The 288,358-nt window shown below is 41.4% G+C and overlaps 2 protein-coding genes across 11 annotated transcripts; one reads left to right on the top strand and one right to left on the bottom strand.

Annotated features, from left to right (window-relative positions):
- Positions 1 to 103,151: 103,151 nt before the first annotated feature.
- Positions 103,152 to 163,204, bottom strand: PUDP (pseudouridine 5'-phosphatase). 3 transcript variants are annotated; one of them, XM_028727736.2, is made up of 4 exons: positions 163,025 to 163,197; positions 139,131 to 139,349; positions 130,998 to 131,227; positions 103,152 to 104,784 (listed from the first exon to the last, which is right to left on the bottom strand). In XM_028727736.2, exons 1-4 carry the CDS (start codon positions 163,107 to 163,109, stop codon positions 104,608 to 104,610), a joined length of 711 nt encoding a protein of 236 aa, XP_028583569.2. In that variant the 5' UTR covers positions 163,110 to 163,197; the 3' UTR covers positions 103,152 to 104,607. The 3 variants fall into 3 exon arrangements, with proteins under 3 accessions (XP_028583569.2, XP_028583570.2, XP_077783663.1); XM_028727737.2 differs by lacking the exon at positions 163,025 to 163,197 and adding an exon at positions 162,223 to 162,271; XM_077927537.1 differs by lacking the exon at positions 103,152 to 104,784 and adding an exon at positions 111,033 to 111,173 and having other exon boundaries at positions 163,025 to 163,204.
- STS (steroid sulfatase) lies at positions 162,920 to 265,240 on the top strand. Of its 8 annotated transcripts, none has more exons than XM_077927528.1 (11): positions 162,920 to 163,055; positions 177,314 to 177,410; positions 189,163 to 189,345; positions 191,397 to 191,518; positions 192,372 to 192,494; positions 195,340 to 195,763; positions 202,444 to 202,580; positions 219,534 to 219,671; positions 231,197 to 231,356; positions 241,153 to 241,274; positions 258,257 to 265,240. In XM_077927528.1, exons 3-11 carry the CDS (start codon positions 189,200 to 189,202, stop codon positions 258,634 to 258,636), a joined length of 1,752 nt encoding a protein of 583 aa, XP_077783654.1. In that variant the 5' UTR covers positions 162,920 to 163,055; positions 177,314 to 177,410; positions 189,163 to 189,199; the 3' UTR covers positions 258,637 to 265,240. The 8 variants fall into 8 exon arrangements, with proteins under 8 accessions (XP_077783654.1, XP_077783655.1, XP_077783662.1 ...); XM_077927529.1 differs by having other exon boundaries at positions 189,160 to 189,345; XM_077927536.1 differs by lacking the exon at positions 258,257 to 265,240 and adding an exon at positions 246,837 to 247,484.
- Positions 265,241 to 288,358: the final 23,118 nt, after the last annotated feature.

The raw sequence follows: 288,358 nt of genomic DNA, 5'->3' as shown, positions 1-288,358 counted from the left end.
TCCGTCTCTCCTGATGCAATCTCAATAAGATTGCCTTAAAGTAACCTGTGGATCGCAGACATAATGTTATTAGAATATGAATTAGGAGTAGGAGCTAACTGGAGGCAGAACACAGAAAATAGAGCACCAGTGTTATTTCCAGTGGCTCAGTGCTGAACAGAAACAGTAATAAAATGCTTCTGAGCATATGCATAATGCCTTGTGTTCATTACTGAGTAACCACAACAAGTCCCAATACACCTGTGGCAATGGGCTACATCCAGACGTAGTCATACTTTGAGTAGACCCACTGAAAAAAAATAGAATAGTCATGCTTCCAGTGGACTTACTTTTAAACATGGGAAGTCTGCTTCCAATGCAGTATTTCCAGTTTAAGGATCATGGCATCTACATAGTTTTAGAAATGTTTCTCCTTTAAGGAATGTCATTTAATTTTGATTTAAAATATAATGTTCATTTTTTTTCTTTAGGCTATATATTTATAGATCAGAGAAGAAAACTAGTAATATATAAAGCCAATATAGATTAGCAGTTATTGTGGCTTTTCTGCAGTGACTCTTGAATCACATGCATTTTAATTAATTATCCTTAATAATAATGATTCACTTTGTTAGATTTCTAAGAATAGTCTCAAAGAAATTTACATTAAGGAATTGACAAAGACATTTATTTATAATTTATAATATACTTAGTCCATCTTTCCAGCAATGAGCTCAGAGCCCCCTCCCAAGTTATTCTTATAACAACCTTGTGAAGTAGGATAGCCTGCTTCATAAACTGGTGCAGGATCAACCCCTGAGCTTTGCGACTCTGCAGAAAAGTGAGCAAATGTCTTCTCTGTCCAATGTTATATCTACCACACCACACCGCCTCTAAATGGCTAAATTCAGTTTTGTGGGAGCCCAGTGGGAGAATACATTCATGCCCACATACAAATCCATCTTGCATCCACACAAGTATGGAGACAAGCTTCTTTGTTTACATCCCAAATTGGATAAGCAACTGCATGCATCAACAAGTGCTTCATGAACAATATCTGCATGGCCATCTGCCTCCGATCTTCACATGGTTCCTTTATATGATTGTGAATTACTCTATGTAGACATTTGTCCAAGAAGTCCAGTCTGTTATTTCCAGGTGGGAAAAAGGCAAGATTCAGTTTGCATCTTGGTTCAGCTCACTGATAACCAGTGGTGCAGCTAAGGGATAAATCTGCTTACCTAGCCAAATACATGCCTATTTGTATCAGCCAGTGTGTGTGTGTGTGTGTGTGTGTGTGTGTGTGTGTGTGAAAAGAGTCCCCCAGCAGCTGACAGTCCTGCAGTAATTATGTTGCTGTTCTGCCAAATAGCATATCAGATTCTGCTCAATATGAATAGGAAATATGAGACATAATCAATTTTTTAACATTTCTGAATTAAATATCATGATTTTGAAATTATACAGCTCTAAGAACTAGGTCATTGCTTGGAATATGCATGCACACACAAATCTCAAGTGGAACAGCGATATTGACTAAGAGCCTTTATAGGTTCAAGCAAAGACCTAGGCAAACATACTGAGGGACAATATCCTAATCCTCGCAGAGGACTACATCTGATGAGAGAGTGATATGAAGGAAGGGGTGTTCAACTTTTCTTCCTGCCATTTGTCTGTCTAAAATTTCCATGGCTGTGCAAACAGCTGCACCCTGCTTCGGGGCAGGCAGAACCAACAGACAACCAGGGAGAAGGGTGATCTGGAGAGAGAAAGCATATATAAACCTTGGCCCAGAATCTGGTGGAGAAGAATGTCAGGACACAAAGCTTTCAGGACCATGGACAGATGACTGGAAGTTATATTTGTGCTCTAACAGAGTTCCAGTTCCAACTGATTCCTTGTATACCTGCAAGCACTGATTACCCCATTGAGACCCTATGCTCCTTTTTGAGCCACTTCACAAGGTAGCCCTCAAAAGCAGCCTGGAGCCAAGAGTTAAGTCAGCTCTCACATGATGCACTCCCTGCACCAATGAGCAGCCACTGGGAACAAGTTGGGGCCTGGCATGCTGGAGCTCCTTTTGCTGGGGGGTTGGATCTGAAGGAGCTGCCTCAAGGTCACTGTTTTTGGGAGTTGTGGCCCACTAGCACAGACTGAGCCTCACTGCAGCACTGTTCATAAGCTGGTTCTTCTGCCTCCATATCCAACTCCTAGCTTCTGCTCAAACTCATGACAAACTTGAGGGGAGCAACTTTTGGAAGAAGGTAAGAAACTAAGCAGCCCCTGCAGTCCCTAACTCAGAATGTCTGCTGCTGCTGTTGTTGTTTTAAAGGAGCAATAAGGGAAATCAACCTCAGGCTGCATGTAAGATGTGGTTTCATGTGGGCATAAATATAATAAGCACAATTTTGAAATAGATGCGCTCATCAGGGCACCGTGATTAGCTGCAGCTCCCTGTTGAGTTCTCATTCAGTGATAGGCCTGGGTTTGTGCCACATAAATCAGTGAAATGGCAAAAAAAGGAAAAGGAAAACCACCATAGCGTTTTATCAGCAAAGTGTTGGGAATCCCATTCTATAAAGCAAAAAACTACACTGACCACACAACATCCCATCAAGCAGGAGTGCGGGGCCTTTTATCTGTTGGAAAGACTCTCCTCCCTGGAAGAGAGGGGAGTGGTTGTGGGCGGGAGACCGAGCTCCGCCCCTGGTAGGGGGCCTTAGCCCCCTCCCCTCCTTACCTGGCTGGCGCCCACGCCCACTGGAGGCAGCCAACCAGGTGCCTCAGGGGGGCGTGTGTAGCAGCTTAATGCTGTGGCGCCAGCTCCGCCTCCTCCTCATTCGTCGTCGTCCCTCAGCAAGTCACCCACCCTCCACTCCCATTTAGCTCAGGGTCTAGGTTTTTGGCCTTGCTATGGACCTTAGGTTGGTCGCCCCGGTTGTCTGGGGGGCCTGGTAGGAATTTTTCCATTTGGCATTAGGCTTTTTGGTTTTTTCGCCTACCTCGTAGCAATCGTCACAACTTTTTTGGTATTGGTGGGTAGGTTAGGCATTGGATTCATGTGTTGTGCTGTGTCAAGGGCTAGGTGTGGCCATCGCCTATGCTATCTACCGTGGGTTATTCCGTTAAAGGAATCTGGCGGTCGTGTATTCCGTCCGATGCCTGCTTGGTGGGAGGCCATGGCACGACCCTCGGTGACATCAGGGGGTGAGCCTATAGTTGGATTGGCATCAACAGGCTCCACCTACTGTTGAATAAACCCACCTCCTATAGTCATCCAATGCCTAAGCCAATACCTTTTCACTGCTGTAATCAATAAAGTTGTAGCCTTTCCTTGCCCATTAACCTTATATCACGTGTCCTTGTGTATTTATTTCACATAGCGGGGGTCGGGCCCTCGATCCACAAACCATATTCCCTCAGGGATAATCTTTTGGGGACCATATCCAGGCAGGTCCAGATTTGCAGGTGGACCAACAGCTCCTCTCTGATTGTCCTTCCCATGCTTCTCCTCTACTTCTGGACTTTTGCCACCCATATTAAATTAGGGAAATTAAGGAAATTAAGCCAGGTACCAAGTTTTCTCAACCCTTGCTATAAAGGCGGTGGCAGCAGCAACAGGAGATCTAGAAATATTTGAGAGTTTGAAAGATATTCTTAACTAAAATATTTGCTTGGTAATTCTTCTGAAGACGAACAGCCAACTGACTATGATTCATGCCCTCTCCTTCCTCCAAAAAGTTTCTACAGGACTGCAGCCTTAACCACTACACTGCACTATCCTAACATTCTAGCATTGCCAGTTTTTGACAAATAAGAATTCATCCTAAGAATTTTAAATCAAGAGGAGGAGAGATGATCACATGCACACATGCTTGCATCCAGAATAATATTGTAATATTAAACCAAAATTAGAGGAAGGGGGAGGGAACAGTTAAGAATTACCCTTACTCAACATTTGTTTATGGTGCTGCAAATGAATTCATTAATACGGGAGGAGCATCAACAGTATAGGCAAAGAAAGAAAAACAGAAAGTACTTCCAACAACCTGTAATTTAATGCTCTGCAATTAAAGTGCAAGTTCATGCCGTTTAATGTAAATGAATAATAGAGGACCTTGGGAAACCTTTTGACTGAGTATGTAAAAATTCATTAGCTTCACAGCGAAGAGAGAAAATTGCAACACAAAAGCAGCAGGCCAGAAGACCTCTACTGGCCTTTAAATGGAAATTATACCAAAACAACAGTATAAGTTTAACCAAGTGATTCAGAGAATTGTGACGCATCTGAGATTTGCTGTAGGCATCTATTGCTTCTGAGTAGGATTCAAAATTGGGGCACTTTTCCTTGCCAAAGCAAGGCATAGAGCCCTTTGTAAGTAACTAAGGTTGCCACCATTTTTGTTCACCATCAAATTCCTTAAAACTAGGAGTGAGGGACCTGTGGCCCACCAGATGTTCTGGGACTCCAACTCCTATCACCCCTGAACATTGGGTTGTGTGGGCTGGGATTGATGGGAACTGGAATACAACAACATTAGGAGGGCTGCAGTTTTCCCCACTCCAGTTTCAAACAATTTCACTACTGAACCAATATCAAACAATGCAACTTTTCCTGACAGGGAAGAGTTTCTCTAGGTTTCATTTCAATCATTTAAACACTAACTGCAGCATATAACACCTCTTCTTGGAGATCTGCACTGGTTGCCTGTTTTCTACCAGATCAATTCAAGTTGTTACTATTTGTATATAAAGCCCTTAGCAGCTTGGGACCAGTTTACTTGTAGGATCGCCTTCCCCATATATGCCCATTCAGCTGCTTTCATCTGTGGAACTAGCACTGATGGAGCTGGTACATGGGTGGCGTTGTGGTCTAAACCACTGAGCAGTGGCAGAGGAAGGGGGTACAGGGGGTGCGGACTGCCCCAGGTGTCATCACTGAGGGGGGTGACAAAACGACAAAAATATGAGCTTTAAAAAATTAAAATTAAAAAAATGGGCCAGGGGGGAAAAGCCAGGGATAGCCGCGTGAAGCCTCCACAGGGCAGCAGGATGAAGGCTCCCCGCTGCCCTGCGGAGGCTTCGCAGGCTACCCCAGAGCTGCTCAGGAGCTTGCCTTCCCACTGCTCCCAGAGCTTGTGGGGCTGGCAGGGGAAGATCATAAAGTCCTTTCTATACATCTTTTATATTCGATGTAAGATATTGATGTTGTATACAGTATTGGCTAGCTGTGTTTTCAACTGCATCTTATGTCAGGCCAACCCTGTCTGCTACCATGAACTCTGCACATTGAGCTAGAGCATACTTTTCTATGTATGCAGAGGTCAATGGCACTAAGAGGGATCCTTACCCAAATTATGGTCCCGCACACTTGAAGGTGTTCTACACAGTAACATCAATGATATTATTTATGCATAGATGTATGGTCAGAATTCAACATATCAGTTGCCCTAGGAAATGCATGAACCTAAGTTAACCTATTATTCTCTGTGAAACTTCATTGGTTGCCATGGACTACATGATCGGACTACTTGAGCAAGCAGTCTTTTGTCTGGTGAGAGTCATCTCAGTTTGGGTCAATGAATTTTACTTGATCCTTGCAAATGCTTTGCATAACCATTGATTCGTACTCCATCTCTAAAACCTTCTTATGTCCCTGGAAGTGTTGGCTAGGGAGAGGAAGCACCTAAATTTCCAGGTGGGTCTCTGTAACGGTTGTTAAGGAGTGGATTCAGAGCTGGCGAAATCAAGCTGCAATTCCCAGGGAGGCAATACGTTAATGCATGCAGTATATAAGAAGCTAATTGATCACACCACTAGTCCAGTGCTGTCTATCTGACTGAAGGTGGCTCTCCAGCATTCAAGCTGAGGGCCTTTCAAATTATTTCCCATAGCTGGAGATGGCAAGGATTGGACCTGGGCCTTCTGCATGCAAAGCATGCATTCCATTGCTGAGCTGTGGCCTCTCCCCAACATCACAAGCATGGAGAAAACTCTCTTGGAAAACAAATGTGGTTTGTTTGTTTGTTTACGAATGCTCACTGAGTACCAAAATGAACTGTCCAAATGAACTGAGGGGAGTTTGCCTGTCACTGCCATCAGTGTGGATGGCACTTTAAAGAGCAGCATGGGGTCTGCCCTGAGGTGTTGCCAATCTTAATTTCAACTGATGGAAAGACAATTCAGTAAGGCAGTTGGTCAACGATGACTTGCAACTCTTCCAGTAATGTACAGCCTCCATGGATTATGCACACATTTACTTTTCTTGTGGGATGGCCAAGGGAAAAACACCTGGAACTTCGTTTCGAGATCTCTGGTATGTGGCACTATTGGACCTCCTAAGCTCACTTGTGTGGATGTACATACTCTGACCCTTCTGAATTCTGCATCCTGCAGAGCTCTTATGATGCCCACATGATACTCCCAGAAGTTTGGAACCCATCATTGCCTTCCCTGCTGGTATGGTTCTATCATACCAATAATGCTTTGGCTGAGTTTAACACTGCATTTTAAAATGGCTGTAAACTACCCTGGCACCTCACAGTGAAGAAATCTTAACAGCAACAGCAGAAGCAGCAGCAACAACATCAAAAGGGTAAGTTATATGGGGCCCCAAGTGTATACCTTTCCTCCTGAAAACTTTATTGAGCTGTGCTGAAAGTGAAGGAGATGCTGAGCCTATTTGCTTTCCTAGTCATGAACCCTAAATGGAATCAAGCTCAGGTGCCCTGCAGGAGGGCGGGATGGAAGAAAAGTGTCACAGGAGGAGTCCTTTATAAGACCGCAGAGAATGAGGGAGGACCAAGGATAGAGCCAAGGGAGGCTCAAAAAGAGATCTCCAAGGAAGATTGGGGGAAGACTGATGCATGTGTAGAATGCAGCCATAAGGGAAGAAACAGCTGCTATGCTATGATGAGCAGGCACCAAGGGTAGCTCTAAGTCCTCTCTTCTGGTGTAAGAGGAGGCTAAGAATATTCTGAGAGTTGTGGTCTTGCAAAGAATGCCACAGGCTCCCTTCCTCACTGCACTATTCACCCTCAAAGAGGCAGCAGGGTACCAGAGAGGTTGTTGTGACCACCGTTATTCAGGCCTGTCCAAGACTTCCTCAAAGTTACCTAGGTGGCAAGAGCCAACTCCCATATACAATGGTAAAGTAGTCCATCTCAGCCCATAAGCAAAATCCCACAAGAAGCAAAAATGCCTCTTATCACCCATCCCACTGTTTTGTATGTGGGGGGTGGGAGTCTATATCCTTTCTTCTTCTTTTTTCCAGTTGTGGCCATCATCTTGAACTTCAGGCAGGTGGAGCAACTCATTTCCTCAGGGGCTCTGGTTCTTTTGATCCTTGAGTACCTACCTTGCCAGCTGCTGTATCCTGCCAGCTGCTGCTATTCCCACATGTAGAAGAAGATAACAGAGGCGGCTGTGATTAAAACACACACACAGACACCAAAAAACAACAACAACCCATCAATGAACTCCCTACCAATGCATTGAAATACAAAGCAAAACCTCTCCCTTATGGATCCCTGCAGTGATCCAGCTTATGCCCAGAAGGTTGATAGTTTGATTAGCCCACAGTTCTTGACTAGTGCTGTGTAAAAACAACAACTGAAACAAACAATAAAATGAAACAGATGACACACGGGGAGAGGAAAGACAAGATGGGAGTTGCGTTTGTTAAATGTTTACTGTTCAAGCTTTGCCCGAGGGGGAGATTCTCGGATGTTAGAGGATTTTACTGCTTTCTGGATGCAAGCACGGGAGCCACTGCCATTTTGGTGTCTATTGAAGTTCATGTTCCAAACACCTATCTCCCCTGATTCTCCAAGCTAAATGCATAGAAAGAATATTATCTTGTCAAGAAATCACAGTAAGGTTACCAAAGTCTGCCCCCCCCACCTCCCCGGCCGATGTTGGCAATCATAGGGAAAGATTTATTCTGCCAAAAACCAAAAAATCGAGTTGGGGTTTTTTCCTGTCTCAGCTCTTATAATTTCCAATATTTTGCTCTTTTTCCAAATAATTCACTGGGAAGCACAGGGGGGAAGCAGCCTATGCAAAGCCTCTAGTTTCCAATAAAGAAATAATTGCAGCAGGAGAGGCAGGCAGATTTCTGTCCCTTGTCATGCTTTTGTAATTACCTCCTCGAGCTCTGTCTTCCATTTCTTATGAATTTATTTAGAAAACAGCCTGTTCATCAATAGTTTAGTAAGAAAAAAACAAAACAAGAAAAATGAAATGTCTTCCTTTAGATAGAAAACATCATCTTGTGTAAAGTCTCAGTAGGAACAGAGAAGCTCTTTGGAGCCATGTTGAAATCATTGAAATTTCTGGGGGTTTATTCCCCTTCCTCTTCTTTGTATATGGTCTGGTTTACATCTTGTTTTGGAAAAGAGATGCAAACATAAAAAAAATAATTAGTGCATCAAGATTGGTGAGAGAAAACCATGTGTGTGTATTTCAGCTTTTCAGTGCTGCAACTGTATATTTAAGATATTCTAAAGGATTCCCCAAGGCATTTATTTCCCTCAGGGTGTGCTAGTTATAAATAAGTATTTATATCCCGCCTTTTCTTCAAGGAGCCCCAAGTAATGTACACCACTCCCTGACTGCCCATCCCGGGGGGGGGGGTCACAATGGGTTTGTGAAGTTACGGCGCAAGAGTGGGTGAGTGTGGATTGAAACCCAGGTCTCTCATTTCTAGTCTTCTGCTCTAAGCATTAGGCTACATTCACTCGAGTAATCATTTTGATTTTGTTAATAGGTGTAGGGCAGGCATAGGCAAACTCAGCCCTCCAGATGTTTTGGGACTACAGCTCCCATCATCCCTGACCACTGGTCCTGTTAGCTAGGGATGATGGGAGTTGTAGTCCCAAAACATCTGGAGGGCCGACTTTGCCTATGCCTAGTGTAGGGTCAACAGAGTATTAGATCACTCTTTAGTTCAGGAGAGTTTGTTTTAGTCCTACTCTTGGTGTAGGACAGTTGGGTTGGTGTAAAACAGTTGCACTGAAAACTAGTGGGCAAAGTCAGGTGACCATGCTCTGTTTGGCATAAGCTTTCACAGAACAGACTAACAGACTTGCTCACATAATATATAATATATATATAAATATATAATCTTGGAATTGCCATTTCTGTTTAACTGTACCACCTTATTATTATTATTATTATTATTATTATTATTATTATTATTATTATTATCATCATCATCAATAAGTAAATCCTACTGAGTTCAATTGCTCTTTTTTTAAAGATATAAGTAAATGAAAGTTAGTACTTGATAATGAAGAGGTTTAAAACTACTAATATTGGCCACAACATCATCATGAACTATCATAAACAATTCGCGTCAATCCAGCTGAGGTTATTTACAGGTAAATCCCATTGAAGCCAATAGGATTTAAGTTAGTTAAAGGTAAAGGTCCGGTCATGGCCGACTCTGGGGTTGCGGTGCTCATCTCGTTTTATTGGCCGAGGGAGCCGGTGTACAGTTTCCGGGTCATGTGGCCAGCATGACTAAGCCACTTCTGGTGAACCAGAAGTGTGCATGGAAACGCCGTTTACCTTCCCGCTGGAGCGGTACCTATTTATCTACTTGCACTATGACGTGCTTTCAAACTTCTAAGTTAGTTAGGACTAACATATTCCACTGAATTTAATGTGCTGTCAGAAGGATCCTAAGCACCTTTTCTCAGAAATAAGTCCTATTGGGTTCTGTGGGATTTACATTTTCAGGTAAGGATGATTACTTTAGCTGAACTGGGGTCATTGGCTCTTAATCCTTTTAGATAACTACCATCATGCAACTCTTAATTTAGTAAGTGATTGTGAACAATGGACAAATGGCATGTTAGGACTGAAGGTTACTAGGGACCAATAAATGATCACAAGAAAAGGCCTGCTGGATCAGGCCAAAGGCCCGATCCAGTCCAACATCTTGTTGTCACAATGGCCAGCCAGATACCTTTGGGAAGCCCAAATGTGGTCTCCCCAACTGTGATTTCCAAAAACTAGTATCACATGCACAGTGCTTTCAGCAGTGGAGGAAGAACATACCACTATCTTCTATGAATTTGCCTATTCCTCTTTCAATATGAAAAAGTAAGCAATGGGACGTCATTCTGAATATTAATATGCTTAATATGTGTGGTGTAGTGGTTAAGAGCGGTAGTCACGTAATCTGGGGAACCGGGTTCGCGTCTCCGCTCCTCCACATGCAGCTGCTGGGTGACCTTGGGTCAGTCACACTTCTTTGAAGTCTCTCAGCCCCACTCACCTCACAGAGTGTTTGTTGTGGGGGAGGAAGGGAAAGGAGATTGTTAGCCGCTTTGAGACTCCTGAAGGGGAGTGAAAGGCGGGATATCAAATCCAAACTCTTCTTCTTCTTCTTCTTCTTCTTAGACTACACTACAACCAGTCATATATATTGTGTATGCATTAATACTAGGTGAACATAAATAGCATAGACAGAATTGTAGTGAATGGACTCTAATGTCTGCCACCCATAGCCTTTGGTTGATGCCTGCCAGGTTTCTATAAATCTATACAAAATGCATGTAAATGAAACATATGAACATTTCATTCAGTTCTTCAGCTTGCATTATAATTTGAAGGCAGAATTCAGTGCTAAATGAGTTACCCACCCCTAATGTTGCTGACAAGATACTAAGTAAGTAATGAGCCTTGCATTGTTTACTGGAAGCAAGTCCTTAATTTTTAACTGCAAAACTAACATTTCCAGCACTCCTATTAACAGGACATGTTAACAGCGGTGCAAACCTCAAAACAGTTTCACGTGCTTTTTTATTCTAACATTAATTTGCTAGAGGTCATGAAACACTTGTACTTGGTAGCCATTTGTTTAATGAGACATTTTCATATTAGTGAATGAAGTAGATTGCGGGCAGGATTTTGTTTTCCTTTTATTTCCTTCATTAGGAAGACTATTATGGCTGTATACGAGGCCAGATGGAAACCATAACATCTTTTTTATCTGCTACCTTCCCTTTAATGAAGCCACAGGACAATATCAAATCTGCAGGCGTAGCAGAGTTTTAATATAATCGTTGATTGCCCCACTCTCATTTTGCGATAATCTGCAATATGCAAATTCACACTCAACACTTTTCCATGTGGGTATACCTACGAACACTAGAAAGATTTTATGGAAATTTTAAATTTGCATGAAGCCCTTTTAATAATGAAGCAGTCCCTCATATCGAATGCTCTGCGGTCAATTTCCAGTTTGACTTGAAGCAACTTTAAACAACATTGCCATTTGTTTTCAATAAGTAGCAGCAAGAAGATGGTTGCCTTTCCCCTCTAATGATGTTCGGAAATATTTTGGCTTTGGCATATAGAATTCCCTACCTGCCATTGGGTAGAAAGCCTGAAACTACTATTTCTGAAGCAGGGTCTCCAGCTTCCTAGAGCTGTCCAATCAGCACGAAAGAGGAGCATTTTAGCCAATGAGAATAAGCCTTCACATCATGTGTGTTGATCAAAGCCAATCAGAATAAAAGGTGAGTCAACTACTGAGAATGGACTCCCACGGTCACTCTGGAGAAAGCATGTGGGGGAAACCCTGGAAAGGAGTTGTCCTGCATGCTCCATATCTAAGCATTTAGGAACACCAAAAACACAGGGTGCTTCAGTTTCAAGAGAATGGTGTGTGTGTTCTGTAGCATACACTGGAACCTCAAGGAAAACACAGCACAAGTCACTCTGAAAGAAGATACAGTCCAAATCATTTGCCCATGTAAATGCACAGAAAACAGGAGGTCTATCTGAAAGGAAACACACAGAGATCCACATTAATTATTGCAACTCGTCTCTGATTATCCAATAATCTCATAATTATACAACAACAATAATTTTAGAAGGTTATATAAACTTAGAAGGGGGCATGGCTGTGAGGGTGTGTGGCTTTGATTATTATGAAGGGACCTTTCTGAATTTGCTTCTAGACTGCTTCCAGAAAGCGAGGCATATCTCCCTCAGAACCTGCTGCTTATTTCCCTTGTAAGTGACAAAGTAGTGTTCAACTACCTACCTGCAAACCATCTGTCTTGTCCTTATGGACTGCTCACTCAGCTTTGATCCAGTAACTTCTTCTGTGATTTTACCTTTGACCATGTGTCCAGCCACAATCACCTAAACTGGCTGCTATCGTCCAAACTTGTTGCATTCTTCTTCTCCACGTGCCCTACTTCTGCTATATCTTCTGAACTGGCTCAATTCCAACCTCAACATTATCCAAACCAATAGTGGTTTCATGCTATGTGTCATGCTATGCTATTCATGTGCCAGTTTGAAGGCCCATTTCCCTGCCACTTGTGCAGAGCTGAAATACGTTGCCAGCCACAAGCCATCCTACAGGGGATTCTGCTTGATTTCTAAGCTGAAGCACAGTACAAGGATCCTCCAGAAATGACTTGCATTTGAAACAAAAGAAGGCAGCTGGTGGACAAACAGGTCAATTTTTCTCATTAAGGTGCAGGAAAAACAGGCTGCTGTATCCTGCGTGCCCTTGCCACCTATTGCAGAGAAGGCAAAACAGACTTATCAGACAAGGTCATTCTGCATGGCAGTATGCAATTTCTGCCTCTCCTCTTCATTAAGCCACGGGGGTAACTAGAAAGAAGCTGGTGGCTCTTCATCACTGCTATAGAAGGCAGTATCAAAGAAGACTGTCAAGGGCTCATTTGAAATTCCATGCAAGTCAGAAAACAATCAGTGTGTGCTTGTGCTCTCTCTAACCCCTCTCTGGTTTCCCTTATTTTCTGATCACTGTTGCTGTGAAATATTTAGTCTATCGTTATTTATTTATTTTGATTGCAGGTCTGTAGTTATAGCTTTGCTGGAAGAGCGGGTGGGGAAAACCGCAATGGAAAAAATTAACAGGAAGAATTTTCTAAAATAAAATTGAGAAAAGCATTTGTGTTTGATCCCTTAACTCAGGGGTGGGGGACCTGTGGCCCTCTAGAATCCAGCTCCATTCAACCTCAGCCCCCATATACTATAGAGCTAGCTTACTATGTTTTGAAGTGAGACAATGAACATGGTAAACATGGCATTAAAATCATTGAAGTAGTACAGATTGCCATTTATTTTTATTCATTAAATTTGTAAACTTTCCTTCATCCGTAGATCTCAGGGCAGTTCAGAAATACAAGATAAAAGCACAAAACATATAATAAAAACAAAAACAAAATAAACCAGTAAACCCCTCACGCAAACAGATTTAAAAGGGTATAGGATGTTAATCAGCCAAAGGCCTGAAAAACATTTTCACTTGGCACCTATTGGTGTATAATGAAGGTGCCAGGTGAGCCTCTCTGGGGAGAAAATTCCACAAATGGGGAGCCACTGTGAAAAAGGCCCATTCTCATGTTGCTGCCCTCCAGACCTCTCATGGAGGTGGCACATGAAGAAGGGCCTAGGATGATGGTTGCAGGGTCCAGGTAAGTTCATATGGAAAGATGCAGATTTTGAGGTACTGCGGTCCTGAGCTGTTTAATGCTTTAGAGCTCAAAACCAGAACTGGGTCCAGAAACCAGACACTGCTCTGGATCCCCCTTGAGATTCATCTGCTATAACAGCAGAGTCAAGTTCCTGGTGGAGGCAAGCGATTTTGTCCTCAACATGTTTGCAAAGAATTCACAGTGAGCTACCTTTGGTGCCAACACCTCCTTCATATCAGATTGTAAGAGGCCTTGCAGAACCCAGAAAAGCTATGCCAGATGACATAATGAGGATGCAATGGAGGCAGCAAAAATGCCTTCACTATCACTAGGTTAGGGACGCGGGTGGCGCTGTGGGTAAAAGCCTCAGCGCCTAGGGCTTGCCGATCGAAAGGTCGGCGGTTCGAATCCCCGCGGCGGGGTGCGCTCCTGTTGTTCAGTCCCAGCGCCTGCCAACCTAGCAGTTCGAAAGCACCCCCGGGTGCAAGTAGATAAATAGGGACCGCTTACTAGCGGGAAGGTAAACGGCGTTTCTGTGTGTGGCTCTGGCTCGCCAGAGCAGCGATGTCACGCTGGCCACGTGACCCAGAAGTGTCTCCGGACAGCCTATAGAGTGAGATGGGCGCACAACCCTAGAGTCTGTCAAGACTGGCCCGTACGGGCAGGGGTACCTTTACCTTTACCTTTATCACTAGGTAGGCTTGATATAAGCCCCCACTAGTGCAGAACTGCATTCAACCACATCTTTCCTCCACACATGTCTGAACCACCTCCAAGATTGTTGTTTTAACCCTAAGCTGTGGGGAAACATTTTCCAGCCACCCCCACCCCAGTACGCCATGACACATTGCTGAGGAGGGTGTCCTAACTGTCAAGGGAAGTTTCTGTGAATGTGGGCGGCGGGGGGGGGGGGGAGTTGCAGACAACTCCAGGTTGTGGGGAGAGAATGAGAAGCTTTCCTTCTGTGAACTTCCTTAAATGAACTTATTTTAGGATTGAAGCCATGGGGTTTATATTAATATAGTTATAAATTGTCTGTTTTCTGATTACTGCTTTTATTTTATTTTCTTTTACCAGTACTTCTCAGCAGGGACTTCTTAATTTACTGGAAAAAAAGCTTCATGAATGGTAGAACTGGAAAAAACACGCTGCATTATTAAGAAAGGAAATGATTTGGGCTGCCATTAATGATGTGTTGTTTGTGCCTCAGGCGCCCCTTGGAGTGGTCAGCAAAATCTATGCAATTAATAGCACATTGATATTTCCTGTGTGTTTCTTATACAAATCAAAGGGAAACGTGTGATAACAGTACTTACGAGAATAGCACATTTCCTTGATAAATTTGAGCTTGCATTCATGCTCAACTATTGGCTTTTATGGCAGGCAATTATGGGTTGGAGGGGTGAAGCAGCAGTGTGGTAAAGAGCAGACAGGCATGCGGCTTGACCTTTTGTCATTGCCCTGGAATATGAGACCACTTGAATGGGACCTTGTCGTCCACTCAGGCCTTGCTAAAACTCCCTTCAAACAAAGACAGGCTGGTGGGGTGTGCAATGTTGCTATTGCACAGAAATAGCAATATATGGAAGGAGATGCAGAGAAACACACAATATGATGTCAGGAAGACATGGAGTACGTTTTGCTATATATTATGGTGGTAAGTGTAAGAACTTGACGTAGGGCAATAGTGTCAAGCTCCATGTTTCGCATAACATGTAACCTGCCTAGTAATATGTTATATAACCCGTGTTTCTCATAACACATCACGCTATAGAAATTATAGCAAAGATCACTGCAATTTGAGTTATTTTTCCATAAGTAAACCATTGCATCTCAATAGACTGACATTAACTGTTGTTTAAGCACCATACCTCGGCCTTCCCATTATTTGTTTGTTTGTTTGTTTGTTTTTTGCCTTTTATTTATTCATTCAGACTCACAGATAGCAAGTTATTTTATTTAATTGACAAATCAATTGAAATAAGTTTAACAGACTTCAGAGCCATGGAGCTGAACCAAAATTCTTGCTTTGCTGGCATGGAATGATATTATTTTTCATTAAAGTTTTATTTTTAATCTATTATATGCTGTCTATCACTGGCCTGTTATGTTAATCCTGAGTGTAAAGAAAGATACACAAACACCCATTTTGAGTGTTTTGTGTGCTTTCCAGGCTTTCAAAAGGAACTCTTTCAAAAAGAAACATACAATTTTCCAGGGTGGTGGTTTCACTTCACTAGCTGGTATCATGTTCATTATACAGTTTTTACAAACATTAGTAACAGAAATATGGTAAGCAAGTTACTGGCAGTTTCTGCCCACTTCCTTAGACATCTCTTATCCATTGGGTAAACTGCTATGATGGAATCAAACAGTTGTAAAAAATTCCATTTTCTCAAGAGGAAGCTTTCAAGAAGATAACACAGTTATGAAATATGCTGTTTCTGTGAGTAAAATGAAAGGTCATTTTGGCTGGGAAACAATCTGCTATGTGCTATTAACATGACACCAGAGAAAGGCAGGAAGGACAAGGGACAAAAAATCTCAAAAGTAAGAAATAGAAATTAAAAGATGGAAGGAATAAAGTGACAAGACCTAAGGTCAGAAGAACAAGGGAAGCTAGTAAATGATCAGGGGAAGGGAGAAACAGGGGGTGACACAGATGGCATGGAGGATTTGCAGTTAGTTGACTGACTGAATCCAAAGTGTACCAACTAATGGCTCCAGTGTGGTATAGTGGTTAAGAGCAGTGGACTCGTAATCTAGTGGACCGGGTTCGATTCCCTTCTCCTCCACATGCAGCTGCTGGGTGACCTGGGGCTAGTCACACTTCTCTGAAGTCTCTCAGCCTCACTCTCTTCAGAGTGTTTGTTGTGGGGGAGGAAGGGAAAGGAAATTGTTAGCCACTTTGAGGGTAGTGATAAAGTGGGATATCAAATCCAAACTACTACTCCTCCTCCTCCTCCTCCTCCTCCTCCTCCTCCTCCTCCTCCTCTTCTTCTTCTTCTTCTTCTTCCTCATGATCCTGGAAAAAAGTGACAAGTGGAGTGCCACAGGGTTCTGTCCTGGGCCGGTTGTTGTTCAACATCTTTATAAACTTGTTGAATGAAGGTATTGAGGGGATACTCATCAAATTTGCAGATGACACCAAACTACAGAGGGGTAGTCAGTGCTGCTGAAGACAAAATCGGGATTCAAGATAACCTTAAACAGATTAGAGAACTGGGCCAAAACTAACAAAATGAATTTTAATAGGGACAAATGTCAGGTTCTACACTTAGGCAGCAAGAACTAGCTGCACAAATATAAGGTGGAAGAAACCCAGCTTACCTTTAGCACATGTGAAAAGGATCTAGGGATCTTAGTAGACCACAAGCTTAACATCAGTCAACAGTGTGATGCAGCAAGAACAAAAGCTAATGCTATCCTAGGCTGCATCAACAGAAGTATAGTGTCCAGATCAAGTGAAGTCATAGTACGGTACTTCTCTATTCTGCCTTTGTCAGACCATACATGGCCCAGCGCTGGGTGCCACAATTTAAGAAGGATGTTGACAAATGTTTGCAGAGGAGGGCAATCAAGATGATCAAGGGTCTGGAAACCAAGCCTTATGAGGAACACTTGAAGGAGCTGGGTATGTTTAACCTGGAAAAGAGGAGAATGAGAAAGATATGATAGCCATCTTCAAATAACTTGAAGTCCGTCACATGGAGGATGGAACAAGCTTGTTTTCTCCTGCTCTGGAGGGTAGGACCTAAACAAATGAATTCAAGTTACAAGAAAGGAGATTCCAACTAATCATCAGGAATAACTTTCTGATATAAGAGCTGTTCAACAGTGGAACAGATTCCCTCAAGAGATGGTGAAATCTCCTTCCTTGGATTAGATGGCCATTCTTAGTTAGGATTTGTGCATTGCAGGGGCTTGGACTACATGGACTTCAGAGTCCCTTCCAACTCTATAATTCTATGATTCTATGACAGAAGGGTTTCTGTGCTGTTGGCAGGAGAAGGAGAGTTATCAGCATGTGAGCTTTAGATGGAGTGATTTTCAGTCATCAATGAATTGAAGGAACAAGGAAAGACTGGGTTGAAGGGGCAGCTGGAGAAGCTGGGCTGAATTTTTCATATTGAGTCCAGCTAACTGGCACAATATTTATTTCTAGTTGATATAATTTAAATGAGAGCAGCTTTATTTTGCAGTGCTCTTGCCTCATTTTTTCACTTCTGGTACTGCTTGAGTTCTGCTTCCATAGCAGTTCACTCACAGACTTGGTCTTATTAATATCCTGGGTGGGATATTATATTAAGACAGGAGGAGAGAGAAGGCTGTGCTCAGTTTCAAAAAGGAACTCTGAGTCCCTTGGATGAAGAGTTGTGCATTAGTAAGAGATTCCTGTCGATCTTGGTGGCTTAAAGAGAGCATTAGCTTTATCCCCTGTTCACCCTTAGTGGATCCTCAGCTAGTATAAATCAGTGAAGCATCACAAAGGCTAATGGGCTTTGCAGAGCTTTGCCAGCTGGAGGGCCAGAACTTTTAGGACTTGTTCTCCAATGAGTTCTTCACATCTTGCGATTTCCATCTCAAAGTGCTCTGGGCAGCATCTAACTTGACATTGCTGAGCAGCACATGTCCTCTTCCTAGCAGGATGGAGATGATACCAACTTAGAACATCTCTCTCTCTTCTCTCTTAATATTGCCACACATTGCTCCAGTTCTTCAGAGACCTTGCCAGCAACAGAGAGCTTCTGCTTAAACAAGCAAAAACAAACACTGAACCACCCCAAAGGTTTTGCCACAGTAGAAATGTTTTTGTTTCCTTTGAGTCAAGGTCTCATAAACCTGACCTACACTTAACAATGAGCAAGCTGAGAAATGGAACTGATTTTTTAAAGACAACCCAGAGGAGCTTCTCCCTTCTTTTCTGATGGGGTTTGTATGGTGATGGATTGAGTGCAGATGTCATTTTAAGACAAACTGTTATTTTATTTTCCCCTTGATTTTGTTCATTTACGGTAAGCAAAAGTCTCATCAGCCCAATTTCATTCTAACATGCCCTTTTGTCAACATCTACGTGCAAGAGACCAAGGTCTAACCAACAGTGCTTCTAGCCTGGCACATTGTTCCCCTTGGCAGCCAAACCAAGAAGCAGAGTAAGTGTGGGTCTCCTGTCCTTTTATAATGCTCCTTATTGTCTTGCTACAAATGGCTGTGCATTTCTGTAAACACGTACAGTACTTCATTTTCTTGGAAGGGGACTGTGGACACAGACTTCTTGATCTGAATGCATGTAGCTTTTATTCACATGCAATGGAGCATACAGGGGTTTTCTAGATAATGCCCCAGTATCGTTCTACCTATCAAAAGAAATTCTGTCAGCTGGAAGAACAGTGTTATTGTCAAGGGCATTCACTTGTTACAATGGATGTGTGCCCATACTATATGTACTATAGGCAGGTTCAGATGGTTGGAGGATTCTAGCCTTCTTCAGGTGTTTATCATGGACACATGGGCAAAAGTGTATAAAGGGATGGGGAATGCTCCCTCTTTCAATGTATCTGGGTATACCTACTTCACCTGTCTCCTTGATCCTTGCCCATCCTGGCTTATAAAAGCTAGCCGGGAAGGGCTGGGCAATGGGCTTCATGGGATGGTGGATGCTTCCCTCTGTGAGGGAGCCTTCCCAGACCCGCTGAAAGAGGCGGTTATCGAACCGCTTCTTAAAAAACCATCTTTAGATGCTGCCAATATGGCCAACTATCACCCAGTCTCAAATCTTCCATTCTTGGGCAAGGTGATTGAGCGAGTGGTTGCTGAACAACTCCAGGCATGCCTGGAAGAAGTGGACCATTTGGATCCCTTCCAGTCAGGATTCAGGCCTCATCATGGGACTGAAACTGCCTTGGTCGCGCTGGTCGATGATCTCCAGCGGGCTAGGGACAAAGGTGAGAGCTGTTTCTTAGTTCTGCTGGATCTCTCAGCGGCTTTTGACACCATCAACCATAACATCCTTCTGGACCGTCTAGAGGGGCTGGGAGCTGGGGGCACTGTTATACAGTGGTTTCGCTCCCTCCTCCTGGGCCGTGTTCAGAAAGTGGGGGGGGGGTGAGTGTTCAGATCCCTGCACTCTCACTTGTGGGGTGCCTCAGGGTTCTGTCCTCTCCCCCATGCTTTTCAACATCTACATGCAGCCGCTGGGAGAGATCATCAGGGGGTTTGGGCTGGGTGTTCATCAGTATGCGGATGGTACCCAGCTCTACCTCTCTTTCAAATCAGAACCAGTGAAGGCGGTGAAGGTCTTGTGTGAGTGTCTGGAAGTGGTTGGAGGATGGATGGCGGCTAACAGTTTGAGGTTGAATCCTGACAAGACAGAAGTACTGTTCAGAAAGAGAATAAAATTAAAACATACAGATTTTTCTTCCTATTTTTTGGCGTGGGGGAGTGGTTGTTTTGCGATCAATGTAACACACGCAACCAGCATAAATTTTATTATCTTAACCCCATCTGATTTTGTTCTTAACATAAAATTTCTTCCCAGTTCACCAGGTGGGAAAGCAAAACTACCAATATAATATAGTGTGAATTTTTAACTTGTTGTTGTTGTTTAGTCGTTTAGTCGTGTCCGACTCTTTGTGACCCCATGGACCAGAGCACGCCAGGCACTCCTGTCCTCCACTGCCTCCCGCAGTTTGATCAAACTCATGCTGGTAGCTTCAAGAACACCATCCAACCATCTCATCCAGGACAAATCTCACAATAGACATTCACGGAGAATAAGGCGGTCAATGGCTCTTAAGTATGTTATTCCTCTACTGTCAGATGCAGTATGCCTCTCAAACAGCTGCTGGGAATTACAGGCAGGGAGATATGCTGGTCTATGGCCATAATAAAGATTTGGATTGGACAAGAGGGGGTGAGTTTCCTATGTGCATTTGGTTGGCCACTGGGAGACTGAGATGCTGGACTAGATGGGCTGGAGCCATCAGGCTGTTTGTACATTCTTGTTTTCTTCTGGCAATCTCTATTATCTCACACAATAATCTAAAGGTTTTTTCCTGCTCTTTACATTTCACTCATTGTTGTTTAGTCATTTAGTCGTGTCCGACTCTTCGTGACCCCATGGACCAGAGCACGCCAGGCACTCCTGTCTTCCACTGCCTCCCACAGTTTGGTCAGACTCATGTTTGTAGCTTCAAGAACACTGTCCAACCATCTCGTCCTCTGTCGTCCCCTTCTCCTTGTGCCCTCCATCTTTCCCAGCATCAGTGTCTTCTCCAGGGAGTCTTCTCTTCTCATGAGGTGGCCAAAGTACTGGAGCCTCAGCTTCACGATCTGTCCTTCCAGTGAGCACTCAGGGCTGATTTCCTTAAGAATGGATGCGTTTGATCTTCTTGCAGTCCATGGGACTCTCAAGAGTCTCCTCCAGCACCATAATTCAAAAGCATCAATTCTTCGGCGATCAGCCTTCTTGATGGTCCAGCTCTCACTTCCATACATCACTCCTGGGAAAACCATGGGTTTTACTATACGGACCTTTGTTGGCAAGGTGATGTCTCTGCTTTTTAAGATGTTGTCTAGGTTTGCCATCGCCTTTCTCCCAAGGAGTAGGCGTCTTTTAATTTCGTGACTGCTGTCACCATCTGCAGTGATCATGGAGCCCAAGAAAGTAAAATCTCTCACTGCCTCCATTTCTTCCCCTTCTATTTGCCCGGAGGTGATGGGCCCAGTTGCTGAACAATTTTTAACTAAACCTCATTAAAAGAGGCAGAGGGAGAAATTTTGAATCACTTTACATTCCACACTTCTGGTGGTTCTTTTCATGTGCAAAATGCCATTTTGAAAAACTGTTGCCAGGTAATGAAACTTTGGAAAGTTATCTTTAAAATGATATAGAACATGTTAACTATACATATGAAAACGAAAATGAGTATGCAGGTTGCTATTTTCATGGAATTGCCTGTATACAAAAGATGATCTCATGCACAGGGAGGAACAAATCAGACAAGCCACTGGAGGTGTATGATCATATTATAAGCAAATAAATTTCGCCTGTTTATTTTAAAAGGGAGCTGCAGGGGCAGGTGGATCAAAACTACTGTGGCATGAGTGGAGGGGCTTAAGCCCAACTCCCTAACCTAGTATGCACAGTGCAAATAGTACCTGGGAGGTGGGAGGTTATGTTGGGAAAGCAGCATGGAAAAGGGTTAAGGCATTCTCCTTAGAACCAAAGTGATTACCATTCCCAGAGCTGTTTGTTAAAAATAATAATTGAAGAGCCAGGATATCTGTTATGCCTGAATTTAAACCCCACCCCCCACTTTGCATTATCCGTCACTTGCACTTAACAATCAAAGCCTCTTTGACAAACAGTTCTAATGAGGGACAATGCTGGCTGGGTTTTTTCTTTTATTTTTTTGAAGACTTGGTAAGAGGACACTCCTTCTCAGAGCACACTGTCAGGAAATTGAGCTCCCTGCTGAATGTTTCTTGCTTTGTTCTTGCATAACAAAAAAACCACTGCTTTAGTTTTCTTTCACATTTCGGTCACACTCAGTCTTCTGCCTTGACACTACTCAAGGCTTTTCTTCTTGGAACTTCATCCCACTAAGCAAACAGGCAAGATATTTTGCAGTTCTTGTGGGATTTCATAGCTCAGAACAATTAGAGGTGTGTTAAAACCATTTCATTGTCCAGTAGTGTAACTTCAGTCCTGCTACGACACTGTGAGTAATGGAAGATTTATAAGGAAAACAAGCTGAAGATAATTTTTCTTTCTTCCCAAGTTTTGCATTTATAGTCTGTAATCTCAGCAGTGTGCTATCAGGAAAGTAGCATTTATTGTTCCTGGTTTTGAGCAAAATATCACTTGAGATAATCTATATACAAAGGCTGATGTTTCAGTGAGAAGCTTTCAGATATACAAAAGCTGTTGTAGTATTTAAAAAACTGGACTATGTTGCAAGGACAATTTTCTCCAACAGCACAGCACTGCAGCTTTGTAACTTTGATAATCGAGCCAAAGTTCATTAGTAGAGTCTTTGTGGGAAAGTTCAAGGAATAGCAACAATGAATTCAACAGGTAGGGGTCTTTTGTTGTTGTTGTGAAGAGTAAGGAAGCATTATTCTTGTCATAACATCAAACTAAACCTCCAGATGCTTGGACCACTTCTCTGGAATCTATCAGCACCCACTGGAGAGTGCCACAGTGAAGGAAGTGGGCAGAGTTGGTGTGCCTGCAGAGATAGAAGGTCTCTTAGCTCAGCAGAGACACGGAAAGTTTTGCAGAGCCTACTAAGGCACAGTCCATGGCATCAGAGGCCTGTACTCGGAAGTGGTGTTGAGGTAGCTAAGGTGGGTCTAGGACCTGAGTCCTATCCCATGGACCAAGGATTCCCTCATCCAACCCCCCTTTTTAAAACAAACTTTGAAAAACACATTTGCTTATAGCAGGTATGGGAAACCTTTGGCCCTCCAGATGTTGCTGGACTAAAACTCCCATCATCCCTGGCCACCAGCCATGTCATAGGCTCCCCACATCTGGCTTACAGGATGGCTGGCAGACTGAAAAGCACAGCACTGTGAGACCCAATCCCCCACCATCGTAATTTGCCCCCAAGGACAAATTAATATCCCATATTATCCTGGGCTCAGAAAATCCTCTTGGCATCCCTAACCTAAGAATAAACTCAGAGAGCAAGGGTTGGAGTTTGCTTGCTTCCCTCTGAAAATCATGTACACAAGTCTATGCATATAAAGTAACATATGCAAAATATGTCATAGGCCCGTGCTCTGCAACTTTCAAGTGCGAATCAATGCTCTTGCCTGTACTGGGCACCCTAGAAAACACTTCACTTGTGCCTCTGCTGCCATCTTGTGATGCTTCCCAACAAGGGTGCCACTCCCTACACCTTGATGCAGAAGTGCTCAGCAAGGAATACTGGTAGCATCCATCAAACCATCTCATGAACCATTGTAGACTCTTGGGTTAAAACTGTTCAAGGTCACTTAATATGCTGGTGCTCTGCTCAGTCTTTTTTTTTAAAAAAAAAAAGTTCATGCTGTCATTGTCCTTATCATTTTCTCACAGCTCAGCAAGCCCCTAAACAAGAAAGTGTACGACAAATTTAGTACCATCTCTGCTAATGAAGATCATGAATGAAACTCCCTTCCACAATGTTGCTTTCAACTGAATAACCTCTCCGCATAGCAAAACTAAAATATGCAACAACTCATTGTTTTCAGCAAACTGAGCAGCTGCTATGTTAAATCAGAAGAACCTGACTGTGATCTTCTTAATTAATAGCCAAGGCTGGACCTACTCTGTGTTAATTTAACCTCACCGCCTTTGAAATCTTACACTATTAATCTTCAGCATATCCTGAGGCAGTAGGTTTCACAATTTGTGTGTGTGTGTGTTCAGACCAAACATTTCCCTTTGTTTTAAACTTGCTGCATGCTACCCTAATTGGACACCTAGTGATCCATGCATTGTATGCAAGGCTAATTTATGTATCTGTTCCTTATTCCATGACGGGGTCACAGAGCAGTTGGAAGAAACTAACAGGTTGTGTAGTCCAAGCTCCAGTGAGGCAGGGCCATCCATCCACCAAAGAGGATCCCATACCATCTATCTTATTGCGTGCCACAAGCAGAGAGCAGGAATTCTGCAGAGCAAGCAGCCCCAGGTAACTGAGCCAAGCACCACAGGAAAAGGCAAAAACACATTCCTCCCTGTACCCAGGCACACTTATCAGTCAGAACAAAATGAGCATAAGCCTCCACCAAAAATCACACAGACACACACGAGTCAACCAGAGTGGCTGGGGAATAAATAATAAATTAAATAATATAAATAAATACATAAATGATGATGGTGATGATGATGATTACAGTGGTACCTCAGGTTAAGAACTTAATTCGTTCTGGAGGTCTGTTCTTAACCTGAAATTGTTTTTAACCTGAAGCACCACTTTAGCTAATGGGGCCTCCTGCTGTTGCTGCCGCGCCGCCACTGCACAATTTCTGTTCTCATCCTGAAGCAAAGTTCTTAACCCGAGGTACTATTTCTGGGTTAGCGGAGTGTTTAACCTGAAGCATCTGTAACCCAAGGTACCACTGTATTATTATTATTATTACTACTACTACTACCACTACCAGTGGCTCATTTATACACCCAACATTGAATGTCTCATCAGTTAATGGCTTACATCTATGTACGTGTACTGTTTTGAAAAGCCAAGGCACAGGGTGGCCCAAACCACTCTGAAACTCTGGTCCTGTTTGGAATAAACTCTATAGTCTGCAGCATTAGCATGCAGATCATCCCCACCATTCTGCCCTGACGCTATCTTTCCCCCCTTTCATTCTCTTGAAAAAGAAGGATTGACAATGTGAGGCCTTCATGTTTTTGTGGGATCCCCCATTAATACAAATAAGCATTCATTTGTTTATGTAAGTTATATCACACCCTTTTCTCATATAATTTATGGTTCCCGATCAGTTAGCACTTACGTTAGCACAGTTAGCAATCCTGGCTACCCCTGTCACCAGTGAGCCAGGGCATGATGCTTTGGCTCCCTCACCTTATCCCTCACTGCCCATCTGGGCTTTTATGGCCAGCAGCAGCACTTTAGAATGGGAGACAAGCCAACATCCAGATTGGGTTTGGCACTGCATTTGGGGGAATCAAATGTGGAGAATGGATATTGCACTGTGGACTGGAACTGAACAGCACCTCGGTGCCACTCACCCAGGTCAGTCTGGCCCAAAGTGAAATGAGTGACTGGTGGTAGCAAATGATAGTGGTAGAAGGGCTAGTGGTGAGGCACAGCAGCCAAGGACACAGAGAAGACTGATACCAGCCCAGTCAGATGCTAGCAACTGCCCTTTAGGCAATAAAGGCATAAAAAGAAATGATTCAGATGAAAATCTCAGAGGAAGGCCAGAATTCTTTGCTTCTTTTGCTTTGTTTATTTATGAGGTCCCGGAGTGCGTTACAATAATAATAGATGCAATTATAGAATTATGTGTTATAAAACCATTAAAAACTGATCAGAACAATTCAAAGGGTGCTTCATATGTTAGACTGATACAGAAGAACATAGTCCAACAATTATCTTGGTGCTAAACTGTGTTTAGAGCTGAAGATCAGCATCTTGAATTGAGCTTGGGAAGGTATTGAGACCCAGTATGGAGTCGTTTCAATACAGGAAAGATATGGTCTTGCACTGTGGACTAGCTGCAGTTTCTGAACTGTCTTCAAAGAGAGCCCTATGGAAAGTGCATTGCAGTTACCCAACCTTGAAGTCACCAGGAGCAGCACAGATAACTATGGCTAGGCTTTCTCTATCCAGGAAGCTCACAGTCAGCATAACAACCTCAATTAACAGGTCACAAATGCTTCCATTGTAAATGGTAATTGATGTACATCTCAGGGGAATGGCCAAACCTTGAGGCATCCATTGTTAGCAGTCCTGCAGCCCAGTGGTCCTCACCCCTTCACAAGATGATGTTTCAGAAAGATGGATAGCAGGGGAGAAAATTGGTGGAGAACTTTCTCAGAGGCTCAATTCAAAACAGATTGAACCAACGAAAAAAATCACACATATTATTTTGGGCCCATTCTTTTTTTATATAGAATTGCTGAGTTGGAAGGTACCCCAAGGGTCATCTAGTTCATACCCCTGGAATTCAGGAATATTTGTCGCTATGCAGGGCTTGAACCCACAGCCCTGAGATAAAGCATCTCATGCTGTACCGACTGAGCTACGAGGCAACAAGGATATTGTATAGTTGTGTTTTCAGGTTTTTATTAGCTGTTTGTTATACTTCGTTTTAGAGTTTTGTTGTTTTTGTGGGATGCTTTGGGACACTTTTGTGAGGAAAGCCCACCATCGTCAAGCGTGAGCAAGTGGACCCATTGCTAAAAAGTAGCATGCATGAAGTGATGTGTTATGAAATGTCTGCTCGGGGTTATTGAACCACATGATTTCATTCACATATGCCCTGAAACTTCATTCTCACAAGCCTTTAAATGAATAAGCACACACATATGTGAATCAACCCTGAATCTTCCCGACTGACACTGCATGGATTGCAAATCCATAGAACTGAACACCCTTTCTTCTTGTTTTGGTTTGACAATTCATCATGGGTGTAGGAATCCCCAAATACGTCCATGATGCGTGTGATGCACAAGCTCACAGAAATTCAGAACCTCTCATTGTTAGAGGTAAATCTATTCCATTTAGGCTGTTTGCTTGGTGCTGACAGTTTGGTATGTAATACATCTTTAAGTGAAATTTCATTCAACTGGCTGGGACGAAGGCAAAGGAGTTCTACCATCTAGGCAGCCCTTCTAGCTTGATTGGCAGCTTATTAAAAAGTGCCTTATATTTATGTCTAAATGAGGAAAGATTCCAGACCTTAAAAAGCACATATAAGTAATAAATCCCTTCAGCAGTGCCTTGGTAGAATAAAAGGAAGGGAAAAGAAAAAAGAAAAATACTAGAGCTTCCCCCCTCCCCTTTTCTTTTTTGAATGATGCTTCTTCCAATAAAGCTCTGTCTTTAAAAGGCTGCTCTGGAGCAGAGAGACTAAGCTTTTGGCACATTATAATGAGATGGCAATAAGGATGTGAACAGCATTGCTTCAGAGCATAGAGTGGCTGAGAGACAGCCATATCCAACTGCTTAATAGAGGGTTACTGTCCCCTCCCCCTCCCCGCAGCCTTCTTTTACGTTTCAAATGGGGGGCTTCCTCAATAAAGATTCGCTAGAAATGATGTGGAAGGGAAAACTGCCTGACAAGTGAACCGTCACTGTGTCTCTGCCTCTAAGAATAGCATAATCCCATCTTTTCATAATACACTGACATTGCCCAGAACTTCAATGCCATGATTAAGAGAGGAAAGAAGGGGGAGATGCGGCTGACTCTCTCCGCATATTTGCTTCCTTCAAGTCCGAGCATCCAAAATCGGAGCTTGCTTGGCGCATGCTAAAAGTGCATCGCCATCACGACCACCACCTGGTGATCCTTAAATGTAAAGGCTTTTAAAAACGGCAACATGGACCTGCTCTGATTTCTCTCCCCCACCCCCGGCCGCCTCCGCCCCATCCTCCCATTAGCTCAAATAGAAGGGCAGGATTAGGCTAGCCAGAAGGAGCATGACGTGATTTAGTTCTGTTTGATGATTCTGCCTTGGTAAATGTCAGAAGCAAGGAACAGAGTATTAATAATCATTTGCATCCAATGTAGTAAAGGCAGCCTTCCAAAGAGAGCGTACCAGAGTCGGCGAAAGAAGACCAGAAGGTAACTCCATTGAAATAATGGGTGCATTTATTTTATTCTTTTAGTAGAAAGCAAAGAGAAGAATACCAACCTGCTCCCAAGGAAACGTGACAATTTGCAGGGGGTTAATTTTTATTTTTTTATTTTAAAAAAGCACCTGGTATCTTTTTAAAAGGCAGAGAGAGGCAGTTTGCATGAGCAGCGATTCCATGTTAATCACTTTGTATTTACTGCAGCTTGAGAAAGGCACATTTGTTATGCAGACAGTGTTCATTGTCGTAGCTTGATCATTAATGCAGCGCTGCCAGCAACAAAATGAATTAGCGCTCTGAATACTAAAACCAGCTCCTGAACTAGAGTGTGGCACAATGACACTTGCAGTATTAAGCAATATCACTGGGCTGGAGAAAGAGTATGTTTGTGACCTCTGCTCATTACAATCTCTTTTCTTTTTGAAGACTGCTCTTAAGTGCAGGAAATGTCCCTAGAAGAGTCAGAAAAACTGGAAGACAAACAGCACCGAAATCATTAAGAAAAATAAAATAAAAAATCCCATGTGAGTTTCTGCATTCTTCCCAGAACCCAAGAGAGAGCTGTATTGTTTCCACTGCCTGACCACATCCATTTTTTTTAATCAACAATTTATCATTTTCCCTTGTAACTAGATGCTTTGAATTTCTGCAATTCCAAGCATTCTGGAGATCTGTGGCAGCGCTGTGGAAAGGGCATGAATACAAAACACTGAGGAATCAAAGCCCTGCTGTGTCCATGAAGAGATGTCAGAGACATGTGCAAGGCAGGGTAACAAAGAGAATGCCACCTGTCACTCGAAGCACTTTCCTACTGCTTTGGATGTCACTGTGTCATAAGAGTATTAGCACCCCCTCTTAGAATGCTAGGCTGTCACTGCTGGCTTGAGCCGCTCCCCACACAAATCAGTGAACTTAAGTTGAACTAAAAAATATAAAGGGGGGGGGAGAGAGAGAGAGATTAGGCCAAGGCTGGCATTCTTTGGCTGTTTACTCACCAGCCTCCTACTCTCATTTCCATAGGGAAGGCTCCAGAATTTCATTCTCACATGCTTACAACAAGGGCTCCTGTTTATATCTGAATATTGGCTTGATCCTGTGAAATCATGCATTGCTGAACTGACACTGCCAAATTATTCTTATTCACTCATTAATAAGGGTGTTCTGCAGAGATATCTCCATCAGCCCTGTTTTGGCATGTTACCACCAAAGTTCTGCTTCTAGGACCTCCCAACTTGTCCCCTCCTCTGAGGTGTGGCCGGTATCCCACCACCAGGATCCAGGATCTCAATCGTCATGGGCGAGTGGGCAGCTCCCACCACTCTTCTTCATCCAGCCAGTCCCTGACATCCAGGGATTGAACCAGGGACCTTCTGCATGCAAAGCAGGTGCTTGACCAGTGACCTAGAGTTACTGGTCTGAAGCCAAAATTCTCTATTTTTCATCATAATTTGTAGAGAAGGCCTTGGTTCAAAATGAAGGGAAAAATACACCATCCAGCAAATACAAAGCCAGTATCAAATTCTCATTTGAACACTGTAATCTCGTATTGGAGAATATAAACACAATGCCTTTCCCCTAAACTACCAGTGCTTTTTATGAACCACTGCCTAGGTGTCAAAAGCTACCAAATTCAGCACAAGATGATAGCATTCTATGTTAGGAGGGAAACTACCTTTCCAAAGGGGAGGACGTCCTGTGAAAAATGTGAACTGGAATGAAGTGTGAATATTTCCCCCTAAATGGAGAGTATATCACAACAGATTGCTGAATAAGTCTGAATCTATGTCCTCTTTATTGTTCAGTGGCAATAAAGGAGGAACTGGCTCCTTTTTAAAGGAGGAAAAGCCAATGAAAATGGTTTTTAAAAAGTGAACTAAGTGCATTTTACCACAATAATTTTTGCTGTACATGTTTGGTTTTACCTGCACTCATACGGGGTGTGTGTGAAAAGTAATCTTCCATTCTCTCCCCCACCCTTACTTGTGCCTTCTAGACACATGGCTTAAATACCTCTATAATCATATGTCATCTAGTGATCACAGAAGCTATACATTACCGTCCTGTGGTGTGTTAGTGGCCCTATCAGAAAGATCTTAACTCCATCAGGCAATTACAGAGTGATTGGTGTCAGCTGTAACTTCTTATCATCATCCTAACGATTTGCTTAATCAATCAATGCTAAGCAAGCTGATCTCTTCATATTGATCAAAACCCACTTCGCATCCCACAGAAACGCAATGCTGATAAATGATCGCACAAAAATGAAGTTTATGTGATAATTGTGATCATTTGGTAGCTGACATCTGGATCGTTCCTATGCCAATGCATCAATGTAGTATATTTTTCAAGGAACAGAACCTGAATGACTCCCATGGTATTAGCCGAAGTTAAACATCTATGTAACTTGCCTCATTACCAGGTACTCTCAAAAGAACCAAATGTTCCATGATATGCATTTTTTCCCCCTTTTACGATGCTGTCCTGGGATAACTAGGGATTTGTTTTGGCCATAAACTAGATAATCTATTCTGCTTGAAGGGAAAGACTTCTGAATAAGGAACAGCTCCTTTCTTTCTGCAAAAAAAAAAAAATTCAGGAAACTTATATAAGGAAAAATTGAAAGTACAAGAAAAGGGATGGTCCACATGCAGAAATGTGTTTCACAGAACCAACTGCACATAATTCAAGCAGCAGCTTGAGCATTCACATGAGGAACTTTGAGGTTTTATCTCCTTGCAGTCCTCCAGATGGTGGTCTATTTCTGAAAGTCTTTAGAATTGTATAAAGTAATCATGAAAATGCAAAAAGATGGGACAAAGTAAAGACCTATGGGACTCTCCTCAGGCCATTCCTCTCACTGGCTCTGCTTTGCCCCCTAAGTGTTTTTGGAATGGATCTCTAAACTATTACAACACCTCTTGCTTTTTTGGATTGATGACAGATAAGAGGGAATCATAGAATCATAAAAGAGCGAGTGTGTGGAGAAACTAGTCTATTCCACCAAGGTAAAATTTTCATTTGCTGCTCTGCTTGTGGCTCTGGCCTCACCCACCACCCACCTCAGAATGTTGCCCAGAAGGAAATGTGGCCCCCAGATTGGGGAAAAAGTTCCTCACTTGATCTATCTAGTCCAGCAATATAGAGTACAATATAGCCCTCTTCTACTGTTGTTCCCCAGCAACTAGAATTCATGTTATCTCAGATCTAGGAGGTAGTATTACAGTCATGATACATTCATCCTCCGATATTTTTTCTACTCCCCTTTGAAAACCATCTCCACTTCTTGTGACAGCCAATGTGTCATTGCTGCAGCCAATGATAGAATTCCACCCCTTAAACAAATCAGAATCTGAACTGTGAGAAATATTTTAAACAAGGCGATATTCAAATAATTCAGGACCAAAAAACACTTAGTAGGTATTTTACATAACCAAATGGTGATTATAGAACAACTTGTATAGGAGTGCTATTTTCATGACTCATTATTGTTAATTCTTTCTCTCAATTCTTATTACTTAATTTTGTCTCGTTGGGTTTTTGGTTTTTTTAGCAGTGGCATATGGTGTTATTTTATATATATATATATTTGTTGCCATACTGAGAAGATAGCGGTTTTGATGTGTGTATGAAATTAGAATTCTGATTTACACCCCCAGTGTAATAACTGTGAGCAACCTCATATCTGAAGTTCTGTAAACTTGATGGGGCTCCATGACCTCAGACCAGCTGACCTGATCTGTACCTCCCAAAGCAATGTATGGAATGGAATACTGGCTTTGGCACTTCCTAAAAGTTCTGTTGCAGTTCCCAGCTCTAAATAAATAAATAAATGCATCTACACATTTAGAAACATGCATTTAAATGCTATTTTTGGTGCAGATTAAATTTGTTTGAAGAAATGAGATGAAACGGATTTCTGGGTGACTTCAGGCAAAAGGGACAAGGACTGGAAATAAACTTATTTTTCCCATCCCTGCATCACTACTGATCCTTAATGCCAAAGTTCTTTGATCGTCATATCCCACTAGCAATGCACAAAATAGACCTTTAATGCATTGAAAGCACAGTTACAAATTTGCAGCCAGGTGGCCTGGTCTATCCACTGCATAATGCAAGATGGTGCAGAGAATGCCAATTCTCTCTTCTACTCCCTTTAACTTGTATCCGTAAACATACTGCAAAGGTTTAACATTGAAAAGATGCATTTGCACGAAGAAGCTAGTTTAGAAAGGTAGAAAGGATGTCTTCCTACTTCCTAATAATAAAGGCATCATTAGAAGTATCAGGAGACAAAACAGAGCATCCCACATTCCTCTTTTTTTAAAAAAAAAGGAAAAAAGTTTGCCCATGCAAAGCTCTTGTATTAATCCACTTCTATTCTAGTCACAATTGTTTTAGCTCTTAACAGGACTTTCCTCTTTTCCTCCACTTAAACTTGATTTTCCCCTATTAGGTGAAGGATGCTCAGACAGCATCACATTAATTTCAGCGGACACTGAGCTTTATCTAATTCAGCAAGCCAGCCTTTGTTAATTAGGCCTCACAGGACGAGCGATAGTGAAGAACGCCTCTAACTGTCACTGATCAATACTCACAACACAAGCAGTTCCAGCAGTCAATTACTTCGGCTTCAGAAAAAGAATAAAAAAATGATTAGCATTTCCTACTTTTCTAAAATATCTAACACCCCTGTCCCCGGTTTTGTTTTGCACTCATCAGTTTCAACTGCTGCATGCAAGCAACACTTTAAGGTCTGTCTCCTGTATTCCTACTGTAGGTTTGCTAGCAAAAGAGGTTCATCGCAGTCCAGAACAGATTGCTATTCAGCAGAATCTCACACTTTTCCGAAGTCTGTGGTGTGATTGATGGGAGAGTCAGCAGTCTGACAAAGCTGCAAAGATTAGTTGTTTGATCCTAGAGACATGGGCTCTGTTTGATTAGTCCCCAGAAGAATATGTACACGGAAGCTAATTTAATGTAATGCTGCCCTGCAATGCTTCAGAGAGTGATGGGGGGGAGAGAGAGAAAAAAAAAGGAAAGCCTTTTGTTCCCTGGACATTTATTGGCCTTGTGTATATAAACAAGTAAGCCACCTAGACCTTTCTCCACCTCTGCATCTGCCACTGTGGTGGACACTTTTTAACAAGATTCTGCCCACTTTTCTAAGCTTTCATGTCTTCGATTTTTATTTGACAACAAAACAAAAGCCAGCCACCCCAGGTTAAATATAGCACTGCTGTGACACATAGTAAACAACTTCCATTTGAGCAATTTCTAAAGCTCACTCTCTAGGAAAAGGAATGAAGAATTTGGGCTATCTTGTGTTTTCCTTCACACACACACACACACACACACAAACACACACACATACACACACACACACAGAGAGAGAGAGAGAGAGAGAGAGAGAGAGAGAGGATTTGTCTGTCACTTCTGTTGGTGTTTTTGGGTAATTTGGTTAAAAAGATAAAAGGAGAATTACTGGGGCACATACTCTTTGGTGAGAGAGCGCCAGCAAAGATTTAAAATCACAAAACATGCAGCAAAGTAAAGCGTGGAAATATAGCCCATTAGTCCTTTAAAATATTCCATACTAAGTCGCTTCAAAATTTTCCACTTTTCCTTAGCATAGAAAGGGACCCTAAGTTTGGTAAGTTAAAAATGGTTTACTTACAAACTGTTCAAAGGTCAGATTTGTGTGCTTTCCCATAGAGCAGCAAGGACAACAGTTTCAAAACTGGCAAGTGTTTCTAAATTATTTGTAGAAATTTGTAGAAATTATTTGTAGAAACACAGAGATGGCTTGCTGAAACCACATGGTCTGGTCTTGAAGCAACCAGCCTAGACATCCTAACTGGCTGGTTACATGATGGAAAAGAGGAAGGGCAAAGTGTTTGGTAACCTTTCCTCCTAAGGTGAGGGCGTCCCACCTACTTAAGCCTGGCAGCACAACTTACTCTATAGTCTTAACCCCTTCATGCATCAATTCAAGTTAAGCATGTTGGTTATATGAGGCTGATATATCACCAAAGCAATAGACACTTCCATTTCCTCCCCAGTTTGTGCAGCTGTAAAAATGAGCTTCTCCACATATAAACAAGAAGGAAGACTCCTGTTTTACATGCAGGAGTAGACAACCCCAAATCCTGGAGCCAATTCCAATTATTTCTATCAGGCACATGGGCCTCTTCCCCAAGCCACACTGCTCTAACCAGGCTATACATTATCACTCACCCTACTTCATACCCCAAACATGTTTGCCTTCCTGGCTGAAATATGTCCTTGGTCTTGGATAATGCCTTTTGCTTGTCTGGATGACAAGAAGAGAGGGGTGTGTAGAAATGAGCCTACTAAACAAAGGTAACATCTACACTTGCAACTCCACTCACTTCTTCTCTGGCCCTGAAGAAGAAGAAGAGTTTGGATTTGATATCCCGCTTTATCACTACCCTAAGGAGTCTCAAAGCGGCTAACATTCTCCTTCCCCTTCCTTCCCCACAACAAACACTCTGTGAGGTGAGTGGGGCCGAGAGGCTTCAGAGCAGTGTGACAAGGTCACCCAGCAGCTGCATGTGGAGGAGTGGAGAACCTGGTTCCCCAGATTACGAATCTACCGCTCTTAACCACTACACCACACTGCCCACTACTTGCATATGACTCTCAGAAGATTACTGAGAAGGAAACTCAGCCCTTGAGCTTAGAAAGATACCCTGCCCCTGAGTTCAACGGAAACATATGCCATAGCAAACCAGGAAGCATAGATACTGAAGATACTAAGAAGTTCCATGCTTGCCCATTGAGATGATTGGAATTTTCACAACAGGGCAATTCCATTATTATCTAGACAGAAGTAAGTTTTACTGAGGCCAATGAATTTGACTCCTAGGTAGTGTGTCCATAGGGTTGCAATCAAATAAAGTTAGTTACAGTTTTAATTTATTTCAACAAGGCCTTAATGAAAAAATGCACAGGTCACAAAAAATCCAGTGCTAGTCAAGATGGCTATAAATGTGCCAGTGCTGTACTGTTTGAGATATTTCTGGATAAGACTTTGGTTGAAATTTATCCTAGAAAGAAAGCCATCACCAGCACAGAAACATATGCCTATAAGCCCACTACAAGACAGAGAATAGTTTGACAACCAAACTTTAACACAGGATCTCTGAGCAATGTGAAAACACAAAGTTTAAATATGTGCACGCGCACACACTTCTGATGTCAATGAATAGAAGCTTTGACAAGTTTCAAATGCTTCACCATCTGAAATGAAGTAAATTCTTGTTTTGAACAAATGCAGATGCACAGTGCCATTGTCATGCAAATTATAAGATTGCCATTTGCAAACTTAACAATAACATGCTGATAAACTTTGTATGGAATTTTTAATGGATGTCTATGTGATGCTAAGTTAAAAGCAAGCAATTCATTCCAAATGGATACAGTACAATATGTATATATACATATTCTCAAGCTGAGGAGCATTTAAGCAGGTTGCAGGATTGTTTAAGGCTTGCTGCTAGGATCAAGATTTCGTTTTGGAGATGTATTGCTTTTGCTTTTATCTGGATTATTTTATTGTTGGACATTATTATGAAGTATCAGTGGAGTGTTTTATTGTATATTTATTAATAAGACAAGTTTTCATTAGTTTACTGTTTATGACTAAACTTTAGGTCTTGAAACTGTTAAGCATCTATGTAAACATTTCAATGTTGTGACAATAGTTACGGCTTTTATTCTGCACCCCACACAAGATGCTGTGACCTCAGGAACAGAATAATGGGTGTCACAGAGCAGAAATGGGTGAAGAGAGGCAACAAATTTATTGGCTACAGGAATTTTTGTGGGGTTCCCTAAGCATGGAACACGGATCAGTGATCTGAGAGCACAGCTGCTGTCCAATGCTCTCTCTCCTCCTCCCCCCCCCCCGCAGCCCAGCTGCTGGGGCCCCTCCAGGAAGTAGCCAAGAAAGGTCCCACTGTGGTGTGGTCGACTAAGCATTAGGGGTTAAACTGACTCCCTGAATGAGTGGTGCAGAATCCAGCCCCTTGAGCAAGATTTTTCCAGGGGTTCCAGGTGCACTTACGCAAGGTCTATGTTTCCTTTTGGGAATGAGGCACAGCGGAGACTGTGGTATCTTTATGATATATGGTTGATTTATACATACAGTGGAGCCTCAGTTTTTGAATGTAATCCATTCTGGAAGACCGCTCAACTTCCGAAACGTCAAAAAACCAAGGATCAAAGGGCTATCGGCAAAGTCTATGGTGAAAATTAAGAACTGCACCTTGGAAGCCATTTGACTTGCAAGGCACGTTTGAAAACGGAAGCATTCACTTCCAGGTTTTCGGTGTTTGGTTTCTGAGATGTTCGACAGCTGAGACGTTCGAAAACCAAAGTTCCACTGTATATACAAGCTGAGCCTATGATGGAGGGGGTCACAGCACTGACACCCCAAGAAGGTCTTGCTTTTTCCATAGCTGAAGCCTTGGATTCAAACAAACACCAACCATGGTTCTGACTCTTTGCAGCTTGCTGACTTTTACAGACTGCAACCTTTCCCCCTAGGTCACCTCACAACCAACTTTTAAACTCTACTTTTAAACTTTGCTTTGTCTTCCAAACTAAACTCTGAGTTGAGGGAGGGGCCCCTTCCATTTGCTGTCTTGCAGAGAGCCCCCTCTCTTTGGCTTTCCAAATGGCTCATTACCTTCCCTTGCTCTTTCTTAATGGCTCCTCTCCCAGGCAATTTCCTGACACAGGAAGCTAGCCTGGCTTATATTTTAATACTTGCTAAATCCAGTGTCTGACATTTAGTTTTCACCCTCTGAGCATTCATTAAATTCTACAGTTTGCTCAATCCAGGAATGTGGGGTGTCTAGCACCCACAAACTATAACACAACTGTTTCCTTTCAGGCTCTTTCTGCATGTGTTCTGCCATTGTGTTTCCTTCTTTTATGCTTCACTAACTGAATAAGTCTCTCTCCTTTCCTCTTTTTTTAAAAAAGAGGGAGAAAATTGCAGGCACACTTTGTGGCTATATTGTTTCTGTAAAGGAATTGCACCATTATTTTATTGGTTGAGAAGCCAGCTGAAACAGTTTGTCATCCGAGAAAAAGATTGTCAGCTGGGAAATTGTCATTAAAGAATGAAAAGATCCGAATGTGCAGCACAGTTTGTGGCAGCGAACATTGCTTGATGCAAGACGGTATCATTTCTATTGTTTTGTTTGTGTGCGAGAGATTCCACTCAGAGGTCATAGCAGATCCTCGCCCCATCTGTTTCTGTTTACGTGTGGTTTAAACTTGCCTTTGTCCAATTTGGGAGCAAAAAGAGAAGCAAATAAGAAACATTGCTAATGGACTAACTTTAATCCTTCGGGTATTATACCATGTGCTATGGAAGATGAAAGTTGAACTACATATGATGACAGACACAGCTGGAATCATGAATTCCAGAAGATTTTAGCAGGCCCTCAGCATGGTGCTGGTGATGGGACCCTATCCAGTCAGAAGCAACACCCACTAGTACCGCTCCCTGCTCTCCCCATGCTGATTGGTGGAGCAGCATGGCAGGCAACTGGCTACCATGTTAGAGTCCCCAAAATGCAATGTTCAAAATTTATTGTCATCAGGCATTGTGTCTTGTGAAATTTAGCATTTATTTTATTTTATAATATATTTATTTATTATATTTCTAGCCCTTCCTTCCCAAAGGAACCCAAGGTGGAAAACATGAAAACAATACAATTAAAAATAGAATAAACCTATTTAAAACCGTTGAATACATTTTAAGACAATCACATATTCTCACAGGTAATAATCTCAAGGTTGCCAGGAACAGTTATCTTTCAGCCACCAGTGGGTTTGAGCAGGAGAGTTGACCCATATCAGACTCCTGTGCGTTTTTTGGCATTAGTAATGCACCAATATATATTTTTTTTGCTTTCCATTTTAGCCAATTTGTGTTTCAGATGGCTCTTGAGGGATTTTTTTATCATCTCTCTGAAGCAGAGACCTTTGTTCTCAAATATTATATTACTGAAGTAAAAAAAAAAAAGTCAAAAAGCAGCACAGTTCCATAGATTCCCACAGTGGAGCATCTACTATATTACGTTGAATTTTCTTTAAACTCAGCAGTTCAAGATGCACACAGTGAGCAAATTCTAAATAAGGTTGGAAGAACTAAGAAAGGTCTTGAAAACATTATCTGAAAGCTGACCTCATTTACAGTTTCTTTTCATTGCAGTGTCCTTGCTTTCTAGCATAAAAAACCTGTGTATTGTAAGGTGCCCTTACAACACCTTTCCTAAAGAAAAAGAAAAAGCTATCAAAGAGCTTCACAAATGCACAAATATTCTCTGCAATGTTGCATCAATAAATGTTCTTTTTGCTATTTTCGACCAGCGAAGAAATGAAATGCAAGTGAGAGAGCTACTTGGAATTATTCTAAGCATCTCGGCATTCTATGGCTATCTATGACATACTTCTGTCTTTTCGAGTGGAAATTATAACAAGCCAGTTTGCTCAAAAGAAAAATGCTGAGACTTACTTATCATTCCCATCAGGGTAAGCAGAAAAAGGGCATTATATGATTTCCTGTACTCCCTGGTGGCAATGGAACCTTCTAGGCATGCTTGTAAGAATCCAGGCATGTTTAGGCTATGAAAATAATATCTCTTTCACTGCTAAAGCTCTTCACACCAACGCTCCTTCCTCTTCACCCAAGTCAGTTTTGGGAATGGGAAGACCAGTGGCAGAGATGAGAGTCCTCTCATGCAAAAGGGAGCAGATCCACCTTCCCAACAAAATGTATGTTTGCAAGCTCAACACTCCAGTAGCCCTCAATCATGCAAGGTGTTGCAACTATGACATATTGAATTTAGCAGAAGAGAAGGTGAGAGTTGAGGGCACCAAAATTGGGTCTTGCACAGGACACCGCTGTAATTTGAAAGACTGAAGTCCGTCCCTGCTCCTGTGTCTGAAATAACTCCTAGGGAAGGAAAGTTGTTTGTTGGATTGAACTTCCTATCCAACAATCTTGGATTGAACTTCCTATTCACTGAAGCTGCAGAAGACAAAAGGAACTCTTTCACTGCCACCATCTGGTAGGAGGACTGCAATGCACCCAGCTGCTGAAGCAGTAAATATTGCAGTGATCTACAAAGATTTGCCTCTGTGTGGAGCACACAGCTAACTGCACCATTGGATTAACTGTGAGGCTGAGGGGGGAAATGGTCCATCTCAACTTTGCAGAAAGTGGTGAATTTTGTACTTCTGGATATCTTTGTGGTTTTGCATGCATTACCAATCCCTTAGTGCTGCTCTAAATTTGTGAATTTGATAAATACTAATGTTTGGCCATATTTCCAGGCTCAGATTAAGGGGAGAGGGACAAGAAGGAGCACATGCACCAGGTGGCAAGTTAGGGGCAACCTCTAGACAGTATCCTGCATGGAAGAGGTAGGAGACTCATTCAGTGTTTCCTTGAGTTCTAGCTGGGTTCCAGAGGCAGGCAGATGGCCTCTTCTAACAAGCAGAACCCAGATGGGAACATAAAGAGTAACTGAGTGTGTGCTGTGGCCATAGTGCATTTCTCTCTCTTCCATGCTGGATGCTATAGATATCCACCCTCTTCCAAAACTGGCTGAAAGTTTCAAAATGAGCTGGGGTAAAGGAATTGCAAGGGTTAGCCACTGGCTATATGCCATTGTTACAAAAGTAAGCAGACCATTTATCTCAGCGTGATACCTTACTCTCTTGGGAGAAGAGGTTCAGTGGAGAGATTATCAAGCATTATGAAAAATTTATATTTTAATCATAAATCTTTCCAGTAGTCTGGTTATTTGTGCATTCTGTATTCAAGGAAAAGAACACTGTATCTGTCTTTCACTGGGGAATGGGCAAAAGAAAATCTATTTGTAGGAACCCTATAGTTAAAAAGTGAACAATTATTTTACACATAAAAGGACATGTATAATTCCTCCTTCCCAGAATACAGTGAATGACAACTTTGTGATTTAAGTCCATGAAAGGCTGAACCTATATATTTTTTAAAATAAAGCAGGATATCAAATCCAAACTCTTCCTCTCAAATAACCCAATTATCCAAAGAGGTCCACAGTTTATCAGTTAATAACAAGCAGGCCCTAACAGAACACCAAAATACCAAAGTGAAATGGCGACAACAAGAGTAAATAACTGTAAAACAATTAAACTTCTCTCATGGAATGTAACGGGGTGGCCAAACAAGATCCAAGACAGTGATTTCTGTTCCTATCTACAAACACATGATATCATCTTTCTTCAGGAAACTTGGGCAAAAGAGGGCACTATGGTTGAATTACAGGGTTTTGCAAGTTACACTCAACCAGCTCTTAAAACTGTAAAGTATGGAAGGCCTAGCAGGGGGCTGGCGGTGCTGTTGTCAACATCTCTTAATGTATCAATTCAATAGTGTCCCTCACTGACCACCTCTAATTTTTTAGTATTGTCCCTTTCTGATAGTCTCTGGAGAAATACTTACTGTATCTGCGTGTACATACCTCCAGTAAAGTCTTGTGGGGAACTGAGATCATATTGGGGAAAACTTGACCAACTACTCGAAAGTATAGACTATCTTTCTCCCAACCCTCGGCTTGTCTTGGGAGGCGACTTCAATGCCTGGATCGGCCTTGTATCCTACAAAATACAATATTATCTGGACTAAACTTGGAGGATGAACCTGAAATCTGTCAGAGGGCAGCAATGGACACCACCTCTAACCATGCTGGGAAATATCTCTGTGAACTTATAATTAAGCATAACCTTTTGTTATGCAATAGGCACAGTCAAGGGGATCAAGAGGGTTTATTTCCCCCAGACGATTTACTAGCACCATAGATTATATCCTAACATGTAATAATGTGCCAATTAACTGAGACACCTTTAGGATAATTCCCAGAGCTGAAAGTGACCACTTTCCACTTGAGTCATCTCTGACATCATTCGTTTCTCTTGCCTTTCCTAAATTATTGGATAAAATGGAATATCTGATACTTGGAAATAGGAGGTTAAAATGGAATGCACAGGTCCAAGAAAAAATGATTCAGATCCTAGATTCCCATGAATTTGCTTTATTAAAGGGGAAAATGTTGTTAGAAACAGTAAACGTAATCAGACTTTATGAGAACATAATCAACTGAATGTGCCCACTGACTGACTGACTGAAGGTTGTTTACTTGCCCAGTCAACTTGATCTATATATATGCAGCTTGATCCATATGTGCTATGTGCATAGGTAAATTTGGCAGAGGCAGATATGTAGCCGAGGTTAAGCTGCTTTATAACAAATACTGTATTTATAACAAATACAATGTCTCAGGATGTCCCAGGCTTTGGTACAGTTTGTTAATTATTTGCTAGTTACGGAAATGTACGTATACAAAAAACTTGTTAATTTCCTTGTTCAGGGCAGTACCTTTGGGTTTTCACTTAAGGTGCTGTCCTGCTGCACAGCAGAAATAAAGAAAGGTGCCCATTTTGGTCTGCCTTCCACCAAATATTCCTTGGTTTTGTTTTCATTCAAGAAACTCCCTACCTAGCAGCAAACTGAGTTTGTGAAACGAGCCACTCCCTTGGCACCGATAACACTTTACTGAACAAACTAAACAACATAGTATATAACTTGAGCTGAAAGAAACAGATGTGGTTATCTTTTAGGGGCAGGTCTTGTTGAAAACAAGATTAGATTCAATCAAACAACTAGAGGAAGACTTCCTTGCGCTACACAGGCAGAGCATATGGTATCTTGCTAAGGGTCTTGTCATTTTACCGACTTCGAAGAAGAAAAAGAAGAAGAAGAGGAGGAGGAGTTTGGATTCGATATCCCGCTTTATCATTACCCTAAGGAGTCTCAAAGCGGCTAACATTCTCCTTTCCCTTCCTCCCCCACAACAAACACTCTGTGAGGTGAGTGAAGCTGAGAGACTTCAGAGAAGTGTGACTAGCCCAAGGTCACCCAGCAGCTGCATGTGGAGGAGCAGAGAAGCGAACCCGGTTCACCAGATTACGAGACTACTGCTCTTAACCACTACACCACACTGGCTCTCAAGCTGCACCTCTATCACCCTGTCCTGGCAGGTTCACTTACTGACAACTGAATTAACCCTTAAGTTACAAACTGAATGTGCTGTTGCACTTCCGACACACTCCAGGATGTATGAAGTAAAGCAAGTGCCTTTGCACATACGCTGGATGCCTTTTAGCATTGCTGATGGTCTACAGCCATTTCCATCATATCGCCTGGGTCAGAGGACGTGATGTCTAAGGCGACTTAAGTCTCAGCACCTGTCATTTTTACAAAATCAAGCAACACACACATATATCACCATATGAATGCTCATATCACAAAAAGCACAGCTCTATTCATTGCTTCTTCCATACCAGAGGAGTTTCAGAACTGGCAATTATTAGAAGAAAGGTCCAACTTCTGTTGCTTCATAAATAATCCTGTTCCATTTAACACAGAACAGAGATTTATTAGCTGCCTGTATGATTTAGCACCAGGAAATGAGATAACAACTTTTTGGGCTATTTGTTTTTGTAATCAACAGGAAATTATCTCCAGTTTAAACTAGGGACTGGGGGATGAATATATTATTTGTAGAGTGTAAGTGAACTGCTATTGTCTTTCAATATGAAGCAATTTTATTCACTGCCAATATTAAAACAGTACTGAGACAGAAGTGCATTCCTTACACAAATAATTTGAGGCAAACAGTCTGTGCATGAGACAGGACCTGACAATAGCCCTTTATTACATCACTCCCATGTTAGCAAAGTCAACTTGAATATCTTCTCATACATTTGATAAAGATCAGAAAATAATATTGAAAATCCATCTTCAAAGGGGAATGATAAATTTGAGGGTCACAAAGCAAAAATGGAGAAACTCTTGCCCATGCCATATGTTGTTGCACTTCAACTCCCCTCATCCTTGACCACTAGCCACATGTTGGCTGGGGCTGATGGGAGTTGGAGCCCAACATCTGGAGACACACAAAATTCACCATCCCTACCATAAAGGATCCATGTTTACCCTGTCCTAATGCTGGAGGATAGTGAGGTCAATGAGCAAGAAATAGCTCTCAGGAGATGTTTTGGACAGCTCATCACCTCAGATTTTGGTCCCTATATAACAATAGATGCTTGAAGAAATCTATCGTTGTAAATTCTGTTACTACATAGTCTGATCCACACTTCCTAGACGAATGTGTGAATGACAGTTCAGTTTTATCCACCATCTTCCACACTTCCTGGGTGCTCTTGGTGCATACACACAAATGCATTTCAAAATACTTGTGCATGCAATTTAAATGTTTATTTAAATGCCATTTCTGTGGGGATTTAAAAAAATATATATTTCAAATAACAAATTAAGGTAGAAACAAGACAGGATAGACTCACTAGAATACACATGCCAAAGTGACATAGAATAGAAATAGACCATTACCTCATATAAAATCTGAAGAGCTTTCACCTGAATAATTTTAATGGTGGCAAGAATAAGACTGCCAACAAACAAGAACAGGAGGAAAATCAGGGATTCGTTGGCTCTTCATTCCACCCTTTTACTTCCGTATAAGTGCTGCATGATTCACTTTGGAAATCAGATGCTTGTGGAAAGTCTTTGGTTTTATGATAAATTAATTACAAGATGCTCGTGGGATGTACTGTAATCTGATAGCAACCTTTGGAACTGGGAGACAAATAAAATTATGCAAACCAAAGTAACTCAGAAGAGGACAACCAGATATAATCATGTTGCAGAGCCATCACATATAATTGCAGGAAACATAATAAGCCATGCCAGCTCTGCATCTGCTTCTGCTACTTTTTAATATATTATCCCCATACCTACTATGGCTCTCCGCAAGTATAAGTAAACATATTCACTCAGCTATGTGAATAAAAACATTTCTGAAGGCTGCAAAACAGCAGCAGAAGTATATTTTGGGAAGCAAGCTGCCTGTGAAAAATTCACATTGTGTAGCTCAATCTAAAACATTTAACTTGATTGCTCCAGATGAGAGCTTCAGAAATGGTACAAGGGTGGCCATATTAAACCCATACCAGACTCTGGTTATACCTTAAGGGCAGTAGCATGGGTACATGAAAATCCTCTTAATGCACCCATTAAGAGGAACCTGTGGTCTTTGTCTGAGTTTCATATGGATGGGGGAACTGGATGGAGTTAAGGTGGGTGGGAAATTCAGTAAGCCAAGATGGATGGGGTGATGTAAGATGGAAAGGGGGTAAATCCTCTGCCAGTAACCAGTTCAGACCCCTAACAAAAGCAATCTGCCTCTCCTCTGGCAGACTGCTGGGTGTGTGAGGAAGACAGAGAGAGTGGATGTGTCATCACAGCCACACTTGACTCTGGGCCCGTCCTGCTGTCAGCATATAACTCTTGACAGAATACTCTTGAGGGAACATTCCTCACCACTGAATTGGAATATGTATTACCAGTTTGGTACATAACTGTAGAGTAGGGGAGGGAAACTGTTTTTTCAAACCAACGACCACATTCTCTCACATGTAATCTGTCGGGGGTCATATGCCACTGGTAGGCAGGGCCAGAGCCAAAAGCAGAAAGAATAACAAATGCAAATTTTACCTTTCTGCAGTAGACTAGTTTCTTCCCACTAGCACAGCCTTCTATCCTTCATTCAGACAAGCAAGAAGAATTGCCAGAGTTCAATACACATCCCAGCCGGGCAAAAACACTCAAGGTGGATGCAGTATAGGGCTGGTGAGGGACGTGGCCTAGAAAGAGGCCCAAGAGACAAACAGGAGGTCTGGTTGACCATATGTGACCCCCTGGCCTGAGGTTCACCATTCCTGCTGTTGGGGGTTCAGCTGAGCTTCCTCACACATTCATTCAGTCCCAGGACCTTGTGAACTATCACCACCTTGTTTGATGACATTCTCTGTGGCTGCTATGCCACCATCTGTTCATTTGGCACACAACAGGCTCTACATGCATGCCAACATACCAGTCTTTTATGTGAGATGGGATCCTGGGACAAAGGATCCTGTTTGTTTGCAGAGACTCTATGTACATAAGTCATTACTTGTTCAGAGCCCCTTCAAGCACGTGACAAATTCACAGTGGGTGAGGGTTGCCCACATGCCCCTGACTTCTTCTAGTATGATGGGGTGCCCAAAGCACATGGGAATATAACAACTATACAGTGGTACCTCGGGTTAAGAACTGAATTTGTTCCAGAGGTCCGTTCTTAACCTGACACTGTTCTTAACCTGAGGTACCACTTTAGCTAATGGGGCCTCCCGCTGCTGCTGAGCGATTTCCGTTCTCATCCTGAAGCAAAGTTCTTAACCCGAGGTACTATTTCTGGGTTAGTGGAGTCTGTAACCTGAAGCCTTAAAACAAACAGCAAAGAACAGCCTGAGACTGCAACAGGGCATAGAAGAGAAGGAAGGCTGCTTAATTCTTTCTTTTCTTGCCATTGTTGTTGTTGTTTAGTCGTTTAGTCGTGTCCGACTCTTCGTGACCCCATGGACCAGAGCACGCCAGGCACCTCTGTCCTCCACTACCTCCCGCAGTTTGGTCAAATTCATGCTGGTAACCTCGAAAACACTATCCAACCATCTCGTCCTCTGTTGCCCCCTTCTCCTTGTGCCCTCCATCTTTCCCAGCATCAGTGTCTTCTCCAGGGAGTCTTCTGTTCTCATGAGGTGGCCAAAGTACTGGAGCCTCAGCTTCACGATCTGTCCTTCCAGTGAGCACTCAGGGCTGATTTCCTTAAGAATGGATGTGTTTGATCTTCTTGCAGTCCATGGGACTTGCCATTAGTTCTCTCAAAATTCATTTAATGCTACAGGTAAGATCTCCAGATTGGCATCTGGTAGGCCCAGTACTCAAAGGTCATATCCACACCATAAATTCAAAGGAAATGCTTATAAGACTGTAACCATTATCAAAACTAGTGCTTATGTTCAAAACCAAATTATGAAGGGAAAGCCAACAAGTTTTAGGAACAAGACAGATGTAGAGAAGATGTCAAGCAGTTCTGGAATCTTTTATGCTTGGCACTAATACGTTGCCATGGGTAATAATGTCAACCTTTTATGTAATAGCAATTGTTTGTTTTCCATTCATCTCATTTTCTATGTACTTTTAAGTATTAGTCACCAGCCTTATTTATATAGGGACATCTTTTTATAGAGCTAGCCCTTTCCCCCTTGCTTATGCTTTTTGATTTTAAAAAACAATAACACTGCTGCATGACAACCAGAGAGCTGGTGAAATACAGTACTGTATAATACTGTCAACAAGAAAAAAGGCTCCCCCTGTCTTATCTCTCCTTTTTGCCTTCCGCTCCCAGTGTGAAGGAAGATCCATTTTAGAGAAAGGGAGAATACATTATGAAGGAATGACCGGGGGGGGGGGGCGTGTTGCACAAAATTTACTCTGCTCTGTAATATTCACATAAAATGTCCTAGCTTTGAAAACCATTTGAAAATATTTGCCAGCATTTTGACAATCCCTATTGCTAAGATGGGTAGGTACATTTAAGTTCCATTGATTTCTCTGGAAGAAGTAAGCACATGGATTGCTAATTTGCTTCGAGGCCTAATTGATGCTGATTTGGGCCAGGAAAGGTCTAAAGCATCCCAGGACCAAGGATGTAAAACATAGCTATTTTAGCTACAAGCCACCGATACCCTTATTCTCAGGGATTTGTCTAATGGTCTTTTGAAGCCGTCCAAATTGGTGGCTGTCATTACATCTTGTGAGTGTGGATTGCATAGTTTAACTATATCCTGTGTGAAATACCACCTCCTTTTACCTGGACTGAATCTTCCAATATTCAGCTTCGTAGGATGACCTTGGGTTCTAGTATTATGAGAGGGGAAGACACTTCCCTCTGTCCACTTCCTCCACATTATGCAGAACCCTTTTTCTTTTTCTTTGAAAATACCTACTCCAGTGTACTTTTGAAATGTATTTTAGTCGATTGGTGTCAGGGAACTGACATCGGAGCGAGAGGCAAAGGGAAGGCTCCCAGATGATGCTGGCGAAGGGCCCAGCAGGGGGAGAGGCAGCTCGGTAGAGGGGGAAGCTAATCAGCGCAACACCAGGGATAAAGAGGGGCAGATGGGGGAATCGGCGAGAGGGCTCCAGGACTCTTCACTGGACATCAGCGGAGAGAGCACAGGTCCTCCGCTACCCACGCCCTCCCTGCAAAAAAGACTCCCGCGCAGGAGAGGAGGAGGAGACTGGGTGTCAAACAACTTTTATGTTGGAAGAGGTTTAAGAAACGCCCACTAACGGATTCTGCTAGCGACTGAGGCAGCCACGATGAGAAGGGCTGTGCAGTCAGAAAGGATTAACCAGGCAATTTAGCCTAGAGAGGCGGCAGTTTACGCACGAGCAACCCATACGCATTACAATTGGGTTATAGTTTAATGATACTATAATGCAGTGCTATTCATAATAATAATAATAATAATAATAATAATAATAATAATAATAATACCTTTATTGTCATTGTGCAAGCTGTGTACAAAGAAATTAAACGAGCCTCCCTCCCCACCCAAACACGCAATCTCTTATTGAACAACACACCACATCGCAAGTCAATTCTTCTAGAAAAAGAGATGCCAGAACTCCATGAGAGGTCCAGAGGGTGTCACATGAGAACGGGCCTTTTCTGCATGACTCCCCAACTGTGGGATGTTCTCTGCAGGGACGTTTGCCTGGCACCTTCACTGTACATCTTTAGGCAAAAACATTCCTCTTTAACCAGGCCTTTGGTTGGTTGATATCATATGCCCTTTTAAAATGTGTTGGGGCCCCCGGACGTTTGACGGTCTATTGACCCTGTGCCACCACTGTAGTTGCTTTCTTCGCTGCCACCAATCCGTTTCTTACGGGTACATACGGATTCCAGACAGTTGTTAATATAACAAATAATCAAGTTTATTTTATAGGCATGAACAAGCTTATGGTTTCAGTTATTTTTTCTTGGCAGTTTCTTATTCTTAGTTCCTTAACTGTCCTATTCATTCCTAACAACTTCAAACTGATTATCCCAACTATCTATCTATCTGACTCCACCTAATAGTTCCTCTCACTCTTTCACCACACAACTCGACCAACCCACAGACTATTCCTCCCTTTTCCTTCTTCAACTCCCAACTCTCAACTAACTTTTACACAACTCTTCCTCTAACCCTAACTCCTCCTATCAGTTTCCCCTGTCCAATCACATCACACTCGTTTTAACCCTTTCCTTATGACCCACCTAGGAGGCAAACGCCACAGGGGGGTTATTGGGTTTGTTTTTATTTTGATTGTGTGTTTTGTAGTTTTATAGTCTGATTTTATCTTGTGAGCTGCCCTGAGACTTGTGGGTATAGGGTGGTATACCAATAATAATAACAATAACAATAACAACAACAACAACAACAACAACAACAACAATAATAATAATAATAATAATAGCAGCTCACCATGAACACCTCCCTTGTTCTCTTACAATGGCACCCACCTGAGAGGTTCCAGCAATTTCCGTCTGGGGAAAAAACAACCCTGCTATAATGAGGTGATTTGGTAATGCTTCAACCCTGCTTCAAATCATTGCTTGCATTTGAAGATTATGTGAGCCATGTTGGATATTTTCTAAATCATTATGGGGCATGCACGTATGCATGTATAGCATAATAATTTGGTTGACTAACCATTTTTCATTGGAAGACATTAGAAGACATTTCATGCTGGCCATGCTGGCTGGGTTGTATGCACAATATTTCATACAAAAATAACAATGCAATCTCTGGTCCTTACTAACTCTGGAAGCGAAACAGTCTCCTCAATAGTGGGGCATCTGGTTTTAGCACTCAGGTTTCTGCCATTTGACATCTTAAAAGAACAAACCAACCCTGAAGATTGCTAGGTAAGTTCTCAGTTATGCAACAAACCATTTTAAAACCTGCTTTAGGTATTCTCTCTAAGGAGCAGTAAAGCCTCCAATATATACTTGAATCAATTTTTAATATAGTTGTGTATAAGAGGTGCCCCCCCCCACAGTGATAAGCACTTGGCTTCCTTACAGATCATAGCTACTAGCTGGCCTAGGGTTTCCTCCTTTACAGAGAGAGAGAGAGAGACAGAGAGAGTGAGAGATATCTATGAAATCTATACCAAAAAACCCCAAAACTTCTAATATAGGCTAGTTCCTTAGCTCAAAATATTTCCTGCTAAAGAGAATATGGAACTTATTTCCTCAAGAATGTAGCTTGCTCCGGGATTTCTTTTGAGCAAGACATACCGTCCTAAAGATATACCCGTATTTTTCGCTCTATAACACGCACCCGACCATAACACACACATAGTTTTTAGAGGAGGAAAACAAGAAAAAAATATTCTAAATGAAACAGTGGATGTATGATTTTTGTGGTTCATGCTGTGGCCACAGACATGTGATCTGACGGTGAGTTTGGGGTAGCCCAACGCAAAAATCCTGAGGATTCATGTGGATCCATGCTTTGTAACCACGTTTTTGCACCACTGCGGCCCCAGGCAACAGTGGGTGTGTGATTTTTTTGGTGCAAGCTGTAGCCATGGACATGCTATGTGATCTGATGGTGAATTTGGGGTGACCCAGTGCAAAAATCCTGAGGATCCATGTGGATTCGTGCTTTGTAACCAGGCTCTCTGTCCCTCTCTTCTCCCCACTCAGTGGCTCTTCTCCCGCTTTGCTGTTTCAAAGCGAGCAAAGCGAGCCACGGAGGAGGGAAGGAAGGGGAACCATGGATCCTCTGCTCACGACTGCAGCAGATCCCCCCGCCATCTGTAGGCATTCGCTCCATAACACGCACAGACATTTCCCCTTACTTTCTAGGAGGAAAAAAGTGAGTGTTATGGAGCAAAAAATACGGTATCTTTTTCTATCTGCTTTAGGTAAGGCACATTGGGACTGCCTGTTAATGTGGATACTGGTCTTGTGTTGGGAACTGGTGGAGCTGGTTTGGTGATTTTATATGGATATCACCATCTGTTGCAACATTTGCTTTTACATTTAAAGAACTTTAAATTATGCATTGATTTTAACCATGGAGTTAGTACACATTGCTTTATCGGTTTTGTCAGTGATTCTTCTATTAACAGCTGCTTTGAGGGGTTCTGTGATCCTAAAAAGTAACACAAATGTCATTTAAATAAATACAAGCCATTTTTTATATTTAATTTCTAGATGTAACTTCATAAATTAAAGAAGGCCAATACCAACCTTAAAGTGTAAAATACTCATCATTTTTGACAGCATGGGCTTGGGCTTATATGTCTGACTTATTTTGCATTCCTTTAAAGTTGCGTGCCAAGGTCCTGTGACCTGCAGTTCCCTAGTGGATAATAAACACACAAATGCGAGTATTTAGGTTTATGGGTTCAAATAGACCACAGCTTTATTGGTTATAGATGTGAGCTGTTTGGCTTAGGCATTGAGAGAAGCCAGGCTGTATCTCAACTCCTGCCCGCCTGCAGGGAGTCCATTTAAGGGTAAATTACCAACATGATTTACAGTGGTGCCCCGCAAGACGAATGCCTCGCAAGACGAAAAACTCGCTAGACGAAAGGGTTTTCCGTTTTTTGAGTCGTTCCGCAAGACGAATTTCCCTATGGGCTTGCTTTGCAAGACGAAACGTCTTGCGAGTTCTTGCGAGTTTGTTTCCTTTTTCTTAAAGCCGCTAAACCGCTAAGCCGTTAATAGCCGCTAAGCCGTTAATAGCCGCTAAGCCACTAAGCCGTTAATAGCCGCTAAGCTGCTAAGCCGCTAATAGCTGCTAAGCCGCTAATAGCCGTGCTTCGCAAGACGAAAAAACCGCAAGACGAAGAGACTCGAGGAACGGATTAATTTCGTCTTGTGAGGCACCACTGTACATCAAATCAGCCCCCCCCCCCGAGGGATCCCTTTTGGGGTTGTGGCATGGCCCTAGCCTATGTCTGGGCATCAGACAGAATCCACACACCCCAGATCCCTTTAACAGAATACCCTTAATGAGGAGGGGCAGGTGGAGGCTACAAACTTCCCTCCATCCAAACAAAGGCTTACCCAATGCTTAAACTCACAAAGTTGTGACGATTGCTACAAGGTAGGCAAAAACCAAATGGCTGGTGCCAATTTGCCAAATGGAAAAAATGCCTACCCAGCACCAACAATATGGCAGTATGATGTTTGTTCATAGAAAGTTCGTTTCAAAGCAAAGCAGAAAAAGAGGGTGGGTGTGTTTGGGAGATCTGACAAAGTGTGACAAAGGAGGGCTCTCTGGCTGCACCGTGGTTTAAATCTCCCACGGCCATGCTACCAACTGGCATTGATTGGTCAGCATTGGTCGGCATTGATTGGAGCCCCACCCAGCACTGGTGATGTGGCCAGGATGGCAACGAGGGGGACATCAATTCCCATCTCCTGCCAGATCACTGCAGGGGCCTGGAAGCCTAGCCTCAATGCAGCCCACCAGGAAAGATGAGCGAACTTATTACAAAGGAAACCAGACACAACGCATTCAGGAATGCGTTGATGTCTTACTTGCTTCACAACAACCAGTGTTTCTACCTAAAGTACCAATGCAATAGGACCAACATCACTCAAACAAATGCCATTCTGATTTTGGAACCTATACAAAACTCTGCCCAGATATTTTTTCAGAAGCATAAATCCTGTTATGACATCAATTAATTATAAATAACTTTTCAGATGTAGACACAGGTGCTTGGGCAAAAAGGGAGAGTGGAGAGATCAACTAAAAACTAACAATGGAACATAAGAAGAGCCTGGTGGATCAGGCAAATGGCCCATTTAGTCCACAGTCTTGTTCTCACTATGGCCAGCATGATGCCTGTGGGAAACCCACAAGCAAGACCTGAGCATAACAACGCTCTCCCTCCCCTGCAGTTTCCAGCAAGTGGTATTCAGAAGTGTACACTTCCAACCATGGAGACGAAGCATAGTCATCATGGGTAACAGTCACTGATAGCCTTAGCATTATGTGCATCATTTCCTTATGACCTGCCACTAACCTAGTGACTTGTTACTGGCAGAAAGATGTTTCAAGTATATATTGCAACTAAGCACCATATATTAAAATACAGTCTTTGCTGCTTAGCCTTGATCGTTCACTTCTCAGATAACCTCTTGGTTGCCCTTTTCCATCATGTTTGCTTAGGTTTGTAGTCATTAGATCTGACATTCATTCCATAAATTGCATACTTCAGAGAAATGTACAACCAGACAAGCAAAGGGCTCTCCATGTCCTTAAGGGAAGAGAGAGACTGAATAATGCTTATTACCCATTAAGCATTGAAATGCTTGTCCTTCAGATGATTTTCTCCCCCTAAGATGCTTTGCTCTTCTGTAAGGGAGCAGATTATGTTTCAGAATCCAATGGACTTACTTGGAAGGGGTGTTAATAGCATCTGGATCAGACAACATGAATGGATACTTAAAATGTAGCAAACGGAAACCCTTCTTTGGTGTGACACTGAAAGGTTAATTAAACCACAAGGTGGTCAGTGGGGCTGGGTGCACAAACTCCAACCAGTGCCACTGTTTCTGGTGGAAGGGGGCCATCTGCAAGGAGCAGCTTTTTGTAACTATGGAGACACCCCATGCATTGGAGACCCTGGAAAATCAGAAACTGAAGGGTGACCTGTGGATACAAAACCTCCTGCCTGCAAAGGTTCATCTTTCATGAGTTGGAAGCTGAGCGGAACAGCATGTTCATTCCGGCTGCTATCCCCTCATAAGGTGACAAAACCAACTGTATGTCTGAAGAAAGGACCACAATGGGAGTTACACAATTTCTCCAAGGGAGTCCCTTTCTCTTGAGCTTTGCTATGCATTTAGTCTGTGTCCTCAGGTGACTGCACCCAACTCATACATGACAATATTCTGTTGTGCTATATTTACTGCAAGTTCTTTCCTTTCCTCTGCTGGCTACATCAGTAGGGAATCTACCTAATTTATGGTTTGTGAAACAATAGACACATCAAAACACAGTTGCCCTTCAAAATTCACACTTTCTGAATTTTGCAATGCAGTTCTTCTCTCAAGCAATGTGGACAAAAATGTATATGCTAAGTAATGTGTGCCTAAAAATGCACATATTGGTGAAAATAACATCCAAAACTTTATTATATTAGGGGGAATTGCTTGCAAAAAATGTATATATTATGCAAAAATGCATACAAAAATATGTAATTAGGAAAAATAGAACTAAAATGCTAATGAATTTTCATGAGGTTTTCAAAAAAAGAAAAAAAGAAAACTATTGTGAAAATATGAAGAAATGAACTTAAGAGTAGAGAAATGGGATACCAAGTGAAACCGAAAATGACAGATTCTCCCATCCCTACAAATCAGTGAGTCAATTAGGGCAAGTGTTCTTCAAAAATGACTCTGTAGCACTCACAAGTATTCTATGACAGCCCTTCATGGCTGCCCATAACTGATCAAACTAGCCATTCATTTTGGTCAAATTTACTAAAGTATTCCCAGTCTGTTCCCACCACTGCATGTGCCTTTTCCTTCAGTTTCCAATTCAGGCGTTTGCCTTCAGAGACCCTGATTTAAGTTTTACATTTATCAGAAACCCCTTAAAGAAAAGATTTAGCAGGTAGGCTCAGGTGATATAATGAGCCAGGTTTATAGGAAGTCAAGCAATCTGGATTTGTCCTGGCCATCCTTCCGGTGACATTTACAGAAACAATATTACAGGGTTCACAGGTACTGAATGGGACACAGCTTGTGCATCTTATCAAGCAGGGCACCTGAAGTACATTCAGAACAAGCTCCTTGTGTTTCCCTGTCGTATTTATGCAAAGCCAGTCATACGGTGAACATAAGAATCTAAGAAGAGCTCTGCTAGATCACACCAAATGCCCACCAAGCCCAGCAACTTGTTCCCACACTGGCCAACCAAAAGGCTATAGAGGGCCCACAAGCAGGTTCTGGGTGCAACAGCACTCTCTCAGTCTCCCTCACAACTGGTATTCTGAGACACAGCCCCTCTGATACTGGAGATAATGTATTGTGACTTTTGCATAATCACCAAACACTTCAACCATACACCAATTACTTTCCATTTTAAAATTCACAGTATAATTCATGTAAGTAGTACTTGTTACAGTGCAGTTCACACTACTTGCTCCCTAAAACTGGTTATTTATATCATGTTTCGTTCCCCCCTCCTTCCAGTTTTATACAGTCCAGAACAAATATTTCCCAGATTGAGAAAATGTTGCCAGATATTGTACTTTTAGCAGACAAAATGGCCCAAAAAACCCAGAATCTCATAATTGGCAAATTCCTGTTCCTGAGTCCATATATGAATTAATAAACCATTGGGATGTGCAACAAAATGTTGAAGTGTGAAGTTCTGTTTAGGGTCCCAAAGCAGCAGCCATTACTCTCCAGGATGTTCCATTAAATTTCCCCTCCCCCCAATTTTCTGTCATCCCACTCTACAAACATTCAGTATTCCATATCCACTGAGCATGTACAATGTTTACTGGGCTGTGTTGGGGGTGTGTCTCCTCTTAGTTCCCCCCTTAAAGATTTTTTCATTCATCTAAAAAGCCCATGGTTTCCTCAAGCCTCCTAAGACCTCTCACTTCTATATGGATTTTGACTATATGTATCCACAGTGAGAAAATGATTTCATATATGATCAATACTGAGATGTTCTACCAAAAATAAGGGCAGATAAAACATTGTCCCCTTCCTTCAAAAATAATGGCATATCTGGCAGAATCCAAAGTACTTACCAACTAGACAGATAACAAGTGTCTTCTGCTCTGCAGAACTCTAATTGTTATTTCCTTTTTCCTCACTGATGCATGAGGTGAAGGTTTCCATTTCCTTAGTTTCATTAGCCAAAAGAAATTACTGTACTGATTCTGCATCAGTGAAAACTTTTGAGACTCCATTAAGACTAACCTTGAGCACTGCTAAGTGAAAAATCCTTTCTGTGAAGCTCATCCACATTCTTTCAGAACGAAATGCACACAGGCAAGAGAAGGTTCTTCCAGTTGTTATGGCAATGGGGGTGTATTGTCTTTGACCCCATTGCCTTAACATCTGCCCCAATGCTGTTTCATGGTAGTGTGAAAAATTACCCCAAATGAGGTGCTTTTCATAGGGGAATAAAATAGTCTGTAAGCCATGTGCCTCCATTTTTGCTACCTTCAAAACCTGAAGAATGCTCCTGCTATGGCTGCTGCAATGGTCACCTTGCCCATACTCCTGAACATGTGTTGCATTATGATAAAACAGCTGGAATTCAGATTCATCTTCAGCCATGCCTGAAATTTCATTCTTTTTCTACTTTTCAGCTCAAGATCATCCTTCAGCAGATACATAGTGGATCATTCCAAGACAGAAATAATAGCATTCAAGAGGGTCAGGAAGGACCAATTGTAAAGTTTTCATTTTTCACTGTCTTCCTTGCTTTATAAATGACACCCAAAAGACACAGCCTGGCAGAGAAGAAGACTGCAAAACCAGATTAATACTTGTTTGCTATCCTTTCATCTAACTTCGAAGTTAACGGACTAAAAGTAAATCTCATACAGCTCCTAGTATCTTTCACTAAAATACTATGTAACAAAGCATTCGTGTTTCACCTTTGCACCAAAGTGTTTCCATTTCTACTACAACCATAGTGTGACAGAGGTTTAATCACATCGATCCAAATATATGGCTTGACAGTTTGTAGAAGTAACTTTGCACCATAGGTACTACCTCTCTGGGCCCTGGGCCCTTTGCCCCAATAAAATATTTAGGGGGGGCACCTCCAAGATTTTCTGCAGGTTGGCACCTTTGTCACTTGTGTTTGGAATCAGCCAACCTGGTTGTGGTGATTTTAATGGGTTTTTCCAGTCATTGTTCTGTCAGTTTTTACATTCACAGTTAAACCAATCACATAAACAGACATTTTTCTTCTTGGTCACTGTAGCATCATTCTTCGTATTCTGCTTTCAAGACCTCTATTCAATCTGATACAGGAAGCTGAAACTGAGAAGGAAAAGGCCCTCAGGAGCCCAGAGTCGATACAAATTTTGCCCATGAGAAGCTGCATTCTCTGAGACACAGGACACTTCTCCATGAGGTTTCATCCCCAGATAAAATTTAGAAAGTGAGAGGCAGGATGCAAATAAAATATCTTAACAAACCCTTGTTTCATTTGTGTGTGTGTGTGTGAGAGAGAGAGAGAGAGAGAGAGAGAGAGAGAGACGCGGGTGGCGCTGTGGTCTAAACCACAGAGCCTAGGGCTTGCAGATCAGAAGGTCGGCAGTATGAATCCCCAAAACGGGGTGAGCTCCCATTGCTCGGTCCCTGCTCCTGCCAACCTAGCAGTTCCAAAGCACGTCAAAGTGCAAGTAGATAAATAGGAACCGCTCCGGCGGGAAGGTAAATGGCGTTTCCGTGAGCTGTTCTGGTTCGCCAGAAGCGGCTTAGCCATGCTGGCCACATGACCCGGAAGCTGTACACCGGCTCCCTCGGCCAGTAAAGCAAGATGAGTGCCGCAACCCCAGAGTCGTCCGCGACTGGACCTAATGGTCAGGGGTTTCTTTACCTTTACTTAAACACACACACACACACACACACACACACACACATATCCATGCATGCCTACAGGCATATGGATATGCTGTGCTTCAGTGCCAAAACAAAACTGAAAATAATTCACAGGTGTTCAAAGATATTTGAATCTATTCTTCTTGTAATTCACATGCTCTTACCCAGAACCCCTCTAATAGATCTGAAAGATCCTGCTACATGCCACACAAGTCTCTGAGCAGTAAGAGATATCAGGGGTTCCATGCATTTTTCCAGGTTTGGTTTCCTTAGAATGGAGGTCAGAAGATACTGTGGTGTCTTTAAGATGAATGGCTTTATTTACATATACACAACTTGGCAATAGGATGGAGGGGCCTACAGTATCAAAACCTCCATAGATCCTGCTTCTCCTTAGATTTCCAGGAGAACCCAAAAGTTCAGCACAGAGCAGAGCTGTGTCTGTGTCTTCAGCTTCTACGCTACTTCCAGCTCACTCGCACATATCTCTGCTGTTGTTCTCCTATGTAGCAGCTGGGTGAGAGGGGTGAGGGAAAGGCCCACCCATTTGTTCTATGGGACAGAACAACTTAATGGGTTAGGCTAAATCATGCTACTTAACTAGCCAGTCCAGGCCATTAACCTGAAAGAGGAACTGGTTTGGCAAGCTTCTCCTTTTAGATTCCACCCTCACGGAACCAAGATCCCAGCTTTGGAAGTGGAAACAAGGTGTCAACCAGACTGACACCCCTCAATTCAGAACAATACATATATAGTCCATTTTTCAATCAGTCAAACCAGCCTATGCTCAAAGCAATGCCTCATGTCTCCTCCATTTTGACAGTTCCAATTGTCATCTACCTTCTGTCCCTCATCTCCCACTTATACTGCTCTTTGCTTCCTTTGACTTTCTATTCTGGGAACAGGTCCAATTGGTTATCTTATTCTTAACACTTTCTTCTTAACAAGGTTAACTCCAAGTCTTTCTGATTCCTCAGAATATCTTAACTATAACATAGTCATGGCTTTGTTAAAAATTTGCAGATGACACCAAACTGGGAGGCGTGGCTAACATCCCAGAGGACAGGATCACACTTCAAAACGACCTTGAAAGATTAGAGAACTGGGCCAAAACAAACAAGATGAACTTTAACAGGGAGAAATGTAAAGTATTGCACTTGGGCAAAAAAAATGAGAGGCACAAATACAAGATGGTTGACACCTGGCTTGAGAGCAGTACATGTGAAAAGGATCTAGGAGTCTTGGTTGACCACAAACTTGACATGAGCCAACAGTGTGACGCGGCAGCTAAAAAAGCCAATGCAATTCTGGGCTGCATCAATAGGAGTATAGCATCCAGATCAAGGGAAGTAATAGTGCCACTGTATTCTGCTCTGGTCAGCCCTCACCTGGAGTACTGTGTCCAGTTCTGGGCACCACAGTTCAAGAAGGACACTGACAAACTGGAACGTGTCCAGAAGAGGGCAACCAAAATGGCCAAAGGCCTGGAAACGATGCCTTATGAGGAACGGCTAAGGGAGCTGGGCATGTTTAGCCTGGAGGAGAGGAGGTTAAGGGGTGATATGATAGCCATGTTCAAATATATAAAAGGATGTCATATAGAGGAGGGAGAAAGGTTGTTTTCTGCTGCTCCAGAGAAGCGGACACGGAACAATGGATCCAAACTACAAGAAAGAAGATTCCACCTAAACATTAGGAAGAACTTCCTGACAGTAAGAGCTGTTCGACAGTGGAATTTGCTGCCAAGGAGTGTGGTGGAGTCTCCTTCTTTGGAGGTCTTTAAGCAGAGGCTTGACAACCATATGTCAGGAGTGCTCTGATGGTGTTTCCTGCTTGGCAGGGGGTTGGACTCGATGGCCCTTGTGGTCTATTCCAACTCTATGATTCTATGATTCTATGATTTGTTGTCAGCTTTTAATTTTTGTTACTTCGGGGTCAATAAGTTTATCACGCTGCCACAGGGCCAAAAAACTACCAAAAAAACCCCTGCTGGATTTGTCGAAATGGAACAGAATGTGCCAGAGACAGGGGAGACATAGTCAGGCCAATTGTCAGTTTTGATCAGTGGGGCCCATGACACCACCCTGGGAACATGCAGAATAGCAGGCTATAAATCCTGACAATAAATTATAATATTTTAATATACCCAATTCAATTGTAAATATATTTCTATTGTTTAAATATTTCTTAGATAATATTTCAAAAAGAAGGAATTGTTTGTCAATGCAAAAGAAAATCTAACCCATAAATGTTTACCTCACATTTTAATGACGGGTATTAAAGGTGTACATCTAAGAAAATCTACATAGTACCAGCTCAAAACTCAAAAGAAAGTATTTTTGGCAAGACCACATTTACAAGATAGGCAGCAGCAGAATATTGTCACATATGTTAGGTATTTTAGGAATGAACCATAATCAAACATTGTTTCCAAGCAACAAGCATTTAAAGCAGTTAATTGAATTGATGGTGAATGGATTTTTTGTGTGTGTCTTTCTAGGGTGCATTTTTAAAAAACAGCTCATGAATACCTTCAAATGACAAGGTTCTCAATGTTACAAAGCACAATTTTGGGCTGCTGAGTTTATAAAAGATTAACTACAGTCTTTAATTTCCCCTTCCCTTTCCTAAGCAGTGAATGGAAATCCAGCTGACAATTAACTTTTTTTGCTTAGTTTGGTGTGCGTCAATTCATTCAATATTATCAATTTCCTTTAATTATTCATTTGTGTTTCTCTTGTAGTAAAAATGTAACACAGGCTTTGATTTTTTTAAGGCTACATAAATCATTACTTTCTCACATGCATCTTTCACTTCTGGTTGCATTGCTGTATCAACAATGTAAATATTGCGAATAGAAATGGAAATGCTATGATTAGGGTTGAGGTCATTTTTCCAATCTGAAATTCAATTCTCCACATTTCCACAGCAATTTTCAATTTTAAAAATATCTTCAAGAACCTTTGTCAGCATTTTAGTGTGAATTTCTCCTAATTTACACATTTATGTTATTTTGACTAATGTATACATTTTTGCAAGCATTTTTCCTAATATATTTTTGCATTCATTAATGTGGAAAATTTGTTGCATTTCTGTATATTATTTTCAGCAATATATGCATTTTTTGCACATTTCCCCCTAACATATGCATTTTGTACATATTGTTTGATTTGAGAACTTTATGGAAAAAAATTCAAAGAAGTGTAAATTTTCAAGGACAGCTAGTTTAAAAATTAAGTAGTTTCTCATTGAACTACAAGCACAACCAAACTTTTCCGTCAGATTGAAGTATCATAAGAACAAACAAAGAATACGTATGTTACCCATTTGAACAAACAACTTGGAATCAGGACACATTGAAAGTATCATGGATTTAGTACTGTGCTGAAATATCATCATCATCAATAGTAGTAGTACTTAACACAACCATTTGCCATCAATTCATAAGGAAAGAAATCACATTCAAAAGTTGTGAAAGGGAAGGAAAAAAATATAATGAAATTTTCAAGGATGGGTTGCATGGTTTTTGTTGTGCTTGCCTAACTTTCAAGGTGGCCAAGGGGTGTTTGAGACTGCAGACTTCTGGGATGCTTACTGCTAAGTTGCACCTATACATTTTGGCATAACTGCTATGAAACACAGGGGGGGGGGTGAGGCTTGAGAAATGGATTCCAAAGATCAGGTCCAAAATTGGTATAGTGCAAAGATAATTCACTCATCAGACCAAACCCCACTTCTCTGTTCCATCTTTTCCTCTCACACACATCATAAATTGTTGCAGGGGAGCCAGAATTCTCAGGATACAGAAGTTTCAACCTAGCATATACAAAAATGCATACTTAAAACCTCATGTGCATTTCTCACAACCACACAGATCTGCTTAACCTCCAGACTAGTTCCTCCAAGGATTCACTACCATCGGTTCCTCTCCCCGTTCCACCTAGGCATCCCACCATCTAAACAATGGGAAACAGAGCCATATCTATCTTCCCCCCCTCTGGGAGAGAATCTTGGCATTCATATTTGACTCCTAATAAGTGAATGTTTCTCCTCTCCTCCCCCCACCTCCTAGCCATGTCAAGGCAGAGATACAAAATATGGTGTGAACTTTAGCAACTAAGACAATTCCACCCCCCCCAATGAGAAGCCTTTTCTACTAGGAATCCTAAGGAGAGGACAAACATCCTTTATACCAAAGCACCTCAACAAAGAGTCATCTGAACAAATGAGCAAGTGCTCAACCTTGCTAGATCATCACAAGTTTTTATTTATCCCTGCTCTGCTGGGAGATTTCAATAATCCAAAAAAACCCCCCAAAACCTAGGAACAGCAAATGAATGCAGATCAGTATTTCAGAGCCAAATATTCCTAAGCGTTTTTAGTGTCTAGAAGTTGAAGCCAAAACTTTTGTCAACTAGGCTCTAACCACAGGCTGAGGGGAAAGTAGCAATTCAGAGAGCTTTGAACACCAGGGAACATGAATTGGGTTTGAGATCAAAATCCTAAAATTGCCACTTGGATACATCCCCAGCTTCAACGTTAGCTATACAAGGGGATGATTCTGCATCATTTAAAGCTATTATACCTGCCCCGCTGATTAAACAATAGAATTTGAGGCTTTTGCTGTGATGAGAAGGGGGAAATCATGCACCAGGGTGTTCAATATATTCCGTTCCCTAACGCACTGTGGTACATTGTGCTGCTGAAGTCTGACAAGGGCAACCTTTTGTATTAATCCACATGGAGTGCCAAATAGGATAATATTGAAAAGTTTTCAGTACACTCTGTAGCCTGTGTGTGTGTGTGTGTGTGTGCGTGTGTGTATGTGTTTTGTGTGGGGGTTTTTTGCAATCACATAGGAGGTCTGAGGAGGTTGTACGGGATGTAATAATGAACCGGATTAGAAACACCTGCTGCTCTCTCGTAAACAGGAGCAAACCACAGGCATGCTGTTAACATTCCACTTTGTGGAACTTGGAGCCTGATCAGATAAATCAGTTTATTAGTATTAAGCAAATGCTGCTTATATGACAGGAAAATCAGTAGGTATGTCTTGATAGTTTGCCTCAAAACGTTTATCATTTGTAGGCTGCCCTGACATTTTCTTTAAATGGAACACTACCGCGGCTTGAGAAGACAAACAGGAAATGCAGATAGAAGGAAGTTAATCAAGGCACACAAAAAGCCATCTGGATTGGTTTTGATACGTTCTTGATCCATAAAACAGTTTCTCTTCTAGAGAATAGATCTCAAATAAAATGTTTGTTATTGTTAATAATAGTTAGTTATTAACTATTATTGTTGTTGTTAGTTGGCATTATTTAATTTATATACTGCTTATTGCCAAAATAAGGTTCTAAGCAGTTTACAAGTGTAAAGTCCTAGTAACAGCAGTAAGGCAGTAACATAAGAAGAGCCTGCTGTAGCAGGCCAGTGGCCCATCTTGTTCAACATTCTATTGCAGTGACCCACAAGATGCTTGTGTGAAGTCAGTTGTTTCCCCCCAGTCCCTTAGCCTACGGACAGGCAGCTCCTTTGAATATTGGCTTGGCTTCCTCATCATCCCTAACAATGAAATGACATTAATGGTATAGTCTCAGAGTAATAGGAAGGTACATTTAAGGCCACACTTGTAAACTGCTTAGAAGCTTATTTTGGCATTAAGCAGTATGTAAATTAAATAATAATGCTAATTAATACTACTACTAATAAATCAATTATGAAGAGCATTTTATTTAAGAGCTATTGGTGCCCCTTTCCAGGAACGACCATTAAATCACAGAGTCTTAGAAGAGAATCCTTGACACTGCTGCCCAACCCATTTCAGACCAGAAGACAATCTACTCTGGCTAACCTGGTATCTTCCAGATGTTATTGAACTACCACTGCCACCATCCCTGACTATTGGCCATGCTGGCTGGGGCTGATGTGAGCTGGAATCCAGCAACATGTCCTAGGTATGTTATAAAGGGCATTTCATTTTGAGAGAGTCTTGGGAGGGCTCCAGTAAAGCCATTTCTAAGAGACCAGAGAAAAATCCTGGATTCAGTTTCAGGGATTTCAGCTTAGCTTAGTCTAAAGAAGATCTGTTTTAGCATTTTAACTTTTGTATGTTTTAAAAGATGGCTGTAATTTTCAAGTCTGATCTTTTTGTAAACCTCTTCAAGTGGTTTCTTTTACAGTCAAGAGGTGGATGGATTTTGTGGAATAAATAATCTAGTAAATAAAGCAGATGAAATCATCTTGACATTCCCTTGGGTGTGGAACACTTCAATTTAGAGGAGCACAACCAGAAAGAACTGAACTTGGACTCGTTTGAACCTATTCAAGTTCAACAGGGCTTGTGAGGAGATAATAAACCCACCCTACCCATCTCCATTGTTCACTAGGTGTTACAGGGTTATTGTCTGCAGCAGGGAATCCTCCTGTACTCATGGAAGTGCCTGCACATTTTGAAACACTCAGAAATCACAGCTGTTGATGCCCAACCTCTCTGCTGTGTGGCCCGAGCTCTACTTGTCCAAAGGTCTTCAGCCACAACTAGTTCCTCAGCAGTGTCCTAATTGCAGCATCATTTACTGGAGCAAGAGTTGTCACAGATACCTGCTAAGGGGGCATGGGAATGAGACATATGCCTTGCTGATTGGAGTGAGTGATTGTCTCAATTAAGTATAGAAGGCTGAAGAGATTAGTGATAATATGAAAGCCTAATGAGCAGAGATCAAGAGGGCTGCCATTTTCTCCCCATGTGTACAACATCTGATGGTCATATCAATCTTACTGTAAGCTGCTTTGATGCCTGAGAGGTGGATTGAAATGAGATAATGAACCTAACCTCATAGGGAAATAGGACACTGTTCCATAAACCACTGTTCCGTTCAGTTCCATACTATTTACAAGGCCTGGCAGCATCTCTCTAGGGTTTTCCAGCCCCACCTGGAGATGCCAGGGATTGAAGCTGGAGTCTTCTGCATGCAAAGCTGATGCTCTTCATCCCCTATTGTAGAGTCCTCTTTAGTTTAGTACTTTCTGGTTACATAGTGAAGAATACTATGAACGTCATTCAGTCCCCTTCTGTCAAACCTCAATTGATTTTATGAAATCAATTTGTATATCGTCTTTTCACATGCTTGTGAAAGCAACGCCACCATATACAACCATATGAACAACAAAGGAAACAAACATCTTGTAATTATTATTATTACTTTTAAAAAAGATCCTATATGAAGTATATCTGAGCACTGAAAATTGCCACAGCTGATAAAACTAACTAGCTCCACCTTAGCTAGCCTTGAATACTTTGATGAAAAGTGCACCTTGCATTGCTCTTGGAAAGTTCAGTGGGAAATACTATACTGACCCCTCAGGTCCAGCTCTACCATTAGGCAGAGTGAGGCCACCACCTCAGGCAGCTGATTTTAGATGCTGCAAAGGAGCAGTGAACTGCTAGCCACTTAATTCTCAGATTATTAAAAGGAGATATTTCCCAGTGCATGTAGGAGTGCCACTAGATGGACGCACGTTTGATTGGAGAACTCACTGTGATGACTTAAATTGCTTGCAGAGTCTAGCAGTAGTGCACAAGAAGTCCTTCTTCTACTCATCACAGATGTGTTGGCCTCCTGAGAATCAACAGCAGTGCAGCCAGTAGAAAGGAAAGTTGTTTCCCAAGATCAGCCTTTGCTTACTGGGGCTGATGGGAGATGTAGTCCAAAACATTTAGAGACTTCCAGGTTGGTGAAGGGTGCCCAAAATGAAGGCTGACCTGAGGAAAGCCATTTACTTTGAAATCTGGATCATCTGCAGGTTTTCTTGTTGGATTGAGCATGATATGAACATTCTACCAACCGAGTTCCATCAGGCCAGAATACTCTACTGAAGAGATTAGTATGCTGTGACTCTCCAGATGCTGCTCCCATCCTCCCTGACCACTGGCCATGAAACCCAGGGGCTGATGGGAGTTGTAGGCCGGCAACAAATGGAGGGCCACATGTTCCCCATCCCTGCTCTATTGTTTTAAGGCAGCAAGCAAAACTTGGCTGGATCTTTCCTTTGCCGGCTTATTTTTTAATGCTGTTTTCATGTTGGCAGCTGTTTCCAAAAAGTGATGATTTTTTAAAAATAATGATGTTAGTGGATTTGTGTTAGTTTTAGGTTTTTTAATGTTGCTATTAGTAAAGGCGGGTGTCAGAGATTGTTTTGCTGTATTGTATTCTTTTCTGCTTTGGGGGAAAACAATGTTTAAACCTTTAAAACAAATGATAATATATTTTTTTTTAAAAAAGAGCTCCAATCTTAAAGGCAAACAAGGAGAGTAAACAGTCCAGAAGTCCTTAGTATATAGATTAGAATGAAAACTACCTGGTCCAGTCAGATGCCTTTGAGAAGTCCACAAGCATAGAATGGAAGCCATAAACTTCCCTAAGCAACTAATATTCAGAGGCATATTGTTTCTGCCTATATAACCAGGTACAGCCATAGCTGCAAAGGAACAATCAGGAGCATTAAAGTGCACTCCCAATTATTCCTCTGTAAGCAGGGCTTATGTTCAGTGACTTTTAAATTAGGCACCAACTAGGAACCTGTTGAATGGTCTCTTTAAATGTGAAGGTTCATTATTGTTCCACAAGATGTGTATGTCTTTAAGGGCCAGAGCAAATAACGAGACCCAGCCTTGCAGCTGTGAAACAGTATAGCAGGTGCTGCTAAGTTGTGTTAGTTAAGCTGTGTCAGCAATTGGGTGTAGTATATAAAGAGCAGCACCTAGCTCTCTCAGTACCCTGGGGGATGGGTTGGTGGTTGGGTCATGCTTGTTGATATATTTAGTGTAAAAGGAGTTTTTGTTTTTGTTATTAAAGCCTTGTTAAAGTTATTTTTGAGTTCCTTGTAATGCGTGGTCTCCCCAGCAAGCTTTCTGCAGCGCAACTAAACTGCAAACAGCCAACAGAACCTTGCCATTTATGGTTTCTCTTGGGAGCCTCCCATTGCAGCCAGGTCCTGCTGGAAGCAGGGCTTGCTTTTGACATTGGATTCACATTCAGCACTGGATCTAAGCTAAATATGCCCAATAATTCCATCTTTATTTATATTTTCTAACAAGTTACCTGAAACACACATTTAGCTAACTGGCCTCTAACTTCCTCCTGCTGATTCCAGAGCTATGTTTGCTACTTTGTACTCTGTTAAAGAGATAAATTTTAGTGGCAACAGTACTTCTGAGTTCTTTAAGCACTCAAGTATTAAGTGATTTCTTAACTATAACTTCATGCCTTACCACCTCTATTAGATTCAGTTCCTCCAATGTCCATCTGAAAAAAAAATAAGTTATCGGTAATAGTAATGGAATATCCTTAAGAATATCCATTCTGAAGGAAATCAGCCCTGAGTGCTCACTGGAAGGACAGAACGTGAAGCTGAGACTCCAATACTTTGGCCACCTCATGAGAAGAGAAGACTCCCTGGAAAAGACCCTGATGTTGGGAAAGATGGAGGGCACAAGGAGAAGGGGACGACAGAGGACGAGATGGTTGGACAGTGTTCTTGAAGCTACCAGCATGAGTTTGACCAAACTGCGGGAAGCAGTGAAATACAGAGTGCCTGGCGTGCTCTGGTCCATGGGGTCACAAAGAGTCGAACACGACTAAATGACTAAACAACAACAACAACAATAGTAATAGTTACTGGCCATGCTGCTCAACCAAATACCATAGCAAGCCCACAAACAAGGCATACAGATGATAGCCCTCTCCTGCTTTTGCTCCCTGGGAATTGGCATTTGGTGGCATATTGGCTGGTTCCATCCCACTCACTCATGCCCACTACTCCTTCTGGAGCAAAGACAGATAGAAATTGTTCAGCCTACCTGTAATCTTACCATCCTCCTTTAGGAATCCCTTCACTCCTTTGATGTCCACCTGTAAAGGTCATTTACAATTGCCCACACATTCCTTTGTGTTGCACCACCAAGAAATGTAGGTTTCAGAAGTTGTGTAGGATGGCAGACTGTGCAGTTCTGACCTTTATATTCCATCAACATTGCAGTTTATTTTTTAAAATCAAGACAGCAACTGTCTCTACTAACCTATTTTTTATCTCATGTTCAAGCTGGAATATATTGTGAAAGGCATTGTGTTTGCTATCATTTTCCCTAACGCAAAATCAATGGTAAGATCCACACACTGGAACATGGTCGTTGTCACGGCTCCTGTAAATGCACAGCACTGCATATTTCTGCAACTTATGCATTATCAAGCTGTGTGGTGCCTGGAAAACTGCCAGGATTTTCACTCCTTTATGCAATGATTGTCCATTTGGCTAGTCACAATGGTCACTGAGATTTGCTGAGCTGCAGGGTCACATCATAACTCCCATCAATACATTTCCTAATTATTTCATGTGGCAGAGGTTATGGAAAACATAAATTTGAAGTGAATATTATCAAACTCCAAAACTGTTTCCACCCAAAATAAGTTACCCCTTTCCTGTTCTGTTAATTCTTGTGTATTATTAGACCCAATAAAAATATCTTTAAAAAAAAACACCCAAACAACTTGACTACAGATTGCCACCATACTGTACAGTGGTACCTCGGGTTACATACGCTTCAGGTTACATACGCTTCAGGTTACATACGCTTCAGGTTACAGAGTCCGCTAACCCAGAAATAGTACCTCGGGTTAAGAACTTTGCTTCAGGATGAGAACAGAAATTGTGCTCCGGCGGCGCGGCAGCAGCGGGAGGCCCCATTAGCTAAAGTGGTGCTTCAGGTTAAGAACACTTTCAGGTTAAGAACGGACCTCTGGAACGAATTAAGTACATAACCCGAGGTACCACTGTAATGCAGAACACCTTCTTCTACCTGCTGAAAGCACAGCAGGCAGAAGTGCAAAGGTTGGGTATAAACGCAATACGCACATAAATAAAAAATCTCAACCTGGTGTACAAAAATACAGCATTCAAAAACAACAAATTTGTGCTATAAAAACAAAAATCCAGTAATACTGAGGTCCAATTTTATGAGTCAGGGAAAGATGGGTCTTTACAAGACATGTGAAGCAACTGGTGGATTGTATTTCATGCATTCTCTGCTGAAAGCATGGAATGATGCGAGAGTCATCATGATGATTCTGGGGGATTTTATTCTGTGTCTATTGACACACATAGAGGTTTCAAGACTGACATTTTAATTCTACTGCTGCCTACATTCAGGTTCCTTAGCCACATGCCGAGTGAATGGCAATTGAACATTAGAATGCTCTGTCATGCTCCTAGGGAAGCAGACTGATAGGATTACTTAGTGACAAGCTCTAAAAATCCTATCTAGTACAACCCAGTAGGATATCCAGCATGTATGACTAGGAATGGATTTCCCTTTTTTCTTTCTTTCTTTGTCTCCAAGCTTTATTAACATAATTCTATCACATAGTCTTCTAAGAGGCAGAAATCTCTGTCATAAACCCAACAAGGATCTCACTTTCTTAAAAACATTTCCACGTGTCAATAACCATTACTGTTTGCACGTGAAATGGCAAAACATGCAGACCCAAGAAATCCTATTTAAACAGCTTCGGCTATTACTTAAAACAATCATAGCATAAATCCAGAGAAAATATTGCATTTGACAGGATGCTGTGCTAGGAAGGGGTGGGGAATCCATAGTTTAATAAGTATTTCCACTTAAGGTTATCTTTATCACTGACCATTTATTGTAATGCAGTGAGGAAAACATGCTGGGCACATAATATGGATTTACAGTGAGAACCTTTACAACTTTAAACTTGATCTAAAATGATGCATAAGGGACACGGGTGGTACTGTGGGTTAAACCACTGAGCCTCTTGGGCTTGCCGATCGAAAGGTCAGTGGTTCGAATCCCCACGATGGGGTGAGCTCCCGTTCCTCTGTCCCAGCTCCTGCCAACCTAGCAGTTTGAAAGCACGCAGTGCAAGTAGATAAATAGGTACCACTCTGGCGGGAAGGTAAATGGTGTTTCCGTGCGCTGCTCTGGTTTTGCCAGAAGCAGCTTAGTCATGCTGGCCACATGACCCAGAAAAACTGTCTGCAGAAGCGGACAAACGGCGGCTCCCTCGGCCAGTAAAGCGAGACGAGCACCACAACCCCAGAGTCGTTCATGACTGGACTTAATTGTCAGGGGTCCCTTTACTCTTTACCTTTAAAATGAAGCATATTTTCTGGAATTGGGGAAAATAGCACAATCAGTCATTAGGTGCCACTGATGATAATTATGCATGTTGATTTACGCAAAAGAGGATGAGAGGTTTTGAAAGACAAGTCTTTTTTTAAAAAAAGGCAGAAGTAAGCTCTGTGTTACTGAGAGTGATTTAACATCACCTAACACTAGCAGTTCACAGCTTCCCTCTCAGAAAATGTCAAAAAGTGAAATAAACCGTTTGCTACCTAATCTTCCTCGCCTTGTACCACTGTCTGCTTCTGACAGTAATCCTCCAAGTCTAATAGCATGATCCACCTCCAAACAAAGGACAAGGTAAAACTAAGCCTCCTACTGGAAGCAAAGGTGCAGTTCTGAAACTAGATCCAAAGATCAGTATAGGTAGGAGATGCGTCATCGTCTAGACTGGAATTGATTATGTTGACAGTAAGAGATACTTGGCTCCTGTTTGCACTAAGCATACCATTCCTGAGCTTAACAGTATATTTGCCACCCTAAAGGATCCTTAACCATGGTATTCATCACAATAGTACAGCGTAAAAATTAGTCACTGTGTCAAGGGCCTTTGGGGCTCCATGCTTCAAACTGGTTAAGTAAGAGATGCCAATCGTGTAACGCTGTACAGAATAACTATACTTTTGTTCATCAATCAGCAACAAAGAGTCATAACTCTAGCCAACTACCAACAAGCGGCAACACCGAAGATCAAGACTGGAGGCTTGTCATGGTAAACTGGAGAATTTGTGACAACCTGAAGCTCAGGCCTGTCTTGTAAAGAGCTCACATTGATCCACATTACTTGCCAATTCATCTGCCACAGTTGGTTGGTGGTAGCAGGGATGGGCAGGCCTGTCTGCAGCACTTCCACTACTTTCAGGGTCAAGGAATACTGGAATTAGCAGCATCTCAGGGTGCCTGGGACCCTGGGACACAGAGTTTTCCATGGCACCTGAGTACTTGGTAAGGATGTCAAACTCCTGGAAGCTACATGTTCCATTTGTCCTTTCCTGCAGGATGCTGTCATGAGGATGAACAGCAGCACCCCAGACTTAAGGAGCCATGGGGCATGCAGTTTGCAGGGTACCTAAAATCACTCTTTCAAACCTGTGCTGGGAAAGCAAGGTTAAATACGCTTGAAATACAAGAAAGTCAATTCCCTTCATTGTCTTTAATGTCCAAGGTATTATTGGGGTATTCCAAAAAAGACATGGAATGTGTTGTTTTGATTGGCACCTTTGGATTTTTAGATAAGAACGAGGAGAAAGCCTGGAATCCATTTTATAGAGAAATAATTCTTAGCATTTCTCATGATAGTTGGATATAGTAATTATTCATTATTTGCTTTTTGTGCATAAGTAATCTCCTTTTTTCCTGACACATGATAGATAATTGTCCTTAAGAATTTGCAAGTAAAATGTGGCATTTGCATAAAGGTTTCCTTTTTAACTTGCTTTCACCTCCACGCTGCTGAGTTTCAGTCTGATGGAGAAAGGCACCTGGAAAGCAAAGTGGCTTTTAATGAGGGCATGTCTGATGGTGGAATAAATCAAGTAACCTTTGACTTCTGATGGATAGCTTGTCGCCTTGTACTAGAATGCAAACTCTGTGTAATTGTAATTCTGTGACAGTTGCCTCCATTGAGTAATATACTATAATACACTTGAAAGGAGGCCACTGGAGACCTAAAGATGGAACAGGAAGCTTTGAAACCACATCCAGAGTCTGTTTATGATTTTTTGAGCAGAATGAGAATGGAGGCAGGAGATGGTGGAAACCCCGAGTCAGTTCCTAAGCTCCTTCCTGAACAATTACATGCTGTTGAAACATGCACATCACACATTTAATCAGGAACAGGAGCCCTTTGGGTGAGAGCAATCTATCATCTGCCAGACATGGATTGTGATAGATGGTGGAACTTAGGAGAACCTGTTGCCCAGCTTGCATTCCAAGAGGTACCCACTTCTTTAAAGCATCCTTTAGGCTGTTTTCACACCAGGCAGTTAATGAGAAATTTAGCATGAGGCCTCTTGCATCCTATTTTGCCTCACTTTAAAATATCTTTAGATTCAACAAGGTGTGCACAGCACACATGCTGTCACCTTTGGAAACAAAAATGATTGGACCCGAATGAATGTTCATTAATTCTCATCTGGAGTCATACGTAATCACTATGGTCAAAAGCAAATTATCAGAGCTGTCATATGAGTGTTCTAGGATGGTGTCAGCTGAAACAACAGCAGGGGGGAAAACTATATGTGCACTACACACTGGCCAAAAACCTTTTGTCAAAGAGAATAAGATCATTAACATCAGCAGCACTACTACAACCAACACCACCATGATTCAGATGTTTTCTATCATTACTACAAAAATCAAACCAATTTAGGAGAATAACCAAGCCAAATCTTGGCCTTGGAAATAAGTATCAGCTAAGGAAAATACCTGAGTGCTCACTAGAAGTGAGTGCTCAATGGAAGGACAGATCGTGAAGCTGAGGCTCCAATACTTTGGCCACCTCATGAGAAGAGAAGACTCCCTGGAAAAGACCCTGATGTTGGGAAAGATGGAGGGCACAAGGAGAAGGGGACGACAGAGGACGAGATGGTTGGACAGTGTTCTCGAAGCTACCAGCATGCGTTTGACCAAACTGCGGGAGGCAGTGGAAGACAGGAGGGCCTGGCATGCTCTGGTCCATGGGGTCACGAAGAGTTGGACACAACTAAATGACTAAACAACAACAAGAAGAAAAATAATGTCTAGAAATTGACCATACCTTTGGGGAATAAGGATCCATTTCACCATAAAGTTGTCAACCCTGAGACCTTAAGCAAGGGCAGCAATGGAATGAAAGGAAAAGAACCCTGAAACAGTTGCAAGACGGAGCCCCGTTAGATGCAACATTTGCCAGTTAAAATTGATAGCACAAAAACAGGACATGATGGTATGACAGCCATTTGAAATCATAGGACTAGCCCACATTTATGAAGAGAAACACAATATTGAGTCTTTTCAGCTGGTCACATGCAAAGAAATGCAAAAGGGTCTGAGCTTATATGGTTCCAAAGACTGCACAGTGCTCCAGTTGGGGGTATTTCAGTGGTGCAAAAGCACAAAGTCCCACTGGCAGCACTGTTCGCCTCAATCCTTTCACAAACCACTTGAAGATGGGGCTTTATGCTCTGGCAAGGATGAAGCCATCCCACATTAACATAATCTAACAATACACTAAAAGGGGGGGGGAGGGAACCAAGGGCAGTGCCAGACTGATTGTGGAGCAGCTATGGCAGCACAAGACACTTAACGGAACAAAGAGGTGTTCTTTAAGTAACACTTCAAAAGCTGAGGCTTGCCACTTAAGAATATCAGCTAAGATTATTTCCTTCCCAACCCTGCACCAAAGTACAGGCTAAATTGATGTGAAGAACTATCCCTTTTAGAAACTAATGGTGAGATTAACTGTTGACTAAGTGGTAATGGTGGAACATTGGCTATTTAATATTCCAATGGCAATTTTCTAATTATCTAAGCAAGGAGACATTAAACAGGTCAGTGTGTGTGTGTGTGTGTGTGCGCGCGCGCACGCGCCTCTCTCACACAGCTTGCTGGTGCTGAATCATTCTTTCTTTTTTAGCACTCCATTAACTTCCTAGAGTTTTAAGTAGAAATGAGCTAAAACTTCTCAGAAGTCTTTTTTTTTTTCTTTACTGGAAAATGTTTTGAGATTTTAATTTTTTTTCCCTCAGCCCTGCTAGAAAGAACCAGCCACTTTGCAGCATTTTATCCAATAATTCTCTTTCACTTTTTTTTTGGGGGGGGGGAGTGTGTATTGGGGTGGTGGTGGTAAAAACTACCTCTTCCTCCTCCACCACTCCTACTACCTCCATGTCCTGGAATAGCACAAATCTGAAGTAGCAGCAGCAACAAAAATAGACAAAGGCCTTGGGGTAAAAGAAACTGCAGCCGTTCCTTAGCCGATGATGAGCCTCATCCATGAAAAATTGTTGAAAAATTTCTCCTTCTCTGAACAAATTTGGTGACTTTGAATTTTGAAGTTATTCTAACTTATATTTGGATTTGGTTCTTTTAAATGCTCAAAATTTGATAAAGTTATGTCTGCAAAGGCAGGATATAGAGCTTATTGTGCATCCTCACTTCAGTGGAGTGTTTTCAGTTTAAATATATATAATTTAAAGTGTTTATTAAGAAACAGTGTTAATAAACATGGTTGTAAAATGCTTTGAATACTCAAAGCTAGTGATTTACAAAAGAACTGAATGAATGAATTTTTGAGCTATTTGTTGTTCCAGCTGTTAGAATCATCATGAACTAGATGCTTTGAATTAAATATGTTATTGGTTATGTTTCAATGTATATTTGCAAGCCGTTGTATTAAGGTTGTCTCTTTAAAAACAGGTTATTAATCTGGTAAACAAAGAAACAACAGTTTCACTTCAAAATGAAAGTTTATTATGAATGCCACTTTTAAACTTTGGGTGCAATTTTAAAACACATCTACTATGGAATAAGTCTTACTGCAAACATAGGATTGCGCTTGCGTGTTTGTGTGTTGTATCTGTCCTTTTGCTGCTGTTTCAATTGAGAACTTAGGTAGTGAAAGAAAAAGGAGAAATCTAAAGCAGTGGCCTATGAGAACCTTCTCCCACTATTATGGGGCAAATGAAAATGATGGATCAGACCCGAGACCTAATGAAAAATAGTTCTGCTGTTCTCTCATCATACAAAGCACTACTTTTGAAATGCATCAGTTGTAACCTAAGCTTGAATTATTTCTCTCCTCAAGATACCCTTTGGTTCTTTGAAAAATGGGGGTGGTGGAGGGAGAATCACTTTTGTCAGTCACTCTTTGAATAGGGGTCCTTATGTTAAATCGTCATCTTGGTTTGCTAATGGCTGCAAAGTCAGCACTGTGTGAACCTTTTAGCAGACAAGTGGAAAATCAGATAGTTTGCTTTTTAACACGTACCTCTCCCCCAGTACCCTGAAGGATCATGAAAAGCAGACTTTAAAGGGCATCGATGATTTGCTTTTTTGTGGGGCAAAGCAATAAATATGCAGGAAAATGGAAGTAGGGGTCAGTTGGGTTGTCTGAAAATCAGCAGAGGCGAAGAGGTGGCTCTTTAAGCATATGTGTGGTTACAGCCTAAATTGGTTAGGGATAGAGATGGCACGAGACTCTGCCTGAACCTGGCTCAGATTTGAACTCAGGGAGCTCAAACAACCAAAGTTCAAAGCAGATGTCGACCTCTAGGCAGGCCCTAGAGGTTGTGGGCCCCAGACATGGGTCGTTTGTGGCCATTTAAAGGTATGCAAGTGAGTAAGGCATAAATTTCCACTTCTATGTGTGAAGCTGCAATGAAAGTAGCCATTCCTCACTCCACAAGAGAAATACTGTATATAAAAGCTGGTTATAATTTATAATTTAGTCCTTCCCACATTGGGAACCTGACATCTCATTGGAGGAGGGGGAGAAACAGAGGGAAGAGACACTCGCAACACATCTCCACATTGCCAGTGACCCTGAAAAGACAGGCACCCCTCCTAGCATTGGGCCTTACCACACCAGCTACCCATTACTGGCTAGCCCATACACTGCTCCCCTTGTCTCCCCAGGCACACAGGAGCAAAGGAGGAGACAAGTGGGGTAGGAGCTTCAGCACCACAGCTGAAGTGAGCAGCTGCATGGAGGAGAGAGAAGCACATGGAAGTACCTGCCCAGATCCTGGCCAAGAGCCAAGAAGGAAGGGGTGGAGCCTTCAGATTCTTTACTTAACTCCCAGTCTGAGATGCTTCTTGTTGAAGCAACAGCTTCCGTGCATCTCCAAGATTCCTGATCCAGGGAACTGGGCAGAGCCTTCTTTTAATCTGCACTTCCACTAATCCAACCATTTTATCTCTATCCCCTAGTTCATGTATCTAGAAGCAGCCATAATCATGGCCCACCCCTAGCCAAACCTATTAAAATGGCTGAGAAGGCTGTAGAAAATACATTGGGAGGAGGGATAGAAATGTCCCCCTCATACCCAATGACAATAACAAAGCCAAAAGTTCAAGCCTAATTTGAATAGAAATATTTAAAATCAAGCAGGGATTGGTGTTTTTGTTGTTGTTGTTGTTTAGCTTGGCCTTTTCAAGAAAAAGCTTTGAAATAACAATTTTCTCCTACTCATGTAATAGAGTAGGAATCCTGAGATGGTTTTGTTAACTGTCTCTTTCCTGACAGATAAAAATGATTACTTTCCCCCACATTTCACGCATCCCTTTCAATCTTACTCATAAAAGGTACCAATTGCATGTGAGTTTGCTGCTTCCTCAAGTCGTAGCCTTGTATTTTAAGTGTCACAAAGCATAAATATTCTGAAGTATGTTTGATTCTACCAAACCACAACTCCAAGAAGGTCACACCAATTACCTCATTCAGAGTAATAAACATAGTAGAACAAAGTCTTTTTCACATTGAGTTTGCTTGATGGGAAAATGTGAACAATCAGCTTTTTCTTAAATAAGTGTTTTGCAAATATATGTCAAAGATGCTTCAGACCATGTCCATTCTAAGTTCACTTCTCTAATGGTGTTGTCAAGAGGTTAAATCCTGATATGCTACAATTTTGAAGCAAAACTTTCAAAGATTAAACACAGGCAACAACTTTTGCAGAAAGCCAGCTAACAAAATGTCTCCCAATTTGGCCAAAGAGGTTATTTTGGCCAAGCCTTGCCCACATGTCCTATGCCTGAGATATTAGGATACCAGGCAGATAAAGATGTGTTTGAGCCGAAAAAAGGGGTTACACCTGCACATTCCTATGCATAGCGTTCTGTCCTCTTTGCGCACCCCAGCAATCAGCTGATCAGTACCTTTGCAGTGCTTTGAAGCCCCGGCAATTTGGTAGCTGGGGCTTCAAAGTGCTATGCATTCTACACAGTTTAATGTCAAATTGTGCAGATGAAAATGGGTTACCTGGCATTATTGTAAAATCAGGGGACATACAGGTGGGCAGCCCTATCCACTTGTCAAACCTGACTCACAAGGTGGGGATAGGGAGATCTGGGCCCAGCCTGCCCACCAGATCCAGTTGCCCTTCCCTGGCCTGGTGAATACAATTAAAGCTTTATGCCCTGGTTACAATGATAATCCTCTTCAGCTTCAAGCGTTAAGCTTCAAGCGTTAAGAGGAGTACAGTGATAAGCCCTCTGGTCTCCATGTGTTGAGAAGAGAGCTTTTTCTCTTCATGGTGCCTTCATATACAATTGAAAACCCCGAAACATACCAGTGTTTATAAATCATGTGAGGAGTACAAAAAGTGGCCTTGTTCTACATTCAGCCCTCCATCTCATGGGGGACGAGGGGACTGCTGACAGAGGAGTGGAGCTGGCATGATTCTCCTTGCACACAATGCCAATCACATGGGGAATTTGAACTCCCAAATAGGGCTAAAACAAATCATTCTACTCTTCTGTTTACTAAGAACCAGGTCATATGAAAGGTTCGCGGAAAGGAGAAATGGGGCATTTAGCAAAACACAACAAAGAAAGGTAATTCGCCAGAGCAAAATGCATTTGTCAGAGAAAAACATTACCCTCTCCTTTATGCAACCTGAGGGCAGAAATCATTCTGAGGTACCTGCTGCAAAAGGTCTCAAGAAGAACCAAGTCTGTGTATACATCACATCCAAATGCACCATAGGCTGGATTTCCTAGGAACACATGTGTTTCCTAACCAGTGCAGCAGCTCCCAGTGCTAAATGGTGCTATTTTGATGAAGGACTCACAAAATAGACAAGATTTTTTTAAAAAAACCTCTCTAATTCCCAAACTATCCCGGTTCTTTTGATAGACAGTAAAACTGTCTCCTTTCTCTGTATTCGGCTTTGGATTAGAAGGGGCTCTCCACCCCCCACCCCTCGCCCTTCATTTCCCCAAGCAGATGAATGTCTAGAAGGATGTAGCTTGACAGCGCTGAGATTTCTGGCAAATTATTCTGGGGAGCTTTAATTGCAATGCAGAAGGGAAACCGGCCACTGCCCCTATGCCTGGGACACAAGTCAGCAATGTTCCTCACTTCTTACCTTCGATTGATAGGCAGGAGCTTTCCCAATTAATGCATGCGAAGTAGTGTCACACCAAATGTGTGCATGTCTCCAGGTAACTAGTTACATTCATGATTGTTTCCTGCAGGCATTAAAATGCAAATGTTCGTCTATGTGCTCCCATAGGATGAAAAATAAACTGCTTAATCAATGGCGGCGTGATGGATAGCAATTAAAGAAAGGCCTCCCTTATGTCAGTTGTAGCACAGAGGCCATTCGAAGGGCTACATTTAGAGCGGTCTATTTTTGCATGTCTGTCATAACATACTTTAAAAATGTCCTCCGACCCAGAGCCATCAAACTACGTGCCTTCCATATGCTTTGCACTGTGCTGAGGTCTGTTCTCATGCTGATAAAAAGAAAATTAAATGTATTCTATGCTCAGGCTCTCCCCACCCCCCTCTTCACTCTCATAAGAGCTGCCTGAAAAGAGTCAAAGTGAATAGCAGAGTCAAATCTGAATCAATTTTAGTTAAAGGGAGAACTAATTATTGAAGGCTGATTTTTTATTTTGTTTTTTGGAAGCATTTTTCAGGGATGATAATAAAAGGTATCATCCAAAGGAAAATGCCAGGGGAGGTGGGAGAGAACGGTTTCATTTTTAGGTAGTAGCACTCAGTGTCTAAAAGGTGTTTGATATTCATTAAAAGAGGAGGGCAGCTCATAGTAACTGATGTGTGATTAAACTTGCATAGAAGTACAAGATTAAATTTGGTCTGAATAGGAAAAACTCTTTAACCAGAGCTGTGCTAAATTGCTTAGGCAGTAAATGAAATGAATATGCGTTGCATGTAATCATTTTGCTCTGGCAAAACAACAGATTACTTCCTGAAAGAACTTGTGGTAATAAGTCAAATAGCTCTAGTTGGGGCATAAAGGAGAGCCCGAATGGGGGCCTGATGTTTGCTGGCATTTTTACAAACTCCTATCAAGCATGCCACTTCTCTGCAATTACTCAAAGTATGAAAATGTTTGTGGAAGAGGAAACATTTCTCCAGTTTTAACAGAGCTAAAACACAGTGCTCAATGAAACAGGGAATGTTGGCTTGTTTATACAGTGGTACCTCAGGTTTATACAGTGGTTCTCAGGTTGGCGCTGTGGGTTAAAGCCTCAGCGCCTAGGACTTGCCGATCGAAAGGTCGCGGTTCGAATCCCCGCGGCGGGGTGCGCTCCCGTTGCTCGGTCCCAGCGCCTGCCAACCTAGCAGTTCGAAAGCACCCTCGGGTGCAAGTAGATAAATAGGGACCGCTTACTAGCGGGAAGGTAAACGGCGTTCCGTGTGCTGCGCTGGCTCGCCAGATGCAGCTTTGTCACGCTGGCTACGTGACCCGGAAGTGTCTGCGGACAGCGCTGGCCCCCGGCCTATAGAGTGAGATGGGCGTACAACCCTAGAGTCTGGCAAGACTGGCCCGTACGGGCAGGGGTACCTTTACCTTACCTCAGGTTACATATGCTTCAGGTTACATACACTTCAGGTTACACACTCCGCTAACCCAGAAATAGTGCTTCAGGTTAAGAACTTTGCTTCAGGATAAGATCAGAAATCGTGCTCCGGCGGTGCAGCGGCAGCAGGAGGCCCCATTAGCTAAAGTGGTGCTTCAGGTTAAGAACAGTTTCAGGTTAAGAACAGACCTCCGGAACGAATTAAGTACTTAACCCGAGGTACCACTGTACTGGTATCTGGGATATGCTTTTTCTTCCCCACACTGTGTATGGGCAGATAACTGAACACAGCTGCCATCAGAGAAGTCATCAAATATCCAAATATGACTGGCTGTGTGGCCACACGACATGCTGGCTACATGATTCCTGATTGGCTGGTATTATCTCCCGAGAAAAATGACCGCCTTTTATCTAAATGGGGCTCAGTGATGATCTGCACCACAATTTCAGTTCCATATGTACTTGAATATACTGAATTGTCACTAAAAATCGCTGACGTCGCATACCTTGTCACATAGAAACTGAGAAAAATCCCACAAACCACACAGTAAGTTCGCAAACGACATAGTCACAAACTGAAAATTTAAAAATGGTAGCAACTTCCTTCCACCTATTTAGTACAGAAAGGGAACAGTTTTTTGTTTAAAGCTCTACAATACATTCCCCACCCAAGGAAGGGCATTTACCCCATTAAATGTACTAGCTATATAATTTGTAGAAATTTTTAAAATTTGATTACCAGTTTAAAATTAGTCATGTCAGTCTGAAGACTAAAATTAGTAATTATTTTACCTACCAATTTCTTATTTAGCCGGTAGACTCTGCAGTGTAGAGTAACATCTTAATAACAGTAGTTCAAATGACATTATTAATAGGTAGCATAAAAACGGAAGCACATGCACAACCCAACACTTAAAAAACCCCACTTAAATTAAGTGAATCAGATTATGGATTTGAATATGCAATTTATACATAGTTTGAAGTTGTGTGAAGCTATTCAGGCATCTATTCTTAACACAACTTGTGAGACACCATGTCTAGTCTTTGCAACTATATTGAATATGCATGAGGGTAATTTACACACAGAACCCTTGATAGGTCCAATTCACTCCTGCTTTCAAAGGCAGCAAAATCTACATTCATTAACCTTATTGCCTTTTTCACATTGGAGCTTGTGTTACTTCTTGAATTCATGGGAGAAGCCTGGATACGGATGTAAAAAGCAAGCGTAGGACAGTTATTCAAATCCTGCCGCTGCTGCCCCACAAGTACCTCTGCATGTGAACACCAAAGGGAGTCAATTGTACCTCCATTCATACTTTGAAAACAAGGAATATGAGATTACAGCTACTGTACATTTTGGGAAATTTAAAATTCTTCTTTATGGTGTTGGGGGTTTAACACATAACTGCACAATCACTATGTCTTCACTTATGTCTTCAATTTATTTATTGTGTGCTATGTAAAGCATATCTCTGTGGCTTACAGAATCTTAAAAACATGAAGCATAGCATAAAAACCAGAAATTATTGGGGGGGGGCACGTCAAATTTCGTCCTTGTACAGGGTGCCATATTCATGGTCCATCCCTATGCTGAGTTTTGCTTTTCTGAACATCAATAATGCCTCCCATTCTTTCACCTTAGTTAGAGTGTTGCCATTGGTATGGAATTGAAATCTGAGGGTGCATTCAGATTTGAGGATTACTGTATCAGTTCTCCCAGTTGTAATGCTAGTGCTTCTATGCCACATTCCGACATTCCTTTTACATTGCATTATTTGTGGGACCGTGGCTTTTTGATCGATATACTGCCATATTGTGCTAAAATTTAAATAGTGGGAAGGAACTGTATGCCGGGATACCACCCCAAATTTCATCAATTGAAATCACAATGCAAAACTCCTGCAACTTTCTGGGTTAATGGATTTTTTCTGGAAGCAAATAACACAGAAATGAATGCTAAGCTTCCGCTAGATTCCACTAGTTTTCCAGAAGTAGCTTTCACATTGTGTGAAGGATAACATAAAATGTTGACATTATCAAGCAAGGAGACATCAGGAAAATGGAATGAAATGCTATCTGAATTCAGCCCAAGTCTTTGGAAATCTTGTGGAAGTCATTTACACTTTGGCTGTAGTATTAAGCAGCATAATGTTCCATTGAAATCATATGAAATATTGAAATGAATGTTACTCGCAACTATATTCTTTCACTGACTTCAGTAGGAATTCCATTCTTTGGATTGGGATCAGTAAGTTTCCAGCAAGGCAGGTGTCAGGGCTGCCTCAGGTCCCAGCTCACAAGAGACCAACGCCAAGTCCAGTTTATGTACAAAAATGTTTATTGAAGTCCATTGTACGCTCCACAGCCGAGGCGCGCAGCCCCACGTCTGTTACGCTTAGACCGCTGAAGTCCCCTCTGAGTCAGTCCCTCCTCTGCACCAGTTTAAGAGAGCTGTGCTGCTCCACCTCTTCCTTTCTTTCCTTTTCCGCAGGGTCTTCCTGCCCCCTGGGGTTTCGCCCCTCCTGGATTCCCCTGACGCTGAATCCCCAGACAGCTCTTCCCCCCTCCTGCGTGCTTTGGGACCTGGCTCCTCCCCCGGGATCCCTGTTCTTTCGCGCGCCTCCACATTTGAACTTGGCGCGCGTTCGCAACCTCCAACCTTCCTCTTGACAGTTACACTACTCCCTGCACTACTCCCCTCCCTTTCCGGGAGGATGTCTTGCTCCGATCTTCCCTCCCTCTCTGCTTTCGGATCTGCTGCTCCTGTCACACTGGAATCTCCACTCCCTTCACTGCGCTCTGGCGGAGAAGCCGGTCCCGACTCCCAGCTCCCACTTTGGGTTCCCCTGCTGGTCCCCTGCTCCTGACAAGTCCCCCCTGTGACTCCCCTCGGCCTTACCACAGGCGCCCCCTTCTGGGAATCCTCCGATTCACTTGAAAGACTCATGGAATCCCTCAAATCATTGTCATCCTCTTCCTCGCTGTCCTGGGATTCTTCCCCCTCGCTCTCCGTCTCCCCCCTCACCTGTGCCTCTGTCCCTGAACCCCTGACAGCAGGATATAATCTTATCACAGTCTCTTGGGACCAGCCACTTGCTTCTACATTGAATTAGGTTCTTTTATCCTCTCCACAAAAGTCAAAACTCCAGAAAGATTTTAAAAAAAAAAAACACCTAAGGAAACAAACTGGATTTTTAGCTGAAATGTTGCATGCATAGGTCCCCAGGCCACCCCTCGAATAACTTCACACATAACACGTAATTTAGTTTTGGTTTTGGGGCACTATTTTGGCCACAACTTTATTAAAATACAAAATCAGTGAGTGGTTGTTTAGACATTGGTTATGACTATCTGTTCCCCCGCCTGGGACCGAACTGACATCCCGAGGTCCGATCGGTAGCCAGTAGAAGGGAAAGTCAAACTTGGGGGTCATTTGAGCTAAGCATCGGACCCACGCCGCTCACCCCAGCAGCTCCCCGAAAGCTTGCCGGCCCAGATCCTATGACAAGGATTCCCATGACAGGGATTGGGCGGCCCTGGTCCCATGACAGGGATTGGACAAAACCATGGCAAGCCCCAGGATTCCTTTAATGAAATTCCCTTCAGCACAATGGGAGGGGCAGGCACGGCCTATCCTGACCCCTCCACCACCAGCATATTATAACCAATGCCTAACCGCAACCTTACAAGTTGTGACAAATTGCTGAGTAGTAGGCAAAAACCAAATGGCACAGCCAATCACCAAATGGCAAAATTCCTACTAGGCCCCTGCACCAAGGCAGGCGACCCCATGACAGGCAAAGCAAGGTCAACCGGAAAAGAGGGCGGGTGGGCGGGTGATCCGATGCACTCTGCAAAGACAAAGAGAAACCAGAGTGTACCAATATTTAAAGACTATGGTCCTACCCACCCAATTTGCAACATACAATTTGCCCCAGCAACCCGGTTATCCAATCACAATGCCAGGCAACAACTATTAACCTGCCTGGCAACAAGAGGCCTGGCCCGGTGGCCCACACCGCAACACGTGCTCTCATTTATTGGAGAACACGCTTTGCCTAATTTCTAAGTGGAGAAGGTTAAAAATAAAAGGATTTTAAAAAAGAAAAGAAGAATATCCATGATATCCCTGCTCTGGATATTTTGGTGTAGTGTATAATGTCTATAAGCACTGCTTCTCTTCTGCTCGTCGCCTAATATTATGTTGTGCAGTTCACATGTTCTAAATTATCCTTAGGCAATGACACCCATGTGTCATATTGTGTATGTAATTCAAGTGAAATTCATTCATGTTGCAGGAAGTACCAAGCCCCAGATCACAATGAAGCTGACTGCAAACCAGCAAATTGCTCTATTTACAACAGAGAGAAAATATTTTCTCTCTTTCCTGTCTCAAAACACTAGAACTTAGCGTAAATGAATGTTATTGGATTACTCTATGTTCAGAACACCAGCAGAAGTATACCCTTATGCTCATAGAACTCAAGAGTCTTGGCCATGATGGCTAAAAATAGAACCTCTTTGTATATTCATTTATTTAGATGAATTATATACTGTCCTGTGAAATAACTGCAGGGCGGTTTACAACAAAGGCAGCTAACATAAAAATAACACAATAAAATAACAACACAATGACTCAAACACAATAGCAATTTCCTAATAGTTGTACTAGTAACTAATCCAATTATCTCATCATGTCTCTGCTCCTTCAAATCTCATAAGGAAAGGTGCATCTTAACCAGCAGCCTAAAACTATAGAGAGATGGAACCGGACACTTGTCAGTAGGGAAATATTTCCTCATGTAAGGTGCTACCACTGAAAAGGCACTGGGCAAGTAACATGGGCTGCCACCATAATCACCTGATTTGTAGTTTCCCAGAGGCTACTGAATGGCTACTACTGGAATCGCAATGCTGAACTAAAATGCTGAGACCAAATAAGTTTCTCAGTTCAAAAGTTTAACGGTTTAACGGTCCCTAGGTAGTGTGGCTGAGGGGCTCCTAGAGCCTGTGGGTGACCTTCTTTGTGTGCAAAACATGAGGTCCACTTTCATAAGTGCCCTGGACTTAGTCTCATTGCTGAGCCACAATGTGCAGAACTCAGTGGAGTGGGAGGCCAGCCAACCAGTCTCTGAGGTGTATTTGCCTGGAGGCAGGGTCTGCATCCGAAGTCAGGTCCAGTCCTAGGGTCAGGCGAACATCAATCCATGTGGTCAGATGGCCCAAGGGTCAGGGAATCCAATGATCATGGGGTCAAGATGAGTAGGAAGCAGCAAGGTAGCGCCAGTGTTGTTACAAGCATCTGGCTACTGCTGGAAGCTCTTCTTGAGGAGGCTGAAGCCAGCTGGTTCTCATCAGCTCCTTCTCCTCTGTGTCCTTGAAGGCCAAACAGCTGCAGGCAGAGTCACTCCGCCTTTCTCCCCTTCAGCAGGCGGAGCTGACTCCTGGCCCATGACAGGCAGCAGAAATCTCCACCACTGTTGTTCTCCCATGAAGGGAAACACGGACTGTGGTGGACCCTGAAATGGGACAATTCTAGAGGAGGCCATTGACCCAGAGAATCCTGCACCTCTTTGTTCCTCCACATTCCAAAGAAATAAAAGGCCAGTCCCAAACTCAGTACACCTTAAACGACCTTGGCAAGAAAGAGAAGCGGGGGACTAAAACAGCAGATTATAGGAAGTGGCAATTTCTCTACCACATAATCTCTGTTCCAGGACCTGTGGATTGCTCTGTCCATTAATTGCATCAAGTCCCCACTGTAATAAATGATCTGTACATTAGACATGACTAATTTATTTCAAGGGGACCAAAGTGTGACTAATTTCTGGATCCAGTCCAGTGTTTTATGTGCTACTATACAGGCTACTATACAGGGACGCGGGTGGCGCTGTGGGTAAAAGCCTCAGCGCCTAGGGCTTGCCGATCGAAAGGTCGGCGGTTCGAATCCCCGCGGTGGGGTGCGCTCCCGTTGCTCGGTCCCAGCGCCTGCCAACCTAGCAGTTCGAAAGCACCTTCGAGTGCAAGTAGATAAATAGGGACCGCTTACTAGCGGGAAGGTAAACAGCGTTTCCGTGTGCGGCTCTGGCTCGCCAGAGCAGCTTTGTCATGCTGGCCACGTGACCCGGAAGTGTCTCCAGACAGCGCTGGCCCCTGGCCTCTTGAGTGAGATGGGTGCACAACCCTAGAGTCTGTCTAGACTGGCCCGTACAGGCAGGCGTACCTTTACCTTTACCTTATACAGGCTAACATGATAGACTATGGCTGCGTACACACAATGCATTAATTATTCAGTTATTATTATTTCTTATTATTAATAATAAAGCTCATACCCCTCCCTTTCTTATAATGCAACCTAGGATGATATATAAATAGCACATTTTTTAAAAAAGACATTGGGAACTATAGTTTACCTCACACAGAGCTACAGTTCCCAGGATTATTTGAGGGAAGTCACACTTGGGATGCACACAGCTTGTTTACCACTGAAACCTGCTTCTGGTGAATAATAAAAATGAGGACTTGCATTCCTTGTTCATGAAACATTTTTTCACCTTCCATAAAGTTAAAATTATGCGTTAGCTCAGCCTTGCCGTATTCTGATGCAGTGTTCCCTCCATCTCTATTTAATCTACAAATATAAAATAAAATGGTAGGACAATAAAAACAGTAGAGCAGAATCTCTAATTTCGGTACCCAAGTATGTCAACAGTGCATAAGGACATAAAAACTACAGAGCTAAACAGAAGTAGGTGTACATAAGCCCACATCTGGTACATAAAAGGAATATAGTTGTGGGAAGTCCAGATAAATGAGGTGTTACTTTATTTACAAATGCAAGGCATTGCAGAATAGTCAAATGACCAAACAGTCCCTTAATGCTGTAAAGACACCTGCATAGGCACCTCCAAGTAGCTCAATCTTCAGTTGCATTCTTCTTTAGAGTATAGATTTATAGAACAGTAGAGTTGGAAGGGACGTCAAGGATCATCTAGTCCAGCGGTTCTCAACCTGTGGGTCCCCAGATGTTGTTGGACTACAACTCCCATCATCCCTGAGCTCTGGCCTTGCTAGCTAGGGGTGATGGGAGTTGTAGTTCAAGAACATCTGGGGACCCACAGGTTGAGAAAGGCTGATCTAGTCCAACATCCCATCCCCACTGCCAGCAATGCTATAGAGCCATAGTGTGAGGGAAGGACTGAAATAGCATTCCCATCTTTGATCTCCTTGAATTATTTCCATTTGATCTCCAATATTTTCTGGATCCATGCCAGTGATAACAGAATACTAAGTGGAAGTGCCGCCCAGGACCTTGCTGCTTCCCAGTACCATCTCCTTTTGAGAACCTGGTGTCTCTAAACTGTGGCGGACTTTGGGCTCTCCAATTCCAGCGGTGCCCTGTGCGAAGCCAAAATTTGGTGCCCCATCACCTCTTGCCTTCCATTCTACATCATTGTTGTAGCACCTCCTGTGGCACTTTCTCAACTCGGCACCCAGTGTGGGTGAATTGCTTGCACTCCCCTAAATGTGCCTCTGCTCCGAGATAGGAAATTCCTGTAGATTCCAAGGTCTGAAAACATGTTGCAACTCTTGGCCAGACTAATAAAATTGCCCCTCTTCCAGGGATGGCAGCTTATGGGTTCAGTTATGCCTATGGTTAGATACTGCAAGCCAAGGTCCACTTCTTCCTGCAACTTCCTTGTATTCAAGCCTCCATCCACAGGCAACTGTCACTTGGAGCAGGAGTAAATGTGGGGTGGAGCAGAACACTGGTGTGGGAAAGCCTAGGGCACCACTGCGCACTTGCCACGGCCACAGAATGAGAAGCAGGTGGTAACATGCTTCATTGCTATGCGAACCTCCTCCTGGTTTTCTTGTGTGGAAGATTAGAACTGTAGGACAATCATACTGGGTGTGCATGCTGCAATCTGTTGCCAAAATCATTTTTCATATTGCCCAGCCAGAAGAAAACAACACAGTGCCAAATCTGAAATGAAAAAGGGCCACTGCTGTTTCCATTACTATAGCAACAACACTGTAGTCTAAATATTTTTAGGCTGTGGAGAAAACCAACGCACTCAGCTTTTTTCTCTATATCTGATGTAGCACTTTTGTTGTCATTTAGTCATTTAGTCGTTTCTGACTCTTCATGACCCCATGGACCAGAGCACGCCAGGCACTTCTGTCTTCCACTGCCTCCCGCAGTTTGGTCACTCATGTTCGTAGCTTCGAGAACACCGTCCAACCATCTCGTCCTCTGTCATCCCCTTCTCCGTGTGCCCTCCATCTTTCCCAACATCAGGGTCTTTTCCAGCGGTGTCTTCTCTTCCCATGATGTAGCCAAAGTATTGGAGCCTCAGCTTCAGGATCTGTCCTTCCAGTGAGCACTCAGGACTGATTTCCCTAAGAATGGATAGGTTTGATCTTCTTGCAGTCCATGGGACTCTCAAGAGTCTCCCCCAGCACCATAATTCAAAAGCATCAATTCTTTAGCGATCAGCCTTCTTTATGGTCCAGCTCTCACTTCCATACATCACTACTGGGAAAACCATAGTTTTAACTATACGGACCTTTGTTGGCAAGGTGATGTCTGCTTTTTAAGATGCTGTCTAGGTTTGTCATTGCTTTTCTCCCAAGAAGCAGGCGTCTTTTAATTTCGTGACTGCTGTCACCACCTGCAGTGATCATGGAGCCCAAGAAAGTAAAATCTCTCACTGCCTCCATTTCTTCTTAGGCTCCCCTTTAAACCTTGTGACCTATTCTGCATGTTGCTGAAATGTGCACATCAAATTCATTGATTTGTGTGCTAGTCATTTCTGAAGCAGTGGATCATGATGAGATAACACCTGTCTTGTATCTGAATAGTTTTAATGTTTTATTTAACTATAGTAATGCAAAAGTGCTTTCCCCTTTATGCAGATTTCACACATCACTACATGTAGTTATTGTGCAAGCAAGTAATGTATTATCTCTCATAAGGGAACGGTTGTAGCTCAGTGGTAAAGCATTTGCTTTGCATGCAGAAGGTCCCAGTTTCAATCCCTAACATCTCCAGAGAGATGCCCCATGCCTGAAACCCCAGAGATCCACTCCTAGTAAGTATAGAATGTATCTGGCTAAATAGACCAATGAGGGCTAAATCCAACCAAAGTTAACCTCTTTTAAAGTTTTGCTGGTTTCAATGGGAGAAATATAAATGTGTGCCTAACTCTTCAAGGTAAATAAACAGCACTTGAACCATCGGAATTGTGCTCTGTATTTCATTTCTACATTGGCAGTTGTCTTGATGACTAAGCAGAATATGACATCAATTGCAAGCATCACTATAGTTAAAAAGTACCACTGCTGGCTGCAGAATCTATTATTAAAAGAATACTCAAAGTATCAGATAATATACAGAAACAGCCAGACAAGTTTTTCTCAGTGCCTCAGATATTATACATTCCTGTCTGTTTCATGCATTTTGAACTTTGCTTTAGAGTCTAAAGGATTGCCTACCCAATTTCTGACATTTTTGCTTTGGGAAACAACATTTCTCAAGGAATCTTTTTACTGTCTTCATCCGCCATTGATGGTGGATGTTAATAGTAACAGAAGTAGCAGCTAACATTTTAGAGCCTCTATTTTGTAGTGTAAGCATCCCTGCTGATCTGCTTTTGGAGCAAAGAGGCCTCCCTTACCCATAAAAAATCACCCCCCATTTTCAGCTGTCAAAACAGAGTGAGCTAATGGGCCACTCTGATAAAGCAGAGGAAGAATGGTCCCTTTTTCACATTTATTTTTATTTCTTCTACTCTTCCTTGGCCTTTTACAGGCAATAAAACACATAACAAACCTTTTCTGGAAGTGCAAGGAGTTTTAGAGGTTTTATTTGAACCAAAATCCATGCTTTAACAAGAAAGGTGTTACTAAGTTTCCCTTATAGGTCAGGCTTACTGTTCAACTAAACACATGTTGTGAAGGATTAGTAAAGGTGAACATAGCTGTTTTCTCTTCAATTCTGAAATAGTTTTAAATTTTGCTTGAGGCTGAAGAACCCTAGTATTCTATGGACTGAGAAAAGAAAAGAAGCTATTCTATTTTCGTACCATTCGTCCCACTTTGAGACAGGATCTTCCAAAAGTTACATACTTAAAAACCAATAGAGAGAAACTGTTTAAGTGTCACTATCAACATTCAGAAAGAATTAAATACAGATTTTTATATATATATATATATATATATATATATATATATATATATATATATATATAATGATGGAATGCCCATTGGACCCCACAACAAATTCTCATCGGACAGATGTAGAAATGTAGTTTGTGTGCCTTTTACCAGCTCCATCTACTTCACCAACTGTGGCCATTCCTGGACAGGGATAGCCTAACTGCTGTGGTATGTATGTTGATAACTTAAAAGCTGGACTGTTGTGATGTGCTCTATCTGGGACTGCCCTTTAAATACCTGCTGAAAACATTTTTATTCTGCCAGGCCTAGGCAGGCAATTAAGAATACACCTTTCCACAATAGTTTACCGATGTCTGGTTTTGGCTTCTTTATTGTAAGGTTTAAAGTTCTATTGTCGTGATACATTTCTATGAATAGCAACATGCAAATATTTCTTATACATAAATAAAGTCTATTGAACATTCTTTCACAGACATTCTACGGACATTTGGGTAAGATTTCTTCCTTTTATTTTAACAAGGAAAGAAGAGAGAAAAGCACATGTATGTGCAAAGACAAAACAGAACCCCAGATTTGTGATCTGCTTAGATTTTGAAGCCAGAATTAGATATGACATCTACATGCAGCTGGTGATGAAAACATAAGCTGTGTCTCCCCAGTCGTTTTCTCTAATACAAATTATCTTTATTTGTGTGCTTCTCCGGCCCATTTTAAATCATTGGCTACTAACAGAATGTGGCACAGCACACAATGTCATGACATCTGAACATGAGTATGTGTACCAGACATTATGGAAGAATGGGGAAACCAAACACACAGCTGCTATTTTTGGTGCCAGATGCTTGTATACCATCATGTTTAGTTCCAGCCTACAGTGCTTTCAAGATCACAGTTTAATTTTAATTTGCTGAACTTCTGACAAAGACTAATTAAACAACACAAAAAAACTTATCTATTCATATGCATCTGAATATCATCCACTGCTCTCCCTCTGCTGTTCGTCGCTGACTGAATGATGTACATCAGAAAATTAAATTGCCAAAGTACTTGATATAAGAAGCACTGTAATGTAGACACAAATCATAAAGATGTTTACCCTGGAGAAATTGTGTCCTAGAATGCACTTGAAAGTTATATGCAAGCTGACCCATAGAGTGAAATCTCTTTAAACACTGCCCTGGGCAATGGCATGACCTTAAAGCATATTACAGCTCCAATAACTTGCTTTGCATTTTATGGAACTGCTTGGAAGAAATAATGCTAAAACAAAGGATGCAGTCTAGATTATAACAAGCACAACACTAACAATGAGAAATAGGAGAGGAATTTTGTTTGGATCACATTTTAATTTGAAACATCCTAATTCACACTTTCTAATACAATATGTAAACTGGCACACAGCTATCCTTTGAAATTCACTTTTCTCTGAATTTGTGGTGCTTCTCCAAATAATGTGTACCCAAAAAATGTGTATATTAGGGGAAAGTCTACATTAAAGCTGAATATTTTGGTGAAAATAACAGACAAAAATGCATATTTGGGGAGTTAGAAAAATGTGTATTTTGGTGACCACACGCCTACTATGGGCATAGACATTGCCACTTATTCAAAGTGTACATGTATCATAAACTATCACAGAACAGATTTACTGGGAAAATCCATAATCAAATTCTGTAGAATCCCTTCCAAAGTAGTTTAGAATCTAAAAAAGAAGTCAAAATAGAAATAGAAAATAAGGACAAAGAACAAAACTCTGAAACTGATGGAACACTTATACAGTATTGAGTTTGGGAAGTGGAGTGCATCAACCTCAACATTATATTTAGATTCCCCCATTGTTGCTGGGAAATGTTTAAAAACACTTTAGCACATACAAAGAACAGAAAGGCATCCTATTGAGTATAAGCCAATTTGATCAGCAGTAAATAGAAAGGTATTATTAATAACGTGAAGAGGTCTGCATGCTCAGGGACAGATGAGATTTTATTTGTGTAACCATTGTGAGAAACTCCTGGGAGAACAATGAAGAGGTCCTTAGAAGGCCTTGTTTACGCACTATCACCATACCACAGAAAGAGAAAAATGTGGTAAGTCAGATGGGAAAAAAGAAGCTTTTGGAACTTCAGAATACAGGATTTATTGGGTTTATTAACAAGCAAGAATCATGAGCCAATTAGGATCTTGATGCAGTTCTGTTCTTCAACAGAAAATGAACAAGTAAAGAAAAACAATGATGTGCTTCTCAAAAATAACATGCTACATAAAGGAAGGCACAGATCTGATAAATATGGATGTACTCAAAACTGGAAGGAATAGCAGTATTTTTCTCACACACTCTAGAAGTAAAAACATAAAAAGACTTGGTTATGCACAGCATAAGCTGATGCCAATGGAAATTTGAGCATTTCAAAAAGGACTTTTGCTTCCATCTTTGGAATATACTTCTCTCTTCCTCTGCTCTGACAAGATATTACAGAGAAGAGAACCACTGGCATGATTTATGTATTTGGAGGGCATGCTTATTTTAGAAAATAAAAAGAAACAACAAGAAGCCTGGTTTCCACAGTAAATTGAGATAGGGAAACAACCATATTGGATGAACACCTCAGGGGAATGATTGAGCTATCTGAATTTTAGTCAAGGAGGAAATAAGGGGAAAGTTGAGGCTTTTAAGGAAGGTTACAGCTGCACTGTGAACAAACCTCTGAATACAATAACAACAATATAAACCATTTCAAAAGGAGTCATAAGGACTTATTATCTGAACCTTCCCAGAAACAGTCATGTTGGGTTTTGAGTGTGATTACTTCATCCTTTCTTCTTCTTTAAAACAATAGCATCTACTGGTAGCACCCTTCCGAAAAATTGTTCTAGCTGCTTATAAGCTTAAATGATGAGCCTCATGGCTACTATTAGATGTGAAGTGACCTCACCAGATGCTAAGGGACCTTGCTCTTTCTTCAGTTAACCCTTTCCCTCCTTGATTTGCCACTGCGGTAGCTAGCCCCTGAATTGCTGCCTTTTTCTTCCTCTCCCACTGCAGCAAGTCTTGCTCATAGCGTACATCTTTACCCATTCTTCTGCTGTTTCTTCCCTGCCCTTTGCTCCCTTCCTGCTTGGAACCCATACTGAATGCTCTGCCCTTCACACCTTTATACTACTGCTAGTTGAGTGTGTTCCCTCCAGTACAGCTCCTAGCCCAGCCTTCTCCTGTTTGTTTGGTTCACTTCCACAGCTGACTGTTGGACTGAGAGCATGGGCAGGAGGCTGCTGCACCACCAACGACTCCTGACAATCAGCCATGATGCCCACTGTCACTTAACCTAACCTATCTCACTAAAGATGTTGTCAGGATGGTAGGCCCTCCACCTTATGCTACAGTATGGGTTATATGAAAAGATCATCACCAAGATACAAAACACCCATGCTTTTTTATTTTCTCTTCCGTTATCAGATTTTATTCTTACTATATCTCTATTCAGATGAGGTACAAATGATAAGAAAGCAAGCGAATTAAGATCAACATTTTTGTTTGATCCACCATGCATTCGGTGTATTGGTAACGACTGCGGTATTTTCTTTTTCAAATATGTAGAATTTGTGACACCGCAACAATGTTTATGCTCTCATCATGTTCCATGTCTGCACTGATGCTTCATAATGCTTTTCTTCTGGTCTCTTCTCTCCCCCTCTTCACTTTCTTGTTTAATTTTCAAAAATCTTTCATTTTCTTCTAATTTTAAAAACCTCAATAAAAAATTATATGGAAAAAATGAAAGGGGTTGGAGTGTATCACCTGTGCCACCTTGAGATCTTTGGAGGGTGTACATGATGAAAATTATGAATACTGTAAATTAGATTTGTCACAATATGGCAAAGTATACCTGAAGGGCTAGCAAGTGAGAAATTAAATTTCTGGGACTCTGAATTTCTTGTTCATTAGACCTTGTCTTGTTCATTTACACCCTCTTCTCCCCACCACCTACTAGTAGACACACATGCAAAGTTGTAGTCACAGAAAGAAATCAAGTAGCTGTAAGCCCACTGTATGAGAAAAAGGCAGATCAAAGGAAAATAATACTTAGCACTTCTTAAGTACTTAACATGTCCAAAATACAGTGTAAACATTCAATTAACTTAAGATACCTCCTTTTATTTTTATTTTTTTAATAATTAGGAGGAAAAAGTAGGCTAGAAATGCTAATGTGTACATGTGTTGCACCGTCATTACCAGTTGTTAATTAGCAAAAGGAGGAGGCGAAATCTTTGCTACTTGAAAAGGTTCAAGCAAAAAGGGGAATCCTCTCTCAAGGATACCAAAATGGAAAGACCATGCATGTCAAGAAAATGGCTATTTTTAATCCTTCCAAATTAGTATCTTAGCAAGAAGAGGAAAAAAGGAAATCACTAGTATAAATTCCCCAGTAATCAGCTCCGCCAGCCCACACTGTCATGCCTTAAGTTACAAACTGCACAGACATCCCATGAATCTTGCTGAGATATGACAAGCATGGTAATTATCTCCCTTCTATAATGAACCAACAAAGGGTCTCAGTTACCCCAAATTATATTTGAACTATATATTTACCACGGATACAGGGCATTCTTTAGGCACCATACCCCTTCACTAAATGCAGGCCACATACTAAAGAGACAGCCCCCTCCTTATCTTGACTACAGAGCCAATAATTACTTCCCAGGACATCTTCTTTCTTCACCCATAACCAATAGCAGGTTTATCCTTTCATCCACTTCATGTGGAAGCCATCAAATGTACAGGTATACACTGCAGATGTATGTTTCAATCAGAAGATGGCAAGAACATTGCTGTAGTCCACACATTTTTTGAATGTTCATAAAAGAACCCTAACATGTGAAGCGGGCTTAAAGGTAAAGGTGAAGGTACCCCTGACCGTTAGGTCCAGTCGCAGATGACTCTGGGGTTGCGGCAGTCATCTTGCTCTATAGGCCAAGGGAGCCGGGGTTTGTCCGCAGACAGCTTCTGGCAAGCATAACTAAGGCGCTTCTGGTGAACCAGAGCAGTGCACGGAAACGCCGTTTACCTTCCCACCGGAGCGGTACCTATTTATCTACTTGCACTTTGACGTGCTTTTTTGAACTGCTAAGTGGGCAGGAGCTGGGACCAAGCAACGGGAGCTCACCCTGTCGCGGGGATTCGAACCACTGACCTTCTGATCGGCAAGCCCTAGGCTCTGTGGTTTAGACCACAGTGCCACCCGCTTCCCCAGCAGGCTTATTTCACACCATTTTTCCAGTTAGGAAGAGGGGGGCCTCCTGCACCTGCAAATAAAGACAAAAATAAATTCTGCTCCAGAAGTTGCAAAATCTCTCTTCACTATTCCTTCCCTCATCTTCCCTATTGTAAGTTATGAAAAAAGCATCAGATGATGTGATGGCTAATAAACCGAGCAACTTCATTTCCACCACCACCACTCCAACATAACTTAAATGTGGATGTGGCAAATTACATTTGTGTGAGATAACCCGTGAGGTAGACTTGGAGATCTTGAGAGTCCTATATGCCGTAGAGTCACTATTTGTTTCAGTTTAGCCAACACTTTCAGGGTCCTGATGAAAAGTAAAAGAGAATATCTTCTCTGAAATCCTGCAAAGTGTCCTTGATGAAACCTCTTGATATCATGTACCTGTGATTTGATTGGCAAGACAAGGGATAGGTTACTTGGCTTCTGCGCTCAAGCATGGGTGCTGATAAGTTCACATGATTGTGTATAAGAAGGTGGAGATGACTCATATTAGCCTTTGAAGCCCACTCTTAAAATTATTTCACAGAGCCTTCCAAATAAAAGCAAAGCAAAATAACACATGAGGACAAGGAATCTTAACCAACAATAAGAGCTAGTGGAGGCACCCACATTCATGTAGGTAGATAACAGCACAATCGTCATCATGGAAACACGGTTTGTAAGCATACCACTCCATTCTCTCTGTCCTATTGATCTTGAAGGGCCATTATTTCTTCCATGCTTACTAAAATATAAAGTTTTACGAGCTCATATTTATTCACAGTTGTCAACCACTTATGCAACTTTAGGTATGTGCCATAGAACAACCTCTGTTTATGGTGACTCCAGAGTACAGAGACCTATAATATGAAGATAGCTGAAGTCACTATTTCTCAAGGCAATATTCAAGGCCTCTTACAAGTTTTGTTTGTCTGTTGTTATATTTTCCATTCAATTTTAAAAACAAAGCAGACTGGAAGGGTTTGGAATAGGTACATTAGCTTTGGAGGAATTGTCAATTTGACTATGGTAAGAGAGCAAAAGTGATTTTACCCCACCTAAGATCTTGTTTGTCAGACTAGGGAGTAATTTTAACGATATAACTTACTGAGATTTCTTGTTATCAATACACGCTGGTATCTAAATAATTCCACTCAAGGCAGTCAAAGGCCTTGAAAATGTCTGTCATAGAGGACCCTTTTTTTTCTCTTCCTATTTTCAATGACATTTAACAATATCTAATTGGGTCCATTATGTATTGGCATGAAACAAAGCCAGCCTCATGCAGGGCAACCAATTTCTTCAAGAAGTGTTTTATACGATTGGCTAGCAGAAAAGTAAATATCTTGTAATCCTGATTTGCAATTATCCTTGTAATCATCCTTCTTGATGGTTGAAAGGATAACATCTTTTTGAGGACTTTATAGGTATAGTAACTATTCTAGAGAGAAACCAGGTTCTGGGAATTTGAGTTTCCTTTAATCTATCATTAAAGAGATGGAGTATGTAAGGCATTAATATATCCTTGAATCTTTTGTAGAATCCGGAGATAAAACCATCAGGTCAAGGAGTTTTGTGTAGTTTCAGGTTTTTAAAGGTGGCCTCAATTTCTTTTAGGTAAATAGGGCTATCAAGAAATTGTTGTTCACTGCTGAAAACTTTGACTAAGTTGCCAGAGATAAGTCTGCTAAGAATTGATTGTCTTAACTATTTTGACTATGCGAAGTATAATGATTGAAATAAAAAGCAGAACATTCAGAACATATATCTTTTGATGAAAATGTTATGCTACCATCTTTTTTGTGATTCTATGTACTTTTGTTTTTTATTTCTTTTTTCTACATCTATTAGCAAGCAATCTTGAGTTTTTGTTTCCATATTCATAAGAACGCCTCTTACAAGTTGGCAGCACTTATTTTGGAGTTTGTTTATTTGTTTTTGCTTCTCTCGTTTTGCAGCTGTTATTCCTATTTATTGAACACATTTCTCCCGACTCTCTTATTCGTTCCTTATGATCTGCATTGCACTTCTCCCTTCCTCTGAATATATTCAATGACAAACCTCAGCTGTTAGCCCAGGCAGAAGGATCATTAGTGATGAAAAAGCTAATCCGTCACAGATATAATGCACTATGTATGTTTCATACGTCTCATAAATCATCAATTAGTTTAAAGAACCTGAAGTCCTCCCTAGAGGGTAGCAAATTCACAGGATGTTCTCAGACGGTTCATTTAGAACTTTAAATGAGAATGCGGTGCAGTATGTGTGCTCAGCTATGCAGCTTCCACGGGATTTTTAGGAGGTGTGGGGGTCATTTACCTGCATACATTTTCTGCTGCCTCCAATGTATCTGTCTGTGTTTTCAGAAAGGTACATCATGGCCACCAAGGTTTGATGAACAGGTAGTTAGAGTCCCAATAGAAAGGTCTCATATGAACTTCACAACCCACCGACCAGCAATCACCAAATTACCAATTTAGATGATGTTAAAATAGCATAAACTGGCAAATAGCCCTTCCTATTGAATCAGCACAGAATCAAAGGTAAATGAAATATTAAAAGTAGCATCTCATGTTCCAAAATTCTTGTCTCTCACTTCCATGCTTGAAGCCTGTTGGGAATGTTTATATGTAGAAGAATGACTACATGTCACAGCCTGCAAGTTTCTGCTGTTTCAGTCAAATTTCAGAAAGTCAATAACCCAGCGCAGCACATCACTCATGGGCACAGACAGTGTTCTGGATATTTCCCATGGTATCAGTGGAGAGGCTTGAAGACATAATTGCCTTGCATGTTCCAAAAGGTTATCATATGGGAGGCTATCATATGATACAGGACAAGCAATTTAGATTATAGTTCAGGTGCATTTTAGCTAACTTTACAAACTCCCTTTTACTCATCTTTCTACCCCCTCCCCCCCAAAAATGGAGACATATAGTTAGATTTCAACCTGAACACACACCCTAAAAGCATGCCTTTACATAATAGCCCTCCCTTCCTGTGCCAAGGGAAAAAACCCAAATCCATAATGCTCCAGAATGATTACTACATCTATTCTGCTCAGAAATATTGTACTTCCAAAGAATTCCCAGTCTCCCTAACAGTAACTCATTCATGATACAACTTTGAACATATGGTTCAAAGTATATGGATACAGAAAATATTTTTATTTTAAAAAATATTTTAATTCAAAATCTATATGGTCTATATTTCAAGTCATAATTTGGTCCTCATCACTCTTTTCTTGCTTTTTGCAAACTTAATTTCAGATTGGGGTAGTATTGGTGGAAGATGGGCTGTTGTGGAATGGGGGTGGCATAACTTGCTTATTTTCCAGCCCTGCTCTACTTCATAACTGAAGCAAATACCTAGCAATATAAGCCAGTGAAGCCTGGATGGGAAGAAAGCTGTGGCAACTGTCTGCTGTGATTTCTAAATGCTATTTTCCCAGAAAGGCAGGCTCTCGAAGAATGAACAAGAAGATCTTCAACCCCCACCTCATCATTGATGGTTCAGTGGTAAAAGTATATATATGGTTCTGACCTTTAGATGACTCCCTTCAGGATTCCTTCCTTGCCATTTCTTTTGAAATATGAAATTAAATTCTGAGTCTAGCTGTTGAACTCTTGTCCTACAATTGACGAGCTTGGTTCAGAACAGTGGCGGGCAAACTCATCTGCTTTTACTGGCAGCCCTTACGCTTCCGGGTGGAGCAGCTGGGAGTGGGAATCCCCATCACAACTCAAGAGGTGTTTTGATGGCCTGCTTCAGTCTGATCCTTCAAGAAGACACTAAGAGAGGAGCATTTCAATTCTACAATGATGTGAGTGGAAAGAAACTGATCCATGCCCATTGCCACCAACGATGCTTTAAGGAATTTTAACCTGGTTTTCCCACTTCCAAACTCAGCACATCACCCTCAGGGGGGCAGAAACCTTTCTGTGCCTATAGATCACATTTGCAAACCAGAGAGACTGTCTGGGCACCATACACAAACTCTGTAACCAGTGTGAGGCAGTGTGATGTAATGGTTGGAGTGTGGACCTCAGACCTGGAAGATCAGAGCTTTAATCCAGTGTAAAGCCAGTGTAATACACTATTTACAAATAGAATTAGAAGGGACCCTTGAAGCAAACTATTTAATTAAATCACTAACAGTTTTATATATTGCCCTTCACTAATAAGGCTAACATTGGTTCACATCAATAAAAATATAATACAATTAAAATCAAGTATAACTTTAAAAAAGCACCACGGTTCTGCAACTCCAACAAACAGAAAAATGCTGCATTACTTTTATTTATAAAAGTATTTATAGACCATCCCTCATAAAATATCATGGCAGTTGTACAGCAGTTAAAACCATTAATTGCAGTTCAACAGAATTGTGAAAATAACTGGCTATTCAAGAAAAGTTCCTCACTTTTGTATGTATCTAACTGTGAAAATAAATCAATTAGCAAATCTTCACCCCCCCACTCCTCCTATGAGTATATATATATAATGTATATGTGTGTGTATATGAGTCCAGAGATACCTCGGTGGAGAGAGAATTTCACAGAAGTGGAGCCATCACCAAAAAGGCCCTTTTCCAGACCCCCTCACTGCATACTTCACCCTACACAGGGACCACCAGGAGGGTCTCAGAAGTTAGTTAAGTTCCTGCACAAGGAATGAGATTACTTGCAGAAAACTAGATTCTGTAGCTAATATGCTGTGTGGCTCCTTTGCTGCAAACATTTTGGAGCATCTGGACTTAGAATGTAGTGTCTACCCCTGCGCCGGCCCCACATTTTTGCGGAGGTAGAAAATATATATATGGTGATGACAGTCCTTTCGTAAATGCTAGTTTATGAAATAGTACAGGTTTCCATGTGTCAAGGTAGAATCTTCCTAGAGAACAACTCCCCAATGTTTCGCTGTAACTGGCAGCTCATTCTCTGAAAGATTTTTCATGGAAAAGTAGTGAAATCAAACATATGGGCAATGTGTTTGCTTGCCATCTGGATTCACAGGTCGGGTTTGGATTCACAGGCTTTAATAGGATTAGGTTTCTCTGTTGATACAAGAGATTATAGTACAGAACAGCCCACAATCATCATCGTAATCATTATGAGCTGGTCAGGGATGGTCTTGTGTTGGCTGCATCTTAACCTATTGCATGTCCACTCTTGTATCTGAAGGCCAACAATATTATTAGTCTTCTCACATAGAAGCTATTCTTTGGGTGCCGATTTCTCGCCACTATTTTACAGAGCTGAAAGTAGAGCAGAGGAACTGCCAAGCCCTACAATGTTCTGGGGGGATTTTCTGTTGAAAGGCAACGGACAGAAACCCCTTTCCCAAGATGACTCTCTAGACTAGGAATGGGGGAATCTGCGGTTCTCCAGATGTTGTTGAACTAGTATTCCCATCACCACTGTTGACTCTGTTGGTTGGCACTGATGGTTGCTGAACGCCAACTAACACCGGGGGCCACAGGTTCCCCAGCCCTGCTCTAGACTATATCATATGTATAAGCACAACTGACACCATTTCTAATTTTATGAGGCTGTCACCCTTATGTGAATGAGCATGTTGAAGTGATCAGGTGTCTGAGAGGTCTGAAGGTCAGGTTCATTGAGAATTTATTCAGAAGATTCTCAAATGCCTAAGTAATGAATCAATTTCCCCGCTAGATTGATTATTAATCAAACTGTGCTCCACACATCATGACATTTAAGGAAAACCTAATAAAATATTGTAAACTACCTTTGAATTTGATTATGGTGTTATATAAATATTTAGTTTATAAAGAACAGAGTAAGAGATAGCTCCAAGTACAGTTATACCTCTGCGAACGTCTGCCTTGTCTAGCGTCCATTCTGGCGAACGTCTGAGGAAAACCCAGAACTACCGGAACGGGTTACTTCCGTTTGCCGCTTGCACATGCGCAGAAGTGCTAAATTGCGCTTCACGCATGAGCAAAAGCGCAAACCGCTCCACGCGTTCGCAGACACAGAGATTTGCCCTGTGTCCTTTTCGGCTAGTGGCTGGGGTTCCGGAACAGATCCCGGCCGCAAAACAAGGTATGACGGTAAAAGAGATTCCTTTATACCTGTCATGTATATCATGTTAGGGAAGAAAGAAGTTCCTGTTACATTTCAAGGGTCAATTCAGAACACACTGATTGTAGGCAGTGTATGGTGGTGACCTTGCAATTCTTGTGTGTAACAGCTAATATTACCAAATTGAGAATGTATTTGCTAAAGATTTACAATACCTTTGTAATCATTCCTTTGGGAAAAGTTCATAAATGAGGCATGTCCTGGCTGTTGCATTCCAGTCATAGTAAATGGTAAATATACTTTGAAAAAATTATTAATTCTGACTTATTAGAGTTTGTTCCATTTGTCCCCGGTTGGACTCAAGCAATTATGGAGGAAAGGGATCCCAAGAGGCACCTGTTTTATACTTGAAAGCTTTCTCCAGATAGTGACATTCGCTAATGGATAAAAAGTGTGATTCAATTCCTGTGCCTGGCAACACAAAAAGTTGAAATTTGAGTGGAATGCTTTCTTTGAAATAATATTGGCTAAAACAAGAATCCCTCTATGTGAAATCAGCCTTGCAAATACTTAGCTGGTCACATACAGTGAACAAGAATTGTTCCCGATTGATTAGGATGTGTCAGGGGATGAGAGAGAGAGAGAGAGAGAGAGAGAGAGAGAAAGAGAGAGGGGGGGGGGAGAAACAGAATATTTTGAGGAACTCAGAGACTGTTTTGTTGGAATAATCAGATTGTGGATAATTACTGCTGAGAAGGACATTAGGATTATAAAATTACAGTGGTACCTTGGTTAACAAACTTAATCCGTTCCTGAAGTCCGTTCTTAAAACCAAATCTGTTCTTAAACCGAGGCGTGCTTTCCCTAATGAGGCCTCCCGCCACCGGTGCCCTTCCACTGTTCAGCTTCCATTTGAAGACCGAGGTAAAGTTCGCAAACAGGAACACTACTTCCAGTTTTGTGGAGTAGTGTAAACCGAATAGTTCGTAAACAGGACTACTCTTAAACCGAGGTACCACAGTATGTTAATATCAGTAAGAGAAGTCCACAATTCCATAAGAAAACAAATTTGTACGGGAGGCAGAAGAGGCAGGATTTCATCACCTATATCAGGGGTAGGGAACAGAATACAGCCAGCAGGCCACATCCTGAGCTCACGCCCTCATCCCCCACCACAGACCTCTTTTGTAGGTGGCTTGGGCCTCCAACCTCCAATCACCTGACATCACCATGGTGTCAGATAACCCAAATTCAAAGGAAAAAATTAGCAGTCCTCTTGAGTCGTACCTTGGAAGCCAAACGTAATCCGTTCCGGAAGTCCATTCAACTTCCCAAATGTTTGGAAACCAAAGCGTGGCTTCTGATTGGCTGCAGGAAGCTCCTACAGCCAATCGGAAGCTGCAGAAGCCCCGTTGGACGTTCGGCTTCCAAAAATAGTTTGCAAACCGGAACAGTCACTTCCAGGTTTGCGGTGTTCGGGAGCCGAAATGTTTGATAACTAAGCTGTTTAAAAGCCAAGGTACGACTGTACTCCCAATTCTTTCCATTCTTCTTTTGCAGTCCAGCATGAACTCAAGCTGGGCTGCAAATGACGATCACTGCCTATCAGTACTGACTGAAAACCTTGCTTTTGGCAAGGGACTGGCCGCACTTAGGAAATCCTTAAAATTGTACAATAATGCTATGAAACAATAGAACCTATATAAGGGGTTTTCTTTTTCAATGAGTCTTTTTCAACTCACATTCTACATTTCAGGTTTACTTCTTTATTCTATGCTGCAAAGAAGGTGCTGTTTTGCATGCCACTTCCTAAATGCAGCCTTGTTTAAAAAACAGGAGTGTTCTTAGGGCTATGAGTAGTTCTTTTTCCTTTAGGATGTGAAGTTAGGAGGAAGGGTGACCTTCTTTCCAATCTTGCACCTAGCAGATCTGAAAGGACCCTCCTCAGTAGAAAACGGTATGGATGCACACATTGCAAAGAATTCCATTACCAGACTTGGTGGAATTAAGATGCAGAAGGCTGTGTAAAGCTATATAAATAGCTACATAAAGGTGTGATATAAATAGCTCCATTAAAGGCAAATTATCCTAGGTAATGCATGGTTAATGGGCCAAAAAGAAAATTTGAATTCAAGAATTTCTGAAAAACTGAGGGACTGATGTCCATTAAGCATCAAACAGTACAAAACATTCCAACATGAAGATACCCAGGATTCCCCCCCCCCCCCCGCAAGATGGAACTCACAAGAACTCTAGCATCTCTGAGGTGGCAGCCATTGCTATTGTAAGAGAACAAGGGAGGTGTTCATGGTGAGTTCCGGCACCCCTTTTTCTATAAAAATAGCACTGAAGATACATTCTCCTGAACTATAGCTTAATGCAGGAGCTTCATTCAAGTAGTCCATAGTCTGGGTGTAAAAATAGTGTTAAATCATACAACATCTCGCACAGTGTGCTATAATTGCTGCAACGGACAGAAAAAATAGTAAGACCACTTAAAAGGTTTGGGAACCACTGGTCTAATGGATAACACTTGAGTTTCACTGTGCTACAAATCTCAGCTCTGTGGACTCAGAGTGGCATTGGGCACACCATTCCAAATACAGTGGTGCCCCGCAAGACGAATGCCTCGCAAGACGGAAAACCCGCTAGACGAAAGGGTTTTCCGTTTTGGAGGTGCTTCACAAAACGAATTTCCTATGGGCTTGCTTCACAAGATGAAAATGTCTTGCGAGTTCCTGCAGGGTTTTTCCCCCCCCCCTTTTTCCCAAGCCGCTAAGCCGCTTATCAGCTGATCCACTAAGCCGCTAAACAGCTGATCCGCTAAGTCGCTAAATAGCTGATCGCTAAGCCGCTTATCAGCTGATCCGCTAAGCCGCTAATAGCGCTAATCCGCTAATGGGCTTGCTTCGCAAGACGAAAAAACCGCAAGACGAAGAGAATCGCGGAACGGATTCTTTTCGTCTTGCGAGGCACCACTGTAGTCTTCTTCTTCTTTGGCGATCACTCGTAGCTGAGTAAGATTGCCTTCCATGAACATGGTTTTAACAGTGAGTCCATAAGAGACTGTACAGGCCAATTCTGGATCCGCAAGTTCTTCCACAGTGGGGACATAGGTTTCTGGGTGGGAGTTGATCACAGTGAGGGTTTGCCAAGCGTGCCTACCTCTCAGCACATTTCTTCCTTACATCCTGAGTTTGTGCTTCTTCAAAACCCATGACACCTTTGGTAAAGGCTGTTCTCCAACTGGAGCGCTCGCAGGCACAATATTGTAACATCATAAAATCCATAATCCTTCCCCCCTCTTAAAAAAAAAAAATGCCTCCTTTTCTTTAGCAATAAGCTTGAGAACATGTGGGTGGTATCAGGTGAACTTTTAAGAAGCCAGAGCAGGATATCCAGGAAGTGGCCCTCACCACTCTACCTGGTTCACTGTTCATTGTCTCCAGGACAGGATAAATGGAATTACAGAAAAGAAAAACAAAACAAAATTGCAAACACTTTGATTAGCACAATTTATTTAAATCCAATAATTGGCTTTTTCCTGATAAAGAATTTGAATATGGGTCAGTGCTAGGTACATACAATTCTGTTTTCCATGGGCAACATTGCAGATGCCATCTCAAGACATGTGAGGATAGTGCAGTTCTGATCAAAGCGCCAGAAAAGGCAACAATGAAAACATCACCCGGCAAACTGAATCTGAACAAATGATGCAATCATGAAGTCACCAAATAAGGTTAATCAAGATAAACAGGGAGGAGGAGAAATAGAACTGTTTTGGCACTTAGCAGAGGGATCCTGAAGCTAGCAAGAGATGTTTTCTCTACCATTGGCACTGCTGGGAAAGGAAAAAGCACAATGAAAAGAAAAACAGAACAGCAAAAGAACATGGCCAGTCTGTGCAAGCAAAGACAACAACTAGAGAATATTCTGTTGGGCTGGTAGCAACTGTATAAAGGAATTATAACCACACATCTAAAACAATTACTTTGAAAGAAACGCTCAAATTAGCAGAGTCCTGCCTGCAGTCTTACAACCTGTTTGTCTGGCGTTGATCCAGGCAAGTAAGAATTTTGCAACAGATTTTGTATCATGGGCTTATAGTACATGATATCCCCCAATCAAGATGAAGCCAGAACATTATAGAAATGCGGAATTTCAAGCAAGGCAGAAAAAAACCAAGACATAATTCAAGGCCCATTTAGACACAGTAAAGGAACCTGCATATACTGCTTTTCCTTATACTGCTTTTAGGGATGAGGGAGTAATTGATTTGGTTTCTTGTTTTGTTTTTTGGAATGGTCCAACCCAACCTGACACACCTGAACTTGCGGGTGGATCGGAATGCCCGGTCAGATTATGCACTTCTCCAGATTTTGCAATACATTTTCTGTGCACAAAAGTACATAATTTATGTAAAAGATGTGTACAAACTGCATATTTTGCAGATGAAGAACACTAAAAAATGTGCACTTAATGTAAAAAGGGCACACAATGGGACAGAATGAGTCTGAACAGATGGGCTAGACCAAGAACTGAGTGCCAATGAGACCTAAACAGAATGGAAATAGTAGCTCAGCCAATCCCTAACTCCGTGATGGCCTATGAGGATTTTCAAGATCCCAATGACTGGCACCAATGAGAGCTTTGTGCCTAAGGCTAACTGCTGTCTGGGTGGGATACATTTCTTCGCGATCACAGCTGATATGCTGCAATCCCTATGAAAATCTACCTCCTGTGTTTAGTACTGGGTAGGCCTTTTGAGTTCCCATCTAAGTGGCTATAAGTTTCAAGGGGTCTGGTGTACAATCTTTCCATCTGTGCAATTTTAATAAAGGAGATTTTCAGTAAAGTCTAATAATAAAAGTGGAACACATGTTTACAATAATCTAAAAAGCCTTTTTTCCTGAAATCAATATGGCTAAATTAAAATGTTTTAAAAGTTAAACTATTCTCAATCAAATGGTGGTAAACCAAACAATTCTGGTTTGAAATCAGCCATCGACTTGAGTACTAGAGTTGCTTCTTTCGTAAGATCTTTGTTCAGGTTTTCATCTGGAATCATCACCACTTGCATTCCCGCTGTCAGTGATGCCTTGACTCCATTGGGGGCATCTTCAAAGACAAGACACTGAGAAGTAGAAAGAAAACAGAGTACCATAATCAGAAAATTGATTCTGCGTATATCCAGCAAATGAAATTATTTGGCTTTAATTCCTAGGTCATATAGACATTTTTTTACAGTCGGGGAATACTTTACTTAGAAAATACCAGTAGTTTAAGAATGCATTTTTAAACATATGCATATACACCAAAAGAGACTTCTTCACACAAGTGCATACTTAACCTATGGAATTGCCTGTTGAATTGTGGAACTGTGGCTTTTTGATCAACATACCGCAATGTCACACTTAATTTCATTAACGTTTAGTGGCCGTAGTGTGACACAAAAGCGGACATCATTCAAAAAGTCACCACTTCCTTTTCTGTGCTTCTCCTTTCCCCATGATTCACCCATGAAAATGGCAGGAAAGAACTATATGCCAAGATACTGCCCCCAATTTCACCCTGCAATTTTCCTTCTTAAACGGGTTGCAAACAGATTCCTTTGGGAAGCAATTAACTTGGAAACGAGAACTAAACTTTCCAGATTTCCAGAAATGGAAATTATCCGCTAAGGAAACATTGGGAAAATGGTGTCTGAATGCAGTCGTAATGATGGCCACCCACTTGGATGGCTTTAAAAGAGGATTGGACAAAACCACGGAGCATAAAGCTATCATTGGCTACTAGCCATGATGGCTATGCTTTGCCTCCATGGTCAGAGGCAGCATGTTTCCGAATATCAGTGGCTGAAAAGTGTAGGAGGGGATAGTGATGTTGTGGTCAGGTCCTGCTTATAGATTTCTCAAAGGAATGCGGCTGGTCATCGTTAGAACAGGATGCAGGACTAGATTGGCCATTGGCCCAATCAAACAGGCTCTCCTTCTGTTCTCAGCTGGAGGCAATGGTCCAGCAGAAGCAGGGAAAGGCAGCGAGTAAAGTCCTTAAGACTCATTTGGGTAAACAGCTTCCTTCAAAGCTCACTAATGTGCCAGCATGCCAGTTCCTACATGCCTACATACCTCACTAATGTGCCTACATGCCAGTTCCTCATAGAATTGTAGAGATGGAAGGACCTTAAGGGTCATCTAGCCCAACCGGCTGCAATATGGGAATCCTGCCCGCAGCTATCCCTGGGTGGGCTCAAACCACCAACCTTCTGGTTAACAGTCAGAAGCACTGACCCATTTCTCTACAGGTTCTCGTGCCAATTACGTTGCTGACTCTGACTGCAGCCCCCACACTCAATGGTGTCCATGGACAATTATGACAGATTTCACCATAAAAACATTTGATCCAGTAAGACAAGCAGCTATTTCACATAACATTATTGCAGTGCTGTGGCTAGAACTGTGCATTATTGTTGTCATTACAAAACAAGAACATTATAGCCGAAATATTTCTTATTCGTTTGCTTATGTATTCCTCAGTTCTCAACCAGATACAAATTTTAAGGGGGGGGGGGGGATGACACGACATTTTATTTCAGTCATTCTTATTCTTTAATAGGGAACCAATTCTTTATTAAGCAATAAATACACATCAGACCTGTATTGTGAAAATTAAATGAGCTCATTTTGTTACTAAAATATCACTGTTCTGTATCCTCCCCCTTCAGTTAAGTTGTAAATATTGGAGATTTATATCACCATAAGAGAACAGAATCTCTTGGTCTACAGTTTGTCTCAAATGATGTGTTAGGACTGTAGAAATAAAAGGTCAGAATAAAACAATTTAAGTGCTAACTCTGAATTTATAAATTGAAAATGCAAGGCAAATATTTCAGTAAACCTAGTACATACTTATGGTTTTTTAATACAACAGTTTAGCTACCATTGCATACTACAATCTGAAGCAAAACATTCCATATTAATAGACGTTTCATCTCAATGCAACAAAATTTCATTTGGTTAACAATCCTGTGGAAGGTTTGCATAAGATGTAGAAGTCCATCAGAAACCATTTCTTCATGTGTTGAAATGATTTTTTTGCGGGGCGGGGGGGATTGGTTTCAGTTTCCCAATTCTGGTTTCAGTGCTTGCAAGAAAAGAGCACAAAAAGAGAAAGCAAACTGGGGGGGGGGGGGGAGCCATGCACGAGCGCTTTGAACATCTATAGTCAGCATCCCTCAGCCTTACCTATTGTGCAGGGCTGCTGAGAAAAATAGGCTAGCTCTAAGTACACTGCTCTGAGCTCCTAGTTGGAAGGCAAGTAATGCATGAGATGATAGATAAATTGATAACCTTCTTCAGAAGGCATCTAAGGAACTCTGGTGGTTCGCCTCACATTGATTTTATAGAACAAATTAATTATGTCAGGTGTTAAACATGTACAGGATGGTGTAATATATTAAGCAGTAATTAATTTCACTTAAATGAGGAAGTTTCTAAAAGCTTTACAATATTCCCTGAAATACTGAATTCCTTAATAAATTAGTAATCAAATCAACATCTAGAATTCAAGCTTGCCCATTTAGTGGTTTGGTAGGACGTTTGCCTATATCTGTGCATTGCTAAAAGGGTGTTCTGTTCTCGTTGATAACTATATTTGCCTTTTCCTTTCCACAGCCTAATGTGGCACAGTCAACAGTACCCTTAAGGATGCAAAATACTGATACATGAAAGTATTTTAGTCCTGGATCAAAATTAAGAAACACGGCATTTCCCTCACAGACTTTAAATTGACTCCTTTGTGAATAAATGTAAGAAGTGTTTTCCTTGCAGACTGTAAATTGTCCCCGTTGTGACTAATTATTCATATAAAAAATTCTTGGAGAAAAGGAAGAGGACATCTGGGACACTGATTAGAATCCGTATGTATTCGGGGCAAGCATTCTTCCCAACAGGGAAGCCACACTTCTGAACGGCATTGATAAACGGGTAATAGGATGTCTGAAGGAACAATCATGCCCCCTGCCATTAAAAGATTCCTCATGCTTCTACAAAGCCACGGCACAATGAATCTTCTGTTTTCATGAATGCTGTATCACAGGTGAACCTGCACCAACCTAGCTCCAGTGATTGTGCAGCCTGCTGTAGGGATGCAGCAAATCTGTTCATTTGCAGACCATAATAAGGCAGGGCCAGCACTGGCCAAAATTCAATTCCTCTGAGTTGGATGCATATCAGAGTCTATCCAGCTAGAATCTGGCCCTTAAGCTTGTGCTCATGTAAACATGTTGGAAGGAAGGAATTAAGGAAGGAAGGAAGGAAGGAAGGAAGCTTTGCTTCTACCACCCAGGTCTAAAATTTCCAGAGGTTCAAACTAGGAGTAGAATATGCTCAGTAACTGGGAACAGCAGCATACAGTTAAACAAAACTGCAGCTATAAATCTATTTGATTTTAAAGTGGAAGGGTGATTCTGGCAGCGACACTAAGGGAAACAGAATTCTGCAAATCAAAACTGATGAATTTCCATGCAAACTTTGAGGATGACTCAATACTGACTTGTCATGGCTTTAAGTAATGAAACATCCCAAGGAGATGGCTAATCAGAGAAGCAGAAAGGAATTTAGAAGTATGCATTCCAAATAGCCAAAGATACTGAATAGAGAATAAACAGGATTTTAGTTCACCATCTTTGGAAATAATACTTTATCCTCCAGTTGGTGAGGTTACCATCAGTGGCGATGCTGCATGGTCTGGCGCGGTGGGGGGTGCGTGTCACGTGTCTGGGGGGGGGCAGCCGCGATGGTACCCCCCTCCCCGATGGTGCTGGGGGCGATGCACTCCCCCTGCCCCACCAGTGGTTACCATATGGTGGCTATGTCTACTTAATCAAGCCATAGTATGGCAGAGTTTCACTTAAAAGGTGCATGAATTCCTGACCCAGTCATGACCATAAAATATATCTCTCCCATATTGCTCAAACATGGTTTTAGCCCAACATCTAGAAAACCTGTGGAAACTGCAACTGGAGCTGCTGAGGGGAGAAAGAGAGAGGCATAAAAGAAATGAAGTTTGAAGGATATGGATAGAGATGTCCTCATGCTATTTGCAACCACTTCATTTAATGCCCAATCTTTTTACATGGAGTTATCAAGGTTCAGTCTTGCCAAGGTGTTCCCCAGGAACTCTGAAGTATCTAAGCCAGTCTTCCGCAGCCTGGTACCTTTGAGATTTGAATTTCAGCTCCCTTCAGCCACCGGCCAATGTGTCCTATATTCAGGGATGGTGGATTCCCTTCTCACAGGAGACAATGACGGCCACCAACTTGGATGGCTTTAAAAGAGGACTGGGAAAATTCACGGAGGAATAGGCTATCAATGGATACTAGCGGTGAGGACTATGTTCTGCCTCTGCGATCTGAATACCAGCTGTCGAAAATGCTATTGTGCTTGCAGGTTTCCTACAGGCATCTGGTGGGCCACTGTGAAAACAGGATGTTTTTGGACTAGATGGGTCTCTGGCCTGATCCAGCAGGTTCTTCTTGTGCTCTTGTGATGGAGGTTGAAGTCCAAAACATCTGGAAGACACCATGTTGCAGAAGGGTGCTCTAGGTGCTCTTGTTTTAGTCTCAGTTGACAAAACTCTCAGAAAATTATTTAATGTCACCTGTTTCTAAGCAGAACCCAGGACTATCACATCTCTTCTCCAGGTATTTCCTGTTCCCTGCCATAACTTGGCACTCTCGGACAAGTGCTTCTTTTGCTCATGGTCAGATTACAATATGAGAAACAGAAGAAAAAGGTCAGACCCATACCGACACATTTCTTAATCATCAAGTTTCAAAAGTATGCATCTAAATGGATATAAATGCCATAGAGTCGTAGGGTTATATAATTGTAGGGCTGGAATGAACCACAAGGGTCAACTAGTCCAACACTCTGCAATTCAATAATCTTTTGTCCAACATGGGGCTGGAACCCAAAACCCAGAGATTAAGAGTAATCAGAGATTAAGACTCATTCTCTACTGACTGAGCTATCCCATCAGCGGTGATCAGCCCAAAAACTGCACACGGCACATTTATTTGTGCCTTATCCATCTGGGACAGGCCTCTTGTGTCCATCAATATATTGGCGAACAACAATGAAATGAAATGAAATGGATTTCTAAAGAAGTCTTCTAAAAAATACAACTGAGACACACTACCTTACAATCTGCTAATATGAATTCTTTTCAACTTCTTAACTTCTCCCTTCACAAAGCATCTTTTCATTTTCACTAAATTCTCTTACTTAGTTTTCATTTCAAGTTGAAGATTAAAGACATTTTCACAAGAGATACTAAGAATGCTTTTAAAATATCTCAAATTAGCCACTGGCAAATATTAATTTTAAAATATTAACATACATTCTGGGTAATGTAGTGTTTTAATTTGGATTACAAATGCCAACCCTCCCTTCCAACACCCCTGGAAATAACGGAAGAATTCCTTGTGATAATGCCTTAATATTCTTTCAGTCAGAGACTACTGACTGTTGGTATTGCCAGTAATAAGGACCCAACAACATTGCTAGGCTTTGAACAGCTGCTGTAAAATTCTGGAAGAGCTCTCCTGTCTGTGGGCTTTGTGAACAATCTAGCTAGTCTGAGACATAAATCCACACTCTTCAATTTCCCACTGCATTCAGAAAGCAGAAAAGGGAACAACTCTGACATACTTGGCCTTTAGATCCTTCTGCGTTGCACAAAACACCATTATCAAGACTGTTCAGAAACTTTTTATTTAATCCACACAGTATAAATAAATATACTTCAGTACGTCCCCTTGAAAGATCTAATTGACTTCCATGATGTCATTAAGCTTATTGTATGAAAAACGACAATGACTGTGGAATGCAATATGCATAATGGAAAAGCTTAACTAATTCTTTGGAACCGGAGGCAATTAAAACACTTAATTACCAATAAGCTGGGAAAATGACCCATAATTACGGTGGCTTTAATGCTGCAACAAATAAATGTACCTAATCTTCCTTCAGTTTTTATTGGTACTGACACCTATTGTCAACATCCCAGCAGTATTTTGAATCAAATGATGGGAGTCTTGCAGAGGTCACTAAAAAAATAATGGACTCACAGTGATGACCAACTGCCCTTTTCCCCTCCCTATTAATATACTAAATCCAAGGATATGAGAATACTCCAGCAGTTATTAAGAGTGCAAGCTGGAATGCCACTTTGCCTCTCAAAAAGACTGATATACTTATATTTTGTTTGTTGTTGTTTTCGTTCTCTGTACCTGAATCCAACACGACTCCTTTGTCTATTGTAAGAATAACAGTTGGGTCAAATAACATTTTTTCTTATAACAACAAAGCACAGAGCCAAGGCAATTAAGCATCATTATGTGGTATCAAATGTGTCCCCACATTGGTTCTTTGCTCCAACTGAGGCTTCTGTCACTGGAATGGAGAGGGACACAAGTTCTGCCAATTCCCCCTGCTGCCACTGCAGCACCTCCAATGCTTCCTGGAACAGATTTTGAGGAGACAGAAGGTGTGCTGAGCAGCTAATTCCATCCCTGACACTTTATCACAGATTTGTCCTGTCCTGTTGTGTGCCACAACGTTCAATCTACACAAAACTTAGGCGTTTCAGGTTTGACTCTGAACTGTATCCTGCCTGCTGGACTTCAGACTTGGTTACTTGAACTGACCCTGAACCTTGTTCCCTGACCTTTTGACTTTGGATCAAATCTCAGATTTTGAACTTTGGATTTAGCATACCGACTTGCTGCCAGGTAGGCCAGGGGTTCAGGACAGAGTGCTTTAAGTGTGTATACAGCCGCCTATCTTTTTCTCGGCTAGTCTATATGTTCTGAGTTTTTCTTGTTGATAAAATCTTCCCACCTCCAAAGCAGATTCTATTGCAGTTGAAAATGCAACATCTAGTGGGGCTATAAAACGAGTAAAGCATCTATTGATTAAAGTAGGAGTCCCCAAGCTTTCTGGGCCAGTGAGCACATTTAGAATTTTAAGAAAGTGTTACGGGTGTGGCGTAACACAAAATAGCTGCCTTGTCAAAAAGAGCAGAAGAAAGTCAAGAAAACAAAATGCTGTTTGTGGGTTTTTTCATTAGCAGCAAAAAGTTGCCTACATAAACCACTGCTGCACTGATTTGCCCAGCCTTTGCTCAGAATGGAAGGGAGGTGGGTGTCTGATTTTGCATCCAATGAAATGAGAGCATGTTTAAAGAGGTTTGAGACATGTGGAAGAGACTGAGCCTGTGCAAATGGGACCTCAGTAGGAGCAAACAGTCTCTCACACACTGTGAATTCTGAGATGATATTTACGGAGAACTTTCACAGGAAATACTGGTGGCACACTGGCACTCACAGGTGACAAGTGGCAAAACCCCACACCAGTTTTTAAAACATGGAATTTGATTTTAAAATAGAACTAAAATTAAAAAAAAATTGCTAGGCTGTATACTAACTCTTTCCAGCATTGGGATGCATGGGATGTCTGTACAGAAAACAAAATGAGAAAAAGTTGATGTCTAGTTTATTGGGACATTCATAAATGGCTTAAGAGACTCTTAAACAGAACAATCTTACTTTCTTAGTAATTTGACTCTTAATTTTATTTTAGTGCTTTCTAGACAAGTTATTCATATCTAGTATCAAGAACAATCTTAGCTTTCGGTGCTGTCCTTCACTGTGGAGGAAAAGAATACTGCAATAGTTTAACTGGATTTCATGTAGCCCTGCTTGAGTGCTACAATTAACAGCTATTATTTTTCATAATTTGAAAAAAGCAATAGAAGATGCCTAGAAATGTAAATGTAAAGCCAGGGAATGGGTGGGTAAAATGGTTTTGGTATACAGAATACAATATGATTGCATCTTATGCAAGGGGGTGGTGCATATATGCCAAAACACATATACTCGAAGTGCCCCTTGGAACTGCCCCCATGTGAGCATCCTTATTTTCTGGAGCTGGAATACCAAGCGGGCTCGGGGATGCTCTCACAAGATCTCACAGGGTCATCCGAGTTCCCACAGAATCTCACGAGAGCATTCCAGAGACCGCACTCTGAGCATGACTTGCTTTGTAAGCAAGGAGGAAAACTTGGACGCTCTTTCTGTGCTGGGAAAACCCAGCCCCAAAAGAGCTTGTAAGCTCCCCACCTTGCAAGTATTTAATTTGCCCAATTTCAACCAGCTGGCTTTAATGGCACAAGGTTGAAATCATGCAAGTTAATTGTGCCGAAGATGCAATTGTATTATATACTGCAATAATTGCGGGATCGTGGATCTATAGAAATCAGGCTTACTGGCTCAAAAAGTGAAAAATGTATTTTTACATTTTATTATTACTACTACTCTTGATATCATAAATTAGGTACAGAGCATACAGCTTTTTTCAATAAGCCTAGTACCTACTTTCTATAGAGCTACACTGCTGATATATATTAAGCTCAATAACATGGTTTGATGGCTATGAAAGCTAAGATTGTTCTTGATACTGGATATGAATAGCTTTTGTCTAGAAAGCATTAAAATAAATTAAGAGTGAGATTACTAAGGAAGTAAGATTGTTCTGCTTCAAGTCTTTAAAGCCATTTATGAATGGCCCAATAAACACTGAGAAGGTATAGTAGACATTCCATTAAGCTTTTGATAAGAGTATAGACACAATGAACATCTCTATGCAGCTATGACAATAATTTGGAAGTACTGCATCAAAGCAATTTTGCAGTGGGGAAAATTCTTCCAGCTGATTCATATCTGAAAATTGGTCTTAAACCTGAAGAAGTTTTAAAGACACTTTGGAAAAAGATGAATTTAAGCCCTGGCACAAGCAGTGGGAATGAATTTTTAAAAGTTGCTAGCTTCTTTCATTAATTTTATACCATTTGTGATCATGGAAACAAAGAAAAAAGCCGCACCCGGACACATTTGTTCTTGTTGCTGCTGCTATAAAAATAATAATAATCTGTTTCCATCCCTGTTCAAAACAGCATCAAATAGTGTAATCTTTTAGCATAAAAAGTTATCCCTTATGAATTTTTAACACTGTCCAAAGAGAATAAAATTAGCATTTAGCTGCCTACTGACAAAGCACCTGGTGCCATTCACAGATAAACTCCACAATCTGCCTTGCAGTTCATGGATTAACAGGTAAAAATTGTACATTTCATACATCACCAATATAAATTTGCTATACTGATATGAAGACCTAAGGATATGTTTACAGGGACACGACATCAAAAATACAGCTTGTTCACCAACCATGATAGCACACAGATAGTACGGTATGTATAATTTTCTATTAATCACTGCAGTCCTTTGCAACAAGAGCTGTATAAATAGTGAAGTGTGGGGAATTGGTGAATTCTACTAGCGCAGTACCCTACCAGTTGACTATTATATCACCTGCAATTCTACAAAGAACCATGTATACCACCTTGAGCCCTGTGAGGTGGGCTGCTACAATCTAGTCATCAAAGCACTTTTTTGATCTTCTGCTGGGTCCAACTCTGGAGAAGTAAAAGGGGAAGGGTCGAAATGCATTTTTTACCTTTTAAATCAAGGATTCCATTAAGACAAAAATAATCTGCTGCCTAGATCCTGTAACTAAGACTACATCAACAGGCAAGGCAACACAGTACAGTGGTACCTCGGGTTACATACGCTTCAGGTTACAGACGCTTCAGGTTACAGACTCTGCTAACCCAGAAATAGTACCTCGGGTTAAGAACTTTGCTTTAGGATGAGAACAGAAATCGTGCTCCGGCGGCACGGCAGCAGCAGGAGGCCCCATTAGCTAAAGTGGTGCTTCAGGTTAAGAACAGTTTCAGGTTAAGAACAAACCTCCGGAACGAATTATGTACTTAACACGAGGTACCACTGTATGACTTCATATGGGCACACAGTTGTAGAACACCCAGTATATGCATTGTGGATACACCACCATTTGTGGGTCTAGCTATTGATCATCTCCCCTCAAATAGTTTGTGGGTACCAGCCATTACACCAAAGTCACAATCTTCCTGCAGAAAATTATTCAGTGCCCTTTCCTTATCACATATTCACTGTGAAAACCATTTTTTTTAATGCCAGTGGTCTGTAACCTATGGGCAATTAAATGACTAGTTAAAACCATAAGCTCCCATGCACATACAGACTATATTTGATATTTGGTGAGGAGATAGTTCAGAGCACTCCTACCTAAAATAGAATCAGGAGTTTGAAGTTTAATATTCTCTATAAAATTTTTCTTCTTTTTTTTTTTAAAAGAAGAAGACCTTGGAAACAGCAATTTCAAAATAAGCCTATACAAGTTTCAGTCTAGAGTAGTGCAAGTTTCTTCCTTTAACTGCTTGCAATGTTTTGCTATTCAAAAGGTACAGACATGTGCCTTGGTATCTTTTAATTCCTCAAGAGCAACTACAAAAATGCTTGGCCCAGTTCCATTTGGTCAAATTTCAAACTAAAATATGCAACACATGATTTTGGAGCCGGAGGCTATGTAATCCTAGACATATGACAATAGATTAAAATACTATTTGAATGAGCTTTGGGTTACTGTTAAGATAGTTTTGAGATAATTTAAAAATAAAGAGCTGTGTGCTGCCAAGATGTGCAAAAATAGTTATTTGTACATTATTTAAGAAGATACAAAATGGAAATTCGAAATGCATAGTTTTAGTAATGTCATGATAAACCTTTTGTATTATTCAAGTTCTGCTTTTGATGTACAGAATATCTAGAAAAAAGGGAGAATGTGTTTGAGTGACCCACTTAACAGCAGTCCTATTGAAGTACTAACGAATAAATGAATTTTAAATAGCTACAATATTTGCAATTTGGGGCTCCTGCTGTGTAAAGCGTCTGAAGAATTAGGTTTTAAAAGAACAAAAATGCTGCTTATTTTGGTTCCCCAAAGGGTGCGTCTCTCTGTTTGTGTGTGTATATATGTGTGTGTGTGTTTGTTTCTGAATTTCTCCCTGTCCAAGAGGAGTCTGTAAACCCACATAAAATTAAATGTGTGTTCCTGAACATTCTAACAAGGGATTGAATACAGTGGTACCTCGGGTTACATACGCTCCAGGTTACATACGCTTCAGGTTACAGACTCCACTAACCCAGAAATAGTACCTCGGGTTAAGAACTTTGCTTCAGGATGAGAACAGAAATTGGGCGGCGGCGGCGCAGCAGCAGCAGGAGGCCCCCATTAGCTAAAGTGGTGCTTCAGGTTAAGAACAGTTTCAGGTTAAGAACGGACCTCCGGAATGAATTAAGTACGTAACCAAAGGTACCACTGTAAAACTAAATGTGTGTTCCTGAACATTAGAACAAGGGATTGAATATTAGGAAGGAAGGAATAGCAAGAGCAACCCAAATAGAGTTTCATATACAGATGGACAGAACCACTCTATTGAGTTTGTGGGAATAATCCTATAGACTTTGGAGGTGGAAGCCAATTTCCACAGAACTGCCAAGGGACCTGTCAGATTCCAAGAGAATCTATAAAGAAGTTGTGTGCTCCACTAAAATAACCCCAAAGTGGAAGGTTGAACAAGGGAGTAAGTGGAGTCCTTGAGTCAACTTAGAAGGTCAAGGCTCCACCTTAAAGGCTTAAAGTTTGAAGAACAGTAAGCTGTGGACACCTTGAGTTGGCTACAGGAATTCAACCTGCTTCTTTCATATACAGTGGTACCTTGGGTTACATACGCTTCAGGTTACATACGCTTCAGGTTACAGACTCCGCTAACCCAGAAATAGTGCTTCAGGTTAAGAACTTTGCTTCAGGATGAGAACAGAAATCGTGCTCCGGTAGCGCGGCAGCAGCAGCAGGCCCCATTAGCTAAAGTGGTGCTTGAGGTTAAGAACAGTTTCAGGTTAAGTACGGACCTCCGGAACGAATTAAGTACTTAACCCGAGGTACCACTGTACTCTGTTAAGTTATTGCTGAAGCCTATGTGACTGTGAGGGGATATTTTCTATACCATGTCCATAGTCGTCATGTATGTATAAAATTAGCCTGGCTGAATCAGGACATTTTTGTTGTGCATTTGGGGCTCCATAGATTGCACAGAACCATTGTTGTGACACTGCCCTTTTGACCATCCACTGGAGCTGCTGCACTCTCTTATCTCCAGGAATACAGCCAATCCTTTCAGCCAGCAACTCAAGTCCAATTTATCAAAATGCACACCTCAATAGTCAAAAATGAGGAATTCCTATAACCAACTCATAATGTGTAAACATAGAAAGGTAAAACTGTTTCATAACTGCTGGATTACTCTGACATTCATATGTTTACATAAAGGTGATATTTAGGTAACTGCACACAGGCACATCGTTCTTTTGATGTCTATACTGAGTTACTGCCACTATACAATGGGGAAACTCCATGAAAACAAACTAAGCAGTAGCGCAGATGCAAGGTTAAGGTGAGCATCATTTGAAGAAAACAAGTCAGCAGCACAGAAATAGAAATCTTTACATTTGCATGTCTTGAATGCCCTTCAGTGAGCTGTTAATTAGAATACTCGGCAACATTCGCTGTTGCATAAACACTACTCCATTTTGAGGGGAAAATAAGCAGCTTTTTTTTTTGGTACAGAGGAATTCACAGAATGTATTTTTACAAAGGTGTAGGAAGGGAGAAGAAATGATAACTTTATTGTGTCTATTTGGGATGTAATCAAGTGAAAGGATGTATTTCTTGAGTGTCAGTTGGATAGAAATGATGTGATTCTAAAGTAACGAGGTCATATTACAAACGAGGTTATCCCAATTCTTCCAGATGGTTGGCATGTATTGCTTAGAAGACAGCACTCTCAAATTTATTTGAGACATTGCGTGTGAGGAGACCCTGCAATATTGCTATGACTTTTTGGGTCAACATTTAATTATGCCAGTAGCTTTCCAAACTCTTTCAGGAAACAAAGGGGTATCTCAGGAGCATATGGGGCAGATATGTTTCTTTGAAAGGTGCCTTGTTTTGCTCTTTCCTTGGAATTCACATCTGCAGGGCAGTGTTTATGACCAGTTCATCAATAACTACAATGAGGTCCAATGGTAATGGCTATGCCCTAAATGAATTGAAAAGGGGATAAGAATATAACTCAGTGTTAGATACACCAGCTGAAACCAGTCATAGCTACTCTTATCCCTTCACAAAGCTACATTTCCCAGTTTCTTCTGGAAAGGGGACTTGATTACTAGATAATTTATTACAGTCAAAGACCAGGTCACATAACATAACGCAATAAAAATAGCATTCTTAAAGATAAAATATACAATTGGAGCAGATTGCAGCAATAGCTCATGAGTTAAAATTGAGATATATACATACACCCATATAACTGAGATTTGGGCTACCATAAAAAATTGACCCTGAGGCGCCCCAAAGGGTGACTTCAACATTTCCCTAATAAGCTATTTTATTCTAGAGGATGATCTATGCCTACAAATCTGGGTGCAGAATCTGGCCACCAGTCAGGTCGTCTTGTGATCTTTGCCTAAGAGGAGAGAATTAAGTTTAGACTTGTCTGAAAGATCGGCGAGCCTCTTCAGCAAAGGATCAATGGTGTTCACTCTGACAATTGTTACTCTGTGAGGGGAATAGGGATATCCTAACAACTCTCAGCTCTCTTGATAACCTACCAGTTCCCAGGAGTCTTTGGGAGAAGCCTTAACTGTTTAAAGTCGTACGGTGCTGCTATAAATGAGTGCAGATGAAAAGCTACTTTTAAAACCGAGGGGAGATTTGAAGACCAGTTTGTGATGACTGTGTGGAAGGCCTGAAGAAGAATTAATAAATCTCCCTGGGCTCTAGATCATGGCATTTGTTCCACTTACAAAGATACTGGAAAACGTATGTCACAACCCAGGGACCCTGAAGTGAGGAACTGAAAACTCTGATCAAGACAAGGTTCAGGCTGCTAGCATGGGTGAATGGGGGGACTGTCTTGTCTGCAGGGCTCTCCCTGCCAGATAACACAGCTGATGCAGTACTTCAGTCTCCCTGGCCTTAAGAAGGGAAAGATTACAGAATAAGGCCCTTTAACAAGCCAACCAAGCTTCTCAAAGGAAACAGAACCTTCCACATTCCAGGTCTTGTCTGCCTACATCAAGTTTCCATTTCTACACAGAGAAAGCATATCCTGTAGCTACCTTAGCATGGCCCTTTGGAGCTGTCCAAGGTACTGTTCCTTTTTAGTCTCTTGCTTCAATGCAATTTTGAGCAGAACATTGACAGCTTTCCCAGAAAACCTCAAGCTCTCACAAGAAACATCTCCCATTGTTCAGTGTGTGTGTGTGTGTGTGTGTGTGTGTGTGTGTGTTCAGAAGTCTGCATTTGGGGTAAGCCCCCTCCATGATCAACCTCTTATTCTCTCTCTCTCCCCTGCCCCCTTTCTGGTTTTCGGTGGAGGAAACTTTCAGAAAAAGACAGACTGTACACAGTACAAAACATGCCTTGATTTAAAATAATTTGCACATTTCCCTCTGATAATTAACATTTTATGGGAATTTTCCCCTCCCCTGGGTTTCTATTATTTTAAGTTCCGAATTCACTTACAGAATTTGCAAGACTGTTAGCACCTTCAGCGTGATGGCATAGAGACAGTACCACTGGTTTAGGTGAATAAATTTTCAATGTTTGCATGGTGACAACTGCTTCACACATTCTGCTTGCTTTGTGGGAACTAATTCAACGACAGTGTAACATTCTTAAAATATGAAGCATTCACAGAACTGGCACATATAAAAACTGTCATAGATGAATCCTTCCAATGCCTGCAGGAAATTAGATTAGAACAAATACATGCTGATATTAGTATGAGATTTATAAACAAATGTTACTCTCCATCATTCACATCTTGCTCTTCAGAAAATGCTTACTGCTAAGTATATCAGCTCTTATGCTTGACACACCAAGCCTGCAGACATAATTAGAATCTATTACACAGAAATAAATATTGTTTAAGAAGTACATAAAGTTGTGTGCATACAGAAAGTTATATCCCTCTAAAATTTTATTTTCTCATCCTTGAAACAGATGCATCAAAATGCCTTTCTATAACTACACCAAGCTATGGCATTTCATTATTTATTTATTTTTAGATACGATTTTATTGTGCATGAGGACAGTGGCCTTGAAGAACCAGGAGCCTGGATCTAAATTTGCAGCAAGGAAGTCATGGGATTTCCTGCAGATATACTGACTGACCTTCACATATTTCTCCATTCATTCTTATATCATTTTAATGTCATGGTGCTAAAAAGCAGTGTAATTTTCATTAGTTTCCTCCTCTAGCATTTAGACGACAATCATGTTCAGTCTTCAATGTTTTGGGTTTTCTTATTACGAAGTCTATTTATTGACCTTCCCAGCTGCTTGTCTCAAAAGAGATTTGCTTCCTTGCCGGGGATTATTAAATTCTTATTCTCTTTTATAGGTGCATTTATTTTATGCTGCCTTTACGGCCAGTTTGAAGTCAGTGAGCCATTAACAGAGGGCACAAAGTGCATTTCTTTCAGGATCAAGGACACAAGTTTCCTTAAACATTTACAAGGGCAAGCTACCAAAAGGGACAAAATGAATAGGAGATAAAAGGTCTTAACTCTTAAAGCAATGGGTGTCATGCCATTTGTTGAGGTGAAATGGAAGCATTCAGAGGCATTCGAATATCAGGTACTGGAAACAAACAATGGGGAAGAACTGTTGTCATGCCACTCTTCTTGAAGGCATCTTGCTGGTCACTGTCAAAAAGAGGACCTGATGGATCCTTCTTGAGAAGAGGTGAATGTTTGCTCATCTCCAAAGAACAGGTTCAGCTGTGCTTTGAGTTGGAAAGCTACCCCCAGAAGCATCTTACCCAAGCAGGGGAAGTTAGCAATCCATAAATAGGAAAAATGAAAGAAAGGCACTTGCCACCTGCCATAAGCAGAGCTGAATCTAGCAGTCATATGTACTCCCAACCAGGAACACTTCTGTCTTGTTTGGACTGAGTATCAGTTTATTAAGTCATGTGATTCAGTTCATTAGTGACTCCAGGTACCTGTTCACAACATCCACAGCTTCATGTAAATTAGATGGAAAAGCGAAGTAGAGTTTATCAGTGTGGAGATGGTACCTCAGTTAAAATCCCTAGGAAGACACCATCTCTGGTTTCATGTAGATGCTAAACAGGATTATGATAGAAGTCAATCTTGTGACACCCAAAATCTTGTGGGAGAAGACCAGTAGGACTCCTATAGGAATATTCCTGTAGGCTGGAATGGAAGTGAAGTGCAGTGGCCCCAGCTTCTATCTTAATCTAGAAGCATAGCTGTCAACTTTTCACTTTTTTAAAGGGAAATTCCCTTATTCTGAATAGGATTCCTCACAAGAAAAGGGAAAAGTTGACAGCTATGTCTAGAAGGTACTGGAATGGTGTTGAAAACTACCCAGAGAGATACAAAATCAACATAGACACATTCTCATTGTCATTCTGTCCACCCATGGTGGTCAAATATAGATAGGATATTTCCCCAAATATAGGTGGGGGGAAATTAGCTTAGATAAGGAATGTTTGATGCTTGATGCTTAGCATTCGCTAAAGTAGTAGCAAAGGCTAGCAAATTCAACAATAAGGAAGATGGTCTGGGTTCAAGAAGGACATATTAAGGAAATGACCTGTTGTTGAATATGAGAAACTGTCCAGCAACAAAGTAAGCATATGATTTCTTTAATTATTTAAAACCCTACTTATCATACAAAGTTTTAACTCAACAATCTTGAATTGCAAGCAGGAAACGGTAGAATAAATATTAGAAGTTGCAAGAGAGGCTGTTTTACTAACTATTTTCTGAAGAGCAAATTAAAACTCAAATATCAGAGTTGACAGGTTCGTGCAAAAGCTGCTGAAACAAACTGTGAGTGAAAAATTAACATGACTAGCCTTATTTTTTTAAGCCCTCAAAAACGTGAGGTTGCCAAGGAAATATCCTTACTCTCAATAGCATTATAGGAATAGCTGTGGAAAAGGGGATGAGAAAAAAGAAATTAGGCACGTGATTCCCTGGAACTACAAAAACAGTTCTGAGATCAATGAGGCTTTACATTTCTCATATAGCAATCCCAAAATTAAATAGCCATGTGTTTTGAATCTAAGAGGAGTCTTCAAAAGCAGCAAATATGCAAGCCCCATGTATGAGTCTGGGTAGCAAACTAAATCATGCCCCTTGATATCAAGTAACTGAACAGTGCAAAAGAATTTAAGATGAAAATTCTTAACCAATAATAAAAAAGATAGGAACTTTCAAACACACAAGGGGAGAATACTGAAGCAGGCCTTGATTATCAGTCACTTTAGGTAGACGACTATGAAGATTTTCCCCAAAAGCTTGAAATATATTAATTCTATCACCGTGTCTAGCCATTTTAAGGGCAGAAAAGCCTTGTTTTCAAAAACATTTACAAAGTAAATGAAATATTCTTTGGCTAACAAAAAATGTCTATATATCTATAATGGCAAAATGCGAACATTCTCTTTAAAAAGCTAACATACTGACAATTGGTTATGAAAATGATCAAGTTGTTCCATAGTGATTTTTAGAAGTATTCCATGTAAAAAGTTCAAAGGTTTAGATATTGTTTTATATATCTATAAGCTTCTCAAAGCCAGACCTCATAACAGTTGGCTTTTGCAGTTCCAGAGGTGGGGAACTCAGCCATGGGCAGCAGTGGCAATGGCAAAAAGATAAAATCTGTGATTACATACAGGTAAAGAGCAGTGCTAGTGTTACTGTTCTTTAAAAACAAAACAAAAAAGTTATCCTAGCAGCATTTAAGGGCGGAATTTTTATCATTTTAAAACAAACTTTTCCAGGCTGCAGTTTATTTAATCCGATACATGAAACAAAACAATTAAAGCTTGTAGCAGATACTATTATGGATAAGCTTTTTCAAGGAGAAAGTAAAGCATGAGCTGGATAGCTCAGTTGGTTAGAGCTTGGTGCTGATAACACCAAGGTTGCTGGTTTGATCCCCGCATGGGACAACTGCATATTCCTGCAGTGCAGGGAGTTGGAGCAGATTATCCTCAGGATCCCTTCCAACTCTTGGATTCTGTGATTCACATGTGGAAGCTTCTTTGTGAGGTTTGCTTTGTGTAAGAAGGGATGTTTACACTGTTTGGGCTAACATTAATCATACAGGTAAACACACACCACTGTTTCAATTTAAATTGTGCTCAGTTCTAGGGAACACAAGAGCTAGCTGGATTAGGCAATTGATCAATCTAGTCCAGCATCCTGTTCTTGCAGTGGCCAGCCAGATGTCTATGGGAAGCCCATAAGCAGGGATATGAACTAACAGCACTTTCCCTTCCTGGGGTTTCCAGCAACTGGTTTGTATAAGGTTTAAATTATGCTTTGCAAGAGAACACTCAACCGTATTTAACAGGGTGTCTGAAATTCTGGCTTCTAGGGGTGTCCACGGGGATTTTTCTTTTGCTAAATTAGGACACCCAGCAGAGGTTTCCCACCACCAAAGCTACAGTTCCCCACAAGAATGACACAACCTAGTACCACTGTGCAGTTTACCTACAAAGTAATTCAGCAAGATTCTTCATAGTAACGATACATGAGATTTGACCACAGTGACAACATCAGTTGTCTAGGATTTCTTCTATGGCCAGAATTGATACAAAAATGACTAAGAGCAAGGTGACCACAAGGCAGCATTGTCCTGTAATCACACATTCTTATAAATGCACCACTATGCAAGGAAATATAAAACCACAGGAGAAACATTTACTGAACACCAACTTTGCATTTCCTGTACTTCTGTCTCCAACATATAAATCTGTTTCATTTCCCAGCCCCAGATATTCTGCAGTGCGATGTCATCTCAAAGAAAGATTTCCCTGGGGGAAACCGATTGTATACTCATGCTCTAAATAATAGCAGCAACAGAAACTGGCCTTGTTAAAGCAAGTGATTAGATCACACTTTTTAATACGAGGTGCCTAAATCATGGGCAAAACTTATACTGGTTTAACACCTTGGGCTAAGGGTGAAATCCTATGCACACTCACCTTGGAAAAAGTCTATTGAACTGTGAGTAGATATGTACAGAATTGCACTGTTAATTTCCTTTAAAGCTATATTAGGTTAGTAGCAATCATGCAGCACTGTGTGAACAGTACTTTTTTCTCAATTAGTCACCGCCACTATTTAATTTTTTTAAAAAAGCTTTGGATTAATCTAATCAATTTAAGCATGCAATCATCACCAGTACAACCCTATAAACCACTTACATATAGCATTTCTTATTTCACCTTTTCAAGCTGCTCTATTTCTGGTGGAAATGAAGTGTTTGTAGCTAAAAAAAAAAACAACCCCAAACAAAACAACTTATTGCAAAGCATAAATGGAAGCAAACTTTATAACACTGGTGCAGCCTCCCCCTTCATAATAATAAAAACTCCTGATCTATTCTTCTGTCCCACTCAAAAGTGTTACAATTCCATTCCTACAGATGCATACACAGTGACAAAAACAAATCCTTTGGAACAGGTAATGTCAAATTCTGAAAGGTTGGTAGAGTTAATTTTTTTTACAGTTCACAACACAACTGATCCTGGAAAGACCTTATAATGTCAACAGAAGGTCAGCATTTGAACATCTGCACTGAATATGTGTGATCTGGGTGTTCAAGAACAGCAGTATTTTTAAGAGAGTTTGCCAATTAATGTCATCTGGTGTTCTGTACCAAAACTGCAAATCAGGCGGAAGCTCTGCAAATAGTAATGGAAACGTTATTGTGTGGTGCATTTATTAAGAAACACAAAAAGAGTAGCAAACATTGTTGTTTTGTCAGCCTATGCAAGCTTTTAATATCTCTAGTCATTCAGACTTTCAATTGAGATTTATTAACCTGTCAAAACAAAAAGCAATTTTAGAACATACACAATTGCAGTTCATTTTAGCACATTTATTGCTCTATAAACAGTACATCCAGTCTTGTCTTTTAAGGGGGCTAAACTCAGGTTTCTCTTCTTGAAACAAGCAATTTCTATAATAGGAAAGTTCTGAGGGGGATGGCAAACACAAAAGCAATGCAATGCACAAGGTACATATTAAAATAAATTGAATTATATTTTTCAGAATTTCTAATACAGCATCCACTCTGATTTTAGAGGCCTGCTTTCAGGGCATATTAACAACGTAATCCTAAACATACCTACCTGGAAGAGAAATCAATAGAACAAGGGGATCTGTGTCATATAACTTTCAGAGTATGGGAAAAAGCCAAGTGATAGCAATTCTTACATCACAGAAGCAACCCAAGTTCTTGCTTCTATGTAAGCATGCAGAGGATTGAGGCTAAAGTGATATATTGAAATAGGTACCCGTAGGTCATCCCTAGGTCATCGTGCAGCAATTAAAGAACATCATACACAGTATTTTGAATACTGAACATGTATATCAACTATATTGAAGTACAGGTATCCCTTGTTCTTCCAACACCTGCTCTGCTCCTAAAGCTACTATTCTTATACACCAAGGTTTTGTTCTGTACCGACACCAAAATCCTTTTATTAGAATATAAAACTTTCACAGATGAATTTCTTCATCCTTGGAGTGACATTGAGCCTGAAGTGCTTTCCCAGTAATCGCTTTACGCAAAGCCAAAAAATCACATACTAGTCTCGCATGGTGAATCGAAGGATCAGTCATAGCGATTGCTTCTGTTTTTAACAACTGGGTGAAAGAGGAACTTTAGATCTTTTAAAAACTGTTTTGAGAAACAACACTTTCCTTGCTCAAAAACATTTATTGTTTAGAAAGAGGTGGTTTAAACCATTTCATGTCTCTCTTCTTCCTTGTGTGTATCTTAACAACACTGCTAGGAAAGCAACAGCTCGATAGAATTTTAGAAAAAATATATCTAAAATACGCAACACAAATATGACCCAACATAACCAAAATCCACATATTTTTGCTTGTTTCAATAACCAACGTTTTTTGGCTGCCACCCACCCAGCCCCCACATTCCCTGGCATGCATATACTTGCTGACTGAGAGAGGTCTTTCATGCTCTGTGATACTTAGAGGGGTGTTTTTCGTATTCTGCTGGGCTTTGGGGCAGGTAGCAGCTGCACTTCTGTTAGCTCCAAAGCACAGCATGACATAAGGCAATTCAGGGAGTCAACAGGCCGGGGCTAGGAATTGGTAGAGGTTTTCTATTTGCAAATAGAAGTCTTGCAAATATTCGTTGAGGCATTTTGTAACTTGACCTTCCTCCGAAAGTATAAAATCAATCAAATCAATCATGGCCACAAAGTTATGTTCAATTATGCACAAAATCAACAACAGACATCAACAGGAAAAGTCACAAAATTAACCATTCAAGTCACCAAAGTCGGAGAGAAACAGAATTTAATAGGCTGTGCACAGCTCCCCGCTGCAACAATCCGTCTCATGGCTCCAACAGAGAGTGGGGGTGGAGGGGGGTTAACCCGCCCTGGGTTGACCTGGGAACCAACCCCACCCTGGATCCTGTTCCTTGTATCTCCTCTCCCAACCAAGATCAGGGGTGCCTCCCTGCTCGGAATCGACCCTCTGCTCAACAGCTGCAGAGCCAAATAATCTGTAAATTTTCAGAAGAATAGGAGCAAGGACTAGACTTAGTTGTGACTCTTGGTGCCAGTTGAGGAGAAGCCCAAAGCTAATTTGACTCAAGGGGATATAGAGGCATGTGACACAGAGGCAGGAGGCAAGCTTCCTCAACCTCTGCCCTCCAGAAGTTTTTGGCATACAACTCCCATGATCCCTAGCTACCAGGACCAGTGGTCAGGGATGATGGGAATTGTAGTCTCAAAACATCTGGAGGGCCGAGGTTGAGGAAGCCTGATCTAGCATTTGCCAAACAAGCAGCATAACTAGAAAAAAGAAAAAAAGCACAGAACAGACAAGAACAATAACATCCCTTCCCCAAAGTTCTATAGTGGGAAAGTTCAAGATATGGTCCCTTCAATTAGATGCTAGGTCACTAAAAAGCATTCCCTCCCTCCACTCTTGTGTTTTCCTTATAAAGTAAGATTGAAAAAAATGTTTCGGTTTTCCAGACTCACGATACACTGCATTTTTAAAACATACAAATCTCTGCAGCACTTTGCCTCAAGATCCCACTTCAGCTCAGATAAGCCCCAAATCTTTCCTAAGTGGCCCTGCTTCAGTTCTTGATTCAGGATTTGTACAAATATTTTGCATATACAACTATACAGATCTAGATATTTATGTATCCATCTATATACAAACACAAAAACTGAATGTTGGATAACAATGCAAGCAGAATAAAGTAGGGTTTAGGCTTAGTGAAGAGGGCTCCAATCCTAATCCCAGTTACTTGGATTAAACCCCATTGAATTCAATAGGATTTAGGTCTGCGTAAAGGTAAAGGTTAAGGGACCCCTGCATAGACATGGTTAAAATTGTGCTGTTATTTATTTTTTTATATTTAGAACTCATCTAACACAAAAGAATTGTTCGGGTGGGAAAACAAATGCCTCTACACTGTCAGCAAAACTAAATAAAGTTTAATATAATTTAAAATCCATGATATTTATTCCCTGATTTAACCCTGGCCAAACAAGCAGGTTTCTCTAGCTTGGATTTTGGTGGCCCCAGAATAGGAGGAGGTTCCATAACTGGGGACCAGCCACCCAAAACATATTACTTATGACCTCATGCTTGAATCTGCTTCACAGATAATAGTATTAAGGTGAAGGGTTTGATGGATCAGGTATTATTACACAAATGGGAACAAGGAAAATCTCTGGGCTCTTCGGTGATTATTATTACAACTATTCAAATTATTATTATTATTATTATTATTATTCAAATCCCATTATGAAAAATTTCAGGCTTTCCCCATATATACAGTACATAGCAAAGAGAATTTCCCAGGTTTCATAAAACTGAAGCCTAGGACACATTTGGCCGTCAAACAGTACTTTATAAATTACAAATTTACAATCAGCTTATAATTGCACTATATTCATGGCTGCTGTCTACTGAACTAATATAAGATAAGATACTTTGCCCTCTTTACGCAATAAATAGTTTGTTAGTGTTAATAAACTATACCGTGTATGCGGTTTTGTTGCCAACTGAGAGACAGTAATATAGAACAATAATAATAAATATAGCCTTGGCACCTCATAAACTGCAGACAAGTAAGAGAGAAACATGGAAACCCAAATATCAGGATACTTTTAAAAGCAAATTTTTGCAATATGAAATCGCTTTTTTTAAAAAAGGTCTTAAAATAAAGGCTACGGCAACAAAACAAAATGCATTTGGCCTTTCTGAGTTTTCTGCAGACCCCTCTGGAATAATAAATTAAGAGAACAATAAAAATAACGCTTACAGAGCAATTCCTTGTTTTAGTCGGCCTTTGTTCTAAACTTGTGGAGATGCGCAGTTATGACAAGCACCGGGGCAATTAAAAAAGCAACTTAAACTATAGCGGGAAGATCAATACCCTGAATCTTTTTAAGAAGAGGATTAATTCATTGCTTGCCACAACCCATAGCACCTCTTAAAACATTTTATGAGAGAATTCCTGTAAATTAAACCTAACTATTCTATGATTGTTCTGTTGGCAATGCCAGAAGTGCTAAGGGCCTTGGAAAGAGGAAAAACACAACTCAGTGAGTAGTTTATAATGAAATAAAGTTCTTTTTCTCTCTCTTTTTTTTTTGCTTTCCCCACCCTCCCTCCACAGCTTCCTATGGATAATATGCAATAATACATGTAATGAGCTCCCTAAAACAATTAGTAGCAATCTCCAGCGACCTGCTAATCTGAATATAATGTTTTTTTACCAACCACTGCATGCTTTCACACCCACGTCACGTAGAGGGGGAAGAGGGTTACAAAATGTAATTTAGTATTCTGCCTCATATTTCATCAAGTCCCTTACCAGCTGCTTGATATATTATCAAGACGAGCGCAAGCACATTCTCCCCCCTTGGCAGGGGCACCCCAAAGAATATAAGCAAATTGTAACTCTTTCCTTACATCACCACTAGGACCTACGACAATGGCAATGTTGACCATATTTTCGCTTTAACAATGGCTGACGTATTGTGGATATATAACAGAACCTAGGCCAATGGTTAAATTGCTTTCAATACAGGCAATATCTCATCCCACCACTCAAATAAATAACAAGCAGGCCAGCTGGAGGTGAGGAATTTTGTAGCTGAAAGTCTTATAATCGAAATAAATTGCAAATGCCTCCAGAGTCAGTTTAGATCAGGGTGGTCCAACACATTGCCCTTGAGACCTTTTTTGGTGGCCCTTGGCAACATTCGATGCCCTCACGTTGTCTTCCCAAGCTGGGTAAGCGAGCTGCTGGCCTTTGGGAATGAGGCGTGAGCATGATGATGAACACAAGCTTTAAAACACAAGTCAGTGCCAGGTGCAAAGATAACCTACAAAGCTTTGAATAACTCTTCTGTTGGGCATTTGGTTGTGGAATGAGGCGTTGCATTGGAGAAGGGAAATAGTCTCAAACTGGGCACTGACAGCTCAAAACTGGTAGGGTTTTTTTCTCCAAGGGGAAAAGACATGGGGCTTTCATATTAATTCCCTATAGGTGAAAAAACCGCTTGAGGTGGGAAATTTTAAGTTGAAAAAGGACACAAAATGGTTCAAAAGCCGTTTTCTTCAGCTCATACACAGCACACCCCAGGTTGCTTTGGGTTGGAGTAGAGTATCCAGAACTCTGATATTCATGTGGTTTAAGCCCAAGTCCCTCAATTCTTATCTTTAAAATGGGAATGAATACAACAAATTGTACTGTTTTATGCTGAATATGAATAAGGTAAAAATAGTGAAGGAGCACATGAAAATGCAGTTTTCAGTTCTGCTACCATGTTAGACAACTGCTTCTTCCTTGCAGTGCCCTGCATTAGGTTTACGATTTGCCAGTTTCTGCTAATGCTTAGTACTCAATAGTGACAAGCTCTTGTGAAACTGAGGCAGTGAAAAATATTGGAGGAAAACATTCCATATTACAAACCAAGCCTTGCACTCGATTTAAAATTTAAAGTGGGAAATGTATTTGTCAGGAAGTTTTAATGGATACAACTAACGAGAGTTGCATTAGGGCAGCACAAGTTAGCCCATTACACACAGCTTGCAAACCATGCATCCAGAGGCATATAAATAAAAAGGTTTGGAATGGAGAACATGCCTTTATTGAGTGCCAATTTGCATTCAGTGGTTCAGTTCAGCTCTCTGGTCTAATGCAGAGTTTCCCAAACTTGGGTCTCCAGCTGTTCTCATCATCCCTAACCACTGTTTCTGCTAGCTAGGGATGGTGGGGGTTGTGGTCCAAAAACAAATGGAGATCCAAGTTTGGGGAAACCCTAGTCTAAAGCAATCTATTCAAGGGATTATATAAATAAGTAAAATGAGTTTTAGACTTCAGCTTCATACTGTTTCAAGCACCGTGGGGCAGGGTTGACATGCACAGGGCTACCTTGTTCCAACTATAAGAAGCCCCAAACCAGGGACAACACTTGCCTAGAAAGGGGTGAGGAGACTTGGTTCAACATCTTGAATTAGTGGCAGCCAGTCTGGTGCCCTCTAGATACCCCAATCCCTGACTACTGGCCCTGCTGGTAAGGGGCTGATTAGATTTTTGAGTCCACCCTGTTGAGAGTACTATATTGCCTTCAGCCAACTGAAACCTACACTGTAGAACAGAAATTTAGTATCTATCATCTAATCAATCACAAATACTTTTAAAAGTTACAGCTAATGAAGTTGTTGCCCATTTGAAAACCCAGTTTTACATTTTTGCTTCTTTACTGCTGGGCTCAGGAGGCAAATGTCTTTACTCTGTTTCAGATATAGGACATACAGAAATCATGTCGCGTTCAACACTCAAAACAAAAACATCATGAAACGTGTTACAAAATGTCCTATTCTGAACATTTAGAAGAGATTGCTTGATACACAAGAGCTCAAATGTTGCAGGTGGAAAACTCGGTGTCCAAACAGTTAGCACCCAGATTTATAAATATATTGGACACACTTAAAACACTCCTGTTCATTTGTAGTGTACAGCAGCAAATCGATACACATTTGCATTGCAAACCATTATACAAAATGAAGAAATAGAATCTTTGCCAATACTTTCCCACTTGTTTTTTTTTATATATAGTTGCTATCAAATCTCACATAGAACTTACTATATTATATAAAGAATGAAAATCAAAGCATGACCTGGGATTATACAATGCCGCTTTTATTACTATGATTATTCCTACCTTTTCTGGAGGCGGAGGAGGGTTAAATCTCTTTGCACAGACTAAAAACACATCAGGCTCTGGCTTGCCAGCCTTCACTTCAGGGTCATCTCCCAACACAATATGATGAAATAAATTAAAGAAGTCTTTGTGTCGACTTGTTTTCATTTCAAATGTCACCCGAGATGAGCTGGTGGCAACAGCTATGGGTATGTTGTGTTGATGTAGATGGCGGATTAGTTTTTCAACACCTGTGAAACAGAAAAATATATATATGAAAGTGTTAAAATACACTTGTTTGAGCAAAACAGAGGAGCTAGATTTACTGGAGTTGTTCACCCCACCTTCTGAACTTGATTTAGTTAGTTCTCTTTCCTGCCTTCATCAAAAGACTAATGGTTGATAATTTGGGTGTTTGCACCTTGTGTGGGATGGTTTTCGTTGCTGCCTCCTGTATAACTCTGTATAACTCTTGAGAGTCCCATGGATTGCAAGAAGATCAAACCTATCCATTCTGAAGGAAATCAGCCCTGAGTGCTCACTGGAAGGACAGATCCTGAAGCTGAGGCTCCAGTACTTTGGCCACCTCATGAGAAGAGAAGACTCCCTGGAAAAGACCCTGATGTTGGGAAAGATGGAGGGTACAAGGAGAAGGGGACAACAGAGGACGAGATGGTTGGAAAGTGTTCTCGAAGCTACCAGCATGTGTTTGACCAAACTGCGGGAGGCAGTGGAAGACAGGAGTGCTTGGCGTGCTCTGGTCCATGGGGTCACAAAGAGTTGGACACAACTAAACGACAACAACCTTGTGTGGATTTTAACTGTGTGAGCGGGAACTTGTGGCTGCACCTTCTGTCACTGACATTACATCCTCACTGGCTGTACCACCCTTCACCCATCTATTTTAGTCCTTGTCCATAGAAGTTCCATCTCTCTAGTCTTGCATAGGCTTTAAAAAATAATTCTGTAGTCCCCAGGGCTGCTAGTGGTGGAAAAATGCCCCCTCCACAGAAAGAATCCTGTTGCCCTAACAGGTCCTTGGTGGTGGGCTGCATTTCTCATACATCAGTTAATCCCTAAGTCAATGGAGAGTCTGTCTCAATAAACTTGCACAGGGGGAGGGAGTTTGTAGCCCACAAATTGGTGGAGCAAATGCCCCCAAGGAACTTTAAAGCAACAGAAACCTTCATCCCTACAAGAAACCTTCATCCCTACAAGCTGATTTAAGCTTCTGTTTAGCAAGTAGAAATACACAGTACAAATGAAATGAATCTGAACTTTTTAAAAAAGGTGATGGATCTTTTTATGAAAAAAAGAAATAGCAAAAACAATTTTGAATATGCAACAGGAAAGTAAAAAAGGAAAGTTTTCTACTGCACATCCCTGCAGGTGTATAGAAACCACGAAGTGCATCATACTACATAAAATCAAGATAGTATGCAGAGAAGACATCTGTAGACTAAGAGGAACTGTGTTGTAATACATGAACTTCTGGCCAAACAAAAACAAATAAAAGGAAGGGATGTAATGCATATTTAGTAGGTCTGATGTAGTTAATAAAGCTGAAAGGATCAAAATATATAAACCTCAAGAACTTTAAACAATAATTAGTCACATGCCAAATTTAGAACTCTGAACAGATGTATTTTTTAAAAAAATTCCTGACAGAATTGAAGTATTTCTCATGGGACAATAGAAGCTTTCAGAAAGGAATAATTCAGCATTTTCCATTTGACAGCTCTGAAAAATACATAAAATAACTCAAATTAAACTTTTTCTTGTGGCTTTCTTTTCCCCCTGGTGCTTCTGCTCTTTCTAGTCTGCTAAAAACTCAAGTAGCCGCAATTATTTTGGTGAGAACGATTCTCTTATTTACATATTTTGCTTTCCACAATGTATTTGCATTTATCCTCTGATATTAAGGATACATATGGGGCTCCTCAATTCAGTGGGGCTTTCTTTTGATTTGGAATGCACAGCATTACAGTGCAAAGCGTGCACAAAAAATGTGTGTTCATTTATGTATTATTTCCATATACAGACAGCTTGCTACCTGAAAATCTTGAAGCATTTCACAATAGATAAAATACATATATAAACACAGTACGTAGAATAAAAACCGTGTCAAATTATTCACATAAAAACTGAATTATAACCGTATACTTAAACACAGTATCACTATAAGGTCAAAGAGCTTTACACAGCAACAAAATGTAAAATTCCAACAAACCCACTTTTCGCACAACCACTCACGCAATCTCATTCACCACTACTTTCGCACAACCATTACAATCACTCACTGCTTCGTACATTATGTCTGTTAACCAGCCAGCACATTCATATACCACTTGTACTCAACAATATGACATACAAATTTATTGAAATGCTAGTATTATAAGTTTTTTTCTAGCAGCTGGTCTGTCCTTGTTTTTAATGTTGCAATGCATATCAGTATGCTTTCTGGGGCCCTCCAAAACAGCAAGATAAGTTTAAATCCAATTGCATGTCTTGACAGTAGAAAATCCAGGTCCCTTTTGTTTAAAAAGGAGGAGGAGAATGTTTAGGAGGCATTTCACCCTCTCTGCAGACTATAATTAATGCAGTGACACTTTACAGAGGTCATTAAACTTCCTTGCCAACCGTTATTTTGAAAGAAAAAAGCAATAGTTTAGCAAATGTTTACCAGTCTTTCCACCTGGGACTTTGCAAACCCAGGTGAAAGGATAAAAGAATTACTACATAAAGCCTCAGGATACATACATGAAAAATGAAGCAGTCTGTACATCACTTAGAATTTATTTAAACACTTTTAAACCTTTCCACCTTTTTTCTTGTCAAGCGGGTCTGTGTTAAACATTTAAGGTATTTTCAAATTCTGTGGTATCTGTGAAGCTGTTGGGGATAAAACATAACTGATTAATGCCAGGGTGGGTTGATTTAAATCATGCCGTTTTAAATAAATGATTCCAGTAAAGTTTTCCACAATATTATTTTTCAACCAAGTATGGATACTAATAAGCTCCTGTAGCAATTTTAGAATATTGGTATGCAACTAAATATACCCTGTATACTACCTAGGAACATAATGCAGAACTTTAATCATACGGCCCCATGTGCCTTTTGCACTATCTGGGTAGTTGGGGGCAGCTGAATTCTGAAATGCGTGGATTTCTGAGCAAATCCAGCAGCACGCAAGTGCCAAGAGATTTCTAGAAAGGGCTTGTAGTTATTGGGCATAACATGAGATCAACAATCAATAGCTGCCTTGTTTGCTTAGCAGTCACAAATAATCAAAACTGATTATATTGCAGACCTCATCTATTTACATGGATCTTCCAGGTTTCTCTTTCATTTTCTTAAAAAACCTGGTTTTGACCAACTTTCTTTTATAATGTGTCAATGATTCAAAATAGACTTCAACATGTTTCCATTAAATTTAAATTTCTCTGCGGGGGGTGGGTGGGTTTGGGGACGGACACAGTGGGTTTTTTAAATAAGGAAAGCAGGTTTCGCTTTGCTTTTACAAAAGCAATTCTGATTTCCAGTGCCAGATTTATGTATAAGCTAAACACGCTATAGCTTAGCTCTTGGGTGCCCCCCCCCCCATTTTTTAATATTAATATACTTCTTAATTGTATTTCAGTTCAACATTTACTTTGATAAAATACATATTTTGTTATGTGCAAATGACATTTATATACCTATAAGGTCCATAAGGGACGCGGGTGGCGCTGTGGGTTAAACCACAGAGCCTAGGAGTTGCCGATCAGAAGGTCGGCAGTTCGAATCCCCGCGACGGGGTGGGCTCCCGTTGCTTGGTCCCTGCTCCTGCCAACCTAGCAGTTCAAAAGCACGTCAAAGTGCAAGTAGATAAAGGAGGGAAGGTAAACGGCGTTTCTGTGTGCTGCTCTGGTTTGCCAGAAGCGGCTTAGTCATGCTGGCCACATGACCCGGAAGCTGTACGCCGGCTCCCTCGGCCAATAAAGCGAGATGAGCGCCGCAACCCCGGAGTCGGCCCTGCTGATTTCTGATTGACATGAGCTAAGAGAATAGCTTGCTCTATACTTTATCAGTTTGGAGCATCAGTGGAAGTGGCTATGAAACTAGCATCGCATCCCACACTATAACTAGAAGGGGTGGGCACCTCAGATTTTAGGATCACAAATGCAGTACCCCAGACTTCTGTTATTAGCCCTTTGGACTCTTCCCAGACCATACCCCATCTCCTTAGAGAACTTCACTGGCATTGCTCCATTCTTCTGCCTGGCTAGAATGTGTCCCTGAGCTATGATAATGTCCTTGAGCTATGATAATGCCTCTTCTTTAAAGGGATATTGTTTGCATAAGGGCCTGGTTGGGGGATCTCCAAGTTTCAGTGAAAAACAAAGTAGATTTGGCACACCTTTAAAGGCCATATTCTGAAAGATCTACAACAATTTCTACAAGCTGATGTTATGTTAGCAATACTACTTTACACATATTTTCCCTTTCTTACATCTCCCATTTACACCTTTGAATTGCATGGAGCATAAGATGTGTACAAGTCATGTATTTTCAGTCCACCAGATGACCCCAAATCCTGCCACTATAGCATTAACATTTGATGCTTAATTTTTCTTAAGCTCAGATTCTCCCAGCTACAGCAAACATCACTATGAAACTTTGCTTACAGGCATATTCAGCATTGCACTGACTTTGGTAGAGGGCTGATTTTTTCAGCTAGAGAAACAGAAGTGGAGATAATATTGAGAGGAGTAATTTGTTTCCGACACTTAAAAACACACCATTTACTAGCTTTACTTATGATTCAACTGGGCTGAGTAAGCAGTCCTTAAAGGGTATTCAAATCCTTTAACATATTAAAAGCAAGTCTCTGGCACAATTTTTGACCAGACATTAAGTTAAGATAATGTGGCACCAGGCGCTGTGCAGTTGGCACTGACCCATGACAGGGCCTTTTCGGTGGTGGCTGCATGCGCTCCCTAGTGATGTGCATATGTCTCCAACATTATCAATTTCAGGACAAATACTCAGGCATTTGGTGGCTGAATAATGCTGTTCCTGGCAACACTGTATGAAAGGATTTTAAATCTGTTAACTGTTTTAGTAAGTTTTTAAAAAACAAAAACATGGATGTGTTTGCTGCCCTGGGCTCCTTTGGAAGGGAAGGATATACGTAAGTTCAATAACAATACCTATATAGGAAGGCTTATACAAAATATGGGGATGCGGGTGGCGCTGTGAGTTAAACCACAGAGCCTAGGACTTGCCGATCAGAAGGTCGGCGGCTCGAATCCCCGCGACGGGGTGAGCTTCCGTTGCTCGGTCCCTGCTCCTGCCAACCTAGCAGTTCAAAAGCACATCAAAGTGCAAGTAGATAAATAGGTATCTCTCTGGCAGAAAGGTAAACGGCGTTTCCGTGAGCTGCTCTGGTTCGCCAGAAGCGGCTTAGTCATGTTGGCCACAGGATCCGGAAGCTGTACGCCGGCTTCCTCGGCCAATAAAGCAAGATGAGCGCCGCAACCCCAGAGTCAGTCACGACTGGACCTAATGGTCAGGGGTCCCTTTACCTTTTTATACAAAATATGGGAACATTGAACTTCCATCATGTTCTTATTTGTTGACCAATCAGACTTACTTTCTCTTTCTGTCTCTGTCTCTCTGCATTTCCTATCAGATAGGGCTGCTAGGCTAAAATTAGCAATCTAGAGAATATCGTGTAAGAGGCACTTAGTCATTTTCTGCTGCTTAAGACAGATGATTAAAAACTGTGTCTTGGTGGTGCAATAGCTCCCAGGGATTTAGACATCAGTATAACAGAAAATGTAAAAACTGTAGAATCTGTTATGTTTTGGTCTTAAATAGAAACAGATGTACCAGAGATGGATTCTCAACAGGAACACAATCAATTATCTATTTCTTCTGTTTCTTTTAAAGTAAAAAAATAAAAAGTCTTCATCTACAACAATTCTATGCAAATCCCTAGAACTGCAGGCTCAAAGCAGAGAGCCACCATTTTTAAATGTGTGACAAAGTAGCACAAAGCAGTTCTTGGAAAAATCATTAAAACATCCATTTGGAAAGTTACTCACATTTCAACAAGCAATATAAATTAAAGCATTATTCCCAGTGGAAAATCCAGTAAGCAGCAATTGTCTTTTTAACTAGCTTAGGAAGTAGAACACAATAAACAGCAGCAACAGAAAACATGGAAATGATGGCAGTATTGTGGTATAGCTCTCTGCTATATCCCGTAGTTTGCCAAACACCACTTTATAGGACAATTACAGGTTCAAGCTGGGGAGGGGCACATAGGTTCCCATCATTTTGGAGAGAGGCAGACTAGTAGGTGCTGAGTTGCATATTGGTTTCCCATCACCAAGGTAAAATGAGCTTAAAACTATTTGGAATGTGCAATGGCCTTAAATAACCATTCCAGAAATTCTGTATTTTCTGCTATTATTATCGTTGTTGTCGTCGTCATCATCACAAACTCCCATTAAAAAGTCAAATATAGGGATATTATTGCATACTGTCTTTTTTGCATCTTTCAAAAAGCATTACTTTATTATGCATGACTCTTTAAAGTGAAGGCAAGCAATGGCCATAGCACTGGCTTTCAGATTCTGGCATGTAGAAACTTTGCATAAATGGGGAATTAAGAAGAATAAATGCTCCATACTGTTGATTTCCCAATTCTTCTGTAATGAAGAGTGGCTCTTGGATATGACAAGAGTTAATTATTTGTATGTAGGGGTCAATCCACAGACAGGCTGTATGTGATGATTATGCATGTGAGTGCATGGCTGAATGGGGAAACATCTGAGTGAAACAAATGCAGCCATTTTCATGAACTGGAAAACATGCAGAAAGGGAGAACAGAAGCAGCTCCCATTCCATCAACTTTCTTAACATACACTTAATATATCTGCATTCATTTTATGTATAAATTGATTTTTTTATGAAAGGGCAATAGTTTATTTGCTTAATATAGCTATTCAACCCCTAATTAATGCACGGTGTGGTCTAGAAACTTGAGTATGGCATACTAGCTGTGCATTATTTTTACTCACTACTGATGCCTTCCTTCTTCCAAGTCCTCTGGCATAAGCAGAGAGCCTGTGCAAGGAAAGCTCGGGTCTCTCATATTATGGCAGGAGGCAGAAAGCAGGGGCAAGAGGACCTACACCACTTGTCTTCTCCAACGCCCAGCACAAAGAGAAAGAATAGGCACTCTCCTTCTCTGAAGTTCTCTCCCCCCCCCCCAGTTTGTGCTGTGTTTTTAAGAAAGCAGGAATGATGCAAGTCACTCTTGATGCTTCTGCAAAAACGCAGCCAACATTTGTTGTGTCACCGCTGTATTCTGCCCGGTTGGCACTGACCCTTAAAAGGACTTTCTCATTGGTGGTTTCCCATTTGTGGTGAGCTGCACCCCTCACTGTTAACATTCAGGGCAAATTTAAAAACATTCTTTTTCACCCAGGCATTTGGTGGCTGAAATAGACACTGTTCCTGGTAACTTTGAGATTATAAATTGTGAGAATGTACAACATGTTGTTAAAAGTTTTAAAAATGCTTTTATTGTGCTGTTTGCTGTTTTGCAGGTCTCCCCCCCCCCCCCAGATTCCTTTGGGAGTAAGAGTGATCCAGCAGTACAACAATAGTCACCCCTCCCAATGCACATGCCAAAGCACTTGACAGGGGGATCATGCCTGACAATGTGGGAAATGAACACAGACACACATCCTAAAGACAGTATTCCCTTTAATAGGTAGAGGGTAGGGTAACTTTGTTTCTGGGCATCCATGGGACACTACAGAAGGTGTGGAGAGGCCTGTGAAAACAGCTATCAACAGCTTAAAAACACACGGCAACTAACCATACACGCATTCAGAGCTGTCAAGTAGAACAATATCACATGTTCTCTCCCTCTCATATGCAAGAGACAGATGGCATTGCTGAAAAGTGCATCATATTTATTCTTAGAAGACACCTCAGTGGGTTTTTTGAGAAATAAAAAAAAATCGTTCAATCTTCCAAGGTGATGAGGAAACAACCAGGCACCAGAGAAAAGCATTTTGTGAATGTAACTATTCAAATTCAAACTGCAAGATTTAATTGAATATGCACACATTTGATGAGAGGAAATACAACCTGGCATCAATGCAGCTGTGGGGAACACTTTTTCTTGCTTCGTTTTACTTTCATGAAGTAGTTCTTCTATGGTTATCGGGAGGTCCAGGGCATCTCGCATAATGGTTAATCCCTCCAATGTCTTTTTACCCATTGCTAAGGATTTTACATCCCAGGTATAGGTTTTTCCAAAGCGGTTGCAGATTTCTTGGAACACAATAGTATAAAGACGTTCAGTATCTGAGGAAATAAAAAACACACAATATTAGTGGCATGATGTCAGAATGGGGCGTAATTACAAATTATGTTGCATTCTTGGAGGGAAAAGACAGCGCTCCTATTGGTGAACATGTTGGCAAGAATAAAAGACAATACAATAGGGTCTTGAACTCTTGGCCATAAGAAATTCATCTTGAACATCATGTAAGCCTTTTCTGACAGGCAAAACTAATAACTTCTGACTTAAGGTCACAGCCGGGCCACCCAAATCAGGGTGCCACATTACCTTTAACCTTAAATACATAGCAACAAGATTATAAATTCACATTCACACTGCTATAGAAGGCAAACCCTCATATTTTCATAACACACTATTGTGGGCTGCAATGCACCATTACGTGTTTAGAACATATTTGTGGGAGAAAAGGAATGCCTTAATTGGGAGGTAATCTTTATCTTGGAACTGAAGATAACAAATGAAGAAGGAAATCCAGTACTCAAGGGATGTCATTACATATTCTATTTAAACTATAAAGTAATTTATTTTGCAAGCCTTTGAACAGGACTTTAAAAGTTCTTCAAAAGATGCCACAGTCTCCATTATATTGCCAGTGGCACTGTTACATTTACATCTGACTAGATTTCAATTACAACCCTATAACCTATAATCAAGGGGGTTTAAGAGCAAGTAAGTTCTCTTCAGGCCACACTCATGCATATAAAGTTTCAGCCCAAGGAACCAACCTTCTCCTGAATTCATTAGTTTCGAAAAAGACAAGCAAACATAGCCATTATGGTACAGTTTTATTGCGGCTCTTAAAAGCAAAGTTGTTGAGCACTTGTCCCCCAGTAAGGTTAAGGGGTCTAATTTTTTTTAATTTGAGGCCTACTACACAAAAATACAAAGGTAGGTTGACACCGCTGGTTCATGTGATGAAGATTCATTGCTATCCATTAGTCAATCATCATGGCACATTTGGCCATAGCATTCTTGACTTCTTTTTAGCATTGCCTTAATGTACCAGTAAGGGTTCAATTATACCACTGCAATGGGCAGTCGTCAGTTTCCAGTTCTTGAAATATGAAATGACATCACTAGATGCCAAAGGATCTCATTACCTTCAGCATCACCTTGAATGCTGACAATGTAGACCATTTCTTATACTTCCTTGGAGGAAAAAAAGATAGTTTCCCCAAAAAGCATGTCCAACTAATCCATTAACAGTCATTCCATTTGGCTGCAGTAGAGCTGAAGACCATCTTCTATGAAGTGTCATTTGGCTCTTCCCCTTCTCAAACTGTCTCCCTCAATGGCCATATAAATTCAACAAGTATTAGTTCCTGAATTTGCTTGTCTTCCTGTTCCCTTCCCATCTTCCCCTCACCTCTGCTGTATTATAATCTATTTATCAAAAATCTATAATAAGCAACAACAACAAACAGTGGATGAGCACCACCTGTTTATTTCATGCGAGTTTCCAACTCCCAAGTGGCTCGCAACTCAACATTTCTAGATTCTGCATTCTTATCATGAACCTGACTTTAGCTGCAGTAATTTCATGTAGTAAGCATTTGAGGTCATTTCAGCAGGTCAGTTTGCTAGTGCCCAATGGAAGGGTGATCCATATACCTCACAGAAGCCATTACATCAGACTGTGATAGAGGAGTGAGAAGACAGAAGTGCAGGGCTACCATCAGCTCTGCTGAGAAGCTGTCATCTGGCAGCAGACATTACATCAGGCTGCAGCAGAGGGAGGAAGAGAAAGGATGCAGCCTCACTCTATCATCACAGCTGAAAAGCCAGCAACTCTTGAATCCTCTCCCTGAACTTTTCCAACTTTTGCGATCAGAATCATGGATTCCTCAAAAGCTCACAAAGTCTCAGTCAGCACTATTCCAGTGACTAGGCTTGAAAAGATGCCATGACTGATAGGCTGATGATGCATGCAACACACAAACAAACAAACTCATACCCTGTTCATTTGGCACTGCATGATGCTCTCAGCAAGCTTATGTGAAAAGGAATTGGCAACATAATTAAGATGTATATCGTTATTTTAAGTGCTGAAAAAGTTCTGCTTCTATCTTGGTTGCAGGGAATCACTGATCTACCAAGAGATTGAGGATGACTCCTTTCTATTCTTATACCCTTCAATAATATGCCAAAATATTGTAGAAATAATGATCACACAGAAATGACAATAAAACCTAGATTTCATATTAAGTCTAGAGGCAGGCCTATTCATAGAAGCAAAATTCCCATAATGAAAAGAAGAAGAAAAATCTCCTGAACCTGGGCTTGAAAATAGATGGGCTATAATTTTGGAAATTTGTTCAGAAGCATCTTCTGCTAGATTAAAACAATTACACCAGAGAGACCCAATAGGCACAATGGTTAACACTAATTTCCTCAGTTGGGTTGTGTGATAAGTGTGATAAACTGTCTCCAGTGTAACAAGCATATCTGAATTCTGAATATTGTTTCAAAGTTCCTATAGCACATGCTACACATATATTGGGAGTGTAGCTTAAACAATTAAACTGGATGGAACCTCAAAACAATTAGCAACCTTTGAATGATGAGTCAAAATTCTCCAACAATATATTAAAAGACAGGTGCAAGCTACACATATTGCAGCACTTCTTCTTTTTTATAAATCTCTTCTGAAATAAAAATAATAATGTGATTGCCAACAACTAAGGATTGCAACTAATTTAATCAAGCAATGATTTGAAATTAAGTTTTTTGATTACCACTTGACATAATTCAATGAAAGTATCTATAACTCATCCTAATGGGGAGCAGGTATTCTATTCTTTTAGGCTTTAGCTGCTGCAGACAAGTTTTTTGCCATATTATTCAAGACAGCATAAGTACTTGCTATAAATGGATGCTACTGTATGCACATTATGTTTAAATGTTGGTCGGGTGTAAAAAAAATGCTTGTAGTTTGCTTCTTGATTTATTAAAAATGTAATTCATTACTGCAAATGTTTGGTTGTTCAAACAGTGTAGTATTGTCACCAACTGTTGTCCCAAGAAGGCTCAAGCAGAGATTTATTATTCTTATATAGTTAATCCTTAAAATATGAAGCAAAATCACACAAATTTGAAGCATACTCACACTAATTCATTTAACAATTTTTACTGCCTAAGGAAGTTTGTAAATTTAAGAATTTTTCAACCAGGCAGCTTTTTGAATAGTCAGGTCTCTTAAAAGGCAGAATGGTGACTATTCATCATTTTTCCTACTTGCATCTCCGGAAGGGGGTATTGGTAAAGGATAGTCATGATTCTGGTACCATGAAGGTTCAACTTTTAACCCTTAAGTCTATCTGCACCACAGTTATAAACTGATGAGCTTATATCTGAGGGTTGGGACAAAATCACAAACAAAACAAAAAAAATATTTTCAGTAGGATAAAAAATTTCCCACCACACCCCCAACAATGACAATACTGGCTACAAAGTAACACATTGCAAACAAGCCATGTGCTTCAGTCCCTTAAATCCTTTATGCAGTTTGGTGAACTTTCCTCTCTCTGCTCCCAGAGAGAGATCCTAAGCTTGTTCATCATTGCAGACCTTTTCTGTTACTAGCTGCCTCTGATTTCAAGTTGATCTGCAGCTCAGGTTTTTGGGGATGAGTCATCATGGATTCTTTAGCACTGCAGGGAGGTGAACTAGATCAGCCTTGTGGTCCTTTTCCCACTCTATAATTCTATGATTCCAATATTAAGCTGTGATTATTAGTCATTTTAAAAGATCTATAATGCCTCAGTGGTGCTTTTGATTTAGTTATCACTTTAAGGATATAGTTTAATTGTACAATGATTGCCACCCTCAAATCCTTTTACTGAAGGGCAGTGTAACAATGTTTCAAATAATAAAATGTGAAGCACATTCCACCCATGTATAACGGGCTGCTTCAAAATCATTTTACCCAATCCCCACACCCTGCAAGCCAAAACAACCAGTTTCAGATTAATGGGAACCAATGATTCATCCACCTTCACGCAGAAGTAAAAAGAGCCAAGTGAGAAAAAGGAAAGCAAGACCACAGTTTTTACAGATATATATTAACACTTAGATTCAGACGGTGGTGCTGTAAGACAAGGAGAAGAACTGTGAGAAGTCTCAAAAGCTAGGTTTACAGCGCTGATTTGCCCTAGCCCAAAGCACACTGGGGAGCTATTGTAAAGCTGAATGTGCACAAGTTAAATGTGCACAGATTGCAGGCTTACTCTATACCAAAAGCCAGAAACCAACCAAATAGCCACTTGAACCACTGGATAACAATGCACAAAGGAGGATAGAGTGAATGGACAAAAACTCAATGTTTATCTTCATCTTGACAGAGGTTGGAGAAATACCCATATTATAACAGTTGTTGGGGAAGGCAATGGAGGGATTATATCAAGCTAAGATGAAAAAGAACTTGTGACAAAACAATATCAATACATTTCCAGATCCATATGACATTTGTTCTTTTCATTTGTCCAAGCCTTTTAGATGAGCTTTATTTGAAGTATTTTTACCTGGCTCTTAAATATTAACAAAGAGCAGCAGGAAAGTTATTTGACATTGCTGAATTTTGTTATTCTAATGTTTTGTTTTTTTAAAAAAAAATGTGTTAGCCAAATGGGAAGGCTATTCTCCCAAATTTAATATATAAAATAAATGAATGATATTCATACATTCTTAAAGGAGAGATGAAATCACTTGTGATTTTAAAAAGGGAAGATTTTAGCCAGCTAACTTACTACATGATTGGAAGTTAGCTTAAGTAAAACGTACTTTTAAAATGTGCTTGACACAGTTTAAATGGATCGCAAACAGAAGAACAAGTTATCCCGTATTACTAACATGTTGATATTCTTTTGAGTGTCAACATGTATGTATGGAAGGACAATGTGGTATACAATATATACTTGCAGAAAGTCCTTCACCAAACACTCCTAAGAAGACTTAGCACTCAGGCATGGGATAAGAGGAGAGAAAACTGGATAATGAACAAGGAGCAAAGGGCTTCCTTTTTTCTGGGTATGTGAGTGAGTAAGTGACCATTGCAATTGTTTCACACAGCCTCACATACAGTTACATTAAACACACTAGTGTTTAAGACCCTAAACAACTTAGGCCCCAAATATTTGAAATACCACTTCTTTCTGTACTGACCACACCAGGTATTAAGAGAAGGCAGAGAAGGCCTTCTTGGTAGCTCTGCTGTTCTTAGAGGTTCAGGGTGGGTGGTGGCTCATAAGAGGGCATTGTCTATGAAAGCTTCTAAATTGTGGAATTCCTTCCTCACAGGTGTGTCTGGCACCTTTACTACAGTTTTCAGCAAATGATGGAAGATATAAATCTTCATTCTGGCCTTTGACTCCCAGCATGTGCGTTTTTAAGAACTACGCTATTCCCGTGACTGCAATTATTTTTAGCTGTTTTTAAATACTGATTTTTAAATTGTGGTAACCTGCCCTGGAACCTGCTAGTGAAGGGCAGATAATAAATTGAATACTACTACCAATAATCCCTGTTGGATCAAAGGTCCCATCAACTAAGTTCAAATTATGCACTACATTACTTTGCAGAAACTAAATGAATGTTCTAGAAATATTTTGCATGTACCCACCATTTCAAGGAGTCCCCACTCTAGTATCTGCATGCAAACATAACCTGAGGGGAACAGTCAGTACAAAAAATTACTCAATGAAATAAGAGAAAAATATTGCAGCAGGCACCTTTTTTGCTTCAAAAACAGGCACACAGAGCTTTTACTGGCCTAACCTTAACAAGATGAGAGTCTCATAGGCCATCTATTTCCATTAATTAGGCCTCTAGGCAGCAGTTCTCAGAGAGAGATGGGAAACTGAAGCACAAAATAATTATAACAAATTCCATTAACAAAATTGTTCAGTGTGAGGGCTTTTTCCAACTGCAGCTCTAGATGATATTAGTATACTCTAAGGAACAAATGTCTACAATACAAAGAAAGAATACCTGAACATTATGGAAAAACCTTCTACTTTGTTCTCCCTACTGCTATATAAAGGATAATTTTAATCACCATTTTCGTTCAAAGCTTCTAAAGGCATTTTTTTCCCTTTTACAATACAGACAGTTTCATGTGGTTATCCTTGATGTTGTGTCAGCAAGTCCTTTATAAACTGCTATTGTATTAAGATGTTTATCACTTGGTAATAAGAAGCAAAACAACATTTTTAAGAGTACGAGGAGGCATTTAAAACAAGCCAGTTAATTCAGAAAGGTGTATTATTCTGCCATCACTGCATTTTTTTAGTATAGAAAAAGGGGGGAAAGGATCCAATTCATAGATCTGATTTAACTGGTACTTATTACAATGGGAGTCTGATTAAGGGCTCAATGGATGATAGCTGGATCGCCACAATAGACAAAACCATTACACTGTACCGTTCAACAACCTTCAAAGAAAAATTTACTGGGCAGCGTAACTGATCAATAAGCTTCATTTTAGCCAGCCAGCTGAATAATCCTTATGGCTTTGCTTTACTATAACAACTCTCTATCAGATATATTCCCAACAAATAGCTTCTGAAGTTATCTGCATTTACTAGACTGGTGGAGCTCTGCTTGTCTGCTACTGTCAAGAACTACGTAATTCTACTCTGGGGGACATTTCAAACCACCAGAATTTCTCAGTGTGTGTCAAATGCAATTTCAAAACAACTTAAGACATAACTCTATAATTTCCTACTTCAGCAACTGTCCACTGTGATAGTCCTTTGAAATTCCTGCACCTTTATACATAACAGGCAGGAAGTCCTTAAGATATATAAGGAAGGCGCCAGACGAACCTCCCTGGGGAAAGCATCCCACAAATCTACATTCCTGTTCTCATGTTACCACCCTCTGGACCTCATGTGGAGGAGACACACAAAGAAGGGCCTCAGATGATGAATGCAGAGTCCTGGTTGGTTTATATGGTGAGAGGGGGTCCTGAGCCACTTACTGACAGTGTTTGTAAACCCCCTTTGGACAAAGCAACTGGTGACATAAGCAGGACAGATGGATGTGGCTTGGCCAAAATAGCCTTGCAGGCCCAATGGGGAGGACTGGGAGGTCCAATTAGGCATTAGGCTGGAGATTCCACACCCCTGCTCCAGAGGATACTTTTCACTGATGAAGTTCAGATCATCAGATGTTTTGTTATAGGATTGGTTATGTATAGAGTAGACTTTTGGGGCCGAATTCAACTATTTAGGTGTGCTAGCAGGAGCCAGTAAAATGAAGCCTCCCCCGCCCCCCCATAGCAATCGGAGAACATTAACTCACAACTAACTAAAGTCCTACTGATTTCTGTGGGTCTTTCCTAAGCATGGCTAAGCCTAAACCCAACTCATTCTGTTTCAAGAATTTATTCAAAATCCCTCCTTGAATGAGATGAAATGTAATTGCCCACAGATAATTAGCCTATTGTCAACATGAACTTGTGCCTTCCCTTCCCACCACACAATGCAGACTGTCAGCCCAACAGTTCCAAACCCATCAAGCCAAGACAGGTATTTGAGAAGGCTGTGGAAACAGAAGCATTATTGTTGCTTGCTGTAATGAGCCAGTGGAGAGAGCACCTTTGCCCTTTAAAGCCAGCAGAGAATATGTGCTTGGTTCTTGCAGTACTACTATGCCCCTTTCAATTTACCACATCATAAAATTAGAGCTACCCAAACAAAAAGACTGCAACAGTGACAAAAAGATGTGAACCTTTTTATCCATTCAACATAGTGATTAAAGTCTTAAAACTGTCTCCAGGTTTACATTACAATTAGTTTTTGCTACCAAATACGTGCTTTGGAAAGCAGAAGCTTCTTACTTCTGAAAAGTTAAGAGACAGAAGCCCTAGTCTTAACTTTTCTTTCAAGGAAGTGGGATTGAGTCATATGGCCTTGTATTCCCAACCTGCACAATTCAGGGTTGAAGGTTAGAAAAGGATATACACATGTCACTGTTCCTAATTGTGCACTTAGTAGTATACGCAGCCTACTCTCACTTTCAGCCTAACCTATGGAGGTTGGAAGGTCCATTAAAAAAAAAAAAAAAACAACCACACAAATATCTGTTAGGCGCATTTCTAACCCACTCTTCATCCTAGGGTACCAGATTAAAATAAAATAATTCAGCAAAACAATAGAACAATTAAAAATTCAATCAAACAACCAACAAATTAACATATACCATAAAACATTAATGCATTGAACATGATGATAATGAAAAGTTCAGATAAGAACTAACATTCCACTTTAACCAGATCTTTGGCTAATTAACATCTGATGCCCTTTTAAATGTGTTGTGGAATGAGAAATAATTGGGTTGTCTTTGTCCTTATTCTTATTGTGCATTTTTTTGGTTTTTATATTGTAATTTTATGTTGTGAACCACCCTGAGATCTAGAGGTATAGGGCAGTATACCAATTTATTGAATAATAATAAGAGGCTATTCACACATTTATGACAACAGGAGTGACTGCCTGCCTCTATGATAGGTAAAACGTGGGCTAGATTATTGTTAATGTTAATTTGGCTGACTGACCAAACCCAGAGTACTCACTAATGGTTCCTCATTATCCTGAAAAAAAGTGACAAGTGGGGTGCCGCAGGGTTCTGTCCTGGGTCCAATGTTGTTCAACATCTTTATAAATAACTTGCATGAAGGAATTGAGGGGATGCTCATTAAATGTGCAGATGACACCAAACTGGGAGGGGTAGCTAATGCTACAGAAGAGAGAATCAGAATCCAAAATGACCTTAACAGATTGGAGAACTGGACACAAGCTAACAAAATGAATTTCAATATGGACAAATGTATGGTTCTGCACTTAGGCAGGAAGAACCAGATGCACAAATATAGGGGGGGGGGCACTAGCAGTACATGTGAAAAGGATCTAGGGGTCTTGGTGGACCACAAGCTTAACATGAGTCAACAGTGTGATGCAGCAGCAAAAAAGAAAAAGAAAAAGAAAAGCTAATGCTATTCTAGGTTGCATGAACAGAAACTTAGTGTCCAGATCAAGGAAAGTAATAGTAGCACACTATTCTGCCTTAGTCAGACCACACTTGGAATACTGTGTCCAATTCTGGGCACCACAATTTAAGAAGGATGTTGACAAGCCGGAACGTGTGCAGAGGAGGGTAACCAAGATGATCAAGGGTCTCAAAACAAAGCCTTTTGAGAAGCGCTTGAAGGAGCTGGGTATGTTTAGCCTGGAAAAGAGGAGAGTGAGAGGAGATATGATAGCCACCTTCAAATATCTTAAGGGCTGTCACATGGAGGAGGGGAGCATGCTTGTTTTCTCCTGCTCTGGAGGGTAGGACTCAAACCAATGGCTTCAAATTGCAAGAAAGGAGATTCTGACTAAACATTTGTAAAAACTTTCTGACTGTATTTCTGACCACTATTCAGCAGTGGAATAGACTGTCATGAGAGATAGTGGACTCCACTTCCTTGGAAGTTTTTAAGCAGAGATTGGATGGCCATCTGTCATGGATGCTTTAGCTGAGATTCCGGCATTGCAGGGGTTGAACTAAATGCCGCTTGGTGTCCCTTCCAACTCCAAGATTCCATGGTTCTATGATTCTATGTATTGTTTCAGAACCATGAAGCCAGGAAAAGAAAGGGTTTCTCAGGGTAGAACCACACAACTGTAACTTCTCCATACAAAGCAAATTTCTCAGGTCTACCCTTTACAAGCTAGAAGAAATCAAAGAGATAGCTATACCCACAACTTAGGACTGCAAGTGTAAAAAGAGTGGCAATGTGGGCAAACATAGCAGGGTGGCCATTAGCAACTTTATTATTTACTTCCTGAGATATATGCATAATGGCAAGGTGGAGAACTATGGAAACATGCAATGCACTGCATTTTCTGTACAGTAAAGGGGGCAGGTAATTACGATTATGGATGGAAAAGGTGTGTGTGAAAGGACTGAATAGCCCATTCTGGATCATATTAAATGAAAATGCCTCACCAGAAAATAATTACCTATGCTGTTTAATTGCATCATTTGTAAACACCAAGAGAAAATCAAGGGCTTATTCAGTTACAAAGAACTTTGTTAAGTACAGGGTCGATGTTTGTAGTTAGGACAAGTTAAACTTCACTGTCAGTTTTAATGCCTTTGATTGTCACGGTGAAGGTAATCTTAAAATCACCAGAAAGAAAAAAGCAATGTGTGAAAAAGTCCCTCAGAGATGTATTCAGATTAAATCAAAATGTAAAAACTACAGCAAAAAGAGAGCCCATGAGTGCATAACTGAAGAGGGTCAGATTATTTATTGATTGGGGCTTAGGTTCATTCCCTTTCATTTGCTGTAATACTACATTACAGCACTTTCTACTGTTTGATTCTTTTCACCTGCTGACTACAGTCTCTTTGCAAATCTATACCCTTCAACGGATTTCTTTAAAAAAACAAACAGGTAAGGCAATCTGTCAAATCTTCACAAAGTATAGAAATATGCCTCTTAGTCCAAAATCAAATCAGAGGAAAGCGAAACTATGATTTACAAACCCCTTAAATTGATGCAGTCACGACCCTTTCAATGGCTGACACTTTATTTCAGCGGAAGCTTTGGACATTACTTGTCCCTACATATATCCCCATTGCCGCAGGGCCAACTGCTATCAGGGATTTCAAGTTGTGCTGCTGTTACTCATTAGCAACAAAGGTTTGCCTCTTCAGAACATTAAACACTGTATCCATTCCAGCAAGTCACTTGCCCAGGGTTATCAGCAAGGCAAGCAGCATGCCAGGACTATCATTCTCTGAAAAATAGGTCAGCATGGACGGATGAACTGCTAACGCTTTTGATAGTTTTGTTTTGTTTTTGTCAGTCGTTGCTTAAAAAGTAACTCTGAATTTTCTGCTACAAGTACAGAAAGTCAACTAACTCCATTTCCCATGCTTATGGAAAATACCAGAACTATCTTCTGATTAGAGATGAGAAGGCTTCGGGGGGGGGGGAATTGGGGGGGGAATTCCAGTGTTTCCCATCTCTACTTCTGATACAGAACTACCTGGTTGCTCTTCAGAAAATAAAGGCTACATAGCATAATATGGCTGTTTTTTTCAAGTAAGGGAATCCCTTACAATTAGAGAAATAGGAACTGTTTCGAGATAGCAAATGTAGAGGAAACACGGAAGACCATTGTAATTTTGAGGAGTTAGATGACATGTCTCTTTCCCTTTTACATCCCTGGTTTAAGGTTTGCCGATTCATGATACAGTGGTACCTCGGGTTAAGTACTTAATTCGTTCCGGAGGTCCATTCTTAACCTGAAACTGTTCTTAACCTGAAGCACCACTTTAGCTAATGGGGCCTCCTGCTGCTGCCACGCCGCTGGAACACGATTTCTGTTCTCATCCTGAAGCAAAGTTCTTAACCCAAGGTACTATTTCTGGGTTAGCGGAGTCTGTAACCTGAAGTGTATGTAACCCAAGGTACCACTGTAGTATAATTTGTTTTTCACACACCTGTGTCAGGAGTTTCCTGGGTCCCCTGTGTTCTAAGTGCTGATTGGCTACTGGGGAGGATACCCAGGTGTAGTGAATTGAGTTGGAGACACTCAGCTGCTCCGCATTCCTCTTGAGTCACATCCCTTGTCCTGGGCTGATCATGAATGATGCCTGCTAACCAGGTGCAACCAATCAGATTAAAGTGGGCTATAAAAGCTGTAGGCTGAAGGGGCTCAGAGAGCTTCTTCACAGATGGAGGTACCAGATGCTGTGAGACTGTTGGCTGGGGTCTCTCTCACTGCTCTACCTGGAGCTCTGGGCAGCTGAAGGGGAGGATGTGTGTGACTTCTGTCTGGTATGCTATAACTTGTGTTTTGTATACCTGCTGCTATCTGTTAATCTTATGCAAATAAAGCATTACAGTGGTACCTCAGGTTAAGTACTTAATTTGTTCCGGAGGTCCGTACTTAACCTGAAACTGTTCTTAACCTGAGGCACCACTTTAGCTAATGGGGCTTCCTGCTGCTGCCGTGCTGCCGGAGCACGATTTCTGTTCTCATCCTGAAGCAAAGTTCTTAACCTGAAGCACTGTTTCTGGGTTAGCGGAGTCTGTAACCTGAAGCATATGTAACCTGAAGCGTATGTAATCCGAGGTACCACTGTACTTATTCTTCATCCACTGGTGTGCTTATTGGCTACAGATCTGGAAAGAATCCTGCCTTTGGCAGAACAGCAAAGAGGCCTTGAAAACAAAAAATATGGCAGGTCACATTGGCCTGTGGATCAGAGGGTCCTCACTCCAAGATAAGGAAAAGGGACACAGTTATGTTATTCAGCCACCTGAACAGAACAATGAGGAACACAATTTATGAAGACTGCTACTTTAAAGCTTAACAAGATTAACTGCATAATATAGAGCAATTTACACAGAAAGGTGAACTTAAACTGAATTGGTACTATTTGCTATGCTGCAGGAGAAAATTCACCTAGGAACCAAACTCCCACATAGAAACGCATACTAACTCGATACACAATAAGACTGCTATCCATTTCCTTTTTAAACAGCCTCCAGCACAAGTTCCGTAGAAGTAAGAGGCCTAATGAAATTTATTCGTTTGAGTCAAGTAGGGTAAGTGTATTGATAAAAGAAAAAAGAAAATGGATCATTCAAATTAAGTACACGTGCAGAAGAGAGCTATTTCTGTAAACAAGACTGCTGTAATTTTTTTCCATTCTGGTTCTTTTCGTATTATCTATGGCAACAAAAATGAGCTAATATATTGAAGGCCAGGCTGAGCTCTTAAGCTTAACCATAGAGCACTTACACTTTTCACCGAAAGATACAATAGCTCAATAAGCAAAGCAGCTCTTAATGTCCAGAATTTCATCTCCACCCTAGGAGTACAGAAATGTTGGCTTGGTTTACCAGCTGATTGTTTAAAGTTAACTCCTCTATTCTGCAATGCCCATCAGAACATGCAGAGGACTTGGAAATAGGTATGGTCTTCTTTAACTTGGGAAGGTAAGAACTTGGGGAGTTCCTGACTCTCATTAAAGACACATTAATTTAGAATAAGTAGCTCTAAGCAGGACACTAGAAGAACTTGATCAGGTGCTCTATTACTCCAGCTACAATCCTTTTATCAACTTCATAAGAGATTAGCCAACTAAGTTATACTCGCTCGACCTACTAAAATCATTGGATAAGTGAGCCATGACTAACTTTGATTTTAACAAGTATATTCACAGTATGAATTAGTCGGATATTACCTGAACCTTTTGGGGTCCAGCTGTATTCCTAAAGTAACGCGTTTGCAAAATTACCTTTCTTTTGTATTGTTCAAATATACATTAAGAGCAAATGGTCCCACCTGTCCTCATCAGGACTCCAAAAATGATTTACTATTGATGCTGCCAGAGACTGTCACTTTACAGATAGATCTCTGCATATTGGCGGGGCATATAGCTCCATTCAAAACAATTTTCAGTCACCACTGCCAGACAGTAAAACTACTAATAAATATATAACATCTCCCCACAGTGTTTCTAGTTCACACTAAATACTTTGAAGAACTCCAAGTGAGTCTTTACGCTAGATTAGGGTAGCCAATGTGGTTCCCTCCAGATGTTGCTGGAGTCCAACTCCCATCAACCCATAATAATAATAATAATAATTTATTATTTATACCCCGCCCATCTGGCTGAGTTTCCCCAGCCACTCTGGGCGGCTCCCAATCAGTGTTAAAAACAGTACAGCGTTACATATTAAAAACTTCCCTGAACAGGGCTGCCTTAAGATGTCTTCTGAATATCAGGTAATTATTTATCTCTTTGACATCTAATGGGAGGGCGTTCCACAGGGCGGGCGCCACTACCGAGAAGGCCCTCTGTCTGGTTCCCTGTAGCCTCACTTCTCGCAATGAGGGAACCGCCAGAAGGCCCTCGGCGCTGGATCTCAGTGTCCGGGCTGAATGATGGGGGTGGAGACGCTCCTTCAGGTATACAGGACCGAGGCCGTTTAGGGCTTTAAAGGTCAGCACCAACACTTTGAATCGTGCTCGGAAACGTACTGGGAGCCAATGCAGGTCTCTCAGAACCGGTGTTATATGGTCCCGGCGGCCACTCCCAGTCACCAGTCTAGCTGCCGCATTCTGGATTAATTGCAGTTTCCGGGTCACCTTCAAAGGTAGCCCCACGTAGAGCGCGTTGCAGTAGTCCAAGCGTGAGATAACTAGAGCATGCACCACTCTGGCGAGACAGTTCGCGGGTAGGTAGGGTCTTAGCCTGCGTACCAGGTGGAGCTGGTAGACAGCTGCCCTGGACACAGAGTTAACCTGCGCCTCCATGGACAGCTGTGAGTCCAAAATGACTCCCAGGCTACGCACCTGGTCCTTTAGGGGCACAGTTACCCCATTCAAGACCAGGGAATCCCCCACACCAACCCGCTCCCTGTCCCCCCAAAACAGTACTTCTGTCTTGTCAGGATTCAACCTCAGTCTGTTAGCCGCCATCCATCCTCCAACCGCCTCCAGGCACTCACACAGGACCTTCACCGCCTTCACTGGTTCTGATTTAAAGGAGAGGTAGAGCTGGGTGTCATCTGCATACTGATGAACACCCAGTCCAAACCCCCTGATGATCTCTCCCAGCGGCTTCATATAGATATTAAAAAGCATGGGGGAGAGGACAGAACCCTGAGGCACCCCACAAGTGAGAGCCCAGGGGTCTGAACACTCATCCCCCACCACCACTTTCTGGACACGGCCCAGGAGGAAGGAGCGGAACCACTGTATGACAGTGCCCCCAGCTCCCAACCCCTCTAGACGGTCCAGAAGGATGTTATGGTTGATGGTGTCAAAGGCCGCTGAGAGATCCAGCAGAACTAGGAAACAGCTCTCACCTTTGTCCCTAGCCCGCCGGAGATCATCAACCAGTGCGACCAAGGCAGTTTCAGTCCCATGGTGAGACCTGAATCCCGATTGGAAGGGATCCAAATGGTCCGTTTCCTCCAGGCGTGCTTGGAGTTGTTCAGCAACCACCCGCTCAATCACCTTGCCCAAGAATGGCAGATTTGAGACTGGGCGATAGTTGGCCAAATTGGCCGGGTCTAAAGATGTTTTTTTAAGAAGCGGTTTAATGACCGCCTCTTTCAGCGGGTCTGGGAAGGCTCCCTCACAGAGGGAAGCATTCACCACCCCGCAGAGCCCATCGCCCAGCCCTTCCCGGCTCGCTTTTATCAGCCAGGATGGGCAAGGATCAAGGAGACAGGTGGTCGGTTTCACTTTTCCAAGCAGCCTGTCCACATCCTCGGAGGTAACAGACTGGAATTGATCCCATGTAACAGGACCAGACAGAACTCTAGCACTCTCCCGCCCTGGCCCTGCTCCCATGGTGGAGTCTACCTCCTTCTGAATCTGAGCGATTTTATCTGCAAAAAACTTTGCAAAAGCATTGCAGGAGATCTTGGGGTCCCTACCAGGCCCCGGTGGTACAGGTGGTTCCGATAGATTGCGAACCACCTGAAAAAGTCTCCTGCTGCTGTTTTCTGCAGATGCAATGGAGGCGGCGAAGAAGGCCCTCTTCGCCGTCGCCATTGCCACTTGGTAGGCTCGACGTTGAGCTCTAACCCGTGTCCGGTCTGATTCAGAATGAGTTTTCCGCCACCGGAAACAATCATCCCATTGTTTATGCTAGCTATGGCTGACAGAAACTGGGATTCCAACATCTAGAGGGCACCATGTTGTCTATCCCAGCACTAAATAGGTTTTCTCATTATTAATTCCTCAAGATTCTCTAGTTTGTATGCAAGCATTAACTGCGGACAGCAGAAAACTGGTTCTGATTACTCTAGCTCTACGTAGAAAGGTGTTCACAGAACCAACATTTAATATCATGCCCTCTGGTTTTTGGATAGCCGCTATACGAAATTACCCTTGGAACAGCATTGTTGTGCCTTTTGTAAAACTGGCACAGAAGATGTTATCCATTATATTATTCAGTGTCCACTTTACAAAGGTCCCTATGAAAAATACTGGCCGGAGTTTATAGTTGCAGGAAGAACTTTGCATGTCTTTGATGTTTTGATAGTTTTCATTATATTACATTTTGTGCTTCTTAATTTACACTGACAGCCAGGAAATTAAGACCTAAATTTGAGACTCAACTCTGGTTTGTTTATTTTGCTTCCTATTTTGCTGAGGTTTATAGCTAAACAAATATAATTAGTACTTACTCACCACTAGACGCTTGACACTGATACCACTGACAGAACTATTCCCTCCAATTTGTCATGGGATTGAATGACATCATGTTTCATAACATTAAAAAAATGAAATTTAGATTTCCATTCACTTAGGGATTTTGAAGAAGAGCAGTAGCTGTGCATCATTATGTTGGTCTCTGCAGCCAGACACATATAGCAAGTGCTAATTTCATCATACTACTTTCTATCCAAATCTTCAATGTCAGTTTCACAGACCCATTCAAACGTCTAGATTAGCCAGAGACTCCATAAACTCCAAGTGCTATACAAAAATATGTTGCTGCAAGCTTTGGAAAGCTCCAGCACTTACTTGGGATTCCATTTTATCCAGCCAGCCCACAGAGTAAAAGTGAACATACAGATATGCTGTTAAATTTAATTGTAGTACAGCCTAACAATTTTTTCCTCGGTTGGGGGCTGCTCTTGTAAATGTAACTTACCACCTATGCTACAAGTATTTACTAAGAATCGAAATGTTTGCCTTTCTTCTTCCGCCCCTTCTCTCTTGCCCACACATACATAAAGATCAGCTTCTCTTCTTTAAAATTATTCAGCAGTACATCAAAATTTTAATTCAGTTATTCCTACTCCCCTGGCGTTGTGCTACACAGCAAAGTGTGCTCTGCTTTTAAGCTGCCTAGCTAAATCTTGTTGCATATGCATTATAGAAATTAGACTTTGAACAGAATTTTAAAACAGCATATTAGAATTCAGATAGACTTGTTCTGCAATTATAGAACTATTCAGGTTTCCACTTGTAATAAAACACTAATAATCTTACAAAAAGTGGGGAGCTGATGTAGCATGTTTTCTTAGCTCTAAAAGTTTAAGGATTTTTAATCATTTAATCCAGTGTTCCTTCTTACTGATTATAATGAGAAGGGTGCAATCCGATATATTAGGGGTAGTGTGCCTAAGGCAGGAGGGAGAAAGAGAGAGATCTGACTTTTCCTGATTTGAATGTGGTCGCAAAATTTTTGTCCTGTATCCAAAGAATAAGAACTGTAATATTTATCCAGGATGTTCAGGAAGAAAACCCTATAATGAAAAGAAGTCCGTGTAAACACAGAGCAGCACCAAGTCTGGAAAACAAGTCCAAAAGTATGGAAAGATCAGAAATCAGTTTGAATGAAAAAGAGAGATGCTAGCTTAAATACAGAGAGCAACCAAATGCCAAACAGTTATGGAACCCCTAGCAGACTGAGCTTGAAGAAAAGGGAAAGGGAGGCAAACACTGGCTACTGAGAAGATGGAAAACATGGACTTTTCAATCAGCATCATAGTTGAGAAGCACTGGGTCTGTATAAATTCATTAAAAAAGATTAAGTGATATTAGGAAATTAAATAACTAATTTATCCAAACTGCACTCCCACAACCACAAGGGAAACATCTGTGAAAAGCATATCTCATTCTCTGACAATATAGCACTCTCTTCAACATTGGATTTAAACAAAGGGGTTGTTGTTTTTAACCACTGCACATATTGTTTAATTAATGTATGCAAATATTTTCGTTAAATGTACATTCTTTATTGAAGAATATGCTGCAACACTTGCACCAATACAAGATTCACTAGAAACCAGCTCTCTATAACATCCGAACAACTGGATAAAACAAGTTTTCACAACAGTCCAGGATGCGCCGCATTTTGCAGAAACATCAAATCCTTATCTTGCCTACTTACAAATAGATACTTGGTTGAAGTTGTCAAAGAGTTGTCAAAGAGCTCAAAACAGAGGCTGAAATAATCCATATGTTATTTAGTACCTGCTTAGATATATTTTTTGGCTGGGACGCGGGTGGCCTCAGCGCCTAGGGCTTGCCGATTGAAAGGTTGGCGGTTCGAATCCCCGCGGCGGGGTGCGCTCCCATTGCTCGGTCCCAGCGCCTGCCAACCTAGCAGTTCGAAAGCACCTCCGGGTGCAAGTAGATAAATAGGGACTGCTTACTAGTGGGAAGGTAAACGGTGTTTCTGTGTGCGGCTCTGGCTCGCCAGAGCAGCGATGTCACGCTGGCCACGTGACCCGGAAGTGTCTGCGGACAGCGCTGGCCCCGGCCTCTTGAGTGAGATGGGCGCACAACCCTAGAGTCTGTCAAGACTGGCCCGTACGGGCAGGGGTACCTTTACCTTTACTTAGATATATATTTAAGTCATCACAGCATCCCATTGTGTCTGTGTATTTGGAATCATGTGGTACATTCTAACCCCAGTTATGAACACTCTCATTTCTCCATCATAAATATTGGTTTAATTATGTTTATAATGTATTTTTGGTACATAAAAATGGAAAAACTAGTACAGTAAATCAGTTCCTCAAATATAGAACCCCCCAAACAGAAGGAAGAAAGAACACTATTTCAACCTAACCTATGTGTTAATTCAGGCTTCCTCAACCTCGGCCCTCCAGATGTTTTTGGCCTACAACTCCCATGATTCCTAGCTAGCAGGACCAGTGGTCAGGGATGATGGGAATTGTAGTCTCAAAACATCTGGAGGGCTGAGGTTGAGGAAGCCCGTGTTAATTCATACATTGAATGAGTAGGAAAGTGTCAAGGTTTATTGTGGTTCAGTGTGTTTGGGAAGTTATGGAGGAAACCAATATGAATAATGATCATTGTTTGGGATTCAGGATTGGCATAGACATGGTTTCTATGTGAATTTTTAAGAAGGCTGGTTCAGAACCATTTAGGCATAAATAACTGGACACTGTTGGGTCTTGAGTTGAGTTTCAAGGTCCTGAGCAGATTTCTGAAAACGTTGGTACAAGGTATACTAGAAGCATCTTTTCAGGCTACTCCTGAATAGGAGAAGTAACTGGAATACAATTCCATGGTGGACAGATTAATGCAGTAAGGAGCACAAAGCAGCCTTCTAAAAGGTCAGGCATATGTTGGAGGGGAAGTTTTAATGGAATACCAATGACAAACAGCTATAGTTAAAAGTGTTCTCAAGAAGGCTAAACAATATAGCTGGAGGCAAGTTTGTGGAAACCTCTTTATAGATACACCAATTGTGTTGCTTTACAGGCAGATAAGGAAACTGAATGTTATCCAGTATTTTAGCTTTGATTACTGAGGATAAGAAACTGCATATAGCGAATGTAGAGGCTGCTAGAATGCACAAATGTCTGCATACATACTCAATAGGAATGTGTTCATAGCAAGATGGATAAAGTGACCAAGAGGAAATTAAATTGAAGATTTAAGTAAGTTAGGAGAAATTGGGAGGGTTGTGGGATTCTAATTTTATCTGCGCAAAACTGTGGGTATGGTGCTTTCTAGGGAGATTACATTCTAGGGAGATTACATTGAATCTTTTTTGGAAAACAAATACATACAGTCTCAAGTTACAAATTTCTAAGTATCATATATATATACACATACACACACAAACACACACTTGGAAGCAGCGTATTTTGTATACAATAAATAGATGTAAAGTGTTACCGAATCCAATGAAGAGCTTTTTAGGTAGTACATGATGGTGGATAGGAAAACACTATTGATGTTCTAGTGTGCATTTATTATATCTATTAAGGAGTACTGCTGTCAGGCACATGTATCTGCCTCAGGGTCCTTATTATGGAAACTTAATGCTGTTCATACAAAGACTGTGGTATAGGTATGATATAATGTGGTGCTAAATCAGATTGCTCATTAAATGCCTGGTTGTTTGTTTTATGGGTGGGAATGGGTGGTTTCGATTTGAGTTGTGAGTTGAGAAGTAAAAAGTTATTGTAGACCAGTAGGGTCCAAGAATAACCATAAAGAATATTTTTTCCTGGTGGGATGAATGGTGTTTAACATATACAGATGGGTCCTGGAAGCCATGGCATGCACAGGTGAGTATAGCTTTTCTATGTCCCAATGTTTAGGATTCAACTATCCAATTGAGTTTCAATAGCAATGGTGAGGGTGATGGTTATAAAATATAATTTGTTACTTTTTTGGGGGGGGGAGATTCTGAAACACAATATTACCTTTCAAAGAAAAAGTTGGCTTTTAGTAATCTAAGGATGTGAGACCCAGTGGGGCACCTTGTCTTGGTTGTTGGCGATTGAGAATAGGAGTATGGGATGCAAGTGCAATCTGGGAAAGGAAATATGGTTGCCGAATTCAGAATTACAGTTAATGGGTCTTTCAGTCTGTTAAACTTCTGTTAAATTCTAACTCACGTAGCATTTGCTAGTAATGAGATAGCAGATCAGACAGCCAAGGACACTTTGGGGTATAAAGACTTGACACTGTGTTGCCTTTGTCCTCTCTGAAAGTAAAATGTTGGGTCAAGCGGATGAGTGATGATCAAAAATTATGGAAAGCAGATCTCACAAGTGAGAGGTAATTTTCTTTGGGGAGTTTTCTGGATATTTAACCAGCAGCTAAAGATGAAACAAGTGGGCCTGTTTAGGATTTTGGCATGGCGCTGTACATTTTTGGAGTAATTTATTCAATGTCAGATAGATTGACACTTTTCTTGTGACATCTGTGAGTTGGAAGGAACAGTTGACCATGTGGTATGGGATTGCTTGAGATACAGGGGATGAGAAGAAGCCTCTCCCCTGGAAGCTGAATGGCTTGGGCATTATACATTAACCTTTAAGACTTTTGCAGGGGAGGGGGCAATATTTGAGGTCCAACGCTGTCAATTTTGTGGACATTCTTAGGTGGTACAGTACTACTTTTTGTACAACTTTAACTGAGTATTATATTATAGCAAGAGTCTGGCAATAACAGACACTCTCCTTTTTGCTATTAAAATCTGAGGAGGAGGGGGAGATTTCAAGTTGTTTGTTTGCTTCTACTGTCCTAAGTTTTGCACCCACCTTGTGTTTGTATCTCTGGCAATGAAGATGACATATCATTTGGAACCTGGAAGGATTTTTTTTTTTAAATCAACCAGCTAATTAGCACTGGGCACATCACATTTTTCACCTTTCCCAGGGCCAAGGAGGACTCAGTTGCACTTGGTTGCCTAATAATTCATCACAACTTGGCAGATGTGCTGGTGGTGGATGAAGAGCCAGGGAGCTGATTAAAAGGCAGGAAATATCACTTGTGGCATATAGAAGAAGTTAGGACAGCTAGCTGACCTGTTGTTGCTTTGATAGTGGGGAAAATGTCAGACAGGTAGCATTGCTGGGTGGCTGTCATATGCTCACAGAATGTTAGCAGGCTTGTCAACAGGAGCAGCTCAGCTCTGTGCCAGCCCCTGGAGGCCATTTTTGGTGGGACAGCCAGGCCACAGGGGCAAGAGCTCCATCAATGGCCTAAATTGTTTGGGCAAATATTGTGTAATTATATTGTGCCTATTTAATTCAATTAATAAAAACTGTTTCCCATTACAATCCAATTAATTTGTGTGTGTGTCTTTCAATAGTACTCACAAATCACTAGTAATTATACACCCAACATGGGTTTACCCAAGGCTTTTTATTTGGACTTGAGGAGATATCCTCAAGCACAAAACAAACATACATTGTAGAATGTACAAAAGGGAAAACCGGCTCCAAATGCAGCTGGTCTTTCAAAGGACAGCAAGAATTAGCCCTATAATTTACCACTTTAGAGAACTTTAAGCCATATCTGTAAACCATGTGCTGCAGCCTTCAAACCAGATGCAATGTGTAAAAATCTTGTAGTAATTATGAATGATCAAGTACAATAAATATTCCTTTGTTGCAATACTGCTGCTTCCCCACTTTGAGATTTTAAGGCAGAGCGGGTCAATAAATTACCTAAATAAATAACATGTTAATACCATACTGACAAGTATCGGCCATACAAAATTTCTATCTTCCGCAAACAGCTTTGCTAATATTTCCATGTTAAGTATTTATGGGGAGAAACTTGTTTTCACTGTATTCTATGGGCACAACATACTTACTACAGGAGTCCCATCCAGCAAACAATTACACTAATATTCTATTCCCAATGTGAACCAATGCCTTGGTTAGCATTGCAATCCTGAAGGCCATTTAATCGCAACTGCAAATTTTTCAAGCAAGCGCTCTCATTGTGATCTATACCAAACAAATGCAAGACTATCCTTCTGTTTACAACTCTATAATCAAATAATAGGAAACAAGCTGCCATTGCTGCCTACTTCACAACCTTATGTGAACAAGTGAATACAGTATAGGATTACAGTATCCCTTTAGAATTGCAATCCTAGACACGTAATTGCTATCAAAAGTCCTGTTCGTTTCAGCAGAACTAAAACTACCATATTTAAAGTCTAAAGTCACCTCCAGATGACTCATTTATTTATTATTTTATTTCATAAAATTTAGATGCTGTTAGATTGTTTAAAAAACCTCAAAAGAGTTTACAAAAGGAATAAAATTATCAATAAAAAGAGTTTAAACATTCAAAAGATAACAAAGAAAAGAAAATAAGCTAAAAACAAATGAAAACACTTGTCAACAATCTACATTTATGAGTAGGACTATATAAACAATGTTTTAGCAGGTGCCGAAAAGAGTATAGTGAAGGCAGCTGCCTGATGTCAATAGGAAGTGAGTTCCAAAGTGTGAGAGCCGACACACTAAAAGGCCGATTTCTTATAAATGCAGAACAAGTATTATGTGACACCTTTCCGGATCCAGTTTATCATGCATTTATGAATTTGTCAAACCTTGCGTTAAATCAGCTCTTTGTTGAGCCTCCATTCTGAGGGTCTGCAGGGAGGTGAGAGGGCACTGCTTCATGAATCACTGTTATCCCGTGCTACCTCCCCACCCACCCCCATCACCTTTCTTTGCTATAAAAAGATCGATTTGGAGAGGGAGGCGAGGAGCAGGAAAGAGAGAGCAGCTCCCTTTCATTCCCGTTCAATCGTGCAAGCTGCTTTTGTGGATACGTGACCGAATCCCATCCAAAAAAAAAACCATGCAAGAAGCACCCCAAGTGACCAAACCGGGTTATGGCGATCCCCATCCACACCCACCCCCCCCCCCGTCAGCACCGTTCTCCAAAACCTGCCCTTCCTTTGATTTCCTGTTTGCGGAAGTCACGCTCTAGATAGGCGCGCGCACAAGACGCATTTGCACAGCCCGTAAATAAATGCAGTGGGACGACGACAGCCTGGGCAAATGCATTAAAATTACTGGACTTGGGCACGCGCGGGGGAGGGGGAGGGAGTGAGCATGTCCACACACTACTCATCTGCATTTTCAGACCAGCGGCTAAGAAATGGGAAGTGGGTGCGGGGTGGGGAAGTGAAGCACCACATGAGGAGGGATATCGCCGCCCTTCTTTGCACTTTTGCTCCGTGACCCCGCCGCCGAGGGCAGCCCGAAAGCCACGCGCCCGAGCTCTCCACAAGCCCCGCGGCGACGGCGAGAGGAAGCGCGCACTGCTTAAGTCCCACTTACTATTACTATACCCGGCAGCAAGAGTGGAGGGGGAAAGGGAGCGGAGGGCGGCGCGCTACACACCCAGGAGGAGACCGTCCATGTCAAAGATGAGGTGAGTGACGGGCGGAGGCGACGTCGGAGGAGGAGGGCAAGCGGGCGAGGCCATAGCGCTGCAACAGCGACCCCCGCCAACAGCAGAGCGATAAAAGACAGCGCCAGGCTCGCGGAGGGAGGGAGGGAAAGGGGGCGGAGCGCTGCGGCGAGGAGATGGGCGGCCGGAGAGGCTCTGAAGTGCGCGTGCGCCTCTGGCGGTTCCACTCGCATCCCGCAGATTGTGGGGAGGGAGCGGGGGATAAGGGAACGCCGAGCGGTGGTTTGCTGGCTTGCTGCGCATGCGTGCCTGCGCTGCCCGGCGGCTCTGCTTTTTTCCGAGACGAGGAGCTTAAGCGTCGCGGTGGCAATTTCAAGATGGGGAGGAACTGGAAAGGGCGTCCGGTTTCGCTGCGCGCGTGCGCACAGGATGGGGAGCATTAGCATTTCGGCGGCCGCTGCTGCAAACGCGCCTTTGGGAGGCGAGGCTGCGGGGGAGGGGGATAGATAAATAAATGAATAAATGCTGCTCTGGAGGAGGGGGGCTTCGCCATCGACACACAATGCACAAATGCGTAATGCACGCCTGAAATGGAGTTGCGTCGTATAAACCAGAAGCAGCCCAAGGAGACATAACAGGTCGACGCTAGGGCATGGATACAGGGAATTAGTAAACGGGGTTTTAGGTCCCACAGGTTTTAATCCCAAGTAAATGAATTTGGGAACGCAGCGCTAAAGTACAATAGCGTTTAACTTCGGGGTGTTTTCAGGTCAGCGTGAAGGCTGCGTGTTCCAAAAGTAGTATTATGCAAAGGGTGAGAGCCGCGGCTGCTTAAGTGTGGGCAGGTGGAGCTCTCTAAACATGTCAGTTTAGCAGTAAAACCCAGGTCAGCAAGCTTAGGATTTCAATTTTGCATGTCAGAAATTAATGATAAAAGACTTCCAAGGTTGCAGTCCTAAATACACTTCTCAGGAACTGAGTTGAACACAGGGATGTGTCCTTAGGAGCAAACGCACAATCTGCTCAAAAATAAAGTTGCCTAATTTCACACACAGAGCCAGTAGCTCCCCCCCCCCCCGTGCTTCATTTCATTATCTCACTATCGTTTGAATCCCATCTTTGCCCCCGAGTAACTCAAGGGATTTATAAAGGGGTGTTTCATTTATCCACACAACAGCTAAATACTGAGATAGGTTGAAAGATTGTGAAATGAACTCTAAGGCTGCAGTCCTAAAAAGCCTCATCGGCAAGTCTCTTCAGTGATGCTCCCTTCTGAATGAACTCTAAGCTACCCAGTGAGTTTTAGAGCTGATCAGGAACTTACCGTAAACCCTGGATTTGTGTACACACACACACACCCCAACACCACATCTGTCTTTACAGAAGGGTGGTCTTTTATTTTGAGAGGCACATTGTGTGGTGGATTGAGCAGCAGTTGCCAGCTTTTGGGGTCCTTGGGGCACCATTGCATACTGAAGAAACTGCCATGATGAACGCCACACCCCACTACAACCAAGGACACACTGCAACCTATTCTGCCTCCAATGGAATGTTTGTTTCAAGTCTGATTTTAGTGGTGGGAGAGGGCCCCTCAAGAAGCAGGGAAGACTTCTGTGGGTATTTGAGTGCCTGCAGGTACCTCACTGGCAACCCCTGGTTACTGTGATAATTGTAATTACATTGTGATAATAAAATGGGCGGAACTCATGAGCTCCTTGGGTGGAACTCATGAGTGCATTTAAAGCATTATGATACCATTTAGTCACAGCTTCCCCCCAAAAAATATATGAACTCTAGTTTGTTAGGAGTGATGAGGGTTGTTAAGAGACCTCCTGTTGCCCTCCCAGAACTACAAGTCCCAGAATTCACTATGAAGAGGGATTGATGGTTAAACCACTCTGGGAATTGCAGGTCTTTTAGGGTCTCCTAACAACTCTCAGCATCCTTGACAAACAACAGCTCCCAGATGTATTTCTATCAAGACTTTATGTGGTATCATGGTGCTTTAAATGTATGGCATGAATGTAGCAAACGATTGGCTGAAAACGATGCACGTAGAAAATTAAATGCATGTGAATGAATTCTCTACATGCAGTCGGTCCTTTTAGAAGGTGTCTTCTTTATAAAATTGCTTGGGGAAACAACTCCCTTCTGCATCATTCTGTTAAATAGAGATGGAATATAATAGGTTATAATGTAGCAACCTCTCCCTCACCAAAATACTTATTGAGTGTTTGCTACATAATAATGATATGTTTTGGATCTTGGCTTTGATCCAGAGAACAAGGGACATATTTATGGGCCATTGCTGCTTCCAGGAAACAAAAAATCACGAGTGCCTGCTGTTGCATAGTAGTAGCATTTATAGGTAACTACTAGCTTCATTTATGGAACAGTCAAATTGGACTGTGGACTTTAACCACTGTATTCTTCTTGCTTCCGTCTTTCAGAGGGAAATGTTTTAAAATGTGTTTGTTTTCCTCTGGAAGAATGCCAGCCATTGCTTTGAGCAGGGGCATGGCTTGTCACAGAGAGAGAAGGAGAGATTAAATTGGTTTCCATTAGTTCAGGTTGGCCGTGTGGGGCTGTTTTCACAGAAGAGGTAAGATAATTACATCAATGAAGCTTCAAAGTGTGCCGTGTGCTGTTCTGTCATTTCAGATTCTGGACTTAATGGTCTTACTGGGCAGGGAGTAGGATAGGGGAGTCTCTAAGTGGTAACGTATATTACTTTTTTGTTCTTCAAAATGCTTTGTTTTGGGGCCCTCCTCATTCTGCTGAGTGAGGCCCAGGACATCTTCTACCCAGGTCTTCCCTTGATGGCACCACTGAAAGCATGTTTTGTATTTGCTGCTTTCACAGAAAACAGCCCTCAGGGTGAAGTAAATGCAGCTGCCCAGCAAATGAGCCCCAGACCTGGAGGTTATCGCTAGAAAATTATTTTATGTCCAAGCAATCCCGAATATGTCATCTAGCTTTTATCGGAGCGATGCCTACAACTTGATAGCATGGCACGAATACAGAAAACTTTTCCTTAGGATATAATGAGGCATGACCTGTTTCAATAACAGTTGTGGGAACATTCGGTGTAGGGAGAGAAGTAGAATAACATCTAATGAGCTATAGCTAATGAGCCATACCCCTTTACCTGTTGTGTGCTCAGTGAGATAGATGGACATGAGCTACAGAAATATAATCTTGTATTTATTCTCTATTGGCAGGTCACATCTGGAAACTCATTTATATTTTGCCCCATATGTGCAATGCTTTAGAAGTATCTTGCTTTAAAGCATTTAAGTTTTATGTCATCAGCTTTCAACATGTAATGTGCAACCCGATCCTATGCATGTTTACTTGGAAGTAAGTCCCACTGTGTTGAGTGGCATTTTCCTGCAGTAAGAGGATTGAAATCCTACTTGGCATTTAGATACCACCTTTTAATGGCCCAAAAAACCCACCAGCCAGGCAGTTTTGAAAGAAATGGAAGATTTTTTTAAAAAAAAAAAATCTTCCAAAAAAAGCTTCTAATAAATTCAAAATAATCAAGGCAGATAATTAAATCAGAGGACAAGGAGAGGAAAAACAACACCAGGAATAACATAATCTTCCATGCCTATGAATTTAGCTAAATAAAAATGTCTTGCAGTACAATATTATGTGTTCCTACTATGCTCAATGAGGCCATACGCCTAGTTAAAATTACAGTGTGAATAAGCCTTCTAAATATTCTAAGATACTATACTTGGTAGACCCTACTAGAGAGACATTCCCTAGAAATTCCCATAGCTGTGGTTTCATCACAATAGGACACGGGTACACAATATGGTGCTCTCTAGTGGTTGGACTCAACTTGACCAGCATGGTCAATTGACCAGCATAGTCAATGATCAAGGGTGATGGGAGCTTTCTCTGCAGTACAACATGCGCTGAACGTGCATCTGTCTAACAGATGATAAAGACAATGAAGATGACACAGGGTGAAGGTGACATAAGGAAACAATGTCATCTTACACTATTTAATGGAGCAGAGATGCAGACTTATTTTGGAAGAGGTCCTCTATAAGATAATGATTTTGATGATGATGATGATCGCAACACAAAAATACAAAATGAGAACACAAAATACATGTTGGCATCCATCTGTCTCAAAAGACAGTGGAGTGTGCCTCTAGGGGCAAAGTCAAACCGCTGGAGAATCACAGCACCCACCATGGCTGCAGAGACCCATAACTCATAACTGCTGCCTCCCATGTTGCTTTTGCTGCAGGGCAATGTGTATGGAGCTCCTGGACTGCCCAGATGACAATACCCTTTTCTGGCCTCACTGATGTGGTCCAAAGGAAATCAGACCAATACATTTGTCACCAGGTTGGGTGAAGGAGTTGCCAGGAGGCATACAATATACCACCCAACCATCTTAGGGACTCCACTCTTGTGTAGGGTTTACTCCTCTGCTTTTTCTTCTTCCAAGTATGTGCCACAAGGCTGTGGGTACATATTTTCCTTGGGTTTACTCCCAAAGCCTTTCTCACGAAAGACTATAGCCTCAAGGCAATGGAGGCTTAGAATCAGAGTTTTCCTTTTCCTGGGCTCAGCGGCGTAGCATGGGTTGTCAGCACCCGGGGCAAGGCAAGTAATTTGCGCCCCCTAACCCGTGGATTTGCGCCCCCTAACCTGTGGATTTGCGCCCCCTAACCCAAGGATTTGCCCTAACCCCAGATGTTGCGCCCGGTGCGGCCGGCCCCCCCTGCACCCCCCACGCTACGCCACTGCCTGGGCTACCTTCCCAGGTTTACAAGCCCCATCTGCCCCTCATTTCCCTTTACAGCACACGCATCAACTGCCTTCTTGACTGTTGGACGCACTGTTAGTCTTCTACTGTCTTCACATGCAGAGTAAGTTCTTAACACTGAGAGTTTGAGACCCATTGGCTATCCAGTCAAAGCCATTCCCAGGGTGTGGCCGCTGTCACTCGCTGACAGCTTCTAGGAGCCAAAGGTGAGAACTGAGTGCATGTTGAGGAGCCAAAGGTGGACAAACTTTCAAGAACTTCTGTATGTACTGATGGGCCAACACAGGTCTTTGGGTGTGTAGAGGCAGTTTGGACCTGTGTTCAGTGTAACATGTGAACAAGCCTAGAATTATGGCATATCAAGTGGTAGTTTCCTTTATGGAGCAGATCCAAAGCTCCTTAAGGAAGACAAATGTCTGAGACTAGAGGCTTCCAGCACAAGCTGGACATTCTCTTTACCAAGTGCTCATACTTCAACAAATTACTATTGTGCACGACATAGGCTCTGCTGATGTTGCAAATGCTGATGGCTAACTACCATGGTCATTAAGATTATTAATTGAATATTGCCCCTTGTTAAAAGTGATCACAGTTAACCAAGCACTTAATGTGAAATATAAAATAATTGTTTAAGCATCAAATATGATTGATGAATTTATCATCAATATCATGATGTAGCTATCTCTCTCTTACCCAGAGCTGCTACAGTAATGATTTGTTGTATAATTATTTCATAAATGTTAGACATGCCATTTAAACCAGTCCTTACCAGAAGCTGTAACAAATTAGTGTTGTGTTTAACAACTATATTTGACAGCTTTCTTTCACATTCTAACATAATAGTTTTCAATGGAACATTTTAGCCTAACAACTTTGCCCTTGTCTGGAGCAGAAACAAATTAGCTTAATGTAATTTTAAAAAGATGAATTAAATAGCAAGATGTTCAACATTAATATTGATATATGTTCTAATGAAGCAGGAAGACCAACATCCCGAGGCCAACTTCCTGTATTATGATTATCCTTTCATATATTGTGAATTGCTTAGAAAGCAGGAAAATGAGATATTTTGAAAAGGAAATTTCAAACCTAAAAACAGGCTCTTCTATCAGTGTTACCAGACGTTTTCTGGCAGACATCCTATTCCTTCAGAAGCTATAAAACCAACAAAAACATCATGCTTTCCCAGTTACTGTCTATCCATGCTGGAGAATGTTTTACACATCAAATCTATGTCTCTCATACTGTCGTTAAAGATATTTCCTTGTCAGAAATTGTTACTGATGCATATGATCTGTCAACAGCAGCAGCAGTAAAATCTTGGTGGTTCATTTTAGGTAGGAGGTAGACATTGTTTTTTACAGAGAAGTAGTTTGAGAAGAGGCATCACCTCCTATAATTTAAAATGCACAATTGTTTTGTCCAGCTGTTGACTTTGGTTAAAAAGATTTTTTTCAGGATTCTGTCACAATTCAAAAACTGTTTACCAGAGTAAAGGTGGTTTGAATACATCTGCCAGATTAAGATGAATGTATTGCTGAAAAAATAGGGACGCGGGTGGCGCTGTGGGTAAAAGCCTCAGCGCCTAGGGCTTGCCGATCGAAAGGTCGGCGGTTCGAATCCCCGCGGCGGGGTGCGCTCCCGTTGCTCGGTCCCAGCGCCTGCCAACCTAGCAGTTCGAAAGCACCCCCGGGTGCAAGTAGATAAATAGGGACCGCTTACTGGCGGGAAGGTAAACGGCGTTTTCGTGTGCTGCGCTGGCTCGCCAGATGCAGCTTTGTCACGCTGGCCACGTGACCTAGAAGTGTCTCCGGACAGCGCTGGCCCCCAGCCTCTTAAGTGAGATGGGTGCACAACCCTAGAGTCTGTCAAGACTGGCCCGTACGGGCAGGGGTACCTTTACCTTTTTTTATTGCCGAAAATGTTATTTTTATTTCAATCAATCCCAGTGATAAGTAACACGAATTATTTTAAGGATTGGCAGAGAGACATTTCAAGATTTATCTAGAGAGGCAAGAAGCTAAGAATAAAATATAAGTTATTAACTGATCTTAAAGAAAAAGGAGGCTTCTCACTACCAGATATAAAACTATACTATGAAGCCTCTTGTCTGTGCTGGATATGGGATTGGATAACATTGATTGGCTAACATTGATTGGCTAACATTGATTGGATAACATTGTGCTGCGCTGGCTCGCCAGATGCAGCTTGTCACACTGGCCACGTGACCCGGAAGCGTCTGCGGACAGCGCTGGCTCCCAGCCTATAGAGTGAGATGAGCGCACAACCCTAGAGTCTGGCAAGACTGGCCCGTATGGGCAGGGGTACCTTTACCTTTACCTTAACATTGAAGAATGTAGATTTACTAGATTTAGAAGGTCATGACAATAGATTTGGATGGCATGCATATCTGTGGTATCAGAAGGCCGAGGTACACAGAAGCTTCCAGAATCATATAATAAGAAAGACAATCTTTAAAGTTTGGGGAAAATATAAATATCTACTAGAACAAAAAACACCATTGTGGCTTTCGCCACTGGAAGCAATAGTCTTGAAAAAAGTAAATATGAAACCCAACTGGGGAACATATAGAGAGCTTTTAATGGAAATGGATAATAAATTAAAATTAAAACAATATAATGAAATAAAAGAAGAGGTAACAGATTGGTTACAATGTTTTCAATTATGTGAAACATTTAAAAATGATAAAAAGAAAGGATTTGCATATGAAATCTCAAAATTTCAGAGGGAAATACTAGAAAGTAATTATAAATTATTATCAAAAATGTATAATATACTGTTGGAATGGGAGTCAAAGGATGAAGAGGTCAAATGTGTAATGATAAAGTGGGCAAAAGATGTGGGACACAATATACAGTTGACAGACAGATTATGGAGAAATGATATAGTATTCACAGCATGTACAGCACTTAAGGAGAACTATATGAAAATGATGTATAGATGGTATTTAACACTGGCTAAACTATCAATAATGTACAAAACAAAAGATGTTGTAAGTGTAAAGAGGTAGAAGGTACATTTTACCATGTGTGGTGGCAATGTAAGATCATAAAAGGCTTTTTGGAAATGATTTATAACGAATTGAAAAAAATGTTTAAAATAACCTTTGTTAAAAAAACAGAAACGTTTTTAATAGGTATAATTGGAACAGATATACCGAAAGAATATAAAGCTTTATTTATATATGCAACAACAGCCACATGGACATTGATAGCCCAACAATGGAAAAAAGAACAAGTCCCAACTAAGGAAGATTGGCAACGTAAATTAATGGAATATGCTGAAATGGCCAAATTAACTGGAAGACTAAGAAATCAAGAGGACAGCAAATATAAAATAGAAAGGAGAATGTTTATTGCATATTTACAAAAGCATTGTAAAGAAGTTAACACAGTAGCAGGTTTTTTAAAATCACTTGTAATACTAAGTACAGTGTTTGAATTTGAAAATATTTAAAGGTAAGAAAATTATAGACATGTATAACATAAAATAACACAAAAGAACTGGGGAAGGGAATGGAGGGAAGTCAAGGGTTTGGAGGAATCCCAAAATATGGATTTAATATGGTATGTAAATGTCTTATTTTTTATTTTTATTGCATTTGTTTATTAATGTATGTGAAGATAATGTTTGATTGTGGGGGGAAAATTATATATATTTTTAAAAAATGAATAGATCTGCCAGAAGCAGCAATCTATGTTTCATATTGTCTTCAACCATTGGCTGTGGCAGCACAGGAACTCTCTGTCTCCTGCCCAACATGATGACCAAATTGTCAGGCTGATGGTTTGTTTTGAATTGTTCCAGGAAGAGTTTAGCTGCTGCCAGGACCATATAACACTGGTCCTAAAAGATGTACATTGGCTCCCAGTACATTTCTGAACACAATTCAAAGTGTTGGTGTTGACCTTTAAAGCCCTAAATGGCTTTGGCCTTGTATACCCGAAGGAGTGTCTTCACCCCCATCATTTAGCCCAGGCACTGAAGTCCAGTTCTGAGGGCCTTCTCGGTAGTTGCATCCGCCCTGTGGAATGCCCTCCCATCAGATGCCAAGCAGATAAAAGACATCTGAAGGCATCCCTGTATAGGGAAGTTTTTAATGCTTGATGATTTATTGTGTTTGATGTTTTAATTATTTGGATGCTTACTAGAGTGGCAGGGGCAACCGAGTCAGATGGGTGGCATATAAAGAAATGATGATGATGATGATGATGATGAAAGGTTTATGATTATTTCATCATTTCACATGTTCAGTTTCCAACTCAGCCATATTTACTAGCCTTTTTCTTCTTCTCTCAAACCAGTTTTGGTAAACTTGCAACCGTGTTATAAATATGAAATGAAATGAAATTTATTATGGTCCCAGACCAGATTCACATACCGTACTAAGCGAACATAAAACACAATAGAATTAAATTTGAATTAACAATTGGATATGACAATAAACAATACGAATATGACAGCCATTGGAAAAGGCTACGTGTTGTAAAGATGGGTTCAGAGCAATAGGCCAAAATCTTCATGGATTATTAAACTCATATTGGAAACAACCCAGTTCAGTCTTGTGGATCTGATGCATCCTTCCACATGTGCAATCATCATGAAAGTGGCTAGGTGCAACACAGTCCATCAGAGGCTGCTCCATGAGGCATATCATCAGCTTCTCCTTACATACTTATGGTTTTATGACACCGCTTGCACTTTCCCCCAAAGGTGATTATGCTGTGGTATGGTGACACTGCAGTACAGAATCACTTTATGAAACCAGATTGCCAGCTGTGTACTATTACCTTCCTATGATTCTATGTGTCTTGCTATGATTCTATATGATCCCGAATGGGGTCATTATTTCTGTGAATCAGTCATAAATGAAGCTGTGGGGAGGTTTTATGTGACTCTGTGTTTCTTTGCTTTGTTTTTATATCTGGTATCCATAAGGACTAATATCAGGAATCCTGATCAGCCTTGAGTAGATGAGTTTCCTGCACTGCAGAGGGTTGGAATAGATGACTCTTAGCATCGCTTCCAACTCTACAGTTCTGTGTCAGATAGGTAGCTTGGGGTGGGGGGAGCAAGAAACCCATTTCTTTGCCTCCTTTATTTCTTTCAACTAGTAATGTTATGTAATGTAAACAATCCCCTTTATTATCCCACTAACGCTGCCACCAAATGTGGAAGATTATTACAGCTACCGCTATGTATTGCTTATTATGTTCGATACTATTTCTCCACTGCCACCATATATTTAAAATACCATCCAATAATAAACCGTAGTTCACTCACTGTGGGCTATGATTAACTGTGGTACAAAACACTACAGGCAGACCCAGCTTAAAGCACAACAAAAATGTAAGTTGTATGTTATTATTGATTAACTGAGAATATAAGCAGATGGTTATGTTTAGCTAGGAAGGTTACTAATTGTTTTATCTGTATGCCATCTTTCCACCAAAGAACGGTGCTGAAAATGGCTTACAAAAGAGCAATAGTAAGACTAGAACATAATAGCCGCACACATAACAACATACAGAGATATTTCAGTAATATAAAGGTAACATTAGACCTCCAAGCAGTAGCAAAAATAACAAAGGAGCTGGACAGTTTCATCTTCCATGCTCTCATCTTGGACACTGATTCTGGGCCAGAGGAGCTAGGATATGGAAGTGATTTTGCAGCTCCAAAGATAAAGTGTGGCTCATGACTGTCCTTCTGTGCATCACATTCCTCCAGGGAGGTTAGTCTCTTGCAATGGGCAATCTTCCTCCTCCCTAGGGGGCACCCCATCTGTGGTGGTGTTCCATCACAGTCAGCTCAGCTCTTGAGAAATGCATGTTGTCCTGTAGCTCCAAGTGTGACTAGACAGGCCTCAAGTTGCTGTACCTTCTCTTCCAGCAAGACAACTAGCTTGCACTTGCTGCAAGTGTGCTGTTGCATGTTCTCCAGCAGAAAGACAAACATAGCATAGGTGTTGCAGGTCACTGGAGCAGCTCCCTCACCCTCCATGTCTCTTGGTCCTATACACTGTGAGACAGTACTCTGGACCTCCCTTAAACTCCTTCACTGTGAGTGGAAGAGGACCCTCTTTCCATCCTTTGGATCCCCTGGGAAATTCAACAAGCCTGTTGTACCTGGAACTGGGTGTGGAGTGTGCAGCTGAATTGGACAACCTAAGGAAGTACCATCCACCTTGGGCCTGCCCATAAAAAGCAAGTCTAGAGTGAGAGCCTAAGGTGATAGCCACTGTTCTCATGAACTATTCTTCTTGTGAGACTTTTGTGAGTGACCCAAGGGTATGTTGGACCCTGGGTGACAACCTGCAGGCTGAGAGGGAGGGTGCATCAGAAGATAATGAATTGATATTTATAGACATTTAGTAACTTTGTACAGTCGTACCTTGGAAGTCGAACGGAATCCGTTCCGGAAGTCTGTTCAACTTCCAAAACCAAATTGTGGCTTCTGATTGGCTGCAGGAAGCTCCTGCAGCCAATCAGAAGCTGTGGAAGCCCCATCAGACATTTGGGTTACAAAAGAACATTTGCAAACTGGAACAATCACTTCTGGGTTTGCGGTGTTCGGGAGCCAAAACGTCCGAGTTCCAGAGCGTTCAGGATCCAAGGTACTACTGTATTAATGTAACCATTTTATATGTAACCACATATTTTTGTAATATTTTGTTTCAGTTCTCTGTTGTCCCTTCAATTTTCTATACACTGCTTAGAGCTATTTTAATTTATTAGGTGGTATAGAAGTTACTGTAAATAGTCAATCAATCTTGCAGTTCCCAGCAGGTCAAGACAGTATACACAATTAACTGTACATTCCACAATGTGAATTTCTATGGGCAGGATTCACAAAATAATTCCCACCCATAGAAGCCCTGCTCAAAGATTCCACTTTTGCATTGGGGCTCCCCCTGCATGCCCCCCCCCCAATTGGCTGGGGTCTGGGTGGGTGGGAGAACTCCCAGAAAAGTGTACAGGGAGAGAAAAGCAAGAGATCATTCAGCCTGCAGTGGTGGAATTCTTGCCCATACATGCAGAAAGTGTGTGCTTTTTTGAATGGCTTTTTAGCCTGCATTATAAAGGGCTTTTATAAAATAAAAACAACAATATTTTGCTTTAAAACGTACTTATCATTGGAAATTTTCCCAAAGAAGAATTGAACAGAAGGTAAAATTTCAATGTGTGACTTCTCTTGTCACTCACTAACCTGAGGGGAAAACACATGTAATCTGGTACAATTCATGAGGTTAAAATCATTGGAGAAATGCCCCCTGTTTGGATTATTTCAAATGCCTTTCTGGCCAAGGTTAATTGCTGCATGACACAAATTCAACAGGTGCAACTTGTAGGAGCAACAAATCTTACACTAGCTGAATTTTTGCCCAACATGCTCTTCTTAAATTCACGAAGTCTCTGTAAAAGAAGAAAAGCTTGACAATCCTACCTTAAGGCTCTGAATAAAGTCACCATAAGTACTCGAGCACATAAGCAAATGTAGGATATAGCTGTCAAGGTGAACACAGGAACTTTCAAGATAAAGCATTATTCCCTTTATCCATACCCCTCAGCTTCCAGCTGACAGTATTTTCCCATACCTGAAATTTCCATGAAAGTTCTTAGCTTCATGCTCAAAAGCAAATTTATATGACTATCCTGTAGGTGCAGGTGATGTCTCTCCACAGAAAAAGACAAGTCTGGAGATTACGGTGGAATCTAAGCTTTTGCCATATTTACTCCTAGGTGGACACAGGTGGCTCAATGGGAGTTGTAGCGCATCTCAGCTTCTGAATAAACTGGGAGAATTTTCAGCTTTCTGTACTGGAGTCTTATGTAAGATTTCCAAATCTGTTGGCGCTCGGGACAAAGGGAGGGGTGCAGATGTAGCACAACCTGTCTTTCATTTCCTCAGGGCCATCCTAAGTCCTGTGTAATGTAGACTCATTAAAACAACACTGTAATTAAAACAAGAGACCTGGGTTGTGAGATCACGAAATGCATGTGTAAACAGATACATCTTCAAAAGCTGTTAGAGTACAACTACAAATGAGATCCCCCATATTTCAGCATGGAACACATTCCATAACACTAGTTCCATGAGTGAAAAAGCCATGTGTGTCAGAACCTGTTCAGAACCTTAGAATCAAAGTCTGAGATAAAAATTAAGCAGACAAGGCAACAATGAGTATTGTGAGAATTCAAAGAGAAGGCTCAGCTAAACTGAGGCAAGTATAGGCCACTGAGAGTAAGCTTCCTTTTTGGACTAGTGGTCCTAATGCTTAGCAAGGGGGGGGGACCACTTCTCTCAGTCTCTAGAAGCACCAGCCTTCACTATCATTCCTAACCAAAGCCACTGGTATAAAAAATATGGCTTATAGAATTTGTGCAAACATTGCATTTTGTTATTGATTACAGCTTTATTCTTATACTTAATTGTCTAAGAATAAGTCCTATGGAACTCTGTTGTACTCACCTTTGAATAGACAAGCATAAAATGTCTACAAAGCAAAAATGTATGATACAATTCATCACTGCTTTTATGTTTACAAACTATTTTTTTACTGCTTTCACTTAGTTCTAATCCTACAGGTAACTTGCAAATCCTAGATCAGATCAGATCAGATCAGAGCAGATACAGTTTGGGAACAGGTTCCATGAAAGATCATGGATTCATCCTTTTGTAGGCCACCTAGATAATTGTATTTGTGGACAGTTATCTAAAATTAAATAAGAGTAATTATAGTAAAAGGTTTCAGCTTGTGAAAAATCAGGTTTGGGATAATAAATAGTATCTCTAGATTTTTGTTTTGTTTATTATTTTAAATTGTACATTAATAATAATAAAAACCCATAGAAAAATGTCTAGAAGAAAAGCACTGAGTACATTCTAGTAGTTCCATCTGTTGGGAAGTTTTCAAATTATCATCTCAGAAACTTCTCCTATAACCCATGGCAATTGGTATATGGTATATTGGTATATGGAATGCTACAATTTCCCATCTTGTCTCCAAAGCTATTTAGCATCTACAGTGGTGCCCCGCAAGACGAATGCCTCGCAAGACGAAAAACCCACTAGATGAAAGGGTTTTCCGTTTTTGAGTTGCTTTGCAAGACGATTTTCCCTATGGGCTTGCTTCGCAAGACGAAAACGTCTTGCGAGTCTTGCGATTTTTTTCCGCTTTCCCCCCCTTTTTCTAAGCCGCTAAGCCGCTAATAGCCTTTTAGCCGCTAAGCCTTTAATAGCCGCTAAGCTGCTAAACCGCTAATAGTGCTAATCCGCTAAGCCACTAATAGGGTTGCTTCGCAAGACGAAAAAACCGCTAGACGAAGAGACTCATGGAACGGATTATTTTCGTCTTGCGAGGCACCACTGTATATGAAACTGCTTGGGGAAATGTGTGGCATTCTGAAATGTCATCAGTATGCTAATAACACCATGCTCTGTTAATCTTTTTCATCTAATCCAGGCATAGCAGCTGACATTCTGAGCAGGTATTTGGAGTCAGTAATGAACTGGGTGAGAAAATAAACGGAAGCATTAACCCAAACAAGACAGAGGCGTTGGTAAGTAGTTCAACAGTTCTGGATTTTTGTTTTCACTTCTGGATGGGTTTTGCTCTTCCCTTTAAGGATTGGGTTTTGTAGTTTGTGAGTGCTTCTGGACCCCGCTCCATGTTGTTCAGGTGGCATCCGTGAGCAGGTGTGATTTTAATCAGCTTTTGTTGATTCACCAGCTGTGTCCTCTTCTGGGAAAAGAAAATAGTCATCAGCGCCTTAGTAACTCTAGGTTAGAATACAACAACATGCTTTCTGTGAGTCTGCCTTCAAAACTTCTACACACCTGGTCCAGAATGTGGCAGCCAGGGTAGAACAGAGAGGAATCATTGCTTTGAACATATTGCAATAGTGCTCAAAGATCTGAATTTGTTTCCAGGCACATTTCAATTGATGCCTACCCTAAGCGGAGTGGGCCCAGGTGCTTGAAGAATCACCATATAAATCTACTGGTATGTTAAAGTTGTCACTGGAGGCCTTTAAAAAATATTCACCTGACATCAAAAGTGAGGGGGGTAGTGATACAGCCTTTTCAGTGTCTGGATAGAAGTTACTTCCTAGAGATGTACCAAAGGCACCTCCTTTCTCTCCATCCAACAATACGATAAGATTGTGTGCCAAGGTCCTGTGACCCACACTATTGATTAATAACACAGGCCACAACTTTATTGGTTACAGATGTGAGTGGTGTGGCTTAGGCATTGGGTGAAGCCAGGGTATATCTTGACTCCTGCTCATCTGCAGGGAATTGAACTAAGGGTAAACATCCAGAAGGGTGAGCCCTAAGACTTACATCAAAGGGGCACCCCGAGGGGTTCCTGTTGGGGTCGTGGCATGGCCCTAGCCCATGTCCGGGCTTTGGACAGGATCCACACACCCAGATCCTCGATAATAGGATACCCTTATCGAGGAGGTGCAGGCAGAGGCTACAACCTCCCCTCCCTTAAACAAAGGCTTACCCAAAGCCTAACCTTACAAAGTTGTGACGATTGCTAGGTAGGCGAAAAATTCCTACCCAGTCCCACCAATAAGGTAGCTGACATTTTTCCATAGCAAGGCTGTGTCATACCAAAGCTTAAAAAGAGGGAGATTTGGTGAGGAGGCAAGAGAGGGAAGCCCTCCTGGCTATGCCCCATGCCAGCATAGATTGGCCGGGTGGGCATGACACGGCTGGGAGTTGGCGCAAGGGGGGCATCAATCCCCCGCCCCTGAGCCGGATCACCGCAAGGGCCTGGATGCCCAGCCTTGATGCTGCCCAGCATGAAAGGTGAGTAGTCCTATAAAATTTTATCAGGCCTTTAGAAGAGGGTGGTGAAGAGATAACTGTCAATAAGCTACAACCTGCTGCATTTTCAGGCCAAATTTGGCTAATTGTTAACTAATGGGGGTTTGAGGGATTGGTTTAAGTTTTGTTTTTGTTTTTGTTTTTTTGATACTGCTAAAATATGGGGGGGGGGGAGGTTTCTGTTGCTGTCTTGGGTACCATTTGTGGCAAGGCAAAATACAAATGTTTTAAAGAAACAATTAAAACTTTGAACATGATAACTTTATTTCCATTTTAATCATGTTTCTGGACTTTTTATTATTTAAGGGACAATGGAAACAGTTTGGAAAACTAGCATGTAAAAAAACAACAACTTAAGAATGTAGGAAGAGCTTGCTGGATCATGCCATGATCCTTCTAATCCAACACTCTGTTACAGTGGCCAACCAAAAGCCTATAAGAAGCTTAAAAGCAGGGCCCAGCTGTACTCATTTCAATGACTGGCATTCAGAGACGCATTGCCTCTGATATGCGCCCTGTAAAATTTCATTTTACATTAATTTTGTGGTGAAACTCAGTTTTGGCAGTTAGAATGTGAGGGTCAATTATTATTATTATTGGTAAGTTACTTTTTAAGTTACCTTGGCTTGCCCTGGGACCTTATGGTGAAGGGCAACAAATAAAGAATAATTATTTCAAAGGTTTTCTAATGGTAAAGTGTCAAAGTGGAAATAATTCCCATGTTCCCTTCAAAAAGTCACATCATAAAAAGCATTGATCATCAAAGTAACTTTCCCAAATAGAAAGAGATTCTAACAGCCCATTCTTGTGCAGAATTATGCATGCTCAAGTTGGTTGTTCTAGAGCAAAATAAGGTAACCGGAGAAAATTCTAATACAAAACAGTATTGAGTTTGTTGTGTGTTTTGTGTTACAAAAGGCAGAAAACCCTTTCATAACTTTTTAGTCTGATGGTATGGAAAAAGCAGTGGGATTCCTAAGAACAAGACTGGCCCGTACGGGCAGGGGTACCTTTACCTTTACCTTTTAATGACTGTCTGCTAAAACACAATAAACTGACTTGACCTGTCCTGCCAATATTGCTCAACTACAACTCCCATAGTCCCAGCAAGCATAGCTAATGGCTAGGAATGTTGGGAGTTGAAGTTCAGCAATATTTGCATGGTCAAAGATTTCCCACACCTGAAATATAACTTAAAATCGGGGGGGGGGGGGGAGAGACTTACAAGGAAAGCCACACAATAATCCATAAAACTGTAGCAATAAATTTGAGTCTGCCATCTAAGAAACACAATGTATGTTTGAGAATGTAAAATTGTTCTATTACCTAGGACATGCCTGGATATTTAAACTAGGGATTTGTTACCCCCATTTAAGATCACAATCCTATACATGCCTGCTCAGATGTAAATCCTCTTGAATTCAGTGTGGCTTTCTCTGGAGATAAGTACAGGTGTGCCGTCCGAGTCCCCCCCCCCCCTTACACACGATCGACTTGCGTATGACCACATATATGTGCTGTGCCATGAAATAATTTAATCATTCAATTCCGCCCTGCCCCAAATGGTGGGAGAGAGCTGGAGAGTCCTCATGGCTCATGAGCAGACCCTCCATGGAGCCCAAAGAGGACATCAGTGAGGGTGAAGGGAGCCCCAAAGAGACTAGAAGCACAGTGGGGCTTTACTTAGGCTGCTCAGCCTCTCTGCCTAACAGCAGCCCTACTTTCCCGTGCATCCTCCAGCCTTCTGCCAGCCTCAGAGCTTCCATTCTAGTTGCGGATATAGTGGTGCCTCACAAGACGAAATTAATTCGTTCTGCGAGTTTTTTCGTCTTGCGATTTTTTTGTCTTGCGAAGCACGGTTTCAGAGAAGTTTTGGAAAAGCTTCAAAAATCGCCAAAGTCTTCAAAAACCTCAAAAAAGGCCACCACACCGCGTGCTATGAGTTGCTCCTCGAAGTCAAGTCGCAACTGTATTAACGGTTTTAAGAAAAAGGAAACAAACTTGCAAGACGTTTCCGTCTTGTGAAGCAAGCCCATAGGGAAATTTGTCTTGCGAAGCAACTCAAAAAACCAAAAACCCTTTCGTCTTGCGAGTTTTCCGTCTTGCAAGGCATTTGTCTTGCGAGGTACCACTGTATTAATGGATGCCGTATTTTTGTTATGGATTGAAGACAGAATAGCAGCTGGGGTGTTTAAAGCATGTTTAGAGTGCCCTCCCCACATCATGCAATTTTACTTGGGTGCACAGGGGCCTGGAACGTAACCCCTATGTAACTTGGGGGGTGCCTGTATATGCAGGATTGCCGCCTAAATGAACTCAATATTCCCGAGCTATAGAACCATAGCTGTCAACCCTCCCCTTTTTTTGCGGGAAATTCCCTAATTCCAGCGCTGTTTCCCGCTGCTATCCCGGATTGTTAGATATCCCGTAGACTGTCCCCGGGACAGGTGAGCCTGTTGATCCCTTATTTTCAAGGCTGCTGATCCCTTATTTTCAAATCTGAAAGTTGACAGCTATGTATAGAACACTGGAGAAAAAATGAATTCATAGGCTTACTCTCTTATTTATGAATAATAAAACGACTGAATATGTTTAACTAGGCAAACTATTAAGTAAATAAAAATGAAAACATAATAGGATTAGGAAAAGAAACCCAAGAATTAAAGTATTAAGGTCTTTAAGATAATAAATAAGTTCCATAAGTAAAGAATCAGAAGAAAGGCCAAATAGCCTGAAAGAAATAAGCCATAATAAAACATATTAAAAACAAAACAAAATAAATTCTATCTAGAAATGAACAATATCTTTATGGTATTAAGATTTACATATTTCTTTGGAAGATTCAAGAGCGAAAATGCATTGCTTCACTTCTCTCATTAAGAAGTGTGACAGAGTCAACAGAGAGTTTTATCAGTTCTTTATGACACAAATAGGCCTTTACGTATATTGAAACGATAGTTCAGAAATAGTAAGAAAAAAAATTGGCTATGGTGCCGCTGTGAATAAATGTATGTTTGAGAGAGGGATTAATTGGAAGCTAGCCACAGGCAGCAAAATCTCGGGGTGGTAGGTGGGGTGGCATCCTCATTGAAAATTTGGGGAGCGCTCGGCTCCTCACCCCCCCCCCATGGCACCTATTTTGTCATTCTAGATACATCCTAGAGCTGTTGTTGCTGCTGGTTTTACTACTACTACTACTACAAGGTTAAACAATTTTTGTAATTTTATGTTGTGAACCACCCTGGGATCTATGGGTATGGTATAGCATACAAATTTAATAATTAATAATCAAAATAATAAACAATAATAAACAAAACCAAGTAATATAGTCCCATTCTGAAAATACCTACATGCATTATTATGTCATTTTTGTGTCTAAGATCTTGATTACATCATGGGAGTCACTACTTGAAATGACAAAATGTTGGTTCCATTTTTCCCTAAAGATGATAAAATACACTGTGCTTTCTTTTAGAACTTCTTTCTCCATTTTGATGAAAGATATATGAAAGTATTTTTGGTATTTTTGCATGTGTACTAAAGCATCCTCTCTCTTTTTATCTATTTATCTTTTCCTCTTCTGCTCTATTAACACATTTTATGGACAATTTCTCAATACAGTTACTTATCTTGCTTTGACCTGTAAGAGAAAGAACAGTCCAAATTCCAAAACCATGCACATAATGTAACAGTGTTAAGTCTGTTTTTTATTTTCCAGTTCATGACCAGGTAGGTAAAATTACACATTAACTTTGTTATATAACGTACGTCGTCAAAGAACATTACATATTTCACAACTTAAGGCTTGTGACACAGCATATCTTAAGAAAACACATTATAACATACTTGCTTTCACTCTGAGGAAAATCAATCTCCAGGTAAAAATTACAAATTTCTTGAATTTAACTTTTCTTCCCCCCTTTTTTGAGCATAAGGTAAAAGGTAAAGGTACCCCTGCCCGTACGGGCCAGTCTTGACAGACTCTAGGGTTGTGCGCTCATCTCACTCTAGAGGCCGGGAGCCAGCGCTGTCCGCAGACACTTCTGGGTCACGTGGCCAGCGTGACAAGCTGCATCTGGCAAGCCAGCGCAGCACACAGAACGCCGTTTACCTTCCCGCTAGTAAGCGGTCCCTATTTATCTACTTGCACCCAGGGGTGCTTTCGAACTGCTAGGTTGGCAAGCGCTGGGACCGAACGATGGGAGCGCACCCCACTGCGGCGATTCGAACCGCCGACCTTTCGATCAGCAAGCCCTAGGCGCTGAGGCTTTTACCCACAGCGCCACCCGCATCCCAGACAGTCATTATACACATGAAAATAACAACAACAACAATAATAGAGATTTACAATTCTGCTTCATAACCTTTAAATGTTCCTTATATCTGTTATACTTCATGCTCTTAAAATTTTGTAACAAGTGACTAAGAAATTAAATGTGTTGTTATTGGTGGTGTTGTTTTGAAATTCTTTCTACCCACAGTTTTGTTGAGCTCTTTGCAATTGGCAGGTTGAAATATGTATGTCTTGTGTAGTTTAACATTTGTTTAATTAAAGATTGGTTTAAAAGCTGACAATGATTTCTTCCTTGGATATTTTCCATAATATAAAACAGCCACAATCTCTTTCCTAATGTATATATGTAATTATTGCTGTAGTTTACAGGTAATTAATAGTGTATATGTTAATTGGGTGTCATACTGTCTACTGAAACATTCTTTTAGTAGCTTTGTTTGTAGTATCAGGATATTAACAGGACTTTTAATTAAATTGTGCTTTGATGAATATCAAATTCACATTTTATTTGGGCAACACAACAAATGATTCTTTGCTTGTGGAAGGCAGAGGTTGAGTCTCCAGTTTTTCAACCCAGGACTAATTTGCACAGCAAATAAACATATTTGAATTAATGTATTTGGTTTTTTTCCATGAACAGGTTTTTGTTGGTTTTGTTTCTTTTGCATTTTGAATCAAAGTGGTGCACCAGCAAAACATGTCCACTTGTGTCTTGAATTAATGATGCATCTCCTTTAATGGAAGCATGTAAACATTAAATGTCTAGACAGATTACAATATTCTGTATTATTGTAGAATTATGCAAGCCAATTGATGCCATTGCTTTGACTATACACCCATCTACTTTGGCAAACATTAAAATTCCCAGGACGTCAAGGTAGTATGAGTCCCTTGTTATTCACATAAATCTGCCTTTCCCAAGCTGGTGCTCTCAATGTACTTTGGACAACTTCCATCAGCCTCTCCCAGCAAAAGCAATAGACAGGGATGGTGGCAGTTTTAGTTCAAACAAGGTTGGGGAAGATATAAAATCTGAGGCTACTCCAAATATCTGATTAAATGAACATTTGTTGATTTATTTATATAATAAATGTTCACTCTTGTCTCTCTTGATACCACAGTGTTGTTGTACAACTCTAAATCTGATCTAAGACATTCCATATAGCCTGGAAGTTCAGTAGGTGCATGGAATTTCATTTGGCTTCTCCATCATGGATTCGTCTCCTTTTCCCTAAGAGTAATTTAGTATTTTCATAAGATTCTTCTTTTATCATGGAATTCTGTCCTTTAGCAGTCACAAGCCTGACATAAGCACTCTTAGGATTCTCCTCAAGGCTAGTTTCCAAAGCTTATATTCAGACACTGGAACCAGACTGTCATGAGTGAGAGGTGGCCAACAGCCCGGAGAAATAGGGCAGGGCCAGAATAAGGAGGTTATTAATTTCAGCCAGATGCTGAGGCAATTGCATTGGAGAAGAGAGCAGCAGACAGTCTCTTACAAGGGTAGAAACTGTGAGGATAAGCTCAGAGATTGGCTATATCCAGAGTTTAAACTCTGTCCTGCCCATAGTATTTTTAGAACTGGATGACATGCCAGATACGGACAGAGCCTTCTAAAGGTAGGATTGATCAGCTCCTATTCTAGAATTCTGAAGGATTGAATGTTTACCATCCCTATACTCTATGCTCACCGGAGCCACAAAATGAATGAAATTGGCTCCTTCTCAGCCAAGACTTACTGAAGTGTCCACATACAGTAGGGGTGGACAACATGCTGCTCTCCAGATGTTAGACGACAATTCCCACTTTCCCTGACCTTTGGCCAAGCTGGCTGGTGTTGATGGGAATTGTAGTCCAACAGCTATCTCTGACACTGGCTGATCTGATCTTTTCAACTCAGTTCAGAGAGAAGTGACAATGTACAGGTATTTTGAAAAATTGCTGATGCTCATTTGTTTTGTGGGATGGATTAAAACACATACACAAATGTACACTCGCCCGAATGCTTTCTACATTTGTTACCTTATATTGTAATGTGCTCCATGCTTCCCTGAGTATAATGTTTGTAGGTCAAGGCTTACCTCAGTGTGGCCTCCTGTGGAAGGAGATGCTCACATCACTCCCCTCTGACATGGTTTTGCCCCAATGCCTTCTCTATCAGGAAAAGAAAAAAGCTGTGTTTGTATTATGGTGATGACATTGGTTGAAGCCACATGTGAATCTTGAAGGAGTAGACCAGTGAGAGAATGGTCCCTCTACGTCCTGCCCCAGGATGCTATCTGTGTCATGTGATTGGCATTTGAGGTACAGCACAGCCAGATGTCTCAGGGATCCTGCCACAGATCATGTATGCGAGACAGTCTTCTAATTGCTTCCTTCACCACCCCACAAAAATAATAAAATGAACTACCCAGGATACCCAGAACCTAGCTTCACATGTCCCAATGGGCAGAACATAATAAGCATATTTGTTCAAACACACAAATGCCTATTGTTGGGTGTGTGGCCCAATTCTTATTCACTCCATGTCACTCCATGTACATTTTTAAATTCAAAAATTAATTATATGTGATCGTTAGTTATAGGCGTTCCTAGTGTAGTATGGAATATTTTATTTTGTCAAATCTGACAAGTTTAATACTTGCCTTTTCTAGATACTCTTGAAAACTCCTTGAACCAATTAATTTCTCACGGTTCCTTCTGTATTTATATGTTGATGTATTCCTCTGAATATTGATTCTCTTAGTAATAACATCTTACATGCTAAACAAGAAAGCCAGGACCAACACATCTAAAACACTTCTGCGGAATATTGAATTAAAGAAACATTGTAAAAACCAGGCAGTTATTCATTGCTTTGAAAAATGTGTTAGGGGGTGAAAATGGATTTGAAGGTTCTTCAAAACAAAGTGGGCTGCATCTGCTATGTGTTTCTGGAATGATCAAGTGATGACAAGCAGCTAATAGGTGAGAAGACTGAGCTTACTACTTTCTCAGCCTGTGAAAGTATGTGTACAGGATTGCAGATACTAATGAAGTGTCAATTTATTGTGTAGAAGACCAGAGGGGAGTGGGAAGATAGCAAATATTAGAGAGATCATTGTAAAGGGAAAAAAACAATATAGTGTGGTGTGATGGAATCAATCTCTGAGCATTCTTAGGCACAGGAGAGGGGGAGAAAGGTTTTGTATTATAGGTTTATACTGTTCATTCCCAGACAGGTTGAACATAACATTTCCTGTGTAGCATCTTGTATTGTTTGTGCTCTGTTGGCTCAAGGGTGGTTTCTATCAATGGGAGTATTTCAGTAACTGATGCCGGGACTATACAGTAAGATTCGTTTGAAAGCAGGTTTACTATCTCCGATGTCAAATGCATATTCAACAGGTTGCAATAACATTGATCCCTCCTGCCCTTATCCCTGGGCTCATAAATCTGTTTGGGATATCAATATCCTTTATACTAATAGCAGACCCATTCTCTGAGTACTGATCCTTATCAAGCCAACATCTACACACAAGGGAGAGATAGCAACAGGCTTGGAGAAAACTCAAGCTTTGCACAACAACAACAACAACTTTAGAAAAATATTGAATATCATGGGAACCATATTTGAACAATATGATCCTGCTTTGCAGGGATGCTGTGTGAATAATGTTATGCAACCACATGAACAGGACAGATCATGTGGCTCTTTCCCACTTGATTGGCAACTTCCTTCCCTGCATCCCTTCTCTGCAGGGTCCATATTGCATGAAAAAAGACCCACGCAATCAGCCCCTTCTATGTGTTCATGTTATCTGCACGCCTAAACCTGAATGGTGGGATAGTACTACAAAGAATAGATATCCCATGCGCTGACACATGTGTGAAACAGCAGCACAGTCTGCCTTCAGCTGTGGCATTCTCCTCCCCCCCGTAACATTTTATTAAAACTGGGAATCCTGTCCACCACCAGAAAAGGGCATTGCTTCTGGTGAAAGTCTTACACTAAAAGTGAAGCTGAACATTTAAGTCGGTTTCGTTACAGGATAAGATAGCAGCTAATGCTTTTGCTTGCTTGTGAATGTTTCATTTTGCTTAGTGTGGCAGATGTCAATTATTTTTAATTAGACTGGCAAGCCCATTTCCTTGAGGCTGACACAATGACACCTACGAGGAATATTGTGCTTCTCAAACAGAGGCATTCTTTGCTGTCATCAAGTATGCACATTGGTTTATTGTTATGGAACATTGTGCAGTACTGTGCAAACTGTACTCTTCAAAAGAACTGGCTGGTCTTCAGGACTGCAGTTTTCTTCCCCAGAAAATATGAAAGGAAAAAGGAGGTGAAGCAATTGCTTCTTGCTGAATCAACGTTCACTGCCAAGAGCATTTCAAGCTTTTCATCCCCTTTCTTCAGGCACAAAACTCACCCAAACTTGAACCCCCTTCAGGTGTTTGTTTATTATGTTATCCATCTATCCTGTGCCTTCCTTGCTTCAGCCTGAATTTATGCATGGATGTTTGACTAGGGAAAATCTGCAAGCATACAGCTGTAGGCACATAAACTTTCATGTGATCTGAAACGCTACATACTGTAAGTGGAGCCCAGTTCACATGGAAGCTGACACATGTAGGTTTTTTTCCTCTTAATGCCCCTCTGTTTAATTTTGCAAGCCCTCTGTCCGTCTCACACATGTGACCCCGATCACATTTTTAGTACAAGTTCAGTGCACAGTGTAAGTTTTTTTGACTGCCGTGTGCTCCCTACTCCTCCAAGAGAATGGTCTGTTTAGGTCTTCATATCCCGCTCCTGTGTTTGGGGTTTCACAATTTTATGGAGCTCTCAAGAAGCTGTTTGTTCACTAGTTTGGACTGCACTACTTTGGGCTTGGGCAATGCCTTGCGTGTCAAGGCCCCGAGACCTCCCCCCATCTGCTGAATAATAAAACACATGGACACCAGTATTTTAGGTTAATGGTCGAATAAAGGCCACAGCATTATTGGTTACAGAATGTGAGTGGTATTGGCTTAGGCAATGGAATTGAACCGACTATATCTGACTCCTGCCTGCCATGCGGGTAGTCCAGTAAGGGTCAATCACCAGTAGGGGGAGCTCTGTTGATGTTCATCAACTGAGAGCTCCTCCAGGGTCCCTGCTGGGGTCGTGGCATGGCCCTAGCCCATACCAGGGCTTCAGATGAGAGCCACACCCACAGATCCCTTTAACGGAATACCCTTAAAGAGGAGGGGCAGGCGATGGCCACAACCTCCCCTCCCATGAACCAGGTTTTACCAATTCCTAAACCGCCAAACAAAGTTGTGACAATTGCTACGAGGTAGGCAAAAACCCAATGGCTGGTGGCAATTTGCCAAGTGCAAAAATTCCTACCAGGCCCCCTCAACAGGTGACCAGCCGAGGTCCATAGCAAGGCCAAGGTGTCGAACACATGAAAAGAGGGTGGGAGGGTGGTTGATCCACGGAAGCAGGAAGCAAGAGGAAATTCCCTGGCCACATGGCTGCTTAAATGTTGTAAGCCACCCCCACCCCGGCCAACCGGATTGGTCAGCTGGGAGCCGGGACGTGGCCTGAACCCCTCTATGATGCGGGGGCACTTCCAAGCCCCACTGTGCACAGGGAGAGCATGTGGTCTGCCCGGAACACCGTACCACAGGGAAGTGGAGCGGCCTTCTCAGCTTCCTTAAACAGACTGTCAGTTTCACCAGCATAAACAACTATTGGGTTCTTTAGGTATCCTAAAATCATGTCCTCACCTTCGCCTAGATGGAAAATGTGAATATACCTTAATACTACTTTATGTCAGATGGTAATTCCACAGATTTTTTTTTTTTGCCCAGAAAGATCATTTTGGGGAAAAATATTCAAAAGTCCTTGAACGTCATCTAATATGTGAAAGATTGACTCCTATTGTTTGCTACATTTCAGCTTTTCTCTTTCAGCGAAACTATGAAAGGAAATATATTAAAATGTTTTAAAATGCGAAAGGTCAGACTCAACAGGCTGCTTCTAAACTTTAATAACACGAGTAATTGGTAGAACTGTGTTTCCTTTTCATGGTGTTCTCATTGTAATGGCAAGGTCAATTATTATGCCGATTATGAAAATAAATATAAAGCAACATTTTATATTGTTTTATATAAATAACAAATGTATAAAACAACGTTCTTTTATCAAGCAGGTAACTTTTTGAAGCATCCTTGCCCTAAAGCACCAGAATGATGATCCTTCTTCCTGTGATGCTTTATCTGTGGCCTGTAAGCAATGCTATTAACGAAAGGATTTCAAAGCCCAATATTGTATTATTCATGGCTGATGATCTTGGCATTGGAGACCTGGGATGCTATGGAAACACAACTTCAAGGTTTGCCAACACACTTGATAATATATATGTACATTTGGCTTTAGCTTCAAAAGAGATTGTTCTGGGCAGAGAGCTTGTGGAAGATCACAACCACAGTTGTATTAGGAAATAGAAACATGTCCCATGGTTTGGTTGACTATGCCTGATTCATGCAAATGCTGGATTAGTGGTGGTAGTCCCATCCTAATCCAAGTAAGGATTAGTGAAACTGGTCCTAAGGGGATGGCTTTATGTCTCTTTCTCCCCACTCGTGCCACTACTGATACTTTAAAGCCCTAAACGGCCTTGGTCCAGTATATCTGAAGGAGCGTCTCCACCCTCATTGTTCTACCCGGACACTGAGGTCCAGCACCGAGGGCCTTCTGGCAGCTACCTAAGCAGCAGAAAATAGCACAATCTTTTTTTTAAAGGTGTAGCAACAGACCCTCCAAATGTCCCTATTTCCCAGGGACAGTCTCGAATTTATAAAACCCACCCTGGTTTCTGATTTGATCCTAGAATGTCCCGCTTTTCCTTAGAAATGTCGGAGAAATGTTGGAGGGTATGGAGTTATGTGACCCCTGAGCCAAGGAGATAAGTAACTATACAACCTTTAGAAGACATCTGAAGATAGCCCTGTATAGGGAAGTTTGTTTAAAGTTTAATGTTTTTATATGTAGGAAGCTGCCCAGAAGGGTTGTGCCAACCCAGTCAGATGGGTGGGGAATAATAATAATAATAATAATAATAATAATAATAATAATGGAATACAAAATCCCAATTTTCATTGGAGAAAAGTTGGAGCGTATGTAGTCAATTAAAAAGCTGCTTTACCTAGCTGGAAAATGCATGAGAGTAGGCCCCAGGTGAACTTCCCTGGTGAGCACATCTTACAAGACAGCTGCCACCACTAAGATGGTCCATTCTCCCAATGCTACCTATCTCACCTGAGGAAAGGCCACAAAATATTATCTCAGTACATAGGCAGGCTTGTGTTGGAGGTGATCTGTCAGGTACCCAGGCCCCAAGCTGTTTTAGACTTCAAAAGTAAGCATGATTTTATTTATTTGTTCATAAAAAAGTATACACTGCTTGATTGTTAAAAACAAAAAAAAACAACAACAACCCAAAACTCAAAGCAGTTGACAAAAAGATAAAACCAGGGGAAATTTACAATACATTACAACGTGCAAGAGTTAAAATTCTAAAACAGATAAAAATTCACACCAACATTTCTAAGCATTAGAAGTTTGAATCATGCCCAGAAATGGATTGGAAGGCAGTGCAGCTGTTTACGTTCTGGCAATATAATATGTTTCCATATTCAATCTAGCAGCTGGATTTTGAACTAAATGCAGAAATTCCAAACAGTCCTCAAAGATAACCCCATGTACATTACAGTAGTCAGAGCACAAACATACACAAATAGACTGAGAGAACAAAACTATCGTGAAAATACATCTTTCTCTCCCCAATATTTGAATGAAGAATGAAGAAATACAATGGATTGGGAAATATGAGTTACAGTTTGTTTCAGAACATATAGCCCTTAAAATTTAGACTCACTTCATGCATCAGGGTGCAAGATTAAAACACAGACATGTTGGTTCTTAGTGTATTGATTTTGATTTGATGATTGAAATGTTAAAAGAAAAAAGGACTATGGACTCAGCTATAAAGCCGCAAATAAAAAAAATCAAAGTGTGTTGTAAAGTTCAGTATACAAATGTGAAACTAGATGGAGACAGTGAGCTATGCCAAATTCAATGTATTTTTCAAAATGTATTTTTTTTTTAAAAAAAAGCATTTTCACAGTGTTTTTTATATGTGTGTAGATTCCACCTATAACTCTGGCTGCAACCCTAGACAAATGTAGATACACCTAATTGCATTAACTCCAATGATCAAAGGTGCACTCAATTCACCATAAAATTTGGCTTCATGTTGGATTTGTATGACACCAACTGATGCACTATAAGCCATAACGAGAACTTTAAATAGTCTGAACTCACTCGTCTTTACATGTTCAGAATACATGCCCTTGAATTTGTCTTCTTCTTTTTTCCCTCCAGGACTCCTAACATTGACAAGTTATCTAAAGAAGGAGCAACACTGACTCAACACATAGCAGCTGCACCACTATGCACCCCAAGTAGGGCATCTTTCTTGACAGGCCGCTATTCTATCAGATCAGGTAAAGGATGTTCTTACGCCATTGCTAGATATCAGGGCACAGCAATTCAAAGTAAGGATGGAGAGAAACAAAGCAGAAGACCCACCACTCCATCCCTTGTACTGCTGGGTCTTGGCCAACACAGAATGCAAGGGCATCGTAACTTGTCCACCACACCAGCTCCAGGCTGGCATAGCTGTGGAGTCTGATGATCAGTCCCTTGGGGAATCTGCAGGGCTCTGGACCCAGCACATCCTAAGTTGCCCTTGCCCTGCCCCCAGCCCAGAACACCTTGTTTTGGGGCTGTCAGTGGTAGCTTTCTGGCTTGGCACAGTTGGGGCTTCTGATGTGGAAGAGTCCTCACCAATACTGGTGCTCCTCACTAGTAGGCATGCATCTACATGGGTGGTGCTGTGGTCTAAACCACTGAGCTTCTTGGGCTTGCTGATCAGAAGGTCGGCAGTTCAAATCTCAGCAACGGGGTGAGCTCCCGTTGCTCGGTCCCAGCTCCTGCCAACATAGCAGTTCGAAAGCATGCCAGTGCAAGTAGATAAATAGGTACCACTCCAGCGGGAAGGTAAACAGCATTTCCATGCGCTCTGGTTTCCGTCACGGTGTTCTGTTGCGCCAGAAGCGGTTTACTCATGCCAGCCACATGACCGGAAAGCTGTCTGTGGCCTGAAAGCAAGATGGGTGTTGCATCCCCATAGCCGCCTTTGGCTGGACTTAACCATTCAGGGGTCCTTTACTTTTACCTTAGACATTCATCCATTGGTTTCAGTGCGTCTCCTCATCTGACTATGACCAACATTATGTCACCCAAAGTGTGTAACTGGTTTGCCTCCTATTTGAAAGTAATTTTTTATTCCTTCAGGAATGGCTAGCCTGCACAAAGTTGGGGTCTTCTTGTTTTCTGCTTCTTCTGGTGGACTCCCTATGGAAGAAATAACATTTGCTAAACTTCTCCAGCAGAGGGGTTATTCTACAGCTCTCATAGGTATGGCTGATTAACATGCTTCCTTTATCTATTGGTCTTGAGAAATTTATATCCTGCTTTTCTGACCCAGACTTGTCCCGCAATGTAATCTACATGCTAAAGATGGGCTTTCAACTAAGTAAATGAAGCAATTAAGAAAGAAAAAAAACTGGAAATGCCTACAGAAATTCCAAACAATAAAATATAGTCACTGAGACTTTCTGTAATAACTTTTTTTTTTGGAAAATGACTTTTCAATGCAGGAGACAATTCTTTGGGGCGAGGTTAGCCATTAGTGTAGGGACGCGGGTGGCACTGTGGTCTAAACCACTGAGCCTCTTGGGCTTGCCAATCAGAAGGTCAGTGGTTCGAATCCCTGTGACGGGGTGAGCTCCCATTGCTCAGTCCCAGCTCCTGTCAACCTAGCAGTTTGAAAGCACGCCCAAAAAGTGCAAGTAGATAAATAGGTACCGCTCCGGCGGGAAGGTAAATGGCATTTCCATGCACTGCTCTGGTTTTGCCAGAAGCGGCTTAGTCATGCTGGCTACATGACCCGGAAAAACTGTCTGTTCATAAAGGCCGGCTCCCTCGGCATATAGAGTGAGATGAGCACGCAACCCCAGTGTCATTCCTGACTGGACTTAACTGTCAGGGGTCCTTTACCTTTACCTTAGCCAATAGTAGTAACAGCAGCCCCACACCTTGCCTAAACAGGAAATGGCAGCATTGGATCTGTGAGATGGTTATAGTCCACCTGAAAAGAAGATAAGAAGCATCACACCCCACTGTGATCAGATATCTAAGCCAAAACTAAGCTTAATGGGAAACAGAACATTCAGGGGGATGACAAATCCACCTAGTGGCTGTGCCCCCTTTTGTAGGATCAGATACATTGGCAACCAAAAATACTGGCCTAACTTATCCAACCTGATTTACTTTCCACCATGAGGGTAAAAATAAAAACAAAATAATGGCATCTACATTTCCAAACGCTTTTGAGGAAACGAGGCACAAATTTAAAAATGAGAATGTTCACTGAAAACAATTGATAGCCTTTGCATTTGCTTGTGGATTCAAAAGTGCAGTTCTTGAAAACAAGATGCTGAATACATTCTGCAGTTTCCATGGATATTATGGTCATGGAATAAAAAAGTGGGGGGGGGAGCACTGCAGATATAAAGGTATTGGATCCATATGTTCGTAGCCCTAATCTTGAGTCACTGTTTCAAGATCCCATATGATTTGTTTGCTTATTTATTTTTTTCATTTGAAGAGTTTATACATTGCTCTCCAAACAGTAGTCATTTAGCCTGGCTAACATACCTCTCAGTCAACATGACAACAATAAAACATTGATCGCTCACATAAAAATAAAACAGAAGAACCAGAGAATAATAATAGCAAGATTAAAATAATGCTTGTTTCTTGCTACAATATTAGATAAATATCTGTAATTTATCCTATTTTATTTATGAATCTTTTCTAAAGCATTTACAAACTGCTCAATGTTTTAAAATCCCTACTCAGTATGCAACATGAAAAACCCAATATCATTAAAACAAATGTGCAGCATAAAAGCAGTAAAACAGTAGTATAAAAACAAAGAAAAATAATGCACACACAGGGTCTGATCTAGTGGGTCAGCAAAAGCCTGGGCAAAATGTATGCCTTTACAAGATTTTTGAAGCAACTAATTGTAATTTACACATATACACACAGCTTGATTGCAGCCCATAGAACCCAAATGTATCACATATGGAAGATGGAAGGGCATTCCATTGTATAAGGGAAACAGCAGGAAATGCTCATTTTTGATAACTGCCCTATGATGTTCTGTAGGGTGCTGTACTGCAAGTAGAATTTTCCCCAGAATATTCTAATTTACTCTCTGGAAGCTAAATAGATGTAATGCTCGAGTTGTCCTTGGGTTATTAAATCATGTGTGCTTTCTTGATGGGAAAACTATAGTACGGATCTTGAAAGCTCTGTTAATTTCATTATTGCAGTCATCTACATTCACTTCAATTAACTTATTCATGGAAGCAGCTTACAACTCACCTTGCCATCTAGCCGGCTTTAAATTTGCTCGCACAAAAGCAGTCATTTTAACTTGAAATGTAATGTTGATATAGAGCTGCACTTTGATGATATGAGGCCTTACCGCTCTGCCTGACACCCTGTGAAATTCCAAATTAATCGTAAGAATTGGAAAATTCTCTGAAGAGTAAGAACAAAGAACAGGAGCGTGAGAAGAGCCCTGCTGAATCAGGCCAAAGCGATCTAGCTCATCATCCTGTTCTCACAGTGGCAAACCAGATGCCCGTGCAGGACCTGAGCACAGCAGCTCTGCAATGTCCAGTAGAGTGATGAAAACTTGCACAAAAGATGCATTATTATTACTTATTTATTTATACCCCACCCATCTGGCTGGGTTTCCCCAGCCACTCTGGGCAGCTTCCAACAAAGTATTAAAATACAGTAGTCTGTTAAACATTCAAAGCTTCCCTAAAGAAAGCTGCCTTCAGATGTCTTCTAAAAGTTTGGTAGTTTGACATCTTTGGGAGGGCGTTCCACAGGGCGGGTGCCACTACCAAGAAGGCCCTCTGACTGGTTCCCGTAACTTGACTTGTCACAGTGAGGGAACCGCCAGAAGGCCCTCGGTGCTGGACCTCAGTGTCCGGGCAGAACGATGGGGGTGGAGACGCTCCTTCAGGTATACTGGACCGAGGCAAAAATTGCAGAAAATTTGCACAAAAGAGGAAGGAGGTGTACCAATTGTATAGATATATACATACAGTGGAAAAGATACAAGTCTACATTTTATTTAAATACCTGTTTGAAATATGTGTGTTTCCCCTGCATTTAGGAAAATGGCATCTTGGGATTAACTGCAACAGCAGTGATGACTTCTGCCACCACCCTTTAAATCATGGATTTGATTACTTCTACGGGGTGCCTGTGAACAATCTTAGGGACTGTAAACCTGGTCACGGAAGCGTGTTTGGTGCTGGACTGAAGATGCACACTCGTGCAGCGCTCCGGAGCATGGGGATTGCTCTGATCTCTTTGGCGGTTCTGAATTACATTGGCCTTGTCAGAGTTCCCCGCAGAGTACTGGGCTACTTCTTCTTAATAGCTGCAGTGATAGTTGGAGTTTTGCTGCTCTTCTTTTATAGCTTTCGGAACCTTAACTGCTTCTTGATGCGAAATCACAGTATTATCCAACAACCCTGGAACTATGAGAACCTCACTCAGAGATTCACAGAGGAAGCCAAAAGATTCATAGGAAGGTAAGGGTGTTCAGTTTTAAAGTGTTCGAATTTCAGAGTGATAGTTTGTTTACAGAGGTGCCTGTGATTTGGCAGGTGAACAAAGCACTACTCATTTCCCATCCATTTGTGGCGTTATTGTTGAAAGGTAACAAATTGAGTGTGAAGACAGGAAAGAGCCATATGTTTGTAGACACCCTCTAATTCAGCCCAGAACTTCATCTGTGCTCATTCAGAAATCTCTGAGGTTCAGCTCCTTGCATGGATTCTTACTCGTCTCTCCCCATCCTGGCCTACTGTCCAAAGTCCCAGTCCTTTTCTTGAATTCCTGCTCTGATCTCTAGGCCCTGCCTACACATTCTACAGCTCAGGGTCGCTGCTCAGCTTGTTGTCATGAAGTCAAATGGCAGCCATCAGCTTACCAGGCATGCAGAAAATCTCCTGGATCTGCTGTCTGTGTAACACCACAAATGGGCTGTCAAGATCCTGGCAGGCCTCAGCACATGGCTAGTAGTTAGTGTTAATGGTGGTGACTCACAAATTTTGCAGCTTGCTCTATATAATATAGAAAGATGTATTGAATACTAATCTATTTGTCCACATTGCCAAGTATTGTCCACTCTTGACTGTCAGCAGCTGTCCATTTTCTCCAGCAGAGGTCTTTTGTAGTCACAGTGCATGAGGTAGGGGCTGGGTGAGTGTCACCCTCACAGCTGTGGAGGTTCTGCTACTTGCCAGGACCAGGATGGTTTAGTGAAGTGGTGAGGAGAGTACCAGGTTGGCAGTGGCTCAGGAAGGTGGGTAAGGACCATGTGGTCTCTTGTGCTCACTCTTCCTTTCATAATTGGAAGTGTTGCTAATGTTAATTTGATGGTGCAGTGAACCAGACTTTGAGGGCCAACCCAGACTTCCTCCAAAATTTCATGGGAATGAAATATGAATGGAGATACCCTGAGGAGGAGCAACCCCCTGTTTAGGTATACAGGTGTGGGTCCCCAGTAGGCTTGTCATTTTTATTTACGCAAGGAAAAGAGGTCTAGGACAGGCGTAGGCAAACTCGGCCCTCCAGATGTTTTGGGACTACAACTCCCATCATCTCTAGCTAACAGGACCAGTGGTCGGGGATGATAGGAGTTGTAGTCCTAAAACATCTGGAGGGCTAAGTTTGCCTATGCCTTGTCTAGGAAGTAGGTGTTGCACTCTACTCTGCCAGAAAACTATAATTTGGAATAGCATTCCACCCTGGAAGTTGTGTTTGATATCTTGGCTTTGACTCTGGCACTGGAAAAAAACAATGAGGTGCCTCTGAGCATGTGCAGAGTACTTTCCCCTCTGTACTGCAGAACCACAGTCAACCCTCACACATCTGCAATTAGAGGAAAGGACTTCTGGGATTTGACGTCCCAGCTCTGGGTTTCTGGGAGGTGTCTTCTACGTGTCTCCTACCTACACATTTGTGTCCACAGTCATCAACCTAAATCTCCTATGTCTTTGCCACCATCCTGACTTGCCATCCCAGTCCTGTAAGCAGCAGCACTGCTGCACCCAGCCTCATGCACCATGGCTGGTCTTTTGTATCACCTGTTTTGCTAAGCATTGAACCTAGGGGTCTTCTGCATGCAAAGCATATACTCCAGGTATGGCCCTACACTGGGGTAGCTGCTAAAAACTAGCACGGTGAAGATGCATTTTGCTAAAGTGAGCACCTCTCTAAAAAGGAAGACAAACGAAATATACATGAGTCCCGGTTATATCCAACAGAACTTATTATTTTCCGTCTATATAGCACATTAATTTCAATTTACAAGTGGTTAATGGTGTAAAGAGAGCAGCCCTCATGTGTTAATTATTTTAATTAACACTATAGTCAGTGCATTTGACACTCATGCCTTACTAGAGCAGTCTTTAGGAGATGTTGTAGCACCCTGCTTGTGGTTAACGCTTAGCTGGAATGAAATATTCAACGCAGCAATAGAGAAATTAAAATAATAATTTATTTGTCAGACAAATAAATGAGAGACACAGTGGTATATGCTTACCAAAGCTCTGCCCACTCCAGCCCTGATGGCCAGCACTTATATTTCCTCAGCCCAGCCCCCTTGCTCCTCCTTTGGCTGCCTCTGTCCAATCAGCCTGGTTGAAATTCCTATTGGCTGTTTGCTAGAACCAATCATAAAAGAGACACCCATTTCCTATTACCTTTTATGGGAGACAAAGAGCTATATTTCCTTCTATCCATAAATGGCAGACAAGTAGCCATATATCTTACATTTGCCTCGACAAGGCACCTTAATTACCAGATCATCTTTGCCCTATTGCCCTATTGCCCTATTCACTCCAAAACAGATGGCACATGGTTTTCATTTTTATCTTAAACAGAGATCTTGGGTCCACCTTCTCACACACCATCAATGAAATAAGAATCTAACATAAGAATCTAACATTTCTTACTTTCTAAATCCTTTGCATACTTACATTTAAGCCAATATATTTCATACATTAACATATATAGCTTTTTAGAAGGAAAGGAACTTAGTAAAAACAGTTTCCAAAAGCAACCCCTTAAATTTACACCCTCCTTTCAAGCCAGCTGCTGTTCCTATTAGCTCTTGCCCTTTAACCTTAGGAAGATGTGGCTCGAGTCTGATGGGAGGCACAATAATTCTTACTATTTACCAACTCTTAATTAGTGTTTTTGCAGCTTGATTGTATTCTGTAATTTGTATGGTCAGTATGACCTCTGCTCCCAGCCTGTAACTTCCCCTTACAGCCCTGAGGTACTGCTATAGATCAGGGGGGGGGCTTGATCAAGAAGATAAACAACTGCCTGAGTACTCAGCCAGCTGCTTTATGTCTGGCATGAAACATACAAACATTTGCAAATATATTTTTTAAGCTCATTTTAAAATACAAGCCTTGATCAGATGCCTCAATGTTACCACATTTAAAGGGAATTTACTTCTTTCGAATTAGTCTAGAAGCTATTGTTTTCTCAGTGCATTTCTGCACTGGGATGACGAGCCACTACTGTTGGAGAAAAAGAAACAAAATCACATTCACCTAACTCTAAATAGAAAAAAAAGAATGCTTCTTAAGCACTTTTCTTTTAAAAATTGGTGAAGCTTCTGATTTCTCTGAAATTTTGTGTGGCAAAAGCTTAGAAAATCATCTGTGGGGTAGCCCACAAGAATTATGAGTAAAACATTTGTTTTATATTTGGGATAATAGAGAATGGAGAGTGTGTGCATTTGCAAGAAGAAGAAAAGTTGGACATTTGCTTGAGACTGACAAAGCCTGTTTATAGTCTCATGGATAGCAAAGCATATATCATTCTCTGATTCTGTATATCTGAAGATTTAAGGCTGTGAAATAGGGATGAAAAAGTAAATGTCAAAAATGTATGTAGCTGTTTGAGGGCATAGAAAAATGACTCTGCATAGGAATAGATAACTGAGACATACAATTATTTTGTTTAAAAATATATAAATCTTAACCTTTGAATGGAAGCCAAGCTCTTCTCATTTCTATTCTATATTTGAACAAGATAGTAAAACTCAGCCTTTATTTGTTCCTGACACTTCAGGTTTTTATTTTACACTCATGTTTAAATTTAGTCCTACTTTTAAATGCCATTTTGATATGACACACTTAAAGCTATAAAATGGGAGCTGTACCAACATCAAACTCTCTTTGGCTTAAATAATATTTTGTTTAAATGGCACACTTTTCAGTTTTATAGTTACAAGCAGGGCATTTTTTCAGCCGGAACTTGCCAGAACTCCTCTCAGGTGGGCGCCATTGCCATTGTAGGAGAAGAAGGGAGGCGTCCATTTTCTTTTTCTAGAAAATAGCACTGCTTACAAGTATATGTAGTTTACTAGTGAGAAGGCCATAAAGCATTTCTTTTTGAGGTATGAGCTTTTAAAAATAATAGGATATAACAAGCAATTCCAGAGTTAAAGAGTGCAAAATGAGTACATAGGTATGCAGAGAGGGCATTATTGGAACCTGGCAAGTCCCATATCCTGGCCTGCTGTTCTTCTGCTTTGCTATTTCTGCCTATTCACCTGCCCTCTACCAGGGAGAGAAAGAAACAGAGAGAGCAGTAGGATCCCCATGTATTTTCTTACTATGTGACATGGTGACAACTGAGCCCATTTGCAAAGAAATAAAGAGAAGGGGGAGCAGTAAGGAAGATGAGGAGCCCAAACAAGGAGAAGGTGTACCAACAGCATCCTATGGTACCCTCCAGTTGGCATGGTAGAGGCATTCCATAAGTCTACAAATCTGCATTAACCCATAACCAGTGGATCCACAATCCATTTTTCCAGGTACTTGCTTCCATCCCTTGCAAGGCCTCCAAATATTTATCATGAGGCATTTTAAGCCAATTCACATTTTATCAAAAGGGAAATGGTCAAACTTAAAGTTTGACCTTTAAATTCAATTCAAGGTGGAATTCAGAATGTATCTGCAGATTTTGGACTTTTTGAGAAAAATTAACAGGATATTTTTTACTGTTCTTATTTTATTTATATTTGTATTGTTTTGTTGTTTTGTTGCTTTGCTGTTCACCAGCCTGGTGTCCTCAGGAAGTATGCTAGATTGAAATGTAATATTAATAAGGATAGCAATATGGCTCCTGGCAGACTATGCCTGAGGGAATGCAGGTCTCAACAGAAGAATTGTTGCTAATCTCTGTTGTAACGCCACCTTTATTTGGTTCAAGGAAGCCTGGCGCCAATTTCAACAGGCCTGGCACTCACTAGGCATAAGCAGTATGAGGGAGAGTAACTACAGCTACTTGCTGCAACAGCTGAAGAAATGAACCTATGCTGCCAATTCTGTTACTGGTCTACTTGCTGAAACAGGAGCTTGAAGGCTCTTTTCCTCCATTCAAGCTTTGGGATGGTAATAATAGGAGCCATGTTGGACACCAGAATGGTACGATTCTCAGAACCCTTAATAAACACAGTTCTCGGGATTCTTTAAGGGAAGCAATGCACTTTAAATGTGCTTTAAAGGTATGGTGTAAATGTAAAGAATTGCTAATGGAGGCCACTCCATTTCAAGCTTATTGATGCTTCTTTCCTTTCCATAAAACAAGACATACATGAGAACGGAGGATGGGGGGTTACTCAGGTTCTTTTTATCTCAAAAAATGTGACACACACAGAGAGAGGAATATATTTAACCACCATGAAGAAGAATTATTCATATGTTAAACAATGTTGCATTGGGCTTCTAAGGTTTCATGGCCATATGAATGTGTATGATGTTTTCTTTATTCAAGCTCAGAGTTTACTTTATTGTCCCCTCAATGAATAAAACTTAAGATGTGTTGAGAAAGGAAGGTCTTGGCAAATTGTGTAGAAGGGAATGGCAATAAATTTTCAAAGGAGCTGTTTGCTGAAGTGCTTCAGTTAATAAAACAGGACTTTAACTGTTATTGTCAAATCTCCCTCCCACTTACAAGCCGGTGTGCCATTCTATTTTCAAGGTTACAGAAGAGGTAATCAGTTATGATCCCCACCAGGGTTTGGTGTAAGAAAAATAGCCATCTCTGATTTTCTAATATAAAGGATATTAATAGGTGAGATTCTTCACCTGAAAGCTAGCTGTCAATCAGTGCTGGTAGACTGAAAAAGCAAAAGCAGTGAATGATTTTAAATCCATTGGTATGAACCATTGATTAGATACCTGTTCTTGGAGTAAGAACTCTGTGTTGTAGTGGCATCCTTTATATTGCTTCTGGGGTTGTTATCTCCTGAAAATGGGCATTTGTAATAGAAGTGGTGACTTGTACCTATCCTGTATTTATCGCTCTAATCCTATGTTCCCATTAGATGCCTGTTGCAAGAGATATAAGTTCTCCTTTGCTACTGTTTTTAATCAACCTGCCTTAGTTATTTGGTCCTACTACATGGGAAATGGGATTGCTGTCTTGCAGTTTTAGCTTTGGGCTCTCAAGATCTCTGTTTGATTCATTACTATGTGGTAGATGACAAGAGTTAAGCATTTCCATTCCCAGTCACAACTTCTTACATGGGAAGGAAGATGGCAGGAACATCGCTGTCTGGATAATGTGTATAAAATGTTTTTTTTTGTACAAGGCAAATTACGCAATATGTAATTCTTTGTGTATTGTGTTTATTATGGTTTATAGTGCAATCCTACACAGGTCTACTCAGAAACAGGGTTCACTAAGGTTTATGGGCATAGGATTGGAATCTTTATCAATTAATAAAATGTACTTATTTTCAAATTGTATGCCCTGCATCTCAAGGCAAGAAACCCTTCCACTGGTGGCTAGTGTGAGAAATTCAGGTCTTGATCCTCAGTGCAAGTGAAGGGATATGTTACGAATCATTGTTCTCACTCCTGACACTTTAGAGGGCATGATTTTACAATGAGAAAGCCATTTATTTTGTTGCACGGAACTTGTTGTTTTGGGTTCCTTTGGGAGGAAAGGTTGGATATAAATTAATAAGTAAATGGGAGTCAAGTCACAGAGAAATGACCTTGAACATATCTGAATGGTGGAACCAGAATGACCCAAGAAGGTTGCTCTAGAGAAGGTGACCAAGAGAAAACTCCAAAAGCTGTCTTTTATTTGTATAAGGTTGGCAATGGTTTTTATGTATGCCTTGCATTGCAATTCACTGCATATTATATTCTCTCCTCTCTCTTTTTCTGTTCAGGAACACCAATGCACCATTTCTTCTTTTTGTGGCTTACACTCAGGTCCATACAGCTCTTTATGCATCCCAAGCTTTCAGAGGAAAAAGCAAACACGGATTATATGGAGATGCCCTGGAAGAAATGGACTGGAGTGTAGGTATGTTATGTGGCTTTACATCACCTGAGTTAATTGCCTTTTAGAAATATATGTAGCTTTTTATTTATTTTTTTAAAAAATATTTTATTAAGCAGTTGCTAAACTGCTTAATATGTCAGAATTCTCCAAGCAGTATTTATTTCACAACGTGTATACAGCCCTTGGTTGTAATAAAACGTCAGAGTGCTTTTACGAAAAGAGTAAAACAATAAAATTATCAGTAAAAAGCAGTTAAAACAAGTATTCAGAATATTGGAAAAATAATTAAAATCAATAATAAACTAAAACCTGATCGAAACACAGGACAGCTTCTGAACTTGTCTGAATAGGCTCGCCTGAACAAAAATCTTAAGCAGGTGCAGAAAAGGCGTTTGCCTGATGCCAATACGCAGGAAGTTCCAAAGTTCCTGTCCTGAACACTAAAAGGTTTATTTGTTACAGCCTTCCCAACTTTATCCCTTTTCACGCATACAAATGAAGCACTAGCAATCAGCTGGTAGAGACTGCACAGGTCTCTGCTGGCACTTGCAGCATCTAAAACTACTGTCAGCCTTCGCTCCCTTTTGAAATCAATGGCAGCTAAGTGTGCTTCTCCTTCTGCTAGACTGTATCCATTAGTTAATGCTAGTTATTATTTTGAATTCTAACATACAAAGTGGTGACTTTTCACAAAGGATGGCATAAGACAAACAAGAAAGAGCAAGAAATTGCTCAGGGCACCGAGTCTCGCAATGCCCAGGCTTCCGAGGAGTGCTAATCTACCCGTTTCTGCAAAGGGTCCTGATTTATTTGTCAGCGTATTGGAACGACTCTCCATTTCTAGAGGTAATCATCTGTGAAAACAAGTTTGTGCTTGAAACAATCAAGCTGAAGAGCAGCAACACTAAAAGATAATATTCACCTTTCATTCCTCCCACCCGTTCACCTCCAACTCATTTCTGGTTCAATAAAGCAAAGTACAAAATTATTTTCAGTAAACAATGCCATATTTATTAAATTACCGCAAACTGACTTTCACCTCTGCAGTAGCTGCCTGCTTTATAAGGAACGCTGAAACGGCACGCTCTGATTGCAAGTGTACAGAGTTCAACCTCATTCACATTTCTAGTCCAAATTTAGCACCAAACTTCCGCTTATGAATTGCAAGAGCAATACAAGGCTACAGTGATGGGTCCCCCCCGCCCAAGAATGTAGTTTTCTCATGGCAACTACTATTAATATAGGAATGTAGGAAGATGCAGGAACGTAGGAGATGACGAGGATTGATGGTCTACCCAAAATTACTGTGTAATCTTTATTGAAACACAGGAAATAGTGGTCTACCACTCAGAATTTAGTAATTTTACCAATAATTTCTCCAGGATTTAGTTGGCTAATACCATAGATCTCCTCCTAACTCATATGTTTATGGTGCTCATTCTTTTTTAGTCAGGAAAGCAGTGGCACTCATTATCCAGTTTTTCAGGTAAACCCATAACTATACTGCAAGGTTTTGAATACAGGGACCTGTGTGCATTCTTTCATTTCATTGTAAAATCAAGTTACAGTTTTTGCATAGAAATTGTAATGATACCAGTTCATTGTGGAAATATATCACTCACGAACATTCAGGCTTACTGATTTTTATTTTTATTTTGAAATTCCTCTGTAGCATGTGTGATAGTAAAAAATGTATACTGGGCAAATTTGATACCATCACTGAGTACTGTGGTAGCAATTAATCTTGAACAAATCCAACAAATAGTTGTATTGTTCAGAAAACAATGGGAGGCACTTTTTTGTTTGCATAGTCATTTATCACATCAAGAGACACGCTCAGACTTTTTGATACAATTGAAAACAGCCAGTGAGTGATGAGATGACCAATAAATTGGAAGGGAATAAACCAACATATCCAAAGCTATGATGGATGTTCCCACTCCCTGACTGTTAAGGCGTTTATGAATTGCTATTTGAAGTAGTTTGAAATGTGAGGCCACAGTCATCAAACAATGACTCTTGTAAGCAGTGCCGGATTTACGTATAAGCTAAACAAGCTGTAGCTTAGGACCCCACTCTCTTGGGGACCACAAAAAAAAAAATCAAAGTAAAAAAAACCTGGATGTACATTTCCAAAATATAAGATAAAAAACAAATAAAATAAAACCTACATACAGTGGTACCTTGGGTTAAGTATTTAATTCGTTCTGGAGGTCTGTACTTAACCTGAAACTGCTCTTAACCTGAAGCACCACTTTAGCTAATGGGGCCTCCTGCTGCCGCCGCGTCGTCGGAGCACAATTTCTGTTCTCATCCTGAAGCAAAGTTCTGAAGCACTATTTCTGGGTTAGCGGACTCTGTAACATGAAGCGTATGTAACCTGAAGCGTATGTAACCCGAGGTACCACTGTACAGCAACAGTGTTTTGTGTTGTGTTGGCTCCTATGATGTAAGTAATGGGCCCAGCTGCTTGCCTGTTCTCTAAAATATCACTGGTTTGCTCATTTCTATATATAGGGTGCCTACATTCTGCATGTGCAAATGGCTTTATATATTAGGTCCATAAATTACCATATAGCATATATTCAACACAAAAAACAGTGACAATTTGTTGTTGACCAAGGACAGCTGGACATATAAAGGGCCCCATTACCTTCAGTATGGGACGTGGGTGGCGCCGTGAGTTAAACCACAGAGCCTAGGACTTTCCGATTAGAAGGTCGGCAGTTCGAATCCCCACAACGGGGTGAGCTCCCATTGCTCGATCCCTGCTTCTGCCAACCTAGCAGTTCAAAAGCACGTCAAAGTGCAAGTAGATAAATAGGTACCGCTCCGGCGGGAAGGTAAACGGCGTTTCCGTGCACTGCTCTGGTTCGCCAGAAGTGGCTTAGTCATGCTGGCCACATGACCCGGAAGCTGTACGCCAGCTCCCTCGGCCAATAAAGCGAGATGAGCGCCGCAACCCCAGAGTTGGCCACGACTGGACCTAATGGTCAGGGGTCCCTTTACCTTTACCTTACCTTCAGTAGCTTAGGGCCTCATCAAACCTAAATCTGGCCCTGCTTGTAAGACTACTGAAGAGCAAGTAACTTGAATATAACTATTGCTCAATACCGCCATTCATCATTGTATTAATATTTGGTTAAAACTTTCATTGATTGTAGATCTGTTTCTTTAAAAACCCACATTTCTATGGCTAGAAATGAGCGTACTTGTGTACTATGTAGCAGCACTCATGACATTGTTCTGCTGGTATACATTTTCCCTCCTTTTCATTCCCTGAGAGAAACTAGAGGATTAAGCAGTCTCTGATGGTGATAATCTATTCTAAAAGTGCTAAAGTCTGTGACAGCCCCAGTGGTATCCATTCCAAAGCTGTCAGCTTGAACGCCTTTGCTCAAGCATGCTCAGTTTTTCCCAAAGAATAGCAATGGCCAAATTCAAGTGAGTGCAACCTGTAAATGTTGTGAATGCTGATTTTTGTACCGGGGTCAGAAGCAGTGCACAGCTACAGGTCCGATGTACCATCAACCCCCCCAAAACAGTACATCATGTAGAATCCATTGTGAAGCCCAGCTGTCCACCTGATATGTAATCTGCAAGTCATAGACAGACAGGATTGCAGATATGACAATGTTATAGGTGTTTCTACTGTTTCAATGGCAGTTACACCTCTGGGTTGTGCAATATGGTATTGGTCCTCTGAATATTTGTGGCCTGTTGTTTTATTTAAAGCATTTGAACCTTTACACCATAAGATATTTGACAGTTACATTTTTTAAAATGATTTTTTCCAAACAACAACAACACCCACATACATTTAAAGAATTCTAGGGATCATGCAGTCATGAGATAGTCTTTTCCACAGTGTCAACTTAATAGTGAACATAAACAATGGTTCCACGTACAGAAAAAGTGAATTGGTGGAATCCCTTTCAAGGGAAACAAAAGCTATTCTTGTAGACCATTAAGGGCTTTATTCATCATGCATCCAAGTCAGCAGAAAAGGATAAACTTTGGACAGCCAATGATATCTTAGTTCTGAACGTCAGAAACTTGAAGTTAGAATTTGCCTGTCAACTAGTTTGATATACAAGGCTATTTTTTCCTGACAGGTTGCATCAGTGATGATGTCCTAACAAATATATTCATACATTTGCTTTTAAAAGTTGGAGTTTTTTTTAAGGATATGTAAAGGGAATCAAAGCAAGCTATTATGATACTGCCAAAAACATCAAAGCTGTTTGTAAGAACCGGAGCTTGGGGGTGGAGGATTGTATTTAAGATTCTTTCTTGACACAGCTTTGCTTTTGTTAATTGAGTTAATCTGTAAACAGTGGACAAACTGAATCTTCACTTTGCTGCATCAATAATGTAAAAGCATGGGTCAATTTTTAAAAAAAAAATACAGAACCTTTGCAGTCCTGTGCATGCTTCCAGAACCTGATGCTTCTTTGGACTGTACTGAATGGTTCAGTGAGCATTTCCTGGAAAAACTTTATGTGCTTCACAAGGGTGGGGAGGATGTGTTCTGAAAACTCATTGCTCTTACATTTTCCCCCAGCATTATTTGCAGAGTTCATAGCTCAAATTTCAGCGGTGCCCTGAGCAGCAGTCAAATCTGGTGCCCACCCCCACCTTCCCTTCTACATCATAGTTGTGGCACCCATGAGACTCTGTACTCAACAGGTTGCACTCCCCTAAATCTGATTCTGTTAGCATGAATTGGATGTACAGTGGTACCTCGCAAGACGAATGCCTCGCAAGACAAAAAACTCGCTAGACGAAAGGGTTTTTTGTTTTTTGAGCTGCTTCGCAAGACGATTTTCCCTATGGGCTTGCTTCACAAGACGGAAACGTCTTGCAAGTTTGTTTCCTTTTTCTTAACACCGTTAATATAGTTGCGACTTGACTTCGAGGAGCAACTCATAGAACGCGGTCTGGTAGCCTTTTTTGAGGTTTTTAAAGACTTTGGTGATTTTTGAAGCTTTTCCAAAACTTTCCCGACACCGTGCTTCGCAAGACGAAAAAAATCGCAAGACGACAAAACTCGCGGAACGAATTAATTTCGTCTTGCGAGGCACCACTGTATATGTTGTACTAGGAATACAATAATATGTTTTATTGGACAAATTTTTGCAAATATTTATTTGTTGCTGACATCTGTAGAATTAGTTGTTGTCATCTTTGGAAAATTAGATTCCGATTGCTCCATTCCCATTGCTGGGGATTTTTACTCAGAAAAGCTCTTTCCCCTTTCAGTCAGCACACAGGGATTCTTCAGATTGCGGAGAACACATATGTGTTCTATGGTACATCCTGTAGGCTGCTCATTGCCCATCTGAGGAAATGGTGCCCTGTACAGAGAACCAACTATAGTAATCAATCTGTTCATGCATAGATGTTTATTGGGGGAAATAGTAAGATGTATATGAGCCAAATACCTTAAAGCAAAATGATCAGATCACATAAAACTAATATAATGCCAGTGATTTGGGATGACTTGTCCCATCTCAAATCTGGCTGTCTTGTAAAATGCACAGCATTCCTTTAAGAGAGCTTTGAAATGCATGAGGCATGAATGGTGCATATTTGGCTTCGAGGTACAGCAATAAAGTCAGCGGTGTGACAACCAAGTAATGTGACCTTCCAAAAAATATGTCCAAGATTGTGCAAGGTCTATTTCTGTCAAGGATTGGCGAGGAAGATAAAGCAATACACGAGCAGCTTTTTGTGGATAGTTTGCAAGAAGCAACACACATATAGCTGCCAAATCCCTTGTCATTAGAGGATGAAAGTATGCTACTTAGCTCTGTGGAGAAGTATGTGCTTTGCATACAGAAGGACACAGGTTCAAATCTCCAGCATCACCATTTCAAAAGATATTTTGTGGGAGGGCTGGGGCAGAACTTGATCAGCTGGTTCTGTCAGTCAGAGTTGATGGTTCAGACAGAGTTTAGCAGCTTCACATATGTTTGGAAGGGGGGGGGATAGAAAACTGAGATCAGAAGAGCAAAAAGTCAAAGAGCTGGAGATGCCATTATTTTATTTCTGCTGTAGGGATCTAAGGCAAAAGCAATTAACACTTAAATCATGCCATAGGTTGCAACTCATCCTGCAGGCCTATCCTTTGTGGCAAGGGTGCCAGCATGAATAAAATATTGGCAGGGATCAGGTAAGCCCCATCCCACATAATCACAAAACATGGCACCATTTGAATTGCAGTGCCCATCAACTTTGGGAGGGCGGCCCCCTCAAACATTTTATGGGGGGGAAGGGACCTTGGCCCTTAGCAGTGGGCTTCTGTGCTTGGTGGGGGGAATCATACTGTATGTGTGCCTTCATCTCTTCCCCTGCCACCCCTCATTCTCTTCAAAGTGATGGGGCAGTGGTGGTGCCTCCTCCAACCCCCAGCTCAGATTTGGGAAGAGGTAGACTCCACTGTGGGAGCAGGGCCGGGGCGGGAGAGTGCTAGAGTCCTGTCTAGTCAAGTTGCGTGGGATCAGTCCCAATCTGTTACCTCCGAGGATGTGGACAGGCTGCTTGGATGACTGAAACCAACCACCTGTCTCCTTGATCCATGCACATCCTGGCTTTTAAAAGCTAGCCGGGAAGGGCTGGGCGATGGGCTCTGCGGGGTGGTGAATGCTTCCCTCTGTGAGGGAGCCTTCCCAGATCCGCTGAAAGAGGCGGTTATCAAACCGCTTCTTAAAAAACCATCTTTAGACCCGGCCAGTATGGCCAACTATCACCCAGTCTCAAATCTTCCATTCTTGGGCAAGGTGATTGAGTGAGTGGTTGCTGAACAACTCCAGGCACGCCTGGAAGAAGCGGACCATTTGGCTCCCTTTGAGTCAGGATTCAGGCCTCATCATGGGACTGAAACTGCCTTGGTCGCACTGGTTGATGATCTCCAGCAGGCTAGGGACAAAGGTGAGAGCTGTTTCCTAGTTCTGCTGGATCTCTCAGCAGCATTTGATACCATCGACCATAACATCCTTCTGGACTGTCTAGAGAGGCTGGGAGCTGGGATACAGTGCTTCCGCTCCTTCCTCCTGGGCCGTGTTCAGAAAGTGGTGGTGGGGGATGAGTGTTCAGACCCCTGGGCTCTCACTTGTGGGGTGCCTCAGGGTTCTGTCCTCTCCCCCATGCTTTTCAACATCTACATGCAGCCGCTGGGAGAGATCATCAGGGGCTTTGGGCTGAGTGTCCATCAATATGCGGATGATACCCAGCTCTACCTCTCTTTCAAATCAGTGAAGGTCTTGTGTGAGTGTCTGGAGGCAGTTGGAGGATGGATGGTGGCTAACAGATTGAGGTTGAATCCTGACAAGACAGAAGTACTGTTTTGGGGGGACAGGAGGCGGGCAGGTGTGGAGGACTCCCTGGTCCTGAATGGGGTAACTGTGCCCCTGAAGGACCAGGTGCGCAGCCTGGGAGTCACTTTGGACTCACAGCTGTCCATGGAGGTGCAGGTCAATTCTGTGTCCAGGGCAGCTGTTTACCAGCTCCATCTGGTATGCAGGCTGAGACCTATCTGCCCATGGACTGCCTCGCCAGAGTGGTGCATGCTCTGGTTATCTATCGCCTGGACTACTGCAATGCGCTCTATGTGGGGCTACCTTTGAAGGTAACCCAGAAACTACAACTAATCCAGAATGCAGCAGCTAGACTGGTGACTGGGAGCGGCCGCCGAGACCACATAACACCGGTCTTGAAAGACCTACATTGGCTCCCAGAATGTTTCCAAGCACAATTCAAAGTATTGGTGCTGACCTTTAAACCCCTAAATGGCCTCAGTCCTGTATATCTGAAGGAGCGTCTCCACCCCCATCATTCTACCCAGACACTGAGGTCCAGCACCGAGGGCCTTCTGGCGGTTCCCTCGCTGTGAGAAGCCAAGTTACAGGGAACCAGTCAGAGGGCCTTCTTGGTAGTGGCACCCACCCTGTGGAATGTCCTCCCACCAGATGTCAAAGAGAAAAATAACTACCAGACTTTTAGAAGACATCTGAAGGCAGCCCTGTTTAGGGAAGTTGTTCATGTTTGATGCATTGCTGTATTTTAATATTTTGTTGGATCTGCCCAGAGTGCCTAGGGAAGCCCAGCCAGATGGGCAGGCTATAAATAATAAATTATTGTTGTTGTTGTTGTTGGTTCACTTCTACTTCAGCAATGGCAGCATCTCTCTGTTATTTTTCCACACAATCCTGATGTTGTGACCCGCCAACACACATACTTACCCAACATCCACATAGCAGTAGCTGCCATGCTCCCTTAAGGTGAGTAGTGTTGTCCTGAAAGATCTCCTGGAAGCAATCTGGAGCACTTGGAGTATGCAAAGCGACTCTTGGTATGCGGATAAATGTAGTACAACGAGCATCTCCCTATTTCTATCTGGAAAATATGTGGAAGGCATGCTTCTGCCTACCTAGACTTCTGCTGTCTTCTTTATGAAGTCCATTTCTTTCCTACTCCTTCTTCCCTAGATCATATTGGCTGCCCTCTGTGATGGTAGAGAAGCTTGGCCAATATCTGCTGGAGTGTCACCATCACTACTGCAACCAAATCCTTTAGCACATATGTTGGAGTGCTTTGGCACATAAGAAACTGAATGCAGCTAAATCTATTGCTGCTTCTTGCTTCTTCCTAAATCCAAATGTCAACCAGAAAGACAGAGAGCAAAGTTTACCTTCAGCAATGTGAGACACCCCAGAGGGGAATTCATAATTAGGCTCCATTTTCTTCTTCTTCTTAACAATGTCTGCAAAGAGATTCATTCACAGCTTGCATTGTATACAGATGGCAAGTACAGAACAAGCTTCAAGTGTCTAACAGCATTAAGATATACAAAGCTAATAGGGCAGTGTAGTGCAAGGCAGAGATGCAACAGTGCCGGCACCTTTGTGAACAGAAGGGCAAATTAAGGGAGGGAAACACAAAAGCTGGCCACAGTTTCTTCACCAGAGTTACACATTGATGGTAATGAGAGTGATAAGGAGAAATAGGGAGGTGGGATGTAAACTAGCAGCAAGATTCCATAAATCGTATAAATATTGCATAAGTTGTTTGCATATGCAAAGCAGAATCTTATTTCTAGATATACACAAAACAAATATGTATTACACAGCAATTGCAACAATAAATATTCAACCTGCTTCCCCATCTCTGTATTACCTTGTAATACTGTGGGTATCCTCATCGATAAACATCCCCTGTGGGTGTTTTCTGTTGCATATTGATAGTCAGTTTGGGTCCCACTGTGTATTAGGCCCCATATAAGACCACATATTACCGTAGACCTATGGAGGACTGCTCAGTGCATACTGCTTGCTTTGAGATAAATAAGGATCGTAATAGATGACCTCCTAAATACGGTAAATAACTGTGACGTGCACAGGATGCCTTCATTATGTCAGTAGGCTCAGTATTGTCGTGACTTAACGAGAAATTAATGTAACATCTTCTTGAATTCACCTTTCTCACCATAACCAGGTATGATAGAGTTGTAGTCCACCTGGAGGCAAACAGGTTCCCCATCCCTGCTCTAATACACAAGGAGCCATGACACACTCATGGAAACACAGGAACAGCCAGCACTTTCTCCATTGATTCTTATACAGAACTATACAGGCTGGAGGCAGAGGAAGCTTTGCTAAACTGATTTCTTCTGTTTATCAGCGATTTGCATGCAAAGATGCTGACATTTATGATTAAGAAACCTGAAAAACAACCACTGAAGAAAGGGTTGTATCCTCCAGAGGTTTGTGTTGTAGTTGTAGTTTCTGTTCCTTGACAGGTTCTAATCATGGAAGAAATGAACAACCTAAGCTGGGAAGGTCATGTCTTTGGGGGCAAATCTTAAGAACAACTAATTTTGACTTATGTGTAGGGGAGCCTTTATGTGCCTTCTCAAGAGGACAGTGAAGGGAAGAGTGGTGTAAACTTTGGCCTGCTAAAACACTGCCAGTTTGCATGAAATTGTGCTGAATCACAGAACTGTGGAGTTGGAAGGGACCCCAAGGGTCATCGATTCCATCTCCCTGCAATGCAGGAAGGTCAAGTAGATCATACATGACAGATGGCCATCCATCCTCTGCTTAAAAACCTCTAAGGAAGGAGAGTCCACCACCTCTCATAGAAGTCTGTTCCACTGTCTGACAGCTCTTACTGTCAGAAAGTTCCTCCTGATGTTTAGTCGGAATCTCCTTTCTTGTCACTTGAAGCCATTGGTCCAGTTGCAGAAAAGGAGATCCATGATACTGGTTCTGCTATTGGAGCCATGACAGTGTCTCCCTTGAGAAAGGTCTCAGTGAGCTGCCTCTATGTTGCAATTATCCTGCCGTCTTCCAATCTCGTAAGGAGATTGCCATACTCAAGGGCATTTCTTCACTGTACTTTCCTTTCAAAAGCACTGTCCATCTTCCCCCCTGTAATTCCTCTTGATTCTTCAAGAGATACTTCAGAGTAGATGAAACCGCAAAGCTTTCCACTGAGGGGGGAAAAAATCAGTACTAGAGCTTATGTGTATTGAATAGCATTGAAGAAGAAATAATTTTAGTATGTGCTGCTCATCAACTTCCAGTGCTATGGTGCATTGAAAAACTGTACCGGCCATAATTCCAAGCCCTGGTATTTTAACTTTGCTTGGTATATCTTTCCCCCTTCCATATGCCTGTGCATGAACTCATCTGTATATATCAGGGATGAGGAGCATGCCTTCCAGATGTTGTTGGACCCCAGGACTCCGCAACAGCTCCAGTGGTCAGGGATGCTAGAAGTTTCAGTCCTACAACATCTTGGGGGCCAGAGGTTCCTCATCTTTGGCACATATTCATCTTTCCTCTACTTCAAGTGCATACATCTGAATATGTTAAGTTTTTGTTTACAGCAGCTGATGCCTCAAAACATTTTTAGCTAGAAAGTTCTTGCATGAAAATGAAGTATTTAAGCGTCAGTAGTTCTTCTGTATCAGTGCTGGGCTTAAGGAATTTTGCCTTTCTTATTCTTAGCATGCAAATAGAGGTGCCATTTAGAAAGGCAGCCTTTCCTCCCATTTCCTCATCCTGTCACTGTGTCATAGTCTTAGGTCTGTGGGTGGTTATTTCCCAGGAGCGCCCCAATCTCTAGGCAGTTCCACAAACTAAGTGCATAATGATAGTAAGGATTTAAATGGGGCAACAAAATAGCCCAGATGGTCAGAACATGGTGCTGATAATGTCAAGGTTGCAGGTTCGATCCCCATATGGGGAAGCTGCATTTTCCTGCACTACGGGGGTTGGACCAGATGATCATCAGGAGCCCTTTCAAATCTATTGTTCATTGATTCGACACACAATGAATCCTAAATGCAGGTAGGTAGCCGTGTTGGTCTGCCATAATCAAAACAAAGTAAAAAAATACCTTCCAGTAGCACCTTAGAGACCAATTAAGTTTGTTATTGGTATGAGCTTTTGTGTGCATGCACACTTCTTCAAATACCATGGACTTCCATTTCATGCGGCTCAATGTGGTGCCTTCCATAGTTTTAGTTACAGGTAGGTAGCCGTGTTGGTCTGCCGTAGTCGAAACAAAATAAAAAAATTCCTTCCAGTAGCACCTTAGAAACCAAAGCTCATACCAATAAGAAACTTAGTTGGTCTCTAAGGTGCTACTGGAAGGAATCGTAAATGCATTAATCATTTTGCCCACAAAGAAAACTGTGCACTTTGCACTTAAGCACTGTGTTAAGAAGACTAATGTAGTTATTGTTCAATTGTTTTAAAACTATTACAATAACAGAGCAGGGCTTTCGTAGCATTATATCAGAATCTGGACAAACTGTGGTTACTCTTACCTGTGGTTGAAGGAAGCCAACTTCAAACCATGGTTTATATGAAGCTAGCTTGTATCAACAGAATCTAGTTTAAACTAGTCATAGTTTAGCACTATGTACAAACCCTAAGCTAATGTGAACTGCAGCAAAGCATTCTGACCTCCCACTTAGAGCTGCACCAGAGGTGGAGAGAGTAGGTGTGAGTGCAAGAATCTGAAGCTCACTCACAATCCATTAAGGTTAGATCATTGTTTATTATTAACTCAGAATGAGGCCATAGAGTAACTTGGCCTATGGGCACCTTTCTGAATTGCACCCACTCTACTTTTGTGCCAACATCTTTGGATATATATTGTTGTGAGAAGGGTCAGTGGTTAGATGATCTGGGCTTGCAGCAGAATGTTGGACTCTGTGGTGTCTTCTTCCTCCAGTCCAATCTTTGAATGTATCTATTTTTCTAGGTGTATTTTTGAGTGTATTACATTTCTTCCTTGGATAATAATGTAAAAGTGAAACATTCTCCAAGCCATCCCAGAGGCCTCTTTAGGTTCTATTGTGTCACAGTTCTTCACTCTAAAAACTAATGAAATTCAGGCACAAAGAGACTTTTCATGAAACAGCACCTGCAGGTCTGCCACCTCGTCATAATTTAAGCAAATGTGAAGTAGGATTTAAAGAGACTGCAGGAATGATATTTTCTCCTTCAGCACTTTGAGAAGGGATGTAAGTGGACTTTAACGCTTACTGCTATTACTGACGTCAAACTTTTAAATAATCAACCCACTCCACTAATGTATCTACTAATTAATAGAACCATAATTTAGTAGAATGTGCTCCAGTTTGAGATATTTAAATCATGGGCTAACTACTCAAAGGAAAATCTCAACGTCACAACTTGTTTACTCAGTGAATTGTGTCCTTCATGATGTGTGCCTTGCTCACATAGGGTGTGTGTGTGAGGAGGGGGAGAGAGATTTGCAACTTTTTTGTTTTCAGAATTTTTGCTGAAGAATAAGTGCTATTCAAGGATGGAATAACACAACTGCCACATCTAACACTTATTCCTTCAAATTTCCATTTGGTCTTATCTATATTCATTTTAAGTTTTATACTTTAGAACATAGCATTTGTAACTAAAAAAGTGTTAATTAATAAAAACAAGGAAAGAAAAACAAGATGAAAACAAAAAAAAGACAGGGGTGAGCATTTTATGTTAGTATCATATATATTCATGAATATATCCTTGATGGTCCCCACCACCACTACCACCATAATATGGAAAAATGCAAAGCTGTCATTGAACAGCTCCCAATGGACAATTTGTTATACTGCATCACAATCCTGAATTTGCATGAAGTCAGGATGGGATAAGGGAGCAAAAGGGAAGGCAGACTGCACAACACTAGTGGTAATGGTATGGGAGTGAGGAGGGAGAGCCATAGAGGGGGAAAGTGCTGGTTTAAAACAATGGCAGAAGTTTAATTAAAACGGGTGGAGGAAATTGAAAAGAAAGTGGCAGCTTTAAACATCAGTAGATGTTCGACTAAAGGAGGGATTGGGGAAATTGAGCAGAAATAAGTGGCAATTTAAAACAATGACAGAGGTTTGAGCAGAGTGAACAGGGGAAGACACTGAGGGGGAAGAGGTTTGAGTATAGCAATATGGAAGTTATGAAAAGCTCTGTTGCATGAGCTTTTTGGTTCTAGCTTCTGTGTTGAACCCATTTCTGCTATTTTTCCTTGCTGAAACTGGTTTTTTGTGTGTGTTTTGTTGGGCTATCTGCCTTCTACCTTACTAGTTTCAAACAAACACCAGCTACCACTGGCCACAGCTTTTCCTATACAGTTGTGCCCCGCAAGACGAAAGGGTTTTCCGTCGCGGAGGCGCTTCGCAAGACGAAGTTCCCTATGGGCTTGCTTTTAAGTGAACATAAAACATTTACAATAGGACTATGAATATTGTTACTGATAGTGGATCACAGCCACGTAAGTAAGAGTTGTAAAAGCACTTAAAGGGCATTCTTATTTAGTGTGTGTGTGTGTGTGTGTGTGTGTGTGTGTGTGTGTAATGCATTTATCACAGAGGCTCATTATCACTCATGTATTACATTTCTATAATGTTGCTCATTCCACCTGTCACCTCTCAATACTTCTGAGCTCGTTGTATATAGTATCATCATAAAAACACCCATTAGATTTATTTTCACTTACAAGACGCAGACATTGCCTTATTTGTCCTTCGTTCATCCATCCCAATGTTCACAAAGGAAACAGAGAGGTAAGTTCTATCTTATTTTCATGACACCTATTTCTGAGGAGCAACAAAATGTGCAGTTTTGAATGTCGTCACATGTCAAATACAGATGAGAAATGATTGCTTCTAAAAATAACTTGTCATTTTATCAGGTTTTTTTTTATTCTTCACTCTACTGCATCATAACCAGTTCACTTGCTTCTTTCTTGTGTTACTGGGGCCATTGGTAAAACAAATATAGAAGCCAATAAATTCCCCTTTTATTGTTTTTCATGAAATACTGAGGTCCGGAACAGGTCATACTTCACCAATATATTCTTTCCGCATCTGTAACATATCTAGAATGTAGAGATGGGGCAGAAATTTGTGTCAGTTTGTACCTCAGGGTAAATCTGCCTAATTCACACTTTCTGAAACAATAGTCCTCATGAATATTCACCAGCATTTTAGCACAAAATTGTGCTAAAATGCTGATGAATGTTCATAAGGACTTAGAAAAGAATAAGCTATGCAAATGCAGAGAACTGAATTTAAGATTCGAAGAATGAGAACAAAGAGAAACCAAAATTGACAGTTTCTCCTATCCCTACTAGTATGTTATGGCCAAGCCAATACAGTGGTACCTCAGGTTACATACGCTTCAGGTTACATACGCTTCAGGTTACATACACTTCAGGTTACAGACTCCGCTGACCCAGAAATATTGCTTCAGGTTAAGAACTTTGCTTCAGGATGAGAACAGAAATTGTGCTCTGGCGGCGCAGCAGCAGGAGGAGGATCCATTAGCTAAAGTGGTGCTTCAGGTTAAGAACAGTTTCAGGTTAAGTACGGACCTCCAGAACAAATTAAGTACTTAACCCAAGGTACCACTGTGTTGGCAACAGCATCACTGCTAAGGAGATGTAATGATCTCCGTTCAGGGAAGGAATTCAATCCTACACCTTTTCCTCAGCACCTGGATTATTATTTGTTATTTATCGTATTTATTCACCACCTTTTCCACAAAGTAACCCAAAGTGACTTACACAATAGTATAAACATTAAAACCAATTATAAGAAACCAGAGCAGAATAAAAACCTACATAAATAGGTAAATTCCATACATATAAATGACAGGTCTAATGCATACAAGCCTGAATTTGACTGAACACTAATGGGAGCAAATATCAAATCTGCCTGATCAATTCTAGAGAAGTGATCCATCTAGCTCTTGTGGAACCATATCAACCAGCTACAGAGTGTTTCTCTTTTCGCGTTAAAATAGATATATATGAAAAAGCTGATGTGGAAAGTGTCGCTTATTGCTCATCTATGGAGTACTTGGTTTTTGTTTGTTTGTTTGTTTTTTAAAAAAATGAAATCTATGGTAAGATAAGTGTTACCGTTCTTCACCAGAGATGCATAGTTCCACAAAACAAGGAAATGGGTGAAGAGAGAGGAATGTAACAAGTCTATGTGACAAGGAACTGCCTGGCAGAATAAAAAGTGAATAGCTATTAGGTCTGCACTCTTCTGTGAGGAAGAACGCTGGGCTCTGAAGTTGGATGGGAACTGGCTTGAAATAGAGTGCAAATGGAAATGTCATGATGAACCCTGAGAAGTCTGAAGATGCACTACGTTTAAGCTGAAACCATTAATAGAATTGTGAATGTGGCGGTGAATGCAGAAAAAAAAAGGGAAGGATCTTGTTTGGGCATGCAAAAAGATACACACACAATGAAATACTATATACAGCCGTACTTTGGAAGTCGAACAGCCAAGTTCTTGAACGTTTTGGCTCCCGAACAATCGAAACCTGGAAGTGACTGTTCAGGTTTTTGAACGTTCTTTAGGAAGCTGAACATCCGATGGGGCTTCTGCACCTTCTGATTGGCTGCAGGAGCTTCCTGCAGCCAATCAGAAACCACATTTTGGTATTCAAACGTTTTGGAAGTCGAACTTCCGGAGTGGATTCCGTTCGACTTCCAAGGTACGACTGTATATCTATTTAAAAGTAAGTCTCATTGTGTTCCATGGGGATTATTCCCAAGTAATGGGGTTGTAGCCTAAACATAGATTACAGGAAAGACTAAAAATTAAATAGATTTGATTCCCTCCCCCCATGTATTAGAAGTAACCATTGGCTGGAAAGAGCAGGTGCATAAAAAGGCTGCTCTCTCCATCAGATATATAACATAATATCTTTATTTTCTGGCTACATGTTGTAGTGCCTAGAATGCAGGCTTTATAGCAAGGTTCAAATGTCTTCTTAGATATCTAGCACTTATTTACTTCATGGGATATCTTCTTGGCTATTTTATTTCTAATCAGCTTATTACAAAAGCATTCATCTACATTCTGTCATCTTAAACATTGAAATCTAAAATATGGAGCTTTATCCTGAGATGGTGTTTGGGCTGGTGTTTGGGACTGGGATGTTTGAGCAAATGCTGAGGCCCCCAAACCAGACACCAGATACTGAATCCGCCCATCTCCAAATTTCCTGAGATTTTATTACCTCTTTCGGGATACTAGAATCCAGGGTCATCCAATGACGCTGAATGTTGAAAGACTCAGGACTGACAAAAGAAGGTAGTGCATGGTTAAACTATGGGATTCGCTCAGTTGGTTACAGCGTGGTACTGATAGCACCAAGGCTGTAGGTTCAATCCCCATAAGGGACAGCTGCATATTCCTGCATTTTAGGGGGTTGGACTAGATTATCATTAGGCTCCCTTCCAACTCTGATTCCATGATTCTAAGATGTATTGATGCTATCAACTTGAATGGCTTTAAAAGTGGATTAGACAAATTCATTAATTTTCAGGTTTTCCATGGCTACTAGCGATGATGGTTATGTTCTTCCACTGACAGAGGGATTTGATAAGTTTTTATCATCCCCCCTCCTTTTCCTTATATTTTTAAAGGGCAGATTCTCCATGCATTAGATCAATGGCACCTACGTGAGCAGACTCTTGTGTACTTCACATCTGATCATGGGGCACATGTGGAAGAAATATCAGACAACGGAGAAGTCCAGGGTGGTTACAATGGAATATATAAAGGTATGAGCCATTTACTGTTCTTACTATTGTGTTTTACAAGAGCTGGGAGGAAATGTACGATTATAACCTTCTTCTTCTTCTTTGGTGATCACTTGTAGCCGAGTAAGATTGTCTTCCATGAACACAGTCTTAATGGTGTGTCCATAGGTGACTGTGGAGGCCAATTTTGGATCCATATATCCTTCCACAGTGGGGACATGGGTTTCTGGGCGGGAGTTGATCATGGTCAGGGTTTGCCAAACGTGCTTTCCTCTTAGCACATTTCTCCCTTTTGTCCTGAATTTGAGCGTCTTCAAACTCCATGACACCTTTGGTAAAGGCTATTCTTCAGTTGGAGTGCTTGCAGGCCAGTGTTTCCCAATTGTCAGTGTTTATACTACATTTTTTTAGATTTGCCTTGAGAGAGTCTTTAAAACTCTTTTGTTGGCCACGAGCATTACGCTTTCCATTTTTAAGTTCGGAATGGAGTAGTTGCTTTGGAAGACGATAACCAGGCATCCAAATAACATGACCAGTCCAACAAAGTTGATGTTGAAGAATCATTGCTTTGACACTGGTTATCTTTGCTTCTTCCAGTATACTGGAAGTTCGCCTGCCTTCCCAAGTGACATGTAAAAATTTTTGGAGACACCGTTGGTGGAATTTTTCGAGGATTATAACCGTACTCGAATGCTCTATGTTTTTTTCATGAAAGTGAATATACATTTAGTATAAGACTGTGAATGTTATTGCTTTTGGGATGTCACAGACATATAAGTAATAGTTGTAAAACTTGAAGAACATATATTAAGTATGTGCATTTAAGTAACACATTTATCACTGATATTCAAGTGATAAATTTTATACAGTGTTGTTTATTTTAACCCAGCTTCTAGTAATCTTATGGTGTAGCTTCTATTAACATGCATAAAATCCTAAAAAGACACCCATTAGATTTACTTTCTCTCAGAATAAGCACATGCTCTCTTACAGTGTATTCCTAATGACCTCCACTCAGAAATAAATCCTATTAAATTCAATGGGGCTTACAACCATATGAGTGGGGGTAGAAGTTTAGCTTTATTTGTTTGTATCTCACTTATCCATCCAAATCTCATTCTACAGGAAGGAAATAGTGATGCAAATTCTGCGTTATTTGGGGAGAATGCCTTGCCTAATGAGATTGGCTGTCCAAAGAACTGCAGTCTTGAACAGCCTTTTCCTAACTTCAGGCCCATAAATGTTGTTGGACTACAACTCCCATTATTCCTGACTTCTGCCTCTACTGGCTAGGCATGGTAGGAGTTATAGTCCAACAGGATCTGGAGACTCACGGTTGGGAAAGGCTGATCAAGATAATAGCATGAATTCGCATATAATGAAACAGACTCACATTGCAAAAAACATCATCAGTAACAAAAACTCTTGACTTGAGAGGATTGTGGCCAGCCAATAGCCCATCAAGTCCAGCATCCTGTTCTCACAATGGCCAACCAGATGCAGCTTGGGAAACCTGCAAGCAGGATTCAAGCAAAAGGGCACTCTCCCCTCCTGTGATATCCAGCAATTGGTACTCAAAAGCATTACTGCCTCCAACCAGGGAAGCAGGAAATAGTCATCATGGCTAGTAGCCTTTGATAGCCCTCTCCTCCATCTATTTTTCTAAAACTTCTTTAAGACAATCTAGGTTGATGGCAATCACTGCTTCCCATAGGAATGAGATGCAGGTGGCGCTGTGGGTTAAACCACTGAGCCTAGGACTTGCCGATCAGAAGGTCAGCGGTTCGAATCCCCGCGATGGGGTGAGCTCCTGTTGCTCGGTCCCTGCTCCTGCCAACCTAGCAGTTCGAAAGCAAGATGAGCGCCACAACCCCAGAGTCAGTAACAACTGGACCTAATGGTCAGGGGTCCCTTTACCTTTACCTTACATAAAGAAGTACTTTCTTCCACCTGTCTTGAGTCTTCCAACATTCCACTTCCTTGGATGCCCACGAGCTCTACTGTTATGAAAGAGGGACAAACATTTTTCTCTATCCACCTTCTCCATGTCGGGCATAATTTTATTAACTTCTATTTTGTCAACTCTTCCTCTCTTTTTCTCGAACTAAAAAGTTCCAAACAGGGCAATCTTCATAGGGGAGGTGCTTCAGCACCTTGATAATTTTGACCACCCTTTTCTGAACATTTCCCAACTTATCCTTTTTGTAGCGACCCAACCAGAACTGTATACAGCATGGCTATTTGATATTTAAGAAGCATACAAAAATCACAGTAAACCACACACGTTCATCCACTACTATAAATTCCCTTTTCACTTCTTACATTATTTTTTTACTGTAACATGTCATACTTTTAAATTCATAAATTAATGTAAGGCTTGTTTTTTCTTTCTTATCAGAAGAAGCAGAACTACATCAGCATCTAAATTGAGTACCTAATTAGTTTAATGAGCTTCCCAAGCTCGAGAGAAAGTTTAGAAAGCTATATAAAAATCTGGTTGTGCCTGTTTATAGAGTATTTTTGGAATTTAATTTTATTAAAAAATTAAACAAATGAATGGCTGTGTAACTCCATATGATCCAAAGTTTGTATGATTAGGTAATTAAAAAGGACATTTTGGAAAATGTGATCCAAATGTTTGAATAAAATTGCTAATTGCTGCTAGAAAAGTAAAACAGAGGGTCCCATCTCTTAAGTGTGGATTTGTATGTTACCATAGTGACACGGTTGCTGTTTCCCTGTGGAAACAGCACTACTCTGTTAATGTCTATAAATAAATAAGAACATGAGTTAGATGAATTACACTATTCCTTTCTATACTAGCTTTGCTCCCCTAACAACAAGTGAGTTAGCCCTATAGAATTTTGGATATCGTTATAACAGCTGCCAGAATAACATAAGAAGGCCCATGATAGATCAGAACAAATGCCTATCTTTTCCAGCATGTTGGTCTCACAGTGGCCAACCATATGACTATGGGAAGCCCACAATCAGAACATTAACTCAAAGCACTCTCCCAGTCAGGTTTCTGGCATCTGGTAATTAAAGGGTCATATTGCCTCTGTTACTGGAAGTAATATGCCCAATGTGTTGTTGGATGACTAGAGTGGAATTCAGCACTGCATTATCACTGTTGTTCCAATGATGATGAAAGAATCTCCACTCACCTTTCCCTTGTGCTGTTCTGGGGGTTCCCTCAACCCTTGAGAGATTATTTGGGGTGAGGTGGCAGGGAAGCCCCATTGAACTAGTGGAGCTCATTGTGCTGACTCCTGCTAGTGCAACTGCTTAATTGAATCCACCCTAAAGCCCCAATATCCCTGATCATTGATTGGCCTTGCTGGCTGGGGCTGATGTGTATTGAGTCCAACAAACATATGGAGGCCTATAGCTTCATCACCTCTATTATAGGCAGTGGCGTAGTGTGGGTTGTCAGCACCCTGGGCAAGGCAAGTAATTTGCGCCCCTAACCCGTGGATTTGCGCCCCCTAAGCCGTGGATTTGCGCCCCCTAACCTGTGGATTTGCCCTAACCCCAGATGTTGCGCCCGGTGCGGCCGGCCCCCCCTGCACCCCCCACGCTACGCCACTGATTATAGGTGCTAGTTCCATGGGGCCCTGGGTACCTGAGCACCTGCAAAATTCCCCATGAAGGGGCCGGGCAGCCACAAATTTTGGTGCCAGGGCAATGCACGCTGTATGGCACCCACAGCCCAGGGCACCCACAGTCATTGGAACTCCTGACCTCTATCATCCACAGGCATCTATTCTTCTGTACATTTTCTGGCCACCCAGAGTCAGGCATAGAGGGCAGGTTTTGCAGTCATGTAAAGTACATGACTTTACTTTTCCATGAAGATATGACTGCCACCCATTCCTTTTACAGGAGAAAGTAAAGGATTGCACACTATTCGGTTGGGGCTTAAAGCTGATCTTTGCCCCTGGTGACTACAAATCTGCTCCTATATTATTATTTATTAAATTTATCTACCACCCTTCATCCAAGGATCACACAGCAGTTTTCAATATAAAGACAGAAAAATACATAACATAGTAACAAACGAAACACACACACTCCCAGCAGTTTAAAAAGGCATAGATTATTTAATTAGCTGGGAGAAGAAGAATGTTTTTGCCTGGCACCTAAGATGGTGCCAGATGACTCACCCTGAGGAGAGCATTCCATAAGTGAGGAGGCACCACAGAAAAGGCTCATTCTTGTGTTTCCATCCTCCAGAACTCTTGTGAAGGAGGGACATGTAGGAGGTCCTCAGCTGATGATCACATAAGCCAGCAATTTATCCCATTCTGTCCCATTCTGAGTTATTTTTCTTGGTCATGCTAGGATGAGGAAGACTGCTAGGAGCCGTTTAGCTACTCATTCTATTTTCTTTGCTTTGAATGATGTTCACCAATCCTGGGAATAGTCTCTCACCACACATTTCTGTTTAAATATTCAGAACCATATTTACCTTTTCCTTTGTCTTGTACCGTTTGCTCAATATCAAAATATAATTTGATCTTCAATGTTTAGATTAAGAAGATTGATTTCAGAAAGGTCTCTGCGTGTAGTTAAATGTTTAACTAAGTATGCCCAAGTTTATCCTGATATGTTTTCCTTTGGAAATAACAATTATTAAGACCTAAGGTCCAACGTATCAAACATTTTCTACTCTGGACTATAGAAAACCAGAAGAGAAAATAAAATAAAATATTGCATATGTATTGTTCGTGAGTTGAACCATGTGGTTATCGGTTTGTCTAAACAGAAATTGTAGCATAATTTTCTATAAATATAGTGTTTGCGATGAGGATTCTCAATAATGTATCTTCCATATATGAACATGTGAAGATCAATCCAAGCAATTAACCCTCTCATCGGAGATGCCACTATCTGCTCAACAGTAATTGGCACTAGCCTAACTCGAAAGCTCACAGTGTATCTTCACAATTTGAACTCAATCATTTATCATCATGCACAGCCAGATCAGAACCAATAATGAAGCATAAGAGCTTTTGGAAATAAAGTGCCTGGCTGCAGCTAGTGGGAATCGGATAAAACGGCATGGCATCAGCTGTGTGGACTGAAAACTCTGGTTGTGAGGATAGTCTCAACAGAACATTTTCAGCTGAATTGATTTATTTGTAAAATCAATTATATCTTGCCATTTGGCTCCCAAAGGGTCCAAGGAGGCGTGCAATTAAAAATGTAATTTATACATGGTTAATAGGGGTACCTTTACCTTTTTAATATAATAACATCAGCAGAGGTCCAAAGCCCAGCAAAACAAGAACTTATGGACATTACTTAAAAATGAATTCCTTCTGTGTTTGTTCATCTTGAATTTCTGTTTTGCACATTTGGGATACCTTGAATGCTCTCTAGTCTGCTCAGTCTCTCTTTCAAAGTCTGGTTAGTTTAGTTTCAATGCTGCTGCTGTTGCAAGTGCCGTTTTTATTGCTGCTGTGAATATCATGCCATTATCATCTTTGTTCTCTTTCATGGTTATTCTAGTACTTGCTCATGAGACCGGATATCCGAAGTATCTCTATGTTAGTTGAGTCAGAGGTTATTTAGACATAACCTGGTCATAAACACAATTATTGCCAATTTTATTTCCATTCTGTTGAATCCAATCAAGGTTCATTGAACCTGATCAGATCGTTAGAGCTTAGTTAAAACAGTATTTTACATTTTCTTTTCGCTTACTTTGTGACTGAAGAGCAACTCCAGCTGTCCCTGTCCCTGTATTCTTTTGAATGCCTTGCATTATCTTTCACGTTCTGTACACTAGAATTAAGTGTTCAAAAGGCCCAATGGCAGGACTTCTGGGTTTCATGAATTCCCTGACATAGCTCAGGGATGACCCTCCCATCAGGTAAAACTGTGTCAGATGCTGGGGCAACAGGAGAAGCTCCCCTGTCATTCCAGTCTGTTGGAGGAAAGAGCTGGGGATGTTAAATGACCCATATGTGCTAGGCTGCTGTCACAAGCACACCAAAGAGCCCTCTCATGTCACCAGTGCTGAAGTAATATTTCACTACCACTCCAGTGGGCTTTTGCATGTGGAATGCAGGGAAACAATCTTGCTTTTTGCCTCAGGCAGCAATATGTCTTGGGCCACCCTGACACAGCTCAAGGGCATTCCTGAGACATGTGAGCAAAGCAGTTTGGCATTCCATGAGCTTCTCAGGCCACGCTCAGGGTAGATTTATGTATTTCAACATTAGTGTGCTGTCTTTCACATCTGACCCTGCCAGTGCAGCTCGCAACATATTAAAACTATAAAACTCAGCAGAACAATAAGGGTCACCATCTACAGTATAACACACATAAACACACAATTGCCCCAGCAGCCATTTAAAGCATTATATAGCTTCAGTCAGCACAGCGATAAAATCTCCAAACCATGGAACTAAAATTATGAGAGATATCATATTTATGTATTATGTAAACCTGGCCCTGCTAACAGTTTTGCCTTACCCTGACACTAAGGCTGGGCTGAGGCGTGTTACAGAGTGCCTAAACTCTTCCAGAAAAACTCTGGAATTACATAGCTCATTTGTCCTGAAAACATGGCAGCTTCTTTGGGCTGTGGGCTTTGGACTATCTCAGGATTCCACAGTTCCCAGAGCAACAGGGTTGTGTTCAGCTAAATCAGGCTTCCTCAACCTCGGCCCTCCAGATGTTTTGAGACTACAGTTCCCATCATCCCTGACCACTGGTCCTGCTAGCTAAGGATCATGGGAGTTGTAGGCCAAAAACATCTGGAGGGCCAAGGTTAAGGAAGCCTGAGCTAAATCATGGTGCACATGGGATAACTTCTTCAAGCACAATGAAACGTCCGCTCCCTCTCCTCTTCCTGTGAACCTCCACTACTCCTAAATATCCTCCAGATACTTTGGGGAAACCCCACAGCAAATTTTAGCAGTTGCAAGTGGGGGGGCAGAAGGCTGGGGCAGTGTAGGGGATGGAAATTCTGTTGTGCTTGTGAAAGTTGCTCAATGCACACAATGATTTAGTTGGATTCAACCATTGGAACCAACCTTTGAACATTTTTGTCTGAGCTATGATTGGTCTTCAGGACTTTGGCAAGGAAAAAAAAGCACAGCTTGATTCTGATACGGCTTGTATAGCTGTTCAACAATAGCTTCTCCCTTATCAGACAGGAAGGTTCACACTGAAATTCAAAATGAAACTACTAAATAGTCCGTGCTTTAACTGTCCACTAAGAGAGATTGAAAGCAGCTGATATTTTCATGTTGGGATTTTTTTCCCCTTTTAAAATTAGTTTAGATTTTTAAAGCCATTTTTATGGGTTTGATCCTTAACATAGTTGTCATCTTCGAACTGCACACAGTATACTATTTGTGATCAAAATATAACAACACAGCTGAAATGAAATAACGCGTGGACTTCATCAGCCCTGATTTATTCTTTTAAATTTCCCTGTTCATTTCTACTGGGCTAGATAATAGAGTAGTTGAGCATTGCTTTGAACTTTTTTTTAGTGTGGTTTTAACTCCTAAACTTCTCAGCTGTTTCCACTTGTGATAATTGCTATATTGACATGAAATGAAAGACTGCCCTTGATCCAACATTTTAATTCACTGAAGAATATTGCATTCCTAACCTCACATTCAGCCGCAGCAGAAAGAAACACAAACTACTAGCATATTGATTTTAAATTTAATTCATATTATACTGTCAAGAGGATACACCTATTGTTGCTATCACTTGCTGAAAAATATGGCCTTTTCATTTCCTGAAATAATAGATCTTTCTACCAGTTCTTTGGTTGCCTTTCGTGAAATTCTGTTCAGATTTTTTCTGGCCAACACATTCCAAACAGATAATATATATATATATTTGGGGTCTTTGAAATAATGCATATTCCATGTCCATTCTACATTTTCATAGTGTGTTGTTGTCTGCCTCACAAAAGCATGCTTGCTATTCATTCTCACTCATGAAGTGGGGATTTTCAGTTTTGCTTCTTTCTCTCTTCACCCCTCATGGGGTGTTGGCACTGAAGGTGTCATGCTCAAGGAATGTTTGGTAAGGTACAGAAAGGCAGCAAACAAAGCTGTTGACTGCAATCACATGCCAGATGAAGAAAGAGAAGCATTAAATAATGTTAAGTGTGCAAAATGCATTTGCCAGTATTTTTGGAGACAATTAATTAACTGCCTTACTGGTTCAGACCAAAGGTCCATTTAGGCTGCAATCCTATACAGTGGTACCTCTGGTTGTGAACGGGATCTGTTCTGGAGGCCCGTTCGCAAGATGAGCAGAATGCAACCTGTGTTCACGGGTCACGATTCGCCGCTTCTGCACATGCGCGTGACATCATTTTGCATGCATGCGCGAGTGGCAAAACCCGGAAGTAACCCTTTCCGGTACTTCCGGGTCGCCGCAGGACGCAACCTGAAAACGCTCAACCTGAAGCAAACGTAACATGAGGTATGACTGTACTCATGTTCCTAAGTCCTATTGAAATCAATGGTGCATACATTCGAGTACACATAAGTAGGATTTCACTGATAGTCCACTATTATATCTGACATCTAGTTGGTTTTGGAAGGTCAGAGTCTGACACTAACATGGAATTAAGAAGTATAGTAGCTCTGTAAGCATGGGCAGAGTTCTTTCTAATCCCCTTTCAAGGTGGTTTAAGTTGTGTTTACTTTTTCCAAACCATCCATAATTTTAATAAATCTCTACTATATTGCCTGTGACTTAACTGGCAGAAGGCAGCTCATGGAACTACGCTTTTATTGTCGTCATCTCTAAAGTACCCTATCCCCCCACCCACCCCAAAAAAACACACCCACTCTCTCTGTCAGGATGCTGTCAGCAGCTCCTGGCTGGTAGCCCAGGAAATTATAAAGACAAGGAAAACTTTCTTACCATCCTTTTTTATTTCAATCTTTACAGAAAGAGGCTATAGAGCCCAGCCTCTTGGATAATGGTGTTGTCCCGAGTGAATCTCCACCGCCCCCCTTCTCTCCCACTTCCTCGTTCATCATTCTTATCGTCTCCTCTACAAGTGGTGCTATGTGCCCTCTGTCTTTGAGTTCTTTGCTCTCTTACTTTTAAGGCCCGCCAGGTTCTGGGAGATGGAAGGTCTAGAATGCTTTTTAATAACGTGTCAGCTGGGTGTTGTTCCAGCTGTCCCATGATTTCCCAGCTTTTCCCCTCATCTGCCTCTGAGCTGCTACCTCCCTCAACCCCCTGTTGTAAATCTATACTGTCTTCCTCTTCCTCCTCCCTGGAAGAGTTAGGATGGAGAGGCAGTCTCCACCATTCCTCCTCTGCCCAGTCCCCCACACTCTCCAAGGTCAGTTCCTCACCCACCCAGAGGTGCATCATACAGAGCCGCAGTGGGAGGTGGGAATCACTAAACACTGGACAAAGGGATCTTGTGTCAGTAGACAACTTGAGTAAGATGCCTTCTCCTTGTATTACAGTCTCACCCTCTCTCCTGATAAGCACAGCACTGCTGTTGATGTGGTACCCTTCCCTGGCAGCTACTTTCTTGAATGTGGATGGGGGGAAAACCCCCGGAGAAGGTGTTCCAGAGGAAGGAAGGGGAAAGAAAGATACACAGCCATCAAATACCATCTCTGAGCAGGGCCCCGGCTTACCATTAGGCAGAGTGAAGCAGCCACCTCGGGGGGCAGATACTGGGAAGTGGGCAGCAGCCATGAAGGGTTGAAGAACAGAGCTGCCTTGCCGCCCCTGAGTTGTTTGCTCACTGAACTGTCTTGGAGAACACTGTCCCATCATCAGTGCTGAATTAAGGTTCAATTAACAGTCCAATTGGCTTGTTTATGTAGTGTGTGGGAGAGGGCAGACTCCATCTTTTCCTTCAACGTAGTCAGCAAAACATATTGAGCTTGCCTCGCCTCATGGTCATCTTTATTCTAAAGAGCCGCAATTTCTTGGCAGGAAAAGATCTCTGTCTCCTCCCCACAACAATTATCTTCTCATTCTATTATATCCTTTAAAAAGAAAAGAAAAGCGGGTGGCCGCAACTGCGCACAGTTCAGTGTTCAAAGTGTTGCTGCAGCATAGATTTATAGAATGCAATTACAATACTCACTGCTTTATTTTTCCAAACCACGCTAATATTTCCCAACATTTTCAGTGCTGCAGCACATAGAGAGGTAATTTTTGGTGAGCTAATAGCATCACAACTCTAGGATTATTTTTGTGTGGGGTCACGGACAATTCAGTTCACAACAGTATTTAAGTTAAATAAGCATTTTGTGGCTCTTTTGGGAGAGATGCAAAATAAGCTGGAGTTTATACTTTAAAAAATAATAATTCTTCAGCTGGGCAAAACTTCCACTTTTTAAAGGACATAATCTTGCCATTGCTTCCTTGCTTCTGATACATAGGCTTGTGTTCTTTGGCAAAAATCACCAATCAGAGTTGCAATAATGATGAAAAACTATCTAGCTCGTAAACTGGTGGAATCCATTATCTGAAATATTTTTGTTCAAGATGCTGCCAGAATGGTGGCCTTACTTATGTGAACATAAATTTGGATCTTATAGCCATCATGAGGGATAGACATGAAAAACCCACCCATCCTTTTCTGGTACTTAGACTTCTCTCTACATGGTGATGTTGTTGTTTTGAAGTATGTCTCACTAAGGCTAGTCTGAAAAAGATTTATCAATTAGGAGACAATAAAAAAACCAGAATCCTAGTTTTCCCTTGAAATTTCAGCTTTCCACTACAATTATTACAATATCAGTGGGTCCACACTAAATAAAACTTAGTTGACTACCATCTTTTGTGCCCACTTGCAGATTGGGCAAGCTGCATGTGTTATCTTTTCAGAAGAGATGTATAAGAGGGCAACCTGATTTAATAAATCATGAATTTATAATTCATGTGAGTTTGGGCTGATTTGTCTGTTGATTAAATTTATGCAAGCAAAAATAATCACTGTGAAGCCAAAAGTGTACATCCTTTGTTATTAGGCGGTGTACAGGAAACATTTTCTTCCTTTGTGTGAGTGTGTGGGAGAATGTCTCTTTATTGTGGTGCTTGCATCTTCAAGTTTCCAAGGACTGTTATTAAAAACAATTCTGTTTTTTAAAAGATCTGCTCCATGATAAATCATGGTGCTGTATCTAATAATTGAGAGAAGAGTAAGACATCAAACATTTTACTGTAAAAGCTCAAAGACAGCAACAACAGCAAAACTTACTTCCTTGGTCTAAACAGTGTTTCATAATCCTGTCCTTAAACTGGCGAGGCTCCCAGTTGTGCTAAAGGTAGACTGCCTACAAAGTTAACAAATGGGGCACCATTTGGGTTGATAACAAGGTTAATGGATCAATCTGGCAAATTGTTTGATTGGACTATTACAGGGATGGAGAACCTGTGGCCTGCCAGATGATGTTGGACTACAGCTCCCATCACCCCTGACCATTGGCCATGCTCTCTGAGTATGATGGGAGTTGGAGTCCTATAACATCTGGATGTCTTCAAGTTGCCCGTCCCTAATTTTTGTAATCCTTTTTCTCTAGGTGGAAAGTCTACAAGTTGGGAAGGAGGGATTCGAGTACCTGGTCTTCTCAGCTGGCCTGGAGTGTTTAAGCCTGGCACACATATCGATGAGCCTACAAGTAATATGGATATATTCCCCACAATAGTTAAACTTGCTGGAGCATCACTGCCCAGTGACAGGTATGGAATGTTGTTTCGTTTGTCATAAAAGACATAACATCCAAAAATAACAAACCTCTGTTGCCTTTGAAGGCACTTTCAACAGTCCTAAGAATAACTTGTTCTCAGTAATATTTATCATGTCTTAAACCAGTATATGTCAGGCATTTCTTCAAATAATAACTGGTTCATAGTTGCCACTTCTTTCTTCACATTCTTTTGAAACCTTCTCCATTGTCTCATTCTGAACTTCATTGTTTCAGCTACATAACAATTGCTTTACTTAAAATGACCCCAAATCAATTGCTCACCTTAGATGTCTCACTACTAACAGAAGATGATGTATCCTGTGAGGCAAGTGGTCATATATAATGTGTGAATATCTCCATATTCGTAAAGCGGGCTGAATGGCCCTGTGGGACGTTCTATGCACATAGGTCATCATAACTGCTTCAAAGGGTTTGGGGGTGTGTGTTACAGTCAAGCTGCCTATAAATTTTATTAAACAAATAAATACAATCAGACAGTAAAACTTTTTCTGGGCTTCAGCAAGCAGGTATTGCTGAAATTCCTCCATATAACTTCCTGCACATTTAGCATGGGAAGTCAAGGACAAGAATTGCAGTTTACCTTTCTCTATGATGTGTTGAATTTCTATGGAAATAGTATATACATTTTACTGTCTTATGTCTTTTACTAGTATTTGCACAACGTAGCAGTCAAGTCAATCAATCAATCAATCAAACCTTTATTGCATTAGCATACAGCCATAGCAGGATAAGACAAAAATGCTAGAGACAAGCAACCAAACAAAATTCAAAGCGATATTACTGGCGTTATGACATTTAAATTACCCTAAGACAATAATGTAAAGATTTAGTTGCCAGCGCCGGGAATCTAAAATGCGGATGTAAATAAAGCATATAATGGCCCAAAATAGGCTCGGCACATTAGGTTAAAAAGGTAATAAAAAGAATTAAAACAGGTCCAGGTCTAGGACACACTACCCAGTCAGAGTAGCCCTGAGTTTCAAAGCCTGCACTATAAAGATTGCCACCCCACGTGAAATTTGGGGATTTGCGTCCACAAGAAGCGATTTCAAACAGTCTTCCTTAGATGTGATGGTGGACGGGATCAAGAGGAGGAGCTTAGTTCTTATTAGCTCATAAATAGGGCAGTAGAAAAAGAAATGTATGAAGTCCTCTACTTCATTCATTGTGCATGGACATAGACGCTGAGTAATAGGGGTCTTAGAGTAAATCCCCTGCAGGAAGGCCGTGGGTATAGAATGGAAACGGGCCATGGTAAACGCTCTTCTCAAATTGGGCTCCGTCAGGTCTATCAAGTAGTTGGCAAGTGATCTTACCACTTTCACTTTAGGGAGCCACATGGAGAGGCGAGCTGTGGTGGACTGTGCCCGGTCCATGGCCTCGTCTCTTGTAAGAATCCAGGCCCGGATTTTATGTTGGTCCCAAGATGACAGCGTGTCAAGATCTGGGAGGGAGTAGCGTGCAGTAATAGTCTCCATGGCCTTGGACCATTTGTTGCTATGAGAACAAGTTAAAAAGGCTTGCCTGGCTAGTAGGGAACCTGGGGCATTGATTAATTTACAATAAAAACTAATAATTCTAATGTGGGCTCTCGCAACAATGGAGGGGAGGCCCAGTTCTGTTCTTAACTGTGTAGCAACCGAGCCCTTGGGGAGACCCAGTAACTTTCGTGCAAAAGAGTTTTGTAGAATCTCGAGCCACTGTAGTGTTTTTAAAGTCCACCCCCAGATTTCAACCCCATACAGTAACATCGGGAGGACTTTGCTGATAAATGCTTTTCTGATTGGTGGAACCAACTGGTCGCTATTTGCATAGAAGAATTTCTCCAAGGCTTTGATGGTTCTACGGGCAGCCAGGATGGTCATATTTAGGTGAGCTGACCAGCTAAGCCCATGCTGAAAAGTGATACCCAAATACTTGAATGCTGAACAATATTCAATAGAGTGGCCCTCAAAATTCCAAAATGGCTTCCGAGTTTTCGTGCCAAAAGTAAGAATTTTGGTTTTGGCGAAATTAATTTTGAGGGAGTTGGTATCACAATATGTCATGAGCCCTCTGAGCATGTTGTTTAAGCCCTGCTTGGTTAAAGACAGTATCACCATGTCGTCCGCATAGAGTAATATGGGGATCTTGAGCTGTTGTAAAGAGGGGGCAGATTGGTTTAGGGCCTTCATGGTTGTAACGATGTCATTGATGTAGAAATTAAATAGAAAAGGGGCCAAGAGGCAGCCCTGTTTGACCCCTTTATTCAGAGGGAAAGAATCAGAAAGAGCTCCCAAAGGGCCAAATTTTACTCTGGCCGATATGTCATTATGAATTTCCATAAGAAGGTGGAGGAGTCTCTTATCTATGTTGGTGTAACTAAGTCAAGTCATTACTTCATTATAACTATCATTTCCTCACTGGGGCTATGATGAGTAAAGTAAAGCCCGTTCCCATATTTTATTTTATTGGTGGTGGTAGTAGTAGTAGGATTTTCCTAAGGGAGCAGTCACTCATCTAATTAACCCAGCTTTCCCCCACTGAAGTCTTTTTGAATGCTGCACGGCTATTCTAGACTGAAAGGTTATCTACTGCTGCATTATTAGTATGTTTAAGCTGCAGTCCTATATTCACTTACATGGGAAGAATGGGACTCAGATCTGAGCAGTCATGCATACGATTGCTCTGTCAATAAGCATGTTGTAGTGTATACTCTTAATACATGATGTAATGCCTAGGATGTTGGGTTTAATTTTAGTGGTTTAGGTTCAAATGCTTCCTGATTCTGGATCACACATGCAGGTCTACCACTGGTTGTTGTTGTTGTTTAGTCGTGTCCGATTCCTCATGACCCCATGGACCAGAGCACACCAGACACTCCTGTCTTCCACTGCCTCCCACAGTTTGGTCAAACACATGTTAGTAGCTTCAAGAACACTGTCCAGCCATCTCGTCCTCTGTCTTCCCCTTCTCCTTGTGCCCTCAATCTTTCCTAACATCAGGGTCTTTTCCAGGGCATCATTTGATGATTTTGCGAACATTGAAAAATAAGGTTGACATGAAGCTTCTATCTGTACTGTATTTTCTCTGATGGCTCTTTCATGCAGACCATTTGCTTGATTTTGTTCTCGTCAAGTGCTTAGGTTGCGTTTGAAAATTCATCTTTAATCATTAAATAGAAGGAGTAAACATTGAACAAGTCACTGTCTCAGGCCAAACTATGTTATAGGGTTGATGTGAAGATAAAATGCAAGAAGGTTAGGTATGCCATAATGTTACCTGAACCTTTTGAACAGGACATCAAATGAGAACATGCTGCATTAGACCTGCCTTTAACTTTGCTATGACCATATCATACGTAACACTATTTTTAAAGCTGTTCTTGCCGACTGCAATGATTTGTCATTTCCACAGCATGCTAAACAGCTGAACTTTCAGGTTCTCCATAAGCCCTTCAGGTGCTTTGATCTTTGAGTTCCGTAATAGCATCAGTAGGAGTGTTTTAATTACTTTTTCTCTTAGTGGCTGAAGAAGATGGGTTTTTCTTCCTGACAGTACTCTATACCTACCGTACACGTTCCTTTTGATCAAGTCATAGATGCTTGGGCGTGACGCCAGCGTCATTCTGCTCTTTCTTATATACACGCAATAAATAACCAGCTGTGAACTTTTCCCCTGCAGATCTAAAGTAATACTAGCCTGACAACTGGTGTTCATTTACATCATGCAAATTTAAAAGTCACCCCACCCCCCTGATCTAAATTCAGAATATCTTTTCTACTCTTTGCTTCAGCTAGCAAGCTCTTTCAAAGCAGACTTGCCATATGCTACTCTAGGCTGTTTTTCGGGTTCAGTCATTTCTCCAATTACCCGTGCACAGAAAGGCGACATTTGGTTAGGGCTCTAGTAGTTCATGGCAGAGTCCTGGGAATCCCAGCAATGAAAGCTTTGTCAAGAGGGTAGAAATGTAGCTCTTATGATTATAGGTGAAAAGTGAGAAAAAATGTGTTTGAAAAGTTAGTTTGCTCTCGTGATGAACCCATTGTCCTGCCTGACATTGACATATTTGGGCCTAAAACTTATTGGGTGCTATTCAACTAAGTAAACTTTTAAAATTATTAGACCTGACTTGGTAATATTGAATAATTTCAATGGGTCTTAGGTGAATACCACTGATGAGGAATGGAAATCTGCACATATCTGGCACATTCTCTTTTTGAAATCCCATGCCAAATAATTGACAATACAGTTGCTATTAACTCAAATATTTTGTTTAAAATATGATCTATTTATTTCTTATTTACAAAATGTCAGTACTCAACACATCTTAGGAGTATCTTCTTTGGCGATCACTTGTAGCCAGGTAAGATTGTCTTCCATGAACACGGTCTTGATGTTTTCATCCCTTTTTGTCCTGAGTTTATGCTTCTTCAAAGTCCATGGCACCTTTGGTAGAGGCTATTCTCCAGTTGGAGCTCTCGCAGGCCAGTGTTTCCCAATTCTCTGTGTTTATACTGTATTTTTTAAGATTTGCCTTGAGAGCGTCTTTAAACCTCTTAGTTGTCCTCTAGTATTTCTCTTTCTATTCTTAAGTTAGGAATAGAGTAGTTGCTTTGGAAGATGATAATCAGGCATCTGAACAACATGACCAGTCCAACAAAGTTGATGTTGAAGAATCATTGCTTCAACACGGTTGATCTTTGCTTCTTTCAGTACACTGACTTTAGTTCGCTTTTACTTAGGAGTATAGTAATATAGGTGAAGGATGCCACTCAGTGAAAGTTAGTCTTCCTTGTTCTACCAGAGCCACTGGGAGTTAAGCATGCCCACTAAGTTAAGCTGGATAAGCTTAGTTTTTCTATAATGTAGCAGGATCAGCCCCAAAATATAGAAGATTACAATTCTATGCATGTTTGCATATTAAGAATCAGTCTTCATATTACTTTAATGCCCTTTTAGTTTCTAGAACATGGTGCTAAAGATTCATGTACTATTCTATTCTATGTGAACAGAATCCTACAGAATTAAGGGACCATTTCTTTGGGCTGCCATTGGTTCTGGCTCTAATAATTGAGTTGCCTGAAGCAGAGTCCACAGGATGCTCGCCTTCAGGGCTAACACAATTGCTCTGAGGATGCTCCACTGTTCAGGCACCAATTAATCTCCCTTCATGGTATCACCTGAATCAGACCATTTCAACCTGATGCATAGCAGGCTGCTCCTAGACAGTATCTGTATCACCAGCTGCCCCCAAGTCCATCTGCAGCTCTTTTGCTTCCTCTGTCTAGAGGGCACAGCCTGGAATCTGGACCATATTGCCAGAAACTAGAATAGGCTGCCACACAAACCTTCATATTCTTTTAACATATAGTGCTCCCATTTGTGGATTATAATTGCAAGCTGTTTTGTCTGAAATCTTGGCTAAAAAGTGAGATAATAAATATAATCACTAAATGAAGCATAAAACACACACACAGGGGATATTGCAAAACCCATTATGGACTTGAACACAGTATTCTTGAAGTCACTAGCTCACAGTGAAGAAGTGGGTTGATGCACCACTATGTGAAATTTTCAGGATTTATGTTAAATTGGTTAGGGCCATTCTTTACACTTGCTTATTTCCCTTTTGCCACTCACTGACTTGCATTCTCACCTATTGTTGGTGACATGTTCAACCAAGCATTCTGAGCGTTTTCTCCCATTGCTTTTCGAGATAATAGGCTCTTCTTCCCATTTAACAGACTGAAATATTGATTCCAATCCAGCATTGCAATGGGTTGGACTAGATGACCATTGGGTCCCTTCTGATTCTACAGTTCTATTATTTGATAATATAGACTGTGCTAAACCTGCCAACCTAGCAGTTCGAAAGCACGTCAAAGTGCAAGTAGATAAATAGGCACCGCTCCGGTGGGAAGATAAACGGTGTTTCCGTGCACTGCTCTGGTTCGCCAGAAGCGGCTTAGTCATGCTGGCCACATGACCCGGAAGCTGTACGCCGGCTCCCTTGGCCAATAAAGTGAGATGAGCACCGCAACCCCAGAGTTGGCCACGACTGGACCTAATGGTCAGGGGTCCCTTTACCTTTACCTTTACCTAAACCACATAGAGAATTCTTGCTGATGCTTAAGCACCTGATCATTACAGAATACAATCCTTTGTGATGGTTTACTTCTTTCAGTGTTGATTTATTCATAACACAGTTTTAATGACTCCAGACAAATTATCCAAGCATTGGCAGTCCTTCTTCATCCCCCTCTCAAATGTGACTGCTCCAAAGGCTGCTTGCCATGCAATCAATTACAGTATAAGATGCCCACTTCAGCAGCCAATTAGCTTTCAAGTGACCTAGTCCATCCCATTTTGCTAGGGTATCAAACTATACTGAGGGCAAAAAAGGCAAGGTCACTTTTACTTTTATGCAACACACACATATACATAGCACCAGCTGACAGACCAGACAGCGGCATTTCAGCAGAACTGCAGTCAAGAGACACTCTGGTACAACTGATGATTTATCAAATGCCTGTGGGAAAAGACAGGGCTGGAAGGGTACAGGATGTGAAAGATTAGATCCATCATTGCCTTGGGACATCCAATATAAATAGTAATTCTGTCATGCTTCCATTTGTCCAGTCGTCTCAATGTGTACAGATTTCATGGAAATACAACCCTTTGGAATGTCTTTCTTCTTTATGCGGCAACACTGTAGTCATCACTCTAGTTTTTTAAAAAGAGGCAGTTGCAGCACTAGAAGAAAGTGCTTTCCCTACTCTTTGTTCCATGCATTTGTTAAGAATGCAGTGATTTAATTTGAGACATTTGGGCGGGGCTGGCATTGGGAGTAGGCATTCTTGGACACCTGAAAAGGCCCACACCCCTGCAGGATGCCCACTGCTGACTCTCAGAACCTTCATTTGCGTGGACAAGCGGAGTCCCCCAAACCCTGGGCAGCCCCTGTGTGGAATAACGACTCAAGACAACGTGCTATGGGATTAAAATTGGCCACAACTTTATTATGTTTCAGATGTGGGTAGACCTTGGCTCAGGCATTGGGTGTTTTATCCCTCCCAGTCCCCTGCCAGGGATCTGGGGAACATCAGGGTTATCCAGTGTGTGGGGAGGATGGCCTGGCTCTGGAAAACATATGTTCAAGCAGAGAGAGCCCGCGCCCGTTACGCTGCCACCGCAGGGGAGAGCAGTAATGACCTCTAGGCGTATAGCCTCCCCTCAAACAACCCCTTTAACGGGGAACCCTGGTATCGCCGCCGCAAAGAGGAGGGGGGTGCGGGTCACTGCTGCACGCCCCCCCCCCCCATTCAGGGAAGATAGACTAAAAGATTCCGCCCAAGGCCTGATACCACCAAAGTTGTGACCTTCTGCTATGGGAAAGGCAAACCTGCCAATGCAGGAGAATTCCTTTCCGGCCCTTCAACAGCGACCTTGATGTAGCAGCGCCCGCGTACCTGTGGAGAAAAGGTTAATCTGCAAAAGAAGTCTTAACTGAGGGTGGGTAGGGTGGAAGAAGCTCTGGAGCCAACCGACGATTCCCAAGTAAGATCCTCCCTCTATTGTGTGGGCAGGTGGTCCCTCTTGGCCTGATCACCTTGGCAGCGCTTCCCCAGGTGGGATTGGGCAACTGACTAAGGTAGATGGAGACCTCCAGGTATCCCACCTGGGGGGAGGCGAAGCCAAGCCTGTGCTAATGGTGCCATATAGGGTCCAGGGGCTGCGCGCGACTGCGCAAAGCGAGCCCTCCATTTAATGTGGGGAGCGGTCATTGCAAAAGTAAGGAGATGGAGAAGGCTCCTCTTGCTCTTCTCTGGGTAACTGTGCTATCAAATGGGCATCCGTCAGTGACAGTGGGATGGATCTTGGCCCACTGGCGGAATTTGGCCAAGGTCACCCAAACCTGAAGCCAACACCACATATATATATGAAATCTATTACACTGGTCCTGGGGTGCAAGCCCTGAGAGCACGATTTGCATCCAATATGCTTCAGAGCATCTTCAGACTTTTAATATACAATACGCTTCAATCAAAACATGCTCCAGATTGAGTTAATTCTCTGTAAACAGTTGTAAATGTTGTGATTCGCACCATGCCAAAACTGTAGCTTCATTTCCGCCCTGTGAGTAAATATGAGATATTTGAGAATTTAATGAATGGAAACATGTTTGGTTAGCTTATAACTTCAACTCCTACCTTCTCTGCCAACAAATTGAATGCTGTGCTCTCTTATTGAATGCATGAAGCAATTTGTTATGCTATGAATTGCATGGGGCTTATGCATGTGTATGGGTTGTTTTTTTAAAAGACAAAATGAGCCCTATAATCAGGAATATGAAGGGAAGACATAGCCAATATTTTAAAATGTACACCTCAAATGTATCCTATGAATGGGACAGATGCATCTCTGGAAACACATGAATTATACTGATCAAAAAGAGTCAGGCTTGGCTAACAGTCCCTACAAATTATAAGATACCTCCCAGCTACCTATTTATTGAGCAGCCATCCTGATTTTCTTACAGAGAGGTTAGATTATATTTGGACTTTATTGAGCATTCATTCTCATTTGTTGGAGAGGTGGTTATGCATTCATCTTGATTTGCTTGTGGGATGTTTTCACATCTTCCTATCAATCAATCTCTTTATTATCAGTCTTTATACAAAGAAAGTTTGTATAAATGCATAAACAATACCAAGCAAAACAAAATAGAGAGCCACAACAATAAAATGGCTAATAACCGCATTATACTATAGAATGCCAGGAATATAAAACAAAATTACAAGTTTGCTGAAATTAGTCCTTGGGGGGGGGGGGTTACATGGAGCAGCACAAAATTTAGCTAGCCTGGAAGAAATGAATATGTTCTGATGTGAAAGGAACAACAACAACAAAACCCCACAAAATGCATATGGGAATTTCCATAAAAACGGTTCAATAAAAATCTTACGTATCTCATTATAAAAAAGAGCAATAGATAAGGAAATGAGCAGGGACATTTGCATTGATAATAGGGGAATTTTGGGGGGAACTTCGCTCCAGAACTGCTGACATCTTTAAATAGAAATACTTGTGAGTTATAGATTGGCCTAGGATTTAAATACGTGAAATTGTATAATATTAAGGATAGAAGTCAATATGAAAAGAAAGAAAGATGTTGATTGACTAAGTAAATTTTATGTGAAAATAGTTTTGGAAAACTATAATGATTGATATGGAAACTCAGCTGGGAGGATTCGAGGAAGTCACTTAACAATGTTAACAAAAGTGGAATTATTATAGTTAAGATAAATGTTTGTTTGTTTGTTAGTTTGTATTTGATGTTTTCGTTTTATTTGTTTGTTATAAATTTGGAAAACCAATAAAAAAATTTTGGGGGGGGGGGAGAACTGCTGACATCTTCCCATTAGTCATTCATCGACCCCACACTTTTGACTACACTTCCCTTTCATTTTACAAACTGGAAAATGTCTGGAGTTAAATTTGCTTATTTTTAAAAAGTGGACTTGTTTAATCCACTTGAAATGTGGAAACTGAGAGTTCTTGTTTGCATCTGAATCACATAATCCTGATAGACTGGAGGTGACCTAACTTGGTGCATGAAACTCAGGTTTGCTTTCATGTCATGTGATAACTGGTCATAACACTCTTGGTGTAATGGTATCTGTGAAAAGTTTTTGTTAAGAAATGGAATTGCATAGTTAGAACTCCTTTTCAGGCAGGCAGCCTATGGGTTCTGCTCCCTGATTTTGAAATGCTTTCTCATTCAGAATTATTGATGGACATGATCTGATGCCCTTGCTTCGAGGTATTGCTCTCCGATCCAAGCATGAATTTCTCTTCCATTACTGTAATGCATATTTAAATGCAGTGCGCTGGCATCCAGGAAACAGTAAGTAAAATTGTCTGATCCCATTTTAAATATTTTATGCAATTTTTATTGCAACTTGAAAAGAATTGGGGGCGGGAGAGAAGGAAGGCCTTGGGCTATGGTTACAAATAAATTGCTTGAAGTGCCTAACCCTTCTCCTTATTTCCTTTATCTCTGCTATTCTTTTATCTTAGTGAAAAAGCCAGTTTCTATAAAGGAAACAATTTGGTATTGGATAATTAATTTCATGCAGTATAACAAAGTTTAACATTGTCACTGTGCTAAAGCCTCTAGTATCAGAATAAATTGTAAAACTTTGGGCAGAGTCTGTTACATGGGAATATGGGAAGCCGCCCTATGCTACCTCAGCAATGAAGAGGCCTTCTCCACCTGGAAATTTTGGTTCCTTTCTAGTATATCCATAAATGCCTGCTAGGTGTGATATACTTTTTAGTCTGGTTTATTTTGACCTCTGCCTTTCAACCTAGAGGCTTCCACGGCTAACAACAAAACAAAACAGCAGCAGCAGCAGCAAATAAAAAAAAGGGTAAAACCGAATCATAGTTAAAAACTAAATTACAGTGAAATAAAAGCAAAAACAGCAGAGCAGCAAAACAAGAGCCATAAATGCAGAAGACTACAATGACAATAACAACAGTAAGAGCAATCAAAGCACAAGGCAGTATATAAAATATCATGCATTAAAAGAGAATGGGATTTAATTTTAGCTGGCAGCCAACATGGTGAGCACCAGCTGGATGTTCCTGGGCAGAGAATTAGATCCCTGGGTTCCACAACATTGAAAGGTCTATATTCAGTCAGCATCTGCCTAACCACCAAAGGTGAGAGGATCCTCAGAAGATCCTGAGAAGATTATCATAAGAGGTGGGCAGGTTTGCATGAGGGCAAGTGATCCTTCACATACCTATCCCCAAGCCATATATTAGGAATGCCTTCCACCAGCTTCAGATGGTAAGACAGCTACAGCTGTTTCTGGATTGGTATAGCATCGAGGCTGGATTATTGCAATGTGTTCTATGTTGGGATGCCCTTGAGGTTAGTCTGGAACTTGCAACTGGTGCAAAATATGATGGCTTGACTGCTTGTTGGGTCAGGATATCACCAGCACATCAACCCACCATTGAAATAATTGCACTGCATGCCAATTAGCTAACAGGCTTAGTTCAATGTGCTATTTTTGCCATATAAACCCCTATCCAGTGGTACCTCCAGTTGCAGACGGGATCCGTTCTGGAGCTCCAGTGGAATCCCAAAGTTTCTGCACCCGAAGGGACCACTTCTGCGCATGCATGAGCGGCAAAAACCCGGAAATATACTTCTGGGTTTGCTGCTTACGTATCCCAAGGTTTACGTCACCGGAGGAATACGTAAGTGGAGGTATGACTGTACAGCTTGGGATCAGGATATCTGAAAGAACAAGGTCCACATGTACTCAGTCCATCACTGCACTCTGCAGTTGAGGAGTTGAAGATGTCCATTCTGCACAATGTAGGAATCGTTCCTTTAGTGTTGTGGCACCAGCCTTTGGAATCCTCCGTTGTATTTCTGGTGCTTACTGAAGACCTTTCTCACACAACAAGCCTTTTAACTCAAGTTCTTACCAATTCTGCATCTGTATTGTAATTATTTTTAAGTTGTTTCTTATTGTTTTATCACTTGTGTTTTGCTGCCCTAGGCTTCTTTGAGAAGGAGGGTGAGCTATGAAATGAGGGAATGAATGAATGAATGAATAAAGGGCTTGGCATTCAAAGCTAGCACATTGAATTGTGTCTAGAAAATAATAATAATAATAATAATAATAATAATAATAATAATAATAATAATGACATATATTCCAATTACTGCTTAAGCGAAAGTGCTGGCACCATATTCTCACCCAGTTGGTGGTTTGACTGGATTGTACATAAGTCGTGAATGGCCATCCTATGTGCAATGCATTTCAATAATCATCTGGACATTGCCAGGGTGTGGATAATTGTGGCAACCCTACTTCTGCCCAGGGGGGACTGCAGCTGGTGTTTAAAAACTGTTGAAAACTACTTTGTACCAAAGGTGTTGCTTGACTTCCAACATTAAGACCAGTTCTAACATGACGCTCATGCTGCAAATTTGATCTTTATGGGGGGCTGAAGCCCACCCAGAATACTACTTTCCAGGTCCATTGAATTATCTACTGTTGTCTGGGTTAATCACTCCTTCTCCAGTTTATTGCATTTTAGCATCTATATAAAGCTGCTGAGAGATGTCAGCTAGGGAATTTGGAACATGGTGTCCCCAATATGTGGATGACACTCAGTGCTGTCTTTCCATACTCTTTGCATATTTTCATAAGCATCTGACTGGCCACTGTGAGAACAGGATGGTGGATTAGATGGACCAGAGATGAGGGAGATGGCCAATTCTAGCCTGAGTTACATTCCCCCCTTATGCCAGTTAGGGTCTTCTTGACACCTGTGGGATTCTCTCCTCTTGAAAGTTTGGTTGTCACCCTCACTACTGAGTGTTCAATGGTACCTTAAGACATATCTCTTCACTCTACCCTTTGGAAGTATTTTAGGTTAGATATATCTATGTTGCCTTCTGCTGTAGTGGTTTAGACACTGCTTTACAGTAATGATCAAGGTTCAAACTTTTTTAAAAAATAAATGGATGTATAGTATTAACTGTATTTTGTAAACTACCCTGGAATCTTAAAAGTTGAAGTGTGGTTTAAAAACTGAACAAATAAATGCATTATTGATCCAACGCATCTGCTTAGCACTTCTATAGCCACACATGTGTTGGATGAAAAGGAGTGAGAGAGTTGTGCAAGCTTGAAAGTGAGATGTCATGAATATCAACAAGCATGCTAATGACATCTCACTCCAAATCCAAACTTGTCAGTAGGCAGAGCCAGGGCACTAGTCCTCACAAGTTCACAGAGACTGGGAGAGAGGAGTACAGGGACCTAGGAAGAGGAAAATGATGGCATGTTTAGGGGTAGATTTTGCCTCTCATAAAGAACACGACAAACAGATCCAGGATTCAATCATTCTCCTCCACTTCCCTTTTTGATTCCTCTGAATGGTTTCACCATAAGTACCATTTGCTGCGTGAGAGAGAGAGAGAGGGTTCTTCAGACATCCTTCTGAGTTCAGTAATATGTTTCTAGGAAGAATGAGATGCTTCCTTTGAAAAGCCACAGTGGGGAAAAGAGCCTTTCCTTGGCCTCGTCTCAGGTCTTTTGGAAAGACATAGCAGATTTCCTCCCAGCATGTTCCCAAGTGCAGAACCTGCTATTCTTCACTCCTGTTGCATTGTCCGCTTGAGCTTCTTCACACTGTGTAACAGATAGATGCCTGGCCGATTGCAGCCCTGATATTTTCACATTGCTTTATCTGGGGAGCAGAGGCAAGCGGTAAAACATTGTTCATGCCTCTTTCAAGCTGCTAGCCTCCAGAGAGAACTTGAGCGACTGGTCTCTTGTCCAGTACCTATCTTCATTTTTTAAAAAAAACCTTTTCCCTGTGGACACAATAGAAAAATGTTCACAGAGAACATTCTCAAGATACCAAAAGGTCCTCCATGTGGGCTTATCTCCTTCCAGCACACTACAGTTATACAAAGAAAATATCTCTGCAGTTCTTTAGCTCTCTTATTCTGATGTGTGGTTGATTTTATCAGGCTGGGCATTCACAGAATTGCTCTTTGTGATGGTTTTGTTGTCATCTCTCTGCCTTTCCAGTTTTTCAGCTCCTCTGTACAACACCGCTCTCATGCTGCCAAATGTTGTTGGTAAATAATAAGAAAATTGCAGCATAAAATTTTGGTCAAGGAAATGCATTGCCAGCAAGTAAAGGCACTGAATAGATATGGTACCAAATCTGTTGTTGCTGTCAAAATGGCAGCCATGCACTTCCTTCTCCCAACTCTCTTTAAAAACTGAACATCAATACATTGCCTTTCTGGTGGTTTTTGTTAGGGGCCATACATTTAACATCTCATTCCCCCCCCCCCACCTCTAAACACATTTACATCAAAGTAAACCTTACACTGATATCAGCAGATGTTATGTCCAGCTGAAGTATGTTTAGAAACACATATACTTAACTTTTGTGATGTACAAGTTTCAGTCATCATCATCTGTTTATTTCAGCACCATCTGTTTATTTGTATGTTACATCCCTAAAAAAATATGCCCCAAGTGGCTAACAGGCAGCATATCAAATGAAGGATAATAAATAATAATAATAATAATAATAATAATAATAATAATAATTTTAAAAAGACCCATTGAACAGGACTTTCCCAGATAAGCATGTATAGAATTTCAGCCTTCAGGTTTTATTTTTTTGTAACTTACCAAATGTGTGGTATGCATTCTGTATAGGATAATGGTTTTGAAAATTATCCAAGCATCCTGGAAACATTTGACCCTCCTCATTCTCCCTTGAAATGTAACTTTTAATTTATCTATCCCCCCCCCCTAAGTTTCATTTTTTTAAAGTTAACTGTGAACACAGTGGACTTTCTGGGCAACTTACGACTTCCATATATTACATCAAATTTCATAATGTTATGGTAAGCTTTCCAAAGTGACTGACAACACATACATCTTCCACCAGATCTTGCTTTTAGGCATGGTCATTTATCATATCTAGTAATCACAGTATGTGTGTCATACCAAGCTTGCTCAGGATTCCTTTCACAGGGTACTGAGAACACATGTTCCTTAGGCTACACTCATGTTCACCATTCATAGGAGGTTGCTAATATCTGCACCAGCTTCTTCCCCACCCCACCCCACCTGGATGACGCAGATGCTTTAGGCTGTAACAGTTCAGAGCCACAACGGGAGAATTTCAGAGTTCCTATTAGAACAGTGCTGGGGCTACCAAATAAGGAATACAATAATAAGTTGATAGCGCAAATCTGCCTGAATGATTCAGCTTGTTCTAAGATGAGAATGCTTCCCCCATTTTCATTGTTCTCTCTTCAGTGCAGATTGCGCCATTGTTGTATATGCTGTGCTCATCGTGTATCAGAAACTCAGACAATCTTTTCCTCTTGTGGTATAATATAGGGTGCCCAAGGCTATGTGCGCCTTTCCATTTGCAGTGCAAAGAAATCGTTTTCCTTAGTATGGAATTGTGCCTGCGGATCTTCAACATGCTGCTTTTAATCTAGATTGGTTTTAGATCCTGGCATCTACCAATGATGGCTGTGGTTACTTGATACTCATATGAAAACCCTCCCTTTGATTAAGTTCTCCACACCACTTCCTCCCTGCACATCCCCCAGATGAATGAGGAAGGAAGTGGTAACTGCGACCGTGGTATACACCCACCCACAATTCCACTGGGCAGTCTGGATATACTCCTCCATCTATTTTCAAATAGACCCACTGGGAATCAATCTGCACTGAAATTTTATTTTTGGAACAAAACTTTTTTTTTAACATGCTATTCAGGGGCATAAAATGTGCAACAGGTCCAGATTGTGTGTGGACTAGGTAGAAGAAAATATATTCATGTACACTCAATGTGGAATGCAATGTCATATATATCTTTTTCTTCTTCCTAGTGTCTCAATGAAAGGAGAAACTGCATGTGGTAATTCCCCCATACCTATTTTTTCAGCCTTTTTTTGGTACCCGATCCTTTTCAAGGTCTGCATTTCTCTGTTCTCAGATGCGATTTTTATGTTATGGTTGGAAAAATTAAAATAAAGGAGTAGGGTTTTAAAATACCATGAGCAAAAGCTCTGGAACTTTATTGGCCTATGAATCAGAGTTATTAAAAATGTATTGCTTTGACAACTTCATTACAAGGAGAGCAGTCACCCGATAAGGAGCAGATCTGTGGTTACGCGAGACATTTGCATCACTCAAACTCAGGGGATCGTTTAATGGCCATTTACAGAGTTGTAGTCATATTGGAGCAAATGAGTCTATACTAATGTGTATGGCCGCTGAATCTCATTTTCTAAGGTATTTTTTTCTCACTGAAGACAAACAAAGTTAACATAAACAGATATACCCAATAATTCCTTTGTGTCTTGTAAACATTCTTTGGAACTATGCATCAAAAAGATTTAATAAGTCTAACGTTGGTTTAGTATTCATAAGAAAAGCATTATTGTAATGCTGATAAATGCCAAGACAATTGATTCATCAACAACAGTATATCTGGGTTTATGTTACCTATCAAGATTCCTTTTCTATACTACAAACTTCTATTTTATTAAGAAGAAATAAATATATTTCTCTTTTATAGCACATGGTTATATCCTTTTGGGGGGGAAAACAAGCAACACAAATATTTTTAAAAATCCAGCATAATGTAATCATTAGTGCCAAAACAGAATTGGGAAGCTTTGGTTCAAATTCCTACTCAGTCACAAAACTGTGTGTGTATGTGTGTGTGATTTATTTAAAAGAATTATACTCTGTTTTCCCCTTCCAGAAAGGAGTTGCTCAAAGTGGCTTAAAGACATAAATGGAAGTGTAAAAACAACCCTAATTCCACCCAATAAAACATAAATTATCAAACTAAGAACAGCAGTGGAACACAGGAACACAGGAACACAAATTGCAGCATTCACAACCAGTACATTAAGCAGTAACAGAATCAACACCTTGTTTGAATAGGATTGGGTTGTATTCAGGGCTTTTTTTCAGCTGCAACTTGCAGAACTCTCAGGTGAGCGCCATTGCCATTACAGTCATACCTCGTGTTACAGCCGCTTCAGGTTACGTCTTTTCGGGTTGCAGACTGCCGACACCCGGAAGTACCAGAACGGGTTACTTCTGGCTTTTGGCAGTCGCGCATGCACAGAAACACTGAATCACGCTTTGCACATGCGCAGAAGCACTGAATCGCAACCCACAGATGTGCAGGTGCAGGTTGCGAACACTGTGGGTTGCGGACGTGCATCCCACGCGGATCACATTCGCAACCCGAGCGTCCACTGTATAAGACAACAAGGGAGGTGTTCATGGTGAGCTCTTGCACCTCTTTTTCTAGAAAAATAGCACTGGTTGTATGCAATGCTGTGCACAGTGGGACTTCAATTTCCTTTCCTCCCCCTGTTTTAGAGGGGTCATGTTATGGAGCTGCTATGAAGCGCCCTGAGACCTTCAGGTATAGGGCGGTATATAAATTCATTCATTCAATCCATCCATCCATCCATCCATCAAACAATCAATTAAAATATGGAGTGTGCAGAAGGGGCTCAGGGGGATAGGAAAGTGGACATTCCAGCCAAAGTGGAACCACATCAGTGAAGCCATATGGGAAGCCCAGGACCATACTCCGTACACACTGCCCAGACTTGTGCCCCAGGGAGGTCACTTGGTTGCTGCTAATGCAGCGGTTTGACTTCTCCCCTGGAGGCACACTCCATTGTCTCTCAAGACAGATGGATGCCAACACAACTGAGGAATGCTCCCTGTTGTTATTAGATAGCAACGCCATCTCTCTCCCTCTGTGTAAGCAATATTATGTGATTTCCACTATCAGGACATAGCTGACATCCTATGGTAAACAGATGGTTGTCAGGTTTGGTTGTCTCTCTAATTTTGTGTTATGCCATGTTCTCCCTGGCAGCAATTTTGGGTTATACCATGCCCCCATAGCAGCCTTAGCTTAGGCCACACACTGCATGGCAGCCATTTTGGGACTCCCTCCCTCACAACCTTCTGCCAAAACTTGAAATATTCTCACTGGTCCAAAGCGATTAGAGACACCTGACATACCAGGTGCCACCACAAAGAAAGACTTCTCATGCATTGCCACCAACTGTACTTTACAAAGCAAAGGCACACATGAGTGGGGCACAACAGCTGATCTTAAATGACAGATTCCTTGAAGGGGAGAGAGTCCTTCAAGTACCTTGGCCTCAATCTGTATAGATTGTATAGAGACATACACATGCCAGTATGGCCAAGAAATATTCAGCCCGTACACTATAGCTAGGCATGTTAGCTGTTTTCGATTACCAGCAGTCACTGGTAACTGCTAGTAGTACTGGTTGCAGCAAGCTGACAAATTCCCATTTCTGTCTAGTCCAGTTCAGTCCTTCCAGCTGACTTTTCATCTTGATAGGAAAAACACAGTTACTAGAGCATACTTTTGCTTCCTTGAACTTTATCTAATATTTTGGTCCTTCAAATGCAGGAGTAAGAAATAAGGAAGCAGTACATTTGATTCACAAAAAATAGATGAAGTTCTAAGCATATGATAAACCAAAAGGTTGTTAATTGTACTCGCTGTCATCTGGCAAATGAATGCTACAGTAGTTTCATATGTGAAATGTCAAATGTATTCATTATGCTTAACAGGATTCTTGTTACACTGATGCTGGGCCACTGGGGATGAAGCACACAAACTATAGAGCTTATTCGGTTTTTGGGTGTCGGTTAGGGCTCCATGTGTAGCCAGAGATAAGCTAGCAGGTGAAGACAGGAAAGGGAAAAGCCATTCCATTCCACTTCTGGGTCTTCTGCGTGGGTGAGAACAACAGAACCCTTGGCTTTTAAGTTTTGTAGCCGAAAATTTCTGTTGGCGTGAGTTGTTCCTGTATGGTAGCATATTGTTTAGGGGCCTTTGCATGTGTCATCTGGCTGTGTACTTCCTGGAAGTACCTACAAAATGCAGGTATGCTTCACTTGCAATAGTATAATGATACTTCAGACTGTGTAAGTTCACATTCCCCTTCAAAGTTGCCATCTGGATATACTCTAAGGAGCTTCCAGGAGATGTTTTTCTCCTGGGTAGCTACAGGCTAACTTTGCAGCTGGCCTGGAGAAGCTAACCTGGAAGGTGTTCAGACTTCCCAGTGTCTGTTCCACATGGCCAAGAGAGCATATCTATAATTTAAAATATGGGTAGTCTGGAAATGGCCTGAGATACTCCCACTGTGCCATGCTATTTCTCAACAATTAGAAACAAGTAAGAATAATGAAGGTGGAGATGTACCTCAATAATATGAAGAGGAACTAACACATTGGAGAAACAAAGTGGAACATATTATATAGAACCTGGCAGGGTTCTTGATGACAGCCATACAGCACTGCTTTAAAATTCATTTATTAGTGATATTTACTGAGGCACTGAATGGGTTCTGAATTAAAACAGCATAATTAATTGATTAAAGTTTAACGCAGTGGGGAAGTGCGTTAGAACTAAATACTGTTTCTAGCATCAGTTTGAATTAAAACCATCCTGAGCTAAAACCATCCAGAGCTAAATTAGGAATGTCTGTGAGGAGAGAGAAATGTTGACAGGTCTGAATTACCATATATCAACACAGATGTTTTAAGCAGGCTAATTCATTTTTTAAAAAAGAAAAACATTGGCACTGTAAAATATATTTGTGAAATCTTTTTTCTTTCTTTCTTTCTACGTCCAGCCTGTTGAATTATGGATTTACATAATAGAGTTTAAAATAAAGTAAGTCATTCACACATGTTTGTTGCAAACCAGAAGGGACAACAGACATAATTAATAACTGTGTAAATTATTTATTTTACACTAATAATTATATCATTGTTACATTATTACTTGAACAATTTATATACCACTTTCCTCTCTGAGTTCCCCAGGAACAATATGCTGGTATGTTAAATACAGCGCCTTATTAACAGCAGAGTTCAGTTCAGGCATTTGTGATGCAGATATTTACAAGTGGAGATCCCACTCGTTCCTCTTTCCCAATACAGATATGTTTAACTTGACATATTGCTCTGTGTACAGTTCTTCCCTAATTATCTGAATTAACTCTATTATTACCATTTTTAAACTTTTCCAAAATATATTTAATATTTTTTCTATAAAACCTTATCTAATACCTAAATACTTTTCTATATAAAAACAAGTTCTATGTAGCTGTTGATTTTGGAAAAATTGTTCTATTTCCACCAGGTTGTCACAACTGCCACAAAGTATACATCAAAACCTATATATTTTAGGAGAAAATTACATGCTGATGAATTTGATGTATATTTTAAAATAAAAAAATAAATTGCTGCAAAAAATGTGGAGAACCAAATCTAGATTTAGAAAGATGAAAAAATAAAATTGTTCAATTCAGCCTCCCCTTTTGTGAACAGAGGATGGAGTTACTATAGATGAATATCTTCTCCATGGTCTAACAGTTGAATTAAACAGAGTTTTAGTTAAACCTATAAATTCTTCCCAAGCCTTGCTTCTCAAATCTACTAATTTGGAACTTACGAGATACTAAATTAACCAAATGGCTTTTAGTTGCTATATTGGCCGGGTGAGTTTTTCTAGAAGTGCTGCAGGAATTCATGGAGATGAGGAAGTCCACTTTGAGCATTTATGAGATTAAAGTGAAATGAAAGAACTCTGCCAATAAAATGTAAGCACCACTGTCTTCCACAATAAAAGGAAAAGAAATATAGTAACCTGAAAGCTTTATTAGAAATCTCCATCCATCAAGGCAGAGGACTAGGCAATGTAGTGTGAGAACTGCAAGTGGGATTTACCAAGAAAATAATAGTGTGTTCCAGTTCTGTAACCCTTAGAAAATGTATAGTGTGTTTTATTTACATGCATAATTTTAATAAACTAGTAGAACATAACAGACAGTGGGGAATGATGGCAGAGAAGGCTGTCCAAGGAATGGATTCTTGCATGCAAATTTTCATTTTTGGGGTGGGTTATGTTGAGAGTGTCAGGTTCAACTAAGTTTCAATCAGTATAGACCCATTGAAATTAACAAACATGACTAAGTTAGGTCCATTCATGTCAGTGGATCTACTTAGTTGAATGCTGCTTAAGAATTGCAAAAGGGACAGTAGCATTTAATGCCAGGCAATTCATTTAACCTATTGGGGTGGGTAAATAGTAAAAAGTTAGGGAGAGGCTGTAGCTGAATGGCAGAGCATCTGCCTTGCCTCCTAATGGTCTCGCATTCAAAAATTAAAGCATATTTCATGGCTTCAAATAATATTCATATATTAGGGAAATCATGGACGTAAATGTTTATATAAACTTCTTTAAAGGTAAAGGTAAAGGGACCCCTGACCATTAGGTCCAGTCGTGACCGACTCTGGGGTTGCAGCGCTCATCTCGCTTTATTGGCCGAGGGAGCCGGCGTACAGCTTCTGGGTCATGTGGCCAGCATGACTAAGCCGCTTCTGGTGAACCGTTTACCTTCCCGCCAGAGCGGTACCTATTTATCTACTTGCACCTTGACATGCTTTCAAACTGCTAGGTTGGCAGGAGCAGGGACTGAGCAATGGGAGTTCACCCCGTTGCGGGGATTTGAACTGCCGACCTTCTGATCGGCAAGTCCTAGGCTCTGTGGTTTTTACCCACAGCGCCACCCGCGTCCCTTATAAACTTCTTTAGTGCAACATTATTGTTTAAAAGAAAAGATTGACTGAATTACAGAATGTCTGGATACACATTCAACAGCATAGTTAGTAAACTATGGAATGAAGAAACTTAGAGATTGTGTAATATCCCTTTACCACACCACACCAAGAAACAAATGAGTCTTTGGGTGCCTACTGTGTTTGCCTTCAGTTGCTTGAGTCACCTGGGCACCACTCATTCTACAATTGATTTTTATTGTACTTTAAATTGAATACAGTCATACCTCGGAAGTCGAACAAAATCTGTTCTGGAAATGTGTTCGACTTCCAAAACGTTCAGAAACCAAGGCGCGTCTTCTGATTGGCTGTGGAGGCTCCCGATTGGAAGCTCCTGCAGCCCATAGGAAGCCGTGGAAGCCACGCTGGACATTCGGGTTCCAAAGAACATTCACAAACCGGAACACTCACTTCCAGGTTTGCGGCTTTCGGGAACCAAAACGTTTGATTCACAAGGCTTTTGTCAACCAAGGTACGACTATACAGAGATTTAATGGTTGAAGGTTTGGCAATGGACTTAAAAGACTCTCTCTCTCTCTCTCTCTCTCTCCGTGTGTGTGTGTGTGTGTTTGTTCTGTGAAGAGCTATGCCAGTGTAACCTTATATAATTGGAAGTTTCTTATTTCTGAATGTCTGGTTATCCCATGGGCTATTTTGAGATAAACGAGTTCCAAAGCTTTTGTTCCACCTCTGCAGGCATGTCTGGTCAATATTTTTCTTAGAAACATGTTCTTCTCTTGTTTTCTTTTCTTTTTGAATTCTTTCCTTGACCCCACAGGAGATTAGTTTTAGTTTTCCTCTGCATGAGAGATGAGGACCCGTAGCTCTCCAAAGGTTGCAATCCAGCTCCCATCAGCTCCAGCCAGCATGGCAAAGAGTCAGGGATTATGGGAGTTGTAGTACAACAACATCTGGGGGACCACAGGTTACCCATCTGTGCTCTGGACCTTGACCTCAACCTAAACATGTCTAGAAAACAGAAAAGTTGGCATAAGCATCAGAAAACCCAAGCATGACCCTGACTGTCAGAACAGCTAAAGGAGGCAAAGCAAATGGGAGTGCAGCTCAGCTAAGATTCCTTATTATGCTTTTTAATTTTTCCATTTAATGGCCACCGTGAAGCAGCCATGGAGGAATTTGTGTGACACATTTTGGATATTTGACTTGGTAACTGTGAAATTACATAACTGTCAAAGGGGAGGAGAGCATTTCTAGTTAAGCAGATATTGTCAAACTGCTGAGATGGAGTCTAAGAAAAATTTCCTCTAATCAACTGATGCATACTTCTTCTCACGCTATTTTCTGTGGAAATGTGTTTCTCTTGACAAGCATGAAAAGCCGTCATATGATAGTTTATTGACTTTGCTCTGTGTTATCAGAGGCATTGCAATTGTTCAGCCTTGAGGAAGACTTATTTATATCCTGATGCATTCTGGTCTTATTTGACTGCTGGTCATCTTCCCTCTGTTTCAGGAAAGTAGCCTACCTAAAAATAATTAAATTGTAGTTTAATTATGTGGGTGCCAGTTATATTTAAAAAAATTAGCAGACCTCAAGTAAATGTATTTTGTTCTCCACACTAATGCTGTTTATTACCATCTTTGACTTCAAACAAGCAAATGCAAGGCATTTTCCTGCTTTCCATTTGCTGATCTTTGGATGCTGAATATAATGTGTGAATACTATTAATGAGTGACGAGAGAAGTGGATAGGGTAGACCCAGAAAATTTTGCTGACATCCCCTAGGTTAGAGCAAGCCTGGTTTTGTTTTGTTTTTTCTTTCCTGAAAGTCTGCCTAAGTCTTGCCGGGGAGTAGGCCCCATTGAACTGAATAGGACTTATTTCTGAGTAATGTGGCTAGGATTGTGTAATCAGTTTGCACCTATTCATTTAATGCAGTGCTCAATGAAGTAGTTCCATTTGCACAAGGATTCCATTTGTGCAATAGAGCTTCCCCTCCCTTTCTTCTCTCTGTGCAGCCCTGCACCCTCCCCAAATTTTCTCTGGAAAAAGCAAAGAACACTTCTAGGGAGCACACAGGGAGACAAGTGTGCCAGCTTGCACCCACAATTGAGGGGGTCGGGGCTGTATGCACGCTGTACATGCTGACATCACTCGTGCACGCTGCGTGGCATCTTGACATGTCGTGTGCACAACTGCCATGAAATTTTATGGGGGTGCTGGTCCCCTCCTTGAAAATTGGGAGGCATGGTCCCCCGCCCCACTAGATGGCGCCTTCAGGGAGAGGAGAGGAAGGGAGACTCTTTAGCACATCCATAAGTCCTTTCACTAATAGAACTACTTTACTGTATGTTATATATGCAAATTTGTGTCATGGACCTTTGGCCCCAAGTCTTTGACTTAACATGCTGGTTTAAGACTCTTATGGAACAACCTACTGAAAGCCAGGGATGCCCTGATGCACCTGATCCCATTTTCAAAACAGAGAACATTTTTCTATTTCTTTTTTGCAGACTGCAATGGCACACTAGGAAGGAAGTCTATGTGTTAAAATAGTTTGATTCTTCATTTACGATTGCAGATTTCATTAAATAATGGCATTGAACAATTCCAGTATCTAATGAAGCCTCACTCTTAACAGGAATTTACCAGAACAAAGGGATTATTAATTGCTGGAAGATTAATTCAATCCTTGCAATGATCTTCTGACACAATGAGATTATACACCAGCTGGGAGACGTACAGAGAGCAGCCTTCCTTTTAATGACCAGCCTTATAACAGTTCATCAAATTTACAGATTACAATTCTGACAGCTCTTTGTGTCTGACAGCGTATTATATTGGTCATTCCACTAAAGTAGCATCCAGCTAATGCATTTTACTTTTCTATAATGACGAGAAAGGCATCTATTAATGCTCTGTTGCTGTTGTCAAGCATCACAGCAGCATTTCACAGTCACATAATGCAGTGGAGCATTATGACATTGCTGTGGAGCTGAAGTTTATTTCCCCCTCACACTCCTTGTCCAGGTCTTATGCTGTTTTGCTGCAGCTCCTTCCTAAACCAGTTTCTCTGGGCTTTTAGCATGCTTCTTATCCTCCCTCTTGAATCCCTTATGAAGCTTTATAGATTGTTTGCGGCTTCCTTTGACTCCACTTACGGGCATGCTCAACCTGCTTTAGAACTGTCTGGATTTTGAAGACAGTTCGAACTCTGGAGAAGAGAAAACGCAGAATAACACTGCTTGTCCAACACAACAGTACTTTTCAATGCATTGCCATATCTTTGTCATTGACCATCTAGATGTTTTAATGGTTTATAGCAAGTACTGTACAAATGACAGGTTGAGAAGCAGCATGAATTGTCATTCAGTGAAGGATTCTCCAGCACCCACACACCCCACTCATACCTTTTGAGTTGCCATAAAGGGGTCTGAGCCTTCAGAATCGGCTCCTTGAAAAGGAACAGGCTTGCTTGGCACAGGAAGATAAGAACGGGATAAAGGGGTGGCCTTTTATTTGTAGATAGGCTGTTTTCGGACCTAATTACAGTGGGAGAATGTTCCTAGTGGAGGGTTTAATGGGGGACATTAACCCTTCCCTTCCCAGATGTGACCCCCCCAACTCCAAAATTTCCCCACACTTCAGTTAGGCTTACAAAAACCTTCCTATATGGCTTCCCCCCACCACACACCCCAAGACTAAAATCTGCACAGGGGCAGAAAAAGAAGCTGGTGCTGTGTAGCTGGTTGGAGAGGCACCAGTACTGCATCAGCCCCAATGCACTATCGGTTCCCCACCCCTTCCTTAAAATGACTGTTATTGTCAAAGCTGACCTTTCTGGCAGTCCTGTTTTAGGATTTAGGATTTAGGGTCCACCTTCCCCACTTAACCATCTAATAAGTGAGCATTGTTTTTGAAGTTTACAATCCCAATCATTTATTTGGCGCTGCATTGCATGTGAGGGTCGCTGTTTCTGGACCACTGTCTGCTTCACCTTAGTACCAACTTCTTAGTGTCTGCATGGGCAGGAATACAAAAATTACCCAGTTTTCCTTCTTAGCACAGTTTTAAAGGCGCAAAGCAGCACCTGAAATACACTTTTCTCCATAGACATTTATTTCCTCTGCCTCCTGTTATTCTGAAAGTCTCTTGAACAAAGAAAGAAGATGAATTAATACGTGGGAAATAGTCTACCTTGATGGCCTGGTATGCTTTTTCAGAATAGTAGGGCAGAAGAGAATGCTGCTTACATTTGTTCCAGCAAGGCAACAACTGAAACCTTGTTAATGCCCCTTAGGAATTTAAAAGTGTGATTTATTGTCTGCACAGGCAATTCAGTCTCAGAGATCCTCTGCATTTTCAGAAATCCGAGCTTTGCCCAGGGCTTTTGTTCCCTCATCTCCTGTAGCCCTCTCACCCACAAGACCTTGATTATTGAGTGTAAGTGCAGAGCGAGTCAACGAGAAATTTCCAAGCTCTGTCAGCTTGTCACTGAATAACTTTCCCATAGCTTATATTGAGAGCAATGATGTATGATAGAAAAATGTCTCATGTGGAATTAACTCTTGAAATACATTCACTGCCAGTATTCGGAGCTCACGTTTTCATTTGATTAAAAAAGAAGAAGGCAGTTTGCAAGTCTAATGTTAAAACCAGCTCCAGCTTAATCCACTTCATCTGTTGGGAAAGGTGGAGACGTAGTGTTGTGATGTTCCCAGTTGTATAAATAGTTGAAGGAACAGCTTAAATAATGCATTTGTTTTCATTTCTGATATAAATATACAAAATATAAAAATCCATCTAAAATGCCTCAAGTACAACAAAAACATATTAAAATAACAATAGATTAACTGGAAAGTCAAAACCATATTCACCTGATACTAAAAAGATAGTAATGTTGATGCCCAGGCACACTTCTTTGGGGAGGAAGTTTCATAAATGGAATGCAGCCATTCTCTTTCTAGTCACCATCTAGATCCTCTCAAGTGGTCGGAGCACCTGAGGGAAACTCCCAATTTCCTATTTGCTTTTCTCTCCCATTTTGTGTGTTGCATAGTGAATCATAATTTTTGAACAAAACCATTTAGGGAAAAATTAACATTATAGATGCTTAGTAGATAATAAGCATGCATTATCTGTGGTGCTAGATTCCTGTCTGTATAATTTACACAAGTAACCTTACTCTTTGGAGATCTTAAAACACAAAAACAGTTACTTGGGGAGATTGGAGAAGCTGTGATTAAAATGTGATATTCATAAATGTGAATAGTAGCTTGTTCAGACCAAATGCCTGTCTAGTTCAGTATCCTGTTCTCACAGGTTGTGAGGGTGAAAACACACAAAGAGGTTTGAAGGGGAGGTTGAAGGGATAGTCCACACAGCTTGCTTTCATGTGTCAAACTGAAAATCTGCCAAACACTCACATCCCTTGAGTATTTTCAAGAACTGGTGATAACCAAATCATAGCTTCACATTGAAAATCATTGTTTGTTTGTCAGAATGAAAGATGCACACACCAGAGAATTTTATAAATGGCTACTCTGTGTGATCTTTCATTCCTGATAGTTCACATTATGAATATAACTTTGTGACGTATCTTCTACGGTTATTTCTCTTTTCCCCTCCTCCATTCTTACAGGTAAATCTATCTGGAAAGCATTTTTTTTCACTCCAAATTTCAGTCCAGAAGATTCCAATGGCTGCCATGATGATCATGTTTGTTTTTGCTATGGAAAATCAGTCACGTACCATGACCCACCGTTGCTTTTTGATCTTTCCAAGGACCCAGAAGAAAAAACCCCACTGACACCAGAGACTGAGAGTCATTTCCATGAAATCATTCAAGTCATTCAACAGGCAGTGAGCAACCACAGCAAGTCACTGGTCGTGGTTCCGAACCAGCTTTCCCTGGAAAATATGTTGTGGAAGCCCTGGCTTCAGCCCTGTTGTTCTTCCTTCCTCCAGTTTTGCTATTGTGACCATGAGTCAAGAGAAAACAAGAAATTGCCAGAAGCATGACATCGCTAATGTACAATCACACCGATGCTTTAGGGATAAACAAGATGAGGGTGGGCAGCAGATCATGCTTTGGCCTAAAAAAATGTAAGGATATGGCCTTTCCTGAGCCTCCTCGGTGGTTTTGCTCAAATAGTCAGTGATGTGCAGTGATACTAGTGCTGTGCAAAGATTGCTCTCTCAGATTCACAGTTCCATAAACAGGCCGTGCATTTTCAAGGATGCTTGCAGAGGGACTGATGAAAGGGTATATGTTTTCAGAGAAAAGCAGGTTTCTAAGGAATGGAGCAAGCAGCAGCATCATTATTAACACAGTGGGGACACCGTCTTTTTTTATCCACAATGCTTTGGTGTCATGTCATGATGTAGCATCATTCCCAACAAGTTCTTATAGGAATATATGGCAGCCTGGCTGACTGGCTGCAGGGCACAGCTGCTTCCACCCTATTAAAATGGCCAAGACATTGGCTGAAGGGAAGGTGGGGGGCAATTAAAGGGAGATGCTGATAAACCCCCTCTTGCTCTGAAAATGTATACACTTTTGTTGGGCCCTCAGGGGAAAAAACGCACAATGATGCTGCAAGCTCTAAATCAGGGGTCGACAACCTAAGGCCCATGGGCCACAGGTAGCCCACAGGGGTCATTTAACTGGCCCACGAGCCGCCCCCAATCTGAGCCGCCCACTCGGTGAGTCCCCGCCTGCTGTACTAAATTGGTGCAACACAGCACGGGGACTCGCTTCTGTGGTGCCAGAAATTGTGTCTGTGCAGATGCCGAAAATCGTGGGCGCTAGCACGCGATCTGGCCCACAGAGGGATCTCCACTGGAGTGAACTGGTCCAGGCAAGGTAAACCTTGCCTACCCCTTCTCTAAATGATACCATGTTCTGCAAACATATTATAGTTTAGTTTCAGAACACTTGTAGGTTACTAACTTCACAGAGACATTACTTTTATTTTAAGTATCTAGTTGAATACAACCCACCCCTCAATTTAAGCTAGATTTGGGACACATCTGTATTTCCCCTTCATGTGTTTATAGAAAGTGTGAGGGTGGGTGCCCCTAAATGCTGATATTTGCTAGCTGCACCTCCCACAGCCACATGTTCAATGCTAGCAGGACGAGGCCCTACATGTTTGCACTATGTGTGCAAACAGATGTACACATGTAAGAACTCTTCTTACAGTACTGTCAGACATATGACCACCAATGTCATTATCATTGTGAGGTTGTGGGCTAGTGTGCACAGCTCCACACAACCGTCATGTCCAACGACTGGGAGGGAGTGTTGCCTTGAGCACCTCTTTTCAAAGTGTACTTTGCGGCACAGTCTTTTCAACAAAGTTCATCCCACATGCTGCAGATATACATGGCACATAGTGGTTTACACCCATTATTGTTCTTCAGGGTTTCATATGACAAAGACATTGACATGTTAGGAACAAAGGGAGTGTTCAGACGTCACTGCAGTTGCACTACCTAGATGGACATCTTGTGACTGGAAGATTGGGCAAGTATATAACAGCATCAGAGGAGCCTGCTGAATTAGGCCCATGGCCCATTTAGTCCAGTATCCTGTTTTCACTGTAGCCAACCAGATGCCTTTGGGAAGCAGGACCTGTGTGCAACAGCATTCTCCCCACAGCCCCCTTTAAGGACCATCAACTGCAATGGACATGCTATTATCAAGCATTAGGTTCAAAGGGTCAATGTGACTGTCTTTGTGGTGGCCAAATTACTTGAAGGGATGTTCATAGATGAGTCACCCAGATTCCTATTCCCTTGTTACCATATCCCTTCTACTAATATCTGTGTCACGCCACCCAATGGCATCTTATATAAAGACAAGGGCTTGCCAAAAACATTTTTTACCTGAGGCAATGGATAAGATGCTTCGTCTCCCTAATTCCTGATTACACAGGCAGCAGAATTTTATTTCCACAGTGGTGAAAGTGGAGAGCATCCCTCACTGAACTTGAAGGCAACAGGACAGTTTAGGGTGAACAGGGCAGGCTGTGTGGCACACATAGACCTGTCTCCTGCGCCCAATCCCCACCACCCAGGATTTGCCCCCCAATGTGGCCACCTCATTCTACCTAATTTTTGGGTTGGCTTTGTAACTTGAAAATTAACATACATACTTCCTTCACAGTTTGAAAACAAAATAGGGGAAAGCATCAACTTATGACTAGGATGAATAATATCTCATTAGATGATTGGCGCTGTTGGAGAATGGCTGATAATATTAATTATTCACAATCATCTCTGAACAGCGTTATAATAATACTGAAGCACTTTATGTTACAACACGAGGCATTTTAATTATTTTGTAGTGCAGAGTGCCAAAACGCGTAGCTATTTGTAAATCTCTTACCTAACTAATGTAAATTATTCAAACTATTGGGTCATATTCAGTGGCTTTCGGAAATGAAATTCTCAGGACATGGACAGTGCATGGCTACTCAGAAGTAAGTGCTATGGAGTTCAGTGGAACTTGCTCCCAAATAAGTGCACCTAGGAATTCAGCCTGAGGGAAAGGCAAAATTAATAAGCACTTATTTTAAAAGTCTAAACGTAAAACTGCTCATTTTGTTGAAATTAAATAATGGCCATATCATAATAATTTGACAGATGCTGTGATTATGAAGCCTCTCTTAATAGTTTACAGAGAAATATCATAGTAGACAAACAGGTTGCTATTGGATGAGTTGTTCTTATCCAAGATAAAGGATGGGAGAAGGAGGATAGGAGAAAAGAAAGGAAGTACCGTAATAGCCGAGAAAGTGGTTGCAAAAGAGAGCAGAAAGGCCCAAGAAAGTGAGGCTGGTAAGGGGTTTGATGCAGGTAAGTGGCTCATCCAAGTTGAGCAGAGTCATTGCTGCACCTTCATAGCCTAAACCTTTGCTGAGATCTGTATTTAATAAACCATGGGCCTAGTTCATCCTCACATACTTGTGTCTTGTGCCTACTCTGGCTACAAATCTGTGCCTTTGGGCTTCCAGTAAACAGTGTTATGTACAGAGGCCATGTTGCTCGTTGAAAACCCAGTGCATTTTTGCCCTTGTGTAGTGTCCCTTAACCCAGTGGTTCTCAAGCTTTTTTTCTCTGTGCCACACTTCCAGAAGAAAAATTTTCTCGCACTACACCAACTTTTTTTATTGATAAGAAATTGGAAAACAAAAAGAATCAACTCCTAGCAGTGCTTGATTTATAACACAGAACACAACTACTTTATAGTTTTCTCATGGGACATCCATAAAAAATAGAAAGCAATGCAGCTACATGAGAACATGAATCATTCCCAAAATATAATTATAAATGAGTCTCTTACATACCTTATGTATACATGCTCAAAGAGCTGACTTTTGCTATGTAATCTCATGTATATTTGGTCTTATTTGAGACATACAAATTCTCATTTCTTCAACACAAAGAAGCCTTTCTCTTTTCTGATCTTGCATGTTTGTTAGTGTTGAAAATCCCTGTTCAAAACAATATGGAGAATTGTAGAAAAATAGCCAATGCTATTAAAGAGATGCATGGATACTGCCCCCCCCCACCATACCATACCAGTAAAGTAGGTAAAAGTAAAGGGCCCCTGGACGGTTAAGTCCAGTCAAAGGCGACTGCCAAGGGCAGCACTTATTTCTGCTTTCAGGCTGAGGGAGCCAGTGTTTGTCATAGACAGCTTTCTGGGTCATGTGGCCAGCATGACTAAGCTGCCTCAGGCACAATGGAACACCGTGACGGAAACCAGAGCACTTGGAAATGCCAGTTACCTTCCGGCTACAGCGGTACCTATTTATCTACTTGCACTGGTTTTCTTTCTACTTGAACAGCTAGGTTGGGACAGAGCAACGGGAGCTAACCCTGTTGTGTGGATTCGAACTGCCGACCTTCTAATCAACAAGCCCAAGAGGCCCAGTGGTTTAGACCACAGCGCCACCTGTGTACCATACTATACTATACTATACTATACTATACTATACTATACTATACTATACTATACTATACTATACTGGAATGTTTAAATGTTTGTTTGATTGTCCTTAAATCATACCACCATACTTGTCACCTTCTCCCACCACATCAGTGTGGTGTGTCACACTTTGAGAACCACTGCCTTAACCTAAACCAAAGCTTTCCAAACTGTGTGTCATAACATGTTAGTGTGTCAGCTACAGGGTGTAGGTGTGTTGTACAAATACTCCCCGCACTCCTCCTGGTGCTGGAATGGGGTTTGTTTAACCTCTGGTTTGCTAGGAAAACTGAATTACCGTGTTGCGAAATTATGCATGTCTAAAAAGTGTGGCACCAACATAAAAAGTTTGGAAAGCTCTGATCTAAACCCTTGTTGTTCCAGATGCATACCAAGCAGGTATGTATAATATCACAAAATAATTCTGGGATAACCAATGCAGTCTTTTTATATATTGCTATTGAAACATAGGTGACGACCATTCAGCTTGCTTGAATGCTTTATTTAATCACAGGATCCATTGACTACATGGAGCCTTGATGTTTGTTTTCTCTTCTTGCCAGAATTGTAAGTGCTTTCCTGCTGTTATATGTCTATAGATGCAGTAGGTGTTTAAAAAAGGCATTGTGCACCTTCTTAGCTTATTGTGCTAACATCCAACAAAAGTAAACAACAACAAAAGCTGTATATCTTTGGAAAACCCACTTGCACTTGTTGAAGCAAAAAACAAACGCTTTGTGGATTCTCCCTGTGGTCTTCCTGACATCCTACATGGAATAGCATTTCTTAAGCATTGTTTTCAAAGGCCTCTGCAGCAACCTGTCCTGAATAGTCTTCCCAGCTCCATGCTAGAGATTCTAAGCCAAGAAGAAAGAAATTCTTGTTATGCTGAGAGAACCATGATAGTGCTGACCTTTAAAGCCCTAAATGGCTTCGGTCCTGTATACCTGAAGGAGCATCTCCACCCCCATCCTTCAAACACTGAGGTCCAGCTCTGAGGGCCTTCTAGCGGTTCCCTCACTGTGAGAAGTGAGGTTACAGGGAACCAGGCAGAGGGCCTTCTCGGTAGTGGCGCCCACCCTGTGGAATGCCCTCCCATCAGAAGTCAAGGAAATAAACAACTCTCTTACTTTTAGAAGATATCTGAAGGCAGCCCTGGTGTGATGGCCTGGGAATCCGATTCAGAGGCTGAACTGGAGGAATCCCAGCCTGCACAGGAGTCCCCGCCTCCAGGGCCGACTGAACTGGGTCAGGGCCTTGTTTCTGAAGCGCCTGCACCTGTGCCAGATCCTCAGGAGCAGGCACCAGGTGAATCCACTCTGGCTCCGGAGGTGGTTGATGACAGTGCCTGCAGGTGCGCCTCTCCCAGCCCTGTCAGGTGAAGGTGAGCCTTCCCCTGGGTCCAGTAACCCTCCAGCCTCTCCTGAGCTGCAGAGGCTCAGGGCAGAGAGGCGGAGGGAACTGGTTTCTCCCAGGAGGAGTGCTCGCCTTAAGGCCGGGTCTCCTGGGGGCCGGGGCTGCCCCTGGCCTCAGAGAAGATAAAGGCCAGTCAGCCCGGCCCCAGGTTGCGGGAGCAACGTCGTTGAAGAGCTGTTTCGGCCAGCACCCAGACCTGTACCTCCAGAGTTCCCGTCCTTGCCCGGCTCCTCACTTCGGACCCCACTCTGCCCTTGGAGGACAGACTACAGACCCTCGACCCAGGACCCTGACCTCGCCTCCCGGTAACCTCCCCCCCCCCCGGGACTAGCACACCTGTTTAGGGAAGTTTTTAATGTTTAATGCTATATCATGTTTTTAATATTCGGCTGGGAGCCACCCAGAGTGGCTGGGGATACCCAGCCAAATGGGTGGGGTAATAATAATAATAATAATAATAATAATAATAATAATAATAATAATAATAATATAGGCTGAGGGGTCCTGCTTCTTCTAAAGGGTTATCATGGTCATGGGAATTTGGATGAAGTTGTTGCTTTTTTCTGTAGAGGACTGCAACCACTTCTACAATGAGCTTACGCAGCCAACCAAGTGACATTTCTTTTTCCACATAGAACTTTGAAAGCAAATAAATAATGGGTGAGAACCAAACTTAGCCATACAGCAGGGCCATTGAAATCAATTGATTTAAGCTATTCCAAGTACGACTTAGATATCACTCAAAGTGACTAAATAATATTCTTCAGAAACCTCAATTTCTTCTTCATTGCTATTATAAATACTTTTTTTCTCACCTTGTGAAATGCAAACTTATAAAATAAATTTAATTGCCATTTTATTGGAATGATTTTTCTCCCATACACTCAAATAATTTAAAACCTTCCATGTCTAATGCCCTCCCTTGCACCGGCATACCAATATAATACATGTATTATGAAGAACTAGACAATAAAGCAAATGCAAAACACAATATCAATATTTTAAAGAGCAAGTGGTGTGGATTTGTGCTGTGGTGACATTCAACATGGAAAGATGAAGGGAAGAAATAAATTAAATATTAATTAGTCAAATAGAATAACGATAACGGTTTCATGCTTCGCCACTGTTGAATAAATCCAAATTTTTAAAAGGATGTGTATGTTTGCATATGTGTTGCCTGGTTTGATATGAATAAAATGATTATTCTAAGGGTTTTTGATATTCAAATGTTTATGTCTTCAGCAGTTCCTTTCATTTTTAGAAAAGGAAGAATTGTAATGGAGGCTAAGAAAACGAACACAATCTATTGCTACTTGGCAAGAGTCTGCAAGAGTCGATCTTAGATAACATGTTGGGAACATTTGATAAATGCCCTTGTCCATGTAAGTGTTTAAGCTCCGGAGAGATGGTTAGGAATAGGAAATCCAGGCCATAGCACCCCTCTGTCAGCTACATATGAAAAGTGCAGCAATTCATTGTCATCTCATCATTCACTGGGCTTTTAAGAGACATATTACTTTGCCGAAGGACCATCTCGGTGTTCCAGCCGTCTTCATTCTGATGATTGCTAAAAATGAATGGTGATCCTTTCTGAGGCGCTGAGATTTATGCAGCTGAACGGCAACCCTCTTTGATTATCTTTCAATGAGATGCTGTCATGAGCAGGCGTCCCTGGAAGCTAGATGGCATCCTGCCCTCTCTGGAAATTCATGACAATGACAAAAGTGTTTCCCCAAAGACCAAACAACTGCTTTCATGTGAACTGTGCAAGCAGCGAATTATATTTCGTTCCCCCCACTTCACTGTTTAAATCAACAATTGCTGGAATATACAAGGGTTCTATACCATAGATATAGATAGATAGATGATAGATAGATAGATAGATAGATAGATGATAGATATAGATAGATTAGATAGATAGATTGATTGATTGATAGATAGATAGATAGATGATAGATAGATATAGATAGATGATAGATAGATAGATAGATAGATAGATAGATAGATAGATAGATGATAGATATAGATAGATTAGATGATGATAGATAGATGATAGATAGATAGATAGATAGATAGATAGATAGATGATAGATAGATAGATAGATAGATAGATGATAGATAGATAGATAGATAGATAGATAGATGATAGATAGATGATAGATTAGATAGATAGATGATAGATAGATAGATGATAGATAGATAGATAGATAGATAGATAGATGATAGATAGATGATAGATAGATAGATAGATAGATGATAGATAGATAGATAGATAGATGATAGATAGATGATAGATAGATAGATGATAGATAGATGATAGATAGATGATAGATAGATAGATAGATAGATGATAGATAGATAGATAGATAGATAGATGCATATATATCCTGGATAGTTCTTTTACTTCCAGGCGCAAAACCTCAATGTATCAACAACCAAATTATATTGAAAAAAGCAACTTCAGTTGACTGTTCATCTTCATAAGAAATAATATGAAGAAATATGCATCATTTGTTAAAGTGTTCCCCCACAAATACCATTGCATGAGGGGAAGAGTGGAAATACACTCATCGGGCCTTCACTATATAAAATTGGAACAGTAATAGTACGGTATTTGACATCCTAATGAATGAAAACATAACACAAGTTGTCCTAGACTTTCCTTCTCCAGTTTTGTTTTCTGGCTGTATCCGTTCTTATCAGTTTCCTGTGAAATAATTTGGACTAAGCTGATTGAACATCCATACCTTAAATTTTATAGTCAGACTCTTAAATGCTGGGTGACCTTGGGCTAGTCACACTTCTCTAAAGTCTCTCAGCCTCACTCACCTCACAGAGTGTTTATTGTGGGGGAGGAGGGGAAAGGAGATTGTTAACTGCTTTGAGACTCCTTAAGGGGAGTGAAAGGTGGGATATCAAGTCCAAACTCCTCCTCTTCTTGAACCCTAGCAGAGATGAGGAACCTGTAATCCACCCAACGTTGTTGTACTTCCACTGGAAACATGGCACGTGGTCAGGGATGATGGGATTTGTAGCCAGCAGCACAAAGAGATTCACAGATTCCTGCGTCTGGTCTAGGCATAGCAATGCTATCCCTGAGGATTAGGTCTTGGAAGCTTCAGTATCTGCTGCACAATGATAAAGGAACATGGTTTCCAGTTGTCCCTGTGCATGTGCACCCCTCAATGTGACCTTTAGCTCCACAGTCAGTGTTTCTCTGGCCATCCTTTTGAAGTGGAGAACTCAAATGGGGAAATTAATGCTTGTAGAATTAAAGGACCATCAGGGAGTGAGGCCTTTCATAGGATCAACTCATTCTGCTTGCATGAGTATTCACTGGAGAAATGGATAATCTCTTCTGCATTTTAGCCATGTTGCAATTGGAATAAACAATGGGTTTTTATCCAACAGAGTTGTCCCTTTACTGCAGGGACTTCTGTCTACTAATGGGACTTCCTCTTCCTTTTCTCTCTCCACATGCCCCATGAGCTCTCCCCACTGCCCACAATCTGCTCCAGAGTGTTGAGGGAACTCCCAGAAAGGATTTCAGGTTACACAGAGAGAGAAGAGGAAGACATAACTCTTTGCACTAACAAGAAGACTGTCAGATACAGCTTGAAGAATGTAAGTGGCAGCAACATGACAAATAAATGTGCTATATCTCTGAATAAGAAATCGGGGACTTTCCCAGTATGATATGTTCAAAATACTGTTTATGGAGAAGAAGATAAATACACCAGAATATATTGGCAGAACCTGGCATGGTGGAACAGAAAGGACTCAACCCACTACAGTGGTACCTCGGGTTAAGTACTTAATTCGTTCCAGAGGTCCGTTCTTAACCTGACACTGTTCTTAACCTGAAGCACCACTTTAGCTAATGGGGCCTCCTGCTGCTGCCGCGCCGCCGGAGCACGATTTCTGTTCTCATCCTGAAGCAAAGTTCTTAACCCAAGGTACTATTTCTGGGTTAGTGGAGTCTGTAACCCCAAGCGTATGTAACCCGAGGTACCACTGTATTCGAATAATCATAGTATTATTAACTTCAGTGGCACTAGCATAGAGTAAATTTGTTGTGCTTAGCTGCTTAAGGATCTAAGAAATTATACTAGCTCGTGTGCCTTTGAAATCATTATAGAAGATATTATTGACAGAATTTTAAAGAAGGGCTGCAATTATGTAGGTCAAGCAATTTGTTTTTAAGGTCATTCTAATCATTCAGTATGCCAACATTTTAATTGGGGCACTAAGATGAGTTATTTCAGACAGAATAGAGTTTGGCCAGTAGTAAATTAAGATCTTTTCAAATTTACATTAGCTGTTAACATTAATTATAAACAGGAGTTGTAGTGATGCCATCCATTCATCCATGCAAACAGACATTTTGTTCCTTAGCTGACTATTTTAATTTTTTATTCTTATCATAGAAAGGGAGATTTATGTTTTCAGCCATCGACTAGATGTGCTATGACAAAACCCAAGGACTCATTTCACATTTCTATTTTAGGGCTCAAAGTCTTTACGCTTGTGGTAAAGTAAAATATAGATGTCATCCACTATGATAATTTGATTTAATGATGGAAGATAAAAGTCTTCATTAGATGCTGAAAAGAAAACTGAGATGGTGCCTGTCTAATGTTGAATGGGAAGGAATTCCAAGGGGTAGGTGCCACAACCCTAAAGGCCTGATTCCTATATTTCACAGAAAAGACCTCCTAATAAGGCAATAGATGCTGGAGGTCCTCACACAGCAGAACACAGTGATAGAGTTGTAAGGATGACTAAGACAATATCTGTGAAGAGGTTTGAGCACCCAGAAACTGCTTTATAAATTCGAAAGACCTCTTAACTTCTCTCGAGGAAGTGGCTATTGTGGTATGGTGAGGCTTGCCACCAGGGCAGGGCAAGGGATTAAAATGGCTGGTGGGGTATCATGCCCTCCTATGCTGCCCTAGGGATAATGGGCCCACCATGCAGCTTTAGCCAATCACAGGAGATGGTGGTGGTGTCTTTGTGAACGAACTTTGAGAATGAACCTTACTGGAGATTTCCCATCTGGGACATAAATAATGAGCACATGAAGTCTTGGCAGCTCGGTTGGCAGATAAAGCATTGGGATGGATTTAGACAAGGCAGTGAGGAGGGACTCAGAAGCCTCAAACCCCACAAAGAATGGGTTATCCTGCTAAAGGGGTCTAGAAGGAATAAGCTTCTGTCTGATGCCCACACAGAGGTTGATGGGCTATAGAAATTCCCACTGTGATGATCCTGGTGGGTCACACCTATTTAATGCATGCAATAGGACTGTCCTTAATCCAGAATCAACCTCACTGAACAATCATCCATTTTTTAATGGTTTTTTTTACTGGTTCTTCTGCTGTGCCTGTGCATGCAAATGCTTCATTTTATGAAACAGGCATGTTTTATATAAATATACAAGTTGTGAGCATGGGGAAGCATTAAAACATCTGACAGACAGTGGGCTATACTTTGAATCAGCATCTGTTGAACTTGCACCTAAAAAGGAGTGAGAAAAACAGAATGCATGTGCTTATAGCCCATCAATGAACCTTCTTGAAAGTCAAGTATAAAACTCAGAATTCTGTGTCTTTCATTCAGTACATTACAACTTCCTGTCAGTCTCTCTCTCCAATCTTTACTCAAGTATGTGGGGGTGTAACCTTAGATAGATGCCACCATATAATAACTTCAAGCCATCAAAAACAAACATTTCAACTGAATTTTAGTGAGGGGTTAATACTGAATCTTAATCATGTCTACTCAGAAGGAAGGCCCATTGGATTCAATGGAATTTGCTCCCAAGAAAGTGAGTCTAAGATTGAATATTTATTTTCACTTGACATAGTAGAACAGGATTTGTGTTACAATATTTTAGTGTGTCTTTTCCTCTTTAGGGCTGGCTAAATTGGTCTCATATATTTCTGTTAAATCTGTGGCATTAAACTTTTGATATGTCAAGCAAATAAGCACATACTTGACTTATAGCATATTTTGCTTTCCACTTTATTGCTACCCCAGACAATCAACAATCACAAATCAAACAGTCATTTTTCTTTGTATTTGTCACCTGTTGTGTGTGTGTGTGTGTGTGTGTGTGTGTGTTGTTGTTGGGTGTGTGTGGGTGTGTGTTTGCAATTAATAGGGTTGGTGGTTTTTTAAAAAAAAACTAAGGTAAAAACCTAGGGCTTGCCGATCGAAAGGTCGGCGGTTCGAATCCCCGCGGCGGGGTGCGCTCCCGCTCCTCGGTCCCAGCGCCTGCCAACCTAGCAGTTCGAAAGCACCCCCGGGTGCAAGTAGATAAATAGGGACCGCTTACCAGCACATGTATAAAAGCTACCTATACCAAGAGTGGAATTTCACTTCAATCAAATTCAACACTGGTGTCAGGAGAATGTCCATTGCACCTGAGGGCGGTAGGCTAGGACAAGTAGGCTGCATTGGCAAACCAATCTTTGTCCTCAAACCCCTTGCTGCTGCTCTCAACCATCTAGCATCCGATGCCTGAAGTGGCTGCCTCACTTTTCCCTTAAAGGTAGAGCTGGGCTTGACAGAGCAAAGAGCAACTTCTGGGAATTAAAATCAGGAAATGGTGCAAAGAAAACACCTTATTTATTTGTTTCAGGCATTTATTTACCTGTACCTCTTAACATTCAGAATGTCTAACTTCTTGATCCAATTTGCCCTGGCACCTCTGTTTCTTTGATGGTTTTATTTTTAAAATGTCAGGATTTTTAACGGATCTGTTGTTCTTTATGAATGTAATGAGCTACTTTGAGGTCAAATCAAGAGGTGCAAAGCGAACAGATCAATAGATCTTGAGTGGTCTGTAAGAAGATCCAGGTGCCTGCAATTCAGACATTATGTTGTAAGCAGGGATTCAGAAACATGAAAGATTTCCACTTCTAGAATTTCTGTTTCAATGCGATGCCTGAGTCGGTCTACTCTGTAGGCCTAAGTAGAGGGGGAGTCGAAATCAGGATTACTATCAAAAAAAGCACTCTATGCATTGCTTAGAAAGGAGGCCTCAGGGAAGGAATAGCTTATTGTAAGGGAAAAGTGATGAAACCTGACTGAAACTATCACTAAGATATAATTTATATAGCTGACTGTTTGATACAAGTAAGTAGCTCCAGATACAGAAAACCTGAGTGTCAGTTTCGCACTGCCAAATCCACCCCCTGCATTTATTTAATTATTTGCTACTTCGTTTTAAAAGAGCATTAGACCAGGGGTCAGCAAACTTTTTCATCAGGGGGCCGGTCCACTATCCCTCAGACCTTGTGGGGGGCCAGACTATATTTTGGGGGGGAAATATGAACAAATTCTTATGCCTCACAAATAACCCAGAAATGCATTTTAAATAAAAGGACACATTCTACTCATGTAAAAACACGCTGATTCCCGAACTGTCCGCAGGCCAGATTTAGAAGGCGACTGGGCTGGATCCGGCCCGCGGGCCTTAGGTTGCCTACCCATGCATTAGACAAATCCATGGAGGATAAAGCTGGCTACTCGCAAATGGCTATTTTCTACATCCACTGTTGGAGGCAGAATGTTGCCGAATACCAGTTGCTGGAAATCACAATTGGATAGAGTGCTGTTGCTGGGCTCTGGCTGGCTAGTATAAGAACAGGATGTGGTGCTAGATGGGTCTTCAGTTTTATCTTAGTATTTTCAGAGGTAAAGGAAACAACATATTTGTCACCAGTGCTTTAAAAAAATATGTTTAGAACTACTCTCATTTTGACTCAAGAAAATGACTATTTTATAGTTCAAATTGGGAAAAATAAATGCAATCAATGAACAAAAGTACAAAGATTCACAAAATGTTTAGGGGTACGCGTACCCCTGCATACCCCCAGAAAAAAGCACTGTTTGTCACTGAGATCCAGGGAGCAAGTCAGGACTTAGAGAATATTGTTAAAGCAACATAATAGGAGAGGTGTATCCAGCGATGCCACCCCTTGCCCAAGGAGTTCTTATAAGCAGTTGCTGCCCCACTAACGCCAGTTCACCCTCAGTCAGACCCCCGCCCCATCTGTCTGCCTCCTTCCTCACAAACTGTCTAAGGGATGGCACTGCCAATCAGTACTCTACCTGTATACAAAAAAAAAAAAAATGCTTTCAAAAGGAGAGTAAGAAAAAGGAGCACCAGCTCATTGAAACAAATCACCCAAGGAAAACAAAGGGTGAAATGAAAAATGAAAAGACGTTCTTCTATATACACAGTTAGAAACTTGCTAAGATGAGCATTTGCCACCATCAGAATAAATCCTTGTTCCATGAAAACAAAGCATATTTGACTTTATGGTGGAAAGATAAGGACATCAACACCAGGAAGATAAAAATACCCCCCAAAATGGCCAGAGACCTGAACAAGCAAGGAAGAAAACATATATCTATATGAATGAAGAGAGACAACTTAGAATAAAATATAAGCCAAGCCATACGGACTTCTGTATGCAGAAGATGATCTAGATTTATTGAAAAAGCAAAGCAGAAGAGCAGGGTGAGGAGAGAGATGCAAGTAGTATCTGCTCTGACATCCCAGGCACAACTCTTCATTATCTTCTTGTACAAGCCACACATTCACAACTCTTGCTTGTGGTTTGTTATGCTTCCATGTTACTGAGAACATTATGGAGGATCGTTGAAGAACTGCCAAGAAAATGAAGACGTTGTTTGTTAGCGCATTACAATAGAATATTTATAGAATTTGGTAATTAAGCATGAGAAGTAAGATTCAGAACATTTTTCCGTGTTACATTTCAAGGATATAAGGCTATAGCTGGCAAGCATCCTGATTGCTTAAAACATGTGAACACCATCCATGAACACCATGTGGCACTGATGTCATAAGCAGTGAGAGTGTCACATTCATGGCAACCCCTGCAGAAGATCTAGAGCAGGGGTAGGCAACCTAAGGCCCAGGGGTCGGATGCAGCCCAATCACCTTCTCAATCCAGCCCCTGGATAGTCCAGAAATCAGCGTGTTTTTACATGAGTAGAATGTGTGCTTTTATTTAAAATTCATCTCTGGGTTATTTGTGGGGCATAGGAATTCGTTCATTATTTTTTTCAAAATATAGTCTGGCCCACCACATGGTCTGAGTGATGGTGGACTGGCCCACAGCTGAAAAAGGTTGCTGACCCCTGATCAAGAGCTATGCTTTAAAGTGAAACCTGTACTGTTAAGTTGTGGGTGAACATATCAGACGACACAGTGATTCTTCAAACAGTTCTTGTTTATTCAGAGGCCAGAACAGAACTGAACTGAAGGGCTCAGTCAGCCTGCTTATATAGAGCTCCAGTACAACGTTACTGTAGCAACTTTCTAAAACTATCCAATCACTGAACGTCACTTTCGATCCTTCATTTGCATAACTATCTACAGTATCCCGCTGCTGGCCCAGGGTGAGAACTTCAGTACATAACATGTACTACCTACAGTACCTACTCTAAGGTATTGCACACCTTTGTGTAGGTGTGCTCACAGTTTCATTTCTATCCATTCCAAAATGAATGCAGGGAAGAATTAAGGAATAATATGGGACTTCTGTCAAGGATTTCCAGTCATACAATTTAAGAACGGAAGCACCTCCCTTATTTTGGTAGAGGTAATAATACTAACTTTGGTAGCCATTTCTAACTTTGGCAGCCATTTCTGGAGGCTGCCATCCCCTTCCCCCATAATAAAAATGGGCCTTTCATTGTTCTGTAGCATTTTGTTGAGGAAATATGTTAGTCCCACTAGCAGTCACTATTTTTGTGGTGGCTGCCATTTTTGATCTGAAATGCCTCACACCTAGTGGTATAGACTCTCCTCCCTGAAAGAGAGGGGAGTGGTTGTGGACGGGAGCCCGAACACCGCTCCTAGCAGGGGGCGTTGCCCCCTGCCTCCAGCTCACCTGGCTGGCACTCACGCTCCCCCCCCCCCGGCGGCCGTCCAACCAGGTGCCATGGGGGGGCGTGTCCAGCAGCCTTTATGCTGCAGTGCCAGCCTCTCCTCCGGCCTCATTTCTCTTCGTCGTCCTGTGCGAGTCACCCACCCTCCACTCCCTTTGAGTTAGGGCTTAGGGCATTGGCCTTGCTATGGACCTTAGGTTGGTCGCCCCGGTTGCCCGGGGGGCCTGGTAGGAGTTTTTCCATTTGGCATTAGGCTTTTTGGTTTTTTCGCCTACCTCGTAGCAATCGTCACAACTTTTTGGTGGTATTGGTGGGTAGGTTAGGCATTGGAATAATGTGTTGTGGTGTGTCGAAGTGCTAGGTGTGGCCATCGCCTATGCCTTCAATTTATAGGGGTATTCCGTTAAAGGAATCTGGCGGTCGTGTATTCCGTCCGAAGCCTGCTTGGCGGGAGGCCATGGCACGACCCTCGGTGACATCGGGGTGAGCCTATAGTTGGATTAGCATCAACAGGTGATGAACCCCTGGTGAATAAACCCACTTGTTTCGCGATCCAATGCCTAAGCCAATACCTTTTCATTGCTGTAATCAATAAAGTTGTGGCCTTTTTCTAGCCCATTAACCTTATATCACGTGTCCCTGTGTCTTCATTTTACTTCGCGGGGGTCGGGTCCTCGAACCACAATCTGTGGCATACGGTACTTGGAAATATTGATCAGACAACAAACTATCATATTTTTTTTCTGGCAAACACCATTTCTGGGGCATTCGGGAGAAAAACTGTGCTGCTGAGAATCCACCACCCAGTTATAGACTGGAGCTGCTACTTTGCTTCGAGATGACTGCAATTAAATGGTATATATATGTCTAACTAAATAAATAAGGTAATACATTGCCTTCTTTTGCCAACACTGTTACACATGACAGCCAGATAACTGTGAAAGTAAGACAAATGGAAGTACGAGAATGAATGCAGTGTCAACGAATGAATGAATGAATGAATAATAAAACAAATGAAGCTTTAGTAAATTAATAACAAAATGAATATTATGAAAAATGTGTAGCACTCCAAGAAAAAAAAATCCTTGCATAAGTCTACTGTTCGTATTCTCCCTGGCTAACTAGGCTAGAGGCACAACCAGTTCAAGACACAACGGACTGCATAAGTTAATTGAGTGCATGCTAGAGTAGCAGTAGATCTGGAACCACAACCACAACCACACACACACCCCACACATTGGCCACCCGTGATATAGAAAATGACTAATTTATAATGGCCACACAAAAATTGTACATTGTTAAGACAATGCTATGGTTCATGATGGTTCATGATGACATATTCCCCACCACCACCACCAAATCATTGCTGATTTTGTGTAATCTGATATTTAACTGTTCTCTATATTTATAGGTGTATTGGTTGGTTGGTTTAAAAAAAAACTGCAGTTGAGACTATTCTGGGAGGACTTGTGCTCAGAAAGGTGAGGTATAACCCTTGCAAAAATAAATAAAGCTTTCCTGTGACTTTTTTAAAAAAAATATGTAAATACAGACCATGATTTTAGCTGGGATAGCTGGATTAAACAAGAGTTTGTATTGTAATCACTGTAGAGCCTTTCCTCTGCTTTTTACTCAAGAAGAGGTAAAATCCATTTCATTTATTAAAAAAAAAACCTAGAATGAAATTCTATTTATATTAGTCCACATTAGTGTCTATTGTGTCAAGAGTTCATCTATATTTATAAGCTGAAGTCAGTTCTGGCACATAACTTACATTCACCAGGGAAGGGGGGACACCCTGCATAATTCTAAAAGCTGGCACAGAGCAGCAATAACATCATGTGTCGTATTTTTACATTGCTTGCATTATTTTCATTGCAGAGGACAGTGAATTTAACAAGGGATAGCACTGTGGCTTTGAGGTTGCAACCTGACCCAGATAAATGATGCTGGAAGGACCATTTAGCCCTAATTAACCACATAAACTAGCTGCTTCCCTCACTAATCAATCCTACAGATAGTAAATGCAGATGGAGAACCTGCAAGATGGGAGCCTTGAAATAATATGCTCAAAATGTGTGTGTTTGTGTGTAAGCACTTTTTCATAAGCCCTGAAATGGAGAACATGGACACACAAGGAAAGTTGAAGTTCCCTCTTTCTTATGCATTACTAATTATCTTAACAATAATAACACGGGCACATCAAGTTTCATTATAAAGTTTAGCAGCATATTAATTTATTTAAAGATTGTCATACCATGAAGCTTACCCAATGTCTCTGATTGTTTAGAAGAGATAATTCACTGTCTACAAGTTCTACTAATTGCCTCGAATGAAAATCATGTCTAATGATGAGAGACACAGCACATGGGTACGTTGACTGTGTTTCAACATTCATTTACATTTGCTGCTCCTAATTGAAATTAATTGTAGTAAATGTGTCAAACTGTGAAGCTGCCAGCACCCTGATTCCAGCAGAAGGTTCCAGCCGCCATGCATACAGAAACAATTGTCCTTTTTTTTCGTACCATGGCCTCATCATAGAGCACATAGAATCAGGCAATTGGTCACAAGCTCTCTTGTGAAAATGAAATGCTTCCTAGAATGTGGGAACTGGAAACCTTGCTATGTAGTAAGTAAAGCTTTCCTCCACCTCCGAAAGGGGGAGAGAAAGGTTCCGATAGAAATGATTACATGTGTATTACATTAGTAGTCATATTCACAATATGGGGGCTGGAACCAGCTTTTGAATACATTCCAAACATTTCCTTTCCACTGACAGGACTGTATGGAGTGGCGATGCCACAGAAGGTCAGAGGCAGATTTAGGGGATTGTGACTGGTTCTGTAGGGCTGGGTGCAGAGCTTCAGAGTCCCTGCAGGAGACACCACAACTATAATTAAGAATGGAAAGCAACAGGTGGGGAGGGCACTGAATTTTGGTGGCGCTGAATTTTGAGATTCCAAGGTCCGCCACTGCAGATGGCGTCCAGGGTGGAAGGTGTGAGAAGACAGTAAGCAGATGAATGGGCTAGGCTGGACTTGATGCCCAGATCAAATCCCTTGCTATCACACATGGGCAATGAGACCAGCTCAGATCCCAACAGATTCTGGGCCAGATCAGCCCTGGCCACTCACTGTCTTTTGAACACACCATTTGGGGGCTTTCTGCTGAATCCCATCAGCAAGAATCCCATCAGCAGAACTACATGCTACCTGCATTATTGCTAGGTGGAAGGTTGGCACCAATGGTGCTAGGTTTGCACCAATGAAGTAATTCTTGTGTCACTCCATTGGCAGTGGCTAGCAGAAGGTCGGCTTAGTTGGAAAAGCTGGCAAAGCGACACCTCTGCCCGTTAACAATCCGATGTGTCGCTCCAGGCAGTCAAATGTATTGGGGCAGCACTGTTGATTCTCAAGCAGACTCATATTGTAAAACGTGCCAATGTGAGTCTCTTGGGAAAAACCTGAGTTGCGAGCAGAGGAAAAGTTGGTGTGCCCCACAGAACTGCAGTAACAACGAAAGCATTCTAGTCATATTTCACCTCAAACAATTCCGCTTTCTAGAAATGTTTAAACACGCCAGTGCAGAGCTTTCTCTTCAATTTGTACTTCTTCCACAGTTGTTCCTGGAGAAGTCGTCTTTTATATGTTTGGAATTATGTCCTTAAAACTGTCAGCCCTGATGCAGTGGCTGTCAATAAATTGTTCAATATCTTTAAATGCATATGGATTGCAAAGATTCGGCAAGCATTTGAAGAGGATTTATTCTCTCAACTTTGTGCTCAGCATGTCAAAAACGTTGAGTTCTCTGTAATCAGAGTGCCCTAGAAATAGCTTTTGTGTTCATGTCGGCAGGATTCAAATTCTTAAAGAACCATGGAAAAAAATGAAGTTGATTGATATGACTTTGTATGCTTGAAATGAGAGGTTATTTTTGTCATTGTCAGTTTGATTGACCAGAAAAGTTGCAGAGTTAATGTATCTGAAAACAGGTATTTCTTACAAAAGGAGCGGGTGGTAAGCAGGGCATAAAAGAAAGGTCCTCCCCTGCCCCATGTTCTAGACGTCTGGGGCACTTTGCAAAAAATAAATGCCTTTGTTCTATTATCAGTGCATTCGTTTCCTTTAGCAACAATATGCACATTGTTTTCCTCAGTGATGGGAACAATAATGAGGATTGGGGTGTTCCTTGAAATGTTCCCTTGCTCTGCTGGAGCCACTTTGTTAACTTCCCAACAGGTGGGTTACTACTGCTTACTGAGAAGAGCGGGGCAGGGAGGGAAGATGGGGAGGTCGCTGTGGTGGTGGCCAGATTGCCTCCATTGGTTTATTTGCATTGTGCCAACCTCTGCACTGCATTGGGACCCACCTGACAGGAAGCTAGTGTTGTGGCTTTGCCTTACCTGGTGGGTCACTTCACTTGTGGCTGGCAGAATGCAGCTGGAAGGGGGAGGTTGGCACCAATGGACTGGTGCTTGTGATTCACCAGATAGGTAAAGGTAAAGGGACCCCTGACCATTAGGTCCAGTCGTGACCGATTCTGGGGTTGCAGCGCTCATCTCGCTTTATTGGCTGAGGGAGCCGGCGTACAGCTTCCAGGTCATGTGGCCAGCATGACTAAGCCGCTTCTGGCGAACCAGAGCAGCACACGGAAACGCCATTTACCTTCCCACCAGAGCAGTACCTGTTTATCTACTTGCACTTTGACATGCTTTCAAACTGCTAGGTTGGCAGGAGCAGGGACCGAGCAACAGGAGCTCACCCCGTTGCGGGGATTCGAACCGCCAACCTTCTGATCAGCAAGTCCTAGGCTCTGTGGTTTAACCCACAGCGCCACCCGTGTCCCAGCGATTCACTAGATAGTTCCCCCATATAATTGCACAGACTCTGTGGCAAGTAGCATCTTCAGCCGCTACCACTAACTGTGCAGCATTCTTACCATAAAGAATTAACATGATTTCCTGAGTGACGTGGTATACTGTTAAAGAGAGAGGGGAGTTCTAAGGCCCACCTGGAACACCCTAAGAAAACAAGAAATACCAGCCTCAATTTAACATCTATGGCTACATCTGAGAAGCCATCCCAGTGTTCTTAAAGATGCCGCATGACAACCCGATCCTTTGAGCTGAGTCTGTAATTGATTTTGCACCTCTAGTTGCCATGACACCCAGAATGAAAGGTTTGCATACTTTCCCCTGGGGGCAAGGCATCAACTAACATATTCGAAGGACGTCACAGTGGTTATACCGTTTGTTTCTGGCATATTGATGGGGAACTCTTCTTTTTCAGAAACTTCTCTGTAAGTACAGTTCTCCCAGGTATTCTTCCAGAACAAAACATATGAACACTCCAATCTCTGCCAAGCGGTGCACAAGATTACGATGGGTCTCAGCACTCAACCAAGGTCTGTGTTCCTTTGGGGGAAATGAGGCATGGTGGAGTCTGCAGTGTCTTTGAAATATGATTTATTTACACATATTTATACCAGAAGCTTTGAAGTGAGAGAGATTTCACAGCATTGACGGCTTAATACAACTAAGTTTCTGCATACCTGTTGCAGTTACTAGGAACGGAAGATCAGCCATATTGGATCTGACCATCCAGGTCATCATTCAGTTTTCTGCAGTAGCCAGCCGCATCCCTGCAGTAGCCATCAAGACACAAGTGCAATAGATAATGGTTCCTAGACATAGTTTAAGAGTTGTGAGCCATTCCTTCCATCTGATTCAGTAAAAGAGTGACCCTGTGCCACAAAACCGCCCACATATTATTGATGGTATCAGCCTGACTTCCTCAAAAAATGTGAGTGGGTAACAGAATTCTGAGTGTATAATCCCTTGTGTAAGCATTCCACAGTGCCACCCACTGCTTGGATTCTGGAACAGTACATTAAAATATCCTATGTTAACTTTGTTTCAACCTTTCAGAAGTGATCAGTGTGAGAAACGGTGATGTGTTTGTGATGTATGAAATCTAATCTGGAACAAGCATGGAAATATTATTTCTTTCTTTTTTACTTAAAGAGCCACAAGGCTCCTTATTTTCCTGCAATAGACAAATACAGCTACTCCATTCAAGTTGCACTTAGATGACATTTTGGCACAAAGCGAAATTTCCCTTTGCATCCATTGAGATTAACAATGTATATAAGGAAGTGGGATAATTTTTATTCAGCATAACTGTCTTCTGACGATGTCATTTTCATTATCACCCCTTATCGCTGATAGTATATAAAGCAGATAATTGTTTTTAATCAACTCCCTGTGCCAAACCTGAGGTTTATTATACTGAAAGCCTGTGTTTTCCAAAGCCACACACTGATGAATCAGCTGTGACCCTCTCCCCAATTGACTACAATTTACTTGAATCAATTAGGGTTGACATAATATTTTGCATGTCACAAATGCCTCAAAGTGTTTATCTCCCCCCAAACCACGTTTTTTAGCCAAGCAGCAAATATGATACACATATGGAAGCAGGTTTCCATGGACACATCTGAGGTGGGATCAGGAATGTGAACAGGTGTACACACACAGCTTCTAGTGCTGGAACCCCCCTCCCCCCATTCACTGAAGTCTACATGTGCACTTTCAAATTTTGGATCACAAAATGAGTCAGTCCCAGTTCTGGCATTGCTAATCACTTGTTAGAAGATAAAGGGAGCTTTCCTTGTAAAACAGTGGCGGCATTAACCCTTGTTCTATTTCATATATTTTTTTAAGTGTGTGTTTTTGGGCTGGTTGTTGAGGATTTTCCATTGAAACGTCACTCAGAAACAGAACAGACTGGACTTTAATTGGTCCATTCATCTCTAGAGGAAATAAAACTGTACTGGCCTAACAACCTGCTGTTACTCAGTAGCAGTGGCGTAGCGTGTGTTGCCACTGCCCGGGGCTGAGTGGAGGGAGGAAAACAGAGTATTCATGCACATTTAACTGCCAAACACTTTCTGCATCACCCAGGAGATTGCAGCTGCAGAGATAACAAAAAAAGAGTCTTTCTGTTGTCTGGAGAGGTCACTTCCTAGTGATCAGTGTGAGAGAAGCCATTGAGAAGCCATGTTCAAAGAAGCCTGGCAACAGAAGTGCACAGCTGTATTGAGGCAGTACCGGGAGTTTAATTTTTGTGCCCCTAACAATTTTGCACCCATGACAACTGCCCCTGTGGCTCTGCCCCATGCTATGCCACTGCTCAGCAGTAATATCAAGAAAGATCTGCCCCCCAAAAAGAGGGCCTGATATGGGTATACCACAGTTGCCAGCTAGGTCTGCCAGTTACCTCCATTCTAACAAAACTTAGTGATTTGTTTCTTGACTTTGTGTGTTTGAAACATGTATTGCTAAAAAAATAAATTCAGATTTGACAAGCAATCCCTGAAACAAGTTTTAAGACTACAGCACAATCCTAACCATGTCTACTGAGAAGTCCTATTGGAATTCAATGGGGCTTATTCCCAGGTATATGGGGTTAGGTTTACAGCCTTTGCTCTTTTGCAATCAGGCTTCCCCCCCTTTGAAAGCTATTATTTAGAGATAAGTGGAATAAATGTTTCCAAACAGAAGCTTGCCTAAAGTAGATTTTGTCCTTGGATAGTTTCCATTTGTATTCATTTTAGAGTTTACACTGTTAATTAGAAAAGGTTATAAGATTAATAACTAGCCATTGCTAATATATGCATTGGACTGTAAGTTTGAGTTGATTATCCCCCCACCTGCTCCAAAGAGGCTTTAATGATTATTTCATACAAATTAGAGCAAGCACATCTTTGTTTCCCTTCAGTTCTGGTATTCTGCTACTATTCTTAATCCTCGATTTAGCTCAAAATAAAGAAAGAAAATTATGGTGCCGTGATTTCTATGGAACAAAAAACCTAATTGTTCAAGGCAAATTTAATAGGAGACTGGCATAACTTGATGATTGGAGCCAGCCTGTCCCTAGGATAGCAGTATATTTTATTTTGGTGTCAATCTTCAGGATGTACCTTGATAGCCTATATCCTGTCCTGTTTTCTACACAGCCAGGTAAAGCTGCTATCAACAGGACTTAACACAAGGCTGACTAACCTGTGCCCTCCAGATGTTGCTGGACTCCAACTCCCACCACCGCTGACAGCCATGCTGTCTGGGACTTACAGGACTTGAAATCTAACAATATCTGAAGAGCTATCAGCCTTCCCTGACTTAATGGCAAGTATTCAGTATATTAAACCTGGCTTGTCTTTCACTTAGTCTTACTCAGAGTGAACCTACTGAAATAAATGACTAAATCCACTTATTTCAGAAGGTTTGCTCTGAGTATGACTTAATCTGAGAAAACAAGGGCCCTTTTTGTGACAATACTCACTGATACAAAGTACTGGCCTCCCTCCCTCTCTTTCTCTTTCTCTGGACTCAGCTAGACTGGTTAAAAAAATAACGATTTATATGTATTGTATGTGTGATAGAACGTCGTGCCACCAGATGATGACGTGGAGTCCCATTTTTCTCTACCTGTTTTCCCCGTTTAAATTTACAATGCTTTAAACTGAAATGCTTCTTTGATGTGTCTAGATCCAGCCTCCCTCCATCCCTTCCTCTCTCTCTCTCTCTCTCTCTCTCTCTCTCTCTCTTTCTCTGCCCATGGCAGCCATTTTGTACTGGAACCCATGACACTTTTACCAGTTCCATTGCCAGAAACACATGGTGGATGGGGAAGGGGATATCTGCATCAAACATAATAATATGTAGGTATTCTTGAAATCACATCTGCTTATCCAACCCTTCAAACTTTACTTTAGTTATCTGAATATAACCAACGATAGGCTTTGTTTGTAGCTCCATCGCCACACCATCGCCACACCCAAACAGTAAGAGAATCATCTCCGTCTGATCTCAGCTTCCTGGCAAAATCAGGTGTTAGCAGACCTGGAGCTGGCCCTGCCATCTGCTGATCTGTACACACTTTGATGCAATGCACATTATTTATTTAACTCCTGCTTCCTGTTAGTGGTGCATCATGAGCTGCATTGTGTATAATATACACAATAGGAGGAATTCAGCATAGTGTGAAGGAGCATCATTTCTGCTTCCCTGATGGAACAATTCCCCCCCCTTCCCCACATTCAGAAGGATATCCCATCCTCCCCTGCCAAAGCAATGGGGGGTGTCATGGGGGAGAAAGCCCCACTGCTCCAGCAAAAGTCCTTGCTTGGGCTTCTAGTGGGACCCATTAGTTGAATCTGGCCCAATATGATATGCTTTTTGGACTGAATTGTGTATAACATAGCACCATCTACACAGAAGCCTGCCAGAAGTTAATATGGTGTGTAAATGGTGCTACCAGCTATGCCAGGGGTAGGGAACTGGATCTGACTGGTGGGATAGATCTTTATCTCCCCCATTCTAATGTTGATGTCACAATGACCCCATTCATGGTGCTATGTAAGCCCTGTTGATCAGAGGGGCTTGCAAAGCCACTTGTACAACATTTTGGAAACCCTTACAACTGATTGTAAATTATGTCAGATGTATAGCAAGTGGGCACAGCTTGGGCAAACCACTTGCAAGCCATATTGGGAAGCCCATGCACACTTTGCTGCAATTTATGTTAAATTCGAATCCTAGGTACGTTACCTCAGAAGTTAATCACATTAACTGGACTTGCTTCATCCAGTGAGCTTCATGGCCAAGTGGGGATTTGAACCCTGGTTTCCCAGGTCCTAGTCCAACACTCTAACTGATATGCCACATTGGCTGTCAGTATTAATTCGTGTTGGTTTGATTATGCCACCCTGGAGAGGAGATTGAACTTCCCACCACAAGTGTTCAAAGGCATACAACTGTTCTTCTCCACAGTGACAATGGAATATGAATATGTGTTTTCGTAAGTGGAAGGGAAAACAAAGTCCTCTTTGTTCCATTTCCATGAAATTAAAAGACCAGCATTCTACCCTGCTTGATGGGAAAATCCAGTCTGTTCTCTCCCCATTATAATGCCATTAGAGTTCTCTAAATTTAATGTGTAAAAATAGCTTGTATTAAACCATCCCCATTACAGTACTGAACTATATTACAGTTTTATCGAAACTCAAATAACTTTGTCATAAAACAGGAATATTAGAAATTAAATATTCATGCTGCTACGTCCCAAATATACCACTTCTCCAAGCTCCAAATAAAACCAATAGATCATCAGTGACATCCCGGTGGCAATCTCCCATGAATACAGTCAAATTAGCTAACTCACCGCTTGCACGAGAGAACCTCAGCAACAAGGCATCACAACTCTTGTGATTCTCAACAGGTAATTGGAAAAACCACAATATCTGAACTTCACATCATTTAAATAAAACCACTTTGAAAATAAAAACCCTAGAAAAAGACTGGAACGCATCCTTGTTCTCTTATAATGGCAATGGTGCCCACCTGAGAGGTGCCAGAACTGATTCTGATGAGTCAGTTTTGACTCAAAAAAGCCATATATATATATATATATATATATATATATATATATACACACACACACACACACACACACACATACACACACACACACACACACACACACACACACGCTCAACAGGAAGCTGTTCTTATTTCAAGGCAAAGTTTACAAACCAAAACACCTACTTCTGGGTTTGCAGCGTTCTTAATCCAAGTTGTTCATAAACTAAGCTGTTCTTAAACCAAGGTATGTGTGTGTGTGTGTGTGGTTGAGGAACAGATATCATTACATCCCAAAGGTGAGAAACAGTTTAATGGGTTCTGGCCATGGAAAATTTGTTAGCTATATGCACTGGTGGAGGAAGAGGAGTGCAGGGGGAGCACACTGCCCCCAGCAGCGCGATCCTGGTGGGGTGCCATCGTGGCATTCCCCCCGCCTGCGCTGGGCGCCACACCTCCAGGACACGTGCCAACCCTGCCCCTGCCTGCTCTCTACCCCTCGGTGCCAGAGCTAAATGGAATGTTTGTGATTGGGATGTTAACAACATGGTAACTTTCCTGCTTGGTGGAAAGGTTATGAACATCATATACTGTGCAGATAGGGTGCTAGACAATGAAGTGGGAAGACAGTGGTTTATAAACCCTCAAATATTACCTTTCTTTGCAAATAACTAGTATTCTGAAAATATCACAGGAAAGTTAGTGCTAACATTGTACACTAACAAAAGGTAAAGGTAAAGGTACCCCTGCCCGTACGGGCCAGTCTTGACAGACTCTAGGGTTGTGCGCTCATCTCACTCTAGAGGCTGGGGAGCCAGCGCTGTCCGCAGACTCTTCCGGGTCACGTGGCCAGCGTGACAAGCTGCATCTGGCGAGCCAGAGCCACACACGGAAACGCCGTTTACCTTCCCACTGGTAAGCGGTCCCTATTTATCTACTTGCACCAGAAGGTGCTTTCGAACTGCTAGGTTGGCAGGCGCTGGGACCGAACAACGGGAACGCACCCCGCCGCGGGGATTCGAACCGCCAACCTTTCGATCGGCAAGTCCTAGGCGCTGAGGCTTTAACCCACAGCGCCACCCGCGTCCCTGTACACTAACAAACCAGGAGGTAAAACTACAATTGAGGAAAATTAGTAGTATGAAACAATATCCAGGGCAGGATGCAATAGGTTCTCACACTATTTTCACAAATCTCTCTCCCTCTCTCTCTCTCTCTCTCTCTCTCTCACACACACACACACACACACAAACACAATGAGCTAATGATGACATACCCTGAAATGCCCCAGAATTCACTCGCCATTGTATGTCTGCAACTGCTGGTTTTCAATGTGACAGATTCATTTACTCAGGGCTGCAGACAATCTCTGTCTGCATCTAAAAATAGCTTAAACAGCTGTACACAAGGAACAATGGGGAAGGGGGTAAATGAAAGTAAAAGACATCTGAGAAATGAACTGGAGACAGACATGTTCAAGGGCAGGTTTCTTTCATTAAGAAATATTTTAGGAGCATCTGGTAGCTGCTGCTGCTACTGAATTCCACCGAGTTGCCTTGTTGCATGAGTTTTCCCATTTACAGGGAGATACAGATGATACCTCACCACCACCACCCGCCACGCACCATGGGACACATAAAGGCTACTGCAGGACCCCATTGCTGTGAACCACAGCCACACTATTTTCTGTTCAGACTACATCTGAATGGCCTTTACTTGCATATTAACCTACATTCAAGAAGCCCTCCCCATGTGAGGTGCTGACCCTGGCCCAATCAGACAATTTGAGTAGAGGAGTCCTAAGCACACCTTTGCACACCAGACAAATATGAAGATGTGTAGCCACCTGCCAAGAGATGTATGAAAAGGCAGGTAGTCCACACAGTCTGTAATGCCCATACATGTTCTTTCAAGGAGGGTCATCTGATTATCCCTCATCATCCACAGAACACAGGCTAAGATGCAAGAGGTTCACAAGGACACCCAAATGCATGCAATTAGGAAAGGGTTGGGGAAATGTACTGAAAGGTGTTGGATGAACATGAAGATGTATAAACACACAAGCATATCAGGGTGTGTTCTCATTGTCCTATAACCTTCCCACAATGCTCAATAAAAACTGTCCATAGTCTAAACTGTGTAACTTTGTGCAAGCAAATCGGAATGAATTCTCAGACAGCACATGGTCTAGAGAAGCCCTCTGTTTTGGTTAAAGCTGAATCAACACTTTTCAAATACTGATATTTTGCTTGATAATCACTATGGGGTGGATTACCGGGGGTGAAGAGTGGGGGCAAACCTGGGTGGTGGCTTTGGGAGGCATCACCATGGGAATGGTGATATTTCTTAAGACCTCAGGGAAGGCTTACTGTTGATAGAAGCAGTTACAGCAAGTCTCTTCTAAAAAAAAAAATTTTTTTGTTTTTTTACTATCATCAAGATGGTGGAAAAGTTGGCCTAACTATTCAGCAGAGTAAGAAGGCTAACACAGGCAAATGATTTTGAGTGTCATGCAAGGGCAGCAAATATTGTAATTGTTTAACTAATTATTGCTGTATTTTTACTGCTGGAGGCACTTTGAGGACTTTCAGCTTCATGTGGCCTTCACCTTGATGGTGAAGGTACAGAGGAGCTGCAGAAAGAATGTGGCTGGTCAAAGGCACTCTGGACTCGAAAAGGTTGAAAACCACTGTTTTAATGGGTCTACTTTTACACATGTTCTATAAACCTGGTGAAAGATTCCATATAGGCCTATATTATGATTATGAATTGTACAATGATGACATAAGGTGTAGGGGTGATTTCTGAGTAGGGTTTGAAGTTAGACAGAGTGAGGCAACTGCCTCAGGCTGATGATTTCCAGTCATGAAAAGCCAGCAAATGGTTAGATAGTTACTGTATTATCAGTATATTTTTAATGCCATAGACGTGGAAACACACTTGTGGGTTATTCTGTCTCAGGTGCACTAGGTACTACCATGGACCATAACTGGCTGGGGAAGGTTGTAGTTGTTGCTTTGCCTCAGGGAGCAAAATATCTTGGGCTGACTCTGTTTACAAGTATAGTGAGCTACCCTTCCACTATCTAGTAATTTCCTTTTCACAAACAGAATACATTCTTCCATGTGTTATCATGCCGGTGAATATATGTGGAATTATTAGCAAAAGGTCAATCGAAACAAGAAGAATCAAGGTGACAGGAAACAAAACGCATCACACAGGTTTAAAGGGTATATCAAAAAGGCAAAGTTTAAAATGCCATATTTATTTATTAGCTTTCGTAAAAAACAAAAAGGCCAAGTCCACCTGTTTGAATTCAAGAGTTAAGGCTGGACTGTTATGACTTGATGGAATAAATCATTTTACTTTATCAATACGTAGCGATCACCTACACAACGTAGTTCACAATATTGCGAATTTTTAATGAATATCATACTACGAATCCTCCTGAAATCTCAGAATTTTTATTTTCGGAATGAGTGGTGGTGGTGGTTGGGGGAGGGGAATCACCTATGATGGGAGTGTCAGACTCAAGTTGAGGAAACACTGTTTGCAGAAATAAATCTGATCATCACGATCTGATAATCACGATCCTTGGCTCTTTGGAGCATTTGGGGCAATCCCACAGCTTGTAGTTAAGTAAAGAACCTATAAGATACCATAGCTACAAGAAAGCTAGTAGTGAAACATTGGAAATATTTAGAAGGTGTAAACAAAGGGAGTTCCTGCAGGGATGCAGAGAAATTTACCTATAAGCCCAGATTCAGCAGAGGCCAAATGAATATATATATATTCTTACTACTTTGCAATACTTTATATTTCATGTAAATGCTGAACAAATGTTCACATTATTCCAGTACAATATGCCAACATCTGGAACTCATAACCCTCTCTCAATAATGCACAAACAATTTGCATGTTACATTTGCTTTTCCAAAAGACCTCCAAATACCCAGGTAAGAAAGATAAAAGTATACCTG

This window comes from Podarcis muralis, chromosome 4, assembly GCF_964188315.1.
Source record: "Podarcis muralis chromosome 4, rPodMur119.hap1.1, whole genome shotgun sequence".
NCBI lineage: Eukaryota > Metazoa > Chordata > Lepidosauria > Squamata > Lacertidae > Podarcis > Podarcis muralis.
This window is presented reverse-complemented; position numbering and strand designations above follow the sequence as displayed.

Bases quoted from the DNA above. Each gene is read 5' to 3' on its own strand.
- PUDP (XM_028727736.2), bottom strand. From the start codon at position 163,109: ATGGCCTCGCCCGCTTGCCCTCCTCCTCCGACGTCGCCTCCGCCCGTC. The intron at 131,228-139,130 runs GTTGTATTTCCT...TCTGTTTCACAG, and splicing joins CACAGCTGCATTGATGCCAG to GTGTTGAAAAACTAATCCGC. The intron at 104,785-130,997 runs GTAGGAATAATC...TCTACTTCTCAG, and splicing joins CTCCTCCGCCTCCAGAAAAG to TGTCTTGTCTTTGAAGATGC.
- STS (XM_077927528.1), top strand. From the start codon at position 189,200: ATGATGATCCTTCTTCCTGTGATGCTTTATCTGTGGCCTGTAAGCAAT. The intron at 195,764-202,443 runs GTAAGGGTGTTC...TTTTCTGTTCAG, and splicing joins GCCAAAAGATTCATAGGAAG to GAACACCAATGCACCATTTC. The intron at 202,581-219,533 runs GTATGTTATGTG...ATATTTTTAAAG, and splicing joins AGAAATGGACTGGAGTGTAG to GGCAGATTCTCCATGCATTA.